The 288,358-nt window shown below is 36.4% G+C and overlaps 3 protein-coding genes across 9 annotated transcripts in view; 2 read left to right on the top strand and 1 right to left on the bottom strand.

Moving 5' to 3' along the window:
• The first annotated feature begins 1,007 nt into the window (after nucleotides 1-1,007).
• On the top strand, nucleotides 1,008-44,149 carry NCF2 (neutrophil cytosolic factor 2). The gene is made up of 15 exons (XM_051998807.1): nucleotides 1,008-1,442; nucleotides 3,519-3,601; nucleotides 16,934-17,042; nucleotides 22,699-22,833; nucleotides 23,858-23,965; nucleotides 25,358-25,417; nucleotides 27,804-27,847; nucleotides 28,508-28,649; nucleotides 28,825-28,893; nucleotides 30,993-31,068; nucleotides 32,927-32,952; nucleotides 33,531-33,682; nucleotides 33,792-33,903; nucleotides 38,582-38,759; nucleotides 42,961-44,149. The coding sequence occupies exons 1-15, from the start codon at nucleotides 1,269-1,271 to the stop codon at nucleotides 43,071-43,073; spliced, it is 1,581 nt and encodes a 526-aa protein (XP_051854767.1). The 5' UTR covers nucleotides 1,008-1,268; the 3' UTR covers nucleotides 43,074-44,149.
• Nucleotides 44,150-44,946: 797 nt separating this feature from the next.
• SMG7 (SMG7 nonsense mediated mRNA decay factor) lies at nucleotides 44,947-138,628 on the bottom strand. Of its 7 annotated transcripts, none has more exons than XM_051998800.1 (23): nucleotides 137,940-138,628; nucleotides 91,164-91,195; nucleotides 86,119-86,236; nucleotides 84,910-85,042; nucleotides 71,218-71,389; nucleotides 69,860-69,931; nucleotides 68,180-68,330; nucleotides 67,580-67,715; nucleotides 65,532-65,694; nucleotides 65,073-65,229; nucleotides 62,598-62,668; nucleotides 61,823-61,883; nucleotides 59,094-59,213; nucleotides 58,170-58,596; nucleotides 55,766-55,910; nucleotides 54,759-55,141; nucleotides 53,480-53,848; nucleotides 52,521-52,670; nucleotides 50,222-50,302; nucleotides 49,492-49,651; nucleotides 47,874-48,044; nucleotides 47,614-47,762; nucleotides 44,947-47,284 (listed from the first exon to the last, which is right to left on the bottom strand). In XM_051998800.1, the coding sequence occupies exons 1-23, from the start codon at nucleotides 137,966-137,968 to the stop codon at nucleotides 47,171-47,173; spliced, it is 3,564 nt and encodes a 1,187-aa protein (XP_051854760.1). In that variant the 5' UTR covers nucleotides 137,969-138,628; the 3' UTR covers nucleotides 44,947-47,170. The 7 variants fall into 7 exon arrangements, with proteins under 7 accessions (XP_051854760.1, XP_051854764.1, XP_051854761.1 ...); XM_051998804.1 differs by lacking the exon at nucleotides 137,940-138,628 and adding an exon at nucleotides 100,796-100,892 and having other exon boundaries at nucleotides 54,759-54,883; XM_051998801.1 differs by lacking the exon at nucleotides 137,940-138,628 and adding an exon at nucleotides 100,796-100,887 and having other exon boundaries at nucleotides 58,308-58,596.
• A 55,147-nt stretch (nucleotides 138,629-193,775) lies between these two features.
• Nucleotides 193,776-288,358, top strand: part of NMNAT2 (nicotinamide nucleotide adenylyltransferase 2) — a 200,547-nt gene continuing 105,964 nt past the window's right edge. The window contains exon 1 of the mRNA XM_051998808.1: nucleotides 193,776-194,006. Within this exon, the coding sequence (XP_051854768.1) occupies nucleotides 193,922-194,006 (85 nt within the window). The 5' untranslated portion in view covers nucleotides 193,776-193,921. The remainder of the gene's footprint in view (nucleotides 194,007-288,358) is intronic.

Consider the following 288,358-nt stretch of genomic DNA (forward strand, 5'->3'; position numbering starts at 1 on the left):
AATTTTCATTTTCATCATGATCAAAAAGAAAAAAAAAAGTCTTAATCCATGCTCTCAGTCTATCATCTCTCTATCATAAGATTGGCAAGCAGGTTTCATCATCAATCCTCTGGAGTTTAGTTGATTACTAAATCTTTCAAAGTAGTTTGTCTTTACATTATCATTGTCCATGTATAAATTGCTCTCCTGGTTCTACCCATTTCACTGTGTATCAATTTATATGAGCCTTCTCAGATTTCTCTGAAATTATTCTTTTCTTCAGTTTTTACAATACAATAACATTCCATCACATTCCCATACCATAACTAGTTTCCTCATTGATGGGCACCCCCTCAAGTTACCAATTCTTTGTCAATCCCCTCCCAAAGAGCTGTAAATATTTCATAAACTGCACTTTTATTTTTTCTTTATTAAAACTTTTTATTTTTCAAAACATGCATGGAGAGTTCTTCAACATTAGCCCTTGCAAAACTTTGTGTTCCAACTTTTCCCCCCTTCCACCACTCCCTCTCCTAGATGGCAAGTAGTCCAATATATGTTAAACATGGTAGAAAAATGTTAAATCCAATATATGCATACATTGTATGTATGTATGAATATGTATATTCATACAATTATCTTGTCACACAAGAAAAATCAAATCAAAATAGAAAAAAAGAGAAGCAAAATAAAATGCAAACAAACACAACAAAAAGAGTGAAAATGCTATGTTGTGAACCACACTCATGAACTGGACTTTTAAAAAGAGCTCAGGAGAATTTTTGATTGAAGCCCTACATCCACTCCCCTCCTTTTACAGATGGAGAAACTGAGGATGTGACTGATCCAAGGTCATACAAAATGTGACCAACCTGGCCCAGAAGTGCTGGTAAGGAGGCTATGACTTGGTGGGAGGGACTGATCATGACCAAGCACAATCATTTAGAGGAACTGATCCATTGCAGGCAGCATTTGTTGTACTTCCTCTCTTTCTCCACCCCCACCTCCCTTCTTCCCCCGGTCTCTCAGTAGGGTTACTAAAAGGTGAGGACACTTCCTGACAAGTTTACAACACGGAGAAGTCAGCTTGAGGAAGACTAGATCTCCTTAGGAGACCCACTTGAAAGAAAGAAAAAAAAAAGCACTTGCTGTACCTAGAGGAGACTCAGGGTATCGAAGAGAAACAGGAGGGAGCAGCCTTCCTCTGTGTCTTCTGTCCCTGCTCTGCCTTCTCAGAGTCATTCTTTGGGCACATTTTGTGGTACCAGCCTCCCCGTCCTCGTCTGGCCATGTCCTTAGCCGAGGCAATCCGCCTTTGGAATGAAGGGGTGCTGGCAGCAGACAAGAAGGACTGGAGGGGGGCCTTGGAAGCCTTCACCGGAGTCCAGGACCCCCATTCCCGGATCTCCTTCAACATCGGCTGCATCTACATGATTCTGGAAAACATCCAGGAGGCAGAAAAGGTGCGTAAAGGTTCTTCTGCTTTTGTGTTGTCTGCGTGCAAGAGCTTGACTCTTGATGTAGGAGGTCTCTTGTCCATCTCCAAACTGGTTCCATCCATTGAGATCTGCCCTTTCTGGGAAGCCGCCTTTTTCTGTTCCCACTTCTCTCAACTCCTCTGGTGCCACTTGGACCAGACCATGTTTTACACTATCTCACATTAGTCTCTAATTCATCCAGCAATTATTAAGCTCCTGTTGCATACCAAACATCCTAGTAGGATGGGGGGCCCATAAAACTTGCCAGCAGATTCAAGCTGTCATGAAATGGCGGAAAAAGTATAGTCAGAAAAGATCTGGTATTTATAGATAGTAAAATGACTTGTTGGTATGAATGAGTCCATTTAACTTCTCTCAGTTGTAAGCTCAAAAAACTTAACTAGGATAGGTTCCCCCTGGGCATTTGTCCCCAGTTACCATCATCCAGGAAAACATACTTTTGTGGGGCAGGACGCACATATTTTTTCCTCCACATTGCAACCTGGAGACAAATGGCCCTATATCTCATGGAGACCTGTGTTTGAGATTTTTATTGACTTTAGTACAAGGTGGGACTCCACCCCCTCACCTAGAACTACCTTTAGGAGCACATGAGAACTGGTGACTGAGTTACAAAATCCACATGGGGATGAAGGGACAAATGATCACCAACTTGGGGAGAGAGTTTGGAAAGCTGAGATCAGCAAAGATTTTAGGGAGGAGGTATCTCAGTGACATCAAGCATTAAATTCATGCATAGATTGATGTGCAGATAGACAGGTCAGGTAGTCAAACAGGTGAATCCAGAGGCACTCCACAAATAGATTCTAGCTGTGAGATCTGCATATATTGTTTGGAGATTAGAGTGTTAACAAGCATCTTTGCTTCAAGATGAAAAGTGGGTTTCTTCGATCAGCAGGATGATTTCTGAGAGGAGACACCTAAACTGATGCTGAGTAAAATGAACAGAGCCAGATCATTATATACTTCAACAACAATACTATATGAGGATCAATTCTGGTGGACGTGGCTCTTCTCAACAATGAGATGAACCAAATCAGTTCCAATGGTCTTGTGATGAAGAGAGCCATCTACACCCAGAGAAAGGACTATGGGAACTGAGTGTGGATCACAACATAGCATTTTCACTTTTTTTGTTGTTGTTTGCTTGCATTTTATTTTCTTTCTCATTTTTACTCCTTTTTGATCTGATTTTTCTTGTGCAGCAAAATAAATTTGTACAAAAATAATATATGTATACATATGTTAGATTTAACATATTTTTACTATGTTTAACATATATTGGATTACTTGCTATCAAGGGGAGAGGGGAGCGGGATAGAAGGGACATTTGGAACACAAGGTTCTACAAGGATCAATGTTGAAAAATTATCCATGCATATGTTTTGAAAACAAAAAGCTTTTAATAAAAGAAAGAAAGAAAAGGGGGGCTACTCAGAACAAAAAAGTGGGTTTTTTAGTAAATAGCAGTTGGTTTAAAGGACAAATAGGATGCAAAGGAGATGGTGAGTCCTTCTAGAAAGGAAATGTGTCAACCAAAAGAAAGTAGGAAGTTACACAGAGAATATTTGGGCATCTATACTCATTGGTGATATTTTTAGTTTAACCCCATGAGATGCTTTTCATCAAAAGTTCAACAATGAAGAAGGTTAGAATGTAAGTTTTTTCTATGTGAGCATGTATGCATCCATTCATCCATAGATAATATGCATATATGTATATATGATTTTTATGTATATATCCCTATTTTCCTTCTATTCCTAATTTTTAAAAATCTTCTTGAACTTCATTTTTCCTTCTCATTCACCTCTCTTATTGTCCTTTTAACCTATTGTCCTTCTTGATTGTCCATTCTAACTTTATGCCTTTGTCTTCCTCAGAGGTAATCATAAAAAGCTGGCTACCTTTGCCCAGCCTCTAGATTCCTTTTTTCCAGGTACCAGCTATCCTCAGTTCTCAGCTTAAGAGCCAGCTTGGCTCTTATCACCAGCTTCTTACTCTTGCATATCTATACATGAAACTATTTTCCCTCTCTTACAGGCCTTTACCAGGAGCATAAATCGAGACAAACATTTAGCAGTGGCTTATTTCCAACGAGGAATAGTCTTGTATAAGATGGAGAAGTAAGTCTTTGAGATCACGCAGTATTGGGAATGACATGAGGGTACTGATGTGGGTTTTAGTCCATATCCATTAAAAAATATTCCTATTTTCTATCAGCAAGTCTGCCTCTAGACTGCCTGAAACATGAGCATTTAATTATAGTTCACATTTCTATACTTTCCAAAGTCCTTTCCTCAATCATAATCCTCTGGAAGTATAGGTGGTACAAGTGTTATTCCCATTTTACAAATAAAGTAACTGAGACTCACATAAGTTAGATCAAGATGACATAACTAGTAAACATCAGAGCTGGGGCTCAAAAACAGGTTCTCTAAATCCAAATTCAGAGTCCATTTCACTATCAGCTGTTGCCTTTCTTGTCATCATGCAACAAACTCAGCCATGGCAAATCCTGGAGGGAGCAGATTGTGATAAAGCCTGCTGCTTCAGAGACAGGAAGACTTGAATCCAAGTCTCACTGGAGCCACATGCTTAGCTGAGTGCTCAGCTCACCTACGTGCTCTGTGATAACCTAATTCAGCTCTCTAAGATCGTAAATTAGAGAAAATGGCTTGTCTGCATTATTAGAGGGATTTTTCTTTTTTTTTTTTCCTTTTTTTGGCTGAGGCAATTGGGGTTAAGTGACTTGCCCAGGGTCACACAGCCAGGAAGTGTTAAGTGTCTGAGATCAGATTTGAACTCAGGTCCTATATTTTGATGGAAGTGGATTTCTTTGACAAAGAGACCTGAGTTTCAATTGATAAATGACGGACAAAAGCAGCTACACCCAAAGAAAGAACACTGGGAAACGAATGTGAACTATCTGCATTTTTGTTTTTCTTCCCGGGTTATTTATACCTTCTGAATCCAATTCTCCCTATGCAACAAGAGAACTGTTCGGTTCTGCAAACATATATTGTATCTAGGATATACTGCAACATATCCAACATATAAAGGACTGCTTGCCATCTGGGGGAGGGGGTGGAGGGAGGGAGGGAAAAAAAATCGGAACAGAAACGAGTGTCAATATAAAGTAATTATTAAATAAATATTAAATTTAAAAAAAAAAAAAAAAACTCAGGTCCTCCTGACTTCAGGGCTGGTGCTCTAACCACTGCACCACCTAGCTGCCCCTAGAGGGATTTTTCTTACTGGAATTCTTTATGCCAATGCAATTAATAGGACCAACAAAATGAACAAAATACTAGTATAATATTTAATCTAAATACAGGGAAGGAAAGAGGGAGGCAAATTTGGAGCACAAGGTTTTGTAAAGGTTAATGTTGAAAACTATCTTTGTATAAATTTGGAAAAGCAAAATATTTTTTAAAAAAAGAAAGTACTGGTGTAGGGCTAATACCAGTGCTATATTTTTATCTATTCTGATTGTATATTTAGGGCAGCTAGTCAGGCAGTGGATAGAACATTGAATATGGATTCAGGAAGACCTGATTTTAAATATCTATTAGCTGTGTAATTCTGGGCAGTCATTTTACTGCTCTTTGCCTCAATTTTCTCATCTGTAAAATGGAAATAATACTAGCACCTATCTTCCAGGGTTGTTGTGAAGACTGAATGAGATAATATTTGGAAAAATGTTCTGAAAACTCTAAAGCATTATATAAATGCTGGCTATTGTTATTGTTTGGGGTAATGTTTTAGCTACATCTCTAATAGAGCTATGTTTTACTGAGACTTGCCATTAAAATCTCTTGAAAATCATGTCTCATTTCTGTCAAAATTTGCCTTTAGAACTTAAAGTTCTAAAAAAAATATCTTAATTGTTCTGAAAGGGTTTGTTTCAGAAGCAGTCTGTAAAAGGCAACTGTTGCTAGAGGCAACATCATCTGCTAAAGCAATTCCTATAACAATGCAGACCTTGAAGGAGCTTTTTGTGGGAGAGAAGTCTTTTTAAAAAAATTAATGAAGATATAGAAAACAATCTTCTTGTACAAAGAAACTTTTGAGTGGAGCTAGCAGGTGACAGACCTGAGAGCTTCTGCCTCCATCTGCCTGGTTTTCTCTGTTCTTTGACTAACCCAGAGGGAATCTTCAATTTTTAATGGGGCAAGTATGGGCCTGTACTAAGACAGATCTCTGGCATAAGGCCGCATATTCCAGTCCTAGCTCTGCCTTGTGTGACCTTGGGCATTTTTCTCAAAAGGAGGGTTGGATCTGATGCTCCTTAAAGTCTTCGCCAGTTCAAACCGTCTCTAAGCTTTTACTGCTTTGGACCACATGACTGAGGTTCCATGTGGATTTATTTATACACTTTTGACATTTGGTTCAGAAGTTTAGGTTTGGAAATTTGTTGTTCAATGAGCTAAATTTCTTCCTCTCTTCCTTATTATGACATGATAGCAAATGCTCTTGCTCTGGGTACAGTAATTAAGTCAACACTACCCCTGCTCCTGAAAAGGGCATGTTCTTCAATTATTCTATAGTTCCACTTAGCATCCCTGAGACTTTCCAGGCCAAAACACCCTTCCCTGACCTTTCCTCTATGTGATGATTCCCATTGTTAGTATGGAAACTCCTTGACCATCTCACTTCTGTATCTGTACCCTCAGTCCTTAAACCCAGGGCCTACACAGGATAATAATACTAACAACAATAGCTGACATTTATATAGGACTTTAATGTTTTCAAAGCACCTTATACATCTTATCTCATTTGATCCTCAAGATAACCCTGAGAAATGGGTACTTTTATTATTCCCATTTTATAGCTGAGGGAACTGAAGCTAAGAGAGTAACTTTCCAGGGTAATAAGTGTCTGGGTCAGAACTCGAACTCTGCTCTTCCTGGTTCTAAGTCCAACACCCTCTCCACTATGCCCCCAGTGACCACCTGCCCCTTGGATTCAGATGGCTTTTGCTCCAGATGCCCCTGCTGAGGGTGTGCTGGCAGTATGGGTAGCACGGGACCAGCTGATTGGCTAAAGTAATTATAATAACCCCCTTATGGGTGAAGGATTTCTCAGCCAGAAACACTTGGTTTTCATGAGGATTTGGGTACAGAAGAAAAAGAATGAGCTCACTGGGGTAGCAGGAGCTCAGCTTGGAGCCATCAGCTACCCAGCAGTTTTCTAAGGGAAGGAGGAGAGGAAGTATTAGAAGGGGGCGGGGGCGGGGTAGGGAGGAGCATCCTTCTTGTCTGCCTTTTGGATACAATGCTGGGATATATACAGTAGCAACGCCACCCAGGCTGCTGGGACACAGTCCGCCCACACCCGTAGCATCTGAGTTCTATTTAAGAGCCTCTTTTATCGAGCTCCCTCAGACAGAGAACATCAGGAAACACAGATGTATGTCAAGGCTGAGACCAAAGGGAAGAGGAAGAGGAGGAGAGAGGGAAGAAGAGGGTCTGGGAAAGGGAAGGGGAGAAGCTGGTTTGGAATGAGAAACAGAATGGTGGGGTCCCAGAGAGCCAGTCTTCGGAGGAAGGGCTACTTTACCACCTGATAGGGACATTTATACAAGGGGATGACTAGGATGAATTGGGCTGGACATGAGAAAAGTCTAGTTACTTTCTGTATTCCCTACCAGGGTGGGATGGCAATTGGTGATGGATCTCTGAGGAAGTTGAGGTAAGCAGTGGAAAGTGACTCGGCCAGAGGCACACAGCTAGAAAATCAGATTTGGTCAGATTTGAACTCAGGAAGAGGTGTCTGATTTCAGGTCTGGCATTCTATCCATCGCACTGTCTTGCTGCTCCACTGTTTGGTATTTCATAGTAAAGCACTTCAACTCTGTCAGGTCAAACTAGTGGGAGAAATGGAGAAGTAGGAATTGGATACTAGTACATCAAAGTGGATTGAAAAGTAGCTAAATAGAAGGCGCGAGTGCAGAAGTGGGGAACCTTTTTTCTGCCAAGGGTCGTTTGGATATTTAGAATGTCATTCACAGGCCATACAAAATTACCAGTTTAAAAATTCAAGCAGTGGGAGATGGTTGTATCTAGCTTCTAGATCGTCATCACCTTTGGTTGCCTTGGCAGGGTCAGACCGAATAATTTCATGGGCCTTATGTGGTCTCCAGAGGTCTGGGCTTGGATTTGGCTTTTTTTTTTTTTCATTTTGAATGAAGAGTTAGAGGGACACACTCCTGTGACCCGGGATGATGCAAAGCCAGGAGGACAGCGAAAATTCAGTGCATGCAAGAGACAGGATGGGTCAAGCAGCAAGTCATCCCTTCAATTTAACACATACTTATTAATTAGGAGCTTTTTGAGGATTTGTCTTTTGTCTCTTTTTGTATTGTTTGTGCTTCTTTAGCACAGTGCTTGGCACATAGTATTTATTTAATAAATGTTTATTGAAAGACCGATTCAATAAGTACCTACTATCTGCAACGAACAATTGAATATAGTTCTGATAATATAAAGAACTAATGATATAAAGATGAAAAAGATGAGTTTCTACCCTTGAGGAACTTGCAGTGTAGTAGGAAGGATGAAGAAAACACCTGATGTCATATTGTATAAATGGATAGGAGAGATCAAAACAGAGATTTGGGATGGGAAAGAACACTTTTCATGTATCAGGGATTGAGAGAGAACACTTTCCACATATCAAAGACTGGGAAAGTAAGCTTTCCATGTGTCAGAGATCTGGGATGGGAGAAGCAGTTTCATGGAGGAATCAACAAAGACTTCATGGGATGGGTGACATGAGCCGAAGGAAGAGAAAGAGTTCAACAGGTGGAAGTGTAGAGACAAGTCATTGCAGACAAATGACAGAATTACTAGAAAGGTAAAGGGGTTACCAAGGGCAGGCTAAGGACCAAGAATTGCAAAGACTGGTTTGGCTCAAATGTAGTCTGTGTTCAAAGAGCAGTATATGACAAGGCTGGACAGGGATTTCAGAGTCATACAGCGGGGTGGGGAGAGGGAAATGTGGCAGCTAGAACTTCCTGGATTGGGAGTTTTGATTTGTTTTGCATTTGGCAGCCAGTAAGGGAATTCATTGCTGGAGACTTTGGAGCAAAAGAGTGATCTGGTATCTTTGTGATTTTTGTATGAGCTTAACAAAAGAGTGATCTGGTATCTTTGTGATCTTTGTATGAGATGAACAGAAGAGGGATCTGGTAAAAAAAAAAAAAAAAATTGTATGAGATTTGGATTGTGTATGTACTGGAGAAGGAAGAGATTCGAGGCTGGGGTACCAGTCAGGAAGCTACTGTATTTATCTAGAGGTGGGGTAATGAGATCCTGAACTAAGGAATCAGAATTTACTAACCTGGGCTTGCTGATAATGAGAGGGGAAAGGCAGAGGTGCCGAAGTAGCAGCCTGACACAGTGGATAAAACCTGGAACATGCAGTCACAAAGAAATGGGTCCAGATCTTGCCTCAGACACATTTCCTATTTGCACAACCCAGTTAAGTCACTTAACCAATCTAAGCCTCAGTTCCTTCATCTATAAAATGGTGATAAGAATAGTATCTACTTCACAGGATTATTTTGGAGTTTATAAAGTCATGTGTTGATGAGGATGATTGGGAGAAATACTGGCAAAGGAGAATAGACACAACTGATTGCCACCAACTGGGAAAAGGGAATTTTGAAGAGAGGGGAAAGTTGGATCTCATGAAGTTGTTTGTTATTCGGGTTTTGGGGGTATTTTTTAAAGTTATGTCCAACTCTTTATGTCCTGTTTGGGGGTTTCTTGGAAGAAATATTGGAGTAGTTTGTCTTTTCCTTCTCCAGCTCATTTTACAGATAAGGAAATGAAGGCAAACGAGATTAAGTGATTTGCCCAGCGATTTGCTTTAAGTGTCAGAGACCAGATTTAAATTCAGGAAGCTGAGACTTCATGACTTCACTGTACCATCTAGCTGCCCATGAATTATATTAAAAGGATACAAAACAAAGTACTATGTGATATCTGAGAGGAAGCTCATTACCAAAGAGTGTAGTGGGTGGGGGAATCCAGAAAAGCTTCCTGCTTTCAACAGGAAACATGATTGAAGAACTTAGTTAAGAACAAATGCAAATACATGATCAAGGCATTGGGTGTGGATTGGTGGGAGAGGCTAGATTAAGCCCAGACTAAAGTCTGAAGCAAAATAAACAATAATAACTAGCAAATATTAGTTAATATTTGTAAAAAGTACTGAGCATAGTACATACAGTTTGACATACAGTTGGTGCTATAAAAATGCTTATTCTTTCCCTCCCTCCTTTTATATAATATTTTAAAGTTTGCAAATAGATGAACAAATGCCATCTTATTTTATTCTCACAACAAGCCTGTGAAGTGCTATTATTATTATTATCCCATTTGAAAGTTGAGGAAACTGAGGCAGATAGAATTCAAGTGACTTGCCAGGGTATCGTAGCTAGTAAAGGTCTGAGCTGAATTTGAAGTCAGGTTTTTCTGAGTTCTGTATTTGCTGTGCTACCTACTTGCCCCAAACCAGTGAATGAGTGGCTTAAGGCTTTTCCCGAGGCTCTCCTGGAAGGGGTACATATCTGTCCTGGCTTTCAAAGTTGAGACATGGGCTGGCTCCCTTAGGGCACGCAGAAATCCTCCATGTGGGATGCAGGAGGCAGTGCTAACTACATCCATAGAGCAGATGATCCACTGAAGCCAGGATGGGTGTGTGACCTTCTTCCCAAGTTCTTGAAGCTGTCACTGTTTAAGTAATTTCCCAGGGTAGGGGACTGGGAGACAAATAGCAGGATTTGGCCCAGAGTTATGATGGAAGCATTTTTATCAAGAATTTTTTCATTTTTAAAAAAAGATATAAAGCAGACTTCTTACTTGGGTGGTTCATTAATCCAGTCTTTCCTTCTCTCACTTGGCACAGATCTCTGGATGTCCTGATGTGTTGGGGAATTGGATATAAGGATAGCTTACTGGGCTAATTCAATATCTCCATAAAGATAGGGACCCTGACACAGCAGAATTTGACTCACAGCTGAAATTAATTTGCCCACTAGGGAGAAAAAAAGAATCTTATTTGTAGGTTAATGATGAGAGTTTTCCCTCAGAGGACCCTCAACCGTCTTATAAACAGTGAATGTACTATTGTAGAAATTGTATAGGACAAAGAATCAGGACACTCAGCTTCTAATCTAGGCTGTTGTTGTCTGTTCCCCTGTCCCCCACCCACCCCTCAGTGTTTCTGCCCCACTATCTTGACTTGGTGATCCTGAACAGCTTACCCAATTTTTCTGAACTTGAAAAATGGTGAGAATGATAACTTCCTTCTTCCTACCTTAAGGTACACATAATGAGAGTAAATTCTATCATACTCTATGTAGACACACAACTGCAGCTGATTTCACTGCTATAAGGACACCTGATCTGCAATTAATGGTTTGAGAGTTTCCCGGACATGGAATATTTGCTCCCAGAATCCCACAGCCTGTACTGAGGTCTACACTGACTCTGAGTCTGGCTCTGTAGCCATTATGCTGCATTGCCTTATATTGAGGGATTGGACTTGGAGATCTGTTGGTATAAGGAACTCCCAGATAAAGAAAGTCTTTCTACCGATGCATTTGACTCCTTCTGTGCAACTTCCAGTCTTAGAAAGTTGACTGAAAGTTAAATGATTTGCCCAAGATCCCACAGCCAATGTGTGTCAGAAGTGAGACCCGAATTCACATCTTCCTGGCTACAAGAACAGCTCTGTCTCCACTAAAATTGTGTCAACTCTCTTCTGTTATGTAGTAATAACTAGCTTTCATATAGTGCTTTAAGCTTTGCAAAGTGCTTTATGAATATTATTAGATTTTATCTTCACCACAGCCCTGGGAGGTAAGGGGCTTTTGTTATCTCCATCTTATACATGAGTAAATTGAGGCAAGCACATTGATTGCTTGCTTACTATATACACATGTTCAGGAAAGAACAAAGATATGTTAGGTACAATCTTATTCAAATTGCTTAATCAAAGAGCACCAGCCCTGGAATCAAGAGTCTCTTAATCCCAATTGCCTTGCCAAAAAAAAAAGTTACTTAATGAAAACATGAACGATCTTTATAACATTAATCATAAGACCTATCTTTATTTAACATCACAAAATTTTAGAATTAGAAGGGAATTAATTTTTTTGGAGGGCCACAGATTCAGTCATTGAACCAATTCCAAATCTACCTAACTAGGTGATTGTCTAAGCCAAAGCTTTTTAAACTGTCATGTAACTGAATGTGGGGATTGTCAAATTATGATTTATTATTAGTAAATGTTTGATTTGTACCTATTTTATATACCTTATACCTGGGGGTGAGTAAAAATTTCTTGTGTGAAAAGGAGTAGAAAAAGTTTAAGAAGCCTTGCTCTAAGTTACACCTCTCCGTCTTGTACATAAGAATAGCAGAAGAGCTGTTGTTAAATGTTTTACAAAAATCTAGCTTAACCATAAATACAGTATTTCCCTGATCTACCAGACTAGTCAGTCCAACAAAAAAAGGAAATAAAGTTAGTATTACATGATCTGTCCTTGAGAAGTCATCTGGCTCTTTGTTATCCCCACTTCCTTTTTCCAGATTTTCACCAACTACCCTTTAATATATTTTAAAGTTTTGCCAGGAGTCAAAGTTGAATTCAACACATGACAGTTAACAGACTCCATTTTCTTCCCCTTTTTGAAAATTGAGGTCATGCTTAACTTTTCTCTGGGCCGACAGCACCTCCCCTGTTCTTTGTGATGTTTCAAAGGTGAGTTACAGGATGTTAGCAATCGTGACTCAGTCCTTTCAGGACCTCAGCTGGTGTTTGACTGAGCCTGATCCCTGAGATCTCCAAGGGCAATTAAATATCTTTCTTCTTACTGCCTTAATATTTCTGGTTATCTACTTCCCTTTAGTCATTCTTGGTCTATCCTGTCCAGTCCAAAGATCATTTTCCTTGGTAAAGAAAACAGAAGTCACAGAAGAAAGATGTATCTGTGGCTTATTTCAGTCAGTTTTTAGTTATCTTGTTCTTCCTGAGCAATGGTCCTTCCTCTATCCTTTATTTTTGCCAATAAAACTAAAAACCCACCACTTTTTGTAATTGTCACAATGTGGTTTATTGTTGTTACTATTTCAGAGGATTTATGACTTTTTTTTATTAGTTTGGGACCTCTTTCTGCTGAATTAGATTGAAGCCCTAACACTCCATAGTAAAATGTCTTCATAAGGTGATATGGTCAAAAATATTCATTACTTGATCAGCTGTGAAGGACTTGGTTCTTTTCGACAATGAGTGATTCAAGGCAATAAACTTGTGATGGAAAGTGCCATCTAAATCTAGAGAGAAAACTATAGAGACTGGATCAAAGCATAGTATTTTCACTTTTTGTTATTGTTTGCTTGCTTGTTTTTTTCTTTCTTTCTTGTGTTTTTTGATTTGATTTTTTTGCATAGCATGATAAATATGGAAATATGTTTAGAAGAATTGTATATGTTTAACCTATATTGGATTGCTCGCTCTGTTGAGGAGAGAACAGAGAGGAGAAGGAGAAAAATTTGGAACACAAGGTTTTGCAAAGAAGAATTTTGAAAACTATCTTTGCATGTATTTGGAAAAATAAAATACTATTAAATTTTTTAAAAATTAATTCCCTCAGACAACCTAACCTTTTAGTGATTTGCTTGTCAAAAGTTAGCTGAATTGCCATTATTAGATAGATAATTACAGGTCCCATACTGGAAGCTTTTCCAATTTGGGAGCATCTTCCAGGGTTTGCATTTTTCCAACCCAGTCTTTGAGGATCCAAGGCCATTTTCATGCCAAAATTGGAGATTAAAGTGTTCATGATGATAATTATGACAATATTGATATTAATAATATCACAAATAATAGAAAGAAAATAATTTCGCTTCCTAGTTCCAAAAGTCAAATTCTTGCCACATTTAATTTTAGCACAAGCTGACATGTATGCTACTTGATGAGTTACCCTCCTACTTCTTCATGAACCACAAGGGACCTGCCTTCCTAACATAGTGGTTAATCAGGCAGAAGTGTACAATCAACTTCCTTGAGATTGGGATCCTATCTCTTGCTTCTTTTATATCCTTGATAAGACAGAAGTTATTGTTGTTCAGTCATTTCAGTCCTGTCTAATCCTTTGTGACCCCATTTGGGATTTTCTTGACAAAGATACTGGTTTGTCATTCCTTCTCCAGCTCATTTTACAGATGAAGAAACTGAGGTAAACAGAGCTAAGTGATTTGCCCAGAGTCACACTGATATTAAGTGTCTGCTGCTGCCAGTCTTACTGACCGAAGGCTCAGCACTCTATGTACCGCACCACCGAGCTGCCTCCTAAAAGATTATATTTAAAAGTTATAACATTGTCCTTGGATGAGTTATCATGCCATATTTAAAACACTTAAGATCTTACATTTATTTGTTGTCATATTCCCACCAGAGTCCCAACAGAGATTGTCCCTTGATGGGGATGGAGCCAGGGTTAGAACTTGGGGTTTCCTGACTCTTGGAGTTCTTGAAATCCACACTGCTACACTTTGATCCTAAACTAGCTGCCAAGTCCCTCTCAAAAGGGTTTCTTAGAAGGGCACGTGAGACCCAATAAAGTTACCAAAAACATTGGCAAGGCCCATAGAGCAGCTAGACTTCCTCCATGTTAGGCCATGAGATAAAATTTTGGGGAGAACTCAAGTAGTTGACAACATAGAAAAGGACAGGTCATCTATATCCCACTGTTTCAGGTTCTAAAGCACCCCATGTACTGGGCAGGGGCTAAAAGGGACATTCTTAAACTTCTTGGGTGAGAAACATGGGAAATTACACAGAAGACTCTGAGGCATCATAAAATCATCCGATTTTAGAACTGAAAGAGAATTTAAAGTTAGGTCACCTAATCTGACCCACATGTTTTACAGATGGAAGAACTGATCATAAGATGATAGGTTAAAGGATTCTAGTCCTCCCATTACATAGATGAGGAACTGAGACCCAGAGAAGTTAATTCACCAACCCAATTTAACACAGAATTAGAGACAGAATTATAAGAAGGGTTGTTTCACTCCATTATATTCCCAGAAAAAAAGGTAGAGAAGGGAATTGATTTGTCCAGGTCACACAGTAAGCAGAAGAGCCAAGATTCCTTTGGAAAAATCTAATGGAGTTAACAAAACTCATCTCTCTGCTGTGACTCCAATCACGATAACCCAATAAATTGTGTTCGATTCGAGATGTCACCGAACAAAGACATAGACATAATAACTGTAAGCTTACTCTAGGGGTTACCGAATAACATACATGTTACAGGGCCCCCATGTTTGACAATCCTGATACTGCAGGGTCCCAGGAGATTGGGTCTACCTGTATCCTGGACCCCACCAGCCCACAAGGGAGCTGGATGTTTCAATATAAGGCTAAGCCATTCCTGGGTATTTGGGGATGCTGCAGTCATGAGCAGGGTCAGGTAAGGCTAGGCACAATGATTCCTTTGGAGTCAGGGGCTGATGTTTTCTGTGAGTGTCTCCAGCTTCATATCCCTCCTCCTCCTCCCAGATGAGGGAACCTGACCTTGTCAGCCCGCATCCCTGATATTAATTCAGTAATGATTGTAATAATAAGCGAGACTCTCCCGTCCCCCAGATCATAGAGAACCATTCCCTAACACAGAAGCAAAGAACTTTAGTTCTTTCTCCTTGTAAAGAACATATGCAAGAGGAAAGGGAAAAAATCAAGAGTCAAGTAGATTACAGAATCCTTATTAAAAAGGAGGTGATGGTTGGTTGGTTGATTTTTATAGAGAAAGCACAAAAAGGCTTCAAAGGCGGAGAAGTGAGTGGGATCCAACAGAGGGAAAAAGCCCTGGGCAGGAGGGGGCTGTCTTTGCAACTTGGGTGCACTGTCAGAGGGAGTGAGTGTGGGTGTCCACAGCCTTGGAGCTAAATCAGGCTGTGACATTTCTTGCTTGGCAAGGAGGCTCACTCTGACTCAGCTCTTTGACTCAGAGGACTAAGAAGGAGGATGGAAACAGTAGGGGAAGGGCATGGGGAGGGGAGAAAGCTGGCTGCCCCTTGACTTACAGTGAGCGGAGCCTCCAGTCAGCTTTGTGTAAGGGAGCCAAAATCAGGGCTGCTGGAAAGGGAGAAGCGTTTGTGCTGACAGAGAAAGACAGATTGACCTTGGGGTAACTTGAGACGGAAGAACAGCTTGAGGGGAAGGGAAGGAGAGAGCCTGGTGGGGGTGGGATGGGGGTGTTGTATAGCATCGCTGCTCGGCTTTGGTGAATAGGCCAGTCCAGAGCCAAAACATTCCTCCCTCTGGAGACCAGTGGGGATGACACGGGGAGGGACCTTCCCCTTGAGTCCATGTTTGTTGGATCCAGTTCATATATTCAGTGTCACTACGACATAGTGGGTATAAGGAAGGGGGAAGGGAATAAGCATTTATTAAGTGCTTTTACAAATATTTATCTCATCAGACAGAAGGTGCTATTATTTTCCCCATATTATAGATAGGGAAACTGAGGCAGATAGAGAGGTTTTTTTTTTTGTTTGTTTTGTTTTGTTTTTGCCCGGGGTCAAGCAGCTAGGAAGTGTCCGAAGTGATATCTGACTTCAGGTTTTCCCAAGTCAGGAAGAGATGAAGACTATAAATGTGAGGCAGGTGCTAATCTAGCTTGGAAAAGGGGATTTTCACACTAGGTTTATCAGTTGTTTGAGTCTTCATGTCCCCATTTGGGGTTTTCTTGGCTAAGATACTGAAGTGGTTTACCGTTTCCTTCTCTGGCTCATTTTACAGATGAGGAAACAAACAGGGTTACACAGCTAGTAAGGGTCTGAGGATAGAATTGAACTCAGGTCCTCACATCAGTGCTTTATCCATTGCATCCCCTAGAAATTCACTATGCCAGTGAAATGATAGGTTCAGTTCCCCACTCCCCCAGTTTGTTCTCAAATGACAGCAGGAAGGTCATGTTATGAGTTGCAAGTGAATTGGATTGAAGTGAGGGGGGCTGGGCCAGGTCCCCTGCCTCACTTTCCCCTCCAGAGCCATCAGGGTCCAGTGGCAGATAGAGCTCAAGACCATCAGGGATGGCCCTGGGCACAGTGGGACACCTTTGCCGTTTTTTCTCTACTCCTAAATGAATAGATGGCACTGTATTCAAGACAAAGGGAGACTGAGGTTAAAAGATCCATTTCTGATCTTGAATTTAGAATCTGCTGGGAATGGAGGGTAGAATTCCAGGTCACGCAAATGAGCTGTGCTCCAGGTAGAATGTGATAGAGACCAAGGACGGATCTAAATGAGTAAAGAGAAGTTGGAGGAGGAAAAGGGGGGCTTGTGTGCACACATACACACACTGAAAAAAGTGGGGAGAGCATCCAAGAAGGTAAAGTGCCTTGAATTTGCTGACTAACCTTCTCTGCTTGCAGATATGACTCAGCTCTTCAAGACTTGAAAGAAGCTTTGACTCAGCTCCGAGGGAACCAGCTGATAGATTATAAGATCCTGGGGCTGCAGTTCAAGCTATTTGCCTGTGAGGTAAGAGAGGGCAGTGGAAGGAAAAGTCCTGAAGAAAGTAACAGCTACAATCTGTTAGAACTCTCCCTGGATCTCCCAGGGAACCCCTGGAGCAGTGTCTCCATAAAGAATAAAACTGCAATACTCCGCATAGGCTCCTAAATGACTTTCCTTCACTCAAGAGTTTTCAGTGGCTATTGACAGCCCCTTGAAAAGAAAAACAAAAATAGATATGAAAAACAAGGTAGGTAGACTGCTCAGTGGTTAGAGCACAGAGCCTGCCATTAGGAAAACCTGAGTTCAAATCCAGCTCCAGACATGACACATAATCATTGCTGAAATCAGGATTTGAATTCAGGTCTCCATACTCTAGAGCAGCTAGGTGGCTCAGTGGATAGAATACCAGGTCTAGAGTCAGGAAAACTTGAATTCAAAGTTAACCTCGGAAATCCCAGGCAATTCACTTCATTCTGTCTGCCTCGGTTTCCTCATCTATAAAATGAGCTGGAGAGGAAAATGGCAAACCTCTCCAGTATTTTCACCAAGAAAATCCCAAATGGAGTCACAAAGAATCAGAAAAACAACCGAACAGCAACAACAAACTCTAGTTTCATTGGATCAAATATTGTTCTACAGTCCACAGTCACAGCCCATGACTCCAACCCTGAATCTCCCTGTGTATCAGACACTTGGGGCTGTGCGCAAGTCATCTCACCTGTCTGCCTCAGTTTCCTCAACTGTGAGATGGTTATTGTAAGAATCAACTGATATGATTTGTAAAGCATGTAACACAGAAATTGGCACAAAATAGGTAGTATATAAATGCTAGTTATTAAAAAAGAAAAATTCTTCAGCTTGGAATTTAAAGGTATTCCCAATCTGGCTCCAGCCTGTATTTCAAGACTTTTTGCTCATTGCTACCCTTCACTTTGCAGTCTGACCAAACTGGGAAAAGGAAAGAAAAAAATAACAAGCTTTTATTAAGTGCTACTATGTGCTGAGGAGCTGTGTTAAGGGCTCTCTACAAGTATTAAAACATGTAATTTGCTTTTCCCAGATTTGGGCCCTTCGTTTCCAGCTTCCATGCCCTTGCATAGGCTCCCTTCCTCCCATGCTTTGAATGCTCATTTGAATCTCTTCCCACACACACACACACATCTTCCTTTAAGGCTCAATTCAAATGCCACCATCTTCAATTTGTTTTTCCTAATTCTCCTAGTGATTAGTGTCCTGTCCCCCTCTCCCAACAGAATCACTTTGTCTTTATTTTCTAAACATTTTGTATAGTCTTAATTGTGAACATGTGCTATTTCTACCTCCTTCCCTGCTCGTCTCCAAAAAAAAAAAAAAATGTAAGGATGCTATCTTTTGTATCTGTGTCCCCAATGTTTAGTGCATATAGATGCTTGGTGAGTGCTTTATTGGCGAATGCAAAGTATACATTTTCTCTCCTTAAACAGGAAGAGTCAGGAAAAATATGCTGTTCTTAACTGAAAAAGAGGTTCAGGGGATCAGATCATTGTTCCGAGAGTAACTCACATCTGTACAGATGTTTTTCACACCAGATCTGTGAGGAAAGTAATAGAAATTGTATTGTCCCCACTTTACAATGAGGAAATCAAGCTTCCCAGATATGATGATGATGATGTTGACTTGTCCACCATGATAGCACAGCTATCTTTTTGGAATCAGGATTTGAACTCAGGTTTCCATATGGTAAGTCTAGTTCTTTTGGGATTCCTTCCCCCATCTGGGTAAGGTATTAGACTTTTTATACAGTAGAGAGTTTATTTTACTTTCTTTTTCAAATTTAAAGTTTTATATTTTCAAAACATATATATGTATAATTTTTAACATTTACCCTCGCAAAACCTTGTTCTAAATTTTTTTTCCTTCCCTTCCCTCCCACAGACGGCAAGAAATCCAATATATGTTAAACAGGTGTAGTTCTTCTATACATATTTTCACAAATATCATGCTGCACAAGAAAAATCAGATTAAAAAGGAAAAAAATGAGAAAGCAAACAAAATGCAAACATGATTTTACATTCTTGCAAGGATGGGTGCCTAGCTGAAACTCCAAAGGCAGCATTTTATTTCCTATAAAATAATGGGTTGTTCTAAAGTCACAGCCCATATAATCTCAATCCTAGTTTTCTAGTGTGTTTCCAAATCTGTACCATTGGTCAGAAGGATCCCTATGGATCACTTGGCATCTCCCCACTTCTCCCCACTGCTGAAAGGACTCGAAGCACCCGCCTTTATGGAGGGTTTAACAATAGCCTTGTGCTCATTCATGAAGATCATGTCATCATATTTATCAGGAAGAGCTAAATGGTTTTACTTCCCTGTGATCATGTGCTTTCTTCAACCCACTCATCAACATGACACATACAGTTTTCTTTAAGACAGTCTACATCGTACGCAGTAACAGCAACATAGTGGGATGATCAGCTTTGATAGACTTAGCTCTTCTCAGCAATACAAGGAGCTAAGACAGTTCCAAAAGATTCATGATGGAAAATGCCATCTGCATCCAGAAAAAGAACTATATGGACTCTGAATACAGATCAAAGCATACAATTTTCACCTTTTTTCTTACTTGTGGTTTTCCCCTTTTGTTCTGATTCTTCTTTCACAACATGACTTATGTGAAAATATGTTTAATACCATTGTACATGTATAAACTTCTGTCAGATTGCTTGCCATCTTGCAGAGCGGGGAGAAAAGAAATTGGAACTCAAAATCTTATAAAAGTGAAAGTTGAAAACAATCTGTATATGTAATTGAAAATAATAAAATACTATTGAGTATGTGTGGGGAGAAAGACAGTAGGTCTTTGAGAGACAGTACAGTATAACAAAAAAGAAGCCTGAAAATGGAATCAAAGGACTGTGATCAAATTTTGACTCTACTACTTTTACCTGATTGACCTTGTCAAGTTAATTAACCTCATCTGTAAAATGAGGGGGTCAGACAAGCTCATCTCTAAAGTCCTCTCCAGTTCTCTCTGTAGGATATTATGATCTTTATTTAAAAGAATCTCCAAAAAAAGCTTTTTCTTTTGTTTCTCAGGCATGAGAAACTGAGCTTTCCCATGTCTGATTCTAACCAGCCCTAAAAATAGATCTTTCAGTGTCCTCCAGGAGCAGCCTGAGCTCCTGGGAATGTGTGTTTTGGATCAAGCTTTGCTGCTGGAGCTGGGAAGCTCACTTCTCCACTCCATGGCCAAGGAGACTCCACTTCTTAGTTGGAATCAGTAGCTTTGGGAATGATTAGGCTAACAGAGCAACAAAACTGAACTCCATGGAAACACTATTCCACTGGGTTGGAGAATACAACCAAATGGTATTTGATTTCTTAAAACCCAAGTTCTCCTTCCTTTGCATATGTAGAGTAAAGGCTGGTCCCAGTGATTTCTCTGGAGCATGTGTCAAGTTAGGAGAGGGCAGCTGCTCCCCAGACTTGGCAGAAATGGACCCTGAAAGAGAGCTCAGAGCTCCATCATCACAGCCCATCCTCCTCCTACCCCTCCACTCTCCCCTCAAACTTTGCTCAGAGCTCCATCATTGTGACTGTACTGTTCCACAGGCATTTGCACAAGGCACCCAGCAATCCAGGAGTGGAAGCTCTCCAAGTCCTGAGACCCGCCATTGATAGACAACATTGATGTTCCAGGAGTTTCAAATCATTTACTCACTTACTTTCACATACCTTCTCCCCAGTCCCGCAAAGTCAAGAGGGGCCAAATATCCTGATTCATTTATAAATCAGACAGCTGAAGGGCTAAGAGAGTGATTAGGCATAAAAACCTTGTCTTTGGGTCCAACTCCTTGACTATCATGAAGGTGAAGTGGGGGTGAAAGGTAGAGAAGGGCTGTCTTGTAAAAGAGGGATTCGACTTAATTAGACTTTTTGGATCCAAAGGATGGAAGGAGCAGGAGCAACGGATTAAAACTGACTTTATGGGCCAATTTAGACTTGATCTCCAGAAAAACATCCTAACAATTTTAAACGTCCTAAAGTGGAATCACCTCAAGAGTGATGGGTTCTCCCTCTGTGGAGATCTTCAAGCAGAGACCAGTCAGTTTTTGATATGTCAACCAATAAGTTGGAGCAGCTAGGTGGTGCAATAGATAGAGCCCCAGTCAGGAAAACCTGAGTTCAAATCTGACCTCAGATACTTGCTGTGCGACTAAACAAGTTAGTTAATCTCTGTTTGACTCAGTTTCCTCATTTTAAAATGAACTAGAGAAGGAAATGGCAAAATGGGAATAATAATAGCATTTATCCCACAGGGATGTTGTGAGGATCAAATTTAACAATTGCATAGTGCTTAGCACAGTGTCTGGTATATAGTAAATGCTTTACAAATATTAATTTTATTGTTTTATGTCATAATGGGAATTTGTTTTGGTAGAATAAGAAGGAGAAAATAATCTGGAACCCAGATTGTAAATGGCTTTAAATCCCGAATGGTGAATTCTAGGATTCCAAGGCACCACCAGCCCCCTATTTTTTTTTTTTGCAATAAATGCCTCAAAAGCATCTCTACCAAGAAGATATCCAGCCTATCCTGGATGAGGAATGTGAAAATGAAAGGCAGTTGAAGCCTGTGATGGTGGAGGAAAGGGAGCAAGAATGAGATGATGGAAAGAGTGAAGGAGACTAAGACTCCCAGCCTTGGGGATGATCTTAGGGTCAGGTCACCAAGTCCAAGGCAGCTGCTCCTGACAGAGCCTGGACTTTTGAAAAGTCCCTGGGCTGGGGCTGGGGCTGGGGCTGGATTTGGACACGGACATTTCTCTTTGACTTTTCATTTGCCATTCACAAGAATGACCCAAATTAGTAGTGATAACAAAAAAAAAAAAAAAATAGGGACGACAATAGACCAAAAGGCATTGAGTCCTTCTGCAAGCCCAATATCCTCTCAATGAGATCAATAAAAGGGCATGAGTAAGATACAGAACTCAGCCACGTTTCCTATCCCAGCAGTTTCCCCAGTCTACTGCATTAGTAGGTTTTTTGGACATTGTAAATACAGACCTGGAGGGACCCTTGGCCATCTTTTGGCCAAGATGCCAAAGAGCAAAATTAGTCACTAGGACCTTTAGCTTCCTTTCACTTTTTTTTTTTTTTTGCTGAGGCAATTGAGTTTAAGTGACTTGGCCAGGGTCACACAACCAGGAAGTGTTAAGTGTCTGAGACCAGATTTGAACTCAGGTTCTCCTGACTTCAGGGCTGGTGCTCTAATCATTGCACCATCTAGCTGCCCTCTCTTTCAGTGTCTTTTTAATGAGATTTATCATTAAGGCAATTTTTTTGCCTTCCTGCATATCGGATTTTTCTATTCCATATTTTTGGATTAACATACCCAAAGTTGACAGCATCTCTACACCCTTCTGTTCTCCCTTTGTAATTATGGCTCTGGTCTTCAAGCTGATTCTGTTCATTTCTGGAAGTGATGTTGTCCCTCCCACAAGTGACCTCCATTGTCTTAAGCACGATACTGAGAACAACAGATGATATACCTTTTTCTTCTAGTGGAAATCAAAACTCCATAATGGGATGCATGGGATGGACTCTGCCTTTTTTTTCTGTTGCAAAATTCCCATTTCTCTGATTTCTGTGTCTAAAGTACCCTCAAACTTAATGGAGATACTTCATGGTTTTCTAGGTGTTGTATAACATCGCTTTCATTCATGCGAAGAAAGAGGAATGGAAGAAAGCCGAGGAGCATTTGGCATTGGCCATGAGCATGAAGACAGAAGCTAGACACTCTAAAATTGACAAAGCTATGGAAGCTGTCTGGGTAAGGGTCCCTCTCAGCAAGACTGTGAATGGGCTTTTCAATGAATCTTCTTTCCTACCCTGGGAAAGGTGAGAGTCAAGTAATTTTGGAGGTGGTGACTTGAGCTCTTGGGCCAAGGAATTTGTCTCACCAGATTGATTTCACAAAAAAAGTATTGAGTTTTAAAATAAAAGTGAATCCTCCATTTAAGAGGAAGGAACAAGTCCTGTGATTTTATTGGCATAGAAAACTTCCTAGAAAGGAAACTCTTATCTATCAATGCAGGTTAGTACTTGTACTACAACTTACACACTTAAGGAACTGCCCAGAGACATAAAGTGATTTGCTCTGGTTCACATAGCCAGTTTGTGTTAGAGATAAGCTTTAAACTTTGATCTTCTTGATTATGAGATCAACTATCTCACAAGTCACTAAAGAGTGGGGGGAGGGGGGGAATCCATAGCATTTCACTGTTCTCTCCAGATTTTCAGAAGAAAATCTTGAGTTTTGGAAAAGTAAATCCACCTCTGAATGTTGGGGCAAGTTCTTTCTGGCTGCTTCTACAACAATTGAAAAAATTGTGGTTGAGAATAGAGAGATCAAATCTGGATGAAAAGATGAATAGAGTGAAGGAAGGTCTTGAAGCTTAAAGTAAGGCTATTTAGCCTGTTTTGAATAGATATAATTAGAAATAATACCTATTTAGGTATTAGGATGCAGGGGGATGGTAGAAATAACCCATATTTGGGTTTAAAGATGGCATAAAATTTTAATTTCATTTATAAGGAATTGCCCTTAATAATTGCTCTTAGAGTAGTTAGAGAGTAATCCTTGATGGATTATTAAGGAATGAAATCAATAAAAGTGTTGGGATCAGGTCAAAAGGTCTCCAAGACTTGGGGAGAGAATTAAGTATTATGTCTGGGCTCTGCCTTTGAATGAGAATGAGGAGAGTCTGGGGCCTTTCTGCATCCCTCAACCACCCTACAAAGAGAAGCTCAGCCGCCTGATCATGTAGACATCACATATGATTTCTGTTCCCTAGAAACAGAAACTGTTTGATCCAGTGGTGATTCCTGTGGGGAAATTGTTCAGACCTAACGAGAAGCAGGTGGCTCAGCTGGCCAAGAAGGATTACTTGGGAAAAGCTACGGTAAGTCAGGGCAAGGACTCTCCTAGAGGTTTTCTGTAGCCTGAGTCACACAGAACAAGGTAGAACAGGTTCTGGAGAAAATAGACATTTTCCCTGTAGTCATTGTCCTGAGGTAGGGACTAAGGGATGGGATGCGAAGTGAGGACTCATAGAATCACAGAGTCAGAATTTCAGAGCTAGGATGGATCCCAGGACCTGGCCCCTGGATTCCTTTTAGTTATACCTCCCAGTCTGAGTTTGGGAGAAAATCAAATAAAGAACATTGAAAAGCCCAAGGAGGACAACCAGAATGTGGACAGGTCTTAAGTCCATGCTACATAAAGACCAGCTTGAGGGAATCATCAGAGCTCTTCAGTGACTACACCATGTGAGAGAGGGAATAGACTTACGCTGTTCAATCCTAGAGGGTAACACTAGAAGTAACACGTACAAATTGGGAAAGAGCAAATTTAAGAGGAGAAAGTGAGGAAGGCTTTTCGACCATCCAGTGAACCTCCTGAGATAAACTCTTGGGAGAATATGGACAAGAGTCACAAAGGATGGACAGGTATGGGTGAGTTGCTGGCTCTATTATTAAATAGAACTCCCATGGATTAAGTTGAGTAATTGAGTTTAAAAAAAAAAAGTTTTAGTGATAATTAGAATTATTCAAAAGTGGAATGGTCTATCTCATTAGGCAGTAGTTTCCTTATCATTCTGTATGTCTTCAAGCACAAGCTGGATGATTATTTATTGTGTACATTGTAGTAGGGATTGTTTTAGTGTATTGGTTGGACTAGAAGAGAGTGTGATCCCGCCAAGGCTATTATTCTCTAAAATTATGTAAAAATTAGTTACCCATGGCTATTTGATTAGCTAAAAGGAAGACCAACCAGGGCTGAAAAATGACTATGAATAGTTTTCTGAAATTCCTTTAATAAATATCTTGATGCTTTCATCTTCCCAATCTTTGGGTTACAATATTCACTTAATTGATAGTAATCAAAATTGAACACTAGAAACCAGTCCTTTCAGCTTTTTAAATCCCTTGAAATTTAGCTATAGTGAGCCTTTGGCCAGAAAACTTGCATTACATAACTCGGCAGACCAAGAATTTCTGACTTTGGCAGATTTGACTGAAATATTGATTGCTCTGATTTAGCTCTGAGTCCCCATCCCTGCCTGTGCAGCTCTTCTAGATACCATGAAAAAAGGTAGTCTTGACCCCAAGGGGAATTTGTTTTAACTACTGAAATATATATCTGTGTGGTCAGTGACCCAAATCCTTGTTGTGAGAGCTGAATACCCAAGGGAGCCATAATTGAAGATTTATCCAGAGTAAGGAAAAAGAAGGAAAAACAATGAGAAGTCAGGGAGAGTAGAATCTTTATATACCCCTCTTTTCTGTTTCAGGTTGTAGCATCTGTGGTGGATCAAGACAGTTTCTCAGGATTTGCCCCTCTGCAACCCCAGGTGAGGTTCCCCTAATTTGTTAATTTGTATGTGGTCATCCAAAATGGATGATGTTTCTTGGTTCAAAGCTCCAACAAGATGACATTTTGATGTTTTTGGTCACTCTCTGATCTTCATAATTTTTAAATGTCACTTGGCAAAGGGATGATAGCATCTAAATTCTTAATCTAGAGTCTTTCTGAAACTGGATTTACTACTCAAGAGAAACTTAGCTTTGCTTTTCTTTGCCATCTATTTCTTGCCTCCCCTAAAAGCCATTTCTTATTATTTATTCTCTCTAGAAAATTACCTGTTGAATAAAAAAGACTTTTCCTAGAAATCTCTTTTTCCTGATCTCTTCTTCCCTATCAGAGAGTGATTAAGGGAATCTATTGGACACTTTGGATGAATGAAGTTCTGGGATATTTCGTCTCACTCATCTACAGAGCACAGAAGACACTGTGCAGATAATTTTTTTTTTGTTTTTAAATTAAAATTTTTTCCTTGAACAAAAATTTACCCTCCTTCCCTCCTACTCTTCCTACCACACTACAGAACACAAAAGAAAATTTAAATCTTTATAACAAATGTAATCGAGAAAAACAAATTTTTGTATTGACCCTAATTTTTTTTTAATAATTGTATGTTCTATCAATGAATTCTCTGGAATCATGGTTGATCATTGTGTTAATCAGAGTTCTTAAGTTTTTAAAGGTTTTTTTTTTTACAATGTTGTTTTTATTATATAAATTGTTCTTCTGGTTGTTGTGTTTTAACAAGCACACATCCAGGACTCCAAAGAAGAATAATTTCTATTCTCACTCAGGTAAAATAGAAGAGTTGGTTATGAACTGAACAACCTGAGTTTGGAATGTATACCACTGTTGTGTAGGGATGAGGCTTTAAATGGAAAATGAGACAAGTTAAGTGAATATCAGGAGTAGGAAGACCCTCATTCTAAACTAGCATCTGAATCCATAGAATATTACTCTAGAGGCCCGAGTATTACTAACATGGAAAGTAGCCAAATACCCGGTGACTGAGAGAAGGGGAAAGGGAAGCAACAAGAGGCTTTTTTAATGTTTCTTTTTACAACTTATAAATGAAGTTTAAAAAAAATAGGAAATGCCCCATGGCATAGTTGAGAAAGTGTTTGACTTGGAATCATTTTCAAATCCTCACATTTGATTGACAGCCACATCATGGCTATTATCCCTTAATTTCTTTGTCTTCAATTTCTTCATGTGTAAAACAGGATGAATAAGAGCTGTGATAACTACCTCTCAAGTTTGCTGTCAGGTTCAAAAATACAATTTAAAACAATATGTAAATTTTAGATCAAACAAATCAACAAGTGCTTAATAAACACTATTTTTTTTAAGTTTTAAGAGCTACAACTATTATTTTATAAAGCAAAATAAGAATAAAGGAGAAACTCTTAAGAGTAATGCCTCAGAGAAACATACCTAGCACAAAGTCTCTTTAGTCTTAAAGTCATTTAAGGCAGAAGAATCATTTAGGCAGTCATTAGGCAATAGAAAAAATGTACCTGAAGCAGGGAATTTCATTCTGTTGAATCAGGAATTGTCATATTTAGCCTGGAGAAGAAAAGACTTGGATGGTGAGTGAGGAATTTGGCTCTTTCAATTTGGTCCCAGAAGGTAGAACCCGTAGCAATGGGTGGAAATTGCAAATAAGACAATTAGGCTCATTCATGACCATAAGAATGACCCCAAAGTGGAATGAGTCTAGAAGGTTGGTGGGTTCTCCCTTAGATGTGCCCAAGCACTACTTTCTGAGTATGTTCCTTTCATGGAGATTCCTTTCATGTGTTGTTGGTCTACATAAGAGCCAGGTCTCTCCCAAGTCTCAAATTCTGTGATTCTGTGACTGTTCTTTCCAAGAATTATTTTGAACACTTGGGAATGGCATAAGCTGATGTCTTTAGAAGAAAACTCCTGGGACTTACCCCACAAAAGGAACAAAGGTTAACTAACAAAATAACATTTCTAGGGAATCATGCAGGTTTTTGACAAATGACTTATCTAGAAGTTGAACTTGGCTTCAAATTGGTTTCAGCTTAGATTAAGCCTTTACTAAGAAAAGTTCGTGGGAGATAATGCTTTCCAGTGTACATTGAGAGTGCTGTTCTCTTCCCTAGGGAATTTCCTGATCGTCAGAAATACATTCTGTGGATTCCTGAGACTGGAAAAACACTTGCATTATCATTAATTGTTTGCTCTTTCTTTTTCTCTCCCCTCTCCCTTCCCTTTCTCTTTTTTAGTCTAACTCACAGAGTTGTTAAGAGGGAAGCAATTTGTAAATTTAGATTAATGAATTTTTATTAATTTAAATCATTTTGTTTCTTATTATTTTTCCTTTCCTTTATTTATTCAACTCTCAATAGACAACTGAACCTCCCCCAAGACCCAAAACACCAGAAATCTTCAAGTAAGTACTATCAATAATACTTAAACCTAGAGAATAAATCAGTTCAAACTCTCAAAGTAGATGTTATACTGTACTGTTGGGGAGCAAAAATGATTAAGCTAAGAGCAATATTAAAATCAACTGGAATTTTATTGGAGTTCAGACAAAACCGTTATGGAAATTCTTACACTTGGAATGGAAAGAAAGGAGACCTTTCTGGGGTCTAAGCATGCTCTAAATTTCAGTATTTTAGGGGTAAAGCCCCAGCTACTCTACTCTAGGTATGACTGATCTTAGATTCAACACAATTGTGGGAAAACTGGACAACATTGTGGAGAAGGGAGGTCTGTATCTAGCACTAGCATCCAGTGGAAAGGACATTGGATGAAGACGTTGTCAAAATTCATAACTGAACATTGATGACATTGTCATCAACCACCAATCTACTGGGTGAACGTTCTTAGTACCTATGAGAAGATCTCCTTGCAACCTTCCTCTACCCCAGGAGAGTTTTCCCCAGCAAGGACAGGGTATCTGTCTGTCTACAGCAGGCTGGCGTCCCTGGTCCTCTCTTCTCCTACAGGGTCTTTTATCCTGAAGTCCAAGATCCCTCCACTGCCTTCTCTCAATTGCTTGCCCCAAGGACCAGAGGTTTTAGTTGTGTTTCTGGTCTCTCTTCAGGGCCCTGGAAGGAGAGGCACACCGAGTGCTGTTTGAGTTTACACCTGAGACGTCAGAGGAGCTCCAAGTCTTGCCAGGAAACATTGTCTTTGTCCTGAAGAAAGGGAATGATAACTGGGCCACGGTTATGTTCAATGGGAAGGTACACAGTGTGACAGGGGATTGTGTTGTTTGCATGAGCTCTCGTTGTCTGTCGCTCACCTTGATCCCGGGCAATCCAAAGGGCAGTCTCCTGGATTTCCTTCTATTTTGTGGTATATGGCTGTGTCGGCTCTGGTCTCTCTTCTCTCTTTCATGTTTGCATTGTTTTATTGCAGAAGGGACTTGTCCCCTGTAACTACCTGGAACCTGTTGAACTCCGGATCAGTTCTCAACTTCAAAACCAGGTAAAAGTATATTTGGGCTCAAAAGACTTAACTCTTGTCCTTCTTCCATCCAAAAACAGCTGCATGGGAAGGGGAGAGGAGATAGGATTCACATTGGACCTAATAGACACAATATATATAAAACTGGGGGCGTTGTAGAATTTGTTACCAACTTTGTCTCTAATCTTATTGATTCACACTCATAGTATAAAGTCAAATAGTGCTTTGGTGCCCACATGAATTCTCACCAAAATGTGGCTTTGAATTAATAGTCTTAGAGATTTATAACATGGCCTTTCCTGGATTTCCCTGTGATTGTGATGGGTTTTTTTCAGGACTTCAAGAATGTGTGATGAATTAGATGTTCTCTGTGAATTGTTGGACTAGAAAATTCATTATCTGATAGATGACTTGTAGAGGAACACCTTCAAATCTGCCCAATATAGTCTTGTTGCCAGCTCTATGCTGGAAATCTTTCTAGTTTTGTTGGATCTATCAGGGATGGCATTGTATTGATATGATCCCAGGTCATCTACATGCCATGAGGTATCATCAGAGTAGGATGTTGGTGAAGAGAGTTTTGTGATTCTTACTTGGAAAAAATGAGTAGCCTATTTCCTTTCTCATTTGTCCTCAAGTCTTCCACAAAGCTGTCAAATTGATATTCCTAAATACATGTTGATCAAGAAACTCCAGTGCATACCTATGATCTCTAGGAATGAAATCAAAACTTGCCTGGTAGTTAAAACTCTTTACAATAAGGCTCTTGCTTACCTGTCTATGGTTATTGTGCATGGCTCATCTTTATACATTCTATGTTTCAGCCAAACTGGTCTATTTGCTCCCCATTCCCCAGCTCCAACACATACATCAGCTCCCTGCCTTTGAAGTGACTGTCATCCATTCCTGAAAAGCTCCTCTTCTTCATCTCCATTTCTGAGAACCTAGTTTCCTTTAAGGCTGAAGCACAAGTGCCTCTTCCTACATAAGCTCCTTTCTTACCCCCCTGTCCCATCAGTTACAGATGCACTATCTCCTGAAGTAATTGTAATTACTTCAATCCTCTTCAAAAATGAAGGTTAGACAAAAATAAGAACCAAACCAATTTCCTATAGTTATCTGTATCTGCATTGTTTCCATCCAATAGAATGCAAGATTTTTAAGGAAAGGGACTATTCCCTTTTTGTCTGTTTCTCCAGGACCAGGGACAGTGCTTGTCACATAATAGGTGGTTAATACATGTTTGTTGTCTGAAAGATACTAGAATAAGAAGAGAGACCAGACGGAGAGATGGGGAGAGAGGGAGAGAGGGAAGGAGAGAAGGAGGGAGGAAGAGAAAGACGAAGAGAGACATTGGGAGGGAAAGAGACAGACACAAAAAGGGAAAGAGATGGGGGGTAAAGGGAGGATAGAGAGAGAGAAATTTGACTCACAGTATTATATTAGAAGCCCTGATGAAAAAAGTGTTATTTTCCCCATCCTTTGAGGCAAGCCTGCTCTCCCATTCTTCCCTGACTTCCCCTCTGGCTTTACTTGATCTCTCAGTGGTTCTTCAAGCCCATCTGACATAGAGTGCATTCTGATTTTTTTTTAGAGCATGTAATAAATTTATTTTTTCTCAATTCAATTCAATAAGCACTTACTATATTGAAGGCATTTCTCAGATTCTGGGGATAGAAAGACAAAACAGAAGACCACCTGAATCCTTCAATACTCTGCCATCCTCCTCAGAATCAGTTGGTCTCTGAATATTAGATTATGTGAAAATATTTTGACAAATTGTGCACCCTTTGAGAATGTGTGGAAATGTCTCCTTTTGCAGAGGATCGGAACTTTGCTCCTGAGCATTGTGGGTATAGGGTGGAATAAGTTGCACATCAAATGTCTCTGGCTGCAGTTGAAGGACGGGGAGCAATAGGGATGCATTTGGTGGAGTTTCTGGTACTTGTTTCAGCCTCATTTATATTTTCCCCAGTTCAAACCTGCCCATCTCCATTCCAAATTTTTGTGCTCCTATCATTATTTCAACTATTCACTAAAATCACTTCTACTTGGTCTCATCCATTTTTATCACTTAGAATTCTATTACAGAACTGACTGTCACTCACTTTCATGTCTAGGAGGAAACGTCTCCAAATTCTGACATCCCAGCACCACCCAATTCCAGACCTCCTGTAAAGCCTCACACAGCTTCAGGTTAGTGACTTTCTTAGAAAATTCCTTTCAGGGGCAGCCAGGTGGTGCAGTGGATAGAGCACCAGCCCTGAAGTCAGGAGGACCTGAGTTCAAATTTGATCTCAGATACTTAACATTTCCTGGCTCTGTGACCCTGGGCAAGTCACTTAACCCCAATTGCCTCAGGGAAAAAAAAAAGAAGATTCCTTTCTATCCAAGAACTGAAGTCACCAGCAGCCAATAATTACACATCCTCTCTACACAACTTTGAGTCAGCCCATGCATCCAATGTACTTTCTTATCTGGGAGCTGATCCTAGGTGATGTTTATAATATTCTATGAATATGCAGAACCAGCATCTTCTTCTCTTGGACATTGTAGTTCTCCACAAACCCCAAGTCACTTGATGGCAGCCGCCATTCCTATCGCCCTACCAGTCTTGACAAAGAATTCCAGCAAATACTTGCTTAATTTCCAGACTCTGAGTGTTAGGAAGTTACAACCCGGCATAATAGAGGACATTGGTTTTGGAGTTGGGAAAATCTGCCCCTGGAGTTGGGCAGGTTACTTCTGAGCTTTTATGAAAATAAGATGGTTGGACTAGCCATTTAGTCAAGTACAGACTAAAAAATGACTAGTGAAATCAATTTCAAATAACAGTCTTTGATTTTATATAATTCCATGAATTCCAAAGCCACTCTAATGTTAAATATCAGTTACTGGTTAAATTTTTTGAGAGCAGAGGCTGGGTCTATTTGTATACTGAGTGTGAAATCCTTGCATTTTAGGGATGTCAAAGGGCTTAATGCTTTCTGTGGGAAACTTGAGGAGCTAACAGAATTTTTGAACTCTGAAGGGCCGGAAGAGTCCCTTAATACTCATAAATATGATTCTATGCTCCTGGACAGAAGAATAGATTTATATTACTTTGAAAAACTTTTCTAACAAAATAAAGCAAAAAGGGAGAACTTTAAAGATTATTTAACTAGATTGCTAGGGGAATCAAAATCCCCTGTTTAAAAAGCATCCTTAGAAATAATAGAAGTTGGGATAGCTAGGTGGCTCAGTGGATGAAGCACTGGCTCTGGAGTCAGGAAGACCTGAATTCATATTTGATCTCAGATATATATATATATATAAAACACTTCCTAGCTGTATGGCCCTGTGCAAATCACTTAATCCCAATTGCCTTGCAGAAAGAAAGAAAGAAAGAAAAAGAGAGACAGAAAGAGAAAAAGAAAGAAAGAAAGAATGAAAGAAACAAAGAAACAAAGAAAGAAACAAAGAAACAAAGAAAGAAAAAGAAAGAAAAAAGGAAGGAAGGAAGAAAAGAAGGGAGGGAGAAAGAAAGGAAGAAACAAAGGAAGGGAAGAAGGAAAAGTATTTTACAGATTAGGATATGGAAACACAGGAACCCTGACCCTGTGATTTCAAATCCAAAATTCTTTCAACACTACTGTGGCTAGCTAGCCAGATCCTAAAATTCTTTGGACTAAGTCAGGAAGAGATTGGAAGTAGGGCAGCTGTTGTCTGGGGAAGAAAAAGTCACCTAATTCAACTCTCTCATTTTTATAAATGAGGAAACAGATGACTTACGGGAAGTTAGCAGAATAACAGGGAATTGAGCCCACTTTAAGTCTCAATTTAGTATTTATGCTGAAGCAGGTCTCGTGGTGACTTAAGCTTCAAAAACAATTGTCTTCTACATTTACCACTGACGGGAAAATAGAGAGGAAGTATTTTATTGGAAATAAAGACTGCAGCCTTTCTGAACAAATAGCCAGTGCTCACTGAAGGCCCCAGTTGTGCATGGGATAGATGCTAGCCAGGTACAATTCACTTACTTGAGTTTTCTTATTTCTTTCCCTCCTGCATTTAGGCACAAAGCAACCGGAAGAGCAGATGGTAAAGTTTTTCTTTCTGGTTTCATCTGGGAGGAGAACAGACCTGTTTGCCATAGGAACCAATACTGAGTGAGAGGAAGAAGCCAGTCCTAGGCTCCTAGAATATTAGAGCTGGAAAGGAGCTTAGTCTCCTTTTTTTGCTTTTTTACCTTTTAGTCTTCTCCAATCATTTTTTGGATGAGGGAAGTGGAGTCAGGAGAAAAATGTCTTTCTTAAGGTCAAATAATGACAGTGTCAGACATAGAATTAGAACTCAGCTTCTTGGTTCCCACTCAGTATTCCTTGCATTACACCAACCGAATCAAATCTTTGGGTTGGGGGTTTCCCCAGCCCTTTGCAAACACCTTTCCCAAAGGAATAGGTTTTGGATTCTTGGATGCTCAATAAACATTCATTAGGTAAATACTGACAGAGTATTTACTAACAGAGAGAATCTCTACACGAGATAGGAGATGGGAGATGAGTGCTAAGTTCCAAAGCCACAATTCCAAGACATCTGATATTAAAACCTGGAGTTCCCGAGGGCATTGTCAAGAGATCTGCCTCTGGTAAAAACCTCTTGTTTTGACCTCCTCGCAGGATCTAAAGCTCCGTGTCCCCACGTTGTACACCCTCAAAGTGCACTACAAGTACACAGTGGCCATGGAGGTTCGTCCTGGGCTTCCCTACAGTGAGATCTTGGACCTGGTGTGCAAGAAACTGGAGCTGCTCCCCAAGCACACCAAGCTGAGGTGCATCCCTGTGGGGAGATGGAGGGAGATAGTGGCAGGGCAACCTGGCTGATGGCCACCCTTTCTGGTGCCGTTATGTCCTCTCACTTTACTTCTGACCCCTTAACAGCTATCGGCCTGGGGACGACAAGGACCTTGTCACCCTTTCAGAGGAAAACATGAAAACTGCATGGAGTGATGCAAAGAATTATTGCCTGACCCTCTGGTGTGAACACACGGTGGTAAGTAGACCATCATCCGATTCCATCATTCCACTTCCATCATTCTATTCACTCATCCTTTCTTTTAACCAAGATCATCATTCTTGGTCTATTGCTTTCCAGTGGAAGTAACTCACCAGAATAACCTGTCCATTGACATTTTTTTTTAGCAGCTAGCTAAAGCTAGAGCAGTAGCTAAAGCCCTGGGCCTGGAGTTAGGAAAATCTGAGTTCAAACTTGGGCTCAGACACTACTGGGTGATTTAACCTTTCTGCCTCAGTTTCCACAAATCTAAAATGAAGATAACAAGATGATATATTTGTAAAGCCTTTAACATAGTGTCTAGCTCACAGTAGGTGCTATATAAATGCTTATTTCTTCTCCTTTCCTACTTTTGAGACTGGGTCTCCCTATGGTTTGAAATGCAGCGAGTGCTCATGAGTTGATTGATCTGCATGGATGGAAGCTTTTATTTGATTTTTTCCAGCATGGCTGAGTTTGTTTCTCCTTAGGCAACATGGTGTGGGGGCAGTTAGGGGGTACAGTGGAAGTCAGGAAAACTCATGTTCCTGAGTTTAAATCTGGCCATAGAATACTTACTAGCTGTATGTAACCATGAACAAATCACTTAATTCTGTTTGCCTGTTTCCTCCTCTGTAAAATGAACTGGTGAAGTAAATGGCAGACTAGTATTTTTACCAAGAAAACCCCAAATGGAGTCTTGAAGAGTTGGACATGATTAAAAAATTATTGAAAGACAACATGGTGGCCCTTTCTTCTAAGGGTCTCACTATGTTAATGGTGAATCCAACAAGCAGATTCAACTTAACCCTTTGCAGCTCAGGATCCTCACTTTCAAGAGCTTGACCAGACCATTCCTCATTCCTCTTGAAATCTTCAGTTTATTGAAAACTCAATATCCCATGATGTCAGTTGCTACATTTGACTTTTTGTGTTTTAAAATCACCACCATATTTCATGGCCATGAATAATAATTTGAACATAACTTTAAAGACAAAAATTTCTTTTTAAATTTAAAAAAAATTCACTTAGAAGTATGTTATTTTTTCCAATTACATATATAGTTTTCTCAATACTCATTTTTGTAAGATTTTGAATTGCAAATTTTTCCCTCTCTTCTTTACCTCTTCCCTCCCAAGATAGTAAGCAATTTAAGTTATACATGTACATATACATTTTAAACACATTTCCATATTAGTCATGTTGTGAAAGAAAAAAACAAAAGGGAAAAACCAAGAAAAAGAAAAAAAACACACCAAAAAAAAAAAAGTCAAAATAGTAAGCTTTGATATGCATTCAATCTCCATAGTTCCTTCTCTGGATATGGATGGCATTTCCATGACAAGGGTTTTGTAATAATCTTGGATCACTGTATTGCTGAGAAGAGCTAAGTCTATTATAACCATCACACAGTCTTGCTGTTACTGTGTACAATGTTCTCCTGGTTCTGTTCACGTCACTCAGCACCAGTTCGTGTTAAGTCTTTCCAAGCTTTTCTGAAAGCAGCCGGCTCATCATTTCTTAAACACTCAAATGCCACAACTTATTCAGCCATTCGAGTCAATAATTTTATCCCCTTTTACATGGGATCATAGGCTTGCATCATAAAAGGGAGTCCCTGCTCCCTTTTATAGATCAGGAAACTGGAGCCCAAACAAATCTGGTGGTCTCCCCTAGGTCTTCCAAGTAATAAGTAATAAGATTGGGATTGGATTCCGGGTCCTGATTCCAACTTCTCTGATGTTTTCTTCTTCCTCCCCGTGACATGACTATGACTAGTCCTTGGCAAGGCCAGACCCGAGGACAAAACTCCTGCAGAAGAAAGAAAACAGTGAGCTCTTCCCAAGCCAAAGATGCCACTGGCCTCAGAGTGCAGGGGGCAAGTTGCTCTATGACTTTTGAGATAAACTGATACCTACAATTACAGTGAATCTTCAGTAGAGTCAAGAACTGAAGATTGGAGAAATGTCCATTTTTGTCCTTTGCCATGTGTCCAAGAAAGGCTTAATAAGGCTAGGCAGTTGGGAAATTGAGGCTGAGAGAGATGAACTCATTTTACCCAAGATGAAAGGAAGGACTTTGCCTTCAATTGGCCATTACTCAAAGTCTGTCTGTCCTTCTTTCCTTCCTTCCTTTTTTCCTTTTCTTCCTTCCTTCCTTCTTTCCTTCCTTCCTTCCTTCCTTCTTTCCTTTTCTTCCTTCCTTCCTTCCTTCTTTCCTCCTTCCTTCCTTCTTTCCTTTTCTTCCTTCCTTCTTTCTTTTTCTTCCTTCCTTCCTTTTTTCCTTTTCTTCCTTCATTCTTTCCTTCCTCTTTTCCTTCCTTCCTTTTCTTCTTCCCTTCCTTCTATTCCTTTTTTCTTTCCTCCATCCCTCCCTTCTTTCCTTACTTCTTTCCTCTCTTCCTTCCCTCTTTTCCTTCTTTCTTCCTTCCTTTTCCCCCTTCCTCCCTCCCTTTCTCATCCTTTGATGGATCTGTGTTTTCAATACTGGGGATACTTACTCCATTGGGACAGAACAAAATTCTTTTATCTACATGTTCTCCTGTTCTGTGACCCTTGTCTGTATTCTCTTTTGGATCTCCAGGGGTTAGAAAATTGGGATTTCTGACAGGGTCCAATATTTTGGCCCTCTGGTATTTCCAGTATTGATGTAATCTTGTAACTCATGTGTTTGGAAACCCTATCTGTCCTATAACCAGATTCTAGCTTATTTTCTTTGTGGAAGGTGACAAAAACCAAATCCCTGAAAGAGATTTAAAAAAAAAAAAAAGATTCTACAACCTTTAACCCATTTCCTTTCAATTAAAGCCAACTTGCTAATTTGACTAGACGAACCAAGCATAGCCATTTTGAGGTTCTTCCATGGGACAGTTTTCTTTCTGATGACATACTTATGATATTGGAGAGAACTGACATCTCCAGCTAAAACACAATTGTGAGAAACCCACCCAGGACTGTAACGCCTGATATGGGGTTCTATTGGCTTACTATCCATTAATACCCACAACTCTTCAGTCTAGAAGCCTGAAATTGCTATTGAAAACCTAAGCAAATCTCTTCCCACTGTCTATTCTGCTTTTTGCTGCATTTCTAACGTATGGAATTTGCATTTATTCTTGCCTAGAAAAATTGCAATATGTGAACAAGTCTTCTGAAGAGCTTTGACTTGAAAGGTATAGCTGGGACTAAAAATAAGTGTAGAAAACTAGGCAGGGGAGAATATTAATATACTCCACCAGTTTATGCCAGCCAAAGAGTTGAGAAAATGTTTCTAGTATTAAAGGAAATTTCCTTTCTCAGGTCCTTTTTTCCTTTTCCTTCCTCCATCCTTCACTCCCTATCCCCAAGATGAAGGAAGAGTTGAGTTGGTGACATTTAACAGGCAGAAATCTTTTGCAAAGAATACAGAGTGGGAAGAAATAGATTAAACACTGGAGATTGCAAAGGAGGAAGTTTTGTGAGGATAAAGGTAGAAAATGATAGTCCAATATTTGAATGAATCTGTGACATCATGGTTGCTCTTTCCCATGATGCAAATAGCAATCATTCCATGGCCACCAATTCCAGCTGGCCCTCTTCCTATAAGTTTGCTACATTGGGGGTAGGGGATGAGGGGGCACCCAATGTGTATGGAGGCTTTGTTCACGCTTCCTTGATGTAAAAGATACCAGAATGGTACACAAACCATTCATTTTGATGGATCTGTGTTTTCAGTCCTGGGAATGGGGCAGATCACAGTTCTTTTATCCATGTGTTCTCCTATTCTGTAACTCATCTGTATTCTCTTTTGGATCTCCAAGAGTTAGAAAATGGAATTTCTGTCAGGGTCCAACATTTTAGCCCCACTGATGATGTGAACCTGTGAGTCATGTTTGGACACCTTCCCTGCCCCACAACCAGGTCCTAGCTCACATTGCTATTCATGAACTTGGAAAATTGGCCTGATAAAATAAATATAATTATTTGGATCCAGTTTCCTTCCCCAGCTGAATGTAAATGACACAAACAAGGTCCCAGGAATAAGCAAATCCCTCTCTTCTAAAATTGAGGAGACTTTTACTTAGGCTTTTTCATTACCTGTCTCTTGACTGCAAACCCCCAGTTGTAATAAAATAATAGAGACTCTCTGACTTCCAGTTTCTTCACCTGAAAACTGAGGCTATAATAATAGCAACTACTTCACAAGTCAAATGAGACCAGGCATGTGAAGCATTTTATAAACCTTAAAATATTTCATAAATGTAAGTAATTATCTGTGTTTTTATTGGTCAATACTCCCTCCATAGGTAGATTGCAGTCCATCCACACTTTCTCATTCTATATTAGATGCTCACATCTATCTATGAATCCATCAGGACTAGAAACAGTCCAAGAGTCAGGACAAAGTCAAACATTTTTAGCCCTACTGGTGTTTCTAATGTTTATTGAAATGATGTTTCAAGAAATTACCTGTCACTTTGACCATTTATCACACTCAGACGATTGATATTTTGTAAAATGGTGACAGGAACTAAATTATTTTCAATAACTTTTTTTTAATATTCCTGTTCTTACGTCACTTCCCTTCAATTATAACCAACTTGCCATTTTGATTTGGTGTACTGAGTATTGTTCTATGGTCAGTTTTCTTTCTGGTGAGGTACAACAAGCTGGGATAAATGGAACCTTTGGTCTTGCAGGGTGACCAAGGCTTTCTAGAAACAGCAGAGGAAGAAGAGACATTAAATGGTAATATCCAAGTGACAGAATCTCAACAGAGAGAAGGAAAACAAGTGTTAGCACTCTTCAATTATGAATCTTCCCAACCAGAAGACCTAGAATTTCTGGCCGGAGATGTGATTATGGTATTGTCAAACGGTAAGCTGGCTTTGTGTCCCCAATGGCTTGATTGAAAGTTCTTTTTCCATGATTAATTATATAATTTACTATCTATATTAGACCCCTAACCAAGTGCCCAAACAGTACAGGACAGATCATCTGCCAGCTTCCAGTTATAGAAACTCCTACAAGAGTTAGAATCCCAGATCAATAGACAAAAGCTTAGGAAATTTTGGGACAGACAAAAAAATCCAAAAAAGGAGCAGGAACAGTGATTTAGAATATACAGAGCCAAGGCTGAAGCTACTCAACCTCAGTTTCCCCATCTGTAAAATGGAGACAATAATGTCTCTAGTACCTACCTCAAGGGTAGTTGTAAGGCTGAAAGATACTGATGGACTAAAAGGTCTGGCAGTATTTTTGCTCTTCGTAGTAGGCGATTCCTATCTGAGGACCAACTTAGCTAAACTCAGAGGTTCATCACAAGGTTGACTTCTGGTGAAGAAGAGAGAATGGACCCATAGGGATGAAATAATGGAGCTAGAGGCAGTGTCAGCAAGTAGCAAAGACACCAAAACTGCACTCAGGAGTTCAAAGTTCAAATTTTGTCTGCTATTTGTTGGCTATGTGAATGAGCAAAAACAATCCCTCTGAATTTTTTTTATTTTTTATTTCCTGTAAAGTGGGAATGCTACTCAGATTTCCTGTATTGAAAGGCTATTGTGGGGCAAATAGTTTTCACGTCTTAATATATTATATAAATGTGTTTGTGGGCTGTAGTCTTCAAGTTATTGGGGCTGTGGAGGCTGACTTCATGAGGAACCTCTGGTCCTGATGATCCATCATGATCCATCCCCATTCAAAGCCCCTCTTGCTCGCTTGAACCTTTGAGGAAGTGTGCAAAGTCACTTCCAGGCCACAATATGGCTTCAGAAGAGGAGGATTTTAGTACTATGTAAATAAACACTATTTAGATCAGACAGCTCCAAGTGAGGTAACTGCTGGAAAAGCAAGAGAGTTGGAGATCATCTCAAAGGTCCTGTTACGATTTTTTAATCCTTTGACCGATTCTCCTTCTCTTTTATATGCACATCCTAAAATATTTAGATAAGAGTTAAGAGTTGAAGAATAGGGGAAAGGGGTGAAAAGAAACTGTAGAAATTAGTTCATACTATAATGATCTACATATTCAATAAATAAGACTATTGTCTGCAGAGAAAATATTAGATAAGGCTTCTTAATCTTTGTCTATTTTGGACCACTTTGGCAGTTCTGGCGAAACCTGAACCTATTCTCTGAATTTTTAAGTACGATAACTAGAATTGTAGAGGAACCCAATTATACAGAATGTCATCAATTAAAAGGAACAAGTACCCTATTCCTGTTTACACCTTAATTTTTCCCTCAATCTCAAAACTTTTATCTGGGTAGTTACTCAAAATTAAACTTAGTCCTCTATCTACACAGAAGCATAGAGTTCATTTTTAAGTTGGTGATGAGATCCCAGACCTGTTTCACAGAGCTAAGCTTTAATAACCATAAACTGACCAGTTAATTTAGTTAAACTTTATTCGACATTAAAACATATTGGTCAGAAATATATTCTCAGAAAAATTGTGTTTGATCAGTATCAAGGGCAAAGGAAGGATAACAGGCAGACATCCTGAGTGCTGTACCAGTATCCTTGGAATATTAAGACCTTTAGGCCATTGGGTGACTCATTTCTGAAGGATTTATAGGAAGGTATGGTCAAGAACTAAACAGGATAATGGGGATGGATTCAGCCCTTAGAACTCTTGGAAGCAGTAGCCATCCTGAAAGATTATAATTGATAGAAATATTGAAATTGCTAAAGTTCTTTTTATATGCACTAAAAACCATTGAACAATGCAAGGTTGTGAAGTTATATTTCTTGGAGCAACTAGCACAACTTGTGAAGTTTTAAGGGTCTGTAACTATTTTCATTAATTTTGGGAATGTGTGGGGAAACTCCTACTAAATATGCAGATCAATGATTTAGGGGAGGAGGGCAGAAAATACTGAAAGATTATTATTAATAGTTGGTGTTTACATCATATTCGAAGATTTGCAAAACACAAGTATTATCTCATTTCATCTTCACACCAGCCTTTTGCAATAGGTGTTATAGTCCTATTACAGATGAGGAAAAACTAGGACAGAAGTTAAAGTAGGTTAGTGACCTGCTAGAAGTCAGAGATACTGCCTGAGGCAGGATTTGAACTTGGGTATTTGTGCCACCAAATCCGGGTCTCCGACCCCACTCTGCCAGTTCACTGCTTGGGACTGCGGCTGGTCTCTGTCCAGTGTTTTTATCTTGTACAGAGAAGGTTGCTAAATGTATAAATCCAAACAAAAAGTCAGTAACTTTGAATAAAACATCTTGATTGTTGCTCCTGAGGAAAAATTGTCTTATATTGATGCTTTTGTGGAAAGGCTAAAAGAGCTAAAGTCTTCCATTTCTCCATTTCTAATTTTCCTTTTTCTTTTTTGGGGGAGAGCATGTCGTCATGAAGTAATTTATTAATTTATTTAATGACCTGGCAGCATGTGATACTCTTTGAGATGCTCATGATGCACTGAAACTTGTCCACTAAGACTTTTTTAAAAATCTTAATAAAGCAAGCTAAAGAGAGAGGTAGAAATGGACAGGTTTTCTCAAAGCAACTAAATAAATTTAGCTGGGAGAACATTTAAGAGAGGAAAAGTATTTGTATGAAATAAAGTGATTGGGCTTATTCTGTTGAGCTTGAAGGGAGAACTAGGAATAATGGGGAGAAACTGCAAAAGAGCCATTTTAATCAGTTAGAGCTGTCCACAAATGGACTGGTTCACCTTGAAAGATCATGGGGGTTTCCCCCTTGTTGGAGGTCTTAAAGCAAAAGCTGTAGCAACATTTGTTGAGCATGTTATAAATGGGGATTCTTTTTATGTGTGGACTGTCTAAGTGACTTCAGGGATCCCTGGCTTATTTTAAAATACTGGACTTATGGAATGTGAAAAATGGATGGAGAGGACTAGAATAATAATAAAGAGAAAGAGTGGATACTGTACATAAATACAGCCCCAGAGACAAGATGGTGGGGAAGGCATCTGGGGACACTTCTTGGAGCCGTGTTAGTTTGATAAGGTGGATCAAGATCGCTTAGCTGCTGCTTTGTTTTAGTTGGCAATGGTGATTGTAATCAGAAGACAGAAGTTAAAAACAGTAGTACTAGGACAGGGGAGAAATTGTCCAACCAGCTGCTTCACATGTAAAAGTGGAAATGGCAGGAAGTGCTGTCAAGGAATTACCTGTATTGGATAGGGGAACTTTGAGAAGTCCATCCCTTTGGTACATGGCATATAATATCAGTTTTTATATATATTCATCAGTTCTGTTGATACCTTATCTTTCTCTACAAGTATTTTTATATGGGATGGCTTCTGGAAAGATGAGGAAAAGGGAAAAATACTGGTGTTAGAAAAAAAGATAGCCATAAATTTGTTTTCAGCATGAGGCAGATCTGAAAAACCTAAATTGATTTAATGAGCACCAAAAGAATACTCATTAGGGGATCCTACAGCCTACATCCCAAAGGTAGCATTATAATGAAGGATAACTGTTAATACTGATTTTTAAGGGGGGCATTTCTTACATAACTAAATCAAAAGTTTTTTGGCATCTGGCCGAAATAAAATGTAATTTTTTCTAACATAAGCATGACTAATAATCTATTCTTCACTGAATTATTCTTCAGTATTGGTTAAGAATCCATATTTTCCCTTTGAAAAGTAATTTCTTGAACTCCTAATTAAATCTTGGTAAAGCTAGAAACACCTTACTAGTCAAACACTATGCCACACAGGCTTTTAACAATACTTAAAAATTTATTGCTCAGTTCATAAAGGACTTCAGAGAATATCTAGTCTAACAGCCATATTTATAGCTGAAGAAACAGGCTCATAGACAAGGGCAGCTTGTCTAAGGCTATCCACAAGGTAGTTGAACCTATTTTCTATCCAATTTGCATTATTTTTCATTTTATCCCATGTTAATAAGTTTGTGGCATCTTGAACTCTGTTCCCATGGGTTTCCTACGTGTTCTCACATCTGGGCCACCTTTGTATTGCTCTAAGACAAGATATACTTCAGACCAAAACACATGTAAAAAACTTGAATGTGGCAATTGCCCCACCCCGTTTCTATTCAATGATATGTTTTTCCACCTTTTCCCCCTAGTGAATGATGAATGGCTGGAAGGAGAATGCAATGGGAAAGTGGGCATTTTTCCAAAAGCTTTTGTTGAAGAATGTGCAGCTACAGGCCCAGTCGGCCAGGCTGTAAAAGCCTAGGCAAAGAAGTTGGAAAAGGAGTTCTGAGCATTTCCAAGATGTGTGATAACCGTTGTCCAGAGGAACGATGCCAGTTGGAGAATGTTAACCTGTTTTCCTTGTCAAGTTTTATCTGTTGTTTTTCTCCATTAAAATTCCTGTTACTTAAGCACTTGGGAACCTGGATAACGAGTGGAGTTTCCAGGGAACAAGGCATTTGAGTCCTTGTTTCACAGCATCAATTGCTAGCATCTCTTAGTCCACGAGGGTGTTAAGTATCAAGCCAGGTTCCTGAAGGTTCAAATATATGGAAGGCTCTATTAGCCAAGCAGTAAAAAGAAAGCAATTCTCAGGAAGCCAGAATAATCCAGGTTAAAATCCTTATATTAAAATGCACAAAGCACCTTCTTCTTCAGAAGTAGCTTGTACAAGCATGAGATAGGGAATTGAACACTTGTGATTTCAATGTCACAGGGAATCTTAGGTGAGGAAAATCTATTAGTGCAAGTTGGCACCCCCTCTGCCACCTAAGAATCTTAGAAGTCACCACACCATGAAGAGATTAAGTAACCAGCTCAGGTTCACAAAACCTGCATGTTTCTAGTGAAAGACTTGAAATAACCCCGGCCTTCCAGTTCTATGGACCCTCTCCGGATAGTCTCACAGCTAGCAAAAATACTGGGGAGGGGCAGGGCTCGGGGAGAAGAGAGGGGATTTCAGTCCACACCTCCTGAGTCATATTTCACACTCTTCCATGTGACCACAATAATTCTCTATTACCCTCATTTTAGTGATAAGCAAAGAAGTCTCAGAGAGGCCAAGTGACTGATGTCCCACTCTTAAGAAACATCCAGAGCTCCTTCCAGCAGTCACTCTTTCTGCCATACCCACAAAGCTTTATTTTAGTTTCCTTGGTTTTGTCAAGAAAGTCAAAATGTTCATCTTTTAAATGTTGTTTTCCCTTGCTGAGTTCATTCAAATCTGTTAAGCTCATCCCATTGAAAATTTTTCATGTTTAATTATCAATGAACTACAATGGTAAAACATTGGCTTTCTAACAGTTTTAAAATAAACGAAGTGAAGCGCTATAAATTGGAGCAGAAGGCCTGTGCCTACTGATCTCTTTTCATTTATTTCTTCTGATTGAGGTCTGAAGCTATCATCAACTTTTTTTTCTGAGTTACAAAGGTGTTTGTGCAAAGTGGCACTTAAGAAGCAAATTCAGAATTAAATCAACAGTGACAAAAAGGGTGGCATTTTGCCTCTGGATGCATGTTATTGTGACTCAATCATTAGGCTAGGAAAAAAAGGGTAATTCTGATTCAAACTACACGTAGTCTTGGCTTGAAAAGTGAGATCCTAACTGTAAGAACTCAAAGCTTCTACACTCTAACATTGTGCCGTAGATCTTATTTGGGGAAATAGAGAGGCATATTTCTGTTAAAAAAAATAAAAATAAGAAAGGTAAATTTTAAAATTGGCAAAGACTTTGGAGACATAAATAGTTTCAATCCCTTCTTAAAAAAACAAAGTGAGTCCTATAGGGGTTAAGTATCTTGACCTAATCAGACATAGACATCTCCCCTTTAAAGCAAGGGCATGGGTCTAATTTGTGCAATCCTGACTTTTACTTAAGTCATCCCTCTCTTAGCAAAGGGAATTAGTTTTAAAAACCAGTCTTTTACACATCCACTATGCTCCTTGGCTTTAGTTAAAGCAGGTCCAACATTTGTGTACATTCAGACTGTGACCCTTTTTGTTTTTCCCCAGAAAAACCACCTCATAGCATTTTATTTTGCTCTTTTTAAATTCTATGTTAATGGTGTATATTTAGAAATGTTGGCTTTAAATATACTTAATTTTTAAGGTAGAAAAAATGCAATCTACACACAAGTCTGGTTGGAGAGAACATGGTTTAATTAAAGGCAAAGCTGATTTTCAGCAGCTGCATGTCTTGCACAGACAGACAAAAACACAAAAGAAAGCTTACTACACAAACCAGTTTCTGCTGGGGGTCCCCTCCCCTTCTCATTACTCCACAGTGAGTATGGTAGGGTGGGGAGCCCCACCCCAAGAACCAGAAAACATTCCGAACACCAGATTCTCATGCAGAAATGGGACTGTGGCTAGGACTTAGGGCACTGGCGGGAGTGAGATGGTGAACCTGGTTAGCTTGTCTAGGGTGCAAGAGTCAGTGACATTTCAAACACTGGAATGTTGCAGCTGCCTGGATGCACAGCTCAAACACACAAACTGGGATAAGGTGGGCAGGGGGAAGAGAAAAGGAAGAGGCAGAGAGAGGGAAGGGCTGGAGAGAAGCACGGAGGGTTTTCATACTGCCACTGGGGTAGGGGCTTTTACCCTTTTGGAGACCTTTCAAAAATAAAAACAAAACACCATGTCAAAATCAGAGAGTGCTAATGCTGCAAGTGCCAGGGGAATCCAACCGTTCCCAGGGATGAGCGCTGTGCACCCCGCCCCTCTGCCCAGGCCCACGTGATGCCCGGGCTTCTGGCTGTGCTCTGCTCTGCAGCTATGTCCCAGCTCCGAGGTCCTGAATTACCTCATACCTACATGAGTGTGAGTGTGCAAGCACACAATCACCCTCACACACTGAAAAAGGAAAAAAAAAAAAAAAAAAAAGAACCCAGAAAAAAAATCTTATCACCAGCACAGCAATTGGACATTTAGATTGTTTCCATAATTTTCCCATAAAATATTACTTTTCCAGGAAATGACTGACAGAATTGTTGTCCTTTTTTTTTCCTACACGAGAAAATTTCCAGTCTTCTTTCCCCCGAATAAATATCAAATAAAAAGTTTATTTCCCTTTCTTTGCGCCTTTTCCAAAATGGACTACGTTGTTCTCTTCTGTGCACCCAAGATGCATGTGTCCATGGTGCCTTAAATATCATTCTGGAGCTGGAGGGTTGGGGAGTGGCGCTGTGCAGGGGCCTGGGCAGCTACGCCTGTGCCCCTTGGTCGGCTGTGCATATGCTGCTGCTTCCTGCCTATCTGGACCATCTTCTGGGGTGGGCCCCCAACTGCTGGACCCCATGCTGCTTCTTGGTGAGATGTTGTACATTAGGAATAAAAACTACTAGCATCCAGCATAGGGTAAAGGGAGAAATTCTGGGGGGTGGGAGGAAGGGTAGGTGAATAGGATGGGGAAACAAAAACAAAACGGGAAAAAAAAAAACCACACTGAAAGCTTCTACTACCTATTAAAATGGGTCAGGCCATGAATGGACAGACTAGCCTGGCTTCGGTGAGATTGCTTGCTATGCTACTGTAAAATGTACAGGAATCAAAAACGTTAATTTAAAACCCTACAGCAGTCACCTGCTTGCCCAGCACAGCCCCAGTACACACACTGTGTCCCCGATTGAAACTCGGAGTACTAACAGAGTGAAGGGCATTTCCTGCTGGATCCTCCAGGCCACGAAAGGGCCAGCCAGAGCTTTCTGAGTGAAAGGTGAGGTCATGTACTCTCCTTCTGGAAACACTTCCCCTGGCTGAGGAGACACGTTCCCCCATCCTGTCACCACCTACCTCGGACACGAGCAGTGAACGAGGTTTTCATTGCTACACACTGACTACAAGCACATCTGTGTATGGAAGAATTCAGTGTGATCTTTTACTACTGAGAGTAATAATAATAAAGATGTTTAGGAATAATTTTAACTACATTCTCAGTCAGCAAAGCAATCATTAATGGATTCCTATTTTATTCCCCAAAGAGGAAAAAAGGATTGAGAAGTTCCCATTGGCTTCTCCCATCTGCCTTTCGTTCTCAGCTTTCCCTTCCCATGTGGCTGGGGACATGCACGATGGAGAAGGTGAGAGGCGGTGATATCAGGTAACCGAGTGAGACAAACAGCAGTTCCTCTCTCCCTCCCGGTGGGCCCCAGGGGGACGGGAGAGTTCCTGATGTTTTTTGTTGTTGCACTGCGAACATTTCGTGCACACTCAGCGGGCTGGTGGAACACTTACACCCTCTCCACAGCGAGAAACAGAAAAGAGGGCTGCCACCCGCAGGTTCCTGTGTGGGCCAGTCCTGCAAACCCAACATGCCACGGTTCATGGAGCCTTGGTTCACCAGGGTCACCACCTTGGCCTCAGTGCGGTGGGTTCAGGGTGCCTTGTCCACGCTGCTGCTTCTGCTTTTGCTGCATCAACAGCTGCTCCAGGGCAGAAGGTCCAGGGTGCATCATGGAACTGGACCAGATAGACTGAAAAACACAGCCCTCATTAAGCAGAGCAGGAAACCCCGAAGGCTCAGGCCCACCGTGATTTACAATGACCAAGGAAAAGACCACCTGACAGCCCCATCCAGCAGCAGAGAATGATTTCTGGGAATGCTGGCCCAAAGAGAAAACTCCTCCTCATCCCACCTTGCCACTAATGACATTTCCCAATAGGAAACTTTCCCATTCAAGAGACTCATGAAACATCACCAGTACCCCCAACATTTCCATACACATGTGCTTTACATCAACTCCTCCAGTATCTGTCTGTAAAAAATCCACCAGATCAATTTGCATTCCTGAAATTTACTCACCTTTAAGCTTTCCATAAGAACAGCGGAAGAATCCTCCATAGAAGGGCCATGGCCTGTCCAGGTACCACTTGGAGTGCTGGCCTGATGCCAGCTTGTCTCAGAGGCCGAGGATGTTGCTGGAAGATAATCAAAGCCAAATCCACCCATAGCTAGAGTGAAAAAAGAATTGAGTTCAAGAGTTTTATTTTTTGCCAGAAGATGAGGAATATCACAATGGTGGTTCTTTAGTTATGTCATTAGCAATGAAAATCAGTTCTAACCTGGTTTATCTGTTTTCCAACGATCTGCAATCCTCCTATCCCTATTATCTGGAGTCCCAATGGGTCCAAAATTGGAGAATGGAACAGAATTATGGTTGTGTGTTGGAGGAGAACTTGGCAGACTACTCGGGTTAGAAGAGTGAGGAGACTGGCTGGCTGGTGTTGAATGATCTATTAAAAAATAATAATAAAAGAAACTACAGAATTTAAGTATTTCACAAACATAACATAATCTAAATTTTCCCACATATGTGAGCACTTAAATCATTGCATAAATACCCACAGATCTTGGGGGGCTAGGAATAAGGAAAAGAACAGGTTAAACCCTATTACTTCATTTCAAAAGCAAGGAAATGAGCAGATGCAACTGGTCCTATCTTCAAGGATATCCTAGAGATATTATACTCTTGTCTCTTCCACTCTTTGGGTGGAACAACTTTCACTTAGAAACCTCCAGAATACATCCTACCTAAATAATTTGACTGATTCTGAAAAGGTGGTCAAACAAGCTTGTCTTACCAGAAATCTATAGATAGATTGAAATGTGTCCTATGTAGATATAATACAAACATCAATACACACACACACACACACAATGAATATAATAGAAATGTTAGAGTAGGATAGATTTGGTATTTCCTTAGTTTTAAGAGCAATTCTTTATGTAAAGCACTCAGTATTCACAACCACAAAAGAGGAGTGACAGCTGAAATGCCCTATAATTCAAACTGTGTACAAATAACTCAAAATATGAATAATTAATTTATCTTTAACTACATGTATAGCCAACTATTCCCTTGACTATCAGGCAAGACAGGACCAGGGACTCTAAACCCACTCTCCTGACTTTATACATTTTAGGGATTTAATACATTCTTGACTAGTCCTGAGAAGTCAGTAGGAGTATCTATCTTGGTCTCTCTCTTTTATTCAGTTATTTTGTGAGTCCATTTAGGATTTTCTTTGTATAGATCCTGGAATGGTTGGCCATTTCCTTTTCCAACTCATTTCACAGATGAAGAAATTAAGGCCAACAGAATTAAATGACTTGCCCAGAATCACACAGCTATGAAATGTCTTGAGTCCAGATTTGAACTTGGGTCTCCCTGACTCCAGGCCTGGAGCTCTAGCCACTGAACCAGGTAGGCTCAGCTCCAATCTGACTTTCTATTTGAGCTCTTTCCCAATTTCCCCCAGCTGTAGGAGCCTCCCTCCAAAAAAATCCTCAATTTATTTTGTAAATATTTAGAAATGAAATTCTGTCTCCTTCAATTACATACTGGTTCTCTGAAAGCAAGCAATGGGTCCTCCTCTCCCCTCCTTCCCGCCCCCTCTTTTTTTGATCTGTGTATTCCCAGACCTAAATACTGTCTGGATAATAGGAGATGCTTAAAAAATGCATTGCTGGCTTTCACTTGATTTTGCTATATAAGAGAACCTATCAGGTACCTTTCAGTCTCAGGGAGACTTCTTTTAAAATGACCCCATCTTACTCGAATCTCATAACTATTTTTGTATAAAACTACAAAACAGTTTAATTATGTAATAAATACAGTGTCTAAATAGCTCAACGTGTACATGAAATACAAGATCTCTGTAATAAAATCATATTTCTTACCTGAACTGGCAGGAAGGGATGGAGACCATGGTGTCCCTTCAAAGAGAGAGTATAATGATGTTTCTTGATGGGTCATTGAGGGATTAACCTCTGTTTTCCCACTGGTACTTAGGTTTTTACCATATACTTCATTGAACATGCTGCTATTTGGGTATCTTTCCTGTGATTAAAAACAAAGACTAAATTATGAAAACACCATAAGATTTTCAAGATATAATATTAATTTCCTTGAAAGCCATTTCTAAGCTTTAAAAAATAAACTTTCTTGAATGAATATATTTATCGTATGTTCAAAAACCCTGCCATACTGGTCCCCACAAATTTAACTATTTTTCTGGATAATTATATTTTTCCTTTTTTTTTTTTTCCATATCCCTGGCTTCCATCATGAGAAGAACCATCCAGCCACAAGAGTCAATTAAGTGATTTCTTTGACTGTAGAACAAAGCCATAATTACAAGTGTGACATTAATGAGAACTGCCAAAGTATTCTCAGAAGTTCAATGAGAATCTCTAACTTGGTCCAAACAGGGAAGGTATAGAGAAGGTTGAGAAGCTAGAATAAATTTCTAGAAGATGATCAAACGAAGAAGGAAAAAATATGAAAAATGAAAAATTGAATAAACAAAAGTTAGGATTCTAAATTGTACTACAATGGTTTGAAATCTATCATCCTAAATTACAAGCTGTATCTAGAGCATGCAAACAGATTTCTTAACTGTTAGCTTACCTGATTGAGAGAGAAGCCAGTGAGGGATAGGAAAGAAGAAGAATGAGACATGAGCTCTGAGGGTTTCTCCAACAGGGACTTCTTCAGAGACCCAAAAAGGAAAGATTTCATCAAGTTAGTTCTTGCATTTTTTCCCTTTATTAGTCTTAAAATGTTACTGAGCGGAAGTCAAAAGCTACCACATCATCACAATACAGATATCCCATCTATCTTACCATAGACCTAATGTCCACAAAGAAAAATTGTGAACAATTAGAAGAACTTGCCATAAAGAACTAAATCAATGATTTAACACCAACATATGCAATAATATCATAGCTGAAGACTAATTCAAAGACAGACTGTTTCCTCCCACCACTTGAAAGCAAAATATAACTTCACACTTCAGATGATTTAATCTAGCACTAAGTTCTTGGCAAATATCAAAGTCATACTTCAAATATGGGTACCTCATCAGGTACCCAAAAGAGGACAATATGGAATATTTTCAAGAAAACAACCACCCCTTTTTAATTAATACTTTAGTCTACAGACAATGAATTACTCCATAATTTTTCGGTTCACTGAGTTCTTAGCAAATAGCATTATTATTAATGACTGAAAATAGGATCACCTTCATTAAATTTGCCAGCTTCTCTTTAGAAGTTAACTAAATAAGCTAAATAAATAAAAACAAGAGCTAAAAATTAGGCCAAACCTGACAGTCATATCTTTAATAAAATAAAAAATAATTCAATCTCACTGGATACATGCCAAGTCAATATTTATCAAGCACCTATATGCAAGGTACTTTCAGGCTGAAAGCATCATCAAGTAACAAGTACAGAATAAACTGGTAAAGACTTTTGGGGTCCAAAAGTAGTTGTTTCAAATGTCATGGAAAGGATGCATTAAAAGGTGATCAAGTAGGGACTCAACAAAATAAATTAAGAACACACTCATCTCAACCCTTCCTGATTACTTGGCTAAAAAAGGATGATAGTCACTACGAAACAAATGAACAGAAAGGTTTGGTATTTAGAGAAAGAATAGGAAAACAAAAGTAGAGGAAAAAGAATGGAGAGCCTTATGGCAGAATATCTCCTACCCTTACTCTCTAGATTATGGGGAGCATGCACATTTGCTTCATGGCTAACTGCCTTTTCTTGCTATCCTAAAAATTGCGACCAAGAACAGAAAAACAAAGAGGGACTGAAAGTACTCTACCACTTCGGTGAGAATTTCTGTAGCAGTTTTCAAGGTGAGGAACAGAACCAATGGTATGAAGTCTCACCTTTAATGGGATCAAAATCATTTGTTTAAATAGCCCTTGTCTTTATTGTTCCTGGCCTATGGGAAAAGGCAAACAAGTAGGGCTCAATCTTTTACTTAAAACTGTCATCAACAATTTCTATATGGGTAATAGTGAGTATGGAGATTTGTGCTTTACACTCCCAATTCTCCAAAAATGACAACAAACATTAAAAAGTTTAATGAGTGTTTAGAACCATATATTGTCCCTGAATATACATCTATTTAACAAATAACTCTACAACTCTTTCCCCTAGAAACTGTGTGGAGATAAACTTTTGAAAAATAAAGATCTCATGAATTGATTCTAATCTACAGCTGTTTACCATTACAGAAGCTTGCCATGTACTCAATTACATCTGGTATTTACAAATACAACTATTTCACATGTTTGTGCCTCACTTCGCTGTGCCTCCCCCTGTCCCCCGATTCTGTTTAGTAATGAGTCTGACTTAAGTCCTTCTTCCCTCTCTCCTCCTCCTCCCCCAAAAAATTAATCAGCTAGATAGGAAAAAAATCCTCACATATGCAACTACTGTAAACTTCTCTATTCCAAACATTTTAAATTCATACCCTTTTTGATCCAGAATAAATCACAAATTTCCTCTGACATATGAGTACATTTCAAGAATATTACTTTCCTTCAATAAGAGTAAAAAATAAACTTCGAGTTTCTGGGAATACAAAATATAATTGCCAACTAAATAGTGAGACAGATTTGCAATGTTGTGCCTGCATGTGAAGGACTATAATAATTATTTGTGGATGTCATGCCCACTTTAAATAACATTTCCTTATTCAAGCTATAGTGAATTGAATATTATGGGGGGATTTTGAGTTAGAAACTTGTTTCCATGCTTTCTCTCCTTCCTAGGTATAAGGATAATAAAGAAGTGCTGTTTAGAAACCCAAGGAAGAAGAAATCTCAATCTTTATGGATTTCAAATAAAGTCTCAGAAAAGGAGTCAGCGTTAGAGCAAGCAGCAGCAGAATTATGTCAAATACATACAAAGAGGCTTCGTCCAGGAAGAGAGGCGAGAGGCCCCAGCAGAGCTGGGTAAAGATCAGGAGGGTTAGAAAAAATCAGCTCTTCCTCTTCCTCCAAGGCAGCCAGACTCTTTAACAGGTCCGGAGGAAGCAGAGGGGAGCTCTTGGGGTCCTAGTGACAGAAAGGAGCACAGTGAGATGCAGTAAGGGAGAAGGAGAAAAGCAGAGAAGAGGAGTGGTTTGAGCAAGAACATTGGTTGAAATGGAGACAGGATTAAGGGGAAAGAAGAAACTAAAAACAAAATAAGCAAAGGTTATTAGGCAAGGGAGAAGAAGAGGGTTCTAGTGAGTGGGAAACATGGTGATGCAGAGATGGTAAGCAAAGAACAAGACAACAGCCCAAACAGGAAGAGAGATGACAACAAGCACTGAGCAGAAACCCAGGCTATTGCTTTGATGGTGAGGAAAGGGACTGCAACTGTAAAATTAAAAACATGCTATAGATCCAGGGGCCTGGCAGCAAGTAAGCTAGCAGGGGCACAAGCAGCTCCCCTTTACTCATGTCTATGACCTACTAATAGTCTGTACAGGAGATGGGGCAAAGACAAGCAGTCATAAATAACCAGTTGACCCTGTTCCTATCAAGAAAACTTCTGGTTTAAAAAATGGAGTAATCCTGTAATCCTATTTTTACATAATACTCAAGTCAGCCCTATTGGGTTAGTCCCATGTCACTTATTTGTTGTTCTAAGATGCCATGTGCTACAAACGGATTTTCTGCCATAACATCTTTACTATGGCAATCAAAAATAAGTAAGGAATCATCACAACACCCCAACCTATCAGTTCTTTGGCACCAAATAACAGAACTGGATCCAAGTCCATGGTCCTAGGCCTTGGTTCTGCGGCTTTCGGTACAGCAGTTCCAAAGAGCTCTCCACAAACCAGGGCCTCTGACTGTGGAGATAAAAGCATGCTCACCTCGAATGGCATCCTGGGCACAGGGTCCTGCTCCGAAGGAAAGACGCCGGGGGGCCTTTTGCCACGACGGTCCACATTGGCTTGCTGGGTCATCACTGCTCGGTTATCGGCCATGTTGTAACTAGGATCCCAGTAAAATTCTGGGACTTTGACTTCGGAGGAATTCTGGTTATATGGCTCCATGGTGAAAGGCTTCATTTTTTTCTCTAGAGGCTGCTGTTGCATTACAGGAGGTTGCAAGGACGGCTCAAACAGTTTCAGGGAGTCCTGGGTTTGCAGGTAGTAGGGCTGCTTCACAGGCATGATCTTCCCTAATGGGCCTTGGACCTGAGGTGGATTCCACAGCTGTTTGGAAGCATCTGCCTGATACTGAAAATGAAACGGATTTTACCCAAGATGACTCTATCATGTTAATGCTGCTTCATGACAAAAAGGAAACTACAGAATCCATGGCATTTGAGACTACTGTAGATTCTTCTATGAACCTTATTGGTTTTTCAGTTGGGCTGAGCTTCCCAGAAACTGGGGAAGAGGGGGAGGGAGAATACTTTAGCTAGAAGGGACCAGAATTATACAGAAGAGCAAGCTGAGAGGCCTGGCCAAGGGGGAGGGCCTCACCAAGGGCAGAGCCCAGACTTCTGGGCCTTCTCTTTCTATTCTGTCATGCTTACGTGTCTTTAGAGCATGAAGCTCCAAGGTGTTTAAGATCTCCCTCATGACCCCACCATCCCGGAGGTCGAGCTGTCTTGCCCCTCGTACAGACAGCACTGACAAAGTCGGCAGCTGTCAACCTCACTCATTCGACACCCTGAGATCAGGAAAGGTACCATTTCTCCTGTTTCATGTAAACATATGCAAATATTAAGAGAAAACTCAAAAAAAGGCTTTAAAAGCAAAAGGGAGGCAAAAAGAGACAGGAGCAGCAGGAAAGAATGGGAGCCAAGACTAAAGAATTCTTCCAACATGAGGACAAGCCCAATTGGTCAGAAACTTTCTTAGATGAAATATGGCCTCTCTGTTGACTATCTCCCATTGACTCTGACCAGCTTATTTGTGCATCTTTGCTGGCTGTGCGGGGAGTGGCTTTTGCCTTCCCTCTTTATCTTCAGTGCTTCGTCCGGTGCCTGCTACGGAGCAGACGCTTAATAAACATTTCCTGACAAATTGTCGATTCCACTTCAGTGATGGAAACATAGTATACAAATTAGTTTTAGTTAACTATTTCTTCCCTGTCATAGGTGTGCTGATATAACTACCGCACTTTCCATTTAAATTTTACCTGTTGGAATCCAGAGTGATGAGGAGGGCTTTTCCCCAAAGCCTGCACAGCCTTTGTGGGAGACTGCTGTTGCTGAGCCAGGGCCTGGACCTGCAATTGGCCTGAAGACTGTGCTGTTGGCTGAGCTGGTAAAGATGAAAGGGATTGTTGAGAAGGTGGCTGTGACTGTTGAGGTCCCTGGTTCATTGGCCCTGGTCCAGAGGGCCGTTGCTGGCTGTAAGGAATGTGGGACTGTTTCCCAGCTTGCACCTGGTTTCCTGCTGGAGAGTGAGCTGTAGGCTGAAGATAGGTTCCTGGGACAGAAACACCAGCTGGGAAGGTGTAACCTGAGCCCATAGGGAATGCCACAGGAGGGGGGATAACATATGCTGGGGGTGGGAACCCTTTAAAATAGAAAAAAAGAAGATCGCTTAGCTCAAGGGAGCGAGTCCTCCAGAATGGCATGCAGAACAACATAAGAGAGGGCAGTTTGCCATTTTTCATCTCTAGCATCCAACAGATGAAATGATTTGATGAGATGAAGGCACAATGTATAATCAGTTTTCATCTTATTCTCAAGTACTACATATAGAGTATGGGCAATTCTTCAGGAAACCTACTTTCTGAGAATTTAGTTATTGTTCAATTTTGACAATGATAAGCAGGAAATGCTTTTGTGCTTTTTAAAGAAGTTTCTGCTGTCCATTGGTAGCAAAACTCAAATAATACATGCAGATATTAGTACACAGAAAGGAATGTTACAAAACAAAGCTCCAAAGTATAAAGAAGATACTTTCTGACTTTGGCATTTGTGGATAAAGAACTGACCCTGTATTTGTTCTCAAGAATACCCTTTCATACAATGGGAATTAGATAAAAAGATAAGCTGTATCACAGGACAAATATTTAATAACCACCTAATATTATCTAAGGGATGATGCTAAGTGACCCAGGGAGAAATTCAAGGATAAAGAAGATAATATTCCTTGCCCTCAAAAGAAGAGATTTCAGAGAATAAATGGTTTTACCTGGTCGACTGGGAAGGGGAGGGAAGGCTCCTGGGTGATGTATAGGGATGAACTGGGAATTGCTTGCCTGACTTGGGGTCTGAGTTACAGGTGTTTTTCTAGCTTCAGACACTGGGGTCTTCCTTAATTCAGTTTGAGATTTTACCTACAATAGAAAGAAGCAACAGGACAATTCTTCTAAAATGCTGTTTAAAAATGCAAATTGGCAACTAATACTTTAACTTACAAGAAACTAAAAGTTAGGGTGGAAAAAGAAGGACCTACTTTTGAAGAAGGCATTTAAACTATCATTGTTCTAACATTTAAAATCAACAAACATTAAATGTTTACCACAGGCAATGCATTATGCAGTAGAATTATTTTTTAATCTAATTCACAGGCACTTATTAGAATGAGAAAACAATGCTCCCCCCAAAATTACATGCTATCTGGACATAAATTTACCCAATAAAAATTATCTACTTTTATACAAATCATTTTACTCATTCAGAGTATATAAAAATAACTATTTGATTTAGTCTTGGGTCAGTAAACTTCTACCTTTCAAACTGATTTGAAAGACCGCAAATTTGGTGATGGAAGGCAATGCAGAAATCTAGTCCAACTTGTTCATTTTGCAAATGAGGAAACTGAGGTTCAGAGAAGTGCCCTGCCTTGCCCAAAGGCACAGCTGGTGGGTGGCTCAGAGCCACACTGTTGGTTTTATATCTAGCACATTCTGCTTCCCCACTGCTGCCTCACACACGGCTCAGGAAAATTTTGTACCATCAAGCTCTGACCACCAGTCATTCCCCCTCACCTTCCCACCCTGACACCAACCTCCTCCAGACTGATGTCACAACTGTGTGCACACACAACTGGAGGGGTTCAGGTCTCAACAGCCAGAGCTGGGGTCCTTGACTCAACCCCTCGATTCAAAGTGGCACTTTAGATTCTCGGCAGTTTGGTTTATCAGCGGCAGGAGACTGATAGTAGCAGTGACAACAGAGTGCACAGGAGACTTGCAGAGATTCAGGGGGTGTTAAGTTTGACAAACATAAGCCACAGGCTGGGCAGGCAGGTTTGGGTTGGCTAGGAAATAAAAAAGGATAATCTCAAGCCTGGACCTGGGGGAGGAAAGTTGTAATAAAAGGCTGGCAGTCAGATGCTTGTCTTTACTCCTAATTCTTGGCTCTCTATTGCTTTGGTTGGCTGGTTCTTTCCCTTATTCCCACCTTACACCAAATCTCAAGGTTCCTGTTCTTACTTTCAATCTTGCAACAAAAGTTAACAAACCAGCATCAGAAACAGTTAATTCAACAAATGAGAAGATTTATATGAACTGAAGCAAAGTGAAGTAAAAGCAGGAATGGAAAATAAATATACAGTGTTCCAACAATGAAAATGGAAAGAATATAACATATATAAATAAGTGAATTAAGTACAATCATAGTGATACAGGTTGGCTCTAAAGAAAACATTTTTTAAAAATGCACTTCCCCATATGACATACTATCCAGTTTGATTGATCTTTTTATTAGTTTTGCTGACATGGGTGGGGGTCAAAAACTCTGCTACAAAGTATAGCTGAGATGGGGTAAAAGGGGCTGCAGAGGAGAAGAAAGAGGTAGGAGCGTGTATGTATGCATATATATGAGTATATATTGCCTTCACATGTACATATGCAAAAATGAAGGTGATTTAAAAAAAAACCCTTTAAGATTATCAACAAAAATGGCAGAAAAAGCAAAAGATTTAGCTCAAGAACTAGCAATAAGGGTGTTCAGTTTAAAGTGATTAAAGCTTAAAACTATATCTATGTTAAGAAAATTCAAGATTAATCTAGCAGTGATATTATATTCCCGCATAAAACATTATGTCCTCCCAAGCTGTATTAAGTGAGGATGGATGTGTCAAGAATTCTCATGTCCATCAACAAACTCTTTAAACAGTTAAGTGTAAAGAGAGACTATTAGAACTTTAATTTTATTTTATAGGGATTTGGTGGTTCTATCTGGGAATCAGAGAAAAAAACTTCCACCATAATAGCACTTACAATTAGGATTTAGATTTTCCAAGAAGACTATTCTACAGCTGCTAGTATAATAGATAATTAAGTCTATACCAAGTCTAAATTGTTGGCTGACTCATTGAAACCCAACAACTAGACTCAAATGGAGCCAAAAATCAGTGCTATTGGTATCCTTCCATAAGCACAGACTGAATCAGAATCATACTCAAATTCTAAGCCCTGCAAGGTTACTAAAGCAAGCTCCTCCCACAGCTTTCCCCCTAGCTCCAATGTACCTTAACCCTGAGTGGAAGACTGCAGACCGTCCTTTGGCCACCAGGCAGGCTTGGGGCACAACTAAAGCTCTGGTTCCTGACAAGTCCTTCTTCTACATTTTATTCAAATGCATCTTACCTGCACCGCCACACTCTGCTTTCCCGTTTCCTGCAACTTCTCTAAGGTGCATTTCTTGGTCTCATTTTTCCTCTTGTTGTTGTCCTTCTTTCCATCACTTTTAGTAACTGCTATGCCTTTGCTATAGTCCCTTCTCACCTCTTTGGGTGGGTAGCTTCTTCCTTGTTCTCTGTTCACCTCTCGAGGCTTAATGTTCTCCTTGAAGGTGACCATGGGCTTCTCCGTGGTGTCGCAGTTGGTGCTCACACTTCTGCCCGTAGATAGCACGGATTTTAGCCCCGGGCTCCCTTCCACAGGCAGGGATTCCACGAGGGATGCTTCTTGAAGAACAAGGTTCTCTTTGGCTTCACTGGAATCTTCTAGTAATAACTCTGGGATCTCTGTGATAAACAACAATTTCCCTACCTCATTTTCACATTGAATCAGCCTAAAAGAGAAGTAAAAATAAATCCATACATGAAAACTGCAAACCTATCAAGTCATAACTGAATTGTGTATAGAATTCAATAGTCAGTCAATGTATATTCATGCTGCAAAGACCCAAATACCAGAATGTCTGGCTGAATTAGCAAGTAAGTTCCAGTCACCCTGTGGCTTGATGTATTCTTCTTCATTGTCCAGAGCTTTATACACCCACCCCACCCCCAGTCTGTTTTCTTTACTATACACACCCACACTCATACCCACCCCATCCCTCCACCTCCCCCACACACCCATGTGTGTCACTGCATTGTGCATCACACGAAGGAAAATACCTACAAATGCCATGTTGAGGGGAATATAAACGGGTCCCTGGTTAAATCCGATATTATCATAAAAGTCAATTTCGACTTTGGCCTTTTCATTACAACTATAACCAGGCCAAAAACCAGCTTCAACAAGGAGACAGGTAAAAAGGACACCAAAAGCCCTGGGGATAGATACCTTGGCTGATTATCAGCAATCCATTTGCCTATGGAGATCAAACGTTGTTGGCGAATTCGCCACTGTTGTCCCTCTTTGTCTCCTGTAATCCCTTGGTGGCCTTTGGAGAAATCTAAGTTCCTAAAAAAAAACAGCATAAGCAAACAGAAAACAAAATGAGCTGCAGACCTCATTTTGACCTTTTGCACAATATTCGTTGGGGAAACCTAATTCAAATGACTTCAGATAAAAAAAAATGGTAATTATTTTTAGGAGATTCCTTATTCTGCTATAAACTGGCTATATGACATGGGGCAAACTGCGTTAGCCCTGTGTCATTAAACTTCCTATAAAATGGGTTGATAGAACTAAATGACATCTAAGGTTCCTTTTATTTCTAAAATTCTGTGCTCTGCCCAAGGCAATGAACTCTCAGAACTTACTTAAGTTAATCAACTACACAGGGTACAAGTGATTAATTAGTGCAGAAAGAATTAAACTTTAATAAGCCATTATATTAAAGCAACAGTTTTACTTCTCTCTTAGAGAAGTGCATGGATTGCACTTCCATACCTTTTAATTCAACAAAGATTTTTCCTGCATGCTAGTAATCTGAGATTTTGTATAACTCAGTCACATTATAACTCTCAGATTACACCTAGAGTATATATAATCAAGTTACTATGGAAGTTATTATGAGCCTCATTTTTAAGAAATACTGAAGATACTTCACAAGTGTGAACACAAAGTATATACAAATAACAAATGTGAGAAATAAATATATTATGAAAAAAAAAATCTTAATGAGTATGCAAGATTAAGTAGATAGCTAAACAAATTTGACTTTGTCAAGTCTAATATATGTTTGTTGTTTTTATCATTCAATCTTTTCCACTCACATCTAACTCTCTGTGATTTTGGTGTTTTCTTGGAAGAAATCATAGTGTGGTTTGCCATTTTCTTCTCCAGTTTACTTTATAGATGAGGAAATGGAGGCAAACAGGATGAAGTGACTTGCCCAGTGTCATATAGCTAGTGTCTGAAGCTAGTTTATAACTGAGAAAGATGAGTCTTCCCAAACCCCAGACCTGGCACCCTATCCATTATGTCACTTAGCCTCCCAATTGTAACAAGTCATCAGGAGCTAAAAATTGGATAGGAAAACAAACTTTAACGTATACCTCACGTAGGCAGTTTTTTTCTCTCTTACATGGTTTTGGTGAGTAAAAATCATAAACTTTGCGCAAATATTGGTAATTGAGAAGAAGTCAAGTCTATACTTGTGGATTAATAGTACTAGTAAATCAGGAAGGAGGAGAGAGAGGATTCTCCCTTGGCTAAACTGCTTTCATGAACAGATGAATAAATGAAAGAAAAGGCATTTTTTAAGCGCTAACAATGTGCCAAACAATAAGCACTAGTAACGGCTGGGAATACCAAAAACAAAAAAACAAGTTTTTGCTCCCTTGGAACTCATACTCTAATTGGAATAAGACAAGAAATAAAAGATGAGAATGATTTTTAATTTCCATGTCACAATCACTTGTATCACATACTCCATAATATGTGAAAAATTTTTATTTTGACATTTCTCAGAAACTTTACTAACTTCCCTATCATGATCTAAAATCTCACTTTATCCAAGAAACCTTTCCCCATCCATCTCTCTCAATTTTAGGATTTTCCCAAATCACCCTGTATATAATTTGTTTGTAAAGAGTCATTTGCATCTTAGCTCTCCTATCTGTAAACTCCTTAAAGTAAGGGCTTTCTCTGCCTATGCCCTTATGGGAAATAAGAAGGAATAAAGAGAAGAGGAGAAAAATTGCACTTAGTACAGTTCTTAGCCCACTTATGGCAGGTGCTGAATAAACCTTTATTATCTATTAGGATGTTTAGTAAACTTCTCTTAAATAAAAGTAAATTTATGGTTAGTCCTTTGCCTGCCTATGCAAGTGGAATCTGAATGAGTTAAGTTTTATTGTACATAATATAGAACCAGATATCATGCATTTAAATTTTTAAAAAGAAAAAGGGAGGGGATGAGAAAAATAGCTGATGGAAAATATTAAGAGCACCTCAAAACAACCAGGATACTTATATAGTATTTATATTAAATGAATTATATTTTCCCATCTATACCCCTCTTTGAATGCAAATTTCCCATATTGCTCATTTTGCATACACATTTTCCCATTTATGTTTACTAAATAGCTTTTACTACTTGACCTTTAGAAGCTTCTTATCTCACAGTCAAGTTAATGAAGAGACAAAAGATAAAACCTGCCCTCAGAGGCTTAATTAAAACTAGACTAAATAAAATCCTTTAAAATTTCATGCTGTGCTTGCAGTATGCTTTACCACTATTACTGAAATTACTATGCTTTATTATTACTGAAATTACATGAGAAATATAGCATACAGATAATTCTCAAATGTATAATTTTTAATATTTACATTTCCTCAGTTTCTAGAAAAGCATAAAAATTATACTCAATGTGAACTGCTTGTGATAAAACCAAATTATTTTCTCTTACATTCTATACTATATAATTGAGTATTTTCTATTTGTGTTATTATAGTCCTGTTGTCATGTGTCATGTGTATAGTCATGTGTCAATGACCACTATTAGGCTGCATCTATATAATTTATAGTAGGGAGGCACAAGAAAGTCCTCTCCCTCTCCACCAGGAATGAATTTTTTCCTCTTCCTTTTAATAATATCAACATTAATAACAATGCCACCTACCTGAAAGAAGGTCTTAGTGCTAAGAATCCCTGTAACTCAAACTCTTCTGGAAGTGGAGTAGCTAAAAAGCAAATAAAGAAATGAAAAAACTGACACAAGAAATTTATATTAATTCACACTCTTATTAAAGAAATAAAAAAATTCAGAACACAGTATAGCTTGAGAAGTAAACAAATGATGAACCTCTTTCAAAGGTTATATATGGTTATAGCTCGTTGCTCTAAAAAAAGAAGAAAAAGAAAAAAGAGAACAATTTTCAAACACTTCAAAATGGTATTTACAAACACTATGCCTAACCTGAGAAGATGGTAAATGGGAAACTAGAATTCTAGGTAACTAAAATAATTTCTCCAAACCAACATTTTCTATATAATGTATGGTGAATAAGTGGAAAGAATGAGAGAAGTATATGGATAATAAGTGAAGATCCATGGGATAACACTGGAGAACAATTTGTACCTCCTCAGATCAAAGAATACACCTCTTGAGAAACTAAAGATTCAATCTAATAATTATTTATTCAAGCCTTTATTATTTACATGGCATCTGTAAAAGGCCTTATTCTCAAAGCTGAGCACACAAAAGGTGAAAATTAAAGACCTAGGTCTTTCAGGAGGTTACAAGTAAGCATATGAACCATATAGACAAAAACTCAAAATACAAATTAGAACATGACTGCTACAACTAAATTAGAGTAACCCCTAAGATTCATCCAATTTGGCTTTAAAACTTTTATTACTTATTGAAAAACAGAAAAAAGTAGAAAAATTCTCACCATTTGTGCTGGAGAGATCTTCTTCATGGGGTTGGAAGCTGTTTAGAAGAGAAATCAGCCAGGGCCAAATGCTGGAAATCAAAGACATCATTTTTATATTTCTTGGAACTATATCCTGATCAACCATACATTTATCTCTATAGACCTTAGTTTCACATATTTTTCCCCTCAATATAAAGTTTATAATTCTCTAAAACAATATTTACAAGATCATCTAGAAATAAGATGAATTTGAATGGCCCAATTTTCATAGTGGAAGCCTAAAAGACAAATGATGAAACTACTCATTTTGGTTCAAATACTGAAAGCTGAATTTCACATGGAAAATTCTGCTTTATTTATGACATCTCATTTAAGACTCTTAAAGCACTTTTTTCATATCATATTTGAGCAATAAAGTTCTAATACCCTATGGATGTGATCATATTATAGGGCATATGTTATTGCTTGTATAAATAAATATGCAATTTCTTCTTTAAATAATAATTTCATCAGAGAACTAGAGTTGAAAGGAAATCCAAGTGCCAAACATTCTCATACTCTTATTGTACATAGGAAGAAAAACTCAGATCCCTGAAGAAGTCACAACTTGCTCAAAGCCATAGAGGGTTATCAGTTGTTAGAGATGAAAATGAATCTCTGGCTTTTAAAGTTATCAGTACTGTTCAAACACACACTAATATTTGAGTAGTGAGGAAATAATGAAAATTTGACCAGAGCCCCTCCCTTGCTCCCGTGGCGCCCTGCCTCCTCCCTCCTCCCCAGTGGCTCTTTTCTGGATTCTATTAAATGCCTATCTTGAAAAATAGGTATGAGGCAAATGCTTAAACATCTTAAAGAATATACTCTGCTACTATAGTTAAGTTTTCAAAACATCTTTCCAATGTGAGTTTCTGCTGAAGATACTTGGGATGTAAGGTACCATAATAATAAGAAACAGTTGCAAAAATTAATGGCTTTAAAAAGAATTTCCAGATTGCAATGAGGGACACAATGTTTTCATACAAGAAAAATGAGTTCTCAAGAGAAAAACATTATAGAAAACAGATTAATTTATTTGTGGATAAATTGTCTTGAAGTACTAATATTAATTTGCTTTCTACAAAGAAAAAAAAAAATCTGCATAACATCAGTGTTCCTTGGGATAGAATTTATTCTGCCGGGGGAGGGCATGGGGACGGGGGAATGGGGGAGAGAATCTATAAATTGAAAATGTATGGCCTAAATTATTAGAAGTCAAAGATACTTCGACTATGTATATGATTTTAATTCTCAAAACATAATTCAAAGTTATTTTCTCATCATTTCAAGTTGAAGTACATAAAGAACTCTTCTGTTTAGTCTACTACCCTTTTATACAAGTTTAGCATAGTAAAGCTTGGATGAAAGGCATCAGCTACTTTACAGGGGAAAAAAAGTCATTTTAGAAAAAACTATAAATTCCAGATCAAAAACATCAGACAATACCCTGACAAATCACAGAATTCCAAACGTTATTAATTACAGTTGCAAGAAGATTAAGTAGTTAAGTTGGAGGGAAGAGAGAACTGTATAAATCAGGATAGTAGAAAAAACAAGTGTATAGAAGAAGAGAACATACTCTATAAATGCCAATGAAGACAAAATTATCAAATTCACAGAATTATACTACTAAGGCCTGTCTGTGAATCTGTCCAAAATGATAAAGACTAGAACTGCAAGCTTGAAAGATATAAAAGAATATAAATAGAATGACAATGGGATCTTAATCTTGGCTAGGTCAATTTTAGTAACTGAACACTGGCAAAGAGGTTTAAATGTTAGGTTACCAAACAAAAATCTATTCCCTAATCCTGGAAGAAAGAAAAGCTCGTTGTCATAATTTTTTTTTCCCCTAAGAGTCTCCTGTCACTTTGTATATAACCTATAAATACTGGGGCTTCCTGGGAAAAATGACCTTGGGTAAATCATATTTTCATTTATCACAATAAATTCAACAAAGCTTAAATGTAGAAATGCTCTGAAGCTAGCAAGTAGGCAATCAGTCAATAATGACTTTACATTCAAATATCTTAAGTTTCTCTCCAAGCTACTTATGAATATTAATAACAATAACAGCAACAGCTTTATGTGAACAATAAAGGGAAAAAAATACACTTTTTCTATTTTCTATAACTTCCAAATAGACATGCTCAGGTATATTGTAAATGTTCAAGAAAAAAACTTAAAAATGGAAGTGCTTCCTGCACCTTGCCCCAAGCTGGCAACAAGATGAATCATCTTTGAGGATAGAGGGGGTAGGAGTGGGTCACATATTCTTAGGATGTTTTTACAGAAGAAATTTTAAAAAATAAAAAAATAAAGTGTTCACTCCTCTTTTCCAAGAATATCCAAAACATTCAATACCATTTATGATTTAATCATTGTGTTTTAGAATATCTATGAATATTCATACAAATCAGAATCTCTCTTCACACCAATTTTTATTACACTTACTACTGTCTTTCATCAACCACAGCCTCCTGAAAGACACTGGGTCTAAGTTTGAGCCAGTCCATTGAGACCTTGACAGCAGGAAGGGGATATGCACTGCATGATTCCTCCTGATACTCATTCTGAAGAGGGCACTTGCACAGGATGCCAAGAAAAGAGACTTGGGAGGAAAAAACAGAACAAAAAGAGATGTGAAACAGTATGTCAATACAAATAAATAAAGTAATTATTAACCTTTTGCTATATTCTGTTAAACTACAGAGAAAACACTAATTGAGAGGCTAATGGAACTAATCATGTTTCATGAACATGAACATTGTTTTAAAAAAAAAAAAAAGATTTATTTAAAAGAAGTCGCTCACTGTCACTACAATGAAAAAGACTGGCAACATTCCGTTCCTGATGTGTCCAACATAAGAGCTAGGAAAGGAACATACCAAATTTAGATATTTTAATACTCACTAAAGAGGGCCAATAGCTGCGTCCAACACAGTTGCTCATCCTGGCTATAACTGTGTTGTTCAGTTTCATTGCTAAAGTCACGTAGATGATGAAGTTGAAACAGGTTAATGACAGTGACGTGAACTAGCTGCTGAGAGTTGAATGCTTTTTGGAATAGCAATCTCTGAAAAATAGACAGGAATACTTATATATATAAAATCAAGAATAAGAGTCATCTTTAAGACAAGCAATTAAACTGGTTAAAATGTACTTATGGCTGCATAAATATGGACAGAGAAGAAAATGGTTTCATTTTAAATCCTATTGCTTTAACTTTTAAAACTCAGTATTTTGATTTACACTGAAAGGGCTCATGTTGATTCTTGGCTGAAGAAATAAACTGTCAGAGAAGTGAAATTATACGAGAGGTTGATAATTAAACTGCCCTATAATACTTGCAGAAAAGGTGAAGTTTTTAATATACATCTGAGAAAAAAACAAAAGGAAAAATTTAGCATGTTTTTTTAGAGCTCAGGACCAATAAATAATTAAACAAATGAATAAATATCCAAGAAAAAATATTACAAATTAATCAATAAGACAGCACTCTCTTTTCTTCCACCCCTACCCCCAGGGTCTCAAAAGCTCACAACACCATCAATTTGCACAGGACTGTGACAATTTTGTATTTAGAACTATAATTCATTATCTTTAAATTGAATCTTTAATTTTGGCAAGTATAATATAGTAAGCTGGATTCCCCAAAACCTCAACTTTGAAAATGTTTAAAAAACGTTTAAAAAATGATTTGAAATTCAACAATTCAACTTAAACGCTTTATAATGTTTATTGTTTTATAAACTATTTGCATATGGTATTAGGAAAAGTGGAAAATTTTTTAAAAATAAAAATAAAGGTAAAAAAACAGGCTTCTTCACACAAGTCTGAGAATCAAGTCATTTAATGATCTATGACCAAAATTTGAAAACCAAAAAGCCCCAAATAAGCAAAAGAAATCTTACTATTAAAACTATCTCTAAGAGAAATTCTTTTAATGCTTCAATAACTAACCCTTCTTCTCTTTCCCTTTTCCTCCCTCCCAATTCTTATAGTTTAAGACAGGACTCTCTTATGCAATGAGATTCACTTAAACAGGAATGTTTTTCATAGGTTCAAAGCTGAATGGGACCTTCATCTTCTATGAGAACTGAATTCCTAAAAATTTTCCCAAAAGAAGACTGCATGATCTCTCATTGCAATCTAGTTTAATAATGGAAATAATGTTAAAATTTCTGTTTGGGCAGGGATTAGTCCACTAAAAATTAGCAGAAAAAGTGGGAGATGCTAAAAGCTTTGGTACAAATTTTAGCACTGAATGTGTCCATCCCGATCAGCTTAGTATGGCACCTAGCCCAAAATTAGTTCTCTATCAATGTTTGTTGAATGATCACCATACACAATTTTGTATGAATTGTCTTTGACCCTAAGAAACTTGGAAGATAAGTAAGTTCTTCATCCAGCTTTCAAGATCTTTGATCTAAAAGACTGTAAGAAATAACTGTGCATTTCGCATTTTCCCAGACTTATTAACAATATTCAGAATAAATATACACATGTAAAGAAGGGCAAGACTATACAAGACTGAATTTGGTTATTCTCTCAATAAATGCAAGAGGTTGCAAGCTAATTTTCTTCCCAATAAATTCATTCTACATCAAGTGAATAAGTCAAACAAAGATCATTTAGCAAATGAGACAATTTTTATTTCCTCCTTACACACAACTATGAACACTAGGACAGTCAAAAGCAATTCTTTAGAATGGTGGAACAGCCAGATTCGTGGGATTAAGAAAGAAGCTGTCCTTTGCATATATCTGTTATTTGGCAGTTCTCCAGTGAAAGAATTGCTTTTTTCCATGTTGGAACAAGAGACTGTAATACTTTGTTATTACTGATAATTGTGTGTCAGGATGAAATGTTAAAATTAGGAGACTTTTCTTCAAGCTTAACCCAATCTCATATTTTTGGATTTAAAAATAATAAAAAATTTTGCTTCCTCGTGCTCTGACCTTAAACTGTTCCTCCAATTTCTCTCGAAGAGGGGTTAGCTTCTCTAAACTCTTGCTCAGATACACGTGACCATGAAATTTAATAAAGGCTTTGATGAAGTCAGAAACACCCCATCTAGTTTTCACCTCATCCCGGCTGTAACATAAGGGGAAAAAGAAAACAAAACAACAAACTTTTTTTAGTCTTAAGTAGCAAAAATGACTATATCTTAAAAGAAAAAAAAAATTCCAACACAAATTAGATCTTTATAAGCAAATGAAACAATAGAGTCCTTTGTGGAACTGAATGTATTTCTCAATAAAAACAGTATAAAATATGGCCGAATTTACCTATATATCCCAATAGATGAAATTTAGACATTTCTCTAATTTTCCCCTCCTTATCTACTCTACTGAACACATAACAAATTTTTACAAATCGATTACACCAACACTTCATGCTAAAACAAAAACGATAAGCAGACCAGATGGAGTTGTCTTATTTGTAAGCCTGAAAGTGTCATATGAATGTGAGATGTGAAAATGTAGCAAAGACAAAAATGTACAGCTAGGACAACAATAGAGGAAAACAAAGTGTGTCCCAAAAGAAGTTGGGCAAACCTTTCCAGTGCTTTAGAAAGTGCTTTTTGAAGATTAGTAGAGGCAGCTGGGAAAGGAAACTTCACAGCAATGCTTCTGCAGTAGTAGAAAATTGTGGTCAGATGGTCTCCTTTGGAAGAAGCTAAAATAGCCAACTGATTGTAAGGCTGACCTAGGGGAAGAAACAACATCCTTAATTTATGAGGCTGTCAAGTATCTACCAGATATCAAGTATCTACAAGAAAGCAATCTTATAATTCAAACCCCAAATCTAGAAATTCCAAACTTATTATTCAACATGCAAATCAAGAATTTCTTGAGCTAACCATGACCTTGTACAAGAATACATATATGGAAAAGGTATAGTCCAGAAAAAGGAAGTTGGATTTGGAACAAATAGGACAGTTTGGCCCTCAAATATAGGTAGCTCTGCCACTTACTGTCCATGTGTGACCTTGAACAAGGCCCTTCATTTCTGGGGCCCTGAATGTACTCACCTATAAAGAGGTGATTATGAATGCACTAGAAAATAAATGTTTATGAACATAGCTTATGTGGGAATTTGTTTTGAGTATACAGGTTTGTAATGGGTTCTGTTTTTCTCATATTTTCAATTGGCATATTCCTGAATGATTAAAATAAAATTTTACTAACTGGGGGAAAAAAGAAGTTAAACTACAAATAAGTGAATGGTTAAATAGTAGATAGAGTAGAATTAGATAGCTTCCAGCCCTAAATTGAGGTTCCCAAAAAGCAGACTTTCCTTCTTGATATCTAACTGAAGTAGAGCGAATTATAAGGGCCCCAAAGTCTCAAAAGACCCTTTTTGGAGGAGCTAATTTGGTTAAGATGTAGCTTAACAAGAACTGATAAAAAATTAGTAGTACTTAATTCTTGTTAAAACTTTCTTAATTCAAAAACCCTTAATTAAAAGGAATATCATGATAGACAAAAGCAATTTTACAGATTTATAAAGACAAGCACTAATATTTCCAAAAAAAAAAAAAAAAGAGAGAGAGAGAGAGAGAGAATTAAAGCTAAAAGAAAATAATCCTTTCAGAGACCAAGGAAATTAAAAGTTTTTGGAAACAGTTTGAGAACTGACTGAAGAATATCTACTTTATAACTTGTTTGATCAAAAACAAAATCCACCATTTGTCAATATGGTTAGTATGCACAGTGACACAAATTTAGAAAGAAAAGTCATACAAGACCATAGGTTTAGAACTGAAAGAAACTTTAGATATTAATTAGTCCAATTCACACATTTTACAAATAGGAAAACTGAGTCAAAAGAAAGGTGAGAATTTATGTAAAACCACAAAGAAAAATGGAAAAAAGAGGATTTGAAACTAGGTACATATCCAATATTTGTTTTCACTGTGCCACACACCCACATATTAAGAAGAGGAACCAGATCTGTCTTCAGTAATAAGAGAGAACTCCCTCTATCAATACAACAAACTGACACCTTCTCTGCAAATTACAGTGTCAGAAAGTTATCCAGAGCACTTGGAGTTTCAATAATTTGTCCAAGTTTTCCTGGCTTCAAGAATGGATCTATATTCTCTAATACACGATGTCTCTCATAAATTATTGCTATGAAATTGAAAATGAGCCTTTGAAAATATTCAGGAGTAATTTCTTCATATGGAACAGGCATCCAACTGCTTTTTTAGTCTTAACAAGATGCAGACTCACCATTGGAGGGGACAAGCTGAGCTGCATGCCTATAGTAGGACTCTGCCTGGCTGGTCTGGTTTCTATAGCGGGCTAAAAGCAGGGGAAAAAAATATATATATTGAACAAACAAAACACTAAAACTTCCTTTCCTTTCTGAATTTCCCCAAATTGCCTGCCTAGTAGTTTAAAATTCTACGGATTATTAATATAATACAATTTACTTACGACTTATTACAGAGAGAGAGCATATAAATAGTTTAAAATAAATTAACTGTAGGATTATGTGTGAAGTGTCCATTTTCTTCTATTATTTGGGACATTCAGCATGTAACCAATTTTAAAGCTTACCTAGCCCCCATTTTCAGGTCCTCCAGTGTCATGCATCACCAGCTCCCATTATGGACTATGCTGGTGACCTGGAGCCGGCCCACAAGAAGGGGTGATTTTATATGGCACTTAAAAACAAAACAAAACAAAAAACACTATACAATATGATCTGGCAAATAGTTTATTTCTTTAAAATCTCAACGTGATTTTTAAAATGCCTCCAAATCCCTTTTGGGATATAAAGGATGTGTGTACAAAAAAGTACAATTAAAGCAAGAACAACTCACAAACACACCACTTCTTTAGCCTCTCCTACAGATAGCAGAATCTCATGCTAATTTTAACATGACTCTTCATGGAGCCAATGCTATGGACATCAAAAGACCTTAAAAAAATGCTAACTTAAATTCAATCTTTCCCTCACTTGCTATTTTAGGACAGCTAATACATAATCCTATAGTTAATTTATTTTATAACCATTTTAGGTCACCTTTAAAGGAATAGACAAGTTGCAGAAACAAGAGGAGTAAAGCACTCAGCTAAAATAAATGCATAAGAAACAAATTCTTTTCTAGATGATATTTTGAAGGAAATAAAACTTTAAAAATTACTAATTTTTAGTGAATCAATAAAGAGGAATAATAACCTAAGTTAGTCTCTAAAAGAAATAACTAATAGAATGAGGAAAACCCTTTACAAGTATAAAAAAAGTGTAGCTTACTTAGAATATCTTACGATATTTTGATAGTAACATAAACTAACTTTTTTCTATTTACTATATACTTAAGAGCAACTCTGTCCCTTTGCTTAGTCTGCATAAGATTTTTATTGATGTGGAAGTTGCGTTTTTCAAGGACTTCTAGTTTATGCCTATTCCAAAGTACTCAGAGATTCTACGTTCCTTAAGCACATTTCACATCACCCTCAATTCAGAATGCCTGGCTAAGTTGCCAGTTGGTTGAAGTAGACAGGTTTCTTTCTATGACTATACTCCAAGAAAAAAAAAGGAGCAGAGCATTCTCAATGATCTTTTCACTTCAATGGCTCACCAATGTCTCCAAGGTGGACGAGGCAGTGCTGGCAGATATATGAGCAGGAGCTAGACTGTGGCTTCACTATGGCGCTGGTATGCGTCTGTTTATTGCTGATAATTCCCAACTGGGAAGACTTCACACGGCAAGGTAAATCTACATTAAATACTGTGCACAGCTCCTGTAACAACTAAAAGAGAGATAAAAATGACAGATTTAAAAGATAAAACATTTTTTCCATAAAGGTTTCTACAAGTAATTATATAGTCTAAATATGACATACAGTAGAACACTGATTAAAAATTAGAAGGAAAACAGAAGAACCTGTATTTACTCATCAAAAACTAATTCTTCGTTCATTAATTTTTCAGAAATCCAGGAAAATATCCAAAGATATGAGTTCATGAAAAAATGGCTTTCTGCAATTGTTAAAATTCTAAAATATCTATCTGCATACTTTTTAGTGAGTTTTGAGATCTTCCATAAACTTAAACTTAACCTCAGTAAACCACTAAGACATTTAAATAAAAATGATATAACAAAAAAAATAAATCTAAGGCTTTTCGGAAAAAGCAAAAATCCTGGGCAAACACATTTAGGTATGTATCTAGCTCATTGGAAACCACTTTTATTTATCACAAGTTATAAGCTGTCAAAGTGAATGGCATCTAATGATCTGTATTCAGGAGTTCATCTGTACTTATAGACAGCACTTGCATTTAATATCCACCAAGTACCCAAAGACAAGGAATAAAAAAACAAAACTGAAATGAGATAGTTATGAGTTACATTTAATAAATATAGAAATCCAGAGGCAGTAAGAAAGAAAGATTATTATAGTGTCCATAGCAAACTGATAATAAAGCTGAAAAAAAAAACCTAATATGATTAAAAGATTTAAAGCTGGAAGAGACTTTCTAAGTCACTGAGTAAGGGCCCTCAGTTTTATACGTGAGCTACGACAAAGACAGGAACAAGTCATGGGACTTGTCCAAAGCCATCTAGTAAGCAGTGGGAAGAACTAGGATTATATCCAATCTCATTTCCCACCTGGCTCAAGTCTTTGGGACTTTGCTGACTCCATGACCTAAGAATTTCATGACTGCAAAACTTCACACCCAACTGACTCAGTCTTGGTATTCATACTTAACACTATTTACTGTCCCCCTAAAATGAGGGCAGAGGCATGAACTTCCAGAGACAAAGAGTTCATTTCCCCCGGCTGCACTATGACAGAAAATCTCTCACTTCTCGACCTTCCTCCCATCCTTTCAGCTTACTTTTTGTGTATTTTCCCCAATTAGATTGTAAGCTCCTCAAGTGCATGGACTCTCTCAGCCACAATTTGTATTTTCAGCACTTAGTGCATTTCCTGGCACTTAGGCACACAATAAAGTTTTCTGACTTCAAAATCAGCACATTTTCACTGTACCATATTATCTCCTCAAGATATAAGATTTCAAAACTCATCTCTCTTTGGCAGCTATCAATTATTCATGCCATTAAATTTATATGTATTTCTCTTAACTAATAGTTCTAAAAAATCTATGTGGAGGTAATTTGGGATTTTATCCATACAATGAAGCCTTAACCATAGACAATGCTGATTTTTACCAATACACATCACTTTCATGACATTTCTAGATTAAGTTATACTTATTAAATGAACAAACAACATCATTAACAGAGAATGACTATAGTTGTTTTCTGTGATAACATTTGGAATTGCAACTAATTCTGATAATGAAAAGTGGCATCCTCTTTAAAAATCCCACAATTTAATTACATTCAATTCAATAAACATTAAGTGTCTGCCTCCTGGGTCCTATTTATTCTGCCTTTTACTTATTAGTGTTTCCTGGCTAGTAGTAGCTCCGTCACAGAAAACAATCCAGGAGATTCTAAGTGGCCAGTCAATACAGAAAATTAGATGAATGCAGAGATGAACGGCAAAGATGATCTAAATAATCTATCTACAACAAACATAATACACACCATGCTAGGGAAATAGAAAATAAATCATAGTGCTTTTCTTCACGAAGCTTAACTAATTAAATCAAAATGATATAACAAAAAATAAATCTAAGGCTTTTTGGAAAAAGTAAAAATCCTGGGCAAACACATTTAGGTATATATTTAGCTCATTGGAAACTACTTTTATTTATCACAAATTATAAGCTGTCAGAGTGAATGGCATCTAATGATCTGTATTCAGGAGTTCTAATTGGGCAATCTTTTATACCATAAATAAAAATACAATATAGTTCATAATGCTAATTGGAGGTTTCCTAAATCATTATGCTGTAGGCAAAGACCTGTTTCTATTTGAGTCTGACACCCATTGTTCTTGAGTGATAATGTGATTTGGGAGAAAGGTCAATAATTGATTTACCAGAGCAGGAACAAGAACAAAGGAAAGTATAAAGAGAGTTATAGTATTCAGAAAATGCTGGAAAGATTATTTGAATTGATTTGGAATGGAGAAGAAAAAAGAAGCATTTATGACTATAAGAGTTTAAGATGACAGTAAAATATTCAATTAAAAACTCACATGCAGATAAAAATGAGAATCTAGGGGTTCAGGATTAATCTAAGGGCAGTAAAAAAATTTGTGTTATTTCTAAGTCATCTGCATACTGGTGGTAATACAACCTATTTTTTCTACATCACAACTTTCCCCCATCATGGTTCCTACATATCCTAGGTCAGCATAAGAAATCAAAAGGGAATTTTGTGGGAGTTCTATAGAAGCACAACTGTGGAGAGACCAACAGATAACAGCCTATGACCAAATACCTAACCCAAACTTACAATAAAATACTATAAACACGCCATATAAAAGAAAAAGAAATTTGAACTTCTTCTCTGGAAGGGATGGCCAAAAAATTTTACATGGATTTTCCAGATGGGAGGGGAGTGTCTGGGGAAGAGCAGGGAGAAACAAACCTGAGACCCATGATGGGGAAAAGCTCACTGTACAAGCTATGGAAAATGAAAGCAATGGTACCTTGGCAGTACGGAAAAGTTAAGGGGGTTCAGACAAGGAAAAGTGAAGGAATGAGTAGTTGTCAGACCAGAAAAACATGTGTCTCTGAAACCAAAGGAAGAAAGTATCTACGTGTTTCCCCGATAATAAGACCTATCCCGAAAATAAGCCCTCCCCTTACTGTGTAAGATTCCTCTAAAATAAGCCCTCGCCCGAAAATAAACCCTATTGAGATCGCTACTGTAGTGAAGGTGATCCCCCCTGCACTACCCGCAACATTATGGTACCCTCTGTATGCACCGTCGCCCCCCCACCTTCCCCCGGGTGAAATGCAAGCCGTGCTCTGAGCTGCATCCAATCAGAGCTGCAGCAGTGAGCGCGTCATCCTGTTCTTCCCCAGTGATTTGCTTGCTGGCACCATTGAGAGCAGTGCCAGGGAGGAGAGCTGAGGCAGGACAACATAAAAACCTGGTATGTAAGCGGGAGTGAAGGGGCATGATGGAGGATAAAAGGGGCATGATAGAGGATAAAAGAAGAACTCAGGGAGCATGATGGAGGATAAAAGAAGAACTCAGCCAGCACTCACCGCGCTAAAGAAATGAAGAACTTCCTTGCAGAGAGAAGAATAGATCAAGTAATGATTCCTGCAGGAATGATTGCCTATCTCCAGACCCTTGATATTGCAATAAACAAGCCATTCAAGGACCATTTGCGCATGGAAGTCAATGACTACATTGAAAATAGAATGGAAAGAAATCAGCATGGAAACTTTGTGAAGCCCTGTCTGCAAGAAGTCGTGACTTGGGTGAAGAAGTCATGGGATAAAATTACTGACAGCTGTGTCACCAAAGCACTACGAGCAGGTTACCTGGACAAGACATGTTCATTGAAAGAGAGCTATATTGCTGGACATGACAGATTGGGTCCACTTCTTCTGAAGGAAATAGAGGCGCAAGACATCCGGGACGGAATTCAGGGTATGGACACTTATGACGATGTTGTTGAAGAAGATGACATGATCATTATTGAATAAAGGTGCTTTTTTTTGTTCACATTTACCTGTTTATTAAAATAAGCCCTTCCCTGAAAATAAGCCCTCTGGTGTTTTTCTGTCCAAAAAAAGTTTTAATAAGACAGTGTCTTATTATCGGGGAAACATGGGTAGTAAGTGAAGTCAACAAGAAGGATACAGAATGATAAAAGCCATAGTCTGTGATCATTGGCAAGCCAAGAGTGATCTCTGAATGGGCAGCTTCAGGAGAATGATGGAGGCAAAAGTCTGACAAAAACTGAAGGCAGGGTGAGAAGAAAAGTGCAATTAGGTACGGACAACTTGAGAAATGAAGATAGCGGAATGGGCCAAAATAAAATGTCATACAGCTTTTTAGCACTGAAATGATCAAGGAAGTTTCTAAGAAATGGAATTACAACCAGCTTGCAGGTTATCTAAGTACCTAATGAAACCATTATGTCATGTACTGGGATACAGGAAAGAACCACTGGAGATGATAAAAGGAGAAACAGTGAAAGCAAATACTAGAGAAAAGAGGAAGAAAACAGGAACTACCAGTGAAGGGTACAAATCACTTACCTCCTTTTCTATAAGAAAGAAGGAACAGACAAGAATGGTGACATTTTAGGAATGGAATAGGGGAGTAACAAAGTAGATGTTCTTAAGTTTCTTAATAAAACAGAACTTTAGATCACCTACTTCAAATTTGAGTAATAAGGTGCATTTTAAGGGGGATAGAGAGGGAGAGAAGGAAGAAGCAAAAGAAAGGAAGGGAACAAAGGGTTTGAAACAACCACAGCAAAGAATGAGACAGAGATGGGTATGATGAAAATGTTATTTTCAACAGGTATGATCAACTTGACTTCATGAGTCATAATTATTTGCCAGTTCTAGAGCAAGACCAGAAAAATCCAGCACCAAAATTGGAAATCCATATGCTGAAAATGAAGAAAAGTCAAGGAAACTAGAGATTCTAGGGTAGCAATTAGTAAAATATTAAAGGGGCAGATTATAGGGGTCAATGACAGAAGTGAAGGCAGACTGATAGAAACTGAAGTGGAATAAAGTAATGACTGCCAGGGGCCTAATTCACAATATGGGCAATGAGTACATATAACGTAGTATAATGGAATTTTAAACATTCTTAGTTCTTAGAGGTAATACTTTTCTGTGAGATGATGATTTCTGTGGTGTAACTGTAGCTATAAAAAGTTCAAGTAGAATTATAAGGCAACTTTTAGGAGAGAAGTTGAAGAATTGTATATTTTTAAGAAGATTATTCAAACTCTGAGAAGGTTGAGAAAGTTGGGGAAAATAGTATGGAAATGGTAACAGCAATAATAATGCAATGGTGAGTAAATGGAAGGAACTGAAGGTCAGATAGTCTGAGTCTCTCAATATACTGTTAAGAAATTAAGACCTGGAAAGACCAGAGATTTGCCTTTGAAATCACATGAATAATCAGTAGCAAAACTGGAACTGGAGCCTAGATCTCCCTAATCCCATCTATTATGCTACCCTCTACAACATAATGTCGTGTATATAATACCCCGCCCCGCCAAAACTGCTAAGAACAAAGCCAAAAGCAGAAGGGGGAAGCCCTGAGTTGTGAAAGAGTGTCATAGAGCTTTGCTATCACATCATACTCTCCTTCAAGAAATTTCTCATTTTGAAAAGAATTACTTTATCTGATTTTCTCAGCCTAGAATAGAATAAAAACCTCAAATTAGAAGATAGAAAAGAAGGTTAGTAGATTGGAAATCTCAAATTGTAAAGTAGGAAATAAAAAGTTTAAAAAGCAAAAATATTCTACACTCAGGTATACTGACAAATGTAAGTGTAGTAAGAGTTAACAGTAATCAAAGAAACACAAAAGCTGCAACATATACAAGAACTCCACTCCACCCACTTCCCAGAATTTTAGGCTTTAGAAATTTAGGTTTATTTTAATCTGATTTTTCTTGCACAGCACAATGAATATGGAAATATGTTTAGAAGAATTACCCATGTTTAACCTATACTGGATTGCTTGCTGTCTATGGCAAGGGGTAGAAGGAAGGTAGGGAGAAAAAAGGTGTAATACAATGTTTTGCAACTTACTTTGAAAACTATCTTTGCATATATTTTGAAAAATAAAAAGCTACTAAAATAAAAAAATGCAACCAAGAAAATATGGGCTTAAAAGTTCCATATATCATATTTTAATATTTTTAGCAGCTACTACCACCTAATAAAACAGTGTATTAAATGATATTCCCAATGGTGACTTGAAATCATCAAGACACACTAAAAGTAAGTTTATTGCCCTCTGCTGAAGAAAGCATTGAATGGTTGGTCCTAAGAAATAAATAGTATTTGCTTAGCAAAGCAATTGATATTCTTATGGAAATAATGAAGAATTAGACAGTATCCATAGAAAAAATACAATTAGATAATTTGTAATTGGTTGAACAGCTTCTGACTCAAAGCAAAATATTAAATGGCTCAATGCCAATTTGGCAGGCAGTCTCCAGTGGACTGCTGCCTTAGGAAATCTGGGCTTAGACATAATACTGCTTAATATTTTTTTATTAACAATGCGTATGAAAGATACACATGCCATACTTATCAAGTCTGCAAATGACACAAAAGCAAAGAGATAGAGCTAATACATTAAAATGACAGTCAAAATAAGTGAAGATGTTCATAGAGGACCAGACTGGACTACCTAATATCAAATGCAACAGGTATAACATAAAATTTTATATATAGGTTCAAAAAAATTCTCTTTATAAGATAAAGATGGAAAACCCATATTTAGATGACTATTTGTCATATATATTTTTTGATGGGTTGACATGTGAAATATAGATGGAAGAACTAGAATATTGGATGGAAAAAGCATAGAGGAAAATGTAGGCTTGCTGTACTGAAAACTTTTGTATAAACTACAGCCCTTTACATGAAATGGGCTGCCTCCCTTACTCAATGGAAGTCTTCAAAACCACCTGCCAGGTAGTTTATTTTATTAATTTTTTTTAAATTTAGTGCAGTTTTTATTTTTTGAAAAATCAATATAATCTTGGCTAAAATAATGGTATCTTTGTTATTTTCTTTCTTTTTTTAAATAACTTTTTATTGACAGAACCCATGCCAGGGTAATTTTTTTACAACATTATCTCTTGCACTCGGTTCTGTTCCGATTTTTCCCCTCCCTTCCTCTCCCCCTCCCCCAGATGGCAAGCAGTCCTATATATGTTAGATATGTTGCAGTATATTCTAGATACAGTATATGTTTGCAGAACTGAACAGTTCTCTTGTTGCACAGGAAGAATTGGATTCAGAAGGTAGAAATAACCCGGGAAGAAAAACAAAAATGGCAAACAGTTTACATTCATTTCCCAGTGTTCTTTCTTTGGGTGTAACTTCTGTCCATCATTGATCACTTGGAACTGAGTTAGATCTCTTTGTCAAAGAAATCCACTTCCATCAGAATACATCCTCATACAGTATCATTGAAATATATAAAGATCTCCTGGTTCTGCTCATTTCACTTAGCATCAGTTCACATAAGTCTCGCTAATCCTCTCTGTATTCATCCTGCTGGTCATTTCTTACAGAACAATAATATTCCATAACATTCATATACCACAATTTACCCAACCATTCTCCAATTGATGGGCATTCATTCATTTTCTAGTTTTTAGCCACTACAAACAAGGCTGCCACAAACATTTTCTGCCAGGTATTTTAGAGTAGAGAATAATATCAGATGTAGTTTGGACTAAAGGGTTATTGAGGCCCTTTCTAATTCTAAAATTCTGTGCTTCTGAGAAGAATGCATTGAACTATAAGAAGTTTTCATAAATGGGCATAAAGTAATGGAAGCAGAACCAGGAAAACACACACACACACACACACACACACACACACACACCATGAATGGAAAGAAAAGAAAACTGAAACTATATAATACTAATGATCAAGTTTGGTCAAGAATAATTTAAAGAAACAAACTATACTCTTTCCCTTTAGTACAGAACTGGAAAACTATGGAAATAAAACATCCCATAAATATTATTCTTGATTTATGTGTTGGTTGATTTTGTTGAACTTTGTTACAATAGGAAAAAAAAAAGAAAACATTCATAATCATGACAGAAAAACATAAAAGAAATTTAAAAAAAACTAATTAGAAGGTGGAATTACATAAAATATATTTTTTTTCAATTCCACCAAAACCAACTTCAATTTTTGTTACTCAAGGTAAGCTGTAGCTACACAAAAAATTCACTTCAACAGAACATCTGGTTCCTCAATGATACCAGATAAAAGTGTTAGTTAAAAGTCAGTTTGTAAATTATTTAGAAACAGCTGTTCCTGACACAGTTAAAATATATGGGTGTGTGTGTGTGTGTGTGTGTAGATAGAGATAAACATACACACACATGCACATATATGAATATATAAAAGAGAAAGTGCTCACCTGCACAAGAGTATTTTAATAATATTTGTACACTGTACAAGTTAACATAAAAAGGTATTAAATTTCAAATACAACATTTACACAAAAACTGATCATATATAAAGGCATAAAAATCTCACAACTAAATGCAGAAAAGCAGAAATATCAAATGCATCCTTTTCAAATCATGATACAATAAATTAAAAGGGCTGTAGAAACAAATTAAAAATAATTCTGAAAACTAAATAATCAAATCCTAAAAAATGAGAATTACTCATAGAAACAATCAATAATTTCATTAAAGAGAATGACAACAATTAGACAATATACCAGAATTTATAGGATGGAGCCAATACAACAACAACAGAGCAAATTTGCATCTCTAAATGCTTAAATCAACAAAAGAAAGAAAGAACAGATCAATGAATTGGGCATGAAACTAAAAAAACTTTTAGAAAAAGGACAAATTAAAAACCCCAAATTAAACAACAAAAATGCCTCCAAAAATCAAAGATATTAATAAACTGAAAGAAAACCACTGAACTAATAAACGTAGGAGTTGCTTTTGGGGGAGAGGGGGAAACAAATAAAATACATAAATCAATGGTTAAATCAATATTAAAAAAAAAACTAAAGAGGAAAACCAAAATAGCAGTATTAAAAATGATAAGGGTGACCACCACCAATAAAAAGGAAATTAAAGCAATCATCAGAAGCTATTTTGCCTAATTATATGCCAACAAATCTAACAATCTATATAAAATGAATATTTACAAAAATACAAATTGCCCAAATTAACAGAAGAGGAGATAGAATTCTTAAATAACTATCTTAGAAGAAGAAATTGAACAAGTTTCAATGCAAAAAAAAATCCCCAGGACCAAAAGGATATATAAATGAATTCTACCAAATATTTAAAGAACAATTACAACACAAACATGATGCTAATACTTAAACCCAGAAGAGCAAAAACAGAGAAAAGACAGGTATAAACCAATTTCCTCAGTGAATATTAATGTAAAAACCTTAAATAAAATATAAGGAGATTACAGCAACATATAACAAAGATCATACACCATGACCAGGTGGGATTTATACCAGAAATGTAAGGCTGGTTTAATAATAGGAAAAACATTAGAATAACTGATCTCATCAACAACACCATACCCCCTCCCCTGTCCCAAACTAAAAATCAACAGTTATCAAATGCAGAAAAAGCTTTTAAAATTTAACACTCATTCCTATTAAAAATATTAGAAAGCACAGGAATAAATGAAACTTTCCTTAACATGATAAGTTATATCCATATAAACCATCATCAAGTATGTAAGTGCTAGAGTCTTCCCAATGAGATCTAAGTTTACCTCTGAAGCAAAGATGCCTATCATCATCAATAGTGTACTAGAAATGCTATCTATGGCAATAAGACAAGAAAAGAGACTGAAGAAATTAAAAGACAATGAGGAATAATTTTTTGCAGATGACATGATGGTATACTTAAAGAATCAATCAAAAAATTAGTTGAAATAGTTAACAAACTTAATTAAGTACTTATTTTAGTCAGAGTGAAAAGTACCATGGCATAAGTCAGGAAAACTTGAGTTTAAGCTGTGTCTGATACACACTGCCTAGAAAACTCAGCATAAGTGAAAGTTACCCAAGAGAACTGTGTTCGGTTCTGCAAACATATATTGTATCTAGGATATACTGAAACATATCTAACATATATAGGACTGCTTGTCATCTAGGGAAGGGAGTGGAGGGAGGGAGGGGAAAAATCAGAACAGAAGCGAGTGAAAGGGATAATGTTGTAAAAAAAATTACCCTGGCATGGATTCTGTCAATATAAAGTTATTATAAAATACTATAAAATATATATAAAAAAATTACTGGCATTAAAATTTTACATTTTTGAAACCCTGAAAAAAAATAAAAATAAAAATATAAAAATAAGTGAAAGTTACCTTTCACTGCTCTGCACAAGTCTCCAGGACCAAGTTACAGAGAAGATGTTGACCTGCATTCTTAGAAGGAATATCCTAATGCAAAAGCTCTGCATGCCAATGAAAAATTATAGGTCCAAGCCCTATATCCCTACATTCACATAAGATACAAACATTTAATAAAACATAAGGAATGCTATGAGGCAATATTACACAAATAAATGCAAAGTGTTATATGAGGCTTGAGGAAAAAAAGATCATTCCAGAAATAAGGAGAGGTAAGAAATCAACCATAGTTTCATGAAGAAAGTCACAAAGACACAGAAACTTTTTGAGGTGGGGCAAGTGATCTAGATTGTATAGATTGTAGAACAGGAGAAATGACATAAGATGAAATAAATCTAGAGATTTTCTAAAGCATTGAATAGCAGGCTAAAGTAGCAGGGATTTTATTCACTAGGTATGTTCTGAAGATTAATTTGACAGCAACAATAAAGATAGACTAGAAAGTCGAGACTGGAGGAAAGTTAAGAAACAAGTAAACTAAGGAGGTGATAAGATTTTATGCCATAATGGCAGCAGTGGCAAAAGAAAGGAGATTATGCGATACAGGTGGTATTGGGGATGGAGAACTGAAGCAACTGGAAACTAAGTAGTAGTAGTAGTAGTAGTAGTAGTAGTAGTAGTAGTAGTAGTAGTAGTAGTAGTAGTAGTAGTAGTAGTAGTAGTAGGGACGGAAGAAAAAGAACCAAAAGTATCAACTTAGGTTTCAAATCTGGATGAGGGATGACTGGAGTTATTATCAAAATTAATAGTGAAATCACAAAGGAACAGATGGGGAGAAAATGACATCCAATTTTGGACATGATGATGAGTTTGAGACACCAAACCAATGAAAATGTGAAATGTGAAATGGAAAAGGTAAAGGTAACCTATAGGCCTATATCCTTGTTCATAAGCTTGTACATAAATTTATAGTGTTACACTTTAGCAACTGTATGCTTCAAAAGGCTGGCTTACTGAAAAGGTCCTAATATTCTGGAAGGCAACTGGAATTATGCTAAATAATTAATGCACATATTCTTTGCTCCAGAGTTCTCTATTAAGCCTATAATCCGAGGTTAAAATAAGAAACAATATATATATATAAACCAAAACTTCCTTTTTGTGTTATGAATGAAAACAAAAGTACATTTCCTTTGATTGGGGAATGGTTAAAATAATTTGTGGTGCATGATAAATACTGTTTGATTAAGAAATGTTTAAAAGGAAGCATAGAGAGAAGCATGAGAAGACTTCTGTGAACTGATACAAAGTCAACTAAGTAGAACCAGGAAGAATAATATGGACATTATTTATATAAACAATAGGAAATAAAATAATAAACACTGGCTGCTGTGTAATTAGAATGATGAGGGCAAACTTGGCCCCACAAAAGAAATGAGGAAATGGGTAGGAGGAAGTAAGCATGGGTGTGGAGGACTAGAGGACAGCATAAGCCTTGAGTCTTGGTTGATATGCTGGTTGGTTTTGCTAAACTGCTTTTTCTTCTCTTTCCTTTTACTGTTTATTGCAAAAGACAAATGGCTTAGGGGAAGGGAGGGGCTAAAAGATTTACTTTAGAAATGAGGGTAATGAAAATAAAAACCCCAAAAGATATAGATTCTTTACATGTTTAGCTAAAAGTGGGATTGTATAAAATTCATTTGAGAAAAATACTAAATAGGACTATATTCTTAAAAGTAAAGAGTAAAGCCCACAAAATTTAAAGATTAAAGAACCAGATCTATCTCATTAGCAACAATGCTAATAAATACTATCCATTTATTCTTAAGTGGAAAGATTTAATAAAATGATGCCAAGCTACCTTCAAGGATTCGAAACTAATTCCCCTTCCTCCAACAATTTCCAATTTAAAAACAACAGGGATCAAAGACAATGATCAGAAATGAAATCAGAAGGACCCGAGTTTAAATCTGATCTCAGACACTTTTACCACTTCCTAGCTGTGTGACCTTGGGCAAGTCACTTAACCCCAATTGCCAAGAAAAGAAAAGAAAAGAAAAGAAAAGAAAAGAAAAGAAAAGAAAAGAAAAGAAAAGAAAAGAAAAGAAAAGAAAAGAAAAGAAAAGAAAAGAAAAGAAAAGAAAAGAAAAGAAAAGAAAAAGAAAAGAAAAGAAAAGAAAAAGAAAAGAAAAGAAAAGAAAAGAAAAGAAAAAAGAAAAGAAAAAGAAAAGAAAAAGAAAAGAAAAAGAAAAGAAAAAGAAAAAGATAGGAATCAAAGAAAATGTATCAGAGATAAACAGAAGCACAGGGATGATATCATCAAAGAGCTTTCAGGACATGAATTTTATACCCCTTATTTTGTTTGTGTCCAAAGCTACTTGAATGCATGCAAAAAGATACTAAATTATAAGAGAAATTATACATGAGACAAGCACTTACTCTAAAGGATTCTTCTGATAATTTTAAATTCCATAGTCAACAGTAAAAGAGGAATTTAAAGCATAAACAAAATCTGGTGTTTTTTTCCCCCAGACACTAAGACTTACTAGAGAATTACTGAGACTAAGGAAAGGTGAAGAACTAAAGATTATATATAATATATATTAATAAAATATATATAATTATAAACAAAAATAGTGAAGAAAAGGGAACACTTTTCCAATTCAAGACAATGGAAGGAGAACTTCAATGAACTCATTAGAAAAGTAAGCTTACTAACTTGGGATTTAGTCTCCCAAATAAGAGGCTGAACAGGTCCCTAAGATATCTTCCAGTTCTATATAGTCTAACTTGCAAAAAATGAATTTCATTTTAGAAATTCTATAGGAATTCACACGTTACAAGTTTCACTCTCTTGTACCATCACATGGCTCTACTTTCAGAGAACCATATCCATAATTTCACACTAACCATACTACTGTGGGGGAAAAGGGGAGGAGAGAAGGGAGATAATTACCTAAAGAAATGTTCTTAATCAATACCCATTAGTTCTTTTCCACTGAAAACCTATCTTACTATCCTTTTAGTGCAGTCACACACCTTTTTCAAAGTATATATCTATACAAATATTTGCATGCATACACACAAGTACACATATTAATAAAAAGGTCTTTGCTTGTATTTCTCGTAGTTGGTGTGATAAACTCCTGTATATCCTCACCTATACATTGTGTGATCCTTGTTCTGCTTAAAGTAACTTTGTAACTTCTGCTAACTATGATGGAAAGAGGCACAGAAAACACAGTAAGTGAAAACCTTTAAAATACTTTATATTTAGCAATTCCATGATCAAATTTAAAGGTTACAAAATAGAACTCACCTGAGTATAGAAGCCACTAGCTGCCTCTAAAAACAGAGAAAGATTTGCTTGAACTTCACTCCGATTAGGATTTGCTCGATTCTTTGCCTGGCCCTGTAGTGTTGTGATCTGATTCTTAAAGGCATGATTCCAGCTGAAAACAAAACGTAATTCTATTTGCTATAGCAGTGACTCACTGGGCAGACACTGGTCCCCCTGAGAACAAGAAAGAACTATTTGTTATAATTATAACATCCTTAACAGTGAAATTATATTAAAATTGTTCATTTGCTAACTAACTACCTAGTCTTCTTTGATCTAGTACAGAAATTACTGTGGAATCTGAATAACACAAGTTAACTTTCAAAATAGATTGTGGTATCAATTACTCATTATCTGTGGACAACACAACTAGTAATCTTGGACAATTCTTTGTCCAAGGATATTCTTATAAAAGCTTGTTCCCAGGACTACAAGACCTCATTAGTGTTTTCCCCACAACATTCAAAGACTTAAATTTTTCATCATGAAATTAATGATATGAGCTACTCGAATGAAAATGATTACTGCATTAATTCAGTTACACTAAGAATCAGATTTTATCTCCAATGTGCATAATAGTAATGTGACCTTCATTGTAACATGGAAAGCCTATTAAAAAAATAAAAATATCAAAGAAAACTGGGAAAAGTGATGCAGAAAAAAAGACTTAACTTAATGGGTTAAGAGCCTATTGAAGGCAAGATCTCTAAAACAAGCTATGCCTTCAAAAAGAAGACTCACCAGGCACTCGCTGATCGCATATAAAAGGCCAAAAAGATCTATAATATCATGAAGTTTTACTTAGAGAATCACACTAAAGATGGATTCTGCTAAGCTATCCAGAGCATCTTTCATTTACTCTCTCCTCATCAATCTAAATCTGTAGGTCATGCATAGTGCACAAAACACCTGGGCACAGATATTTACAGTCTATCACTTTATCTCCTACTCCTACTGCTAAAAGGATCTGTCTTAATAAAAGTGTTCTGCAGGCTCTAAACAACTGCTCCCAAGAGCCTGGTAGGAAGACTTGGATGGTCCATTTCCTAAATCTCTTCATTCTATCCTTGAGTTCTATTTTTGACATTGCTAGAATAAAACAATCAGCCTTCTAATGTAGGTTTATTTTGACAGTTTAAAAAAAAAATGTTTCTTCTACAAAACAATATCCCAAATTTGAATACTTACAGATCCTGTTCCACTTTCTTGTCTAAAGCATACTCCAGATCAGTAACTAGCATTTTCTGGTACAGGTCCTGCAGAGCCTGCCTAGATGTCCAGACCTCAGCTGGACCCAGCTTGGAATCTGAATAACAAAAATAAAAACAAAATCAGATTGTTTAACTTGGTGTATAATAGTAATTGTTTCATTCTCTTTCCCTTAGCAAGAAAAACTATCATTTATAATACATTTATAATACATTAGCAGAATACATTTATAATACAAAAGAACAAGGATTTTTAACGAAATTCGTAAACTACTTTTTTAAAAATTCTAATAACTATATTACAATATAAATTTTGGGTGGTTGGAGATGGTAGTAATCCCATTCATTTTATTTTACATGTTTAAAAACATTATTCTAAGGAGTCCAGAAGCTATGCCAGAAAGTCTAAGGTATTTATAATATTTAAAAAATTTTGAAATCTCTGCATCTCTATTCTTATACTACTAAATTTCTAAATTCTCAAGATAGAGCCTTAATCTAAACAATAACTGTAGGAAGTGGATAATGGATAAAGCTGACTTTAAAAGTTCTTCAGTTTGACTAGATAATAAGGTACAAATACCAAAACTCAAACTGCAGATCAGATAAGTTTACATAAAAAGGCAAGAGAAACTATATATACTCAAAATGAAGCTAAATGCATTTTAATTTACTGCTTCAAAGAATCATATGGTGAGACAGACAGACAGAGAGATGTTACTAACAAATGAAGAATAATAGTCTCTTTCTGATTCTCACAAAATATCAAAACATCTCCAAAATAGGAATCAGCTGGCTATAATTCTGAAAATACTAGCAGTAACAAAGAAGAAAAAGAAATTAAAGGTTTAAGGATTGGTAAAGAGGCAATAAAACCATACCTATTTGCTAATGGCAAGTTGGTTTACTCAGAAAAGCTTTCAGATTAATAAGTAATTAAGATTAACAGCTTCAACAACAGCACAGACTACAAAATAAATCCTCAAAAATCAATAAATATATGTAATAACAAAATTCTTGAGAAAGTTACAGAGAAATCTCTATCTAAAAGACTAAAAAATGTACAATATTTGGGGTTCAATTTACTTAAGTGCACAAAACATTTGGATAGATTAAATTACAAAATGCTTCTTTAAAACTAAAGTATTACATAGCTCTAGTAACTCATTGTTAAGCCATACCAATATGGCAAAAATAGTAATATTATCAAAATTAACTTTCAATTTAATGCTATACCAATCAAATCATCAATTTTCTAGAACTTGATTAAATGTTAATCTTTTATAGAACTTGAGAACAAGTTCTATAAAAATTTATATAAAATATATCAAGTATATACCAAAGTATACCAAAAACATATATTAAAATATACCAAGTTGTATTATATATATATATATATATAAAATTCTATAAAAATTTTATAGAAATGGGACCCTTTTATAAAGCTTGATTAAATATTAACATTTCATTTGGGAAGGAACCAAAGATCTATGAAATAAAAGAAAATTATGAAATGGGATAGGATCAAAGAGTGACTGAATTCCCATATTTCAGAAGTAGTCATCAAAACTATTTGGTATTGGTTTTAAAAAAGGGGCAGCAGATCAATGAAATATCAGAAAAAAAGAAAAAAGAGAAAATTAAAAACAAGACATCTTCACCAAACAACCATCTCATCTCAAACCAAATCTCATACTACAGTATCACAACCTTGCTACAAACATCTCATCAGTTCCTTCTGTCCCTGGGATTTCTCTAACTGGAAAGCAAGTAGAAATCTCTTCCAAAAAATCTCCATTTAAGGAGGAAGGGGTCCAGAAACATTCTTGGTATTCTGCACTAAGTCAATTCCCTTTCACTTCATATCAAGCTCCTTGTAAATTTCTTCTTCCTATTAGACAATAACTGAGGGCATAGACTATTTTTTCTGTATTTGTATCTCCAGCACATACAATATTATCAGTTAATAGATTCTTAATAAATGTTTACTGAATGACAATGTACCTAGTCTTGGATAAACTAGAAATTAAGCTACTTAAGAAATAATTGTCTATTTGATAAACATTTCTGGAAAAACTGGAAAGTCATGTGACAGAAATTAAGTTTAGATCAGTACTTTATACCCTATTCCACCATACATTCTAACAGTGACTTAATATTAAGATCATAACACTAAAAATTAGAATAGAAGTAAAAGTTATGTCTCTTGCTGCTAAGGTAACAGACATATTCTTAACCAAAGAATAGGGGCAATTACGAAAGAAGAAGTAACTTTGATACTGTTGAAGTTGTGAATCGATACAACTATTGTGAAATACAATTTGGAATTATATAAAGTGATCATATAACTATACCTTTGACTCATGATTCAACTCTAGGCTTAAACCCTATGGAGATCTTTGATAATAAAGTTATCATATATGCTACAATATTTACGGCAATATTTTTTTACAAGATGAAAGAATTAGAAAACAATAAATCTGAATTTAATATCTGAATTTATTAAAATATTTACTATGCTGTAATAAATAATGATGAATTGAGAAAAATATGATAAGATATATCAACTGATAAAGAGATAAATAAGAAGAATCAAGAGGATATACACAATGAGCAAAATGATGTAACTGGAAGACCCAATACACATACGCACGTGCACGCTAAATTAATGTTATAAAATGGCTCCAAAGAAATATAAGAACATGCTCCATCCCATTCTGCCTCTTTGCATAAACGGGAGGTTCATGAGTATGGCACATCATAGATATTTTCACATTTTCTTGATGTACCAATCACTTTCACTCATTTTTTCCCCTTTATTTGCTTTTAAGTCTTATTTATTATATGGGATGGCTCTCTGGAGGATGGGTGAAGAGAAGATACTGGGGGAAATTTTAGTGGTGCAAAAATATGAAAGACATGAACAAAAACTAAATTTTAAAAATAAAAATTGGATTTAGCATTGCACAAGTGTTTCAAGTTTATAATAAATTATGTAAAATTCCCTGAAAGATGTAACAGATCTAAATTCAAAATAAGGCATGATGTATGGGAGACATTTGGTCCACAAAGGTATTTGCCATAGTTCAAATTGCAGAGGGATTCCCTATAGATAGCAAACTCCTCTACATTCCCTGTTTGTAATTGATGGCATGAAGTTCCAGAACACTGCAAGGTCTGTTAAACAAATGTAGAAATATTCCAAAGAGTTAGGCCTAACTATCCAACAGCAAAAGGTAACAGAAAAAAAGAAGTGGCAAGACTAACAACTTAGGCCAGTCTATAATAGTAGCAATTCTGCATGACATGTATTTTGGAGAAACTACACACAGACAAATAACCAAGCCCAGAATTAAGAGGTAGACAGGTCAGGCTGTAGTGCAGAGTTCTTTTAATGACCTCAAAATTTGTCCCTGAGGGAAAAACTTCTCTCTTAAAAAATCACTACTATTCTTCCACCAAAGCTATATAATTGAATGTCACATAACATCAGCCTATGAAGAATTAAAGTTGTGAGTCATTTAAAAAGCAATATAAGGACAGAAAGAATATTCCCAGAGAGGTCAGACACCGCCCCTGCCCCTCCCCCCCAAAAAAGAAAAAGAAAAAGATGGTCACATAATTACTAAATTGATTCACTGAAAGCACAGATTTGACCATGGAAGTCTCTACTAAATAAATGAATGGATTTCCTACTACCTTAGGAATAAAATACAAAACAAAACACAACACAACAAAAACCTCCACTTGCCATTTAAAGGTCTGTGCCCCAATCTACTGTTTTGCTTTAATTCTTCAAAATATATCAAAAGTGGCATCTCTGAAAGAAGGATTTTTAGGATGCTACCAGTTTTTCAACTTCTTTCTCTCTCGAAATTACTCCATACCATTTTTATATGTTTTCTATTTTTTTTTTTAATATAGTTGTGTGTCCTCCTAGTTAAAGGTTAAGTTCTTTGTAAACAAGGACAGTTTGGCTTTTTGCATCCTCTGCACAAAGTCCTGCAGAATAGGCAATGAATAATTTTGAACTGAATGAAGCCAAAGTGAAAAATAAGAGTCCATGGACAGTTTAGATATCCAAATAGTATCAAGAAGACTAGAAGAAAGCCCTCAGCATGCTAGTTGGAGGAAATGGACAAGAGTTATACAGGACAAGAACACTTAGACCTGGATAGGTTGTAATGGTCAAATAAAAGAAATCATAAACTTACTCAAGTACATTTAACAGTGTATGTCTAAAAGTTTCTTGGTGTACTGGCTTTGCCCAGCAATAAAGATTACAAATGTCAAAATTTGGTTAGCAATGGAAAATACTGTGATGCCCTCATAATTATCATAGCTAACTTAACTTTCTGCTTGAAAGCTGCTGAATGCTTGAATGAATCCTTCAAAAACTGAGGAAGATGTCTTAGCAGTCTTTTATGATGGAAAAATCTGCAATAGTCTCTCCACAAATGATAAAGGTTTTATATTCTTTCATGCATGTGATATTAAATGGACTTCTGGGATAGTTGAAAAATTTGTTTTCAGGTGCTTTATACTTCATGTACCACTGCTGTCATGCTTTCTCTGACAGTAATAAAATATAGCCCTGCCTCTCTCCTTCCCACCCTCCCAACTCCTTGCTCTCCAGTAAAGTAATTATTTAATACACTCCAATTGTTATTTAGGGAAATTTGAAAGACACAACAAACACAAGGATAGGATACTTCTTTCTTTCTTCTCATCAAGATTTTCTTTCCTTAATGTGGACAATAGCAGAACAACCACTTTCTAAGTAAGAGTACAACAGAGTACCGTATTTTTTTTTTAAATGCCTAGAATCACTTTGACATGAATAGACTTTACAGAAGTTTTAAATTGACTTACCAACAAGAATTCAAATTAAAATGAAACAAAATATTTAAAGAACAACATGTTATATTTTTTTACTTTTGTAGAAGACTTAAATATTTCTTAGTATCAATAATCAAAGAAAAGTGATACTTGAGTTAAGCTACAAAATAAAGACAAGCCAATTACCTGTCATGTCAGCCTTCAGGACTTCTGCCTGCCTGCAAGAGAGAAAACAGTATAAGTTAGTAGGAGACCAAAATTGACCAGTATAAAGAAGTTAAATCATATAAGGAAACATTTTAAAAGCTGTGGGGAATAAAATTTATTCAGAAGGAACATGAAGGAATGACAAAATTACTGAATATTTCTGAGTATAATTCTTGCAAAACCATGTGATTCCCCTCCCTGCTTTCTCCACCACCAAAAAATCAACACAAAATTCAAATCAATAAAATAAAGATTATTAACATTGGAGCTAGCTGGTTGTTGTCTTTTGTTTTTGAAGAGGATCAAAATGACACTATGGTAAAGTTAAGTTTGACTGTGGCTGATCAGACCACATAAACTCAACATAAACTCAAGAATGCTCTGCCCCACATACAGCACAAATAGTACCTATAAACATTTGGGGTGGATTCTCTAACTTTATGCATCTTACATTTTTTCTGGGCTTCTTCAATTCTGCTTTGCTCACAGAGCAACTTCTTTGATGAGTGCACATCACATTGGGCAGTCCTTTGCCAGTGTCACCCATGTCATATTGTCAAATGAGTGTCCTTGGTGGCTTTTTCTGACTACCGTGTGAGTCTTGCCCTATGAGTTCTCCATAAAATGTAGCTATATCACAGAAATGCAGAGTTGGAAGTGACAAGTTAGAGAAGAGAAGTATTAGATTGTCTACCAAACTGAAGGTCTAATAGCATTGTGCGGACTTCATTTGTTGTATGCTTGTAAGGCATCTGGACATAAGGTAGCAAGTAACTCGTGAAGATAGGGCTAACTAACTTGCCTCAAGATCCTCTGAAAACAAAGTCCTCACCATTCCAGTACTTTGCGCATATAGTTTAACATGAGAAGCAAGTTTTTGTCAATAAAAATATTAATTAAATTCCCCGCTCCTTAACTATATTACAACGAAACTAAACTATTTGGTATGTGGATTCCAGACTTTTTTTTTTACCTGCTCTGGTATAACAGCTGAACCTACCTATATGGATTGGTTGGAACTCCCCAAGAACTGTCTAACTTTTCTATTTGCATTCTAAACACTTAGCATAATGCTTCATACCTAGTAAGCACTTAATACTTTTCATTCACTTAAGGGGAACGTGCTAGGTAACATAGTAGATGGAGTCAGCAAGACTTCAAATCCAACTTCAGACACTAACTTATTACTTGAGTGACCCAAGGCACCTCTGTCTGCCTCAGTTTTCTCAATTGTAAAAATGAGGATAATAATAGCATCAACCTCCCAAGATAAGGTCTATTATAATTGTGAGGATTAAATGAGATAAAATTTGTAAAGTACTTAGCACAGTATCTGGCATATAGTAGATGGCTACATAAATACTAATTATTGTTACTGTTGTTTTCCATTTTATAGGGAATGCAACAAAGTGATAATTTCCTAAGATATGTGCAAGTCAAATCTCAACATGGTTAGGGTCTCCCAGTTTCAATTAATTGAGACTTACAAAACAGATGAATTATCTTGTATTGCCTTAATGAACTTCATTATGGAGTATATTATCAACTTCAAAGTGGAAAAAAAAACTATTAAGTCCCTACTTTTTTGGGTGGGCACCAGCAGACTGACAGGAATGAGGGGTGGAATCCTAAAGGTTTCATGCAGAAGCCTGAACTTATCTTAAAGGAAGAGGTGGATTTTCTGAAACAGAGGGTAAGGAGGGAATACATTTCAGACACAAAAAAAAAATCTTTGCAAAAAGAGACAGAAGATGGAATGTCATGAAGTACTATGTTAAGTTGTATGTAGGATTCTAAAAACTCATCATATTTTATGCTTGAGGCAACAGGAGTAGACAGACATGACCAGATCTTTGTTTAAAGATGACTGTGGTAGCAGTGTTAAGATGGATGGACTAGAGTAGGGAGAGATTTAAGGCAGGGAAGCCAATTAGAAGGAGACCTTTGCAATATTTAGGTGGGAGATGATAAGATTCTAAAGCTTGTTAGTAATAGGACTGTGTAAATAGAAATGTGTACAAAGGGAGAGATGTTGTAAAGGTAGAAACAGTCAAGACTAGATAGAACAATCCTGTGCTTATACCATCTGGGAAAAAGGATGGTTTTTCAGGGGGAAAAAAAAAAAAAAAAGAGTTCCATTTTAGACATAAAGAGTTCTGAGGCTTCCAAGACATTCAGTTTGTAATGTCCAATAGGCAAATGGTAATGCAGTTCTGAAGCTCAAGGCAAAGAATGGAGATGGAGATATAGAGTGTCCCAAAAGTCTTAGCTCAGTTTGTAAGCCACATGACGTCTTGCACATATGGGAACGTTCTGCACACAAATGATAGTTAAACTGTTTCAAAGAGAAAACGGAGGAATAAAAAGGGATAAAACAGTGGGAAATATCCAGTTTGATGTGGCAAGCATGACAAGACAGCAAAAGAGGATGAGACAGAGCAGTCAGGTAGAAGGTGAACCAAGAGAGAAGAGGTTATGCTAGGAGAAAGGGGTGGTAACAGTATCAAAAGCTGCAGATAAACCGACAATTATGGTTATGTTACCACAAAGGACTGCTTTTTAAGATTACTTACAGAAGTGCTCTCTTAAGAGACACTGTTGCAACTGCAGCTATTGATTTAGTTAAAATATGCTCATTAAAGCACATGCAAGGCAGTTTCTAATGGATAACATGGTGGGAGAATTGCCCATAGGTCTAAAGAATTTTTGATCAATCAATTGAAATTCTAACAGCTTCATCTTTGTATTGCAATTGGGCAAAGTTAAGAGGCAGCTACTCTGAAAAACCTATTAATGGCAATTTCATTATCAAAAAAAAAAAAAAATTGATGAAAACAGTCTGTGGAAGAACTGTACTGGAATCTGTACACCTCCAAAATGCAGGTTTAAAAGTATTAGATAAAAGGTGGTCCTTCATGAAATATGTACACATTCCATGTTTCATAGACAATAACTTCTATCAAAACATATTAAAAAATGAAAAACTTTTTTACAATTATGTTTTGGCTATCAATGAATCAAGAGTTCTTCAGTTTATCAAAAGAATGCATATTTTGTTATTCCTTATAAAGACAAAATATTGATCTTAATAAAAAGTTGGGAGCAAAATGCTAAAAAAAAAAAATTACAAATAACATTATCAATGGGCAGCTAGGCAGCACAGCAGATAGAGCATAAGGCCTAGAGTCAAAAACTGAGTTCAAATCTAAACTCAGACACTATTTATCTTTGCCAAGAAAAGCTATTTAATGAAGTCACAAAGAGTTGGATATGATTAAAATGACTGAACAGCAGCAATATCAATGACATTATATTCCTTAGAACAATCCACCCATGAGAATGACATTATTATAGTTAATAATTCTAATTCTAAAAATTCTGAAGACTTATAAGTATCAGCACATGTAATACTTTATTATTCAGATGACAAATTATAATTACATTTGAAAAACAAATAAGGTAAAAAAATTTATTTGCCAAGACGCTTCATTGTGTGTATTGGAGGAAAGGTGCCCGAAAAAAACTTTAAAACATTAAGAGGAAAATGACTTATGTTGGAATGACTGTGGGAAACCAAATATCATTTGTGCAATTTACAACTATGCCCCAAAAGATTACTCAACTATGCAAACTCTTTGAACAAAAAAAAATAGGGGAGGATATAGTAGTAGAGAGAAACTGATTTTCAAAGGAGTTTTTCTAAAGACACCAAAAACTGGAAACTAAGAAGATGATCATCAATTGAGGAATACAGTATAATCAATGTAAAAGACTGCACTTTGCCATTTAAAAAAAAAAAAAAAAAAAAAAGATGGAAATCAAGCCCCACCACCTTCCTCCTTGAGCTTGACTTCCCCAATTATGCTCCCAGGAAAGTCATCCAGAAGAAACTCATCATCTGGCAAGATTGCGTCAATAACCTTCTTGTCCTCACTTCTGCAGTATTTTCAATACCCTTCACCCCTCTGCCTGACCCTTCCCAAAGCCTCCATTTAAAAGAATTCCCAGGCCAGAATCCTTCATTTCATCAAGCACCTTCATTTTTACCCAGTCTCTCCTTCCCCTTCCCAACTTTTCAGCTTTCTTGTGTGTGATAACGTCTCCCACTAGAATGTGTAAAAGCTCCAGGAAGGCAGAGATTATCTTTCTTTTTCTTACCACTATCTCTGGCCCTTAAAATGGCATATAACACGTAGTAAGTACTTAATAAATGTTTAATAAGATTTGTTTTTCTTTTAAAATTTATTCTCTTAAAAATTGTTCATTTTGGGAAAGGAATGGGGAATAGTAACAAATGCATGTTAAAAAAAATTTTAAGTAGAGAATATATTATTTTGGTTTTGATAATTTTTAAAAGTGAAACCTTCCTTGATTATATTAGGTGGAAATGATTTTTCCTTTTGTACCAGGGATCCTTCATTTCCATGTATACTTCATAATTTAACCATTAATTAATATTTTGTTGGTGTAAATGGATACTACCATTCTAGAAAGTAACTGAAATGATTCAGAGAAAGGGATTAAAATGACCATACCCTTTGATACAGACTCTACTGTTAAATATATAACTCTCCCAAGGAACGCAATGATAAAAAAAATTATACACACACACACATATATATATATCCTATGGTACCAGATATGCCCATCAATTATGTAATGGCTAAGTATATTATATTATATAAATATAATGACATATTCCTTTGCTGTAAGGATTAACAAAATATGATCAATACAAAGGGTGGAAAATCTTATGTAAATTGATGCAAAGAGAATTAAGAGCCAAGAAACAGTTACTATAACATGCATGTAAGTACAAACAGTAAGAAAAAAAAAATACTGAAAGTAAATGTTGCTTTGTATAAACAAATCAAAGCAGCTAAAACAAAAAGAAACAGGAAAAAAAAATATTTGCAGCATGTTTCTCTCACTTAAGGTCACATTTCTAAGATAATAGGAAGCCATTCTCCAATTGAGATGGTCTGAGGATAGGTATAGTCAATTTTCAGAGGAAAAAAATCCCAGTTATCAAAAACCATATTAAAAAATGCTCAAAATCACAAATAAATATAGTGGCAGTTAGATGATACAATACATAAAGCAGGGCCTTGAGTCAGAAGCCTCAGACACTGATTAACTGACTGTGGGCAAATCACTACTCCATCTGCCTCAGTTTCAACTGTAAAAAATGATAAGATAATAGCACTTACTTTTCAAAGTTGTGAGAATCAAATAAAATAGTATTTGTACAGCATTTAGCAGAACAGCTGGAATAAAGTCAGGAAGGCTCATTTTCCTGAGTTCAAATGTGGCCCCAGACACATTAATTATCTCAAGAATTCCCCAGTCCAGGAGGAGCAGAAAAGGAACTTGAAAATCATCCATTCCTCATTCACTTTCATTACATCTAGCACCTAAACAAAAGCATACATTAGCTTACTTATTCCCAAGTCAAATGGAAAGTACAATGACTGCATTGTACTGGGTAGTGGCCCTCCAGTCAGGAAGACTCAAGTTCAAATCTAGCCTCAGACACCAAGTAGTTATATGACCTGGACAAGTCACTTAACCCTGTTTGCTTTAGTTCCTCATCTGTAAAATGAGCTGGAGAAGGCAATGTCAAATTACTTCAGTAGTTTCAGTCAAGAAAACTCCAAATAGCTTCATGAAGAGTCAAACATGACTAAAATGACAGACAAAGCCCTTAACACAATGCTTGACACATAATAGAAACTTAAATGCTTATTCCCTTTCCTAATTAGAAAAATGCAAAATTTAAAAAAACTTTTTATCGTCTGTCTTACAGCTAGACAAAGCTGACCCAAAAAAGTTAATTAACAATTTCCTGAAGGACTGAGAGAAAACACACCTCACTGTTGGTAGACCTGTAAAAATGGCCTATCAACTGTAGAAAGCAATTTGGGATTCTCATAAATGTTCTTAAAATGAGCATATCTTTTAACCAAGTGAAATTACAAATAAATCTATCCCAAAGAGGTAGAAGAAAAAGGAAAAGAAGTTATCTGTACAAAAATGCTTACAGTAGTTCTTTTGATGTAGCAATGAATTAGAAATAAGATATGATATGGCAATGTGATGGAACATTACTGTGCTATAAATGATGAAAAGAAAACCTGGCAATTGATGCAAACTGAAGAGAGCAAAACCAGGAGAACATCTTGTTCAATAACAATACTGTAAAAACAAACACTTCTAAAAGACTTTGAAATCATGAGCAACACAATGACCAATACAAAATCCATTTCCTGATAAACATATGAAAAAATGTAAGTGATGTTAAAAGATTTTTTAAATCTACTAAAAATAAAAAGGAACTGAAATTAAATGACCTCTAAGGTTTCATTCTATGAAAGAGTTGTGATTTTTGTGTAAATTTGTTTTAGCAGCTCTGGTATCCCTCCATTACTGTCTTGCAACCATGTATGGATTCATATTTTTTTCTTTCTACTTCCCTTGTGGGTATCTCTTGTTTCAAACTGACTTTCAAAAAAGTTGCTTTATTTATTCCAAATGAAAATCAGAAATTAAAAAGCTACATGCAGGTTCCTTTTATGTTTTCTAGCTTCAGTATCATATAAAACAATCACCACCACTAACAAAAATCTCTATTCTCAGGGAAACACTAAAGGCTGTATGTATATTTCATTAGTAAAAAAAACATGAATTTCATGCTTGATTAAATATTCACTATAAAATACAAAAAAAAAAATCTGGTACAACTCACAGTAAGAGTTGAAAGTAATGATATTTCTGCAAAAGTCTTTATTTTGTCACTTGCAACATCACCTGGGGTTAATTGCCTACATCCATAATTGAAGGAAAGGTTAAGTTTCTCTTGGAGGTTGGTAAAAATAAATATTTCCCTTTCCTCCAAGATGATGGACTCCCTGAAATCTATCCCTAGAACTTTAGGAATCTATAGATGCCAAGTAAAGAACCTCTGACATAAGTGGAAATTTCTTTTGGTAGCATTGGTTTAAGAGGTGTATGTGTGTGCATGTTTGCCTATGTGTGTATGCATGTGCATGTGTGTGTACATGTGTGTGTACATGTGTGTGTACATGCATGTGTGTTTAGTAACAATGACATGTAGGAAGAACAAAAATCAAATTGACAAGCAATGTAGGAAAGGTTTTTTTCAGAACAAGATTCTTTTTTTTCCTATGAGCACCTGGCAACCACCATATTGAAGCTTGGAAGAACTGATATACTCTTTATACCCTCTTCCAATGAAACACTAAGATGTAAAAGCATCTTAGAGCAATCAGAATATGGAATACTCAAATCTATAAAACTAGTCATCTCAAAGAGGACTATTGTTGCTACATGTAGCAAATATTGCATGCTCAGGCTAAGATACATATCCACAAAGTCTTAGCCAGACACCTTACTGTGTTGTGTAGCTGACACAAGAATTTTTAAAGAACAACAAGAGTTTTAAAGAACAGAAAAGTTTAAGCAGAGCATAAATTTTGTTGGGTTCTGCCATGCTGTAAAAGGGTTTGAGTGTGGTCTCCAAAACAGACTAAGTCAGTATTCTGAAGAGCCCAGCTGTGTTTAGAGAGGCTCATCATCAGTAGATTGGCTTGGTGAATTTTAATTTTGTCCATGGCAACCACGAAACAAAGTACAAAATAGCCTTTGGCTATTTGCAGGATTCTCACCTCTGCAATGATAATAGCAAAGTACTATGAAAGAGGCAGAAAGTACTAAATCATATTGTCTGTATATAGCTTATAAACATTCAATTTCAATACATGCTTCGTTCACTTCTTTTTTCTGTTTTTATTTTCTCTTTCTTCCATGGTTTTTCTCTTTTGCTTTTTCTTTCCTAACATGACTCATAAAGCAATGTGTATTTTAAAAAATTGCTTTTCACAAAACCATTTAATTTGACTGTACACCAAATGTGAGATGAGTGATCACTGAGTGGATGTGTTTTTGGATTTTATCTCAATAGATGCATTAAAAAAAAAAATTCCAAGAGTAATTTCATGAAAATGGAAAAACAGAGGGAAAAAATTGACAATCGTATGATTTCTGTTTGGTTACTGATATAGTCAATCAGGCTAATATTTTTCCTAATATTGAACCAGCCTTGCATTCCTGGTACAAATCCTACTTGGTTCATGGTGTATCATTCTGGTGATAATTTGCTGCAATCTTTTTGCTAATATTTTATTTAAGATTTTTACATCAATATTCATTAAGAAAATTGGTCTATAATTTTTTCTGTCTTGATCCTATCTGGTTTAGGTATCAGCCCTATATTTGTGTCATAAAAGGAATTTGATAGGACTCCTTCTTTCTCTATTTTCCCAAATTCCAGCTGAATCTTATCAATATTGACATTTTTTTTCCTTAACCAAAACAGGAAAGAGGGAAAAAAAAAAAAAAAAAAGAGTTGTATCTGAATGAAAGGATGAGCCACTAATACTTCATCATACACTCTAGTGATTTCAATAAAGAGTTGAAAAATGTGAGGACAGCAAGAATTATATGGGAACTACTTGGAGAAAAAAGGGATAAGAGCTCAAAGCTTGCAAAATAGAAAATTCTCATACTCTTACATCATGAGCACTTTCTCTGAGAAAAGAATTGTTAAGCCTTGAACAACATGAGTACCAAAATAATATCATAAAAAAATTAAAATCCTAATTAATGGACATGAAGATTTAATTGATGTGGGATTTATCCTTGAATAATCTATGTAGTCAGACCAATGAATTTTCAAAGTAAAGATCCCAATTAATAAAAAGCAAGAATAGTGAGAAGCTATATTAATCCACTGAAACAACTCATCCTTGAATTAAATAGCCAAAGAGCACTGAGAAATGGGAAATGAACATCAGATGATATCCATACAAATAACAATAACTTTATACATCAACTTAATATCTATAAATCTGTTACAAGAGCATCAGAGTCCAGGAACTGCTTTAGCCAGCAAATAATTGACTGCCAGATGAAAACAGGTAGCAACCAAGGATATCAATGGTTTACTATAAATATGAACTTGCTTGAAAATTTTTACAAAGAAGAATAATGAACTAATAGAAACAATATAATCTCATAAAGCAGAAATAGAGAGAGATAAAACCAGTTTATAAAAAGTCTGGCAAAGTATTCAATTATGCAAAATAATCCCAGGAGTGATTCCATGAAAATGGAAAAATAGAGTGGGGAAAAAAACCAGACTTTATCTTTAACAAAAATAATTTATCAATAAGAAACCAACAACCCTGTAAACATAGTCTTCCACTTACACAAGTTCTTTGAGAGTCAATCTGGGAAATAAGAAGAGCTTCATAGGTAATACTCAAAAAGATTTTATCATCTCATTTACTTGATGATACAAAGTAAGAACTCATTTTGCTTAATGATGATTATGAAAAAGGATTCGGTTCAGTAAAACAAACTATTACCTTACAGGCTCTTTCCCAACAGCCCTTCCCACAAATCAAAATGATTCAAAAAAACCCTTGAATGACCTAACAGGAAAAACAAAAAACAAAAAACCTAACCCTATTCAACAGTCCTCTGATCATAAAATATCAGGTGAGGCATAAAACAGGAAGATGTATGCTCACCAAAGTTGTTCACCACCATAGTGGAGGATTTGCAACATAAAAGTCCAAGTTGAATAAGGTTTCTCTAGAGATGGTGAAGTCCTCCAGATGCTCATACATGCAGATGACACTGTGTTGATTGCATCAAAGTCCAGAACACTGCAGAACTTCCTGGAAAAGATCTGTAAACCACTCAAAAGTTTAGCCCTAAGTATCACACAAGAATGACTAAATAAATGATCAATGTTGAAGTTACTGCATTTTTCCAAGATGAATTGTCCAGTTTATGGCATATATTTAGATGAACTGCTTAAGCATTTGTCTGCTAGTATGTATGTAAAGGACAGAAAGTACAAATAAACAAGAAGTGGGTCAAAGAATTGAAGAAAAGGATGAAAGTGCTATATAGAATATAATAGCCACTGAGCCATTAAAAATTAACACTACAGAGAGCAATAGAACACATGGTAAACACATGGTGGTTGTGAACAGGCAGTCATATACAATCAATAAGGAACTTCAAATAAGAAGAATTAACTATTAAAGAATTTTATGCTAGTACTATTATAGGAACAGAATAATAAGATTTTCAACAGGCTGGGTGTGCTCCCTGTGGTAAACTTAGGGCAAGGGCAGTAGTCACACAGGATGGCTTGTGTATAATCTGCATTTTTGAAGGAAGCTCCAAAATCAATAGGATCACAGACTTATTTGAGCAAGTATACTTGTTAATGTGTACACACGACTTCTGCATATAAACACAAATCTAAAACTTTATATTATATTTAATGTCAACAGACAAGCCTATTTTTTCATGTTGAATGTTGGTGCTAAATAGTAATATATATGCCAAGGTTCAAATAAGCCACTGACTATTTTTAAGGAACTTAACTCACTGCTTATCCTTTATTTTGGCCAATAACAAATGCTTCAAGAAGTCTACAAAACATTCATTAAGTTATATTCAGACTCTCTTCTCATAAAGACGCAGAAGATACAAACTCACCTAATCAAAATTACATGAAGTCTTACAATTTTAATTTATTCAATCATAGATGCTCCTTTAACTTCAAATTTGTCATCTGTGGCTTAAATCCCCATCCACTTAGTCAACCTTAGGAGATTTAAATAAAAGGTGGTAGGGGAAAATGTGTGTTTAAGTCATAAGTAGGGAGTTCTATGATATCAGTGTGAATACTCTTGTCAGTGAAAATCCTAATAGCATCACATCTTCACAGCCTGTATAATTTTCTCAGCTTTCTAAATTAATCCTCCATAAAGGACCTAAACCTCAATCAACATGGAGAACTTTCTCATGTTCTAATAGCAAGGGTACTTGGTTGGATCCTTCTACTTTCTTTAAATCTTACTGCACTGACCACACCACCTACTTTTCCACATTTTTTTTTTCTCCACCTGTTTTCAGGTAGGTCATCTTTGGTTAACAGATTATGCAACAAATTTATATTTAATCTAGCATCAATTTCCTTTTGGCTCATCTTTAATTCTGACTGTTTTAAAGTCAAAGGATTTCATGATTAACAGTCATACAGCATCATTAGGAGGAAAAATTGCACAAAGATATGCACTTTTTACAGCTATTTAGACATTTTTTTTTTACACTTTCTCAAGTCTGATATTAAAATTAAATTCTTTCCCTCGCTTTTCTAATTTTCCATCTTTGGAGCCTCCAACACTCACTCACTCACTCACTCCCTTCCTCCCTCCCTCTCTAATTGTTTTAAAATTGCTGGCTCTTCAGGTGTTGTCATGTGAACAATGGGTCTTGTTCATCCACTTTGTTTTTTTCTCATTATAATTGAATCATACGCTTTCAAATCTTTAAAGAATCTTAGGAGAAAAAATTTTTAAAGTACTTAACATTTTAAAATTCTGCTAAGAAAAAAAAAGAGGGAATGGGATACAAAAGCAAAACCAATCTCTTCTCTCTCTTTTTTTTCCTTCCTCTTATGAGTGCATTCTTTCAGTTTCACACTGTTCTAACATAGACAAAGTCTAACAAGATAACAGCCTATCTCATTTTAATTCTCCGTTAGTGTTCCTGGTACTTGAATATTTTCAACATGTATAAAGGTGTATATTACACAGCAGGATCCTTTAGCAGAGGTAGTATCCTGTAAAAACAGGTTGCTAGTTGCAACAATGACTCATATGATTTACTCGGAGATTCAAGTGACTTTTAAAAATAGCAAATAATAATATCAAAAACAAAAGCAATGCTGGAATGACAAAAGAAGGTACATAAAATTCCAGAACAACAGAAAATGATTTAGTTTCACAAAAGTAACTTCTGATGAAAGAGTTTAAAATAAAAAAGATGATCTGTTAAGGTACCTTTTGGCCCTTGAATTCTACGACATTAAGTCCATGTGGATCCAATTTAATTCAGCAAACATTCAATTAAGGTTGTAAAAATTAGAAAAAATAATTTAACTACATAAATGTTAGTTATTATTATTAATTTATGTGAAAAGCTAGGTATTTACAAAATAAAAAACATAATCCCTGTCGTCAAGGAGTTTACAATCCAGGAAACATTTATTGAAGGACCACCAAAAGTAAACAGTGAACTAAGTGTTCCAGCTCTGTCACATAGAGGTGGAAGCCATGACATCACACAAATAATCAAACGACAAGTACCTTAACAGAACAAAGTGTCACTTTAAAACTACGGATTTATATTTGAATTAATTCAAGCTGGAGATATACAACCAACAAGAAAACAAATTGACTATAACTAAATGCTAGGCTGCCACTAAATATAAGACTTGGAGATTTTTAAAATAACTTTGCCAGTCAAAATTCTGATATAACAACTTTGAATATAAATGGTCTAAAAAGAGAATTATCCAAATAAATAGCTAAATGTCTCGCAAAATTATTATTTTGTTTTCCAAGGTAATAAATTACAAAACAAAAAACTAAGCAAAAACAGCATAAAAGTATTGTAAAAATAATGCCAATATTGGAGAAAATATCAGCTTCTTATAGCAATTATCTAGTTAAAATAGTCACTGTCATCCCAATTAATATTTCATTTTCTATTCTAAGCCTAACATTCTACATTATACCATGTAAGAACATAAAATAAATATCAAACAGAATATACATAGAATTAGCTGAATACATTGGATTTAGAATCAAAATACTAGCGGTTCAAGTAGCTGGCTGTTTCTTACCTAAGGACTATTTACCATATTGCAAACCAGTTTCCTCATCTTTAAATGAAGGAGTTAGAAATTCTCTAAGAACTAAATCCCAAGCTCCTGTCACTTACATATCTCTTAAAACAGGGCAAACCAACTACTATTAATTCTAATTTTTCTTATTGCAATTTCTCAAGAAAACTAAGTTTCAAAAACAAATATGAAACATGATCAAAAACTCCTTTTTAGTACAAACTGGTTAATCAAAGCAGAACAATGTGGATCAATCTCTTATACAGAATAGGAACAATATTCCAAGAATAAATATAACACTAGAAATTATATTACTGATTTTTATTCAGATCCTATTTACTCCATGTTGTATCCTGGTGCAAATCTGGGGCTATAAATTTTAGGCCCACCTCAATAGCACTATGTCAAAGTCATTCTTGGTGCTCCCTCAAGTAGCAAATATGACTGCTAACAGGAAATCAGGCCAAACTAACTTATTCGGTGGCACAATAACAAAAGTAAAAATGCTGGAATCAATAGCCCACATGCTGGCACTGAAAGAGAACGTACACAATTTTATTTCAAAAGATAGAGCATGTATATGCATGTTTTTAAATTCATAACAATTTCCTCCACATTTATTATAGCCTAGAATATGCTTCTTAAGCAAGAATTCAGCCAAGAAGCCCATCTTATAAGTAAACTGAAACTTTAGGGTTCATCATGTCAATTATTTTTGTAATTATTCAACTTTTTTTATAATTAAAATGGATTTGGGATGGAAAATGCCATCCCCATACAGAGAAAAGAACTATGGAGACTGAATGCAAATTGAAATAAATTATTTTTAGTTTTTTGTTGCTTTTTCTTTCTTATGGTTTTCTCCTTTTCATTATGAGTTCTTTTACAACATGACTAATATGGAAATATGCTTAAAATGACTGCACAAGTAATAACCTATATCAGATTGCTTGCTATCTTGGGAAGAGGAAGGTAAAGTAAGAAGGGGATATTTTGGGACTCAAAATCTTACCAAAAAAAAAAAAGACTGTTGAAACCTATCTTTACATATAATTAGGAAAAAATACTATTAAGTTTAAAAAAAAATCTGTAATACCTCTCTAATTATGCACAATCTGTTCAAGTTTTATGTGAATCCTATAAAAATCCTTGTTGTTCTTAGAAAAGTTTTCTACAGAGGATTCATTCAATGTATTGGGAGATCATTCCTGCTTTCTCCTCATATTGTGAATGAAGATACTTTGCAGTACTGTAGCTATGCCTTTACTCTCTCCTGAGCTAACCAATTTACCTTTTCTTCCTATCACACATTTCCTCGATCACATCTTTTACTTCTATTGTTCCTTCAAAGCTCTCTCAACACCAATGTTGAAATCAGTTCACACCCACAAGGTTTCTCTCCATTGCATTTTATGTGGCACCTTAAATTCTTTGGAGAGCCCTATATGCCTAATCCAACTGACATATACCACCACCAGTAATTGTTATTTTTTTTAAAAAGGTACCATACAGTTTTGGAAATGCATTAGCAATGAGAAAGGAACTTCAAAGATATTGGAACAATAGCTTCAGCAAAGTTGTAGACAATAAAATAAATCCTCAAAAAATCAATAGCATTTCCATATAATAATAAAATACAAAAAGCAATGTGCTTCCCTCCTCCCAAAATACTATATGTCACGTAAGATGGCTCTTAGAGAGAGGAAGGGAGACATTAGGTACTATGATAATATAAAAAATAGAAAATAAAAACAGAAATAAAAACATGATAATTATACAAAGGACTCATGATGAAAACTGCTATCTACCTCCAGAGAAAAAGAAAAGAGTTTGAGCTGCTATTAAAAAAAATTATGTACTGTAATTGTGGACTTTTAAAAATTGTAGTAAGTTTATTTTTAATACACATTGCTTGATGAATCATGTTGGGAGAGAAAAATTAGAGCAAAAGGGAAAAATCATAGAAGAGATAAACAGAAAAAAAGAAGTGAACAGGGGCAGCTAGGTGGTGCAGTGCATAGCGCACCAGCCCTGAAATCAGGAGGACCTGAGTTTAAATCTGATCTCAGACACTTAACAACTTTCTAGCTGTGTGACCCTTGGCAAATCACTTAACCCCAATTGCCTCAGTTAAAAAAAAAAAATGAATATAACATGTGTTGATTTACATTCAGTCTCCATAGTTCTCTCTCTGGATGCAGATGGCATTTTTTGTCCAAAGTCTACTGGGATTACTTTGGATCACTGAACCACTGAGAAGAACCAAGTCTTTCATAGTTGATCATCACACATTATTGCTGTTATTGTGTATAATATATTCCTGGCTTTGTTTGTTTCACTCAGCATCAGTTCATGTAAATCTTTCCAGGCCTTTTCATAATCAGCTTAATCATCATTTTTTATAGAACAATAATATTTCATTACCTTCATGTAACCATGTATTACAACATGTTCAGTTATTTCCCAGTTGATGGGCATCCCCTCCTTTTAAAATTCTTTGCTACCCTAAAAAAGAACTGCTATAAACATTTTTGTACATGTGGGTCCCTTATGATTTGCTTGGGATACAGACTCAATAATGGCACTGCTGAGTCAAAGGGTATACAGTGTTTTTATAGCCCTTTGGGCATAATTCCAGACTGCTCTCCAGAATGGTTGGATCATTGCACAACTTCACCAACAATGCATTACTGTACCAGTTTTCCCACATCCCCTATAATATTTATCATTATCTTTTTCTGTCATCTTAGCCAATCTGAGAGGTGGGGGTGGTACCACAGAGTTGTTTTAATTTGCATTTCTCTAATCAATAGTGATTCAGAGTGTTTTTTTTCATATGACTACAGATGGCTTTAATTTCTTCATCTGAAAATTGTCTATTCATATCGTCTGACCATTTGTCAACTGGAGAATCATTTATATTTTTATAAATTTGACACAATTCTTTATATATTTTAGGTCACAATTACATTCCATCAAAGAAAAAGATACTAAGGGAATGTAATTGTGGACTAAATTTTTTTGCCCAAACAACCTTATTATTTCAGGATTGTGACCTTATAAAACACCTTACTAACATTATAATATATTGAATCTGAATTAATATTGAGATTATTTATTGACATTTTTCAGCATTCTTTTTTTCATATGCTTCCAGTACTTATCCAGTGACCCACTAGGGATGCTATTATTTTAAAAAATAAATCAAAATATTTCTACAAAAATTTCATTTTTATATAAAACACTTTTTTTTTACTTTGAAAATATTTTTTAAAATTCTGAACTCTGGATACAGATTGATGCATTTTTTTCACTTTGTCCTTGAGATTTTTTATTTGAAAGACTTGAAGGGAGTTTGAGGGGAGGGGGCAACAAATATTTTGTGTGACTTCACATGTACAATGGGCATATATTGCTTGCTTTTTCAATGGTTGGGGAGAAGCTGGAGAGAAGAAAATTTGGAATTGAAATTTAAAAAAATTTTAAGAGAAAAATAAATTTTAAAAGTCCTTGTTTTCATGGGAAGGTCAAGGCCGGTAAATGAGATTTGAAATGTTCCAAAAGCAAACTAGCCTGCATTCAGGACTCAAATTATCTAGAACATTCTATTCTAGATACATACAGTAATGGAGAAATACTATAATGTCTTTCATTCAAATCTGGGCAAGAAACATTCATTTATTCTTTCCTGTGGTTGTAGAGGCAACTCTTTTCCATAACTGCAGAGCTTTGTACGAGTGTCATGTATCATTAAATCTCATCCACAAATAAAAGCTTATCAAGACTTACATCACCATCCACAGAGAAACATTCTTTAACTTGAAGTCTTACGTCACAGTGGTAAAAGTTTTGGTGACCATACATTTTACTCTGTTTTACCTAAGGTTTATGATCAGAGTAGCTGAATAGTGCTATTTCAGGACTTTGGAACAATTTTGGATGTCTGGATAGCATCTCATCTCATTGGAAAAGAAGCTGAAAGGTAGCACACTATACTATCAAATCATGTCTTTTTAATATAATCAATAATTATAGTGGCATATTTTCTATACTTTTCAATTAATCATGAAATGATAAAAATGTGGCCCCGTTATTAATTTTTTTAAAGTTTTTATTAACTTACTCTATTTATTATACCATCATACTTATCCCAAGTTCTCTCTCTCCCTCAAAATTTTTGGAAAGGGAAACAAATTCTGCATAAAAGATCACTGAAAAAGTATAATAAAAACATGTGCAATATGTATGTATCTCCATGAAAGGATAGGTTCGGGATGTCCTCCCAACATGTTTTAAAGTCCTGCTTATTAAATTCACTTTTTTTTTTTTTGGTGTTCTTTCTAATTGTAGTTATTGTGTATATTGTTTTCTTGGCTATTTACTCTATATCAGCTCATTTCTTTCCATGCTTCTCTGTATTCATCACACATTTCTTACAGTGCAGTAATAGTTCATTACATTCAAGTACTACAATTTGTTTAACCAAAATTGCCCAACTGATGGGCATTTATTTTGTTTTGAATTTTAATTTGAATCCTATAACAAAAAACACTCCAATTATTTGAGTGTATAGGACTTCTTTCTTATTAATGGCTTCCTCAGGATATTAAGTATAGTAATGCAATCTCTGATTCAAAGGGCAGAGATATTTTACTCATCTTCTTAGCATAATTTCAAATTGCTTTCCAAAATAGCTCTATCATTTCATTGTTCCATCAACAATGTATTAATATGTTTATCATTCCACAATTCTTCCAACACTGACTTGCCATTTTTGGTCATTTCTGCCAATCTGCAGGTTTTATAAGGTCAAACTTTAAGTGTTGTTTTTGATTTACAAATCAATTTGGCTGATGGTTGTGAACTGCAACTCTTTTCTGAGAATTCTTGAATCATTGATTTGTACACACAAATGTACAGATAATTCTTATAGACATTTTGTACAGATTGAAGGGAAATCATGTAAGTTGATAATTACTAATGCTGCCTTAAGCATTCTTTTTTGATATTATTAAGATTCAAAAAGTTTTCCATCTTTTGTTATCTTTTTTACTTCCAGACACCATCATTTATCTCTTCCTCATTGTCCTAAAAATTGTGCAACTAGCAGCAGACATCTCTTTTATATACGCTTGGTTCAATCTGGTTATTCTTCCAATCTTTGTTCTCTTTAGTACCACTTATACTTCAATATCTGGAACTCAGATTTAAAATTCTCTTCTCTACAGAAATAACAAAATGAAATTCATGGACAATAAACAGAACATCCTCAAGTAGGGTTAGGTTTGGTAACTAAGGAAAATACTTCTCTACCAGTCCACAGCAGATGAATATGACATAGGTCTACTAACTACAACTAATCCTTCTCTTCTCTCATTTTTTATATAAGACTGAGGTCATCTGAAGTTAAGTTTCACAACTTCTCAGCCTCTACTCTTTCAAATCTCTTTGTAGCCCAGGAGTTCTTAACTAGGGTCTTTGAACTTAAGAAATATTTGGCATCCTTTGTAATTTCGTGTATTTTATAAATTTTAAAAGATTGCTCTAAAGAATCCTTGGAAAACACAAAAAGGTTAAAACTTCTCAATACATTCTCATATTCATCTTTCCATCTATGACTTTGATACTATCCCCATTCTTGTCCTATATACTTGGCTATGTTAAAATCTCTTTATTTTGACTTCAATTTTTCCTTCTCTCTTTCCCCAGAGCACTAAATTTTAAATGAAATTGAGTAATGTATCTAAAGAGGACAACAAAGAAGAGAATGAGACTCAAAATCATCTTGGTAGGGTCAAAGGAAGATCACAGAATGTAAAAAGGAGCCATGGCAATTATATGGTACAAATCCTTTTTAATGAGGAAACTGAGGGCCAAAGAGAGGAAGAGATTTGTCCAAACTTAGTTACACAGGTACTAAATAATTTCACTGGGCTTCAAGGAAATCCAGGAGTTTGTTCCCTACCTACCTCATAAAGCTGTGCTATAGGACTCAAACATTCAAATCACTCAATGCTTAGAAACTGGGGGGAAAACTAAGATGTGGTCCTTGCACTCAAATTAATTCCACAAAACAAAACCCGCAATATTGCATAAATGAATTAGAAAGGTGCAAAACAAATGCTAAGACTGTGGGAGGATTGAGAGATGGAGGAAGTGATTATTGCTACAAGGGCTTCATGAAAGATTTAAAAAACAGTGTTTCAATATACAGAGGCAAGGAAAGAAGTCATTCTAGGAATAAAGAAAAGAATGGGGCATTTCAAGTAGTCCAGTCTCAGAAGAAGGTAGAATAAATCTTAGGCATACTGTATTTGTTTCTCTCTCCTAAACACTGAGCACAATGCACTGCACTTAATATCTGCTAAATAAATTAATTCATGTGGAAAGTATAATGAGGTGATATTAGTATCTCTATCAAGGTATTCTTATAAATCATTCTTGCTCCAGAGAAAAAATCCGGATTGAAAAATAAACATTTTTGTAGCAACCAATTCATAGAGAGAAGGGAAAAGAAAAAAGATACAAAAAACAATCAGTTCTTGTATAATAAAGAGACAACAAAAATGAGAGAAGAAAATATAGCTGATCAACTAGATGTTAAAATTATCTACTGAAAAAGTCTTCAAAATTCTGAATGAATTCATGCGTAATGATATTAAGCATAAAACACCAAGAAGTTCTATCTTAAAGGCCTGGAGCATGAACTGATGCTGAGTGAAATGAGCAGGACCAGGAGATCATTATATACTTCAACAACAATACTATATGATGATCAATTCTGATGGACGTGGCACTCTTCAACAATGAGATGAACCAAATCAGTTTCAATAGAGCAGTAATGAATTGAACCAGTTACACCCTGGTGTAAAAAAATCCCTCTATTTTTGTCCACCTGCATTTTTGATTTTCTTTACAGGTTAATTGTACATTATTTCAAAGTCCGATTCTTTTTGTACAACAAAATAACTGTATGGACAAGTATACATAGTGTATTTAACATATACTTTAACATATTTAACATGTATTGGTCAACCTGCCAACTGGGGGAGGGATGGGGGGACGGAGAGGAAAAATTGGAACAAAAGGTTTTGCAACTGTCAATGCTGAAAAATTACCCAGGCATATATCTTGTAAATAAAAAGTTATAATAAAAAAAAAAGTTCTATCTAAAGCCAAAAGTTATATTGATATATTTCTCTCACAAAATTTTTCTAGCACCCTACATTTCCAACACTAACTCCTTTAAAACTATGTTTCAGCTATACAGGACTATCCTGAAATCTACTCCCACTGCATCCCATGTTTTCCCACCTCTGTACCTTTGATCGCTCTATTTCCTAAAACTGGAATATTCATTGTCATTTCACCACCAGAATGCATTCCTATTCTCTAAAGTCCAACTCAGATACTACTTCTTCCAAAAAGCCTCCGATGTTATCCCCCACTAACCTTTACCATTAATACACCACTTGTTAATGATCTTTCTTCAGTGACCTCATCTAGCACATGGCCTTCAGCTTTGATAATAGTATTATTTGTCATTATACTTGTTAATGCAATGGACAAATTCTAAATTCTTAACAGCATGATCTACTTCTCTTCACCTCTGCCTCTAACTGGCTCCCTTCAAAATAGCTCAAATGCCTCCTAATGGAGGAGGCATTTTCTAGCCTGGACCAGACCAACTCCCCCCTTCCTATTTGTGCTTTTTCTCCAAGATATATACAAATACTCTGTATATATCTCCTATTTCATAGTTCTTTGCATGTCTCCCAAACAAAGACATCAACTTTCTTTTAGGACAGTGACACCGTTTCTGTTTTTCTTCGTCTCTTCAAAGCTTAGCCCACAGTACCTGGCACATAGTGAGAAGTCAATGCTTATTGAATGACTGTTCCAGGAATCAGTAGACTAACAGAACTCTCATGCACTTATATCATACTTTACAGTAAAGTTAATTGTACAAGTGTCATTCCTTCAGATAGTCAGGTGGCACGGGGAATAGAGCACTGGGCACAAAACCAGAAGATGCATCTTTTTGAGTTCGTAGACAATTATCAGTTCCATGATCCTGAGCAAATCACTTAGACTTGTTTGCTAAAGCTGTACAATGTAAAATGAGCTAGAGAAGGCAATGGCAAACCACTCCAGTGTCTTTGCCAAGAAAACTCCAAATGGGGTCATAGAGAGTGAGACTTGACTGGAATCCTGAACAGCAACAACATTGTTCCTTATTCAATTTTAAACTTCTTGAGCATGTTATTCCTTACTTATTTGTATTTACAGCTTTGCTACATGTACAGTCCAGGATGATACCTAGATTTTAAACCTGGGATGAAATGAGAGAATACTGGTACCCCTAACAGTAATAGAGAAATTGGGGATGAGGGTGGAAGGGTAGTGAATTCAGTTTTAGACATATTGAGTTTAAGATTTCTATGGGACATTCCATTCACTTCAAGATAGCTAATAAGCAGTTAGAATTTGGTCAGGAAAGAAATTAGGGCTCGAGTAGATCTGGGTCATTTGCAAAGATAAGAGTAAATAATGAGATCACCAAGTGAAATAACAGAAGAGGCCCAGAACTGAGTCTTGGGAGATACCCACCATAAGTAGGTATAAATGAACTGGTAGAAGATCCATTAAAAGAGACTGAGAAGGGCATAGAGCTCAAGTCCAACTTAAGACACTATTTAAAATACTTCTGAACTGTGTGACCCTGGGCAAGTCTTTTAACCCCAATTGCCTCAGGCAAAAAAAGGGAGTATGGGGGAGGGGAGAGAGAGACTGAGGAGTCACAGAGGAAAATCAGTTCAAGATTGCAGATATCAAAAAAAAAAAAAAAAAAAGCGAACTGAGATATTGATATTTTTCTAATTTCTGCAGTGCATAGATACTATTACCTTCTCCCCCCCATATTTGTATTCCATCTTTTGTTTTTTAATGTGAGTAGCCTCATCCCCAAAATATATTCTTCACTTCCAACTCTTTGACTTCTCTCCAAAGTTACTAATGATTTCTTAACTGCCAAATTTAATGATTCTAGGGACAGCTAGATGGTGCAGTGGATAGAGCACCAACCCTGAAGTCAGGAGGACTCAAGTTCAAATCTGACCTCAGACACTTAACACTTCCTTCCTAGCTGTATGACCCTGGGCAAGTCACTTAATCCCAACTGCCTGGAAAGGGGGGGAGGGGGAGGGAGAATGGATGACAATTTTTTCATATAGAAATTTTCATTTTATTTGATATTAAGTTCAAACTTTTTTAAAAATTAAAAAAAGTTTTTTACATAAAAGGGAAATTTTTGTAGAAATATTTTGATTTTTTTTCTTAATTATAGCAGTCCCAGTGGATTACTAAAGACTGGAAACATGAAAAAAGAATGATGAAAAATGAGTCAATAAATAATCTCCAAATATTAGTTCAAATTGAATATAATGTAAGCAGGAAATTAGTAAAAGTAATTCATTAGTAATTCAAAACTTCAATTTATTTGTTGCTGGAGAAAGAACAAAACATGATGAGAGATATTAAATCCACAAGTATAAACACATAATATATGGAGTTCTTGCAAACAGCAACTCATTTTTTCTTCAACATTTATGATCAAAATGTGAAAACTGTGATGTAAAAATATGAAAGCTGTGTTGTAAACCTGTTGATTTTTTAAAGAGAAATTAAGATCTAAAAATATTGATTCATTTATTTCTATTAATAAACAAATGGAAAAATAATGAAAACTTCATATTTAATAAATTATCAAACTGCAAAAAAAAAAAAAAAAAAAAGGGGGGGGGGGGGGGGGGAGAGAGTTCATACTATTCCAGAAACTTAATTTTGACCTGCCAAAGCAATTGTCAGGTGTGAGGAGATAATTACATTAAGTTAAAAATTATATTCGTTTTTAACAACAGTTGTTGTTTGTCCATCTTGAAGAGGGCCATGACATCAGGGAGGTGACATCATGGCATACAAGTGAATTAGATTTAAGTGAGGGAGGGCTGTGCAAAGTCACCAACTTCTCTCTCCTCTGGATTCACATGAGTCCAATGACTGAATGTAGAACAGGACAACTGCAGATGACCCTGGATATAATGGATGACTTGGCCTTTTCCCCCCTTAAAACACTTAGTAGTCTCATTGGATACATAATATGTATCTGATATTATTGCAGAGTTGTTTTTTTTTTTTTTAACAAGTTATATTTTTTGCATTTAGATGAGACAGTGTATATAATTTAGCAACTTTATTTGAAAGATATATACATAATGGTAAAGTAAAGGAATGAATATGCTTTTTTATAATGTTCCTCAAATGACCAATCTCCAAGATATATACAAATACTCTGTATATATCTCCTATTTCATAGTTCTTTGCATGTCTCCCAAGCAAGGACATCAACTTTCTTTTAGGACAGTGACACTTTAAACAGTGTTTTTCTTTGTCTCTCCAAAGCTTAGCTCACAGTGCCTGGCACATAGTGAGAAATCAATGTGGAAAGTATAATTATGAGGTGATATTAGTACTTTTCTATCTAGGTACGCTTATAAATCATTCTTGCTCCAGAGAAAAATCCAGATTAAAAAATAAACATTTTTGTAGCAACCAATTCATAGAGAGAAGGGAAAGGAAAAACAAATACAAAAAACAATCAATTCTTGAATAATAAAGAGACAACAAAAATAAGAGAAGAAAATATAGTTGACCAACTAGATGTTAAAATTATCTACTGAAAAAAGTCTTCAAAATTCTGAATGAATTCATGCATAATGGTATTAAGCATAAAATACCAAGAAGTTCTATCTTAAAGTCCTGGAGAGACTTACATGAACTGATGCTGAGTGAAATGAGCAGGACCAGGAGATCATTACATAAAGTTTCCTCGGGTTTTATCAGGAAAACACACTTATAACAGGGTAATAATCATGTCCAAAAGAATAAATGGGCAGAATGTCTCCAAAAATAATTATTTCTCATCATTAATGTTTGGTAGGCCTCAGTTAACAAGGTTATGTAATAACCTATAAAATAAAAGGGATCGTATTTAAAGTGATTCCAATCTGACAAACAATGGAGTATCAGCTAAAAGTTTTATCATCACTGTTCCTTAGGATGCAGCAACATGGTATATCCCTGGTAGAACAAGTTAAAATAAATTCTACAAATCGTAAGCAAAACATACAACAGAAGTGGTAGCAACCTACAAAACTGAAGTTCCACAAAAGATTATTCTTATAAAATACATCTTAGCAATGATAAAGGCCAGATTAAAATACATACATACACCTAGTCGTATAATCCTGGACAAGTCACTTAACCCAAATTGCCTCAGCCAAAAACAAAAACATACATTATAGATACAGGAAAACTGGTCATATCAAAAACTTTCACACCACCAAAATGCAAAGAAGCAGCTAGGTGGTGTTGTAGGTAAAGCACTAGAATTGGTGTCAGGAAGACCCAAGTTGAAATCTTGTCCCAGACACATACTAAGTTATGTAATCCTGGACAAATCACTTAAGTTTCGGCTGCTTCAGTTTCCTCATCTGCAAAATGGAGGATGGTAATGATACTACCTACCTCCCAGGGTTGTGAGAATAAAATGAGATATTAAAGCACCATACAAAAGCTAGTTGCTGTTATTACTAGAAATCTATTATTTTAAAAAAAAGAAAAAGAAAAAGAAATCTATTATTTCGTATCCTATGTAACTCTAGTTCATATCCTCTTTTAATTCTTCAACAAAGAGCCCAACCAACATGCCAGCAGTCTTCCTATTATTTGTCCTTCATTCTTGAAGAGGACCATGACATCAGGGAGGTGACAAGGGAAGTATACCAAAGAAACACAAGGTTATCCACTAGTTAATCCTTGCTTTTCATAATGTGACCAATCCACATCCTTTTCTGGTTATATGCCTTTGTAATAATATCCTTATCACTACTTTCTTCTGCAATATTTTCTTTATTGGAAATAATTAAAACTGAAAATGTGTCTTATTCTATTTATACTACTGTCCATCATCTTTCCACCAAAAGATGGGAAACATGAAAAGACTATCATCATTCTTCTGGAATTAGTCAATAACTATGTTGACATTCTTAAGTCTTTCAAAGTGTCAGCATGACCAAACAATGCAAATTAGTTTTTCTTGACTATATAGTCAGTTCTGCTATGTTTCAAAAATAGAATTTTTTTCAAATTCAATATATTAACAGAACATTCTGAACCAATCAAGAAATCTCAAAATTGCTACTGTCTCTTTAAGAAAATCATGAACGAGCAGAGAAGTGCACCACTTCGCAATAATTCCAAGCAGAAACACTTCCAAGAGCCACTTCCATAAATAAATTTCAGGTCTTTGTCAAAGTAAAACTAGTCTAGAAATGGGCTGATCCTCACCATCTCTTTATCTTTATGTCTAGAAGTCCAGAGTTGATGCCTCCTCAACTTCTTTGCATAGACTAGGCTAAAGAAGAGACTAAGGCCAATAACTTGCTACTATTTATTGTACCACTTATGTATGTTTTAACCATTTAATATATGTAAAACTGCACTACTGTTTTTTTCCCAAGATTCCTATCGTTTTCAATGTGTCATTGACAAAGTTTTTGTTTCTGAATTGTAGTAATTCTTAATCCAATTTTTCTTTAACTCTATGATTTTTAATCTATTTTGCACAATGTCATGATCTAGGAGAAAACAGATGTTGAATTATAGCATAACTTCCTGTACCTAGTTGTTTTTGTTTAGTTTTTAACAAGGGAGGACACTTTTATTGGGGAGGAAGGGAAGAAGAAAAGAGTTTTAGGGTTTTTTTGAGGGGGGAAGAATAATGGCAATTTAGGTTTGCAAAACACTTTATATAAATATTATCTCATTTGTTCCTCATAATAACATTGGGAAACAGATGCTGTTATTATTATCTCCATTTTTGAGATGAGAAAACAGACAGCAGTTGAATGACTTGTCAGAATCACATAGAACTCTGGCCTTCAGGAATCTGATGCAGTAGGTCCATCCCTTACACCATCTAGCTAGACAGGGCGAATCAAAAAAGAAGGAAAATAAGTCAATGAAATACATTTTTTAAAAGTCCCAAATAAACTAGGCAGTTCTGGTATCAATACATTTAAGATACAGATTTAAAAACAAAACAAACAAAACCACTTCCATGATTGGTTAATGGTTTCATATGCAATATTTTGTGGAAATCTCAGGTTTAAGGGCTGTCAAATCTGTTTTTAAAAATTACTGAAAAGTAAAAATATGGTTCCATAAATTCATGCTTACTGTAACATGCCCTTAGCAAGTAAGCAAACATTTATTATGAATTAGTGTGCAAAGCATTGTTTTGGTCCTCTTAAAGATTCTTTAAAGACAGGAATCTCAATCAGTCCCTCATAGTACTTACAGTATGGAGGGGAAAGAATTGAGGGAATGACCCATAACCTTAGTTCGAGTGGTATTAAACCAAAAAAGTTATGAAGATCAGAGAAGACAATGGAAAAAGGGAACTTGTCTGAAGGATAAACATTCACCAAACAAAAGGGGAACACAAAGATTTTCCAAGAATAGAGACCAACATGAAGAAAAGGCAGTTTGTAGATGGTATGCCAAGTGTCTAACAGGAAGCAGCATGACAAGGTGGAATATGTGCAGGGTGGCCAGACTATGAAAGGTCTTGGAACCTAGATAAGACTATGAACTTTATCCAGGAGGAAAGGAAACCAAAGAATTCTGAGCAGAAAAGCAAAATGATCAATCTAAGCTGTGGATTAAACCAGACAAAGAATGGAGGCAGGAAGGTCAGAAAGTTATTTCAGTGCTGGAAGCTTCTACCAGAATGGTAACAGATGCAAGAGATATTGTAAATATCTTACACCTTTACAAGGTGTCAAATATGTCAACAAATTAACTGCAACAGGGGAGTGCCAATAAAAATATTGTTTAACAAGTCTCAGTAAAAAAGAGAACAGAATAAGAAAATTACCAGAAATTGCTTTATACAATTATAAGCCAATAAAATTGAGAATTCAGAGGAAATTACCTATAAAAATACAAACACATTTTTTAAAAATATTACATGAAGTTTTTTTTTAACATGAGGAAAAAGTGCCTAACTAAAAAAAAAAAAAAAAAAAAAAAACCCTAACATTATGTGCAATTGGAAATGCTTGAAATTTTCCCAATAAATACAAAAGTAAAAGCAAGCAAGAATGTCTCTCTTCCCTTTTATTTGGCAAAGGTTTGGAAATGTTAAAAATGAGAAAGAACTAAAACTAAAGAATAAGAATAAAACTATGCTTAACTATAGGTGATTTAGTTGTGACTTAGGACATTTAAAGGATTAACTAAGACAATAGCTTTCAATAATGTAGATACCAAAATATACCTACCAAAAAAAATCAATATTAATATATAGTAATAAAAGGAAAGCAGTAATGAGAAAAACAAAAGAAATTCTATGTAAAATGCTGCTACCAAAGTACAGTTCCAGTATAAATGAAGGAATGAAGATTTCAAACTACAATATAAAACAGTATGTAAGTAATTAAACTACTGAGTATGGGGAAAATTAAATAACTGTACTCAATAACCAAATGTCCAATTAACACAATAACCAAATACCAATTAACAGGTATAGTCTACACAGCTTTTTGAAAACAGAAAATTGTTTACTAATACAGCGAGTAATGATTTGATTATAGGAATAATTTTGTGTTCACTTATACCTTCCAGAATCAGGGAACAAACACAAAAGAAATACCACTTCATAAAAAACTACAGCCAGCAACCTCTGACACCCACTTCTACAAGAAAACTTCTGGGGTTTTTTCAAGTAAAGTGCCAAATATATTATACACTTTCTGGTGCAATGGTGACTATGGATGATAAACATACCATCTTTTCCATCTTCTACCATGGTCGAGACCCTAAAGCATCACCCTTCCCACTTCCCAATTTTGGTCTAAGGCTATGGTTATTGCCATCATTGTAATATTTATGTACTTTTAAACTACTTAAGATATATTAAAATGTCAATCTCTTGATTGAGTTCCTGTTTTTATATGTCAGTAAAGTTTTTGAGTACTGAAATTAAAGAAAAAAGGCCCTATGTTCATCTAGGTAGTTAAGCAATATCTTCAGCGGCAAAGAACTGAAAACAAAGTACATGTTCATCAACTGAGGAATGACTAAAACAACTTGTGATACATACATTTGATAAAATATTACTATGCTACAAGAAATAATGAATAAAGCAGGTTGGGAAGATTTATATAAATGGATGTAAAATATGAAAGATATTATATACATAGTGACTACATAAATGTAAATGTATCAAAAAACAAGCTTCATGTTGCAAAATGATCTCATCTGATTACAGAGAAAGGATGAGAATGCTATGAGGTAGAACACTATATAGGAGAGACTTTTTCAATGTTGGTTAGCCTTGACTTAATTATTTTTTTTCCTTTTTTTATTCTTTGTTTCCTCATCTGCAAAATGGGAATGATAATACCACCTACTACCTAGAGTTATTCAAATGATAATAATTATTATATAACTATAACAATACTAATAGCAGTTTGCAACCTTTAAAGAATAAACATTGACTTTTGTTATTATGAAACTGCTCTCAGAAATGTAAATGAAATAAAACAAAATATCAACATGCTATTTTTAAAAATTAAATTAAAAAGCAAAAAAAAAAAAAAAAAGAAGGAAAAAAAAAAAAAAAAACAGTTTAAACAATCCAAACTTGGACAATGGAAGTGATAAAGCAATAAAAGAGGGAAAGAAAAGACTAAGATGAACTTAGAAGTAATATATAGAAAACATTTAAATGCCTGTTAGAAAAATCATTCCCAAAGAACTTTATCAAAGCCTTGAGACAAATATGTTCTATCTCCCTCAAAAGAAGAGTCACAAGACAGAAAAACATAACTTTAAGATTAATCTCACTAATGAGTATTGAATGCAAAAAAAAAAAAAAGAGTTTAAATAAAAGTCTTTCAAGAAAACAACAAAAATAGATTGAAAAAAAGAATTCATTTTGACCAAGTTTGATCCATACCAAAAACGCAAGGGAGAAAAGAAAAGAGTTTCAGAATAAAAATACTCCTATGGAGAACTTGGAGGTATAGTCGCTATTAAACATCCAATTATTGGCAACAATTCTTAGCTGATTGTGAATGGTGTGACCATAATGGTATGACCCTGAACCAGTCACCTGTCTCCTTGGGCCTCTTTTCTCAACTGGTTGAAAAGTACAATGGGACAATAATTTCACTCTTTACCCTCAAAGGACTGTTTCTTAGGAAAGTGCTTTGCAGGGCTTAAGGCATTCTATACATGGCAATTAGTCAAAAAGAATTTATCAGTTTATTAAGAAAGGAACCATGCTAAAATACTGAGGATGCAAAAAATGGCCAAAAACACTGTCCCAGCCCTCAAGGAGTTCACATTCTAGTGCAGAAGACAAAAAGTAATATACATCTCAAAGGGAAGGTGAGCACTAGCAGGGGAATTGGGGGAGACAGGGCAGACTTAAAAGATCTTGTATAAGGTAGAATTTGAGCTGTGTCAAGACCCTTTATTCAATGAGCTGATGAGTCTTCCCAGTCCAAGTATATTCAAAATAAACATACATCAGAGAAATACAAGCCATGTGCCTTGGAGGTTCCAAAGAAAGATTAACAACTGGTAGGATATATAAGGCAATGGGGATAACAGTAAAAACTTTCTGGAAAAGATAAAATGGTATTCCAGGTATAGAAAACATAATGAGCAAAAGCACAGAGATGGGAAAACATGAGATATGTTTCTCCTCCAAGGTGCAAAGTTATCCAGTTTGAATGGACCTGTTTAATAACATTAAGGGAAAATCATGAAATAATGCTGAAGGAAGGGAATAAGTATGCCATATACACTTTCACTTATTATATGTCAGGCACTATCAAGTGGCTTCTACTAATTTTTTAAGCTTTTTATTTTCAAAACACATGCAGAGATAATTTTCAATATTCACCTTTCCAAAACCTTGTGTTCCAAATTTTTTTCTCCTTTCCCCCAACCCTCCCCAGATGGCAAAGTAATCCAATATAGGTTACACATGTGCAATTCTTCTATATCTTCCCACAATTACCATGCTACAAAAAAAATCAGATCTAAAAGGGGAAAAAAAAGAGAGAAAGAAAATGAAATGCAAGAAAACGACAAAAAAATACCATCCAAACTCAGTCTTCACAATCTTCTAGGTGTAGATGGCTTTCTCCATCATAAGACCATTGGAACTGGCCTGAATACTTCACTATTGAAGCGAGCCATGTCTGTCATAATTGATCATCACATAATCTTGTTGCTGTGTACAATGTTCTCTTGGTTCTGGTTCATTTCACTTAGCATCAATTCATCTAAGTCTCTCCAGGTCTTTCTGAAATCATCCAACTTTGTCTTATAGAACAATAATATTCTTTATCTTTAGCCATTCTCCATCTGATGGGCATCTACTCAGTTTCCAATTCTTTGCCACCACAAAAAGGGCTGCTACAAACATTTTTGCATATGTGGGTCCTTTTCCCTTTTTAGTTATATTATTTATAATACATTTATTATACTATGTAATCAAATCAAATGTTACTTTATTTGACCCTCACAAGCCTATGAAATTCTCAAGTTAAGTGTTGTTCATCCTTTGTTCTCAAGGAGGACTAATTCACATTCAAGAAAATTGAGGCAAATAGAAGTTAAATGAGTCTAAAGCCTTCTTGACTTAAGGCTCAGTACTTGATCCATGGTGCATCAGTGCCTGGAAAGGATGGCATCAAAAATGCAGCACACGGAATGCCTAGCAATAAGCCTGGATTTTTATTTAGAAGCCCATAGAAAGCTACTGAATAATTCTGAACAGGGAAATGACATATTTAGTTCCATTAAAGATATTAAAGAAAGTACCTGGTTTTAGTCTCTCCATTCTAAGAAGAAAACAAGCAAGTCTTCAGAAATAACTAAATGATCTAAAAGCAAAAGAACACCGTCTGTTCTGAAGACAAAAAGAGTTAAGATCATTTAATTCTTTCAACAAGTAATCTATTCAGCATACTCTTCTTTGGTACTCTGCTAAGTACAAATGAGAGAAGGAATAGTTCAACTATATCATGTCCTGGTCTGTCTCAGGTCTAGAATACTGTGTTCAATTCAATTCACATTTACAATGTGGTCCCCTACTCAACTTTGTCTTGAACAATCTACCTTCCTTCAAATCCTACCCTGAAAGCCCCCTCCTCTATAAAGCCTCTGATCCAGAGGCTTTTCTGATCCAGTCCATTACCTTGTTAATACTCTTTCTTCCTCTTCAAATGATTTTACTTTGTATTCACTTTTTTTGATGAACAGGTTATATTCTTCCATATAGATTATGCACTCCTTAAGGACATGTAGATTATTTCAGTTTTCTTTTTGCTAGCCCAGATATTAACATGGTGTCTTGAATGTAGTTAAAATGTTTACTGAATTTCAATTTAAGGGAAAAAACTGAAAGCTAGAGTGTGTCCAGAGGATGGTAACTAGGATGGTGAGGGGGCTGAGAACCATTCTCTACTATGGAAGATGGGTTGTTTTAGCTTGGAGAACTAAGGGAGAACATGAAAGCTGGCTTTAATTATTGTAAGGGTTATCACATGAAGGAAGTATCAACTTTGTTAATACTTGATCTGAGAGCAAATGTTTAAAGATATAAAGAAGATTTTCAAGTAACACAAAAAATTAAAGTTGTTCAAAAGTAGAAAGGATTGCCTCAGCAGTAGAGATGCATTCTGTATTTAGTGAGAACTCCCTGCCAAAGAATATAGATCCTCTCCAACTCTAAGACTCTACTACATGATTTGGCAAAGCTAAGTAATAAAATAATAAGCACATAAATAGTTAAAGAGATAAAAAGTCAACTGGAACAAATTATCAGCAATCATTTAGGGCTTTGTTTTGTTTCAGGGTTTGGATTTATATCATTTACACATTAAATAACCAATTCCAAACTCTGCAATTATAACTGCATTAAAAAATTGTAATATCTACCATTTTTATAGCCCTTATTAAATGTCAAACAACAACTTTGGGAGTTAAGTGCTATTATTATCTCCAGTTAACAGACAACAAAACTGAGGTATATAGAAAATAAATTATTTGCCCAGTGTCCAGCCCAAGTGCCTAAACCTGCATCTGAACTCAAGTCTTCTTGATTCCAACCCCAGTGTATCAATTAGCTAACTCAATGTGAACAAATTTAACTTGTTATAATTTTGAAGTTTCTGAGCAAAAAATCCAAGCTAAGAATTAGATCTTAAGATTCTCTTATCAATTTAACAGAATATATTTCCACTGATGGAGCAGTATGCTACTTTGTCATATCTGTTAGAACAGCACAGATATTTTGGATTTGTAATGTGCTTTTTCAGAATACAAATATGTTGTTATTGTTAACTGCTGACATATTACCACTTCAAGGTTTGTTGAAAATTATATCACATACATTATCCCATTTGATCCTAACAAACTTAAATTCTAAAATAAAAAGAAGTTTTAAAATCTTAAGTGTTTAAAAATTCCATAAAATAGTCCTGGCTCTACCACTTACTGAGCAAAATCTCAATCTTAGATACCATATCTGACTATACCATATCTGATTATCTACCCCAGTCATCTCCTTGCTATGATGTTTTATTGCTGTTTCTTACAAATTCCTATACCACTATCCTGGGTGTTGAATGGTGTAACAGCACAAATGCACATGGTTCACTATATCCAACCCATCCTATACAATGTTTCATATTGTCCCCAAGGACATCTCAGCCATCTCCTTTCCATTCTTGCCACCTGCTTATTCTCTGCTACCCCTTCCACCTCTTGCTCTAAAAATTGACTCATTTCTACCACTGTTTCTAGGGGAAAAAATGTCAAATGATTCTCTGGATCTCAACATGATTCTCAATAATCCTGTGAGTTCTCAAACCAAAATACACTTTTCCAGCCACCATGATTTAGATCTGTTGTTATTTGAATCAAGGACAGTCTTGCTCTACCTGTATCCCTAGTACAAAGAAGCTTATAGTTCACTTAAACCTTCCTGTGCATTAATTTTCTCTCGTGTGTAACACAAGGTTAGACCACATGGACTTTCTTATTTCTTCCAGTTCTAAACTTCAAAACCTGAAGTCTTATCCATATAAACTCCAACACACAAAAATTCTCTGTGCCAGTGTGTGTGTGTGTGTGTATGTGTGTGTGTGTGTGGTCTTCAATTCAAGACTGGCTGAATCCAACCTTGTGATGAGTGAGTTATTTAGCCAGGAAGGACAACAGCTTGAGACCCATACCAGAAGCCTGTCCAACACAGCTGAGTGCGTCAAAGCTTTTGAAATGTTCATACACCCTTGAAACATGGGCCACTCTTCCAAAAGTTCTAATAAAAATCAGAATAATGATGTGAAACCGTTCTTCATCCTTTTATGCCTCTTAATTTCCAATCTATTTGGAGAACCACACTTTTTTATATTTGAGACTTTACTTCCATGGAGATGAGAGTCAGTAAATCTGGATTCTAGTCTTGAATTTACCACTTATGAGCTGTGTGAGGCTAATGTGTAAAAAGGTAATTAATCGCAGTGCTACCTACCCCACAGGATTGTTTTGGATAATCAATGTAAAGGCAGAGAATAAGATGTAAATGCTTTGTAATTAACCTTAAAAGCTCAATGTGGGTGGTTAAATATTAATACTACTCCTGTAAAATAAACAAGTGAAAAATATTATCACTTACTTAGATAGGAAAACAGAAGCATAGAAAGATAAAGGAGTTATCCCCAGACCACAAGCCTCAGAAAATGAACAAACTTTCTTTGATTCATCTAAATCAGAGTTGCAACATTTGATAGACTTTATATCATATAAAGTTACAAAATGGAAAATCTTTTAAGTTCACAGACCAAAAGAGGTACAATGAAATGAAGAGCCATGTAAACAGGATTCAAGTTCTGATTCTACCACTAACTCACTTTGTTAACTTTAAACAAGTCAGCTATGCCAAAATTTATTTCATCTATAAACTATCCTAACTCATTTACTGTAAGGATTTAATGAGACTCTTGAAAGGATACATGCTAAAAATTATACAATCATATAAATAAAATTGAAAAAAGTTCCCAGGATGCCCCTGCCCTGACCACTGTCATTTAAGTTGTTCCCAAAAAGCCAATTATTATACTATGCTATCTGATGATTAAATACAGGCAGTCTAAAAATCTGAAAGAGATACCATTAGTAAGTAAGAGTTCTCTTACCCTATTCTCCAAAGGACTCAATTGTCCTAGAAAAGTGTTGTGAAGCATAGGCTTTTATTTTTATTCTCAAATTTCACATTCTCTACCAGGGATTCTTAACCTTAGTTAAGAGTCCCATACTCTTCTGGCAGTCTGGCTGTGTAACCCTGGGCAAGTCGCTTAAACCCAATTGTCTCAGCCCTCTCCTCCCCCCCAAAAAGTAGATAAAGTGCTAGTTCAAATTCAGTCTCAGATACATACTAGCTCCGGGACTCTGGGCAAGTCACTTGTAATCCTATTTGCCTCAGAGTTTCATCATCTGTGAAATGAGCAGGTCAAGGAAATGACCAACCACTCTAATATTTCTACCAAAAAACTCCAAAAAGGGATCCTGAAGAGTCAGATCCGACTGAAATCACTAAACAACAATGACCTAAATTAATAGTCACACTATTAAAAAAAATAAGGAGAACCAGATCATCTATGCTTTCATAGCTAGAGCTTTTTATTTTCAAAATATATGCATAGTTTAACATTCCCTCTACCAGGGAGAGGGAATATAAACTTATAAAAACTTGTGTTCCAAATTTTTTCTCCTTCTCTTCCTCCAACCCCTCCCTCAGATGTCAAGTAATCCAATATATATATCCATAAATGCCATGTTGCACAAGAAAAATCAGATCCAAAGCAAACAACAACAAAAAGTGAAAATGCTATGTTGTGGTCCACATTCAATCCTCATAGTCCTCTTTCTAGATGCAGATGGCTCTCTCTATCACAAGACCATTGGAATTGGCCTGAATCACCTCAATGTTAGAAAGAACCACATCCATCAGAATTGACCATTATATAGTCTTCTTGTTGCCATATATATAAATAATAATCTCCTAGTTCTATTCACTTCACTTAGCATCAGTTCATGTAAGTCTCTCCTAGGCTTTCTGAAATAATCCTACTAATAGTTTCTCATAGAACAATAATACTCCATAACATTCATATATCATAACTTATTCAACTATTCCCTGATTGATGGACATCCACTCAGTTTCTAGTTCTTTGCTACTACAAAAAGGACTGCTATAAACATTTTTGAAAAATGGATTCTTTTCCCTCCTTATGATTTCCTTGGGATATAGGGTCAGTAGAGGTAATGCTGGATCAAAGGGTATAAAGTTTGATAGCCTTTTGGGAATAGTTCCAGAGTGGTTGGATCAGTTCACAATTACACCAACAATGTATCCCAGTTTTTCCAAATTCCCTCCAACATTTATAGATGATGCCCTTAATCAAGAAAGGAATAGAGATTATGGGAAAAAACAAAATAAATCTTTAGATATATGGTTGAAATTATTTTTGAATGAACTGAATGAATAAAATCCATGTACTTAAAATAAGGTTAAGAAGGAAAATTATCAGCTGGGGAATAAAAAATGCTTTATTACATCTCTAATAAGGACCTGAGTTCCAAGATATACAAAGAATTCAAATATATACATATATAAATATGCACACATATACACATATGTGTATATATATATATGTATATATATATATATACATATACAACTGAAAGTCATTCTCCAATGAATAAGCTGATGAAAGAGTAGAAAAAAATTCTCAAAAGAATTGCAATCCCATTCTTTATCACTAAAGAGAAATACAAAATTCTGAGTTTTCCCTGGTGTCTAGAAAACTGAGAAAGATAACAAAAATCTGGAAATAGCCAAAGTTGGGATGATAGTGAAAGACCTGCCAAAGGCAGTAATAATTCACAAAGTGCTTTCAGGGTTAGAGAGCATTTTCCTCAAAATGACTGTAGGAGGTAAGCAGTCTAATTAATTATCCCCAAGGTCCCTAAGAAGAAGGTGAAGTCCAGGGAAGTGCCTAGAGCTTGTCCCATAGGCATCCAAATTAGCAAGATTCAAGCTTAGGGGTCCAGATTTTAAATTCAAGTCTTTCCAATAGACTTAAATTACTTTATGGACAAAAGTGGGATCTCCCACAGCCATCTCTAGAGGTTGTAAGGTTACAAGTACACTTTTGCCCATTATTTAGGAACCAAGAAGTGCACACTCTATCTTTAAAGCTGAGAGTCTAACAAAGAGCCTCCTTCTATAGAAAGCTCTCCTTCATAAAAGAAGCCAAAGCCACTATCATCATAGTGGTTGCATTCATTTATTCATTCAATAAAAAACTAAACAAGACTGGCATTATTAATAGCGCTGGGGAAGTTATGATTTGATCAAATCATTCTGGAAAACGATTTGAAGTTATACCACAAAAGTGACTAAACGATATATAGCCTTTTAACATACTGCTAGGCATATATACCCCAAATATATCAAAAAACAGGAAGATTCCATATACACCAAATACCATTTCTTTTCTATTAATTATTTTACTCAACCTATACATACTTGAGCTGTAAAATTCCTTGAGTAGGGACTGTTCTGCCTTTTTATTATCCTCAGCACTTAGCACTAGCAGATGCTTAATAAACATTTACTGAGATGCTATTATTGATGAGAGACTTCTCCATGAATCACCTTAGAAGGAAGAATGTAAGAAGAGAAACATCATTCTCACAAAAATATGCTAATCAGTAAATATAACCCTGGGGCTATTTTTTCATGAGACAAAGTCAAAGGGTCCCACAAAAAGTAATATAGTTAAAGGAAATTATTGTTTCCTCAAATTGCATCTAAGCAGAAAATATCTTCTGTTCTAACACTAACAATCTAGTCAACTTTTAAGATTTGTAAATCTTAAAGCATGCGCTCTCTTTGTACACATTTTCGTATAAATAGTGAGTTATTTCACTCTTTTATTCCCAAATCCCTACCCTCTTACCTACATTTTCTATTTACCATCTCATGCTAAACTATACCATATACTATAGTTACATATAAATTCTAGAATTTATTCTGCCCAATTCTCCCTAGATTTTATATACAGTTGACACTCAACATTTCCTGTTTGAAATGACTATTGTTCTAAGCAGTTTCTTGTTCATTCGAAAGAAAGAAAGGAAGGAAGGAAGGAAGGAAGGAAGGAAGGAAGGAAGGAAGGAAGGAAGGAAGGAAGGAAGGAAGGACGGACAGCATTTTTACTTGATGTGGTTGAATTTCAAAAGTAGGTAAAGTTACCTTAGTCTTATTATTGTTTCTCAAAAAAAGGGGGCTGCAGGACTTTATATTAGGTTAAAAGGTATGACGAAATTCAATACAAAAATATCTAATTCTTCAAGGGCAAAATGCTGACTATCAATCAAATGTTAAAAATAATCTGTACTTGAGAGATTACTAAACCAAATATACTTAAAGGAAAATGAGAAATGTACTAATAATTTTGATTCATCAGACACAATTTAGACCATTTTAATCTGAGCAAGACATTCACTTGAATTGAGATTTCTGGAAACAATGACGGCTAAAATATCTAATATAATTAGGGTATCTAGTTATATGTACTTCTAGTTTAAGTTACTTCTCATTTAAGTTTATTCAATTCTCTAGACACTACTTATACTAATTCAATTAGTACATTCAATTAATTAATAAAATACATTCAATTAATTCAATTAAAGCATAGCAAATACTCACTGTACATTAGAAATTCTGCTAGGCACTAGGATACAAGGACAAAACTTATTAATATGCACGTTAGTTAAGGCAGCTAGGTGGCGCAGTACACAGTACCAGAGTGGGAGTCAGGAAGACTCACTTTTGCAAGTGAAATCTACCCTCAAGACATTCAAAGCTAATCACTTAACCCTATTTGCCTTTTTCCCTCATCTATGAAATGAATTGTAAAATGGCAAATCACTTCAGTATCTGTTAAGAAAACCCAAAATGACCTAACAAAGATTCAGACAAGAGTGAACAACAATAGACTGTTTAATCAGTTTGTGTCTTGGGACTAGAATTCAAGTCCCCATCATTAAAGTGAAGGGGTGCTACTTTTACAAAAGTAATTTTAATGTACTAAAATTAGATCACATTAAAATGAAATCTGTCTAATAGATCATCATTCTCAAATTGTTTTTTATCACCATTAAAAAGTCTTGACACCTAAATCAGAACACTGTGCCAGATCCAGGAGAACAATATGCACAATATTATGCATGATATAAAGGACAACTGAAAAGCATCTGAACTGAAGATTAAAAGTCTGATTTTAGATCCAGGACATATTTCCCCTTCTTTGCTGTCAAGTTAACAAGCACTTATGTGCCAGACACTAGGCTACTATCATTTGCAGAGGTTGCATTTTTGGCTTTGCTTAATCTTTTTTTTTTTTTTTTTTTTTTTTTAAAGCAGGGCAGAATCATATGGGGAGGGGGGAAATAGATTAGAAATCAACCATCAAGTATTTATTCGGTATGCACTGTGCTGTGCATTGTACTAAGCACTATGGACAGAAGTACACAAATGAGATGATAGTCCCTGACCCAAATATACTTTCTACTGGAAAGTGCTAAATAAAACAAAAGGCATAAAATAGTTTTATTAAGCTTTAACTGGAAAAACTTCTATGTGCTAAAGACACGAGTTCCATTTTCAAGCAGTCTGCAATATAGTTAGGGAATAACCTTCTTAGAAAATCTAACACACAGCACACAGGGTAACAACCACTAAATGCCTCAATGAGAGAAGACACTTGAAGGAAGACAAGGAGATGTGTAAAGAGCATATAGAAGTCAAATTAAAAAAAAAAAAAAAAAAAAAAAAAAGCCTGATCTATTTAGGAGATAATCTGTAGAACAATTTAGTTAAAGAAGATAGAATTTAAAATAGATGGGTGGGGGAAGGGGGATTATGGATTGGACAGTGCTATAAAGATCATATTGTAGAGTGCTTTGAATGTGAGGCTAGGGAATTTATATTTTATTCTATGGTCAACAGAATGACAATGAAAGCTGCCATGTATGAGATAGTACTTTAAGGAGGTTAATCTGGCATTGGTACACAGGACTGATAGGGGAGTGAAGTAAAAGTGGATTAAAAGCAAAAAAAAAAAAAAAAAAAAAAAAAAAACAACTAAAAACATATTAGTAGAAAATTCAGTAGTTCAAGTATGAGGTAAAGACTGGACTATGATTGCACTGGGAAAATAAAGTAAATCAAAAAAACAAACTTAAGAAAAAAAATCTAAAGGACTTGGTGGATAAGGGATGAAAAAGAAGAAAATGTCACTCTTGTTACAGAATTGTTATTCTGTAATAAAACATAGAAACCATGTTTTAAGTTCTAGAAATGGACCTTCTCCTATAGGAAGGAATGAGAAATCACGAGAAAATGAGTTCTCACTATAAAACCATAGTAAAAAGGGTAAAACTGCAGATGAGCTTTGACGGGAAGAAAGGTTAGATAGATTCAAGATGTATTAAATGTATTATCTTTGTTCAAAAAGAATTAGGATTAAGGTCTGCAGAAAGCCCTCCGCTCTTAAAACATCAGTAAGACAAAAATCTATTCTGAGCTCTGAGGAAAGCACCATGCAGAAAGCTGGAACCACTTAAAGCCACTAAAAATGTGACCTAAAAATAAAATCCAATGCGTATAGAATGAAGAATGGCTGAATAAGTTATAGTATATGTACATTACAGATTATTGTTCTATAAGAAAAGATGAGCAAGATGATTTCAGAAAGGCCTGAAGAGATTTAGATGAACTGATCTAAAGGAAGTGAGTAGAACCAAGAGAACATTGTACACAGCAACAAGATTGTGTGGTGATCAATTCTGATGAAGGGGCTCTTTTCAACATTAAGGTATGATTAATCAGGCCAATTCCAATGGACTTATGATGGAGAGAGCCATCTGCACCCAGAGAGGATTCTGAGGACTGAGTATGGACCACAACCTAGTATTTTCACCCTTTTTTATTTTTTGCTGTTTGCTTGTTTTTTTTCCCTTCTCATCTGACTTTTCTTGTCCAGCATGATGAATGTGGAAATATGTATATAAAGACCACACAGGTTTAACATATATTGAATTATTTGCCAACTAGGGAAAGGGGTGGGGGAAGGGAAGGAGAAAAACTTGAAACACAGGGTTTGGACAAGGTTGAATGTTGAAAATTATATTTGTATATATTTCGAAAATAAAAGGCTATTATTTAAAAATACAACAAAGTCCAAATATAGACAATGTGGGAAAATTTGTTTTGCTGGACTATACAAGCTTTTCTTGCTTTATAATTGGTCATGTCTGGGACAGGGAAAGGTAATTGGTCATGTGACAGGGAGAAGTAAGAAAGTGAGGAGGATGCTCATCTTTAGGAAGGAAAAAAATTTTAATCAAAAAAAAGAGAATGTACAGAAACTAATTCTTGGATGTCTGTCTTAACAACAGGGGTAGTAAGAAGAAGCACAAGGTAGATAAAGAATGAAGTGGCCAGCAAGTTAGGAGAACTATAATTCTATCATTGGGCAAATAACCAAGAAGCCAAAAGTATAGAGGGTTAGTTCAGAAGTGCCAAAAGGAGCAGAGAAAGAAAAATGAAGACTGAGGGGAAAAAAACCAACAACCTTTTAGAAAAAATGGAGAGAATAGCTTATATTTAAATAATGCTTTATTATTTACAAAGTACCTTTTATATTTCATTTGATCCCAACAATTTGTGAGGAAGACACTACACTCACTTATTCCACATTAATTTTTTTTTTTTAATGAAGAAACTTAGGTTCAGAAAAGATACATAGTCAGAAATGGTCTTCTAGCTCCAGATTCAGAATTCTAGCCAAAAATTTATCAAGTGGTAGAAATTGGAAGTCAGAATTCAGGCAGCTAAGGAGAGAAGGGATAGAGGGGGGAAAAAAGGGAGCCAAGTCAGTACATGTTCAGTACTAAGCATACAGTAAGCACTCAATTTTGTAAATCAAATTTAAGAATATGACCTAGAAAAAAGGGAAATGGAATATTACTAGCTTGAGAGAATGGCAGAAACATGGGAATTTTTCCTGACCCCCCCCTCCCAAAAAAAAAAAAAAAAAACTTCAAAAGCATGTTTAAAGTCAGAAGGAAAAGTAGCTTACAAGAGAGGAATAGAAGGGATGACTTCATGGAATAAATCCTTTTGAGGCATAAGAAAAAAAACAGACATAAAAGCATAGGTAGAACAAAATGAAATTTCAGTGGTATATTAACCCTTCTAAACTACTATTCCCTTTAAATGTTCATCACCACCCCCAAAATTGTGATCTTGACTGCCTGTTCTATATCTTAAGTCCCAGTTTATGGGAGGGAAGGAAAGAACATAGGACGCAGACCAATAACCTGAAAAAAGTACCAATCTTTAGACTTATAAATACTGACTTGGGGAGAGAAGGAAAGAAGATGCAAACATGATTATTTAGTTCAAAGGAAATCAACTAAAATGTTTGCTTAAGTAGTCATAACTTGCCTCCTCACACAGTCAAAATGGAAATTTTAAATGTGGATATTCTTCCAAGTGGCTTCCATGCCGTTCTATTTATCAGCACATATTACCTATACAAGAAGATGATTAGAATACTGGATTTGGAAACAGGGAAGACTAGACTTCAATTCAAAGTTAGATACTTAAAAATTATAGTAAGCAATTCACTTAATATCTCTAAACTTTAGTTTCCTCATCTATAAAATGGGGAGAGTAGTCGTACCTACTTCAAAAGATTGTTATAGGACAAATTATTATCTATAAAAGTATGCAAAGCTTGTAGTTCTTTTTTAAAAATGTCTATTATATCATTATTACAGAATTTCATCAATTTTTTGAAGGTTTTTTTTTTTTTTGAGTCTTTCCTCTGTCTGCTCCATATGCTAATGGCTCCCTGCTGCTTTAAGTGGAAAGTTCAGTTACATATTTGGAGGTTTAAGAGCTTGTGTAGTAAAGTGGCAGAGGTGAAACAAGAGGTGAAGTGACCTATAACCCTCACACCAGTCACTTGGCCTCACCAAGGCTCAGTTTCACTCATAAAATGAAGGAACTGGACCAGACAACTGCTGAGATCCCTTTTAGCTCTAAAACTGAATATTCTGAAGTTATTGTTAATTTCCATTGTCAAAATTTAACACAAATAATCAGGTTTGTGTTTGTATACCTAAAAATATCTTTAGTTGCAGAATATTTTATGGCTATCTGCCGAACTATCATGTATCTACTAACTCACCAAAAAGACATTCACTTTAAGAGTTTACCACCCTACCTGAAAGATTGTACTAAAGAACTTATAGTTGGTTTCAAGAAGTGATAAATAATAGGAATTTTGAGAGGTTACTTGGATTAGTGAATCTGTGAAGCAGTTTTTCTTTATGCAAACCTAACATCTGAATGAAATCCTCAAACTTGGTCTCATTAGAGCTAACTGGTTTCAAACCTATCAATATGGATATCAGTAAACACAACACAATTATCTTATCCAATCCCTAAAGTATCAAGTAACAGCTGTTAAAAAGTAAAGACATGCAGCAGTTTAGGAAAGGAAGTACATAATTCTGAAGACAACTCAAACCACAAGATAATTACTGCCAAACGATCATTAAATCATAGTGGACAACACCAAGAAATTTTATTTTCTCCATGAAGATCTCTGAAGCTCACTGTGAGATCTTAATCCCAACTTTTTTTCCCCCTAATCCTCTCACACTCAGTTCACTCAAAAATTCTCAACTCACTCAAAAGTTCTTCCCCTTCTGGGAATTAATTATCCTCTATTTTCGTTATATTTTCCCCTACTCAACAGATTCTCCTGGCCTGAGTTAGCAGTCTCCCATTAAAAACATCTCTAGTATAACACTCCTTTCAAAGTTTCCTGTTAGGGTACTTTACTTTATCCTTTTCCTCCTTTCTCCTAACAAAATAAAATCTCCATACCTTTTCAATCTCAAAGTCAATAATGTAGTTTTTCCCCTCAGATAAAAGGTTAAATCCTATTATAACAAAAGGCTTACAACAGAACCAAATCCAAGTGTAGCCTATTAACTTCAAGCAACATCCACTGGACTTGGATTAAAGCATGCTCTAGGGAAGAAGTGGGGGGAGGAGGTGTAAAGCTGCCTAAACCGAAACACCAGCAACCAAACCACTTGCAAATCAAGCACCTTACATTTAGATAGCAAAGTTTCCCACTAAGCCCAGCTACGTAGTTGCTCAAGGGAATTTACTCGAGTTGCTAGAGGCATCATATATTTGCATCCCATTACAATATTTAATGAACGCTATTAACAAATGTTAAAAGAAACAAAAAAACTATCCCCTTCGGAGGGCTTGGCCCACCCCAGAAAGGTGCCTTTCCTTAGTACTTGGGTCTTCTTCCCTTCTTCCCCTCAAACAAGAGGCCTTTCTTCCTCTTTTCTGCCAAAAAATTCCCCGCCACAGGGGCAGCGAGGTGGCACAGTGAATAGAGCACCAGCCCTGAAGTCAGGAGGACCCGAGTTCAAATCTGGTCTCAGACACTTAACACTTCCTAGCCGTGTGACCCTGAGCAAGTAACTTAACCCCAACTGCCTCAGCAAAAAAAAAAAAAAAAAAAAAAATCCCAGCTGCAGACTTTATTTTTTGTTTTTTTAATTTTTGGGTTTTTTTTTTTAGTACATTTTATATTATTTCAGTCTGCCAAGCACTTACTATGAGCCAGGCTAAGTGCTGAGCTCAAAGGAAAGCCAAGACAGTCCTACCCACAAGGACCGTACATTCACATAATAGAAAGATGAAAACTTGAGGAGAGCGAGGGTGGGGAAAGTCCTCAAAGGCAAAAGCGGAAGAAACTTTCAAGAGTGGAGCCAGAACAGAATACCAACCACTGTTGGCTCTTTTGATAAACTCTCTCTACCGTATCACCTCCCAATTTAGTTTTAATAAATCTTCCCTTGATCATAACAGGCATGCAAGAATTCTCCCCATTTTCCATTTAATAAAGTGAATCCTTCATATGAATCCTTATTCTTCTATCAGGGTAATTCCTTTAACTTAAAAATTCTCCCTTCCCATCCAAATTACTAATGATTCATTAACGTTTTCAATTCACCTTTTTCTCTTTACCCCATTGTGACAAGAATCTTTCAAAATAAGGGATCACTTCCCTCCATCCTTTTTTTTTTTAATTTAGCAAAAGAACACATTTCAAGAAATCTTACTCTTCAATTTAATGTCTATAGATAGTAATTATGACAATCTATTTAAGATCTGACACCCCTATTTTTATTAGCACTACCTCTGCTAGTTCATATAACATATTTTTTACCTAAGTACTAGAAAAGAGCTCCTCCCCTTTATCTTTTTACTCAATACACCTAAATGCATATGTAATGTTCCCTAGTGATATTTAAATTCCTTCCCACCCTTTACCCTAAAGGCTGAGTACATCTTAACATCATTCTGGAGACTTCCACAACATCTTAAGTCTCAACATCCCATCACACCAAAGTCTAGACTTGGTCCTAGTTTTTGTAAAAATTCAATTGTGGTGCAAGTCTACAAAGATCAGCAGCAGCTATGCCATTTTAAAACTGCCCAGTCACTGTTCCTCTACCATGGATAAAGGTAGGCAACAAAACTTCTGTTCCAGTAATCAAGGTCACCAAGAATGACCTCACAGCCTCAAACATATTCAGCAATATTTAGCATCATCTGTAAGAACCTATAAAAGAAGTCTTAAAGTAATACTTTCTTAAGCATTTTCCCTACCCACTTTTGGAGGAAAAAGCTCAAGACCACAAACTCTGCAACCTTTCTTCAATCCTTTTGTACCAGTCTCTCAAATCTTATACCAATCTGCTTTAAAATTTGGTTAGCAAAAAGGCACAACATTGAGGAAATCATCTTTCAAAGGTCATCTCAAATTCAGCCTGTCTAACTGGCAAGAACCAACTCCCAGGGCTCAAAAGGACTTTTAAGAGTCATTTAGTTCGACATCCTCATTTACTACATAAACTAAAACTGGGAAGCCCTGGACTAGAATACAGGTCTCTAAAACTCCTAAATCTAATGCCCTTTCCACTCAACTCACCCTTTTCTTTTAAAGACCAATTCCTGTGGTCCTCTTATTTTCTACATTTCACAGGATCTTTGATTTAGAGATAGCAAGAATCATATTCATCTAATCCAACCCCTTTATTTTTATACCAAGAAAGACAGAAACACGACCGACTTTTTAACCAATGTCACACAGGTAAAGTAGAACTTGACTCGGGGTCTTTCAGACCTCCCTACTATGGTTATTCTGTTGTCTCTAGTAATTCCCATTTTATTTCTCACTTTTTCAAAATACTAAAACAATCCCAAATTCAATTCTTACTGAATCTGCCACACAAGAATTGTTACCTAGTCCTTCAACGTACTACATGACAAATTTTTTAAAATCCTTTTTTCTAACCCCACAGGATGTTAAAACTTTTCTTATTCCAGTAACACTTAAAGGATCCTGGTTTACCCAAGCCATTTTCCCAGCAAACTTTCTTGGGCTTCCAACCCCGGTGAACCGCCAACACAGAAAATCCTACCATTTCTGCGGGCACTCCCCCCAGTCCTTCTCTAGCTCCGGGCCCCACGCACAAGGGTTACAGGTCAAAAGGGAGGCCCCACTGAGGATACCGGCTTTGCCTCTACTTAAGCCTGGGTGACCTTGGGCCAGTCACTGTGGGCCTCAGCCGGCTCGTCTGTAAAACGAAGGAAGGAGTAGGAGCCGAAGGCGGCCGGCTCCCGGACGCCGCTTTGCGGACCGCGCTCCCTTACAAGGGGCGGCTGGAGCAGGCAGGCCCTCCCCCACCGCCCGCTCGATCGCTCCCCGCCGCGGCACTTCCAGCCTAGCCCTTTCCAGAAAGCCCAGCGCTGCTCCCCACGGGGCCGGCCCCAAGGACTCCCTCCGCAAGGGGCCAACTTGCCCAGGGCTGGCCGAGGGCAAGCCCCGGGTTCGCGTTCACTTCGGCATCCCGGCTCGCCGCTTCTGCCCCGTCCTCTCCTGTCACCCTTCCCCGCACGTACATCTCTCCGGTCCTGGCGCCCACCCACTCAATGCCACACCGTGAATCACCGAAGTGCAAAGTCCTGGCTTATGAGCTGGGGAAGGTACCAAGTTTAGAAGTCGCGCTCTGCCTCCTTTCAAGTCAAGTCCCCCCAGGGCCGCCCACCTCTTTCCCGGTACCTTCATAGCCCCAAAAGAAGCGTGCTAGACCCCACCCCCTTTTATCCCCCCTCTACGTCACTCTACCTGAGCAGCCCAAGTTCCTCAGACTCCATCTAGCAGCCGCACATTGGCGACCCGGCCACCTCGGGATGACTACAGTGACCCTGAAGTCTGCCCCATGCCTCCCGGACCCGCCGTCATTGCGACCGCTGGTCCCCCGTTCCCCGACTACTCACGAGTCTCCCTCAGTAGGGACCCCCCCCCTTGCAGTTATCCGTTCCTCCAAGAAGCTCCCCTCCCCAGGTGTGCGGATTCTCATCTGGAGAGCCCCTCCTCGGGCGGGTCCCCCGGCTCCCCGCCCCCGCCCCGGCCCCAGGCCGGAACCGGCGGGTGCTCTCCGGCTCCCCGAGCTGCCGCTGCCGTCCCCAGGGGCCCCCACCCCCGGGGGGGCGCCCGGGGCTCCCCCAGCTTCGCAAAAGATTCCCCATCCCCCCAGCCGCTCCCTCCGGGCGGGTGCCCAGCCCCGACTCTCACCGGAGATACTGCGCGCTCTGCAGGCTCATCCTCCGCCGCCGCGTCTCCCCGCGAAGCGTCCGTGGGTCTCTCAGGCTCCTCGGAGCGGCCCCGCGGTACCGCTGGTGCTGGCGGCCGCCGCCATCTTCTCCTCCGGCTCCTCCTCGCCCGGCGGGAGGGGGGTGAGTGAGGCGGTGAGGGGGGGTGGGGGAGGGAGCGGATGAAGCTGCTCTCGCTGCCGCTCCGGCCCGTGGGGCGCAGGGACACTACGACCCAGGAGGGGGAGGGGGGAGGGTCCTCGGGAGGGGGCGGGAGGACTAGGAGAGAGGAAGGAAACCGGAGGGAGCCGCTCTCGCGAGACTTTGGCCGCACCGGCCCCACTGCCTGATTTCCGCCCTTCTGGAAAGATTTGGGGGCGTCCGGGGCCTGTGCCGCACTTGCGGCCCCTCAGCGACCTATTAGTGGCGCTTATTCGCTTTCGGTTTTATCCTCCTCCCGCTTCCAGCGGGAAGGGGCAACCCCAGCCGCTCCGGGAACATCGAACCCGAAACAGTCTGGAGTTACACTCAAAACCTTCCCCCGTCTTTCTCTTCACCGCAGCCCAACCTCTCTTCCTATTTCCACTCCCCCACTCTTCCCCACCGGAAACGCCTCCTCTTCTTCCTACAGTTCCGTCCGCCGGTCCCCCGACGCTATTCTTCCCCTCGCGCGCTAGGGAGTGACGCGAGGGACCCCTCCTCCTCTTCTCCCCGGCCCCTCCCCCTGCACGCGGAGGGACTGTTGGAGGGGGTGGGGAGCCCGGCAGGAAAGGAAACGAAACCAATGGGATTGGAGGAGCGGCTGCCATGGCGACACGCGGCTGCGGTTGTATTGCCATAGTAACCAGTGTGTGGGGAGTGGAGGTGGGGAGAGGAGGAGGACCTTTACCGCGGCGAATGAGTTCCGGGGAAAACGCCCGTGGCTGTCCTCGGCTTTCCCCGAGTCCCGCGGCCTCATCTAGGGGATCGACCCCTCGGGAGTCTTTCCTCCCTTTCTCCTTCCTCTCACCCCAACCCCCGCTTGGCCTCCCCACTCCTCTCCTAGGCCGGGACGACGCTCAACTCTTCTAAGCTCCCGCAGGAAGGGGCGGGAGCGAGGCGGGGCAAGTTGGCTGGGCCGCTCTGGGGAAGACCGAGGGCTTCCCCGGAGTCGGCCTGCGGGAGGCGGGATCCCCGCATGGCTGCGGCTCGCGGGGTGCGAGGGGAGGGGGGAAGCGCTGGGCACGTGGAGCCGCCGCTGGCCCGGCCTCTCTGGGGGCGCACGTGGAAATCTTAATGACAAAAACTATTTCAAAAGCGGGGAAGGAGAATGCTTTTCCCAGTAGTTAATCTGAGCTGGAGGGGAGGGTTAAGGGTCGTTCGGGGAGCCGCCCTGCGGTGGGAGAGATCAAAGTCAAAGTCACGGCTGGAGGCTCTAGGCAGCCGCTTTCTAGAGCTCTCTGGTCTTGGCCAGACTTTAAGCCTGAACACAGTTGATCGAAGCTCCGGGCAAAAAAGTATCCAGTCCGCCTCAGGATCGAGGTCCCAGAATGGAGAAAATCTGGGAAAGGGATTTCGTAAAAAAAAAAAAAAAAAAAAAAAAAAATTCAAAAAGTTCCTGCGCTACTTGGGGGAATCCGACTCTCAACGATCTGTTGGTTTGTTGTTGTTTTTTATAGTACTAACTGAAGGAATTTCCAAGGTCTTTCACTTCCTGGTCGGCTTTTTTTTTTTTTTAAGTATCCCAGATGTTTAAAGTCCAAACACAAGTGATTTGGAACGGGAAAAAAATTTTTCAACTACAAATTTGAAAGAAAAATTAGCGGCACAATTATAAAATCAGTTTAATGAGGCCTGAGTTCTGATAAGGAATATTGTCTGGGTATTTCCTGGGACTACCATGCCGCGATGACCTCAGTTTTGCGTGTGTCATCCGGGACGATTTCCAGCAGCACAGTGCCCCCTGGCACCGCACGTGGGCACCGACTCATGGGGAACAGAGCCATCTAGTGAGGCGGCTTACTCAAAAAGGCACTCTGGGAGAAGCCCTGCATTTCTGTAAAGCAGCTCACATTTCCTCCTGTATTTTTCTAATAAGGTATTGTAAGATATTTTGAAGAGCATAAAGTATCAAAGAATCACCCTGGCAAATTGCACGTAAGAGTTTTTGTTGATAATGTTTTCTCAGATATTGTATTATAACAAAGAATAAAGGCGGGGAGGGGAAGCTCGGTTAAACAACCTAACAATTCCAACATTATATGAAGTTTAACATACCAATAAAGTGCTATCTCAGCAAAAAAAAAAAAAAAATCCTTTCAGATCTCTAAGGGATCGAGCTTGGTCATTGTAATTTCACAATATTCACTTTTTTTTTTTTAATTTACATTATTCTCATGGTTCTGTTCAGGCACAGAGAATAAACTGTTGAATTTAGGATGAAAGTCTAAACACTATCTCAGACACTACTAGTTTGGGTCAGGTTACTTTCAAGTAACTCCCAGCCTTAGTTTCCTCCTTTGTAAACTGAGGAGGTTGAATTCAATAATTTACAAGGTAGTTTCTGGCTCCAAATTTGTTTTAATCAATTCCTAATTGACAGACATGTCTTTTGTTTCCAGTTCTTTCTTAATTAAAAAAAAAATCCACAAATAATCTCTTGTCCTAATCCATATTTTTAATCTGATCTCCTATTGTGCTCTCCATCAGTAAATATGTTGAATTTATATAAATTGTATATATGTATATTTTTATTATATATAAATTATATAGAAGCAACTTTCATCAAAAGAGGCAGTTTGTTTTTCCCTTTGAATTCATATGAAACTTCATTACAAGCAATTGGTGCTGGGACACTAAACTGTAGCCAAACGATAACAGGAGAGCTTGTCCAATTTCCTTTAGGCCTTTCCTTATTTAGTTTAGGCCCTAAACATACGTGTATATTCTCATGAGAAGTGACTTTAAGGGAGCACTGGGAATGTATTTAGATTTCTTAATGCAAAATGTAGTCACTTCTTAATGTTTTGAATCATGTATAGTAGTTGGGCTCTCTACCACTTAAAATTTCAAAAGCATAAAGCATTTGTAATTGCACCATTTGCCCTCATTAAAGAAAAGGAAAAAAAAAAAAATGATGTGCATGGATTATTTCCACAACCCTCCCTAGAAACCTCATCACAAACCCTAATCACCATTCCCATTAGAACTAAAAGGCAAGCTATGCCCACAGCTGTGACTGCATGAACCAGTGTAATATTACATTAGAAATAAATTTTTAAAGATCTTTTTGGAATCTTCATTATTGTGACTAAAATTTAAAGCCCACAAATCTTTACAAAGTAAATAGTGTAGACACTCTTTAGTCACACAACCAAACTTTCTAAAATTCTTGCTTCTACCTCATCAAATTGACAACCACATATGAAATTTTACCTAGTAATAATTCATTATAATGTTCAATCTGCATAGATTTAATGTTGACAAAGCATGAATGCATTTAGGTGCTTAATTATTTTAATTTGGGTGATAATTTTGAAGTTGTACATTCCTATCCCTGAAAGTACAATCACAGAACAAATACCTTCAACTCAACTTTAAGATTAGCCTAGTTCAAGTCAAGTGTTTATGCATTTTTCCTCCTGTATTTTCTGGGACTTACTCCTAGGCAACATCTTGGATTATCTTTGGGGGCCTGGATAATAATGGGCTGATGCTAAAGGCTTGTTTTTCAAGAAATGAAATTCCAAGTCATAAAAGAACCCCTAAGGTAGAGGAGATTCTCAAATTCTTAAAGATATCTATGATCATTTCCATGCAGATATCAACCCCATCTAATGCTTGCTCACTCTGTGCCTATATCCTTGCCTTTATCCTCTCATGAATTCACCAGGGTTTCCACCTAATAGGAGGCCTTTCATCAATTTCACTCAAAATTTTAAAAGTACCAAATGGAGCATTTTGGCTATTTATGTACATGTCATCCCTCATTCTCAACCAACTTCTCTTTAAAACAAGTTCTTGAAAACATCTTTTACTCCTTTAGAGGTCCATAGACCTTTGTGTAACAGTCATTTTTATTCTTCAGAAACAGTTGTATGCCATGCTTTGCTGCTGTATATGTAAGTACCAATGCCAGTAGAATATTGGTATTCAAAACATATGCCTTTGCTTTCACAAGTAGTAGCTTGGGGTCAGAAAAGGTACTTTGCAGTTTCCTGGAGGCAATACTTAAACAACTTTGTGCCTAACTCATTGTCCTCTATCAGTGCCACATATACATGCTGATGGACAAGTCCTATTGGCTGTCAATCCAAATTCATGTTGAAATCTGGACAGTACACATTATTTTGTTTACTTGGTCTTTCCTGGGCAGATGGTCAGGCCAACCAAACCTTGGATGATTACAGACCTATTCCAGGAGCTTCTACAAGGTTTAGGGACTTGATACACTCAACCCAATGACATTCACAGAGGATCATCTGTAAGACTTATATACCCAAAGGGAGTCAGTATTATCTTTCTTGTCCTGTGTGTGAAACCCAGAAGAGATTGAATGATTCATCTGGATAAATGAATCACTCACAGTAGTTCAAATAGCAACCTCATGACAGCTTTTGAACTGGGAGGATCTAGCTCTCAATTACTGAGCTAAGTTGGAGTCAACAATCTTTCTGAGGTACTCTGCTAAAAAGTTTATTCACTGATTCCTAAGAAACAATTATCTAGCCCCAAACCCACTCCCACCACTCCTCCCCTGAACTGGCAATTCTAATTTCAAGAAAAGTTATTTTAGATCCAAATTTATCTTACTGATCTATGATCTAGGCCATGTGTGTTTTATCTAGATGGATTTTTTCATAAGATATTTCTTCAAATTCTTTGCTGAAATATAGATACACAATCTCTACAATTTTCTTTCCCATAAATGGGTGTCAAGTTTTTCAAGTCTTACTACAATTCTCTATTAATATATTGATTTTATTAAGGTCACACCTTAGGCCCTAATCAGTAATCTTAGTTAACAGCTAATAGCAATGTTGGGACACAGCCAAACTCCTAGAAGGAAGTAATAGATTGAGCAGATAGAAGGTCCTAGAAATAAACTTTATTTAATTTATAGATTTGCCTAGGGCAGGCTCTGGTGGCCACACCTTTACAAATTCAATTGAAGGGATTAATGTCCATAAATCAGAGACCAAGATGGAAAAATTACAAAATTATATTAATTTTAAATTTGATAGAGATATCAGCTATAATCTGATCTAACCAATAATAGAAAGGAATCCCCACCAGAACATACCAGATTTATGATCAGATTCTGTTAGAAGACTTCTAGAGTGACAACCCTCCTAATGTAGTCAGATTACATTTTTGGATATTCCTTGTTAGAAACTTTTTTTTTCTGAAAATCTTCAAATTTTTACCAGTTGCTCCTGATTCTGCCCTTGAGCACTAAATAGAAAAATTAGCCAATCCTTTTTCATGACAGTTCTTTGAATACTTGAAGAACCATAATCCCTCTAGTCTTCTTTTCTCCAGGCTCCACATTCTTAATTCCTTCAATTCTCAAATGCTATAAACCCTAGGACTTTCTTGTTCCTCCAGTTTATTGTTATCCCACAATCTGTGGAGCCATAACTAAATGCTCCAGATGTAGTGTGATCAGGGGCAAAGTGTAGGATACTATTACATCCTTTTCCTTGGGAACTGGGCCTCTCAATGAAGTCCAAGATCCTACTAGCATTTTCTTTGGCTACCCCAATCACATTGCTAATTTATATTGAATTTTCAATTCATCACAATTCCCAGATCTTTTTCAGAACAAAAGAGGTCCAACCTGTCAATCAAAAAGCATTTAGGAAATGCTTTTCTATGTGCCAAGCAGTGTTTTAAGTCCTGGGTCTTCAAAGAAAGTAAAATGTAATCCCTACATCCTCAAAGTAAAATGTAATCCCTACATCCTCATATGAAAATAACTATATACATCTGCAGGACAGGTGGAAAGGAACAAGTTGAAGATAGATAGATAGATAGATAGATAGATAGATAGATAGATAGATAGATAGATAGATATACGTATATATATGTATATGTATATATAATTTATTTATTCATTTATATTTTTTCTTTGCTTTTCATTCACTTATTTATTTCATTTATTTATTTGAATGTTTATTTATTTCTTTTGCTGAGGCAATTGGGGTTGTGACTTGCCCACACAGCTAGGAAGTGTTAATTGTCTGAGGTCACATTTGAACTCAGATCCTCCTGATTTAAGGTCTGGTGCTCTATCCACTGCACCCCTAGCTGCCCCTTGAAGGTATATATTTTTAAAGCTAATTTTTAAAAATCCAGTGTAAGATTTTATATTTATTCATACTGAATGTTTTCCTTACAGATTCAGCCTAATGAATACTCTAGCCTGTCAATATATTTTCATATCCTGTCAATTAGTAGTCATTTTGCATTTTTAACAAAATGTTATACTAAATAACCCAGAAAAAATAATTTACTGTGGCCTAAAATGCAGCCGAGCTAAAAGTACTTTCCTTTCCTATACTTTTCTAATTTTGGGAAAGAAAGTGATCTGTTACAAGATGACCCCTGGAAATTTCTTAGCATTTGGAATAATATCAATGGGCAAAATCTTGCTGTTATGTCTCTGTGAGATCCTGTGTAATTTGCCTCTCTCAGCCCTGCTTCTAGTTAAATCAACTTTACTTTCTACCGCTACTGATGAATTATAATTACTTCCCCTTTTCTTCTGAATAGCTTCTGTAGGGCCTGCCTGTCTTGGTCAAAATAGATTGTGAAAAAATGAAGAAATGATGCCTATTTTGTAGAAGTGGTGGAAAGAGGGAGGGAAAGAGGAAGGAAGAAAGGAGGAAACAACTTAGAGGTAAAGGACGCCTTAGGCCATATCATGTGTCTGTTTTTCTGTGTTCTGTTCCATCTCTGTATTGCCCAACAATTATCAGTCCAGTAAAACATGGAAACTTGTCAGAACATTGGCTCTTTCCTGTTCAACAGAGCCTTGACAAGGTATGTATGTGTGCACCTCAGGCAAGGTTTGCCATTTGGCTCCCTGCAGAATTCACAGCCAAAGAAGAAATAAATTTCTAGGAAGCAAAATGGACAATTTTGAGTATATAAAATTCAAAAGTTTACTTACAGGACAGCTAGGTTGTGCAGTGAATAGAGCACCAGCCCTGAAGTCAGGAGGACCTGAGTTCAAATGTGACCTCAGACACTTAAGACTTCCTACTTGTGTGATCCTGGGCAAGTCACTTAACCCCAATTGCCTCAGCAAGGGAAAAAAAAAAACTTTATTTACAAATAAACCCAATTCAACTAAAATTAAAGGAGACTCAGGGAATAGGGGAAAATATTTTTACAGCAAATTTTCCTAATAAAAGTCTCATTTCTAGGATATATAGAGAGCTGATTCAAACTTATAAAAATAACAGCCATTTCCCAATTGATAGTCAAATGATATGAGTAGGCAGTTTTCAGAGGAAGAAATTCAAGCTAATAAGAGACACATGAAAAGACATTCTAAATCACTAATAGAGAATTGCAAATTCCAACAAACTGAGGTTCTAGCTTATCCTTAACAGGTTGGCTAAGTTGACAAAAAGGAAATGAGAAGGAGCTATGGGAAAACAAGTACCTTAATGCACTAATGGTAGAACTGTGAACTAGTTTACCCATTCTAGAAAGCAATTTGGAATTTTCCCCAAAGCTATTAATTTACACATGCTCTTTGGACTAGCAATAAAGAGATCAAATAAAAAGAGGGGAAAACATATATACAAAAATATTGCTGCCTTTTTGTTGTAGCAAAGAATTGGAAACTGAGGAGATGCCATCAATTGATGATTGGTTGAACAAATTATGGTATGTAAATGTGTTCGAATACTATAAGAAATGATAAAAGGGATGGTTCCAGAGAAACCTGGGAAGACTTCTATGAACTTATGCAAAGTAAAGTGAGCAGAACCAAGAAAACAATTTTTTACAATAATCTTGTAAAGACAAGCAGCTTTGAAAGATTTAGGAACTCTGATCCATACAAGGACAAGCCATAGTTCCAGAGGATAAAAGGTAAAACAAGCTATCCTTGTTACAGGTGTGATAGATTCAAGAGTACAGACTGAGGCATGTTTTTCTGGACATGGCCAATGTAGGAATTTGTTTTGTTTGTCCATACATGTTTGTAATGGATTTTGTTTTTCTTGCTCTTTTATTGAGGGAAAGAGTGAGAGGAGAGTTCAGAGGAAGAGAAGGAAACTCTGAAAATAAAATTGAATTTAAAAAGAATGTTTTTATTGTATTCACACTTTGATACTAAGTAATCTAGGCAAAGTACTTAGTAAATAATATATAAATAGTAACTCTCATTCTCATCCTTTTCAATGGCATTCAAATAGAAACATTCTGGAACAAGTAATACCATCTTGCTGCTATTCCTTATATTTAGTGTTCTTTGCATCTGGGAAAAATAACTGCTATTTAAGTTATTGCTTTGTTATTTTCTATATGCTTTACTATGTCTCAAGGAACATAGCATAAAATCAAGTGTTCTATGTCATGGAGAGAAACTTTGGGGAATGAAATTATTGTTTCTTATTGTTTCTCTTTGCATGTGGCATCTTAGACAGGTGTCCACTTTACCCCTCTACCTGGCATTTGTCTTTACCAATCTTTACCAACCTCCTCTAACTCCCACAGCTGTCCTTTTGAAGTAGCCAGTGTCTTGCTTTGTATGATTAGAAGGATTCCAGGGAGAGCTTCCTGACTAAAAGAAAATCTCCCCCAACTAGGTGCCACACTTGAAAAATTCCACTATTAAAGATTCATTCTCACTGTCTTCTTCAAGCATCTACTAGTGAAACTTAATATGCCTGGGAAGTTTAACACATTAAGCTCTTATCAGATAGCTATATTTTCTTAATTATCTCATTAGTCTACCAAACTAAAAAAAGGCAAACCAAAAATATATCTATGATATTTTCCATATTTTAAAAAAAAAGACTTTTAATTTATACCCATTATAATTATGCTGGCTCTTATTCTTTGATAGATACTACTTTACATATTAAGAAAAGATATGTTTTATCTAACATATATAGGACTGCTTGCCATCTAGGGGAGGGGGTGAAGGGAGTGTGGGGAATAGATAAGGTGAAGAACTTACAGGGATGTATGCATTCTTTTTCTGTATTTTATTATTTCTGTGTCTCCCCTATGACCTGTATAATATGTGCAGGCTCATATCTATTTGAGCCTTGGCCAGCTAGAAACATATTTACTTAACCTGAACTGATGACATTTATTAGTATTTGACATTTATCAATATTTAGTCTATTAGCTGGACCACTGTCTGCTTGATTAAGCCTGAAGGCCTGACTTTCTGTTTCCTAGAAATCAGGAGATTTCAGGGAAACAGAAACCTTCCATTCCAATCTCCCCAAATAGCAACAACCAATTAGATGCCTCCCCCTCCCCTTCTCAATGCTCTCTTACTTGTGATGTAATTTCGTGTATAAAAGCTATGTATCTTTACTACTTCTTTAGCCCTCCTACCGCTAGCTTTCTCTTTCTTATCTTGCGATGGGACGGCTCATCCTCTGGAGGTTTTCAATAAACAACTTTTCTGCCTTCTACTGAGTGATCTCTGAGTAGTCATTTTGGGTAAGGGTCTTCTACATCCCTCACAGGAGGGAGGGGAAAAATCGGAACAGAAGCGTGTGCAAGGGATAATGTTGTAAAAAAAATTACCCTGGCATGGATTCTGTCAATATAAAGTTATTATTAAATAAAATTTTTAAAAAAAGATATGTTTCTGTGCCTTCAGGTTTTTTTAAAAATAGAAATGAATATTGTACCTTATCAAAAACTTTTTCTACATATGTTGATATTTTTTGTTCTTGTTATCAGTTATTTTTATAGTTTTCCTAATAGTGAAGCAGTATTATATTGATTTCTTTGTTCTTGTTATTAATATGTCAGTTATTTTTATAGTTTTCCTAATATTGAAGCAGTACTATATTCCTGGTATTAAATCCAGTCTATTTTATGTGATATGTGTTATGTTGTGATATGTTGCTGTAGTGTCCTTGCTAATATTTTATTTTAAATATTTGTATCAATGTTAATAGTAAGCATTTGTTAAATGCCTACTACGTTCCAGGCACTATATTGAGTTCTAGAAATACAAATATAAAAAAAGAAAGATAGTCCTTGCCTTCAAGGAGTTTACAATCTAATGGAGGACACCCTCCCCCTTCCCCCGCCCCCACACATAGGAAAGGGTAGGGAGAGGAAAAGATGCTCAGTTGAGAGTAAAGGAATGTGAGGAAGGGGAAGAAGAGAGATGGTCAGAGACAGCATGGTGAAGAAGTCAAAGGAATCCTAAATAATTAAATGAGTGCAGTCCATGGGAAATGAGATGTCTAAGGAGTATATTACTAACTATTTATTAAGGAGATTAGTTCATACTTTTCTTTTTCTTTTTTTCTTTTTCTTGGTTTAAGTAAAAAGTTCACATTTTGTGTGATAGAAGAAATTTTTTAGGACTCTTTCCCCAATTTTTTTCAAATAATTTATGTAATATTGGAATTAAGTGTTCTTTAAATCATGGAATTCACTTGTAAATCTGTCTGATCCTAGTTTTTTTTTTTTCCTTTGAGGGTTCATTTATGAGGGTTTTTTTTTCCATTTTTATTTAAGTCTTCTATTTCTTGTTTTGTTAATCTAGGTATTTTATATTTATGTAAAAGTACATTTAGATGATCATTTTTATGATCATATTTTTTCTTTTATTTATTATTTGATTATTTATTTAGTTTATTGACAAAATATGTGCATGGGTAATTTTTCAACATTGACCCTTGCAAAAACTTCTGTTCCAACTTTTTCCCTCCTTCCCTCCACGCCTTCCCCTAGATGGCAGGTAGTCTTATACATGTTAAATATGTTAAAGTATATGTTAAATACAAATATATGTATACATATTTATACAGTTGTCTTGTTACACAAGAAAAATTGGATTTAAAAAGAAGATAAAAATAACTTGGGAAGAAAAACAGAAATGCAAGCAAACAATAACAGAAAGAGTGTAAATGCTATATTGTGATTCACACTCATTTCCCAGTGTTCTCTAGCTGGCTGTAGCTGGTTCTGTTCATCACTAATCAATTGGAACTGATTTGGATCCTCTCATTGCTGAAGATATCCGCTTCTATTAGAATTGATCCTCATATAGTATTGTTGTTGAAGTATATAATGATCTCTTGGTTTTGCTCACTTCACTTAGCATCAGTTCATGTAAGTCTCTCCAAGCCTCTCTGTATTCATCCTGCTGGTCATTTCTTACAGAACAATAATATTCCATAACATTAATATACCACAATTTATTCAGCCATTCTCCAATTCAATTTCTAGTTTCTAGTCCCTACAAAAAGGGCTGCCACAAACATTTTTGCACATACAGGTCTCTTTCCCTTCTTTAATATCTCTTTGGGATATAAGCCCAGTAGTAACACTGCTGGATCAAAGAGTATGCACAGTTTGACAACTCTTTGAGTGTAGTTCCCAATTGTTCTCCAGAATGGCTGGATGCATTCACAATTCTACCAACAAAGCATCAGTGTCCCAGTTTCCCTACATCCCCTCCAATATTCATCATTATATTTTCCTGTCATCTTAGCCAATCTGCCAGTTGTATAGTGGTATCTCAGAATTGTCTTAATTTGCATTTCTCTGACCAATAATGATTTGGAACACCTTTTCATATGGCTAGAAATAGTTTCAATTTCTTCATCTGAAAATTGTCTGTTCATATCCTTTGACCATTTATCAATTGGAGAATGGTTTGATTTCTTATAAATTACAGTCTATTCTCTATATATTTTGGAAATGAGGCCTTTATCAGAATGTGATCATATATTTTAATGAAATGGTTCCTAACTAATTTTTCCCTTCCTCACTGAAATCCAACTCACATGTGCATCATGAGAAGTTTGAGAAGAAATGAAAAGGTTTAGAAAAAGTAGTTGTAGTGAAGACCCACTTGAGATTATAAGTTTTTATTTCTAGTGGACCCACTCAGCACAGTTTTGTTTTTTCCTAGCTTTCTTCAGCAGCCCATGAGTAGGAATGAAGACTGTGGTGGTGGGAGTAATCCAAGACTGAGGCTGGGAAGGCAAGATTAGTAACAGGATAAGGGGCAAAGACTCTCTGAGTTGAACTAGTTCATCAATGAGTAAAAATGGAAAAGGAAGGAAAGGGTAACCAGAATATTAAAAGCTAATTAAGTTTAGCTGAATAAATTATATTAGCTGAAAATCCTGGGATGCATATTCCTAGGGTCTTGTAAACTGGATTGCTTTCCAAGGACATCCCTCAACCTCTCTGTGCCCTGAGGAGATTTAGCCAGGTGCTTCAGTGAAAGAATACCAGAACTGGAAGTCAAGAACTGAGTTTGAATATGGCGTCAGACATTAGCTGTGTGACCTGACCTCTTATGCAAAGAGGTCCAATGACATTGTGGTGTTGGATCAAGATGCATTCTATGATTGATCAGTCCACTATGAATTGGGAAGGCTCTATCACAAATGGGGCACAAATAGTCCACTTGAACATTTAGGATGGGGAAGTCCCTAAGTGTGCACAACTCACATTCTCTTTGTGCTCCTTTCATTGTCTTTGCCCATAAAGCAACCCACACACTTTTTCTTTGCCTCAATTGCTACCTAGCCTTAATCACTCAATGGTGATTCAGACAAATGGAGACCTGTTGAAGACCTTAGCTTAAAAAGACCACGGTCTCCCGCTGCATTCAGGGCCATCTCCAGTTGTCCTGATCTATCTCTGGTTACTAGACTCAGATGGCTCTGGAGGGGAAAGTGAGGTAGGTGAGCCTGCCCAGCCCTCCCTCACTTAAACCCAACTCACTTGCATGTCACAGCATCCCCTCCCTGAAGTCATGGTCTGTAGAAGGCCGCAGATAGTGGGGAAACTCTGGGTGAGGGGAGGGAACCTGCTGACAGAGTCTGGTTTGACTCCCCATCTCCCCTAAGGGGTCTGGGCCTTTCTGAGAAGTCAGAGGTAGTGACAACCTGTGTTGTGATTGAAGCAGAGTGATACCAGGTAGCAATCTACGTACAATAGCAAGTTGTTCATATGGTCCCACATACACATTATATACTTAGTGCATGCACAGTGTTTTTGTTATATAAAAGTATGAGGGTATATAAGGGAGAAAGACCTTGTAATAAATGGACTCCATTTTTCCATTATGCTCAGGAGTCCTGCCTCATCACTTCTCCACTAAGAAGGTGTATTTTAATCACCCCTGCATGGGGCTCTAGAAAGTAGTACACAACAATGATCTTCTTCCAGAACGAAGGACAAACAATAACTCTACCCATGTATTCCAGTTATTCTTTAATCTACGTCAGACACTTACTGAAGAATTTAGAATCATCTTTTCTTCAAGAAGCTTTCAGTCTGCTTGAATAGACTTTGCATAATGTAGAAGTAAATATTCAGCAATAATGATAATACTTAGACCAGTGGTTCTCAAAGTCTGGTCCACAGCATCCTCAGAATCTCTGAAATCCTTTCAGAGAGTCTACAAATTCATAATTAGTTTTTATTTTTAATGTGATCAATATCTATAACTATAACCCACATAAACAAAAACTCTTTGGACAGATCCTCAATCATTTTTAATAGGATAAAGATATTGAGAACAAAAGTTTGAGGACCACTGACCTAGACTATATCCCTGACCTTTCCAATGTAAAGTACAAAGATCATTACGTTTCATGTCCTCTTGCCTTGTGTTTGTTATCTAATTATTCTCTGAATAGCTAACAGAACTAATATTTATCTCTTTCCCCTTCTTCTTTAGCATTGATGTGCTTTCTCATATATAGCAAACATTTTCAGACATTTCTCTCCAAATACTAAGAGATCAAGACCAGCATGAATAACTTTTATTCCTGCATATTCATATTTGAATCTTTTCTATGTGGGTGATTGTAATTGATTGTACTCAATCAGTATTCCAAGTGTAGTGATTTTTTTATTTAAAACAAATGATCGATAAATGTAATAATCATATTTCAATTTGTTGATTACAATAGCAAATTTCTTGTTCCCCAAGTTCATTGGTTTAATTCATTTCTTACTGCTTTTTTGAATGGTTATTGACATTTATTAAATACTCAAGAATAGACAAGGAAACCTGCTCCTTCCTTTCCAAGTGTCTAATGATCTCCAGCAATTACAGGTCAAAGGCATTGTCATGGTACCTCTTCAGAACAGTCTGACCAGTGGCATTATCTGACCAAGTGTATATTGCCAGGAGAGAAAACAGCTTGCATCTGAAATGAAGCTATCTTGTTTCATTAGCAGCTCTGTGTTTGAATGAGATTAAAGTCAAGATCTGTCTCATAGCAGAAGAATATAAGAAGGCTAATTTGGAACAAAAACAGCTGTTCTTGCTCTACTCACTCCCTCCTTCCTGCCTCCTTTAGAAAGACATACTGAAAAGACAGTTAATCTAATCCCTTTAATGCCAAGGTAGTCTGATATGTATCACTATTTAAAAAGGCCACAGTTACTAAATCTCTCTATTAAAGTGCTCTGGTACTTTAATCTTCTGCCCCCAGGAGGACTTCCTGATTTTCACTTATGACTGTTTTAATTTTGTAATTCCTTACCAGGCTGAATGTATCTGCCATGTTGTCAAGTCTAGAGACTTCTTTGTTTTTACTAAAGAATACAGTTGAAAAACACCAGAATTGTTCATCTCCTGTGTCTTAATAATAATAATAATAATAATAATAATATCCCAGATTTTTATAAAGCTTTAAGATTTACAAAAATCCTTTCCTCACAACAATCCCATGAAGTATTAAAAATTTTGCCGATGAGGAAACTGAAGCTTTCACAGCCATTAAGTGCCAAAGACATGATCTAAAATCCAACTCTACAGATTCTAAAGACTAATATTCTTTCAATCCCATCTCTTTGGGATTTCACTCCTTGACCATCTTTTCCAGTCATAGATGTCTTTGATGACGTCTTTTGGACTACTTTTTGTGTAGTTCATACTTTGTACTATACGCCAGCCTATAGGTGTCCATCATGCATCTTTCCACTGCCCTTTTGGTAACATGTGATTTTGATTCTTCTGAGATCATAATGCCTCCTGATCTGCAACCATATAATATCAATAAGAGAATATTGATTTTTCCAGCAACAAGCAATATGAAATTGAAGCAAGTGTTACACCATTTCTCAAATAGGATCCAATGTATCATCTTATTACTAAACTAGTTTCTGGGCAGGTTATTCATTTGCAATGCCTTCTCCCTCTCTCTCTCCCTCCCTCCCTCCCTTTCTCCCTCCTTCCTTCCGCTTCCCATCCTCTTCTCCCCTCCTTCCCCTTCCTTTCCCCCCTCCTTCCCTTGCTCTTCAGCCCCACTTCAGAACAGTGATTTTATTGGTACAGGGAACTACAAATAGGAAACTCCCCTTATCAATGCAAAACTGTACCTGTTCTACAACTTATAGTTTAAGACAGTTGCCTAGGGATATTGAAAGGTTAAGTGCCTTGCCTAGGTTGCACAGCCAGTCTATGCAACTCTAACAATTAAAAGAATTGCTGCATCCTCTGCTATTACAGTAGGAGAACAAGCCAAAAGGAACCTCCTACCTCTTATTTTTCTCAACCTTGTGATATAAAATTTCCAGCTGCCTAAGTAAATAACAACCCCCTTTTTCCTGTTCTTTCAAAGTCATCTTCTTTAGCACAAGCTATTTCCTCTCCTCTCCCTCTCCTTTCCCTCTCCTTTCTTTTTTTTTCCCTTTCCCTTCCCTCTGTTTACATAGGGTATCATATCCTTACCTTTGAGTGTTCTACCCAAAGGTATGTACATTTTGATTGCTGAAACCTAAGATATCTTGGGGGTTTATAGGCTAGGATCATGACTTAAAGTGAAATCACTATGGCTCTTATTGATTGACCAACTATTGTTTGAGCCCTGATTGCTCAGAGTAAACATAAATAGCAACTGTTTCTGTTTTGGCCAGAAACCTTGAGGGTATTATTCTCCTCCCAGATTAATATAGCTATATCTATACATACATACATACACACATATCTATATCTATAAATCTATGTATTTTAATAGGTATTTTGCCTCATTTCATACCTATCCTTAATCACTGGGTGCAACCTCAGTCAAATTGAGACCTTAGCTTAAAAAGGCTTCATCCATCCAGGAGTATCTCCTATCATCCTGATCCATACCTGTTCAATGGACTAGAAGGCTCTGGAGGAGAAAGTGAGGCAGGTAACTTTGCACAGTCTCCCTCACTGAAATCCAACTCACTTGGGCATGGCAACCACTCCCTAATGCCATGGTCCTCTTCCAAAATGGAAGGACAAACAACAACCTCCTATCCTTCCTATGTGCCCGTCCAATTCTGTTCACCTCTTCTACTGTATCCTTCAGAATCCTCCTTTTATTGTTAAATTTCCTTTCATTGTCAATTTCTTCCTTTTATGCTATTTCCATATTCTGGCATTCATGGAGAACAAATTTCTCCCAGAAGATATGGTAGTCTTGGCCATCTGATTGCACCTTGCATAATACATGATGCCCTGATCCTCGAGGAATTACATATTTTTTGTTCCCCATTGCCATTGGTAGACCCTCCTCCTGCAACTTCACTCAGCATCCTCTCCATCTCTGAAGTTTAACTCTGAAGATTAAAGTCAATCCAGACTCCACTGCTTTTAGATCACTTTCCCTCTTTCCTCAAGAAGTTCAGTACTTGACTGACCATCCACTCTTCTTGCTTTGATTTCCTCCCTTCCCAATCTTGACCTTATATATAATCAGTTCAATATTACACTGTCTTCTTTTTAATCTCTTAGTCTCTTCTTACTACTGATGCCTTGCAAAACTCCAGCCCAAAATTACAAAGGTCCTATGCACATGCTCATGAATGTTGGTCAGGTAGCCATTAAGATTGAGCCCATATATACGTTTGTGTTATCTGCTGTCAACTGAGTTCTTATTGGAGCAAAGCTATGTTTTTTATTCCTTCCTATTTAATTATCCCATTCCTTACATCAATTTTATCAAATATTGTTTCCCCCCAAAAAATCCCACCTTCCCCATATACTCCAACAAAATTTGTATTTTAGGAATATTGGAGGTATGGGAACCACTTAATAGGCTTTTGTGATAATTAAGACAAGAAGTGATGAAGAGGCAGAACTAATTCTGTACACTAACCCAAGATGATGCTGCCTTGAGGTTAAGTCCTAGACAAATATTTTTTGAAATGAAATTTTACAGGGCTTACTTGATAAAGATGTTAACTTCCCAGTTTCCTCACTTATTCCTTCTTAAAGTGGGGAAACAGATACAGTTCTTTTCCAGCCAAGAAAATGATAAAAAATTACAGCTTTTAGGATCTTTTTAGGATTCCAGAATAAAGAATGTCTACATGATCATCTATGTACTATCCAGCCTGGAAGTAAGATGAAAACATGAAATTGTTGATTACCAAAGAGGCAAGTTAAATAAGAAGTCCAATTTGTACTTCTATGTGTATTTTTGACAGATTATAAAATCATATTTTTATGAAAACTGGAGAAAAGATCCTTTCTCAATCTGGTTAACCCAAGGATTACTATGAGCATCTTGGACTTAGATGTAACATAAGGATACACTGGATTTTAGTACATTATGTGCAAACAAGAATGTGGCATAGCTAAACTACAAAATATTCCTCCCAGAATTACTGAGGAAATCTCAAAATACTCTATCTAGTTCTGAACAACAGGGCTTGAAGAAGACGGAAAGCCTAGGAAAGGATTCAAGAGACATTGCTGTAAAGGGATGAAAAATCAGGCCTAGGAATAAAGAAAAGTGAAAGGAATTAGAATTATTTACCCGTTTGACTTTCTGATTATTCCTATTTCCCTTTCTTTTCTTGTTTTCTTCTCTTTTTCTAGGCACTAGGACACTCAACCAAACCTCTCCAGTTTCATATTCATCTCTAGGGTAGCCTCATGCCTTTGGAATGTAACCAGACAGGAACCATGAGTCTTACTTTTTTTTTTTTTTTTTTTTTTTTTTTTGGTAATGATGACAGAAAGGTGGGGAAGAGAATAGATAAGGAGAGTAAGGAAATAAGAGGTAAGAAGAGGGTAAAAAAAAAAAAAAAGAGGAAAGGAAAGAGAAAAAAGAGGAAAAAGAAAAGGGAGGATGAAGGTAAGAAGTAAAGCAATAGGAGGGAAGAAAAAAAAAAAGAACAAAGAACAAAGATTTAATAGGTTAGATCTTCATCTTCTAAAAATGTGAGAGCAGGACTTTATGACTTCTGAAAATTCTAACACAAACATTCCTCAATACAAAAGTTTTCATTCAAAGACTTATTTAAGGAAGGCAAAGCATATGACCAGGAGTTTTACAATTATCCATTTAAAGTTCTATTCTTTTACAAATAAAAGCATTTCCTTTAGAATTATTTTGCTTTGACTGTCTTCTTGTCTTTACTAAGCTTCATGGGGAAAAAAATATCACTGGAAAAAAACTAAAAACCGTGAATATGTGAGAATCAATTTCCAAATAATGCTGTAGCTCTCCTGTATTCTCCATACTGCCCCCACTCCCACCTCTTAAAAAAGATAATCTCTCATAAAATCTATGAATACCTCCTAGACAAATTCAATGACTTTTTGTCAGTCCTCCTCAATAGATTTGTCATATTTGACACTAATGATCACTCCCTTGTTTCTTGAAACTCTCTTCTCCCAACTAGCATTCATCAAATTTCTCAGAGTACTATGTTAGGATCTGGGTCAAAATCAAAATTGTTCTTGCCCTTAAGGAGCTAACAGTCTACCTGGAGAGAAAGGTGGAAGGATGGGACTAGAATGCCACCTACATAGATAAATCAATACAAAGGAAATATATATACACACAGAATATTTTCGGGAGGGGGGAGGAAGAGGCTTAGGAAAAGCCTTCTTAGAATCTTGAAGGGCCTAGGAAGTGATGAGGGAATGCAACTTGGATGTTGAAATCTGTGAAATGGCAGGGGATGGAATGTTTGACAACTATGTAGATACAGGTTAAGTTGAAAGGAACCTCAGAACAAAGGCACTAGGATTGAGTAGGATTGGGAAAGGCTTCTTGCCAGAGGAGGGATTTCAGCTGAGAAGGAAGCCAGGAAGTCTAGGAGGTAGAGGCAAGGAAAAAGATCATTTTCTAGTGAAAAGGCAATGAATCTGGTCAAAAGGGACAAGGAGGATCCTAGGATGTGAGAAGGAAGGATAGGAAGACCACATTGGAAGCTAAAAGGGGAATGGACTAATATGGAGAGATACTTGAAGCAGAGTAACAAAGCAGATTATTATAATAGTCCAGGCTTGGGGAAGGATGGAAATAAGCATGTGTTAAGCATCTGCTATGTGCCAGCCCCTGTACCAAGCACTTTGCAAACATTCTTATTTAATCTTTCTAATAACCCTGCAAGATAACTTTTATTATTATCTTTTTCTTTATACTGGAGGAAACTGACGTTGACTTGCCCAGGATCATATAGCTAGTAAGGGTCTGAGCCTGGATTTCATCTCAGTTCTTCCTGAATTTAGACCCCATTCCTTTATGCCCTGAGACACCCAGCAGCTTCAAGATGATGAGAATCTGTCCTGGGGTGAGACATTCATGAGTCAGAGGTGAGGAGGGGGCATCTAGGAGAGATTTTGCAAAGATAGAATTAATAGATCTCTCACTTGACGTGGGGGGTTGGTGATAGAGTGGAGTTGAGAAGGACCTCTAAGTTGTGAGCCTGGGTGACTTGAGAAGATAATGGTGTACTAGCAACAAATGGGGGAAGAGGAAAGGAATGAGTGGAGGGAAGATAATGACTTAGGTCAGAAGAGAACTTAAAACTGATTAAACAAATGGAGGGGGAATCGTCTACATTAGAGGTAATTAGAAGTAATGAATCCATGAGTAAAAAGAAGTGAGCCTAGGATATTCTGAATGAAGATTTCAGCAAAGGATATCAGGAAGGAGCAATCAGATAGGAATAGAATGAGGAGAGAGTAATGTCACAAAAATTTGGAAGAGATTATCCAGGTAAAGAGGCTGATTGATATTTGCAAAAGGGGTAGAGAAAAAGTTATCAGATCTGGAAAATAGAGACAGCAGTTTCAATGGAATGGGGCAAAAACCAGGCTGCAGAGAATTTAGAAGAGATTGACAGGAAAAGAAATGGAGGCATTAATTTATGATGGCTTTCTTAAAGAGTTTAGTCATAAAAGAGAGGAAATTATAAGTTGATATCCAGTGAGGATAGACTGAGAGTTTACTTTTTTCACAGGAATGGTTTCAGTGAAGCAATGACTGGAATATAGAATACACAAGGAAAGTAATTTAATAATAATAGAGAGACTGAAGTCAGATTGTTCGGACTTTAAATGCTAGGCAGATGGACAGATAGACATATGAGACAAAGAGAAAAAGGAAAGAGAGAGGAAGGGAGAAGAGAGAGATAGAGAGACAGAGATAGAAAGGACACAAAGAGAGATATATTAAGTGCTTAATAGTCAATGGGATTTGTATTTTATCTTGTAGCTAATTGGGAACAATTGAAGCTTCCTGAACAAGGAAGTGATATAGTTGTACTTATACTCTAAAATAATCGATTTAGCTGTTTCATAGATGATGAATTTAAGAGAAGAGAGGCTACAGACAGGAAATTTTATTAGAAGACTATTTTAATTGTCCAGAAAAACAAAATGGTGAAAGCTTGAACCAGAGTGATGTTTCTGTAAGTGGAGAGAAAAGGAAGAATAGGAGAGATATCTTCTGGTTGTTTTATCTTTTTAAAAGCTTTTCTGATAAAAGTTCTTGTTTCAGAACTCTGCACATAGCAAAAATTCAATTAATAGTTATGTAAATATAAATTGTCTACAACTATATCCCCCTAAACAGCCAGATTTCCTCCGATTTTGGAAGCGAGGCATGGTTGGGCCTGGTTAGTATCAAATGGAAGATTGCCTAAGAGTACTGGTTGTGATAGCTATAAAATTGGGATGGCTGTTGTCTCAGTAGATAGAATACTGTGCCTGGAATTAGGCCCTCGGTTCAAATCTGACATCAGATCTTTACTAGCAGTGTGTTCCTGGGCAAGTCACTTAACTATTGTTTTATTTAATTCACTGGAGAAAGAAATAGCAAATTGCTCCAGAATTTTTTGCCAATGCAAACTCCATTTACATTATCGGTGTGTTTTGGCCCCGGGGAGCATCAAAAATTGGATAGGACTGAACAAAGTTAAAATTGAATGAATAGATGATTATGTTTGCAAATAATTACTGATTAATTTTTTATTACTAGTAGTGATAATTTACTATGAAAACATATGGGATAGCTGGGAGATTTTTAAAATTTTTATATTTGTTATTAGACTGTTAACTCCTTGAGGATAGGAACTGCTTTTATTTAATTTTTCCCCTTGATTTCTATGCTTAGGTGTTAAAAACTAGAAAATACAAAAAAGCCATCCATCTTTCCCCTTCCTTGCCTAGTGTAGGAAGGAATCATAAAGGTTTTGAGTTCAACCTGCTCATTTTATAAATGAGGAAACTGAGAGTAAGACTAGGCAAGACTAAGTGATTTGTCCAAAGTTTAGTCCAGAATTTCTGAGGGAATATTTGAACAGAGTTCTTCATGACTCCATTTTTTTCTCTTAGATTTTTTTCCAATTTAGGGTATTCCAATCATATATTTATATTTCATATATATTCCATCCAATCATAAATTTAGACCTGTAACAGACTTCAGAGGTCAGTACTACAAAGGTGTTTGTTGGCTAAGGGAGAACCATGTATTTTGGGTTACCTCCAATGATAGAAATTCCATTATCTTTTTTGTAGCCTTTTAAAAGTCTTAAAATACTTTTGAAACTCAAGAAGTCCTTTGCTCTACCCAACTCTAATTTTATACTATAATGCAAATTCCTCTTTAGATTGGAGATAGAAAAGAAGAGGATTGGGAAAAGAGAGAGGGCCCCCCAAACAGTCACACTTGCTGGACAACGCTGATACTCGGTTCTAGAATTACAACACGTGGGTTACAACGGCCTCATGCCCCCTGCTGGTGCTCAGCTGCACCCTACACTTTCCCCCCTAAATTGACTCAAGTGCATCCCGACACAGATGTTTAGTTATGATGCTCAGAGCCTTGAGAACAAAGACAACTAAAGCTTTGATGAGTTCGTGCAATTTCATCACATTTCTTCTTTTTAGACCTATATGCAAGTCTGTTCTATATACATCACAGCAATATTCCTAAGTCCAGACTTTCTGTTCCTGGGACCCTGAAAACAGTGAATAATCTTGGAGTCTCTTCTTTTTGATCTCAGATGACTGGGTCTCACTAGCAGTGAGTCCCACTATTGGGCTTCATACTGTTGTTGTCCCTTCTGTTCCTTTATAAATTTTAAAATTTTAATTTTAAATTTTAATTTTAAACTCCTTTATAAAAAGAGTTTATAAAATCTTGAGTTAGAATTGGAAGACTTAACTTTAGTGACCTCCAGTCTGTGTGCCCCTTTCCACAGCCTTTCAAGGCTGATTCAGTTCAATCTTTGAGCCTTCTATAACTAAAAATTGGGTGTCGGGTCCAAGTCTGTTTCCAGAGTGCTCAGGCCCAAGCAAGGGTATACTGGTAAATATTTAACAACCAGCTCTCTCAGGGGGAGAGGGGAGGGAAGCAAAATTTAAGCTCGATTTGCATTATTAGCTTTTTCTCTATAAGTTTCTTAAATTTAGCCCAGGTGATAATCAGATTCAGTCTTCAGATTGTCATTTGTTAAGGGCTGGTCTGGGCAATCAACCAAACAATAAATGAAACCCTGATTTGTGATGTTTGTCAGTTTCCCAGGTGTAAGTGCTCACCTTGAAAATTTAACAATTGGCTTTCAAAGCTTCTCTGAGCTGGCTCCAGCCATCCCTGGGACCAAGGATGAGTACAATAATTCTAGCAACAGATTTAGGAAACTCTGGAGTAATTCCTTTCAGCCTAAAGAATCTACATGTAATCTAACATATATAGGACTGCTTGCCATCTAGGGGAGGGGTTGGAGGGAGGGAGGGGAAAAATCGGCACAGAAATGAGTGCAAGGGATAATGTTGTAAAAAAAATTACCCTGGCATGGATTCTGTCAATATAAAGTTATTATTAAATAAAATATTAAAAAAATAATTCAACTTTAAAAAAAGTATATACATGTAGAAAAGCAGCATTAGCTTTTTACTAGACTTATGTGACCAGAATGCACATATGGGAAGCAGCATAGTCTAAAGCATGGAATGTACCAGAGTTCTAGTCTCTCTTCTGCCTATGGCTGTGTCCTGTGTCCAAATAATTTGAACGCTGCTTGTCTCAGTTTTCACATCTGTAAAATGAGCACAATAATAGCACCTCCATCCCAGGGTATTGTGAGGCTCAAATAAGATAATGTTTGTATGGTGCATTGTGAGCCATAAAATGCTATATAAATGCTAGCTATTATAATTTATTTTTATTCCAGCATTCAACCTTTTAGTGTGCTAGCCATCTTTCTGAAATTATAAGCTGAAAAATAGCTATGGTTCTACATTAGTGAAGGGAGCTCCCAGGCTGGGGAGTTACCTGCACTGATGAAATCACCGATCTAGGACACATAAAGACACAAAACATACCTGGGTGGTCACACATATACACACATGCCAACAGATGCACACAGACACATGCATATAAATAGCATCTGCAGATAGGGGTGTATACATGTTCGATGGCCTTATTCTAAGGGTCCTCTCGAGGCTGGACAGTGAAACAACCTAATCAGGGGGATTGTTATATTAGTAAGATTTTTTTGATGTTTCAATAACCAAGCCCCTTTCAGTAGGGTCTAAAACAATATGTGTAATGCCAAATTCTGCTCTAAAGTACTATTGCAAAGTACCTTTCTATATATGTATTAAATAAAAAATAAAATAAAGATCATTTATATGTGTATATCTGCATATTCTCCAAATCTAAAGTCTCTAGTATTGCCATTATCTCTGAAGAGTTAAACAGACTATCAACCCTTGCCTAACTAAGAACTAACTAAACTTCCTTTCTCCACTTTTAAGTTACATCAGAGTGAAGCTGCCAAAGCACCCAGGCATCTTCCATTGACTTGTATGCACTGTATTATCTACCTAGGATCAAAATTAACTTTGCAAGTTTACATCTGTGTTGCTAATAGCTCTTTTTTCAAAATAAGTCTGTAATTCATGGGGTTTTTGAATGCATCTAATTTTTCTCTTGCATATGCACCCCCTATTCAATCATTTTCAGGGCAGATGGTTCACATACAGTTCTTGTAACATGCAGACACACATACTCATACTGTGTAATAAGGATTCTGAATCAAAGGTTTCAAGTCTGGATAAAGAGACATCTTCACAGAGAGCCCCAAACTTGAAAAGGAATGGAAAATAAAAGAAATGTCTCCCTGATCCTCCTGCTGCTCTAGCAGTGGAATTAGGATTCAGGGATGGAGACCACATCCAGTTGCCATGGAAATGATTGTGTGTCACAAATTTAGTACCATGACTTCATGGTGAAGGGGAACAGATGGTCTGAAAGGAAAAGAAGGACTTTGGTTAGCACAAATTATTTGAGGGGAAAGCAAGTTTTCTTCATTAAAGCTTTGCCAGAACCCCTGAACAGTAAATGGCTTGGCCTGGATGAAACTACAAAGCTTTATTTATTTATTTGCAGTAGCAAAGTACTTAGAATAAGGAAGTGCCTAGTTGTTCCTAAGCCTTTGGTAGAATTGTTCTCCTTAGAACCCATTCATGCTCACACAACAACTTTGATAGCCACTTGGACCAATCAGTACTTCCTGAGGCCCTGAGGATCTCTGAGTCCTTCTTTGCCCTTCATTTGCCCTACCTTCTACCAAGTACCATTTTAAGATACTTCTGAAGTGTAATTGAATTGAATTGAATTTTGGCCCTTAATATGGATTTCAATCATTTGCCTTTTTCCATTTAAGAACAATAAATTTCTATGTAACTTCAAAAAGATAACTTTAGCTAAATTCAGCTAAAAGGGTTGAGTTCTTCACAATAGATGTGTCATCAGCTAATCCCAAGAGTTAATACCCTGACTACCAGTCTCAGTTCACAAGCCAAAGACTACAAAGTATTGTCTTTAGCAAATGAAAATCTTTTTCATAGTATTTTTTCCAACTATGTAAAGACAATTTTTAGCATTCAATTTTTGTAAAATTTTGAGTTCCAAATTTTTCTCCCTTCTTCCTCTCTCCTTTTCCTAAAATAGGAAGCAATTTGATTTAGGTTATATGTGTGTATTCATGCAAAACATATTTCTATATTAGTCACATTGTAAAAGAAGAAACAGACCAAAAAGAAACACACACACACACAAATGTAAAAATAGTATGCTTTGATCTGCATTGAGTCCATCAATTCTTTCTCTGGATGTGGACAGCATTTTCCATCATGAGTCCTTTGGAATTGTCTTGGATATTTGTATTGTTGAAAGGAGTGAAGTAATCAGAGTTGATCATCACACATTGTGAACTGTATTCTCTTGGTTCTGCTCATTTCACTTTGCATCAGTTCATGTAAGTCAGGTTCTTCTGAAATCTGCCTGTTCATCATTTCTTATAGTATTCCATTACATTCATGTAGCACAGCTTGTTCAGCCATTCTCCAATTAATGGACATCCCCTCAATTTCCATTTTTTTTTTTTTTGCCACCACAAAAGAGCTATCAAATGAAAATTAAGTTGTAGATGGTTCTTAGCACTTTGATCTCCAGGGCTGCTAGACTGTGATCTTTTCACCATAACCTAGAGGACAATAAAATTTTTCTATTAAATCATTTATTCATCCTTAGAAAAACACATCCTGTTTGGTGTGCAAAAAGCACTTAAGAGAGGATGGCTATTATTTGAGGATGGCTATCTCAGTGAGGTGGTACTTTGGATTAGAGTACTTGACCAAGAGTCAGTAAAATCTGAGTTAAAAATCCAGCCACTAGTTGTGTGACCCTGGACAAGTCATTTAACCCTATTTTCCTTAGTTACTCATCTATAAACTGAGCTGGAGAAGGAAATGGCACAGTGCTCCAGTATTTTTGCCAAGAAAAACCCCAAATAGGGTCACAAAGAGCTATATATGACTAAAAACAAGGGAACAATGAAAATTTCTTCCTCCCCTTTAAAAAAGCCATCATAAAAACAAGGAATACAAGGTTTTGCATGGTTAAATATTGAAAATTATCTATGCAAATGTTTTGAAGATAGAAAGCTTTAAAAAAACAAAAGAAAGCCGTCATATCCCAACTGCTTTTTAAATGGTACATGACACTAAACATATATGCATATTTCCTAAATTGGCTCCTCAAGAATTTCTTTATCTGTAAGCCTCCCAATACCTTCTCTCCCTCTCCCACGTATCTTGCCTTATATTTTAGTTAAAAAAAAAAAAAAAAAAAGTAAGGCTTTTATCGTGAGCTCTTCATTTCTGCTTCTCTTTGACACCTCCAAACTTCTCTAGCCCTTATTCAGATGCCTTCTTCCTTACAAAGGGTAATTATTCCACTTCTAGGTTTGAGTCTAGCGCTCATTTCTCTTCTAGGACTTTTCTCTATTCATCATTTCTTTCTTTTTCTATTTAAATAATAGCTTTTTATTTTCAAAATATATGTAAAGATAGTTTTTAACATTCACCCTTGCAAAACTTGTATTCCAAATTTTCCCCCCTCCCTTCCCCTTCTTCTTTCCTCTTCCAAAGGTCCTCAAACTTCGGCCCGCGGGCCAGATGCGGCAGCTGAGAACGATTATCTCCCTCACCCAGGGCTATGAAGTTTCTTTATTTAAAGGCCCACAAAACAAAGTTTTTGTTTTTACTATAATCCGGCCCTCTAACAGTCTGAGGGACAGTAAAAGTTTGAGGACCCCTGCGACAGCAAGTAATTCAATATAACATGTACAATTCTTCTATACATTTTTCCATAATTATCATGCTGCCCAAGAAAAATCGGATTAAAAGAGTAAACATGAGAAAGGTAACAAAAAGCAAAAGCAAACAACAACAAAGTGGAAATTCTATGTTGTGAGCCACATTCAGTTCCCACAGTCCTCTTTATGGACACAGCTATACATCATTTCTTTTATCAGAAGTCAGATTATTCAACCTCCTCATTTAAAGATTAATTGGCTGCAACCAATGAAATGATTTTCCCAAGATCACATAGGTAATGAACATCACTGACATGTTTTGAACCCATGTCATCTGACTCCAATCAGTGTTTTTTTCAACCATGTTATACAACTTACCAATACTTCCCATTCTCCACAACCCTTGAAATCTGGTTACTATCTTCTTCATGTAACTGAAGCTTCTTTCTCGTGTTCACTAATAATCCCTTAGTTGCCAAATCTCAATCTTTTCCCAGTCTTCTTCCTTTGTAATCTTCCTATGATATTTGACAATGCACTTCACCATATCATTGCCTCTCCCTCAGCTCCAATGATACTATTTTTTCTTTGTTTTCTTCCCTACTTGACAGTGTCTTTTTGTTCTACTTCACTGGATTTCTACCCAATTCTTGTAAAAGACTTGAAAACTTTTGTCCTTGGCCCTCTATTCTCTTCCTTGTCAACATCACACATTCCTGTGACTTCAGTTACCACCCTGAATTTATATATCTGCCTGATGTCATAATAAGACTCAGACAGACTTTACTTTCCAATATATTATAAATATATTTGGTGGCATAGTCATGTATCAAATATGAGGTACATAAAGCTATATATTTTGATTTAATAAAATTTTTAATAATGGTGATAATTTCTTTCCTTTTTAAATTATGTAAAATATGTTTCAAGTAGCAAGTATTTTTAAAATGAATCTGTCCCTCCTGTTTCCCCTCTATGAAGCAAATTAAAGAAAAAAAAATAAATCCCTCAATAGATACCTTCGTAGTCCAACAAAACAAATTTGACATTAGCCATGTCTGAAAATGTATATTTACATATTTTAAAGTTCATCATCTCTCTACAATTTCATCTTTTGGATTCATGATTCATCATTGTGTTAATCAGAGTTCTAAAGTCTTTCAAAGATGTTTTGCTAGATGACTTTATTTTGTTGTATAAATTATTCTTTTAATTCTGGTCTTTTCTCTTGGCATCGATTCATGAAGATTTTCCCATTTTCCTCTGAAGTTGGCCATTTCATCATTTCTTATGGCATGATAATATTCCATTATATCTATATAAAATATTTTTACTTTAGTATTTAAAATACTTTTACTATATATTCCTGAAATAAAATTCTCTCTCCTATTAATTATATGTGGTAGTTCTTACTTAAAATTTCCAAACAAGGAATAATATAATATTTCTCTTTTTTCTTAATTCCCAGAGGAAATATACCTGTAAAGCATACTTCTATGTTTGGAAGCATACTATATAAACCTAATGGAAGATTAATATTAGGCACAGGAAAGAAAAAAAAATTTCCCTTCTTTGGCTTATAGATTTATATGTAATTGACAGTATGTGTTTCTCATCAAAAGGAATTCTCTGAAGAGAAACTTTTTCTTTTTTCTTTTATTTGGATTCAGCAGATATCTGTCCTTCAGCCTCCTGGGAACTAAGAATCCTGATTTAAAGCCATATGTCTCCAAAGTTTTGGGTTTCAGAGAGCAATGGGTCTTTAATTTAATTTTGTTATACTGTCAAGCCTTTAGCAGCAGGGGAGCCATGCTTCTAGTGTGCTCTACAGGTGAAGAATCCATTCCTTTGCCAAACTTATCAAAGACCTCCTTCCTTCCCTGAACCTCAAAGGCAGAGAGTGAATTAGTCTCCTGAATAAAAATCACTTTATAGCTTCTTATTCCTTTCTGATTCTGGAACTGTCTTCTTAAAAGAGGAACAATGCTGAAACTGCTGTAGATGTGGTTTTAAAAAATCACCACCATCCCTTTTTAGATAAACTTATGGGGAAAGTCAGACTGCATTAGGGAAAAATCTGGATCTCAGAACAGATATAAGGCAATAAATGCGAAGTTATTATCTTCAAACATGTACAACAAAACAAACTTATAATGGGTTAATCAAGTGTTGCCAAATAATGTTCTTGGGAGAGGGACAAATTTTAATAAACAAAATATATGCATCTAAATTAATGTATTGCTCTATTTAAATAATGAGTTTTTTCATAGATTAAAAATTAGCCCCCCTTCCAAGTTGCTAAACAAATCCTTTCTTCAAATGTAAGAGGAAAAAAAAAAAAAGTAAGAGGAAGATTTGCTTAAATCATGCATATCACATATCCAACATATAAAGGACTGCTTGCCATCTAGGGGAGGGGGTAGAGGGAGGGAGGGAAAAAAAAATTGGAACAGAAACGAGTGTCAATATAAAGTAATTATTAAATAAAAATTTAATTTGTAAAAAAAAATCATGCATATCTTTAAATTTGCGTGAATTAATTCTGAATGGGAGCAAGATTATTGTAATTATTGGTGTCTTATTTTTTATCTTCATAGGAAGATAGGAAAGAACTTAACAGGAATAGAACTATGTATATACCTACCCTTCCTTTTATATGCTCTCCTGCTGGCATGAGCTACTTTCTCAATTCTTACTAGTACTAACAGTTTGGGTCTCCACAACATGACTGATGAAACTTCCCTCTGGATTCTAAGGGACTTTGAAGATGGTTTTCTAATGCAGGAATTCACAAGCACCTACTTTGGACAATATCCATAATTAAAAACTGATATTTTCTTTTATAACAAGACTAATATGGAAATGTTTTGCATGACTCCATGTATACAACCTATATCAAATTGCTTGCTTTCTCAATGGGGAGAAGAGAGAGAGAGGAAGAGAGAGAATGTAGAACCCAATGTTTTAAAAAAAGAATGTTTAAAATTGCTTTTACATGTAACTGGGGGAAAATAAAATACTTAATGAAAGTTGATATAATTAGCCAAATTTAATTGACTTTCAGAAATGGGTTTTTTCTCTGGTATGTTTAGTATAAAACAGAACTAAGAAAATAACATATGAAATGAGAACAATGTAAACAGAAAGAAAAATAAAATTAAATATTACATAATTATAATAACCAAGTTTGATCTTGGAAAAGACTCAAGAAAACACATCTGTGATCAGAGAAATGCAAATTAAGACAACTCTGAGATACCACTACACACCTGTCAGATTCGCTAAGATGATAGGAAACGATAATGATGAATATTAGAGGGGATGTAGGGAAACTGGAACACTGGTGCATTGTTGGTGGAATGTGCATACACCCAGCCATTCTGGAGAACAATTTGGAACTATACTCAAAAAGTTATCAAACTGTACATACCCTTTGATCCAGCAGTGTTACTATTGGGCTTATATCTCAAAAAGATCTTAAAGAAGGGAAAGGGACCCATATGTGCAAAAATGTTTGTGGCAGCCCTTTTTGCAATGGCAAGAAACTGGAAACTGAGTGGATACCCATCAATTGGGGAATGGCTGAATAAGTTGTGGTATATGAATGTTATGGAATATTATTGTTCTGTAAAAAATGACCAGCAGGATGAATACAGGGAGGCTTGGAAAGACTTACATGAACTGATGCTGAGTGAAATGAGCAGAACCAGGAGATCATTATTTACTTCAACAATGATACTGTATGAGGATGTATTCTGATGGAAGTGGATTTCTTCGACAAAGAGAAGATCTAACTCAGTTTCAATTGATCAATGATGGACAGAATCAGCTACACCCAAAGAAAGAACACTGGGAAATGAATGTGGACTGCTTGCATTTTTGTTTTTCTTCCCAGGTTATTTTTACCTTCTGAATCTGATTTTTCTTGTGTAACAAGAGAACTGTACAGATCTGTACATATATATTGTATTTAAGATATACTTTAACATGTTTAATATGTATGAAACTGCCTGCCATCTAGGGGAGGAGGTGGAGGGAGAGAAAGGAAAAGTTGGAACAGAAGTGAGTGAAAAGGACAATGTTGAAAAATTACCCATGCATATGTTCTGTCAATAAAAAGCTATAATAATAATAAAAAAGAAAACATCCTTCATTACAGCAGTGGGGACAATGGCTACACTATGGATGTGTTGGTGGGGTTTGATAAACCATTTTTCTCTTCACTTTTTAATCTTTATTACCAGGAATGGCCAGGATAGGGGGAAGAATATTTGGAATTTAATGAGAAATAACAAGCAAAATTATTAATAAAGATGACATTTAAAAGATTAAATTACACATTACATCAGACTTAGGGGAGGTCATTGCCTTAGCACTTTCTGAGTAACATGGTGTGGAGTTCTCTCTCTTCTGCCAATCAAATTATACCAAGTCCCATATCAGAGAAAAAAAAAAAAGTATGGTGTTTATGAGCTGACCTGGTATTATGACGTATCTCTGGGTAGAAGATAGGGAAGAAAGGATGGGTAGATGGATGGATGGATGTTTATTTCATCAAATAGGTAAAACCAAAATGAGATGAAGGGGAGGTAAAGGTAAATTACTGAATCTCTTCCAAGTCAAATACAGTCAATAGCCTATTATGTATGAGGCACTGGTGTCTCTGGGAAGAAAAGAAAACATATTCTCTGCCCTCAGGGAATTTACAATCCATTGAATGTGATAACATAAAAACTAGTACAAATAGGACATAGAAGATAAATTAGAGATTTAAATTTGGAGGTAAATTTTAGCTGAGACTTGGAAGAAGCCAGGGAAGGCAGGAGGATGAGAAAGGAAGGGACAGGATTTCAAGAATAGTGGAAAGCCAGTGAATATGTAGAATTGGGAAAACAAATATCTTTCAGAAGAAGAGCAAAGAGACTGGATTCTAAAACACATGGTGGGAGTAAGTTGTAAAATGTCTGGAAAGGTAGGAAGGTTACAGAAGGGGAAATTGGAACACAAGGTTTTACAAGCATCAATGTTAAAAAAAAAAATTATCCTTGCCTATGTTTTGAAAATAAAAAACTTCAATTAAAAAAAAAAATTAGAATTGGGCAAGGGGAAGCCAGTGAAGATATGAAAGATAAAGAAATAACAAAAAAGATTATAAAGAATGAGAAAATAGTGAAACATCTTATAGGAAAAGTGGGACAAGTGAAGATTTCATAGAAGAGTATAGAGTGAAGTAGATCATATCTTGTGATGGGCTGAAATTTTTGATTTGATACCTTGAGGTTGGACAACTGAGCACTGACGACTAATTACCAAATGGACAGTACTCTATTAACATATGCTTGGAAAATGGCCCTTCCCACTATTCTGTGCTGGCTCCATAATTGATGTATACAGAGAATTGTAGGAGGGACTAGGGGATAGAGTAAGACTAGCCAGGGTCACTTTTGGGTGGGAGATGAAGAAGGAAGGTTGCGGAGATTCTGCGTCCATCCAATTCACTTCTCCCCCTAAAGACCAAGAATAAAGACCAAGGAGTTTTGCTTATCTTGACTCCAACTGATTCTAAGGTATCCAGGGAGCAAACACGGTCTTCATATTTGGTGCCCAATGTGTGGACCAAAGACCCTAATTTCACTGAAGACATCCCCAGTGACCAGGAAATAGGATGAGTATTTTAATAGACAAATAGGGAACTTACTTTTTTAAGGGTTAAGCTAGTAAGCTTTTCTAGCTGAAATGGGGCAGATATTAGGAAAAGATTCTCCCCTAGCCCCAGCTCCATGCCCACCCCCACCCCAAGAGGTCGCTATAGAAAGCATTCTTAAGCTGATCAAGGAACAAGGCTTAATTATAAGTTGGTTGCAGATCACTAGACTCTTGGGTACATTAGAATGCACGTCCCCTTGGTTCTTTTTTATTTATTATTATTTTTTTATTTTTTAATTTTAATAACTTTTTATTGATAGAACGCATGCCAGGGTAATTTTTTATAGCATTATCCCTTGCATTCATTTCTGTTCCGATTTTTCCCCTCCCTCCCTCCACCCCTTCCCCCAGATGGCAAGCAGTCCTTTACATGTTGAATAGGGTACAGTATATCCTGGATACAATATATTTGTGCAGAACCGGACAGTTTTCTTGTTGCACAGGGAGAATTGAATTCAGAAGGTATAAATAACCCGGGAAGAAAAACAAAAATGCAAGCAGTTTATATTCATTTCCCAGTGTTCTTTCTCTGGGTGTAGCTGCTTCTGTCCATCTTTGATCAATTAAGGCTTTCTTTATCGAAGAGATCCACTTCCATCAGAATACATCCTCAAACAGTATTGTTGTTGAGGTATATAATGATCTCCTGGTTCTGCTCATTTCACTCAGCATCAGTTCATGTAAGTCTCGCCAGTCCTCTCTGTATTCATCCTGCTGGTCGTTCCTTACAGAACAATAATATTCCATAACTTTCATATACCACAATTTACTCAACCATTCTCCAATTGATGGACATCCTTTCATTTTCCAGCTTCTAGCCCCCCTTGGTTCTTAAAGGAAGAAGATGTAGGGACAGATAATTGGAATCTAGTAGGAGATCAGCTATGTGAATACTACAGTGATAAAGGTCCTGCTTCAATTTCCAAGGAAACATTCTATATATACAACATAATACAATTGGCCTTAAAGAATCCCACAAGTTATAGAAAAAAGAAAATTTTTCAGAACAGCCAGATGAAGAAGTGTGAGGAAAGAGAGGAAGACAATGAACAGATTGATGGCTATATTACCAGAGGGCATGAGGAGTTAAGTGAGAATAAAGGGCATGGTGAAGGGCGTGGTGATTCTAGCTCTCACAAGGCAGCTTCAAATGCACCTATGGAGCAGATTATTGACACATCCCCATCAACTTCACCTTGGAGGAAGGAGGAGTAAAGGGAGGGGCAGTGATACCACCAGCACCTCCCCCTGCCAGCAATCGCTCCCTCCTATGACTAGATTGCAAAAGGCAGTACTTAAAGCCACAGAGGAAGGGCAGGATTTAGCTGATTTGAAAATAGGAATGTATCCTGTGATTCAACAGTTTAACTCTTCAGGTCAAGAAAGTAGAAGATACACTCCTTTTGAAACAGAAATTCTCAAAGACCTGAAAAAGGCTTGCACTCTTTATGGGTCTACATCAGCTTATGTTAAGATGTTATTATAAAATTTGGCTTGTGAAGTTTTAACCCCTGGACAAAACTTGTTGTGTCGCTCTGAATACAGTGAGCTCTGGAGGATACAAGCCCAATGAAATAGTCAAAGTGGAGTTAATCCTCCAATTACCTATGACCAACTAACAGGTGTAGGTTCTTATGCAGAAATTTTAGTACAGATTAATCACCCCTTAGCAGCATATGAGCAAATTGCTGTTGCTGCTGTCAAAGCATGGGCTTTTCATCCTAGTAAAAATGACAAGGGTGAGGCCTTCACAAAAATTGCACAAGGACCAAATAAACCCTTTGCTGATTTTGTGGAATGTCTGCAGACAATTGTCATGCAAACTAATGGTGAAAATGCAGTAACAAATTATGATAAGGCAACTTGCTAAAAAAAAAAATGCCAATCAAGTTTGTAGAAGAATTATACTAAGACTACACAAAGATGCTCCTTTAAAGGATATCATAAGACACTGTGCCACAGTGGGCACAAATGCCTTTTATAGCCAGGCTATGATGCAAACTTCCCAAGATCTGAACATGGGAAGACAGGGCCCCTTTTGGCAAGGGACTTCCAGAGAGACTTGCTGATGTTTTCAGTGTGGTAAAGTAGGGCATCTGAAAGCTCAATGTTGGTATAGAGACAGAATGAGAAACCAGGGTGGGAGAACAAGACCCAATACCCCATGTCCAAAATGTAACAGAGGCTTCCATTGGGCCTCAGAATGTAGACTGCTTCAGGAAAATGGGATGAGGGGCCCAGTCCCAGGGCCAAAACAAAAAAATACTTGGGGCATGATGGCAGCCAATGGTGCACCCAGAGAGTGCCTAGAAGTCCAGTACCCAGACATGACCAATCAGCCAGGAAGCCATCTGATGGGAGAAAGGGATTATACAATCAATCAGCCAGGAGGCAACCTGATGGGAGAAAGAGATTACAACTGGGGAGAATAGAGTTGTATGCAGCTGAGACAACTGTGATACCCCCTGGAGAGGTGAAATCTGTTCCTCTCCAACCTATGATCCCTTGCCTCCAGGCAAAGTAGGCTTGACCATTTCACCTCCTTTTTATACGTACAAAACAGTGTCCATCCATACACTGATGTGGGAAACTGGGGAATGTGTAGATAATATCCCAGTCACTAATACAGGTAGACAATGTGTGACTTATCACCCAGGAGAAGTAGTAGCATCAGGTTTACTGATACAGACTCCTAATAAGCAATCTGGTGATAGTCGCCCTGATTCTGATTCTAAGCAACAAAACCCAGTAATATACTGGACAACAGCTGTGACAGCTGACTGACCTATGTTCTCTATCTATATAAATGGTATACCAATTGAAGGATTGGTAGACACTAGTGCAGATTGTACAGTCATTAGAGGTGCCAACTGGCCCAGTCACTGGCAAAAAATTAAGGCTGACACCTACATGTCTGGCATAGGAGGATCAATGGAAGCTGAAGTTAGTGTTACCCTTTGAGATGGATATTTGAATATGAAACAGGAGTTTTTACTCCTTTTATAGTTGAAAAAATTCCCATCAATCTGTAGGGAAGAGACATTTTACAACAATTAGAATTAAAAATGAGTACTTCGGTTTTTTAGGCAGGGCTGCTGTTGAAGGCCTACCAACACGTTCACCTGTTCCTATCCAATGGAAAACTGATACACCAGTGTGGATAGAACAGTGGCCCTTAGGTAGCGATAAAATTCAGGCCTCATTGGATATAGTACAGGAGCACCTTTACCAAGGACACTTACAACCTTCTCTAAGTCCTTGGAATTCCCCAGTATTTGTTGTAAGAAAGAAATCTAGAAAATGGAGGATGTTGACTGATTTAAGAAAGTTAAATGAATAGATGGAAACTATAGGAACTCTTCAGCCTGGACTTCCATCTCTTACTCAGTTGCCTAGAGAATGGCCTCTTTGGGTTATAGACATTAAGGATTGTTTCTATTCTATTCCTCTGGATAAGGAGGATATGAAAAGATTTGCCTTTTCGGTGCCCAGCGTTAACTTAGCTGAGCCTTATAAAAGATATGAATGGACTGTTTTGCCACAGGGAATGAAAAACAGCCCTACTATGTGTCAAATGTATGTTGCTGCTGCTCTTACTCCAATAAGAAAAGCATTTCCAAAAGTTATATTATTACATTACATGGATGATATATTGGGATGTGCATCTGAGGAACAAATGTTAGAAGCATGTCTACAAAAGACCATGGAAACACTAAGATACTATAAATTGCACATAGCTCCAGAAAAAAATTCAAAGACATGCTCCTTTTCAATATTTAGGATATGAAGTATACCCTAAGGTGCTCACAGTACAAAAACTGTCCTTAAGAACAGAGAAGCTAAACACCTTAAATGACTTTCAGAAATTGATAGGAGATATCCAATGGATGTGTCCAGTGTTAGGCTTAACTGCCTATCAATTACAACCATTATATGACATTTTAAGGAGAGACAGTGCTTTAAACTCACTATGCCAGCTTACAAAAGAAGCTCAAGAGGCTTTGAGAGAAGTTGAACTGGCTTTATCCAATGTGGTTGAAAAAATCCCCATCAATCTGTGGGGAAGAGACATTTTACAACAATTAGGATTAAAAATGAGTACTTCGGTTTTTAGGCAGGGCTGCTGTTGAAGGCCTACCAACATGTTCACATGTTTCCAATGGAAAACTGATACACCAGTGTAGATAGAATAGTGGCCCTTAGGTAGCAATAAAATTCAGGCCTCATTAGATATAGTACAGGAGCACCTGTACTGTAAGGCAAACTCAAAAACCCTTGGAAATATCAGTTTTTGCTACACACAAGGCACCCACAGCAGTCCTTCATCAAGGAGACAGTGTGATAGAATGGGTGAACCTCCCAACACAACCAGAACAAAACCTTACTCCTTACCCAGGGCTTGTGGCTAGAATTTTATTAAAGGCTATTAAGTGAGCAGTACAATTATCTGGGATAAGACCTGACAAGATATACACCTTTTATACTAATGCACAAATTAATGTATGCTGTGAAACCATCCCAGAGTGGTAAATTTTATTAGCCATGGCTCCAAATTTTACACACAGGTCTCCATTAAAGATAATCAGACTATTACATAATTGGCGATGGATTCTTGAAGAAAAGGTTTCTCCAAACTATGACTCTTTGCAGATGATATGATGGTATACCTAGAGAACCCCAGAGATTCTACTAAAAAGCTATTAGAAATAATTCATAACTTTAGCAAAGTAGTACAAAACAAATCCCCATAAATCCTCAGCATTTTTATACATCACCAACAAAATCCAACAGCAAGAGATATAAAGAGAAATTCCATTCAAAATAACTGTTGACAGCATAAAATATTTGGGAATCTATCTACCAAAGGAAAGTCAGGAATTATATGAGCAAAATTACAAAAAACTTTCCACACAAATAAAGTCAGACTTAAATAATTGGAAAAATATTAAGTGCTCTTGGATAGACCAAGCAAATATAATAAAGATGACAATACTCCCTAAACGAATCTATTTATTTAGTGCTATACCAATCAGACTTCCAAGAAAATATTTAAATGATCTAGAAAAAATAACAACAAAATTCATATGGAACAATAAAAAGTCAAGAATCTCAAGGGAATTAATGAAAAAAAAAAAATCAAATGAAGGTGGCCTAGCTGTAGCTGATCTAAAATTATATTATAAAGTAGTAGTCACCAAAACTATTTGGTATTGGCTAAGAAATAGAATAGTTGATCAGTGGAATAGGTTAGGTTCACAAGACAGAATAATCAGCTATAGCAATCTAGTGTTTGACAAACCCAAAGATCCTAACTTTTGGGATAAGAATTCATTATTAGAAGAAAAGGTTTCTAAAGTTCCTCTTAAAGGACCAACTATCTTTACAGAAGCATCCAAACATAATATTTGCACTGTATATTCTTGTGACTTAACTATAAAGAGAGTAGTTAGAACTCCTTTTCAGTCCACTCAGCAGAATGAATTGTATGCAATCATTCTAGCTCTTACTTATATCATGGAGATATAAATATAATATCTGATTTGGCCTATTCAGTAAGTGTGGTACAAAGAATTGCCACAGCCCAAATAAAATTTGTAGCCTCTAATATGTATTAGCTCTTTAAGGAACTTCAAGAGCAAGTGAGAAAGCATCCAGGTAAGATTTATATCTTGCATGTCCACTCTCATAGTGGACTTCCAGGTCCCATGGTAATTCAAAGGCAGAGAGCCTTCTAGCTATATTGGCTAATAGTCCTTTATTTCAGGAAGCCCAAGAATCTCATTTTAAATATCATCAAACTGCTTGAGCTTTATGTTTGCAGTTTGGAATAACAAGAAAGGAAGCTAGGAGAATAGTAAAAGCCTGTACAGCTTGCATTCCTTTCCACGCTCCTACACTCCCTCCAGGGAAGAACCTCATGGTTTGAGACCCAATGAAATTTGACAAATGGATGTGACCCATTATAAATCTTTTGGTCATCTGTCTTTTATCCATGTTGTGGTAGACACCTTTTCAGGATTCACTTTTGCAATACTAGCAGCAAAAGAGATAGCCCAAGTCGTCACTGAATTCCTCATACAAGCATTTGCAATTATGGGTATGCCATAAGCCATAAAAACAGATAATAGACCTGCATATACTTCTAAACATTCTGCACACTTTTGTGCACAATATAAGATTTTACACACCACCGGCATACCCTTTAATCCTCAAGAACAGGCAATAATAGAGAGGAGAAACAGAGACATTAAGACACTTCTCCAAAAACAAAAGAAAGGGGGAGCCACAGGTAACCCTAGAGAACTTCTAAATCTAGCTCTTTATATTATTAACTTCTTGATTTTTGACAAAGATGCACTGGCTCCAGCAAACAGATTTTATAACCCACCAGAAGGGCAGTGTTCAGTGCGAGCAGCTACACTATCTTTAGATAATTGCCAGGTGATATGGAGAGACACAGAAAGTGGTGAATGGAAAGGACCAGATAGTTTAACTGCTTGGGGGAGAGGGTTTTTTTATATCTCTACAGATGCAGAAGGAATCAGATGGGTGCCAACGAACCGTATTCACCTTGTCCATTGGAGAGAGACAGAGCAGACCCTTGAAGTGAAGGAGAAGACCCAAGAAACATCAGGTGGTTCTGTCACTGACTGTGCCCACCACTGAAAGAGCATGGCAGTTATGGTGTTTGACTCATGGACATCAAAAATTGTTGGACTTGAACACCCTCAGGAATCATTGATTCTCTGAGACATGATAAGATTGTTGTAGGACTTCAAAACCCTCAGGAATCATTGGATTCTCTGAGATATGATAAGATTGTTATAGGACTTCAAAATCCTCAGGAACCATTGGATTCTTTGAGACATAATAAGACTGTTATAGGACTCGAAAACCCTCAGGAATCATTGAATTCTCTGAGACATGATAAGACTGTTCTAGGACTTCAAAACCCTCAGGAATCATTGGATTCTCTGAGATATGATAAGACTATTGCAGGATTTCAAAATGTGCAGGAATCATTGGATTCCCTAACACATAAAAAGACTGTTTGCAGGACTTCAAAAACTTGCGGGAATCATTGGATTCCCTGACACATGAAGCAAGGGACAATAGATTGGTTTTGGACTGTCTTTTGGCTGCTGAAGAAGGCATTTGTGTGACTGTTTACATACCCTCCTTCTAGGACTTCTGGAAATCTTTTACAACACCATATTGATTTATATTGTTTGTTATATCACTACTTGCGTGTACAATTCATGTTTGTTACACCATATTGAGCTTTCACTGGCTGTGGGGAGAGTCACCACTAATACCCTGTGCATTATTGCTTTGTGCTCGTGTAATACCTCCCATGCTAATGGATTTGTGCATACCTGTTTATAATAAGACCCTTCAGCCCAGAAACCTGCTAGCAATCCCCACTTCCCTTTGTTGCTTTTCATCTCCCTTCTTGAGAAGTTGGGGGCGGGGGAGGAGGGGGGGAGAGATAACGGGAGGGGGGGACATGATCATCTCTTTTTTGGTGTTTTCACCTCCTTTCTTGAAAAGTCAGGGAGGGCATGACCACCTGTTTTCTAAAACAAAAGAAAGTGGGAGATGTAAAGGTCTGAAACTCTGAGTTGATGCACTGGAATCAGACGACCGAGAACTTAAGGCTAATTACTGATTGGACAATACACTATTAGCATGTGCTTGAAAATGGTCCTTCCCACTATTCTGTGCTGTCTTGATAATTGGTGTATACAGAGAATTGTAGGAGGGACTAGGGGGTGGAGTAAGACTAGCCAGGGTTACTTTTGGACAGGAGACAAAGAGGCGAGGTCATGGAGATCCTGCATCCATCCAATTCACTTCTACCCCTAAAAACCAAGAATAAAGACCAAGGACTTTTGCTTATACTGACTCCGGCTGATTCTAAGGTATCCTGGGTGCTAACTTGGTCTTCACAAGATCTTAGGTGGCCTAAGTTTCAGGAAGTCACGTGACCCCCCAGGAAGTAAACAATGTTGTTGATCATTTGTCAATGGTTGCTTCCTTTTCACTCCATCCAATGAATTTCAAAATCAACAGGATGGGAGATGTACCCATGGCTTTTTTGCTATATAATCCAGTTTCTACTTCTGTACTGGGCCATACATATGCTTGATCCCCTTCTTGCAAAAACCAAATAAAAGCTTTCTCTTTGTATCTGGAGATGCCTTCCAGTAGTCAATTTGGGTAAAGGGGAGTCTAGCATACCATCTCATACATGGAGAACAGACCAAGAAGAGAAAATATAAGAATGATTGAACTGCCAGAAAGTTCTGACCAAAAAGAGAATCTTGAAACAATAATGTAGGAGATAATCCAAGAAATTTGTCCTGGAGTGATAAAACATGGGGAAAAAGTAGAAATAGAAAAAAATCCATCTATCACTATCTCAAAGAGATCCTTTGTAGAAATACACAGGAATATTATTGTCAAATTTTGAAATTCCTAGATTAAAGAGAAAATTTTTGCAAGAAACAAGAGGAAAAAAAGCCAATTCAAATACATTGGAGCTACAATTAGAATTGTACAAGACTTATCAGCAGCTATAATAAAAGACTGCAGGTCTTAGAATCATATCTATGGACAATCAAAAGAGCTCAGCTTGCAGCCAAAAATATCATATCCAGCAAAATTATCTATAATTTTAAATGAGAGAAAATGGACATTCAACAAACTTGCAAATTTTCAGGACTTTCTATCAACCAAATCCGCACTTAAGAGAAAATTTAACATATAAAAGCCAATATGAAAGATCAATTACAAGAAAGTAAAGAAAAAGTGGATATTCATGAATATAATTTCTTCTACTAATATATATATACTTGCTTGATCTGGCAATTTGTTGTTATATATTGTTAATCCTCCTTGATGTTCTGCTGCTCACATGACAATGTTCTCTTTTGTTTTACTTTATTTTGTTTTATATTCTTTTTCTGTTTTTCTTTTTTTCTTACTCTAATTTTTCAAATAAAATAAATTTAAGAAAGAAAAAAAAGAAAGGAAAAGTACAGTATATTCCTAGTCTTTTGAGTCACCTTTGTACCTCTAGGACATTTTTCTTTCAAAGAAGACAATGAGAGTTCCTTATAGGAACCTTTAAGCACAATACATTTCTGATTAAAATCCTTCAGGCTCTAAAAAGCATGAAGGAATCTTATTTTCAAAGATAATTCAACCAACTCTTGATAAAATGGAGTGGGAGATATTATTGCATAGTAGAGTTTCAATTATCCCATTTAGATGGGCCTGAGAGTGCTTTTAGGTAATCAAACTTGGATAATAGAAAATAAGTATATTGCTTTCTCAGCTTCTTTGGAAAAGTTTGATGTTGTGCTATGAATTGGAATTAAGGGTATTACTTTAAAAAATGGTCATTTCAAGAACACCAGATTTAAAAGTCATAGAATCATAGATTTATAACTAGAGGACTAGTCAGTCAATAAATATTTGTTAAATACCCATTTTGAGCCAAGAACTGTGGTAAGTAGTGGAGATACTAATATGAATGAGAAAGGCAAAACTACCCTTAACTACAGGTTAAATTACACACTTAAAAAGTTTACAATCTAATGAGAGAAGACAAGTTTTAAAAAGAAGATAAAAAGATCAAGGCTGATTTGATCTTTTAGGATTTGAGGCTCCTGGGGCCATGATGGAGAAATCCCAAACAAAACAGCTGGATGGGAAATGAAGAGGATTTTAGAGTTCCTTAGATCTGGCCCCTTCATTGATAAAACTGAGACCTGCCCAGGGTTATATAAATAAGATCTCAAGTGGAATATATTCTGGGGTCTTCCTGACTTCAACTCCAGTGCTCAATATACTACACTCTCTAATAATTGCATACTGGAAAGCTTCACATATAGACTGTTTCCTCTTTCTTTTGTCTTAACTGTGTATCAACATGAGCTTATTCAAAAAACTGTATAATAGATTTAAATATGCAAAGCAGGAGATAAAAGGCACTTACATGAACTGATTATATGATGACCAATTTTTATGGACATGGCTCTTGCCAACAAGGAGGTGATTCAGACCAGTTCTGATGGTCTTAGAATGAAGAAAGCCATCTGCACCCAGAGAAAGGACAGTGGGAACTGAATGTGGACCACAACATAATATTTTTGCTCTTTTTGTTGTGGTTTGCTTGCATTTTGTTTTCTTTCTCATTTTTTTTTTCCTTTTGGATCTGCTTGTTCTTGTTCAGCATGATATTTGGCAACTGAGGATGAAAGGGAGGGGGGAAAATTAGAACACAGAAGTGTTATAGAAGTGAATGTCAAAAATTATCCATGTATATATTTTGAAAATAAAAAGTTATAATTTTTAAAAATCAAAACAATCCACCTTGGCTCAAAAAAAAAAAAAAAAAGGTACTCTCTTTTTATAAATAATGCAAACTAGGTTAATCACCAACATTCCATCATCTAAATGACCTTAGTAGGTTGTTCAATGGATAGAGCATTCCTCTGAGGTTGAATCTGCCTCAGTTAGCTATATAGCTATATAGTTTTATATGTATATATATACATATAGCTATATAATTCTGAGCAAGTCACTTAATCCCTGTTCTTTGCAATTTCCTCACCTTTAAAATGGGAGTTATAATATTTCTAGCATTTATCTCCCAGAGTTTTTGTAAGCTTCAAATGAGAAAAAGTATGTAAAATGTTTTGCTAACTTTAAAGGACAATGTAACTGTCAACTATTATGATGAGACAAGGGTTAAAGGGGGATTTACCTTGTTGAACTATGATCTTGGAACCACTATCTAATACCTCCTTAATGAGCCTCAAAATAACTCAATGTCAGAAAAGTATTTAAAGACTTATTTTCTGAGAGAAATTGTTTTCTCTCTCTTATAATAATAACCAATTGATGGGGGAAAGGAATACAGATACTCCCTTTTTTTGTCCCCATCCTACCATTCAGAGCCCAATCTCTCAAGGCCATTTCTAATCTAGCCCCAAAATTTACCCTACCTGGACCATCTTATCTAGGTGTAATTCTTACTATTGTTCATTGTTCATTGACTGATGGATGTAGGATTCATTTGTCTAGATTGCCCAAGATGGGGATAGTTTGTGTTTAGAAATATTCTCTTTGTCCAAGAATGACAAAATCAAAAGTCACTTCTCCAGCTCTTCATTAGAATAAGCCCATCCCTCATTATAACATTCATTCTCTCACTAATTATTAACTAATAAGAGTTGATTTCTGAATTTCTGTCTTTTGGGAACATTCACTCTTCCAAGAGCATAGAAGCACTGAGAGATCTCTACAATTTGTCTTTGGTTTATGAGTAAAACCAAATGACCATCCTTTTATTAATTAATAACCATAATTAATAAAATTATTGTTAACTACCGAGAAATTAGATCTCTTGGACTTTTCATATACCACATTTCCTTAAGTGTGAGGAATTTTGAGATAGTAACTAGGACATGGCAGACACACAGCATGCTTAGAATCCAGAAAATAGAAACTTGGTTTCTCTTGCTAGCTCCTACAACAATGAAAATTTATATTTCAACTCTTTGTTGAAGGCAGAGACAGGGAGGCTGAGCTCCAGGAGCAAATATTGAATTAGAGTTGAAACTATTTTCATCAAAGCCTTCAGACACATCCAATTGATTGTTTGCTCCTATTTCCCATATCTTGCATCTCTTGCAGTAGACTTTTCTGCCTATTTCCCTCCAGTCCCCCTCCAGCTTTCCCAAATCAAGGCTCTCAAGTTCTTATCCAAGATTCTCTCGTTTGTGCCAATTTTCTTCTTTCTTTTGTTCCAACCTCCCTCCTCTCCCCCCATAATTCTTTTTTTTTTTTTGATCAGCTATCTCTCTCACTCTCTACCACTCCCTCTCTCCATTCAAAGAACACACAGCTGGCTTCATGAGCCTTTTATCTATTATCCTGTTTCCTGTCAATCAACCTATTTTCCATTAAAAATTTACATTTGAAAAACAACCCATTTGCATAAAGCAGCTCTTGTCTACAGACAAACCAGTACAAACTAGATATTAAAATGTACAATGAGGATAATAATACATCACCTATCTCACAAGCTTGTTCTGGGAAAAGCATTTTGTCAATGTTAAAGAGCTAAAAGAATGTGTTGTTATTGTTGCTGTTACTATAAATGGTGAGGTGTCAGTGCTATTTTGAATCACAGAGCATACAACCAGCATAAGTGCACATATGCCTATGGTTTATGAGTTAATATTGGGGTAGATGTAAGGAGAGAGTGCTAACCTTTCAGTGGAAGGCTCATAAAATATCTTTGGACTGAATTTTAGACCTTCTCAGCCCTTGGGTTAGGACCCTAGATAAGAAAGATAAAATACAGGACCAACTTTAGGCAAAATGATAAAATCTTCCTCGGTTCTAATCATCTTTCTCTCTCCATCTTTATTTTATATTTCAGCATGCACATTGATCCTTCTGACAGTTCAGATTACAACCTTTTTTAAAAATTTATTTTTTAAAATTAAAGCTTTTTATTTTCAAAACATATGTATAGATAATTTTCAACATTCACCCTTGCAAAACCTTGTGTTTCAATTTTTTTCCTTCCTTTTCCCCCACTCCCTCCTATACATGGCAAGTAATCCAATATATGTTAAACATGTGTAATTCTTCTATGCATATTTCCACAATTATCATGTTGCACAAGAAAAATCAGATCAAAAAGGAAAAAGTGAGAAAGAAAACAAAATGCAAGCAAATAACAACAAAAAGAGTGAAAATACTATGCACAGCCTTTTTTTTTATAAGGGAAAATTTTGAAAGAGAAGTGAAGAAAGGAAGAGAAAGGAAAAAAGAATGGAAAGAGAGAGAGGGAAGGGAGTGAGAAAGGAAGGAAGGAGAGGAATAAGAATGAAAGAAATAAGGGAAAGAAGAAGGGAGGGAAGAAGGAAGGAGGAAAAGAAAAAGGAAAGAAGGAGGAAGGGACAGGAAAAGAGGGAGGAAAAGAAAATGGAAGGAGAGGAAGAAGGAAATAAAAACAAGGAAGGGAGGGAAGGAGGAAAAGGAAAAAAAGGAAGAAGGAAAGGTAGGAAGAGAAGGAGGAAAGAAGGGAGGGAGAAAGAAAGGAGGAAGAGAAGGAAGGGAAAGGAAGACAAAGAAGAAAAAAATAGAAAAAATATGCTGAACATCAAATAATTCATACTACAGAAAACCAAAGTGCAGCAGCACCCAAAGTACTCAATATCATTAACTCAACATTAGGCAGTTATGTGGCATGATGATTAGTGTTCTGGGCCTATAGTCAAAAAAACCCAAGTTCAAATCCAACCTCAGATATTTATGTGCTCAGCGAGCCTTGAGAAATAAGTTAACTTCTGATTACCTCAGTTTCTTCAGCTGTAAGATGGGCATAATAATACATTTTTCTCACAGGTTTGTTGTAAGGATCTAATGAAATAATAATTGTTAGATGCTTAGCATAGTACCTAGTACATAATAAGCATTTAATAAATGCTTATTCCTTTCCTTCCCTCCCATCTTAGAATTATAGAGAAGGTAAGGAATGTAGGTTTGGAAGGCTGACTGGAGAACTGAGCATTAACCCAATGTCAGATAATTTATAATGCAGAGAACTTTCATGTGTGTAGTAACTGAAAGGAAGTTTTCCTTCAGAATATTTTTTTTCAACTTCATCCAGGGAAAGCCTTATAATTTTTATAATTTTATATAATTCATAGCTTCTTATTTTCAAAATATATGCAAAGATAGTTTTCAACATTCACCCCTGAAAAACTTTATGTTCCAAATTTTTCTTTCTCCCTTCCCTCCATCCTCTCCCTTCGACAAGTAATCCAATATATATATTAAACATGTACAATTCTATACATACTTCCACATTTATCATGCTGCATAAGAAAAACCATATCAAAAAGGGAAAAAATGAGAAAGAAAAGGAAAAGCAAACAAACAACAAAAACAATGAAAATACTATGTTAGAATCCACATTTAGTTTCCCTAGTCCCTTTTCTGGATGTAGATGGTCCTCTCCATCACAAGTCTATTGGGATTGGCCTGAATCTGTTGAAATCTGTTGAAAAAAGCTAAGTCCATCACAGTGGATCATCACATAGTCTTGTTTTTGCTGTGTACAATGTTCTATTCACTTCACTTGGTTCTATTCACTTCACTCAGCATCAGTTTATGTAAATCTCTCCAGGCCTCTCTGAAATCATCCTGCTGATTGTTTCTTATAGAACAATAACATTCCATAACATAATATAATATAACTTATTCAGTCATTCCCCAACTGATGGGCATCCATTCAGTCTCCATTTCCTTGCCACCCCACAAAAGAGGGTCCTTTTTACTCTTTTATGATCTCTTTGGGTGACAGGGCCAATAAAGACACTGTTGGATCAAAGGGTATACACGAAAGCCTTATAATTGTGAAGAGGAAAAGCAATGGGCTACTGTGCAAAGAATGTTAGATTTAGAGCTAGAGAAACTGGGATTATAACTTTTTTTTTTATTAATTAAAGCTTTTTATTTTAAAACATATGCATGGGTAATTTTTCAACATTGACCCTTGCAAAGCCTTCTGTTCCACATTATCCCCTTCTTCCCTCCACTCCCTCCCCTAGATGGAAGATAGTCCAATACATGTTAAATATGTTAAAATATATGTTAAATCCAACATATGTATACATATTCATACAGTTATCTTGCTGCATAAGAAAAATCAGATCTAGAAAGAAAAAAAAAACCCAAGAAAGAAAATAAAATGTAACAAACAAAAACAGAGAGATTAACAATTCTATGTTGTGGTCCACATTCAGTTCCCACAGTCCTCTCTCTGGGTGCAGTCCTCTCTTCATCACTGAACAAGTGGAACTGGTTTGAATCATGGAATTATAATTTAAATGTCTATAGGCAGGGGCAGCTAGATAGCAAAGTAATTAGAGAATTAGATCTCCAGTCAGTAGAAACTGAGTTCAAATCCAACTTCAGATACTTAGTGTGTGACCCTAGGCAAGTCCCTTAAACCCAGTTACCTCCACAAAATAAACCTATTTTTATGGGTTTCAATTTCCTCATTTATGAAATGAATTCTGACAACTGGAGGATTAGGGAAAGCTTCATAGAAGAGATCATTCTGGAGCTGATCCTCAAATGAAGTTAAAAATTCTAAAGTGATAGGGAGCCCCTGAAGATCTTTGATCTTTGATCTTTGAATCTAAATGATCAGAAAGAATTAAAGACAAGTCCAATAGTCTTTTTTTCCCCAAGATATCTTGTCTTCCTTCAGAAGCACTTAGTAAAGCTGGTTCTTGGACACCAAGCAAGGCTAACTCTTTTCTAATGAATATTAAGGATTAGGACAATTCTATTTCCAATAACTTTTTGAAATTTTTAGCCTGAGATTTTGGGTTCATTTACAACTAGTTTAAGAATCAAGTTTCTCCCTCTTCCCATCTGCTGCTGGCAGACTAAACTGTTATCTTTCCTACTCAATCAGTCTGGAGGGAAAAGTGAGGCAGGTGACCTTCACAGCTCTCCCTCACTTAAATCCAATTCACTTGCATGTCATGGCTTCCACTCCCTGATGTCATGGTCCTCCTTGAAAATGAAAGACAACAGATCAATCACTCTCACTGCACTCTAGAAGGGACATTGGTCTCTATTTGAAAAAGACATTCTCTTAGGTATAACTGGGCTTTAAACTTTTCCTCCTCCCTTTAAATTTTTTTTAAACAGCTTATAAAATCCTCACCAGAACTATTCACCTGAAGCAGCCGTCATTCCAGCAAAGGACCAATGTTTTTCTGATGAGAATGAAGCTAGCAAGTCCTTTGATGGAAATATTTCTCATGCTGCTTTTCTCTCTGCTTTGAATCTAATTTAATTGTTGCTAGTAAGGGCAGAGGAAAGAATCATGGAGGCTGTTATATTCCATGACTATAAATCCAAAAAATTAAGCTTTGGAATTCTATGATAAAACTTTTTTCAAGTATAAGGTATTAAAAGAGTTTGTATAGGTTTTGTAAGGTGCAAAAAGCATTTGTATTACACTTCTGATGATCTACATTAAAAAGCTCTTCCCTCCTAAAGAAATTAATTTATAATAGTTATATGTCCTATATTAGGAGTGGGAGTGGAGAATTACAGGCTGGAGGCAAATTAGGATGGGAGATAGTTCAGATAAATGAAATTTATAAATAATCTCCAAATCTCATTTCAACCTAGTTTCAACCTCCTCCTTCCACTTTCTTAAAAAAAAAATAATTATAGGTTAAAAGGCCAATTAGTATATTGTGTTCTGTATACTATAGGCTTTTAATAAATGCCTTTTCTCTCTTTCTTGTTCTTTTTATTAAAAGTACAAATGAAGTTCTCAATTTCAAAATAGCAGTGCATGCCATCCTTAACCTCTAAAAGAAACTGTGTAGATGAACTAGGGAATGTATGTTAAGTAATTGGGATTCTTTGAAGAAAATGTTTTTTAAAGATGATGAAGCTTACATCTTGCTAAAAATATCTAGATTGCACATTGTATCTTCCATTTTGACATCCAAAAATGTTGCCATCATTCTCATTGAGAACCAGTATTTTAAAGAGAGAATAAAGCCCTTTTACAATTTGAATGGAAAAATTATAAGTCTGAGTTAGATTATGAAATGTGGCATTTGGAGGATCTGGATTTTTTCTCAAGGTATTATGTATTCTAAAGTGAATAGATGGAGGTGAGTTGCCAATTATTTTAAATTTATCCTTGAAGTTGTGAAGAAATTTGGAGAAAACAAAGAAGAAATGATTGTACATCTACAGAGAACTCCAGAAGATCTTAAGGATTTCTTTGTAAAGCAACATCTGTTTTCACAGAATGCTGTTAATATCAATATTAAAAAATATAAATATTTAAGATCTGCCTAAGCCAGGGGATCATTCGTAAGCTTTCGAGTTTCTCATGAGAGGCTCCTGACATCACCTTATACTGTGATTTCATTTAATAGGATTGCCTATCTTGATTGCCCATCTATGATGAAATGGATAATTGATTTTAAAAAGAATAACTAAAGCAAAGCAAACATATTATAGACAGTAAATAATAATAATAGCTTTCATTTCTATGGCAACCTAAGGATTGCAAAGAACTTTAAATGTTCTCATTTGTTCCTCACAACAATCCTGTGAGGTAGGTATTATTATTATCTCCTTTTTACAGATAAGGAAACTGAAGCTAAGAGACTCATCCAATATCACATAGGTAGTAAGTATCTGATGCAAGATTTAAAATCAGATTTTCCTGACTCCAAGCTAGCACTCTACCTACTGTGATAACTAGCTGCTTAGTTGACTGTGAAGATAATATGGTCATATATTTACATTTGGAAGAGATCTTAGAGCAGGGGTTCCTAATCTGGGGTCCATGAATTTGTTTTGATAACTATGTTTCAATAGAATTGTTTTTCTTTGTATTCCTATATATTTTATTTTAAGTATTTAAAAATAATATTTGAAGAAGGGATCTTTCTCGGTTTCACAAGACTGACAGAGTAATCTATGATATAAAACAAAGCTAAGAACTCCTGCCTTAGAAGCTCAGTTTCATCACTCTACAGATAACAAAACTGAGACCTGAGGGATGAATTGATGTTGTGAAGGTACTTGGGTTCTAGAGGGCAAATGTGAGACTTCATTCCAAGTCCATCCCTGTTTCTACTGAACTATATGCTTCATAAATTCTATACCTTTAGAATCAGGCTCAGTATAGATGCATTTTTGATACTTTGAACTCCATTTATAATACTTGACATTTATTTCTTTCTTTAAATATTGCAAGGTGCTGTCCTCACAGTAAACTTGTGAAGTAAGTAATGTGAAGTCTGGGTTAACACCCTGGATGCCTTGGAATCAGCCAGAGTCAGGATAAGCAAAAGTCCTTGGTTTTCATTCTTGGTCTTTAGGAGGAGAAGTGAAGGGGATGGACACAAGCTCACCACAACCTCCCTTCTTTTTGTCCACTGTCAAAGTGACTCTGGCTTGTATTACTCCACTCCTTAATCCCTCCCACAATTTTCTGTATACACCAAAAGATGGAGCCAGCACAGAATAGTGGGAAGGGCCATTTTCCAAGCATATGCTAATAGAGTATTGTCCAATAGGTAATTAGCCTTAAGTGCTTGGTTGTTTGATTCTAGTGTACCTATTCAGAGTTTCAGCCCTTTACAAAGAAATGCAAATATCATCAGAGTACTGTTTTAGAGCTGAGGAAACTAGAGGTCCAGAAATTTTGGTATTTCCTTAGTCACACCATTAAATAAGGGAGAGGGCTAGGGCTGACACACTAGCCTCAGGACACCAGGTCAGTACTCTTTCTAGGACAGGAAAGACTGGACAAAGCACCTGTTTGATATCAAGAAAAAAAAATGGGAGGCTATGGAAACTGCAACATTTACTTTGTAGTGAAAATGGACTTTTGGACAATAGGAAGAGACCTCACAGAGCATTTAATACAACTTCCTCATTCACAGATGAGGAATATTGATGCCTAGAGGGATTGAGATTTATCCAAGGTCATACAGAGGAAAGTAGTAGGATAGGAATTTGAATCCAAGTTCTTTGATTTACAAATACTTTTTTTCCCTCATTAGTTTATTTTCAATGAAAAAACAATCATTTTACTTTACTATCTATCTATAGGAAGGAGAGGGAAGGAGAGGCAGAAAAATTTGGAACCCAAGATTTTACAAAGATGAATGTTGAAAACTCTCTTCACAAGTATTTGAAAAAATAAAATACTATTAACATTTTTTTAAATGAAAAAAGAATTAGTTTTGAGCTCTTGCACTAAATTAGATTACTTGGATTAAAAGAGGCATCAAGTGAGAATATATTATATAAGTGTATATTTTGTTGTTCATATGTATGTATATACATACATATAACACACACACATATACAAATATATGTATATGTCTGTATAGACATTGGATGTTGTACTAGGCTTAATTAGGCCTCATATTAGCTCTGTGGCTCTGATTTCACATATTTTTATGGATATTTAATTTCATAATACCTTTTCCATACCTAACACTGAAAGCTGTTCTTTGTAATAAGGAGGGAAAATTAGGAGCTCAATTTATTATAAATTTAACATCAACAATAAGTATAGCTGTTTGACTCTGGATAAGTTACTTTACCCTGTTTGCTTCTGTTTCCTCATCTGCAAAATGAGCTGAAGAAGTAAATGGCAAACCACTCCAGTATTTTTGTCAAGAAAACCCCAAATGGGGTCATGAAGAGTCACACATAACTTAATAATGACAACAAATTTCTCTCTCTCTCTCTCTCTCTCTCTCTCTCTCTCTCTCTCTCTCTCTCTCTCTCTCTCTCTCAACCTAGAGAGACTGAGAGATTATATAAGAATACATAATTTACATTTCTGAAGTTAACAAATTAATCTAAATACAAGGCTGAAGCTATATTCTTGTTTGCAAACCTATAGCTTTATGTGAAACTCTTACAGCTTTTTTTCCCTTGAATACATGGAAACCATTACTTCATTGTCCTGTGACATCCATTTTTCAGAGGACCAGGGCCGTAGTTGACTGAAAAATCCTGAATAAATTGGTCAATAGAAATAAATAAACAACTAAAAAGGTCATTATCAATAAGAATGTGAGAGGTACCCTGAAGGTGTTTGCATGGATTTGATAGAATGACAGATAATAATGGGCACATTAGAGTTCTAGTAAAATTTTAATTCATTCAATTAACTTCCCTTTCAACTCAACAAACATTTATTAAATTGACAATGTAAAGGGAGGACCTACTGGATTGAAAATATTTGGTTTTGGAAGATAAAAAGGGAGTCATCATCCAAGAATAAGTCCTACACTGGTTTGCCAATGTTCATTGCCTTCAGATGTATTTTTTCTTCTCATACTGCCTAGGGACCCATGAAAAACTATATGTTGTTATTGTTTAGTTGTGTCAGATTCTGGTTTTTTGTTTGTTTGTTTGCTTTTGGTGTCAGACTCTTTGTGACTCTAGTTAAAGTTTTCTTGGCAAAGATATTGTAATGGTTTGCTAATTCTTTGTCAAGCTAATTTTACAGATGAGCAAACTGAGATAAATGGGTGAAGTGACTTGTTCAGGGTCACACAGCTAATAAGCTGAAGCCAAATTTGAATTTAGGAATGTGAGTCTCCCTGACTATAGACCAGGCACTCTACCCACCGTATCATCTAGCTGAGAATGCTCATTGTCATTGGATATAGTTTTTTTTTCTTCCCATACTGACTAGGGTCCCATGAAAAACTGTATAGTCTGAGATATTTTCAATCAATCATATGTTGAGCATTTGTTAAATGTAAGGTATTATTTTTAAAAAATTAAGACAATGAACCCAAAGACCCCAGTTTTGGGGATAAGAACACATTATTTGACAAAAATTGCTGGGAAAATTGGAAATTAGTATGGCAGAAATTAGGGAATAAGGTCAAAATGGGTTCATGACCTAGGCATAAAGAAGGAGATTATAAATAAATTGGAAGAGCATAGGATAGTTTACCTCTCAGACCTGTGGAAGAGGAAAGAATTTATGACCAAAGAAGAACTAGAGATCACTATTGACCACAAAATAGAAAATTTTGATTATATCAAATTGAAAAGTTTTTGTACAAACAAAACTAATGCAGACAAGATTAGAAGGGAAACAAAAAACTGCGAAAACATTTTTGCAGTCAAAGGTTGTGATAAAGGCCTCATTTCCAAAATATATAAAGAATTGACTCTAATTTATAAGAAATCAAGCCAATCTCCAATTGATAAATGGTCAAAGGATATGAACAGACAATTCTCAGACAAAGAAATTAAAACTATTTATAGCCATATGAAAATCTGCTCCAAATTATTATTAATCAGAGAAATGAAAATTAAGACAGCTTTTGAGATATCACTACACACCTGTCAGATTGGCTAGAATGACAGGGAAAGATAATGCGGAATGTTGGAGGGGATGTGGGAAAACAGGGACACTGATACATTGTTGGTGGAATTGTGAACATATCCAGCCATTCTAGAGAGCAATTTGGAACTATGCTCAAAAAGTTATCAAGCCATGCAATACCCTTTGATCCAGCAGTGTTTCTACTGTTTCTACCTCAAAGAGATACTAAAGAAGGGAAAGGGACCTGTATGTGCCAAAATGTTTGTGGCAGCCCTGTTTGTAGTGACTAGAAGCTGGAAAATGAATAGATGTTCATCAATTAGAGAATGGTTGAGTAAATTGTAGTATATGAACGTTATGGAATATTATTGTTCAGTAAGAAATGACCAGCAGGATGAATACAGAGAGGACTGGTGAGACTTACATGAACTGATGCTGAGTGAAATGAACAGAACCAGGAGATCATTATATACCTCAACAACCATACTGTTTGAGGATGTATTCTGATGGAAGTAGATCTCTTCGATAAAGAGAGCTAATTCAGTTTCAATTGATCAAGGATGAACAGAAGCAGCTACACCCAAAGAAAGAACACTAGGAAATGAATATAAACTGCTTGCATTTTTGTTTTTCTTCCAGGGTTATTTATATCTTCTGAATCCAATTCTCCCTGTGCAACAAGAAAACTGTTCAGTTCTGCACACATATATTGTATCTAGGATATACTGTAACCTATTTAACATGTATAGGACTGCTTGCCATTTGGGGGAGAGGGGAGGGAGGGAAGGGAAAAATCGGAACAGAAGTGAATGCAAGGGATAATGTTCTAAAAAATTACCCTGGCATGGATTCCATCAATAAAAAGTTATTTAAAAATTTAATAAATAAATAAAAATTAAGACAATTACAAAGTCATATTAATGTCTAATTGCTTTAAAGATTATATCTTGCCTATTTTACACCATTCTTCTTCTTTTTCCTCCTCTTCCTCTACTTTTCTCCTCCTCTTTCTTCTTTTTGACTCCTCTACTTCTTTGTCCTCCTCTTCTTTCTTTTCTCTTCCTTCTTCTCCTCTTCCTCTTCCTCTTCCTTTTTTTAAAAATTGAACAACAAGTCAAGGCAAGACCATTCTAGTAATCTGCCCCTAAGTAAATCTACCAAACAGAGGTTTTCCTTATATAAACTCAAGTTAAGATTTGAAACTTTTTAAATCACTTATTTCAAGGTGATTTGCTTCTGATAGAGTACTGTCCAATAGGAAATTAGCTTCTGGTGATGGAACAGTTTCCAGTAGGGTCAGAAAATCTGAATTAAAGTCCTGGCACAAGTGCTTTCTAAATTTCTTTACAAGTTACAGAGTTATCTCATCTGTGAAAGGGACTTCACAATAATTATGATATACCCATCACAGAGTTGTTTTGAGGAAAGACCTTTTAAAAAAACCCAAAATCTCTCAAGTCATATGAAAATATGGGTTATTTTTAATTCAGCCTTGGCAATATTGCTCTGGGTTCATAGCATAGCTTAAAGCGATGGAACAGTATATTGTTGGGGAAGGAATCTTGTCCCATCTCCACCTTTCCCCAACCCTCCAATCCCCTAGCAACCACTAGGTCATTGGTACAGCTTCAGAGATTTAAGCGGCAGAGTCTTAAAGAGGAACTCACCATTGTTGAACTCACCATTGTTGATAGGATAGGAGGCAAAAAAGATATGTGTGCTGCTATACAATAGTTTAGAATCATCAATGAAAAGGCAAAAAGAACCCAGAAAGTTATGCGCAATTTAAACCACAATACAATAGTATTTGAGTTGCAGTAGAGAAAGAAGAAAGATTCCCGAATTATTATTTTTTTTTTGGTATTATGATTGGTCGAGAAAGCAGGATATGAAGAACAATTTGGGGGTTGGGAGTAAAATCAAACAGATGCAAATAGGAAATAAGGTCCACATCTTAACATTTAATGTTCATAGGCTTCCTGCCTTACTTCGTGTTTACTAGAAGAATCATTAAAGAAAAAACAAGAGAGAGAAAGCAGGCAGGAAGGGGAGAGACAGGGGAAGGAAAAGGGGTATCAGTTCAACTTCTGATCTTCCCGGTGCAGTAAGCGTTAAGGGGAGGAGAGGGATGACGCGGTTTGCGTCTGGAGCAGCTCCTTGGAGTCCACGGCATCCACAGCCTGAGCCTCGCCTTCCTTTCTCCCTCTGCAGACACACCGAGACACAAAAGCCAGTGCGAGAGACCCAACAGCATCATGACCGAAACCACCAAGACCCACGTTATCCTTTTGGCTTGTGGTAGTTTCAATCCCATCACTAAGGGGCACATTCAGATGTTCGGTGAGTCTTCTTGCCCACCCCCACCTGACCCCCCCACCCCCTCCCCGAACGGTTTCCTCTCCTCTCCATACCTGTGTTTTCCAATGTGATTGAATCTGCAGGCGTGTATTCCATTAGGGTGGGCGCCACGGCTGCCTGCTTCTCGGGAGAAAGCCACATTTATGTATTTCAGGCCACATGAATGGATACGAAGGACGCCTTTCACAGGCTTGAACAGCATCTGCTTGGTCTGAGCTCAGTGTAAACGAGTGGGTGGCGGGGGATGGGAGAAGTCAGGTTGAGGAAAAGATGGTTAGTTCTGGACTCGCAAATTCAGGTGGAATGGATCCATGGCAAGTTGGTTTGACTACTTGGTTCTGGGAACCCAGATGGCGTAGGCGTGGGACCGAGAGAAGGAAACGGTTGTGGGGCAGTGGAATGGGGAGGATATTTGTTCAGGATGTACGGAGAGAGTGGAGTTAAATAATGTATTTGCACCAGGGACGAATGGACACACACACGCACACGCACACACATTGGCAGCTGTTCAGGTTATCGAGATAGGAACATCAATTGAATCAATTGATTTAGAGGTTGGTAAAAAGCGGGAGCCAAACTAATGGAAAGAGAAAACTGGGGTGTCTACATAACAGCTGACTTGTTTGAGATTATTGGAGGTGGGAGGTGAGAGATGGTGAGTCCTTCACTGATCCGGGTTTGGATTCTGGTACCAGCTGCATTGGAATGGGAGGGGTAGGATTGTCGGTAGTGGACAGCTCCTCGGGAGCGGGTGTTAATGGGATCAGTGGAGATAGTTGCGTCAGTGAAATGGGGATCTAAGGAATGGTTTGGAGTTGTTGTTTTTTTTTTTTTAATGTTGTTTATTTTTACTTAAAAGGTTGAGGGGATGGATGGGAAAAAGGGGAGAGAAAGAGAGAGAGAGAGAGAGAGAGAGAGAGAGAGAGAGAGAGAGAGAGAGAGAGAGAAATGATCCATGGCTGTTTGTTTGGGTCTGGTGTTAGTGAGAAGGAGATTTGTGTCGGTAGAGGTCTCGATTCGCTATCTGTAGACGGGAGATTTCTCTAGACTCTTAGAGGATCTGCGCGGACCACAGAAATATAGTGTTTTAGGCCCTAAGGGTTTGTCGTAGTGATCCAGCACTGAGAAGTCGAGAACAGAAGTAGTTAAGTGACTACTGTTCTCCCGGGAATGCCGGAGACCGGAAGAGGGTTTAAAAAGAACGGACGGTGAAAGATTTGTGTCTGAGGCCCATTGACCTGGACCGCTAGAAGAATAGTCGCTATCCAGAGGCTTGGGTGCTGAAACGCTGGTAGAGACGCAATATCGGGTCCATACACACGTGCTCACCACAGAGATCGGGTGGGGAGCAGTTTAATGTTAGAACACGATCGTGTGTATGTATGTGTGTGTCTTTAAGGATCTTTTACAAAGCTCCATATGATAGCAGGAAAGACCTGGAATATGAAAATAACTGTTTTTGTGGAAAAACAAAGGGCTGATTCAGACCAACAGTATTAATTTAAAACAGAAGCTGCACAGAATGGATTAGGAAAGGTTCAATGAAAAAAATTCAAAGCCAGTTTCAGCAGCACAGAGAATAAGAAAAGACATTCATTGCCCGGTACATTATACAAGCTTGAATTCCTTATAGATTCTCTCATTTTAAGTGCCTTATTATTATTAGGAAGCAATTGTAAAAATACCCAAGAAACAAAAGACTTCAGCAACAGGCTTTGATGCAAGTATGAAGAGTTATGTATGAGCAAACAGTGTAAGTGGAGAGGTAAAAGGGAGATAAGTACAAGAGAACTACCAGTCCTTATTTCCTCTTGTCTTGCCACTTCCTGTCAAGAAAATGTCTTTTTTAGGTTCAAATTGTAGGTAGTATTTATGCTATTCTTCAACAGCTACATTTGGCAATCTTATGGTTGTTTTTTTTTGGTTTGTTTTTATTTAGAAAATGTGACAAATGTATTAAAGAATATTTGCAGGAAAGTGATTTTTGTCTTATTTAAGGGTTAGGTAGGCTCAAAATATCTGTGATGACTCTGAATAATTATTTAACCCTCTATGAGTTTACTCTACAAATTCAGAACATATATTATAAGCACTACACTTTATAATGACTATGTACCCTTACTATTATCTTTGTTTTAAACTACTCCAGCAAAAGTTGATCAAGGAGTATAAGAATACTCATGACCAAAATTAAAAAAAAAAAAGACACACTAAGGTTACCTTTGAGATGCATCAGATACCTCAATTCTATAAACTGATCTGGTCATGAACAATGTCCCAGTATTAGTCTTTAATTATGAATTGCAGTATCTTTAAAATGAGAGTAAACTTAGATTACAAAATTGCTGTGAGATCCATTTATAGATGACCATTTTAAGTCCTTAGAGTTCTTAGACTAAATTATATCTGCATGAGTGTGTGTGTGTGTGTGTGTGTGTGTGTGTGTGTGTACGTGTGTGTACGTGTGTTTGTGGGGGAAAGAGAGAGAGAACAAACTTTGAGAGAACATAGATATGAAACACAAAGGATATACTGATGAAGAGAATATCCACATTAATGAAACTACATATCTGCTGAAGTAATGAAACATATATGTACATAAAGTGATGTGTGTATTATTTATACACATGCATGCATGTATATGAATTTACAGCATATGTTCATAAATGTGGCTATATCAGATTTTACAAGTAGATTTTAGTGAATTTTCCTTCTTTCACTTTTTTCTTGGTATATTCTTTAACTCTTTCCCAGTTTTGCTCATCTCGTTCAACCATTCTATATTGATGAACTTCATTCTATTCTCTTGGCTTTTAGAATTTATCAGTGTCAGAAATCCTTAATAAGACAGAAGGTTTCTCCTTTCAGGGACAGAGAGCACCCTGGATAGCTTGCTCTGACTTCTTCTCTGGATGACTATATGCCAAATCCAAGATAAAAAACCAAGGATTCTGTTATGGGCCTGCAGCACACTGGCCAGAGGATCAGGTTGCAGAGATGAAGGACTTTTGCATAGGGGACAATGAACAGCTGTTCACCTCCAGAGAGGACAGTAAAGAGGACTTGTAGTGTATAGTTGGATCTAGTTAGTTACAAAGAACTTGTGAAGGGAAGTTTGAATGAAAAGTATTGGACATGGTTGTCAATGGAAGATGTTAGCAATAGTTGGTGTACGTTAGGATCCTCTTTTAGGTGCTTTAAAATGATACTTGAAAAAGATAAGACAGTAACTGCAATGATATCAAAGAATGTGCTATGTAGCAAAAGAAGCAGGACAAATATATATAAGCAAAGAAAATAACATGTATTTTAAATTAATATAAAGAAGGTTGTGAGATCTGGGAAAAACATTTAAGAATAGAATAGAATTCTATTTTGTTAAATCCAATGGCAGTGTAATTATTGATTGACCTTGAAAACACATGATTCTACAGTCATTTTGCTTGTTCTCTCCTTCATTTGGATTTATCCTTAACAGAATAAAATGACAAGGTACATCAATTAAATAAGATTATTTAAAATGAATTTCCCATTCCTAGAGAAACTAGTGTTTGCTTAATGAAGCTCTTTGTCTTCTATTTTATCACCTAAAGTTCATTTAAAATTTCATTTTATAAAATCACAATAATAAGAAGAGTAGTAAGATACTCTCCCAACAAAGTTGCAGGAAGCTTATAACTAAACAAAACAAAGTCTCTCCCCATCCAAAGGATTAGTGTTTAACACATGGTAGGAAGTTAATAAATATTTATTGAATAAATTAATGTTTTTAAATGAAGTTATTTTCATTGCATTGTTCTTGTTTTTATTTCCAGCTTACTTTCATTGCATTGTTCTTGTTTTTATTTCCAGCTTACTTTCTTGTAGAAGAAATAGCATTCAGAAATAGATTATTTTAGGTTATGTCATTTTCAATTTCTGTTTAGCACTTAAATCATTCTTTACATTTTTCAAGGGATTTAGAAGGATCTTTATAGGTTGTTCTTTCAATGTTAAGAAAAAATATTGATATTTTTGTATCTGTTTGTTTGGAGGTTGTTGATTTTTTGTTTGTTTTGACAAAGAAGCAGAGTTGGGAATTAGTGCCATGGGAGCTATAGCTACACAGTGCTACTCATTCAAAAAGCAGGAAGAAAATGCCAAATATTATTCGATATCCATATACACATAATACCAAGAATATTTCAATCACAATGGTATAAGCTTGTAGAATGAACCTTCAGTGTACTGAGAATGTAGAATTTCATGATCATTTCTGTGTTAGCTCAGTCTCAAATCAACTCCAACACTTATGAACCCTGAAATTGAAGTACTTAATGGTTAGTAAAAGTATTGTATTGGTATAAGCAACTTTCATAGTAAAAATACTATATTGATATAAGCCAACATTCTTTTTGTATTTGGACTGCTATACCTGCCAACCAATTCCAAATCTTAAATGAAGTTGCAAGCCTAGGAGAATCTTTTGGAGTAGAGTGGGTAGGAAGAACAAGAGTTGGGGAGGACAAAGAGAAGTGGGATTAATTGACTGTGGGGTAAATGGTGGAGATAGAGGATTTAGTCCAGTTGAAACATTTTGGATGCTTTAGTAATAACCAAATTACTAACTACACATTTAGTGTCTTCCTCTATCCCAACAAATTCAAAACATTTTTAATTTTGAGGAGAAAAAAGTTGAATTAGTTGTTTTGAATAGACGGAAAAATATACTATTTCTCATGAAAAACAATGAAAGGAACTAGAGACTTTGGGAGATTGCTTAAGTCACACAGTGAAGTAATAAAATTTATGATTAGAGAAGTTTGAAGAGTTCATCTACATCTATATGCTTGTGTGTGCATATAAATTCCAGAAGGAGGAAAACATCTTCTTCTGTTTTGTGTGTTTATTTCAATATAACAGATCCTAAGGAGAAAAAGAAATCCCAAGTGATAATAACTTCTTACATGCTTTAACAACAAACTTTTGCATTCGTTATCTTATTTGATACTAATAACAACCCTTTATGATAAGATATGTAGATGATTTCATTTATTCAAAAACATGGAAGTAATAGGCAGGCATAGATGCTAAGCAGGCACCTGGATGCCTAACTTTTAACCTCACCTGTATCTCAAAATATTGAAAAATTTGGGGAAGGAAGATCCTCTCTACTTGGAATGTATTTATTTTATAATTAACAAAGGCAATTCTTCAGTACTTTAAAGCAGAAGTGTCAAACTGGCAGTCCCTCAAACTAACAGCCTGAATCAGATTAAAATGTACTTGAAAATATGTAACTTATTAAATAAAAATACAATACAACATAGTTAATGTTAATTTTTTTTGTTTTCTAAGTAAATATGAAATCTGCAGAGATTCATTTTTATTTGAGTTTAGCATCACATCATTAAAGGATCTGGAAATTCATTAATGTGGGTATTCTCTCCATGAATATAGGTCACTCCTTTTTATCTTATGTGACTTTTGTCCATGTCTTCCCATATATCTTCCATACTTCCACATCCAACATAGATCTGAGGTCCCAGAATATCAAAAGAATATTGCTTTAAAAAAAACACCTCACAGATTTTTGTTTTAGGGGAAAACTTTGACAATTAACCAAGCGCTATCCATCCTGCTCTCTTCCTTTTATTCAATCTAGAGACTAATATATTATTCATTTTCAGTGTCTGCTTGAGATATAAGTACTAATGGATCAGCCCTGTGGACTATTTTATTGCATATCATAATCTGAGCAATAGACATTTTTTAAACTACTTGGTTTTTCTTGTTGGATTGTTATACCTGACTCTTGAGTAGTTGTAAGCCTACTGAGTAAGCTTTGCCATGCATCAGAGCTAGATGCTATCAACATAATATGATCTGCAAAAAAGAACATTGGAAGAATTTCTATAGATAATATCTCTTCCATTTGGATTTTATGTTGCACATTTTTCTTGACAGTGTTTTTCACCTTCAGAAAGTATATGCCTTTCTGTTTTATGCCTCACTTCATATTGATAATCTGAAGTTTATTTTTAAAAAAGTAATCTGTTACATCTATCAGGGAATCTTGTATGCTTCACCCATATAAGGTATAAGAAGCACCTGAAAGGTTGTATTTTATTCTATCAAATCAAATACTTTTTTAGAGTGAATAAATAAAAAATATAATTTGCAAAAACTTGCTTGATGCTTTCTAATGCCTTTCTTCATCAAAGATGTCCTTGATATGTATGTAGATCAGAGGTGTCAACAGACAGGTAAAATTATTTGGGGGATTATTTAACAAAATAAATAAAAAATATAATAGAACATAGATGATGTTAATATGTGGTTTTTAAGGCTTACAGAGATCCTTATATCAGGTTTTGGAGCTGCCATTTCTACTTGAGTTTGTTACTACTGCTTTAGACCATTCTAAAGATTTGGTAGAGATGAGAAAATGGGTCTGTGATTAGTTATTGATGCTTTTTTGATGTCTTTTTTTGAGGGGGGCATAATATCACCAGTGATTTCTTCCAAACTCTTGGTATAATACCTCTCGACAAGGACTAATTCCTTAGTCCCCTCAGGAATCTCCTCAAATGTGGACATTTTGTGTATTTCTCTGTTCTGAGCTTTCTCTGTTTTCTTTAATGCTATTTCTACACTTAGCATATTCAAGATCAGTTCTAAATGTATTATATCTACTATTACTGATGGGAAAAATATAAAGAATGTTAGAGAAATTTTGGCAGATCTCTTCATCTGTTGATGCAGGAGTATACATTTTATCTCTAGAAGGGACATTAGAGACCTTGTTCAATTACCTTATTTTATAGATGATAAAAATTAAACCCATAGAATTTAAGTGCTTGCTCAAGTTTGCATGGGTGAGTAAGAAGCAGAGTCTGGATTTGAATCCAGGATCTCTTTTTCATTATGTTTTGTAATTCTCCTTAATGTTCTTGTGGTAAACTGACTTAGTTGAGTCTCATGATGGATTTTATGCAAACTCATTTTCTCCTCCATTACTTTTTACTCTTATATTAGACAATAATTGCTCATAATTTTCATCACTTCTCACTATAAAATTTCACAAATGAACGTACATTTTAAACTAGTATTGCATTTGCTATAGTTCTTTACTTATCAAGGATCATGAAGAACTAGAACTGAAAGTGATCTTAGGGCACATTCAGTTTTACCTCCATTTTATTGATGAGAATACTGAGACCCAATACAATGCAATATGATATAAGAAAAATGAATCTAAAACTTAAGGGAACTCTTTGAACTGCCCTCAAGGAGCTTACAATTTATCAGAGGAAGACAGCAAATAAAAAAAAACTGAAAAGGGGTGGGAAAGACATGATGGTGGTGGAGTCAGAATAAAGGAGTATACCTTGTGAGAAATGAAAAGTTAATTGGATTTCTTCAAACACTTTAAATGATGATTTTGGGAGAAATTTTTTCCTCCATTTTCTAGGTCACCAATCAGAGGAATAGAGGCAACTGAGGTTTTGTGACTTGTAAGTAACAAAACTGATGCAATCTCTGTGATAATTATTTTCCTGGTGATGAGCTTTCCTTGAAGGGAGGCATGGAGAGGTATGATGATGATGGAGTGAAATCCAAAGAGGGCAGCTGATATGACATAAAGAGAAGCTGAATGACTTGTCCAAGATCTCATTGATACATTAATGCCAAGACTTGAATTCAGATCCTCTGATTTAAAATCCAATCCCCTTTCCTTTAATACTTCCTACATGAAGTGATTTCTAGGTGCTTTTTCCCTCTTAATTTTGGCAATTTATAACAGAAAATGGTGACAATATCAATCATATTGACAATATGTGTCAATATTTGCTCATTTATCCATTTCTTTTGGAAGGGACATCTTTAGCTTCTTAAAATAGTACAGGTTAAAGCTGTTTTTATTATAGATCATATATTATCATCTTTACCTCAATCATCTAGTTTTGATTAGCAGAACTGGAAATAACACATATGTATACCAGTAATTTTCTGTGTCAATTTTTTTTACAAGTGATATTATGCAGTTATGTCCTATGCCTCCTGATTTTCTTCTTGAAGAAGTATGAGATTATGGTGTTGTCTATAAGCTTTTAGCCTCTTTTGTTTCCTGAGCTATATTTTATAACATGGTTTCTGCCATCCTCCCCTACATCTAGCTTTCCATGATAGTCACTGAATGAAGCTATTTCATATGGTGTATGTTAAAGTTACATTGATTTAAGTTAGAGGTCTTCATATAGTGATAGGTTCACAGATATAGAGCTTACACAGAATTGTTCTATCCTCTCTTCCTGTGAAACAGATTTTGGTGCATAAATTTCATTTATCTTTATAATGATCCTTTTTGCCTATGTTCATAATGAACATTGCAAGGTGGGATAATCAAGAATCTCATAAGAGGCTTTCTTGATGCCTTTGAATACATACTAAAATAAACTCTGCTATATTGTTTATTTGCCCTTTTTTGGAGAACCCATGAAGCATCCTCTAATTTAGTTGTAATTTTCTCCTATCTGCTGTTTTCTTTTATAATTAGAATGTAAAAAAATTGATGTGATTAAATTCCATTTATGACTTTTGAGATCCTTGTCCAATGGCCAACATTTTGAATATGAATGATTATGTTAATGTTTATAGACTGTCTAAAGGTTGTGAGATTCTTAGCATTCTCTGCCTCCTTTTCCACCATTATAGTACCATGGCAGAATGGGAAGACTGGAGGTAATTTTATATTTTTATTTCATGAGTTACTGTAGCCAAAAATTTATCACTTAATGGGCAACCTAGTTTGGTTGAAATTTTTTATATGTGATCAATTGGGTTCTCAGGCATGATCTATGGCCCAACTATTTAAAAAAATTTTTTTCTAGCATACCAGAACCTTTGAACACTTATGTTCTACTAACAGGCTTCAAAACTTAGTATCACTTTCATAATATGATGAGGCAGATGAGTAGGATTTTTGTGAAAGAGAAAGAGGAGCTTTTAATTTATTTTCCTTTGTGGTTTAGAATTTAAGACAAAAATGCCTATGTAATATGTTCTTTAAATATGAAAGTACAAAAAGATGTATTAGAAAGAATAGTAACCTGGAAGGAACTGAGCCTGATCATTCATTCTGTCCCCTTAATTATATCCTTTCAATATTCCGTAATTCAGTACCACTTCTCTAAAATGAGGTGTTTGGATGAGATTGAAGATTCTCAAACTTTTTTGTGTTATGGACTCTTTTGACAGTTTTGTGGAGTCTATGTAACCTTTCTCTAAATAATGTTTTTAAGTGCACCAAATGAAGTGCATAGGATTATTAAGGAAACCAATTATACTGAAATGCAATTTTAGACATATTTTTTAAAAATAAGTTAATGGCTCCCAAGTTAAGAACCCAAGGATTAGCTGATATCTAACTTCTTTTTCTGTTCTAATTTTCTTTGAGTTGGATGGTAATCTCCCCTCTCAGTTTCTTGTTTTTAAAATATGTTTGCCAGAGGATTAGCATTTTGTTGTTGGTTTTTTAAAATATACTTAAGGTTAAGATTATATCTGCAGAACAATTTAATTAGATTACAGAATGCAGAAGCAATTTGACCCATCCAGATATGATTTGCTTTCCCTTATTTGTATCACATGATTCTAGTGGCTAAACAGCTCTCCAATTCTCCATACATATTTCTCCTCTATTCACTATTTTTTTTTTTTTAACAAAAGGAGGGATACTAAGGAATGCTTTACCTAAACTAAGAAGACTCTTGAAGGTTAGAACATTTGAAAGGGAATTATTGTAATTAAACTCTCAGCAGGATCCAGTTGGATTGTTCTGAGCTACATGTCCAAGAAAAGTATGGAAATCCATTGACTTTATGGAAATTGGGCAATAAAAAAAGGAGGAAGGTTTTATCTTTTTTAGTTAAAAATATAGAAGAATCCCTAAAGTTGATTACAAAGAACATTTTGAATCTCAGTAATATGATGCTGCTGACACAGTCCCATAAGCAATTCTAGTAGCTGCCCCTCACCGTGGTAGCAGCCGTTAAACTTTAATGGATAACTTGAGTACTCAAACCTCTGGCTGTGATAGATTTCCTCTGATGGAAATAGCACAAGTGAAGCATGATAATTGGTAGTAGGCTCCAAATCCAAAGCCATGTCTCCTTAGGATGCCAGAATATAAAATTGAAAAACTTAGTCAATACACCAATTGTTTTGTTCATAGAAACCATTCTGACTAATTTACAACCTCTCTCAATTTCATGTTCCCCTGATCCCACTGATTTTATGAGCTTTTTGTTGTTGTTGTTGTTAGCATTACGAGATTATTGTTAAGAGCAAAATCCTTTCCTTTCTAAAATAATTTCCAAATCAAGTAACAGATCACAACAAAGACAATGGAGATCTAAATAGGTTGTCTCCCTTTTCTTCCTTCTTCTCACATTTCATTTTAGTTGTCCAAATCCTTAATGCTTGAGCCTCTGTTTGGAGCTATTAGAATCAAAAGGATTACAAACTCACTGAATTGTTTCTTAATTTAAAAAAGTATTTTTTAAAGTATACTAATTCTGTGCTATTTCTACACAAATCTATAAAACCAAACAGGAAAAATGAACAATTTGGCTTGTGGATGTTAAAATGCAGGAGACCTGTTAAAATACATGGGAGTCACCTGACAGTGGCTGCTGGAGATCCAACCCAGAATGGATCTCCTCTTGTGAGAGCATGATACAAGGAGACTGAGAGGCAGTTGCATTGTCTGACCTCTTTTCTCTTGCCTCTACCTCCAATTTATCTCATTCCCAGTCTGCAACACCTGTGTCAGCAAAGCCTGCCCTGCAACTCTTTCAAATGCTATGATCCACAGCTGTAGAGGCTCTTGGAGAACTGATGTGTCCCTTAACATATGGAGATGAACTGAAGAGCAATACCTGTCAGCATTTGAGGGCAAAATTCCCTATTTTAATGATATTCTTTGATTTTGGAGGGGAAATGCCAAGGACAAAATGAAAATATGTTTTATATTGCTTTATAGGTTGGTGTAACCAGAGATTAGGAGAATCTGTGTTATGGATGTCTAATACAAATAAAAGAGAAATTTATGTATGGATAAGGAGTGAGATGTGATACATGTAGATATATATATACATATGTTCATATACCTCTACTTAAATTTAAGTACTATAATATTTATAACTCTTTCAGCCACTAGAACATTGTCCTGCATTGGATAGGTGCACAATAAGAATTTGATGATAGTGTTAAATACCTGAGTTCAGTCAGTGCTTTTAGTGTTGTTGTTGTTGGTTTAAAGAATTAATTTTTGCCAAAATTACCAAAAAGAAAGAAGATCAAATTTTAGTATAAATATATCATGGAAATATATATATATTTTTTTTTTTTTTTTTTTTTTTTTTTAGCAAAAGGTAGGCTTAATTAGGAGAAAAGATTACAGACAAAATGAAGGAACCAGGAATGGTAAATAGATTTGGGAGAGCACATAGCAAAGAAAGTGGTTTTAATAATTAAAGTTGGAAAAACAAGTTCCTTAGGGACCTCACAATTACCCAGGAAAAAGGGAACACCCCTATAAGAGCTAGTTAGTTATATATATTTTTAATAACTTTTTATTGATAGAACCCATGCCAGGGTAATTTTTTATAGCATTATCCCTTGCATTCACTTCTGTTCCGATTTTTCCCCTCTCTTCCTCCATCCCCTCCCCAAGATGGCAAGCAGTCCTTTACATGTTGAAAAGGTTACAGTATATCCTAGATACAATATATGTGTGCAGAACCGAACAGTTCTCTTGTTGCACAGGGAGAATTGGATTCAGAAGGTAGAAATAACCTGGGAAGAAAAACAAAAATGCAAGCAGTTTATATTCATTTCCCAGTGTTCTTTCTTTGGGTGTAGCTGCTTCTGTCCATCTTTGATCAATTGAAACTGAATTAACTCTCTTTATCGAAGAGATCCACTTCCATCAGAATACATCCTCATACAGTATCGTTGTTGAGGTATATAATGATCTCCTGGTTCTGCTCATTTCACTTAGCATCAGTTCATGTAAGTCTCACCAGTCCTCTCTGTATTCATCCTGCTGGTCACTCCTTACAGAACAATAATATTCCATAACATTCATATACCACAATTTACTCAACCATTCTCCAATTGATGGGCATCCATTCATTTTCCAGCTTCTAGCCACTATAAACAGGGCTGCCACAAACATTTTGGTACATACAGGTTCCTTTCCCTTCTTTAGTATCTCTTTGGGGTATAAGCCCAGTAGAAACACTGCTGGATCAAAGGGTATGCACAGTTTGATAACTTTGGGGCATAATTCTAGATTGCTCTCCAAAATGGCTGGATGTATTCACAAGTCCACCAACAATGTATCAGTGTCCCTGTTTTCCCACATCCCCTCCAACATTCCCCATTATCTTTCCCTGTCATTCTAGCCAATCTGACAGGTGTGTAGTGGTATCTCAGAGTTGTCTTAATTTGCAAGAAATAAAAATTCTTGAAGAAAACAAATTTCCAAAGACTCACTAATTTCAAATAGTATTTAGTACAATAAAAGAAGTCACTAAATCCCAGATTTTATTGTAATTGGACTTGGCCAATAGAATGTTCATGCATTGTTATCGAGTAGTTGGGTTTATTACTTGAATATCTTTGATATCCATTAGATAGCAACTAGGTGACACAGTGAATAAAGTACTAGTCCTAAAGTCAGGAAGACCTGAATTTGAACCAAGACTTAAACATTTCCTAACTGATCCTCGGCAAATCGCCTAAACTGTTTGCCTCAGTTTCCCACTTGTAAAATGGAGGTGGTAATAGCACATACCTCCTGTGATTGTTGTGAGGGTCAAGTGAGATAACATTCACAAAATACAATGCAGTACATAGTATACAATAGGTGCTCTATAAATGCTTATTATATTCCCCCTTTAAGATTCATTCATCACATATGTACTGGGAGTGTGTAGCCTCTAAAGTGTTGTGGTATATACTGAGGAATGCAAAGATGGATGACATGACCTCTCCCCTCAAGTTCTTCTAATAAGAATAATAGGACATGTATACAGATATGTGAAAATATAATATAAGTGATGGAGTAGGTTCACCAAAATTGGAGAGTTTCTAGTCACTATCAATGAGTTGGCTTAAATTCATCTGAGCAATATAGCAGATAGATTCAAAAAAGTATTCTAGCCCTTAACTATTTTCACCAGCCTTCAAAGAGTGGAATATTATCTTCCTTTTTTAAAGCTACACTTCCCCTCTAGCATACTTTGAATTCCCCTAGAATTAAAAATTTTATTATGAAGCCAGCATCAAAAAGGAATATTATGAGAACAGACTTATTTTTATTATATTTTAAGCCTGTTTTCATATTTCTGATAAACTCATTGGCCATTCTTTAGAGTAACTAAACATTTGGAAATATCCTAAACTGGATATTATGTGTGTGGGCCTATGCATGGGTGTGCTAGTGTCAAATTTTTTAAAAGTGACTTTTTTTTGGTCTGCCCAGTCCAGATTTCACATATAGTCATCCTTATTTCCATCTCTGTAGCACTTTTTTTTTTCATTTTGCAAAGCACATTAACATTTAATATTTTATTTGATCCTCATATAACAACTTGAAGTAGACAGCACAAAAATTATTGTCTTCATTTTACAAATTAGGAAATTGAGGCTCAGAGAAGTTAATGACTCCCTTAAAGTCACATAGCTAGTTTATAGTAAAATGGAAGGACATTCATATTAAAAATTATTAAATGGGAAGACATTTATATATTTATAAAATGGGAGATTTTATAACTAATTATTTTTTCTGCTGTTATATTGCCTAAGCATTTTCCCCTATTTCAATTAAGTTTAATTAAACAAACATTATATTACATTGGGCTTACAACAACAAAAATTAAACAGTTTCTGCATTCAAGGAGCCTATTTTATGGGGGGAACATTTTGAACAGATAAATATAATAAAGAAAAAGAGGAATGAGAGAGTGCTAATAATTCAAGATGTCATTAGGGAAGATTTCATTGAAGAGATGGCATTTAGCTGAATCTGCAAGAAAGATGATTCTGAAAGGTAACAATTGGAAGGATGTACTTTCCAGTTTGGAGAACATATGAATGTAAAGATGATCATATTTTTAGATCCAAGGTTTATATCTGGTCCAAAAACTTGTCTTTGACAGGAGTTCTAAGAAAAGGTTTTTGAATGGCAGGGTTATCCTTCATAATATGGAAAGTTAAGAATGTAGTTGACATCAATTGGGAAACAAAAATGACAAAAATTGAGGATAGTCAATGTTGGAATGGTTATAGAAAATGGGCAAAAATAATGTATTATTAGTATGGTTGTGAATTAGTATAACCATTTTGCATAGCAATTTGGAATTATGTAAAAAAAGTAGCTAAAAAATTCAAATCCTTTGAAATAGAGATCCACTGCTATGTATATACATTAAAGAGATAATTGACAAGAAGAAAGTCCTCATCTTATAAACATCAAGATGTTTATAGTAGCATTTTTCATGTGTGTATGTGTGACAGCAAAGAACTAGAAACAAAATAGATGCTCATCGATTGAGGAATAGCTAAATCAATTGTTGTACACGAATGTACATAAGTCATAAGCAATAATGACTCTAACAAAAAAACATGGAAAGACTTTCATAAACTGTGAAATAAGTGAAATAAGCAGAGCCAAGAAAACAATTTATACAATGGTGGTAACAGTGTAAATGACAGAAACAAGAACCACAAATAACAAATAAATGTAAAATTGCAATGAACAAGTTTTGCTCTAAAGACGACAGAAGAGAAATACCTTTTCTCTCCTAACTAACTATACCCCCAACACTTTTATGAATATAAGAGGTTCATTGGTGTGAAACATTTCACATATTTTCAGTTTTTTTTAATCTATTGATCAGTTTTGCACATTTTTTCTCTTCTTTTTCATCCTTTTTTCTCTTATTGCTCTTAAAAAAATCCTTTGTTACATAATTTTAGTAATAGTAGAAATAGGTAATAAAAATAAAGTTAATTTTCAAAAACATTCAATTGGAGAGCTTGCTTCAAGATATTAACCAATGTTTTAGCAGTTATCTTTATTTACTATACTGTATTACAGATTGGGATTAACAAATTCCTTAAATTTATTCATTGATATTCAGCATATTAGTCCCTTTTTTTAGCTCTTTCAAGTTTTGAAGGCCACCCCCTTGTTTGACTGTCTTGAATTTGGTGAGTAAATCCACGTTCATCTTCTTCATCCTTCACTGATTTTGTAGACAGAAGGTAGATAGAATAATGGAAAGAGCACAAGATTTGATGGCTGGGAACCTGGATGCTAATTTTAAATCCTGACACTTATTTTCCATGAAAAACTTAAGTAAGTCACAATTTTTTGAACCTCAGTTTCTTTATTTGTATAGTTAAGGAGGTAAACTAAATGGCTAACCTCCAAAGCCCTCCCACCTCTACATCTGTCATTCTATGAATGAATGTTCCTTTCTTTTCTTCATGTCATATTTCCCAAGAAGTCAGGACTCCGGTAGGAATCTCCTTTTACTGGCCAATTTTTGCTCCAATATTAGCTGGGAGCATCTAGAGTGCTAAATGTTATCATAGAGTATATTTTCATTCTAGAAATAAAACTGTGGTGCACAGTGTCGCTTAAATTATTAGTACACCTAAACCTTTCTCCCCCACCCAAATCATATCTCTCTGGGGTTGGGGAATTGGGTTTCTCCACTGTGGTACTCTCCAACACTTCCCAACTTTTATCTCCTAACCCACAGAGAGGTGGAGTGCTCATTCCCATAATCACTGAGATTAAACTCCATCACTAACTATTCATGTTTCTCTTAAAATATTTATGTGTTGTTAAATATTTAGCAGTGTTTGGTACATCACATGAAATACTGAATCTTTAAAATAACTCACAAGTTGGATCTTTTTTTTCATTCAAAAAACTTCATCCATTTTAAATTTAAATTAAGAAAAAAGACAATAAAATATTGTGCATATAAATCACAGCTCTGATTATACCATTTAGAATGAACCTATCTTGTTTGCTATCATTTTAATATTATTTACTTGTTCTCCCCCCCAGTGAATCCATGCTTGTAGATAACATATGATTTTTCACATGCCACAAAGAATATTGATGAAAAGCAATGAGCAATTTTTTCTCAGGGTTTTCAACTACTTCTCTAGTTCACTGATATGTTAATAATACCACTCAGAATTTAGGAACTGAATTGTTAGTGGATAAGGTGTCTCTGTGCATTGGATGCATTGGGTGTCTCTGGGTCTGTTTCTTCATCTCAATATTGGGATTATTGACACTAACTTAGATCAGCTAGATTGGGCGAGCAATGAATAGAGTGAAGGGCCTTAGACGCTAACTGTGTGACCCTAAGCACGTCACCTAACTCAGTTTACCTCAGTTTCCTCATCTGTAAAATAAGAGAGATAGGAAATAACAAACCATTCCAAAATCTTTGCCAAGATACTCTAGATGGGGTCACATAGAGTTAGACAAACTGGAAATGACATCAAAACAAGAACAAAATTTCTTTCAAGGAATGCTTCTGAAGTGCTTTCATAATATGCTGGAAATACATTAGAAAAGTGGAATGTTATTTTTTAAATGAATATTTTAAAAAATCCTAACGTGATCTGCATGACTTTCTCTCTAGAAAGTAAATATAAGGTTTAAATACAAAGCTCTAACCTGTGCAGTAGAAAAAGAGCTATAAATTCTGTGAATTTACTCTACCTTGATCTCATGATTTATAGCGAGAAGGGATTTCAGGGCTTATCTAATCTAATTCCTTTATTTTCCAAATGAGGAAATAGGTAACTTGTCCATGATCACAAATAGTAAGTGATTATAACAGGATTGGAATCTAGATCCTCTAGTTCCAAAAAAAAGATCTCTTTCCATTATGTCCATCCATCATTCATATGTGTGTGTGTGTGTGTATATATATGTATGTATATATATATATATATATATATATATATATACTAATTTTTGACAATAGACTATATATATATATACATACATACACTCATTTTTGACAATAGACTAAGGTCCAGCATTTTGAATTGTGTAGTCACCAAGTTAATGAAGACTCAGAAAGCCTCTACATTCATCACGGTCTATTCTGAATTATAGTTATTATATATCTCATCTTCTGTACCAGATTGGAAACTCTTGATGGTAAGGGACTGTCATATTCTTTTAAAATATGTTTTCTAATGAATAGTACATATAGTAGATACTTCAATGTTTCTGAAATTGGAATATGCATGATAAAAATCATAATGAGGAGCTGAAAGTGCATTCTCTCTTTACTCAGACATTTCTGAGTGCTTTAATTTAGAGTACCAGCTCATCAGGTTAATACTAAACATTAGCCTATTACTGACTATCAGTTATAACCCCTGTTCATGTTTCTAATTATCCCATATACAGTCATCTCTTCTATTTTATAGGGGTTGGGGCACAGTGTTTCCATGATCTGGAAAATCTGCATAAGATTTTTTGGTCTTCTCTTTGTAGCAGAGAAATCTGAATTATCATGGTATTAAAAGATAAAATACCAATTATATATTTTATGTATTTTGGAGTTTCTAAATTTTTTCTGTGTCACCTGCTGGTTTTTACATGTTGTTCTGTGTTTTCTGCAACATTCCCCCCAAATTCCTATTTAATTTCTTATGCCAATCCCTGATGTATGGAAACTTTGAGAGAAAAAGTCACAATGTGGATGGGATAACTGTATATGTTTTATCTAGTTAGTTCCAATAGCTATGGATACTACCTGTGCCATCTTGACCAACTGAATGTCCAATGTAGTCAGATAACTGTTGGGTTTCTTGCTCAATTAGGCAGCATGGTATAGTTATCAATAACCCAAGACAAATTATTTTTCTTGTCTGAGTCTCATTTTCTTTATCTAGAGCAAACATTCTAATGTATCTAAATAGCCCAATTGGTTCTCATGGGTAAGCTGAGCAGTATTTTTCATTTGGTTGCTTAGATGTAAGGAAAGTTGCCCCCAAATGAAGATGAATATTTACGATTCTTTCAAGAATACAGAATGGATTCCTCAGGCTATTTGGGGACCTGAGTTATCTTGTTTGTCCAAAATAAATTGGATCGTTGAAAAGGCTTCTTTTCACTTGGGGCATGTAGTTACAGCTCTTTCGAAATGTAAAACATGTATATAAAAAAAAGAAAACTTAACTGCTCCTTCTTCTCCATGTCTGCTTAATGCAATTGTAACATTATTGTCCTTTATCACTTTGCTACAGGAGGGTCACAGGCTTTTAAAAGTTTTTTCTTTTTTAAGTGTTTCACTTAAATCTTTCACTATCATATTCTTCCATCCAGTTGACCAATTGGACTCACCTGGTTTCACCTGAAGATCCTAGGCTGGATGTGCCATAAGATTGGTTTCCCCAACAGGAAAGATCTTAAAGATAGAAACTCTCTCAATTCCAAGTTTCCTAATTGCTGAGCTCTTTGTTCTGAATACTTGTTTCTTATCCTTTCTTTTGCTTTTTATCTCTGAATATTCCTTGGTTCTTGACTAATTCTTTTCTTTGAACTTTGATGTTCTTTTTTGACCCATTGTGGGCATTGACCTCTGGTGCCTGTTTTCTAATGGTAAGTTCATCCAATTTAATAAATGTTTGTTGTGTTTTCTGCATATATGGTGCTTTGCTGGCAGTTTTTAACAATTAACTATGGGGTAGGGGCACCCTTTTAAATTTAACCATTATTAGCTTTTTATTCAGTATTTTCTTAAGTCTAGACAATCAGCAAAATAATAAATTAGTCCTGATTTATAATGAGGGGAATGATTATTTCTTTCTTATATTGAATTAGCACTAAAAAGTTTTCCATTTCCCCATCCGGAAATCAACCACTGTGGGAAATCTTAGGCAAGACTTTCCCAACCATCAAAGAGAGTAAAGAAATTCTAAGTCTGTTCCTTGTATTTAGTCAGAAAAATCTGGGGTAGAAATGGATTCCTTTTTGATGTGTACATTAGTAAGTCTCTAAACAAGACTAGGTGGTCATTGTTATATACTCCAAGACCTCATTAGAATAGGTTCACCTCTCATTATAATATTTATTATTTCATTAATCTTTAGCCAGAGTTGATTTCCACACTTGAGAAGACCTACTCTTCCAAGGTACATAAGTATTGAATAGGTTTCCATGATTAGTTTTTGGTCTGAGAGACAGCCAGATGCCCATCTTTTTATTAATTATTGCTAGCATGCTAAATCGCTATTGATTAAAGTAATGCAAATTAAAACAGCTCTGAGGTATCACCTCACACCTATCACATTCACTAAAATAACAGGCAAAAATAATGATAAAGGATGGAGGGGATGAAGGACAACTGGGACATTAATGCATTGTTGGTGGAGTTGTAACCTGATCCAATCATTCTGGAGAGCAATTCAGGACTATGCCCAAAGGGTTATAAAACTGCATACCATTTGATCCAGCAGTGCCATTACTAGGTCTGTATCCCAAAGAGATCATAAAAGAGGGAAAAGGACCCACCTGGGCAAAAATGTTTGTAGCAGCCTTTTTTGTGGTGGCAAAGAATTGGAAAATGAGTGAATGCCCATCAATTTGGGAATGGTTGAATGAGTTAAGGTATATGAAAATAATGGAATGTTATTGTTGAATAAAAAATGATGAACAGGCTGATTTTAGAAAAGCCTGGGAAGATTTACATGAACTGATGCCAAGTGACACAAGCAGAGCTAGGAAAACATTATACACAACAACAAGATTATGTGATGATAAACTGTGGTAGATTTAGCTTTTCTCAGCAATTCAGTGATCCAAGGCAATCCCAATAAACTTTAGCTATAAAAAATCATCCACATCCAGAGAGAGAAGTATAGAGACTGAATGTGGATTAATGTATACCATTTTCACCTTTTTCTTTTCTTGTGTTTTCTTTTCTCGTAATTTTTGCCTTTTGTTTTAATTTTTCTCTGCCAACATTATTTATATGAAAATATGTAAAAAATGAATGTACATATATAACCTAAAAAATTAAAACAAAAATATTACTAGCATGATTAATACAATGATTGATTACCCAGAAATTATGTCTCTCGAACTTTTAAAATGTCATAGTAGGTTTAGAGTTTTCTGAGGTGTCAATGCTCAGACTGAAGATTTAACAATCTGCCTTGGTTAGCCCCTTGGAGATGGCTGATCACACTCCTGTTCCATGAGCACTATAGATAGAATGATGAAAAATGCCACATATCTTATTATTTTAATTCATTTCTTAACCCACTAGTACTTAACACAGTACTCTACAGAAATAAACATTTAATGTTTGTTAAGTGGACTTTACTGAAAGAAATTTATATGCTAATTATATTCCATGTAATTACATTTTATAAATTTAAAAATAGAAGGGGCTTAGGAAGTTGTCTATTGTAACTCCAACCCTCACTCCACTTTACAAATAAGTCAACTGAGACCAAGAGAGGTTAAATAATAAGGGGCTATAATATTTCTTAATTAGTTCAAGAAATACTGAGTTCCTACTATGTGCAAGGAATATATATATATATATGTGTGTGTGTGTATGTACATGCATATATATATATACAATTTTAGTTTTTTATTTACAAGATATATGCATGGGTAATTTTACAGTATTAACAATTACCAAACCTTTTGTTCCAATTTTTCACTTCCTTCCCTCCACCTCCTCCCCCAGATGGCACATTGACCAATACATGTTAAATATGTTAAAGTATAAATTAAATACAATATATATATACATGTCCAAACAGTTATTTTGCTGTACAAACAGAATCGGACTTTGAAATAGTGTACAATTACCCTGTGAAGGAAATAAAAAATGCAGGTAGACAAAAACAGAGGGATTGGAAATTCTATGTAGTGTTTCATAGTCATCTCCCAGAGTTCTTTCGCTGGGTGTAGCTGGTTCAATTTATTACTACTCTATTGGAACTGATTTGGTTCATCTCATTGTTGAAAAGGGCCACGTCCATCAGAATTAATCATCATATAGCATTGTTGTTGACATATATAATGATCTCCTGATCCTGCTCATTTCTATGTGCAAGGAATATAAAGATCAACAAGATATAATCCTGACGCCATGGACTTTTTGCTGTAGTTGGAGAGATAAAGTAATACATAAACAATTATAATACAAGGTAGTTGTGTCTTAAATTGGGTTATTCTAAGGTAATACTTCTCAAAGTGTGTGTCCTGAGGATCTTGAAAGCCTCTCAGGGGATCTTGGAGGTTAAAAATTTTCATATTGATACTAAAATACTTTTATTTCTTAATACAGTCAACATTGATAAACATAACTCACATATAAAGAAGCTCTTTGGGGGAGTCTTCAGTAATTTTTAAGAGTGTAAAAGGGTTCTGAGACCCCAAAAGTTTAAAACCTGCTATTCTAGATCTAGGAGAGTAAGAAAGCTATCTTGAACTCAGTTTCAGAGATCATGAAAATAATTGTTCAAACTCAAGAGAGTGTGTGTGTGTGTGTGTGTGTGTGTGTGTGTGTGCAGACGCGTGAGTGTATGTGTGTGTACCCCAAGGCACAGGACATTCCCTTTTTTATTCCCCAATGCTAGCTCCCCTCCCCACCCCAAGGCTCCTTTTCCCATTTGCAGGAGTTTCAAAGCAGTTTCTAAAAATGAGATAAGAAAGCCTGAAGCTATCAAATGCTTAACAAAGAACAGTGTTTCCCAGCTTAATCCAATTCCTGCCCCTTAAGGAGCTTACCTTCTTAAATTCTTTTGGGCCAGATAGCCTCCAACCTTGACCACCCTGTGGGTTTCAATTTCCTAATTTAAGTTTCATTTCTCCAATTTACTTTTCATAATGTAGAAACCAGATAAATCCATTTCTCACAACTAGGACAGACATTCTTTTAATTTTAATTTAAGGGCTCCAAAAGCAACTCTTGTCCACAGTCTAATTATCATTTGTTCTACTTCCAAACCTTCACTCTGCCCTAACCTCTTTGACCTATAGCTCTTGCCTCTATGGCTACAACTTCAATACAGTTATAGAGTCTACTGTAGTGAGAATGAATTTACTTGATATCCCCTGCCATTAAGAACAGAAGACTAGTCTGTAAGCTAGTAAACATTTCTTCTTGCTGTTCCTCTGTGGGCCTGTGATATAATGAAAAGAATATCTGAGAAACTAGATTTGAGAAATAGCTTCAGCTACTTAGTCATTGGTATCTTTATTAAATCATTTAATCTCCCCAAGATTCCCATTTCTTCATTTGTAAAATGGGAAAATCAACCTCTCTAATATCTGCCTCCTATGCTAAAATTGAGATTAATCATGATGAGCAGGAAAGCCTTATAAAACGTCACCTATTACTTTAGAATATTCTTTAATTCAGAGGTAGTTAGGTGGCAAAGTGAATAGAAACCCTGGGCTTGGAATCAGGAAGATGAGTTCAAATCCGGTCTGTTTCCCCAACTGAAATGGGTTTAATAGCATCTATGTCCTTGAGTTGTGAGGATCAAATGAAGTAATATTTGTAAAACAAATAATAAGCACTCTTCAAGTCTTTCCTCCCCATCAACATCTAATTATTTGGGAAGTCCTGCTGACCTTAAGACCAACAACCTCTGGCCACTAAGATGTGGTGAGATGTCTCCCCTTCCCATGAACTGAATGAATGAATGAATAAATGAATTAGATAGACCCCAATTATGACACTTTTTTTTGGAACAATCTCATACAGAACCAATAGTGTGGCCATCCTAATGTCTGGGTCCTTTGAATAGACACAAGTCTTTTTTGCTGTTTTTCAACTTGACCTTATCTCTGTAAATAGCTAGTTAGAATTTTTTTTAATAATCTTCTCATTTGCCTTGTTTTGAAAATTATGTGATTTACATATTCCTGATTCAGTTTCTCAGGCTGCTCTCCCTGTGTAGTGCTGGACCCACATGTCTCTCTCCCTATGGGGCTCTCTCATTTGATGCAATGTGTTTTTCTTCCAAACTTCCCCCTACCCCACCATGGACCTAACCCTTTCTTTCCCCACTTTCTCTGATGCATTTCAAGGCAGTGAATGTCAGATTCAGCTGATAGTGCTAGAATTTTTTTGTATCTTTATAGTCTTATTTCATCACCTGGAAAAGAATTTCTTATCCAGACTTCCAAAAGGCCCTTGACAATCTTTCTTAGGACTTTTAAAAATAAGTTCTTCCATTTCTAACAATTTCTTGCATTTCCAGAGGAAATCCCAGCTAAAAAGATTCTGAAATTTAAGGTATATCCAGTTTGGCTGACCCCAGAATAATCTTATGGCTTTAGATGTTGATTAGTTGGTTTATCTAATGGGACATTAGAAAAAATTAGAAATCCTTAAAGAAGATTTGGCCTTGGTGACAGTCCTTGCTCAGTACATTTAAGCCTGGTTCTCTATCTATTCAGATCACCTGGGAGATTGGAAATGGGGGATGAGAAGAGGCGGAAGTGGACTAGATAATGCCTTTCTGTGTGCAATCCAGTTCTATAGCCTTGGCCCTAAAGACATAAATTTCCATTTCCGGATTTAATAGCTTTAGGTTGAATGTAACTCCTTCCCCTTTTCAATGAGGCAGTTTCTATTCAACACCGCCCCCCCCCCCCCCCATCACCTTCTTTTACTTGCAAATTGGTTTGTTATTTCAGTCTGCAGTGATTTAAAAAAAAAAAAAAGTTCTCTTTACAGAATACAGAAACAATATGTTTCTGCAGCCATAAAAAGGCTGGGGGTTGAGTGGGGAGGGTAAAGTGGCTGAGGGGATAAAGGATGACTTTGTCTTTAAATAATCATTCTTTTGTGAGGATTGGATTTGGGGTTAGGTCAGAAGGTTCAGTAAGGAAAAAAAAAAAAAAAAAAGGACTACATTCCTTATCTAGGGAAACAAGGGTTCCTTTCTCAGCTGCCTTTCCTTGGTCCCAGTCTCTAACTGTCCCCTAGGGCAAGAACAGTGGGTAACTTAGTAGCCTCTGGGGAAGACCAACTGGGAGTGGAAAGAATAAACGCTTGAGAATTTGCAGAGCTGGGTTTTAGTCTCTAATTTACTTTCTGATCCTGGGCAAATCACCTAATTCTTCTGGACCTTCGTTTACCTGGCTATAAAATGAGACAATCCAATTAAATCAGTGTTTTATGGTTTTTGGTTTTTGGTTTTGTTTTAAATCTAATACTGCTTCCAGGGGAAGAAGAAGGCAGGTGTACTGATAGCAAGAAAGAAAGGGAATTTTCTAATGGCACTTGTGATTTTCTGATGGCACAAGTTAAAATTAAACTATAACTGCCCTGAGGATCCAAGAATCCAATGGGTATTTTGGGAATTTGTACAATGGGAGAAAGTGGAATAGGAGAATGTCAGACTGAAATATGTAAGATTGGTGTGGTTGATTGGAGACAAGGTGGATGATTGGCTATAGATGGGCCCTATATTACCATCTTTTGATTTTGTTGATCACATACCACTAGGGTCATACCATGATTTTTAAGAGGAACCAGCCTCCCATTTTAAAGACCACTGTTTTAAATGATCTTAAGATCTTTGATGATCCAAATGATCAACATTTATTGAGCACTAAAAATTGGATAACATGGGATGAAAGTACAGAAGAAATTTAATGGGATCTTTGATAATAATGGAAGAGTGGAAAGATTTTGGATTTAGAATTAAAAAGAGTTCAAATTCTAGATCTGCCATTTACTACTTGTGTGGATATAGGCAAATTATTTATTCTTTTTGTGCTTCTATTTCATCTGTAAAATGAAGTCATTGGATAGATTCCATGAGTTCAAATCCTCTGAACAATCTAATTGATTAGAAGTCAGAGATCTAAAGATAGAAATTTAGATTGGATTTAAATCCTAGATATTATTGACTTTTTCTAAGGTTCACAATTCAATTCTGAAAACATTTATTGTTTGACTAGTGAACCACTCAGGACTTTGATTCAAATCTGGGCTCTTATACTGATTTAGCTATTTGTCTCTGGGCAAATTACTTTTCTCATTGTTCCATGACTCTTTTATTTAAAACTGCAAATTCTGATTTTATAGAAGGAGTTTCCTCGATGGGAATTCCCTATGTGAATAAAAATCACAGATTTGAAAGCCAAAAAAGGTGCAAGACATTATCCTGGGTGTTGGAGATGAAAAGATAGAAAACAATTCATTGTCTGTCCACAAGGGGCTTATAGATGTATTGGTATGATTCATTTTTACAAGTAAGTAAAAACAATATACATACAGAGTTACTTCAAGAGGGAGAGAATGTTAATAAATAGGAGAAATTAGGAAAGATGTAGTACAGCTGTGCTAAGGAGGAACCTAGGATATGGCAGTCAGGAGGGAATTCATTCCAGACATGAGACCAGTTACCATAATGGAAAATGGAGTGTTGTTTACTGAGATAATACCCTGGGAGCATTCTTTTTATTCCCACTAGAAGGTCAGGCGTGTGTGTGTGTGTGGGGGGTGTCCGTGTCTGTGTGTGTGTCTATGTATGTGTGTGAATGTTTTGGGGAGGGGGGCTTCTCTAGGGTCAAGACAATTTGTAGATCTATCCTAGCTCATTAGGTCCCATTAGTGTGTCTACTAATCGTAAGACATGATTATTTCAATGCAAAGGCTTTTAATTAGCATAGTCTAGTTGGAAGATTTAAGATAGGACATTCTCTTCATAATCTCATGGCATAATCCTTCATAGACATGCATCCTATCAATGGGAGAGGGAGGGTATATATTTCCCCGTTGCCCTGTGGTCTTGCTACCTTCACTTTATGACTTGCTGAAGTCCTTAGATAGGACACTATCATGCTCTTTCAGAAATAAGTAGAAACCTCCCTAGATATATATTTTTGGTAGTCTTGACCCTGAAATTTATTATCTCCCAAGCAGCAAGGTCCCACCTCCAGATCCCAAAATCTTCTCAATTCTCTACATAGCAAGCTGAGATTCGGGAAGCAATGACCTGCATTTTCTCAACATGCACATGTCTCCCATAGCCCTGTGCTGCAGGATGCCCTTGCTAATGGGGTAGAAGAGGATACAGGACTCCACAAGAGCTCAAGGTTTCCTTAAGCACTGACTTCTAAATTTGACTGTCTTTAGAGAGGGGCCAGATTGCTCTCAGTAGTTGGGGAGGAATGACATCCTTAGTCTGCTAGGTTCTCCATGTCCTAGAAGTTGCCTTTTTCTGATGGCCATCACTTTATAATGTTATCATATCCTTTAGGAAACTTTTATGTTCTCTCTTATCATGTTGATCACAACTACTAATTTGATCAGAAACTGCCTGATCCCCCCTCCTTTATAGTGGGGATAGATAGCAGGCTAGTTTGAGTAGAACAAAGTGAACCAAGAAGACTAATTTGAAATAAAATTGGAAAGTCAGGGAGAATAAGATTGTGAAGAATTTTAAAATGCCAAGCTGAGAATTTTGTATTTTTATCCTAGAGGCAATAGGGAGCCATTGTATATACTTGAATAGGGGGCTGACTAGTTATTTTCAGATTTTTTTTCCCCCTGTGCCTTTTCTGGATTCTCTGACTGCCTGATTTATATTGGCCTCTGCTGAGAGCCTTGGGTGCCCTCATCAGGTTTTGTTTTTGTTTGTTTTTAAAGAATGGCTGAAAGGCAAAGGATCTGGGTAAATGCTCTACAGAGTTGTTATCAGGTTCTTGCTTGTGGTCTTACAGACTTCCTGTGAATGTGTAAAGATTGTTAATGAACTGAGAAAAGTCTCTGGAAGGTAGGCTCAAGTCTGGAACAATTTGCTCTTTTCCTCATTGCAGTCAAAGGTGACTTAAGTCCCAGTGTTAATACAAGTGACTGGCAGAAAGCCATCTTTCCCTATACTCTCTGGACAAAAGGCAGACATCAGGGGAAAGGACAGGAAGAAAGCCCTAAATCAAATTGCTAGACAGTAATTTCAGAGCAAACACATTTTTCCATCTTAGGAAAAAAACAAATCTTTCTAAGGTGTAAATCCAAAAATAGTTCAGATATGAATATTAGTTTTCTGTGGGTTTAGACCTCTTGGCAATACTTGATGATTGAGATAGAATGCTCTTGTTAATTTCTCTTTGAAAAAAGAGTCAGAATATGAAGCTATTGGGGAAAAAAACAACAACTGGGAGCTGTCCAGAGAAGGCCAAGTGGTGTTTTCTGGTCAATTATCATGTGGCATAGCAGAAAGAGCTGCTATTCGGGGTTGCTTTGTATCATTGCCTTCAATTTCTGCCCTTTTTGCAATAATAATAGTTAGCATTTATATAGCACTTTTAAGGTTTGCAAATTACTTACCAAATATTATTTCATTTTTATCATCCCTATCTTACTGATGAAGAAACTTTCAGACAGAAGTTTTAAGTATCTTGCCCAGTCACACTGTTAATAAATGTCTAAGGTCAAATTTAAACTTAGGTTTTCCTAATTCCAGATCCAGTGTTGTATCCACTGTGCCACCTGTTGATTTCTTTTTTTCCCCTAACTTTAAAAAGCCACCACAGAAACGAGTAAGCACTTGGTATTGGGTGTTGGGGGCTTAGAAAGCTTCCATTAAACTAGAATACTCCTGAGGGCTGGGAAAGTCAACTTACTAAATACATAGACATCTCTGATGAGGGACAGAAGAAGGTAAGGAATAAAGATTAATATACTAATAGCTACCCTGACACTGAAGAGAAGTGTTTCTCCATAGGGTGGTGAATCAGGCTGTCAGGACATTTCTAATTAAAATCTAAACAAATATTTATTGCATCATCAACATTGCCTTATATGTTTATGAAATACAAAAAAAAAAAAAAAAAAAGACAAAGAGCCTGTCCATAAGGTCCTTACATTCTCATTAGGTATATGTGACTGACAAACAAAACTTGGTACTTTGATGTCTCCATCAATTTGGATATTCACCTTCTCCATTGAGAGCTGGCAAGCTCTCCACATTTTATGTTGTGCAATTCTGTCCATTTCTCCTATAAATTTCCAACACATCAAGCTTCTCCATCAGGTCCCAAATTGTGGGAGATCATCATAAATTTGGAACTGAAAGGGACCTTGGACATCATCTAATCCAAACTCCTCATTTAATAGATGAAGCCTATGTTTCTTGGCAATCCATGAAATATATAGAATGAAGCCATAACAATATTAACTTTGATTAAGTACAAAACGAAAGGCATTAAGGAGATGAGAAGTTTCGGTGTGAATTGGGAATTTGGGGAAGGCTTTACAGAAAAGTTATGACTTGGGCTGGGCTTTGAAGGATAAGTAGAAATTATTGGAAAATAGTACAAGGGAAGAATACCAGCTGTAAAACACAGAAATAGTGTCCTGGCTCAGGACCTTGGAACTGGCCTGAACTAACTCTTTTTTTTTTTTAATAACTTTTTATTGACAGAACCCATGCCAGGGTAATTTTTTACAACATTATCCCTTGCACTCTCTTCTGTTCCGATTTTTCCCTTCCCTCCCTCCACCCCCTCCCCCAGATGGCAAGCAGTCCTTTACATGTTAAATAGGTTACAGTATATCCTAGATACAATATATGTGTGTGGGACCAAACAGTTCTCTTGTTGCACAGGGAGAATTGGATTCAGAAAGTATAAATAACCCGGGAAGAAAAACAAAAATGCAAGCAGTTTACATTCATTTCCCAGTGTTCTTTCTTTGGGTGTAGCTGCTTCTGTCCATCTTTGATCTATTGAAACTTAATTAGCTCTCTTTATCGAAGAGATCCACTTCCATCAGAATACATCCTCAAACAGTATCGTTGTTGAGGTATATAATGATCTCCTGGTTCTGCTCATTTCACTCAGCATCAGTTCATGTAAGTCTCGCCCATCCTCTCTGTATTCATCCTGCTGGTCATTTCTTACAGAACAGTAATATTCCATAACACTGAACTAACTCTTCAAAGCAAATGGAAGACACCTTTCTTGAGATAGAATAGGTACAGAATAATTTGCTTTACTTAACTATCCTTCTTCATTACAAGAGAAGTTCTATTGTATATGACAAGGAGTCACTAGGAAGTAATAATATAAAAAAGTATTAATAAGGTTTTTTCCCCTTAAATACAAAGAACATAAATAGAGCCAAGGGGATAAAGTACTTGGACATATCTAAGAAAAGGCAGAGGAGACAAAAGTCAAGAAGCAAAGATATTGGGAGAATAAGGGTGGGAATGGGTCTTTAGGCCTGCTAGATGTCCAGAGAAAAGCTTTCTATTTACTATTCTGAGGTGGAGAGAAGGAAATAAGAACTTTACATGCTAGTGTAACATTATTTTCTTATTAATCTTTTAGGGAGTTGGGAATAATGATGGACAATTGATGTGTTATATAACCTCACTCATGTATCTCACTTTAAAAGTTAAAAAAGAACATCCCATTTGATCTTCATAACAACAGTGTGAGTTACAGGCATTTTTGTCTCTCCATTACAGATGAGGACAATTAAGTTCAGAGAAGTTAAAGCAAATAACAAGTATAAGAAGCAAGATTTCAATCCAGATCTCTGCTGACTCTGCCTTTCCATTAAGCCATATTAACCTGTCTTAATAATAACTTAAATTTACATGGCATTTTATAGTCACAAAGCATTTTCCCAAACTAATAATCTCGCTTGAGCAACACAATAGTCAAATGTTATTATCCTGATTTTACAGACATCATTTTGTCTGTGGTTACTAACTAGTGAATGGTAGAGGCAGCATTAGGTCCAAGATCTCCCGGTTCCCAGTCTAATGCCAAAATATGCTTCTCTTTTTATCTCTCTTATTCGTTCTTTCTCTATGTCTCCTTTTCCTTCTTTTTTTCTTTCTCCCACCCCTCCTTCTTGCTTTCTCCCCCTTGTCTGTCTGTCTGTCTGTCTGTCTGTCTCTCTCTCTCTTTCTCTCTCTCTGTCTCTCTCTGTCTCTGTTTCTGTCTCTGTCTCTCTGTTTTTCTCTGTCTCTTTTTCTTTTTTCTTTCTGTCTCTGTATCACTCTCTCTCCCTCTCCCTCTCATATAATCTATAAAATGAGAATAATATACCTGCTTCACAGATTGTTGTAAGGAAGAAATTTGTAAATTTGTAATTCTGGATAAATTATTAAGAATGTGCTGAGCCTGCCTAAAACATATGTCTTAAACTAACATTTATTAAAGTTTTTAAAACGTGGTAAAGCTGGGCTGTTCCTTTTGGGACACTTTTATGGGTTTTTACCTAAATTTCTATGTAGAATTGGATCTGATTCAATTTAAGAAAATTTTACCAAGCACTTATTGTGCTAGGCATTGTGCAGGTGCTAGGTATGTAAAGACAAAAATGAACCTACACTCAAAGAGCTTATTTTCTTCTGGAAATTGAAGGGATTTAAAGGTAGCATAGAGTCTGGCATTTAATAAATGCTTTTTCATTCACTCATTTATTCACAAACATGTAGTACAAGAGAGAGGAATAAAACTTCTTTATCTTGAGTCTGATTGGTGGCTGGTAGCGCTAGGAAACAAGTCCTGTGTGTGTCAGAGAATGATTTTGAACCATCAGCTGCTAGTCTCCTTAGTACAAGTCCAATTCAATTCAATTAATACTAGATATTTCATGAACCTGGTTGAGTTGGAAAGATTCCAACAGCAGGTCTGCACTCTAGGTGCTATTTGTGATGTTGTGAATCTCTGTGCCTCAGTTTCTCCGTCTATAAAATAACAATGTTAAAACTTACTTCCTATTTCCAAGAAGACTAATGATAGAACTTGGAAGCAATTGCTTTAAGAAGGGCTGAAAAAGAAAAACTTTGTGAACACCTTATTTCCTTACTTAATCTACACTATTATCTAATTAGAGCTATTTAGGATGAAGCCTGCCTTTGATTCAGAAAGCTCAATTTTTCTGATAATCGGTGGATATATGCCCACATATCCACAGGCAAAGATTAACCTATTGTAATCAGTTTTGGAATATTTTAGATTTTCTTATTACTCAACTAGGATTAGCCTAAATTAGAATAGCAAAGTAGCTAGAAAAGCCTTCCCAGTTTCAAAAGGCTAGAGAGAAAATTATTCTCCCCACTGATGAGGTTGACCTGATTGAATATTTAGCTGCCCAGGAGGGATCCCACGGGAAGCTAATAACTCCATTACACTGGCTTATAAGTAAACTGTGGGGAATTAAGCCTTCATGTATTGCTAAAATAGAGAATGCTGGTATCAGATCCTGCTCCAGCCCCATTCTCCCCCCCCTCCCTCTTTTCCCCCTACTTTAGAGGAAGGTAGGTTTCTATTTACATGGCTGTTTTTCAACCTTTGGAATTCTTCCTAAGTATAACTAGTAGAGAATAACTTGAGAATAAAGATGAAATGAATTAAACTTTCAAAGCAGCTGGGAAACTGTTTAGTACTTAGAAGAAAATAACTAGAAAGAAGAACTGAATGATAGTCCCAACTCTGCAATTGACTATTTTATCCTCAGTAGGTCCCTTCATTTTGGGGAGCTCACAGTTATTTCATTTGCAAAAAAGAGTGTTTGGAGTAGGCAATTCCACATATTGAAAAGCAGATGCTGATAGAATGATAGAGGCAGTGTGCTCTCCGAGAGCCCCTAGTCCTAAAGAAGTCACAGATCTGGTTGCTTACTGGGTTGCTAGCTCTGGTCCTATAGTCAGGAAAATCTGAATTCAAATCTAGCCTTAGATACTTACTAGCTGTGTGACTGGAAAGTCACTTACCTGATGTCTACCTCAGTTGCTTCAATTGTAAAGTAAAGAAAATAATAATACCTACCACCTAGAGTTATAGGGAGGCTCAAATGAGATATTTGTCAAATGCTTAGCACAGTGTCAGGCATACACTAGTCACTTAATTAATAAATTAAATATTTATAAACAAATAATTATATGAATAAATAATTGAAATTATTAATAAATAAAATTAATAAATGCTTGTTTCCTTCCCTCCATCTCTCTTTCTCATCTTCCCACCCATGGGCAATGGAAAGATGTTGGATTGAGAATCAGAGAACTTGTACAAATAGTTCAAATTGACTATTTGTATGATCATGGGCGTAGAACAAAGTACTGAACCTCAATTTGCTTATCTGTAAAATAAAGTAGTGGACTAGATGACTGCTAATGTTCTTCCATGCTCTAAATCTATGAACCTATGGATTGATGATTCATAGAGCAAAGCTTCTTAAATTGTGTGTCACGGACTCATATGGATTTGTGTAACTGAATGTGGGGATCATGAAATTACGACTTATTGGCAAATGTTTGATTGTAGACCTATTTTATTTGTTTATATTTGCATTTATGTATTTGGTTTGCATACCTATTTTATATACTATATATTTGTGATCATATAAAAAATTCTAAAGTGAAAAGAAATTGAGTGTGGGAAAAGTTTAAGAAGCTCTGCTATAGAGTTCCTGGTAGCTCTGAAAAGTTTCTTGCTATCCTAGAAAAATTTATTTAATTATGATCAAACAAGGTATGGATGATAATAGACATGATATTTTTTTGGATTTAAAGACTTTCATGCATTTGATTAACCTTTAGAATTTTTCTGTATGATAAAATATCTCCAATTTCTGGGTCAATGGCAGATGATTCTTCTGGACATTCCTTTGTCACAGGTGATAGATAATTAGATTTTTGTTTTGAAGGAGATACTCTCTTAAATGCATCCATTCCAGTGAGTTTAGGTTTGGGAAATTCTGGATTATAGGGAGAGCTAGGTTCAAATCCCATCTCTGAGACTAGCTGTGTGACCCTGATCTAGCCACAGTCTCTCTGAGTTTTATTTCTTTATCTATAAAACAAGGTGATTGCAAGAAGTAACCAAAATATATAAACAAACATTTCTTTTTTAAAAATTGCAAATTTTGAACAACTACATGTAAGAATGCTACTCCAAAACATTAAAAATAATAATGTCCATTGTAAGAGATATTTAAATATTAATTTGCTTTTTAAGAAAATGACTCAAGAAGCAGCTAGGTGACGCAGTGGATAAACCACTAGCCCTGAATTCAGGAGGACCTGAGTTCAAATGTGACCTCAGACACTTAACATTTCCTAGTTTATGTGACTCTGGGCAAGTCTCTTAATCCCAATTGCTTTAGCCAAAAAAAAAAAAGACTCAAAAAGAAAAAAATGTCATCTTTGGACATAGTTTCAGATTGAACTGGTTTAATTTGTACATCAACTGAATCACTTTGCTTTCTGACTTTTGTCTCTATCTCCCTTCACTTCTCAGTTCCAACTCCTTTTGGGCATCAGTCCTAGATTGATTTATCTCAAGTATATCTCTGATCACATCATTCTTGTTGCTAAAAAAAAAAACTTAAATGGTTACCTACTGAAAAAAGTCTAAATTCCATAGCTTGGCATTCTAGGCTTCCTACAATTTTGATCCAAATTAGCCTTCCAATCTGATCTCATAGAATTATCTTCTTGGGAAGTTGCAAAGTTTTTTAAACACAAATGTCTTCTTGATAGCTTCTGGCTCAACAAGCAAAGACATCTTAGTCACTTTATTTGTATAATTCCAGATGGCTTTTCAGAACAGTTGTGCCAATTCACAATTTTACCAATAGTGCATTAGAATTCCGGTCTTTCCATGCTACCTCAACATGGACTCTTCTTATGTTTTTGTCATCTTTGCCTAATTGTCAGGTGTGAAGTTGAAACTTCAGGCTTGTTTTGATTAATACGTCTCTTACAATGGACATTATTATTTTAAATATTTTGGAACAGCATTCTTACACATAGCTGTTCAAAATTTGCAATTTTTTTCAGAGAAATGTTTGTTTATATATATTTGGCTACTTTTTGCAATCCCCTTGTTTGTAAAAGGAATTCTTCAAGTATGAGCAAGGTCAGGTGACCTTTGAAACCTTTCTAAAACAGATTCTGTCTGTCTCTGAAGGTCCACCATTCCAGTCTTAGGACCATCAAATTTATGTCCCTGTGATAATCTATTTGAGAAACATTCTAATATTTGTGTACTGGTGATGTCAGCATTTCAACTAAATGTAAATGATACTAAGGCTCCCTTTGGGAATAATGAAGCCCACTCCAAAGTGAAGAGGAATCTAAGATTTCCCAGTTATTCCAGTCTCATCCTCGGGGATGAGACCTCAGAGTTCTGGGGATGGTCGTCGTTCCCCTTTCCCTCTTATCATCCAAAGCATCCCAGAAAGGTAGATTTTAAAAATACCTGTTATCCCTTCCAAAATACTCCAGATCTAGTTGGCTCTACAACAGTAAACAATGAAATCACAGGGCTCCAGAATAAATACATTGATCCTCCTTGTGGGGAAAGACAACAGATTGAAAACCAAAACAAGTCAAATACTCTGGAAACAAAATTAATGCAAATTGAAGCCTGAAGAAAGTTGTCAGCATCCTAGCATTTGTTGAATTGTTTGTTTCTTGAGTTATTTTGGAATCACAGTAATGCTGTTTCCCACAGCTTGGATGTGAATCACACAGCTCCTTCTGGGACAAATGATTCTGTCCTAGTTTAAGCAGGTGATTATATAGAAAGAGGGAGGAGGGAACTTCCCTGTGTAGGGAGCTGAGAATAGGAAGAAGGACAACACATTCTCTGTGCCAAAAATCACTTTAAGAATAGGATAAGTAATAAAATAAAATAAAAGAATAGAACAAGTAATCATCTCTCTGAATGTAGTTGAAGTCTGCATGGACTAGACATCTTCTACAAGTTTCATTCTATTTTGTTCCTATAATTCCATTACATAATTCCATTTTCTTTTCAAACTGTGTTTGCATTTCCACAGTCAAGTTAAATCAACAAACATTTATTAGGCATCTATTATGTGCCAGAAACTATCCTAAGAGAGGCAGGGATGCAGACTCTATTCTCAAGGATTTCAAAATCTAATGGGAGAGACATAGCTTTTAGTCAACATAGATCTTTTCATTACTTTTTGCATGATCCACAACCTTAATTCTTCAGAGATCACAGCATTCCTATATGATATCATGGAGGGAAAACTGATATTAAAAAGATAAATCTGTGTTTCATTTAAGGTTGGGTAATCAAAATAATTTTGAACTCTCTCAAAGATAAATGAGGGCCCTCTTCAAAATAATGTTTTTTAAATGAATAAAATAAAATATAGAGGATTACAAAGTATACTGGAATATTGTGTTGTGTGTGTATGTGTGTGTGTATGTTCAGATATACCTTGGAGATTTTGCAGGTTTGGTTCCAGATCACTACAATAAAGCAGATATAAAATTACATAATACTACTTAATAGACTATGGTATATTATAAACTTTAATATGCACTGGAAAACCAGAAAATTCATATGATGCTGCTTGTTGAGATATCTGCTTTATTGTAGTTATAACTTAAGGTATCTAAATCAAAAGGAACAATATTATACCTAAAATATGATATACATACCTTAATTAAAAAATTCTTTATTTGCATAACTTCATATGTTCCTTCTTAATAGTGCGGGGGTGGGAAAGAGAAAGGGAGAGATTCTGGAATTCAAAGTTTTAAAAACAAATGCAAAAAATTTGTTTTACATGTAACTAGAAAAAAATATTTTAAAAAGAAAAAAATACTTTATTGCTAACCATTATCTGAGCCTTCAGTAAATTTTAATCTTTTTGCTAGTGGAGGTTTTTGCCTCCATATCGATGGCTGCTGATTTCTCAGGGTGGTGATATGCAGAAGGCCAAGGTAGCTGTGGCAATTTCTTAAAATAAGACAATAAAATTTGACACACTGATTGACTCTTCCTTTCACTTGAACACTTAGAGGACACTGTAGGTTCATTCATTGACCTAATTCCAATATTGTTGTGTAACAGGGAATAGGGAGGTCCAAGGAAAGGGAGAGAGATAGGGAAATGGCCAGTTGGTGAGGCAGTGAGAACACACATAACATTTCTTGATTAAGTTTGCCATTTTATGTGGACATGGTTTGTGGCATCCCAATACAATGACAATAGCAGTATCAAAGTTCGCTCACCAATCACAGATTATCATAACTGATATAATAATTTAAAAGTTTGAAATATTGTTAAGAATTACCAAAATGTGATACAGAGACATGATGTGTGAGCACATATTGTTGGGAAAATGTCTCTGACTGACTTGCTTGATGCAAGATTATTCATTAAAAAAAGCCAAACCCACAATATCTGCAAAATGCAATAAAGCAAAGCACAATTAATTGAGGTATGCCTGTATAATGTATATACATTCACAGATCCCCCTTAAGAACCTTTATCCACAAGTCATCCATTTTCAATTTAGACTCTACACTAATTCTCCACCATGACAAGGGTGAACACTTTTGGAAGCAGATGTCTCCCTCTCTTAACATAAATAATTAGGAGATTGTCGAGATTAACTTTCAAGGAGTCTTGTATATTCATTTTAATATCATTACCTCTCCATTCCTTTATCCCTTTATTTGTCTATCTTGATTTAAAGACTTAAAAAAAATAAACTGAAGGTGGGGAAATAAAGTTTATAGTTCAGTAGAAAGAGCACACTGCATTGGAGCCACAGAACCTGGATTCAATCCTGAGTTCTGCCTGTGAGATCTTGGGTATGTAAGTCACTTAATCTCCCTGGAACTCAGTTTCCTCATAAATAAAAGGAAAAGATTGGGCTAGACAGTCTCTGATGTCCTTTTCAGCTCTAGATATGTGATCTTAGGTTTCTTCCAGTTACATATTTTCTTTTAAAAATAATTATTTTATTGATATTTTAAAAACCCATTACCTTCATTTCTAAATATACTCCCTCATAGCCTACAATGAAATCTGTGTAACAAAGCTAAAAAAAGGTTAAATGATTTCAACCCATGCAATGGCTATATCTGATGATATATCCTATATTTCCTTTCCATAGCCCCCCATCTCTCCTTAAATAAAGGGGAAAGTACATGTTCTTATTTCTTCTCCAAGTCCAATATATGCCATGAGAATTACCTAGTGCTTCATAATAGAGTTCTTTTCATTTACAGTACTGTAGTCACTCTATAGATTAGATCCTTACTTATAAAAATTTACAAACTTAATTGTATTTTCTTCTAGTTTTTCAGTTTCTATTAGATCTTGACTCTTTTCTTTTTCCTAATATTGTTCCCTGTATTATTGCTGTTGCCCTGTCATGGCCAGCACTTTGTGACCCCATTTTCTTGATAGAGATATTGGAGTGATTTGCCATTTCCTCCTTCAGCTCATTTGACAGATGAGGAAACTGAGGCAGAGTATAGTAATTGCCCAGAGTCCCAAAGCTAGTAAGTGTTTGAGGGTGGATTTGAATTCAGGAAGGTGTGCCTTCATTAACTCCAGGCCTTGCCCATTCTCTACTGTCCCACCTAGTTGCACTAAAGCCTAAAAAAGACGCACCTATAAATAAAGAATTTAAGGTAATTCATTTATCTAAATGTATAATTTGGGGTGACAAACACAGTTTTAAACAGGGTAGATGTATAGCAATTGGCTCTCTGAAAAAAATGTACTTATGTACCATTTTATGTTTTATTTGCATTACTAATTTTTTTTCTCCACAATACTTTCAAATGTAGACAGCCTACAAAACAGAAAACTAAGCCTAATTTGTGGCATCTGCAGATTTACAAATGCTCACACTGAAAATTTAACACTGGGAAACTGGCCCGAGCATAGCATGGGGTTTGCCAAAAGAAGATCATGGGGTAGAGGAAGGGTGACATTAGAGTAGGAGGTAAAGGCTCACTTCTTAATCCCAAATCTATGGATATAACTTCAGGTGTCTTGAGCCTCTCATTGAGAAATACTAACCCAGGTGGGAGATCTGAATCTTTTTTTGTTGTTGTTGTTTATTTGTTTGTCTGACATTAGACCAGAACAATCAGGGACAAATATTAAAATGTGGACCTTGGAAAAGTTAGAGAAATTTGGGTGCCAGGGAGAATGGGACATTCTAAAGAGTATTCCTTCTTCTCTCCAGTCCTAAAAGGTTCACATCTGGTGTTCACTTAAGGCTAGATTCTCAGGCTGAGTTGTTCACATGGCTTCAGGGCTACATTCTTTCTGATGTCAACTTTCAGTGTTTATAGTGTCTAACGGTTTTATCCTTGAAATGATATCCCTCCTAAAGCCCACCCTATCTCAGGGTCATTTGCCAATATCAGGCTTTCAGATCTTACAGAGATCATCCAGCAGTAACTTTTTTTTTCCAATAGTTTTTTATTTTTCCAAATACATGTAAAGATAGTTTTCAACATTCATTTTTGTAAAACTCTATGTTCTAAATTTTTCTCCTTTTCTCTTTACAGCAAGTAATTTAATATAAGTTAAATATGTGCAATCCTTTTAAACATATTTCCATATCATGTTGTGCAAGAAAAATCAGATCAAAAAGGGGGAAAAACCCATGAGAAAGAGAACATAAATAAAAAGGTGAAAACACTAGGCTTCAATGCATGTTCAGTCTCCATAGTTTTCTCTTGGCATTTCCATCCCAAGTCTCTTGGAAATGCCTTGAATCAGTATTGTGTAACTTTTGAAACTAAAACAAGTTTTGGCCATTTCCAGAAGCATTCAGGGAGATACTTGGGCTGCAATATTGTACTCCAATAGGATCTGAACTTTGTCAGATGTAATTTATGATTCCTAATAGGAAAAAGTGCCTACCTGTACCATTTAGCAAAAATGGCTCCATTGAGATTGTACTTTTTAAATTCATGGTATGATAGAATCTCAGAATTTAAAAGTTGGCATATGGTCCAATTCTTAACCCAAAGGAATATCCACTGTAACATACCTGCCAAATTATCAACCAGTCTCTGCTTGAAGAACGCCAAGGAGGGGAAATCCACAGCCTTCCCCTCAAGGTAGCTCATTCTACTTTCTGGCAGCTCTCATTTTTAGCAAGTTTTTCTTGGTTTTAAACATATATGTGTGTGTGTGTGTGTATTCACGTGCAAAATTTCTATTCACTACTCCTAGTTCTTTCCTGTAGGGCTTAAAGAACCAGTCTAATTTCTTTTTAAAATAACAGCCAGAGACTGTTTAATAGGGGTAAAAACTAACTCCATATTCCACAGGATGACTAACATCATTAATAATGGCAGATAGGTAAGAGTAAAACAATCTGATTGGAGAAGAGACTTGACTGGTAGTGGATTCACTCCTGTTGGCTGTGGATCACAATGATTGGAAAGCATCGTCTTCTCTTTTTCCTTCCATTATCATTTTAGGTGGAGGTGCAAAAGACCATACAGTGTCTTTTTTTTTTAACCTACCACTGCTGATAATATTTTGTAGCCTGATTCTTTTTTTTTTTTTTTAATAAATTCATTTGTTCCTTTTGTTATTATTGGAATATAGAATGTGTTTTGGAGAGGTGGCTTTGAGGTGTTTTGTATTTCACTAATTACATGTACTGTGACCCTCCAGTCCTGACATGAGAGACTAAAATACTTTTTTAGGAGCTGTTTCGTGAAAAATGCTACTTCTTTTCTGAGAAGAACCTTATAATTTGAAATTAGGACTTTACATTTCTCTCAGTAGAATGAGTCATTGGAACAATGGGAGTGTAGATCTTAGAGGCTAAGTTCCAACCCTTTTACCCAAAGGCAGAGGACCATAGGTGGGAAGCAGAGGAAAAAGTGCCCCCTCTGAGTTACTGAGTAGGCTTGGTCTGGAGAAGGGACAATGAGGGAACAGACCTATGTGCTTCAGAAGGATATTAGTGTTATCCATATTTCTTCACAAGGATAGTATGAGTTACTTTGTCAAAAACTCTGATAAAATCTAAGTAAACTGTATTTATAGCATTCCCTTCATCTACTAGTTTAGTCATCCTTCCAAAAAAAGAAATGAGGTTAGGCTTGCATGACCTGTTCTTCAGGAAGCTGTGTTGGTTCTTTGTAAACACTTCCTAAATGTTGGCCAGTCATCTCTTTAACTATATGTTCCATCATACCCTTAGGAATCAAGGTCAAGCTCATTGGTCTAGAGTTTGCAGACCCTGTTCTTATCCCCTTTTTCAAAATGTGCACATTTATCCATTTCCAGGCTTGTAGTACCTTTCCCATTTTCTATGATCACTGTTTTCCAATGATCCCTGGGCATCCACCTTAGTTTTATCATACAGATCCTATTTTTCTTTCTCATTGAATTTTTTTTCCTTTGTGTCTTCAGATGTTCTTTTTTCAGTGTTTTCTATTCTTTTTTGACCCAGTCTTCCTATAGCAATTTAATCCACTGCATTCTACCTTATTTTTCTTTTGAACCCTTTGGTATCTACTTCCCAACTTTAGGATGCATTTTAGATTTCCTCTTCTCTATCACAAACTCTAGGAGTGAGTGGTCCCTTCCCCCTAGATTTTCTCATTCCCGGCCCATTTTCACTCCAGAAATCAGTTCCTCTCTATTAATGAGAATCTGATTCAGAATACAACTTTCCTCTTTTGGTTCCCATCCTTGGAAGGATGAAATTGTCACTAAGAAAAATCAAGAAATTATTATCTGCTTTTGGCAGAGAGAATGCTCCAGCAGATGTCTGGATAGTTGAATTTTCCCATTGCTATATTTAGCCTATCAGTGCCAGGTTTGTGATCTATTTCCCAAATTCATCTAGTTCTTCTTTTTGTCCAGGTGGCTTGGAGTATATTCCAATGACAAAATCACTTTTGTTTCTCCCTCCATTGATATTCATCCAAATATTTTCTATCATGTGTTCCCTGTGTGGCTTCTCAATTTTCTCACATGAATTTTCATTCTTAATATATACAGTGTTGACACCATTTCTCTTCCTCTTGACCTATCCTGGCTTTTAAAAAATAAATTATATCTATCTTAAAAATATGGGTTTCAGCCTATCAAATCTTCTAAGAAGTCAAATTTGCCTCCTTAAATTAAAAGTTCTAGTTTGTGTAGTTAAAGGGGCAGTGGTTGTTTTGTCCCTTGCTTTCCTTAGTTTGCTGCTTTACCATCATCTCATCTTCTATCTGAATTTTGTGCTTTTCTTTTCTTTTTGAACTTTTGGAGATGCAAAGATTTCCTTCTTTTTCTTTTTACCTTCTTTTCCTTCCTTTTCATATTCTTTCCTTGGCTCCTTCTCCCCCTTTCCTTCTCTTTTTCTTTCTTCATCTTTTTTTCTCTTCTTCCTCTTTTCCTTCTTTTTCTTTCCTCTTTTCCTTTTCCTCTCCTCTCTCAGTTTTGTTATCCTACCCCTCTCTTTTTCACCTTCACTTCCTTCTCTTCTCTCTTCCCATTTTCTCACTAATTTTTCCCTCTCTCCTCTCTCTTTTTTCTTTTCCTTCTTTCTCCTTTCTTCTCCTCTCCTTCTTCCTCTCTCTCTCTAATTTTTCTTTTTCTTCTCTTTCCTCTGTTCCTCTTCCTTTTTTCTCTTCCTCCTATTCCTTTTTTCTTCTCCTACTATTCATCCTCTTGTTTTTCCTCTTCTTTCCCCTCTCCCCCTTCCCATTACTTTCACTGATGCCCAGCTGCCCAGCTCCATGAGAGATAATCTCTCATTTCTAAAGTCTCCTTCCCCATCCTGTGCTGTATTAAACCTTTTTCTCCCCACTTTCCCCCTTGGTTATTGCAACAGAACAGACATGGTACCTGATAAGATCTAAGCAGGATATATCTTAATGGACCTCAATCTGCAAGACCATTGCAAGAGAGAAAGCTTCTAACAGTCCCCTACTGAGGCAGGGAGGCTGACTTCATTGTACTCTTACCTCTTTTCCCCTACACTGTTATTAGTCACATAAATGTCTTTAATCTTTAAAAGGAATAGGGGATACTAAACTTCTTGGCTTCTCTGTGATTCTCCTACTTCAGAAGGGAGGCAACACTTTATATTTTTGTTCTTTTTCTTTCGGAGAGTTTCTTTGTTGACTAAAATCTATTTTTCCTGCCTTTCTTATCATGGCTCCCCCGGGCTGGGGAGCATCCCACATTTGGATTGTTTGCAGATTACTTTTTCTCTATAGGAGAGTAATCATCTGAAAAGAATTAAATCTTTCCATTGGACCTCTTCCTCTCTCAGTGCCAGCAACCCAAATAGAGACCACAGTCAGCCAGGCAGTCCCCTTCCTTCTCAATGAACCAAAATCCAAGAGGATACATCAAATCTTATTATCTTGGTCTTCTCTTTCCATACCAAAGCTAACAAAGCTGAGGATTCAGACTTTGCCAATCAGTCATCTTGGATGTATATAACTTTATGTTGATCTTATGTAACACTTAGATTGGGAGAGATGGAAAAAATTGAAACCCACAGAATCACAATTTCAGAGTTCATCTGTTCCAATCTAAATCTGAAAAAAAAAATTCTACACTAGAGGTTCTTTACCCGAAGTCCGATGAAAGATTTCAGGAGATTTGGGAACTTGAATTAGAAAAATTATATCTGTTTCAACAGAATTATTTTCCTTTGTAACCCAATATATTTTATTTGATGCATTCTAAAACATTCTGAGAAGGATTCTATAAGTTTTACCGGATTGTCAAAGTGATCCACCACAAAAACAAACAAACAAAAAACCAAAACAGTTAAGAACCCCACACATACACACCCTCTATACCATGCCAGCTTTGCTGGAATCCTTTCAATGAAGACTCAGAGATGGTCTGATAATTGGTTGAGAAGAGATTTAGAAGCTCAGTTAGTCTACTCCACCCCCTTATCTTACAGATAAAGAACTGAGACCTGAAGAATTAAAGTCACTTATCAAAGATAGTAGTGGTAATGAAAAAAACCAAGGTAGGATTCAAACCCAGGTCTTCTGATGCCAAAATGAGAATACCTTTCAGTATACCACTCTGCTTTTCCCACTGTACCACATGGGAGACCCACTGTCTCCCAAGGCAGCACATTCCACTTGTGGACAATTCTAATTTTTAGGAAGGTTTTGTTTTATTTTTCATATCAAGCCTAAATTTGCCTCTATTCAATTTCCAATTCCTACACTTTTGTTTTTCTCTTCCCTGGACAGATGAGCTTTGGAGACTTCAGTAGCGTCTTCCCCAAGAGTTTTCCCTCTCTTCTCTCTACCAGCTTTTTTTCACTCATGGAATTGGAATCCAAGTAGAGGGTTTAGATGAATAGGATTTAGATTTGTATGTAGTCTTAAAGGTCATCAACTTTAGTGGTTGATGTATGTTTGCTTATCAGGGGTCCTCAAACTATGGCCTGTGGACCAGATGCCGCAGTTGAGGATGTTGATCCCCCTCACCAAGGGGTATGAAGTTTCTTTATTTAAAGGCCCACAAAACAAAGTTTTTGTTTTTGCTATAGTCTGGCCCTCCAACAGTCTGAGGGACAGTGAACTGGTCCCCTATTTAAAAAGTTTGAGGACCCCTGGTTGGTAAGATTAGCCAACAGTGGCAGTCAAATATAGGAAAATCCAATTCCATTTCATTCAAGAATTCAGTATAAACAAACATAAAGGATGAAATTGCTCCCTAGCATGGGTAGGGAAGGGTTGGACTTTGACTACTACCTGTCCCTGATAAGTTTATAGATTTGGGAGTGGAATGGGCTAACTCCAGAGACCTTGGCTTCTCCCTTAATGGAGGTCTTCAGTGGAAGATTGTATGAATACTTGACAGTATGTTGAGAGAGGATTTCTGGTCAGATATTGATTGGAGTAGTAGACCCCCTTAGGTCACTTCCAACTTTGAGTTTCTTTCTGTTTCTGTAAGTTGGCTATATTTTATGGAGAACTTACACAGAGCTAGCACTCACAAGGTGGTCAGAAAAAGCAATACAACACTCTCATAGTCTCTTAAGAATTTTAGAATTGATTGCATGACATGGGAAACACTGGCACTGGACCACCCAGCATAGTGTGCTCTTACCAGGGAAAGGTCTGTGCTCTGTGAACAAAACAGGATTGAATTAGCTCAGAAGAAAATGTTAGGTGCACAGAATTAGAGAGTCCATCCCAAATGTTCATAGGGACTATTTGTGTCCTACCTGTGGCAGAGCATTCCAAGCTTGTGTTTGTCTTATCAGCTATAATCAGACATGCTAACTTGACTCTACCATAGTGATGTTATTTTGGTCCTTTTTGAGAAGGAAGGACAACAACTAACTAATCAAGTTAGCTACAAATGCTTAGGTGGATTAGGAGTGGCGGTATTCCACATGGAATGTTAGTGACTTTGATTTCATTTCTTCTATTTTGACTGTGTCCAAACAACTCTTAACTTTCCAATCATTATTTTCATTCTTCTTCTTCTTCTTCTTCTTCTTCTTCTTCTTCTTCTTCTTCTTCTTCTTCTTCTTCTTCTTCTTCTTCTTCTTCTTCTTCTTCTTCTTCTTCTTCTTCTTCTTCTTCTTCTTCTTCTTCTTCTTCTTCTTCTTCTTCTTCTTCCTTCTTTCTTCTTCCTCTCAACATTCCCTCCCCGCCCAAAGCAGTAAACTGACTGGAGAAACAGTGATCAGAGAATTTTTTTTTCCTCAGGGAGAAGAACCATTCTAGTTCTTTTTCAACTTCTTTTGCCATTCAAGTCCTGGGAAAACCTCATTAAAACCAAAACAATTAATCAATAATAATCATACTGTAAAGTCAAACACTTTGAAGGTCATGAAAATTATGTATGTATAATGCAATGATTATAAAGGATTCCAAAGCATTAATCATGAAACACATTATATGCATCCTGTCAGAGAGATGAGAGATTTAGGGTGTAGAATAAGAACTACATATATATTGGATACAGCCAATGACGGAACTTGTTTTGCTTGGGTATGTATATTTGTTAAAAGGCATTTGCTCTTTTTAATCTCTTTTTTTCAGTAGAGTAAGGGGTGGGAATGAGAAAAATAGATTGCTGTTAATTAAACCAATGCAAAGTACAGAGGTGAGTATGTGTGTGTATGGGGGAGGGAAGCTGCCTGTTACAGATGTGTAATGTGGCAAGCACTTTTGGATGAGGTCACTGTATTATTAGTTTTGCTTAATTGTTTTGCTCTGTTATAAGAAACTTCTTATTAGGGAAGGGAGGTAAATAGGTAAATGTTTGTAATTTTTTTAAAATGTAAAAATAATAAAACTTTTTAAAAAATAGAATATAGGTCTGCAAGCTTCTGACTCACATCCTTTTCTTAAATAGGATGACTACTAAAAATAATCCAGAACAAATCTAGTTTATTAGAAACCCCCTGGAAGGGAGATTTCAGAATCTTTCTTACTGTGTGTCTCTTTGTGTCTCTTTGTCTCTCTATTTCTCTATCTCCTTCTCTCTCTGTCTCTTTGGGTTTTTTTCTCTCTCAGTTCTGTTAAGAAGAAAGGATTCTGCCATATTCTTCATTCAATTTAATGTAGTACATTTGTGGGTTTGAATTCTGACTCTACTGCTTATAACTTGTGCTATTCTGAGAAATCCACTTAATCTCTCAGGATCTCATTTCCTTGTCTTTAAAATGAGGAAAATAGATTAGATAATCTCAAAAATCCTTTCTGATTCCAAATTGATGATTTTTTCCCCATCATTCTTTCTCAAAAAGCTTAAAGTCCCAGAGACTTGATTTAAGACCATTTGAATTTCCCAAATAATGGAAGTGTTGAGGTTATAAGGTATATAGTCAGACTTTCTCTGAACCAGGCCACTAAAATGTTGAGATTATCTACCAAAATGATGGGGGATGGGAATTATACCCCCAAAATGTATTGAGGTTTTGGGCTGGGGTTGGTGGATTGTCTCAAAAAAATTGTGTAGGCTTAGACATCCTCCAAATCAAGAGGCAAAGATTTTATTATTGCTAAAAGTTTGATATTGTTAAATATCAAGAGAAGTTAACAAGGAAAAGGGTTTTAGCAATTAACAAGGGAAAAGACAAATTCCACTAGAGAAACTCATAATTAACAAGGAGGAAGAAGCCTTTAAAGCATAACAAGTGGGAGATTATAGAGCTAAATAACTCTAAAAGGAATTTAGACTCCTAATGGGGTTAGCTGTTGTGACACTTAGCAAGTAGTAGCAGATCTATGAGCAGATCTTTTATAGGGGAAATATAACCTCCGAAGTTTGACTTGGCTTTCAACTTGGTTACAATAAATTGTGGGGGTTATGATAATTTTGTCAATGCAAGGAACAAAGGTCTACTTAAGAACAAAAGGCTGAGACAGGCTTCCAGATTGTTTATAGTGATTCAGGTTTTCTCTGCAAGTGCTGGTCTGGCTATCCAGGACCTCAGCTCCTCAACTCAACTTAGCATCAATTGGTTCAATGAAGCAGTAAGGAAAAAGTACATTATAGAATTATATCCAAGTCAGAAGATTTTGGAATAATCCCAGCTCAGATATTTACTATTTACTATTCACTTTCTTTCTCACCACCTCAGTTTTGTCACCAAAAAAAAAAGTAACAATACTTTTACTAGCCACCTCATAGGTCTATGTACATCTTAAAGGATTATATGACAGTGAGTCATCTTATTATCTTTTGGCAGACTTCTAAAGTCAACTAGTTTCTTGGATTGATTAGACTTATGTCTAACTAAAATAGCCAAGAAAAAAATAAAGAGATGAATAGAATTAAAAAAAAATTAATCTATGATCCTAATGACCCCAAATATTTGATAAAGAATGCTACTCACCTTCTGACAGAAAGATGAACTAGATATACAGAATATAAATATAGATAGATAGATAGATAGATAGAAAGATAGATAGAAATATGTGTGTATGTGTATAAATACGTATGTATAAGTGTGTATGTGTATCCAACATGGTCATGCTTGGATTAGTTTTACCTGGTTATTTTTATTATTAAAAAGAAAGGAGATTTAAAAAAGAGAGACTTAGTAGGAAACTAGGTCACTACACTTTTCCCCCCCAATTTTTTATTTTTTAAAAACATTTTTATTTAAAGTTTTGAGTTACAAATTCTTTCTCTTCTTTCCCTCTGCTCTCCCCTCCTTGAAATGGTAAGCAATCAGACATAGGTTTATACATGTGCAATTATGTAAAACATTTCCCTATTAGTCATTTTGTTCAAGAATACTTGAATAAAAAAAAGAAAGTGAAAGATAGCATGCTTCAATCTGTATTCAATCAATATCGTTCTTTCTCTGGAGGCGGATAGTATGCTTCACCATTAATCCTTTGGGATTGTCTTGGATCACTGTATTGCTGAAAATAGCTAAGTCATTCACAGTTCTTCTTTGAACAATATTGCTATTACTGTGTACAATGTTCTCCTGGTTTTGTTCACTTCATTATGCATCATCACTACACATTTTAATAGAAACTCTTTTGCCTCAGAGAGGGCTCTACTGGGAGATGGGATACAGCACATTCTCTCCATTATGCAGAAGCTGTCTTAGTGAATCTCAGGCTTCCTGTAAGACTGAATTTGGTAACTGAGTTGGAACAAAAGGATTCTTAGGTTGAAATATCCAATTAATGGCATAGTGATAGTGGGGAATTGGAAAGGTAGTCACATTGTTTGGCCTGGTCTTGTTGAAACTATTTTTGGAGTATGCACAGGGATCATTTTCTTACCTTAAAGTTCCTTACACCAATGAAAATCTCTCTTTGTAGAGAATAGGGTGATATGTTAAATTAAACACCTAGAATTTAGACTAGGGAATAAGATCCAGGAGCTTATGATCTAATAAGGAGACAAAAGACATACCTAATCTAGTGAACTTTTGTTTATAATCAATCCATATTTCTATTAGCATTTTGCAATGGACAAGGTGCTTTCCCTGCCAAAGCCATCTAATGTAGGTAGTATGAGTCTTATTATCCTCATTTTCCATATGAGGAAACCAAGGCGCTTAATTAAAATTGACTGAATTAAAAGTGACTTACCCATTGTCGTTCTGTTAGTGTCAGAGATGAAACTAACTCAGGTCTTCCTATTCTGAGACTAGCATCCTGTCTTTTATAACATACTACCCTCTATAATATTAGGTTCTAGAAACAAGTTTCCTTGTTAGATTCAAATAAGGATTAATGTTCTTCCTCTCTCCTCTCCATTTAGCTGAATTGTATTAATCCTTTTAGGATAAAATCCTTACTCTTTTATTAATTTTTCCAAATTACTCTTGTTCATAATGATCTATTTCTCATAGCTAATAGCAAATATTAATATAATATTTTGAAGTTTTCAAAGTATTGATTTGACATTATGAGATAGGTGCTAAAATTATTTCCATTTTACAGATGAAAAAACTGACTCAGTGGTTAAGTTACTTGCCCAGGATTATTCAACTAGGAAGTATTCAAGGGTGGATTTGAATAAGATTAGTGTAATCTTGTATAGTGTAGTGTAGTATTAGTAATAATGCACTGCATTATTAGGATTTATGGCCTATACTACTCTTGAACAAATTCCATCAACCTATTTTGTTACAGCTTCATGCACACACCCCTCTAGTTGAATAGTTCTTGTCTATTTTCTGCCTTAGAAGATCTGTCCAAGGTGCTAGAGGTTTTCTTTTGTCTTTTTAATTTGTCACAGATACCAGTGTAATATTTAGGCTGTTCTTCATTTTATTTCACTGTTATTAGATAAGGAGTGTTGCCTCTTCTTTTCTTCATGAAAATAAAAGAGGGAAGGAAGGAAACATTTATTAAGTGCTTACAAATAAAAGCAAAAAGAAAGCCAATTCCTTCCCTCAAGAAAGTGATATTCTTATAGGCAAGGGAAATGAAAAGGGGGTAGGATAGAGTGGATATGAAAATACCCTACTTGGAGTCATGATTTTGACATCCAAAAAATCAAGAACAGGTCCTGGAGGAGAGTGAAAACATAAAATGGACCATAAAAATGGAGTCCACAGGAAGAACCTTCTAATGGGAGAAAGGAGTAAGCACTGTGGAGAAATCTAGAATGAGCTAACTATTGGAATGATGTAGGGTGAGGTGCCCTGAGGACTGAGGGAAGTTCCAGGATAAAATGGCAAAAGAGATGTGGTTTTAAAGTCTAGAAAACTTGGAGCTAAGTTGTAAAAGGAATGCATCTTCATTCAAAAGTCATGTTATCTTTAATCCTATATTTTATGCCTCTTCTCATGTGTATGTCATTATTAGGAATGTGCAATAATAAGCCTATTTGTGCCTCTAATGCATCTTTCCTTGCCCTTGAGGTCATCTGTAATTTTGAATCTTCTTAGCTTATGGTGTCCTACAATTCTTAGCTGTAGCATCTAACACTAAAAAAAACCATGCATGTTTAAAAGATGGGATTTTGCATTTGAGATCATTAAAAATACTACAATATCTTCTCAAATGCAATCTAGCTTTCTTCTCCAATTGTTTCAATTTATGTTCAACTTGCTTTTCTGTAGCTTTCGTGGAAAATAACATTGGAGAAGAAAGTGTTTTCTGTCCAATTATTAGGCATAGTATGAGTAAAAGCTATTCTTCATCCACTTCTTCTAGATCTTATTTTAGGACCTATTTGACATATCTTAAACTCTCCTAAGATGCAAAGATACAGGATAAATATTTTTATTTGTATCCATTTTCAATTTTTCAAAGTTAATTGTTTACATAGATCAACAACTATGTTTACAACTCCAATTGTTGTTGTTGTAAATACCTTTCGCATCCTTCATTTAGTGTTGATCATATACTTCTTTTTCTATCTTTAATATCTTTCCATATTTAATACTATTCTGTCACTATTTCTCTTTTTATATATTTATGCCTTATCTCTTCAAGTAGATGATAAATTCAATAAGGAAAAGGACCAGATCTTAGATAGTGTAATGGGCCAGAAGTCTGGAGAAATATACTTGAGGCAAGGATTCTTACCATGTATTAACTCAGTGGAATTGATAAGACAATGGTTATCTAATTTAGCATGGTGATTAATAGTTCTTAAGTTCAGTATGATTGATTTAATCTTATAAAATGGGTGATTTTGCCCCTCAGTCCTCAGGCACCTCACCCTATTTCCCTAGAGATATAATGATTGGCTTATGCTCAGTATGATGAATGGATTTAATTGTAATAGTGTATTTAAGAGGTCAGAGTCAGATCTAGAGGAGGACTGGAAGAGACTTGAAGACAGAGACCCTTGTGGCTGGCCTGTCCTCCACTTCTCCACTGAGACCAAAGCCCTTCTGTAGGTCCCCTAGAAGATAAGCTAGCTTTACTTTATCATATTAAATCATTTTTCCCCTTAAAACAACACTGGAATGTAGATGCTATTATTATCCTTTTTTTTTTTTTAACTGATGAAGAAACTAAGGCAGACTGAAGGAAAGGGAAAGGGAGTAAGAGTTTAAGAAGCGGACACTGATATATTGTTGGTGGAAATGTGAACACATCCAGCCATTTTGCTGTTTTTTTTTTTAATATTTTATTTTATTTTATTTAATAATAACTTTATATTGACAGAATCCATGCCAGGGTAATTTTTTTACAACATTATCCCTTGCACTCATTTCTGTTCCGATTTTCCCCCTCCCTCCCTCTACCCCCTCCTCTAGATGGCAAGCAGTCCTATATCTGTTAGATATGTTACAGTATATCCTAGATAGAATATATGTTTGCAGAACCGAACAGTTCTCTTGTTGCACAGGGAGAATTGGATTCAGAAGGTAAAAATAACCCGGGAAGAAAAACAAAAATGCAGATAGTTCACATTCGTTTCCCAGTGTTCTTTCTTTGGGTGTAGCTGCTTCTGTCCATCATTTATCCATTGAAACTCAGTTAGGTCTCTTTGTCAAAGAAATCCACTTCCATCAGAATACATCCTCATACAATATCGTTGTCGAAGTGTATAATGATCTCCTGGTTCTGCTCATTTCACTTAGCATCAGTTCATATAAGTCTCGCCAGTCCTCTCTGTATTCATCATGCTGGTCATTTCTTACAGAACAATAATATTCCATAACGTTCATATACCACAATTTACCCAGCCATTCTCCAATTATTGGCATCCATTCATTTTCCAGTTTCTAACCACTACAAAGAGGGCTGCTACAAACATTTAGGCACATACAGGTCCCTTTCCCTTCTTTAGTATCTCTTTGGGATATAAGCCCAATAGAAACACTGCTGGATCAAAGGGTATGCACAATTTGATAACTTTTTGGGCATAATTCCAGATTGCTCTCCAGAATGGTTGGATTCGTTCACAACTCCACCAACAATGCATCAGTGTCCCAGTTTTCCCGCATCCCCTCCAACATTCATCATTACTTTTTCCTGTCATCTTAGCCAATCTGACAGGTGTGTAGTGGTATCTCTGAGTTGTCTTAATTTGCATTTCTCTGATCAATAATGATTTGGAACACTCTTTCATATGAGTGGTAATAGTTTCAATTTCATCATCTGAAAATTGTTCATATCCTTTGACCATTTATCAATTGGAGAATGGCTTGATTTCTTATAAATTTGAGTCAGTTCTCTATATATTTTGCCATTCTGAAGAGCAATTTGGAACTATGCTCAGAAAGTTATCAAACTGGACATGCCCTTTGATCCAGCAGTGTTTCTATTGGGCTTATACCCCAAAGAGATACTAAAGAAGGGAAAGGGACCTGTATGTGCCAAAATGTTTGTGACAGCCCTGTTTGTAGTGGCTAGAAGCTGGAAAATGAAAGGATGCCCATCAATTGGAGAATGGCTGGGTAAATTGTGGGATATGAATGCTATGGAATATTATTGTTCTGTAAGGAATGACCAGCAGGATGAATACAGAGAGGACTGGCGAGACTTACATGAACTGATGCTAAGTGAAATGGCAAAACCAGGAGATCATTATATACCTCAACAACCATACTGTATGAGGATGTATTCTGATGGAAGTAGATCTCTTCGATAAAGAGAGCTAATTCAGTTTCAATTGATCAAGGACAGAAGCAGCTACACCCAAAGAAAAAACACTGGGAAATGAATATAAACTGCTTGCATTTTTGTTTTTCTTCCCGGGTTATTTATACCTTCTGAATTCAATTCTCCCTGTGCAACAAGAAAACTGTTCGGTTCTGCACACATATATTGTATCTAGGATATACTGTAACCTATTCAACATATAAAGGACTGCTTGCCATCTTGGGGAGGGGGTGGAGGGAAGGAGGGGGAAAATCGGAACAGAAGTGAGTGCAAGGGATAATGCTGTAAAAAATTACCCTGGCATGGGTTCTATCAATTAAAAAGTTATTTTTTAAAAAAAGAATTTAAGAAGCACCTACTATGTGCTAAGTGCTTTACAAATTTGATCTCATTTGATTTTAGTGATTAAATGATTTATGCAGAGTTATACAGTTGATAATTGTTTGAAGTTAGATTTGACCTTAGATTTTTCTGAGTTCAGGACCAACATTCTAGTCATTCTTGATAGATACTTTGTGATGAACCCCTATTAGGTAAATTTAAGAAGTGCTTAATGACCTAGGTATCCTAGCCCTTACAAGGTTGGAGAGGGATTAGAGGGTGATTAACTAGGATCTTTTATCCCTTGCTGGAATGAGTCAGATATGGTTCAAGTTTAAAAAACAACTAATAACATCAAGGTTAGAGTCCCTGAGATTCCAGTTTCTCTCTGAGGACCAGATGGAAAATGTGATTTCACTTCTGTGGCCAAATAGAGGGGGAGGTGTGTGTGTGTGTGTGTGTGTGTGTGTAAAAAGCTGGGGGGTGGGAAGGTGGGGGGAGGAGAGGATTGTCTAATTCTGGGAGAGGAGCAGGTGCTTTAAATAATAGTGATTTTTTTCAATAAAAGATCAGCCCAAGGCAAACTGAGATCTCTTTCACTTTTCATTGTGCTCTTCACCCAGATAAATGTTAAATGGCTCCCTTGCTGCTCATATTTTTCTCCTTTCTTCACACTTAAAATAATAATGACAAACTAATCCTCCCATTCTTGATTTGGATTCCTCCCCATTTCATTAGGGAAGGGGGAGAAAAGAAGAAAATAAATCCTTCCTCCCTTTTCCCCATTCTCCCCTCCCCCCCAGCGGAGATTTCTCCATATGTCTGTTCAATTAAGAAAAAAACAACAAAAAACAAAGAACAATAACATTACCTTCCTATTTCTGCTTATTTTTCACCATTTAGAAAAATAACCACAATAATAAAAATCCATTTAAAAAACTCTTTTCCATCTTTTCACAGCTGGTTTCCTTATACAAGATAACACTTAAGAACAAAAATCAAATTTTCTCCCTCTGGTGTCCTAAAAGGTGAGTGAAAGGGACAAGAGCATAGGATTATACATTTAGGACTAGAAATAACCTCAGGGATCACCTAGGATAACATGCTCATTTTACAGATAAGGAAAGTTCAGAGAGGTTAACTGACGCACCTAAAATCACATGGATAGTAAACGACATGGGAAGAATTTAAACCAATTTCCTCTGACATTACTACATGCAATAGGGAACTTCTGATAAACAAACATTCATTAGAAGTCTATGATCTGACAGGCACTGAGGATATAAAAACAGAAATTATGTTGTCTCTACCTCAAGGAGCTTAGTTTCTTCTTAGTAGAATACAACATGTTAGCAGAAAAATATATGGTTTAAATTTGGGCTCAGCTTACTAACTGTATATAATGCTAGACAAATCATTTCTGTTTGCCTTAGTTTCCCATCTGTAAAAGTGGACATAATAATAGTATTAGCTAATAGAGAAAATAAAAGAATATTTGTAAAGTGTTTTGTAAAACTTAAAACACTATATGAATGTCATTATTATTAGCTATTATTAAGACAATTTGAAGAGGGAACATGCATTAATAATTTGAAGTTATGTGGGAAGGATTCAAAAAAATTAGCATCTGAGTGGACCCTTCAAGGGAGAATTGGAGATGGTTGAAATGAGGAGAATATACATTCCTGGCATAGGGAATTGATGCCCAGGATTGTTGTTTTTGTTTGTTCTTCATTCTAGAAGAAGACCATGACATCAGGGAGGTGATAGCATGAAATACAGGTGAATTGGATTTAAGTGAGGAAGGGCTTTGCAAAGCCACTAGCCTTACTTTCTCTCCAGAGCCACCTGGGTCCAGTGGTAAGATACAGATCAGGATGACTGGAATAATCCTGGAAGCAGTGGGAGATCATGACCTTTTTAAACTAAGGTCTTAAGAAGTCTGTTTGACTGAGCCAATCATTCATTAAGTGATTAAGGCTAGGCAAGAAAAAAATGAGTCAAAGAATGATTTCTTTTAAAGGCACAGCAGTGGGAGATAAGAGTGCTGAGTTAGGAAAGGAGATTTGAAATCCATGTAGTGTGTGAAGGAAAATAATATGAAACAAGTCTGGAAAAGTAGATGAAGTTAAGACCATAGATGACCTTAAATGCTGACCTGAAAGACTAGTTTGTGTTTTATTTGTAAGCTTCTTGGGGGCAAGGATTGTCTCACAGTGATTTCTGGCATATAATAGGTGCTAATAAGCATTTGCTGATTGATTGTCTTAGAGACTGTAGAAAATCTCCTTGAAGGTTTTCAAGCAGGTCAGTGACATGCTTTAAGAGTTTAAGGGTGCAACAAAAAAGAATTCAGGAACACCAAATATTATAATTCATATATACTTAACTCCATTGTAAAAAATCAGTTTGGAATCATTGAAAATGTAAATTACAATGTGATAAAGATGTAGTGTTAGCTGCAATGATGTTGGAGGATTAATGGATAATGGTAGGATTTTAGATTTAGGCCTGGAAGGGACATAGAAGTTCCCTAATCCAAAATCCTAATTTTACAAATGAGAAACAGAGTAGGAGAGGTTAGGACTTGTCCAGGATCACACAGCAAAGAAATTTTTGAGAAGGGGATTTGAATCCAGGTCTTCCTAATTCTATATCCAGCACTCATTTACAGCCATGGTGGATTATTGGGGAAGACTTTTTGAAGAAAAGTGAATTTAAGTTATGTTTTGATGGGATAAAATAGCTTGTGGTGGGCAGGAATAAGAAGACTCTTTATGCAAGTGGATCAACTCAGACAAAGGCGTGGAGTCAGGAGAGTACAACTGCAGAGTTAAATTAAACACAGCATTCATTAATGAAAGACAAAATGGCAAGTCTTTTTGTGCTTTGCCATACTATTAATAAGTGAGAGCTTATTATTCTGTTGCTGGTATGGATAGTTGGAATCTGGATGTTATGTTCCCCGAGTCTCCCAGAAATTCAGAGAAAGCAGTGGAAAATTGCTAGATTCAGAAGAAATGATTATTTTTAAAACTCTTTTTCTCTCTCCCTCTTTATCTTTCTCTTCCAAGTATCCTGAGGATAGTCTGTATTTGCCAGAAAAGACATCAAAGACTTTAGGTCATCCTTATAAACTGAAGTTTTTTGGAAGTGTGCTACCTTATAAAAGAATTTTCATTGAACATTTCAAAGAACTCCTTATAATGAAAAGCAAACCATCTTCAGTTTGTGGCACCAGCTAGAGAGTCAGGGAGTCAGAGAACAAATACCAGTTCTGTCTATATAGCCTTATATATCTTCGTAAGGAGATGTTTAACTCAGACAAATCAATTAATTTCTCTGAACCTCAGTTTCCTTGTCTGCAAAATATGGATGATTAATATTGAGCTTGTAAAATTCTAGATGACATGGACTATGTTCTATTTATTTCTGTATATTTCCTAGCACGGAGAGCACTGCTTTGACCTTTTGGGGGTTGGAAGGGAAATCTAAACTTTTTGGTGTAAGGCAGGGTTTCTTAAACTTTTCCCCCTTGCAACACTTTATTGTGCTAAGAAATTTTTATGCAACTCCATAGAATAGGCATACAAATCAAACATTTACTGATAATAAATATAAAAATAATTTTGTTTTTAAACAATTATACATATATATTATACATATAATTTTACCATTTAGTGAAGATTACATTTGCATATTAATGAGAGAGATATACTTGTTTATTTTTACATAATTAAATCTTGGCAGAATCTTTGACACTTTTTACTGTTGCCAAATTTTTGTTAACCCCCACATCCAGTTATCTGACCCCATATGGGGTTGCAATTCACAGTTTAAAAAGTTTTGGTGTAGGGAACATCGAGTGTAGAAACAATTTACCTCACTGCAGCTCAGACATTGTTCTAAAACATGCCATTTTAGGGATCTTGGATTGAGGCATTTGATTGAGGTTAGATGACTTGGTTATGATCACATAGCTAATATGTGTCAGAGATTTGTCTTTAAGCTAGTCCTCTATTCATAATGTTTTATATCTTATTGTGTGCATAATGATGCTTAATAAATGTTTATTGAATGAATGAATAGTCTGGTTGGTTATTAGGAACACAGCCATTTTTTATTCATAGCACAGCCAGGAACTGTCAAATGAAATAGGAATGATGTTCTGTTTGGCCTCTGAGGGTAGAACTATGAGCAATGGATGGAGGCTACAGAAAGGAAGATATAAGGACTTTTTAAAATACAGTAATAATTCCTCACAATTAGAGGTCTTGAAAAGGGATTGGATCCACTTGGCACAGTGCCTGGTACATATCAGGTATATATCATTAAAAAAAAACTTATTGGAGAGATAGTGAGTTCTCCTTCCTTGGACTTCTTCAGGCCAGGATAAGATGAACACTTGTCCTGGTAATCTCTGCTCAGGTTCCACAAATGGCCTCTGAGTTCTCTTCCAATTTGAGATTCTGGATAATCTGTACAGAATCTGGGCTTGCTTAGAAAGCCTGCCAGAGGAAAGAAAGGGAAGGCATTTCAAACCACATCCTTTACTGGCATCAGTAAACACAGGGAAAAAAGGGAAGATACCAGGGGCAGGAATTGGCCAGAGGCCATTGTGTTCTTGTGGTCAGCCCCATCTGATTTTAGGGAATTTAGGGAAAGCCTCATTTCTCTTGGTTTCTTGATTGCCTTTCAAAATAGGAACAGAATTCTTCATTCTTCTGTACTGACCATATGAAGCACCTCTGTATTCCAAAGAAGAAGTCTGAGACAGTCATACATTTAGGGTTGGCAAGGCAGATGTTTCTAGATTTCAATCCTGACAGAGATCCACTCAGATTTCTCTATCTTCAATCCCCAAAGGAGTGATATTTATAGAAATCTACAACTAAGCTCTTTCTCTGGGGTAAAGTGGGAGGCTTGAGGATACAAAAGCCAAATCCTTGGTTGGTGGGAGAAAGAGTTAAGAGGAGGAAAAAAACTTTTTTTTTTTTTTTTTGCTGAAGTAATTGAAGTTAAGTTACTTGCCCAGGGTCACACAGCTAGGAAGTGTTAAGTGTCTGAGATCAGATTTGAACTCAGGTCCTCCTGACTTCAGACTAGTGCTCTATCCACTGTGCTACCTAGCTGCCCCCAAACTGACAGTTTTCTAAAAAAAAAATTTCATTTCTCCATTTTGAGATATTATGGGCTGTGACTCTCCTCATCTCATTAAGCTCCTTATTGGCAATTTGTATTATAGAATGCTTCTTCTTTTTCTTCTTCTTCCTTTTTTTTTTTTTTTTTTGGTGTTGTTCCTTGGTTTAGTCAACTGTAAAATAGACTTAAATTTCTCTCTTCCCCAAGGATTTGGGGAAAGTAAAATTAATTGAATCTCGGGAAATATTTTGTTGGCCTCTGAGGGAAAATGTTGGCAAGAAGAAAGGATTTTTTAAAATTATTATTATTATAGCTTTTTATTGACAAAACATATGCATGGGTAATTTTTCAGCATTGATCCTTACAAAACCTTCTGTTCCAACTTTTTCCTCTCCTTCCCCCCACCCCCTCCCCTAGATGGCAGGTAGTCCCATACATGTTAAATATGTTAAAGTATATGTTAACTACAATCTATGTATAGGTATTTACATAGTTATCTTATTGCACAAGAAAAATTGGATTTAGAAAGAAGGTAAAAATAACCTAGGAAGAAAAACAAAAATGCAAGCAAACAACAGAAAGAGTGTAAATGGTTGTGGTCCATACTCATTTCCCAGTGTTCTTTTGCTAGGTGTAGCTGGTTCTGTCCATCACTGATCAATTGGAACTGATTTGGTTCATCTCATTGCTGAAGATGGCCACATCCATCAGAATTGGTCCTTATATAGTATTATTGCTGAAGTATATAATGATCTCCTTGTCCTGCTCATTTTACTCAGCATCAGTTCGTGTAAGTCTCTCCAGGCCTTTCTGAAATCATCCTGCTGGTCATTTTTTACAGAACAATAACATTCCATAACATTCATATACCACAATTTACCCAGCCATTCTCCAATTGATGGGCATCCATTCAATTTCCAATTTCTGGCCACTATGAAAAGGGCTGCCAAGAAGAAAGGATTTTTTTTTTTTTTTTTGTAAATTAGTTTAGCACATTGCTACATTCTCTCTCTCTCTTTTTTTAAATAACTTTTTATTGACAGAACCCATGCCAAGGTAATTTTGTACAGCATTATCCCTTGCACTCACTTCTGTTCCGATTTTTCCCCTCCCTCTCTCCATCCCCTCCCCCAGATGGCAAGCAGTCCTTTACATGTTAAATAGATTACAGTATATCCTCGATACAATATATGTGTGCACATATATTGTATGAGAACCAAACAGTTCTCTTGTTGCACAGGGAGAATTGGATTCAGAAGGTATAAATAACCCAGGAAGAAAAACAAAAATGCAAGCAGTTTATATTCATTTCCCAGTGTTCTTTCTTTGGGTGTAGCTGCTTCTGTTCATCTTTGATCAATTGAAACTGAATTAGCTCTCTTTATCGATGAGATCCACTTCTATCAGAATACATCCTCATATAGTATCATTGTTGAAGTATATAATGATCTCTGGGTTTTGCTCATTTCACTTAGCATCAGTTCATGTAAGTCTCACCAGTCCTCTCTGTATTCATCCTGCTGGTCATTCCTTATAGAACAATAATATTCCATAACGTTCATATACCACAATTTACCCAGCCATTCTCCAATTGATGGGCATCCATTCATTTTCCAGCTTCTAGCTACTACAAACAGGGCTGCCACAAACATTTTGGCACATACAGGTCCCTTTCCCTTCTTTATGATCTCTTTGGTTATGTATAAGCCTAGTAATAACACTGCTGGATCAAAGGGTATGCACAACTTGATAACTTTTTGAGCATAGTTCCAAATTGCTCTCCAGAATGGCTGGATGTGTTCACAATTCCACCAACAATGTATCAGTGTCCCTGTTTTCCCACATCCCTCCAATATTCCGCATTATCTTTCCCTGTCATTCTAGCCAATCTGACAGGTGTGTAGTGGTATCTCAGAGTTGTCTTAATTTGCATTTCTCTGATTAATAATGATTTGGAGCATATTTTCATATGTCTATAAATAATTTCAATTTCTTCATCTGAGAATTGTCTGTTCATATCCTTTGACCATTTATCAATTGGAGAATGGCTTGATTGAAGAAAGGATTTTTAAAAAGATTGAGTAGTCATTATAACTTTGAAAGAATATATGAAGTAGTATACCTTCACTTTTTAAACAATCTACTAGTTGTATACGTGTGTGTGTATGAATATATATGTAGCACTTATAAAGCTTTGGAGATTCTCATCCTAACATTCTCAAAAGATGCCAGGTCTCCATTTAAGGGTATAGATTTTCTGCAAAGTCCTAGGGATATCCCTGAGGGTCCTAGGTGAAAGCTATAGGCTTGATCCTTTATTCTGATGTATTTTCCCTAACCTTGATGACCAGTTTTTAATGCCTCAGTTTCATTTAACCAAGTAACATCCTTTAGCTTTATTTACTACCAGGATAAAGCAAGAACAAAGATACAGAGCCTTTACCCCCAACATGTAGGGGTACACACACTTCCCAGAGAGGGTGGGCTCAAATTTTAAACAATTTCTATATGGATAATACTCTACCAAGTTCATTTCCAGATTTCCAAAGATTTTCTCTGCTTTAGGTCTATGCTGGGTCAAGCTGGTTCCTTGGGACTTCACTTTTCACCAGTTAGCTCTTGGCAAATCTTGGTGTGGATTTTATCTCCCAGGCTTCTGGGGTCTGTGTGTATATATGTGTAATTTTGCATTTGAGACTATTGACATCTTAATACTCTACTCTAAATCTTAACTGTTTTGAAGGGAAGTAGTGGCAAAGAAAATAAAAACTCAATTGTCATAAGCAAAAAACAAAAACAAAACCTAAGCCTGTTTCATAGGTCTTTCTCTAACAGACAAAAATAGTAATTTTTTTACACTGGAATCAAGGTTTCAGAACTGCCATTAAGAGGCTGTATAGCATAAAGAGAGGCAGAATGAGTCAGTGGAAAGAACTCTGGACTTAGGATCAGAAGTCCTTAGATACAGTGTGTATCCAGGTTCTGCCTCTTACTAGTCAAATGACCCTGGTTGAATGACTTCAGCTTTTAGAGTATTGCTATTTTTGTTTGTGAAATGGGCACAGTAATCCTTACACTCCCCTGCAGGATTTTTGTAAAGAAAATCTTTTGTAAATTGTATCAAAATCTTTATACATGTTCCCCTTTTTGCAAACCAGCTCCCTGATTATCTCAACTCTGGACCTCCTCCTCCCCCAAACCTTTTCCTCCAGTATTCTTTCTTTCCCTCTATCTCTCAATCCCATTTTCCAACCTTTACTCATGAGCCAGAGCTTGACAAAGCAGAGAAAAGTACATTTTAGGTTGGTTCAGACCATTCTAGTCTTGGGATTCTTTAGTTCTGTCAGGAGAATAGAGCTCTTCAGAAAAGCTAGGGTTGAATCCCATCTCTGCCAAATATTGTAGCCTTATAATCCTGGACAAATCACTTTGGTTCCCTGGGCTTCATTTCCTTATCTATAAAATAAAGAGATTAGAGCAAATGACATCTTTCAGCTTTCTCTCCTGCCACTGAAAAGTAATGACATTGACTTAGATGATCGTTGAGAACTTAGATCTCAGGCCTGTGATCCCACAACATGAAGTCAAGAAGACCTTCCAGAACTGACTTTACATGTAAAATTTGGTGTGTGATACATGTGTATACTATACCCACATGCATATATACATATCTACATGTATGTGTGTTGTAGATGTAGACATATGTTGACAATATTAAAGGTATTCAGAGATAAATTTTCAAGGTTCTCAAAGAAGTAAGCATTCCAAAAGAATGGATCATAGTTAGTTATAAAAAGAAAAGAAAAATAAAGGAAAAGAAAAAAAGATGACTGAAGATCTCAGCCTCTATTGACCTGTGTTGCAGCCATCGTTGATAACAGCATGAAAAGGAAATATTCGGGCTTTTGTAGCTGATTTTCTATAGCAGACCACATCTTTATACTTACACAAATTACAGAGTGGTGTAGAGAATAGAAGTTCTTACTGTGTCTATTGATGATTACCAGAGAAAGCATTTAACAGAATACAACACTACTTTAAAATCTCTTCTTGAACAAAGTATCTCACACAATTGTTAAAATAATATAAAGTTCTCTGACAGATGCAATACAGAAGAAACTTTGTTAAAGTATCCACTGAGTAACATTAAACAAGGTGCCTGTTATAAAAGATGTTCTATACCAAATCCAAATAGAAGAAGAATTCTCCATCCATAGCAAGGTCCTATAAATATTCTTATTTGCAAAGGGCATGGTATTACACATACTAACTAGTATAAAGCCTTTCAATAAAATCTTTTGTTATAGAGATCAGTTTAAGCATCTAAGCATAAAAAACAAAATAGATGAGAAATAAATATTATCTATAAACCATACAAATAAATGAATCTCTCTTTTTTCTCTCCTTCTTCCCTTCCTTCTTTCCTTCCTTCCTTCCTTCCTTCCCCTTTCTGTCTCTGTCACTTTGACTCTGTGTGTGTGTATGTGTGTGTGTATGTGTGTATGTGTATGTCTTGGACAGGCACTATAGACAGACAGTGAGTTTGAACTCACAGTTCAAACATTTTGAACATGAGATCAAATGATTTACATTTGGCAAATTGTGCTTTCAATGATCTTTAATTCTCTCTGAAATATCACATTTAATTGAATTCAACACACATGAAAAAATGGACAAAAAAGAGGTACAGGCAAAATGATTTCTAAGGTTCTTTCTAGCTCTTCCATGGTATGGTTGTCTGAATGAATGACTTTTAAAAAAATTTTAATAGCTTTTTGTTTACAAGTTATATGCATGGGTAATTTTACAGCATTGACAATTGCCAAACCTTTTGTTCCAATTTTTCCCCTCCTAACCCTTACCCCCTCCCCTAGATGGAAGGATAACCAATACATATTAAATATATTAAAGTATAAATTAAATACAAAATAAGTATACATGTCTAAGCTGGAAGGAAGGAAAGAAGAAAGGAAGGAAGGAAGGAAGGAAGGAAGGAAGGAAGATAAGGACAGAGAGAGGGACAGAGAAAAGAAGGAAGGAAGGGAGGGAAGAAGGAGAGAAAAAAGAAAGATTCATTTAGTTGTATGGTTTATAGATTAACCAGGAGAAGATATTTGTCATGATGGTGAGAAAAAAATGGAGCCTTCATCAGAAGGTTCTCTGGCAAGCTCCTTCCTAGCACATTCAGGTGTTTTTCCCCTGAGCAGTTTTCTGCAACTACTTTTTGGTACCTGGAAGATAAAATAAGATAATTCACCTAAGGCCATGGGCCTTCAAGACAAAGTGACAGCTTTGCAGGGAATTTAAATCTTGAGCTTTAGCCCTTGGCCCAGGGATCTTCTTGCTATGGAGGCATAACTATGACTGGCACAATAAAACACTCAATGAAAACTCCATATTATACCCTACTGAGATGCTGGTCCTGAACCCCTTAAAGGCACCTGTTTTCACCTTTGCTTCTTTTGTTCCTTCCTACACATTTCAGACCACAAGAGTCTTTGCAGAGCATCTGTTCTTTGAAAACAGTTTGTTTGTTTTTTCTTTTTCATGTTTTTCTCCCCTTTGGTTTGATTTTTCTTGCACATGATGAATATGGAAATATTTTTAAAAGAATTGCATATATTTAATCTACATCAGATCATTTGCAGTCTTGGAGAGGGAGAAGGTAAAGGAGAAAAAGTTGGAACACAAAGTCTTACAAAATGATTGTTGAAAAATATTTCTACATGTATTTGAAAAAATGAAATACTATTGAAAAAAATTTAAAAATAAAAACAAACAAAAATAAACGTACACAAATATTCACATATATAAACAAGAGAAATGATTGTATGTGAAATTTTAAAAAGTTTACATTGATCTTTTTTTTTCTTTTTTTATTATAGATTTTTATTTACAAGATAAATGCATGGGTTATTTTTCAGCATTGACAATTACAAAATCTTTTGTTCCAATTTTTCTCCTCCTTTCCTCCACTCCCTCCCCCAGATGGCAGGTAGACCAATACATGTTAAATATGTTAAAGTACATGTTAAATACAATATATGTGTATATATCCATATAGTTATTTTACTGCACTTAAATTGATCTTAAGGTAATATCAGAATTATTCTTTTATTTTGTAACTTCTAAAATTTTTCTTTTTTTCTTTTCCAGTTTGATGTTTATATTAATCAATAGAAAAACATTTATTATGCCCTTACTGTGGTAAGCATTGGAGATAGAAAGGTAAAAAACAGTTCTAGTTCTCAAGGAACTCATATTCTAATGAGGGAGACAACATGTAAGTAATTAAGTACTTACATGTTATAAACAAAATAATAATAATAGCTAACATTTATATGGTGCCTACTATGTGCCAGGCACTGTCCTAAGTGCTTTACAATTATTGGTAAGTGCCATTTTTATTATCCCTATTCTACAGATGAGATAACAGAGTTTAAATAACTCACAAGGGATCAAATAGCTAGTAAGTATCTAAAGTGGGTTTTGAACTTTGGTCTCCTTAACTCCAGAGGTAGGGTTCTATCCACTGAAGCCCTTCCTTTCCTCAAAGTAGAAGAGGAATAATCTCCAAGGGGAAGGCACTAGGAGTTGGGAGACTGGGAAAGGCCTTCTGCAGATGGTAGGATTTGAACTTGGTCTTGAAAGAAGCCAAAGAAATTAAGTTAGGGGTCAGGAGGAGAAATATTCTAAGAAGGAGAGAGACAGAGAGAGACAGAGAGAGAGAGAAAGAGAGAGAGAGTGTGTGTGTAAAAAGCTACAGTTAGGGCTTATACCCCAAAGAGATACTAAAGAAAGGAAAGGGACTTGTATGTGCCAAAATGTTTGTGGCAGCCCTGTTTGTAGTGGCTAGAAGCTGGAAAATGAATGGATGCCCATCAATTGGAGAATGGTTGAGTAAATTGTGGTATATGAACGTTATGGAATATTATTGTTCTGTAAGGAACGACCAGCGGGATGAATACTGAGAGGACTGGAGAGATTTATATGAACTGATGCTGAGTGAAATGAGCAGAACCAGGCGATCATTATACACTTCAACAACGATACTGTTTGAGGATGTATTCTGATGGAAGTGGATCTCATCGATAAAGAGAGCTAATTCAGTTTCAATAGATCAAGGATGAACAGAAGCAGCTACACCCAAAGAAAGAACACTGGGAAATGAATATAAACTGCTTGCATTTTTGTTTTTCTTCCCGGGTTATTTATACCTTCTGAATCCAATTCTCCCGTGCAACAAGAAAACTGTTCGGTTCTGCACACATATATTGTATCTAGGATATACTGTAACCTATTCAACATGTAAAGGACTGCTTGCCATCTGGGGGGAGGGGGTGGAGGGAAGGAGGGGAAAAATCAGAACAGAAATGAGTGCAAGGGATAATGCTGTAAAAAATTACCCTGGCATGGGTTCTATCAATAAAGTTGTTTTAAAAAAAGATAATAATAATAGATTAAATTTATATAATTTATTTTAAAAAGCTACAGTTATTATATAAATTGTCTTGTTTCTCTACTTTCTTTTCTCTGTATCACTTCTTATAAGTCTTTCTGCATTTCTTTATATTTCTTATTATTTTCTTTGGCATAGATATAATTTCTTCAAACATTCATTAGTTTGAGGATAAAGTGGGTTGTTTCTGTGTTCCATGTAATAACACAATCTTGAATGAATTTTTTGTCATTATATATGATGCTCCTAGGGACATTTTTTTTGGTTATTGTTTTACTGTCAATAAATATTTTGGGGTTTGTTCTTGTGGCATGATTGGGTCAAAAGGCACAAGCAGGTTTTTTTAGCTCGTATTATATAAATTGCCTTTTAAAAGTCTATCAGTTGACAGTTCTACCAGCAAGGTATATCTGTTTTCCCATTGCACCACTAACAATGAATTTGGTCTTTCTTAACTATATTTGTCATTTTACATTTGTATATCAAACAAAAAAAAATACAGAAATAAAATTCAGATAATCAGAATGCCCTCTAAAAATTCCACTCAGCAATCAGGTCAGTTAATCTAATCTTCCGAAACTATACAAAATTTGGTTAACATTTTCTCTAACTGATGGGAACTATTCTGACCTTGAAATTCAAGACTTTCTAGCTCCTATTTAGCTCAAAAGGAAAATGATTCCTGTCTTTCCAGAATAGTCTCTTCTTTCCTTCTCCCCCTTTGAATTGTTCTTTCAAGGTCTGAGTTGCAATCTCACATTCAATTTTAGTCCCTCGATTGATCAGTGTATTAGTTTTAGCCACTATTTAACGAGCTGTCGAGTGATGCGGTGGATGGAGTACCAGACTCGGAGTCAAGAAGAGTCATCTTCATGAGTTCAAATATGGCCTCTAACACTTACTAATTGTGTGGCCCTGAGCAAATCACTTAACTCCGTTTACCTCAGTTTCCTCATCTGAAAAAATGGGCTGGAGAAGGAAATGGCGAACCATTCCAGTATCTTTGCCAAGAAAAACCCAAATGGGGTCATAAAAGTCATATAAAACTGAAAAGGTACTGAACAAAAATGAAAGGAACAGTAATGTTTCCTTCCCCCAGGAGAATCACAAGATAAATACTATAGGGATGGATATATGACACATGATGTGAAAGCTACAGTTTCTCCCTTCCCTCCTTCCTCCCATGACAGATTATGCAGTTACATTTCTCTGATTAATTATCTTGACTCAGCTTAAAGTATTACTCATTTTCTTTCTTGTTTCACCCCCTAAGTTTTTGGTTCCTTCTTTCTACTCTTATTTCTTTTGATTCTGCCACTCCTTGTATTTTGTTTGGTACCCTCTCAAATCCCTAAGTTCAAGCGACAACAATTTCTTTTATCATTTGTTGGTCCGGGAGAAACATATTCCTTTTGTGTCTGGACCCTACTAGAGCCACAGAATTAGGGCTAAATAGGATCTAGAATCCATCCAGTTCAACCTGTCTTAAAAAAAAAAAAATCCTTTCCACAACATATCTGACAGCTGCTTATCCAGCTCTTTGCTATAGGTTAAAAGTCCTCTTCCTGGCTACCTAAATCTTAATTCAATAATATCCTTCAGAAATTTCCTGTATTGTCTCTTCTCTATTTTGATCTCAAAACCTGCATCTAGCCTATATCCTTTCAAATAGCTTCACTCATTTTTTGCTATATGCTTCCAATATTAAACGACTCATCTAAATTTTAAATCTTAGCTTTCTATACTTTCTCATCCCTTAAAAGCCCCATATATTTTTTTTCATCTCCACCCCTTGAATCATTTATCCCACATCCAAACTGGAATCTAGAATAACTATCCCCCTCCACTCAGAGCAGCATCTGTTCAGGCCCTAGTTTGCCTTTACTGACTGACTGGCTCATAAAGTCCTCCCAGGTTTTACAAGACAAATTTGGTCTATTCATTTATTTGGTAATTTTGTCTTTGATGAGAAAGAAATCTTCAGAGAAGAGCAGGGGAAGCTCCCCATAAACCTAAAACCTGTCAGCAAATTGTATTAAAGGAGGAAGGAACCTCTAGTCAAGGGCTGTATGAGACAGGTGATAGACCCAGTTTGAATTATATGCTTATGAAACTTATATTCTGAAGGAATCCAGAGGCCCTCTAATCCAATCTACATCTGAACCAGAATCCCTCCTAATATTTCCCCAAGTAATTGGTCTCTATGGAAGGCATCTCTGCTCCACATGGTATGAATTTTATTGGATTTTTCTTGGTCCCTTAGTAAACTTTTTTATCCTGATTTTATTTCAAAGGAAGGTTTGGTGGTACCTTATCTTTACAGAAAGAGGGACTACTCAAAGAATTCAGGGTTAGATTCAGGAAAAACACTCTTTAGGACAATAGCTTTAGGTTATGGGGTAGAGTTTTTATCAACTTCTTGTCTTTTCTTCTTAGCATTTTATATTTTTAAGGAAGATGGGAATTCTGTTAAGATGAGAACATTTCAATGACCAGAAACAACATGAAATCATTTAGGGAATAAAGAGCAAAGTAAGAAAATCAAGGCGATTAAACAGCATAAATCAGCATTTAAAAAACTGGGAATTTTTGGAGGAGATTCTATTCCCTGAGCCTGAAGGAAAAGGGACAACTTAGCTGGTCCTTAAGTCTTAGAGAAGCTGATGTTTCTCCATGAATCCTCTGGAATTTGACCACTATTGACCAGTTATTAAGTCTTTCAAAGTTTTTAATCTTTATAATGATTGAATGGGACATTGACAAATGGGGCCTGGCCAATGCATCATTTGAATGTCAACTGTGAAGCTTCTTTTTTTGTTTATTTTTTAAATGACTGTTCTTAGAGGTAATACTCCTTCCTTATTCACCTCTTCAGCCCCATGACACAGGACTACAGCTTAATAATATTCTGGCTAATTTTTCTCAGTTTCCAAATCCAAACTAACCTTGCACAGAGAATGACAAAGGGCATTTGCCAGAATCTTATAAATAGCAGAGAGTGAAAATGGGGAAACATGATGAAAATTCCCTGGTTCTCTAAATACCAGTAAATTGTTTATGTGTTGAGGTATATATGTTCTGGAAAAATGGGCTGAGAGAGATATGGATGTGAGAGATTGATATTTCAATTATTTTTAATTATGTTAATTTTTTTCAATCAACAAAAAACTATTTTCTCTTTCCCCTAATTCTCCTAATTAAAAAAAAAAAAAAAGAAAAGAAAAGAAAAGAAAGAAAAACAAAACTCTTCTAACAAATATGCATAGTCAAGCAAACATGGACAGCTCCTCCCCAGTGAAGGCAGTAGTGTCAGGTTGGAGCCCGAGATGTTGAGGTTGGGCAAGGGTAGGTCAATTCCTGCAGGACAATGTGGTTGCAGCATATAGTCTCCTGGCTCCCAAAACAGTAGTACTGGAAGGGCCAGAGAGTGGCCGGTGTGCCTAACAAGAGAAGCAGCAACAGGAACAGCAGTGGTGTGAGTAGTGGGGGAAGAGGGAGGTCAGATGGAGGCTGTGGTGAAGAACCCAGGATTCCTGGCAGTCACAAGCACTCAGTGGTGTCCAGAGCCCTGAGTAGTGGAGAGATTGGGACCAAAGCTTCTACCTCCATATCTAGGGAAGCTTAGGCATTGTGGGGAGAAGGGAATAATAAAGTAGGAGTTTCTCTCCAAAAGTGAGTTAGGTCAAGAAGGGAGGAGCCCTGCTGGGCTGGGCTGAATTGACTTGTTTCTTCACAGCTGGAAGCCCCACTTGCTCCTTTGGGGAACTGGGTGGGGAAAGGATTGTTAGGTTGCAGACTGGAGATGTATTCCTTATGGGAAAAATTTGATCAGGAAGCATCATTTTTGCCACTGATCATGTCTTCTGGAACCAATTAACAACAAGTACCTATGTACCATTGTTTTGCAAAATGGCTAAACCAATTCACAATTTCATCATCATTCTCCCTTCTAATTTTAACTGCATGTGTTTTGTTTATGCAAAAGCTTTTTTTAATTTCATGTAATCAAAACTGCCTGTTTTCTCTGCTGTGATCCTGTCTTTTGTTCAGTCACAAATGCTTCTACTACCTATAGAACTCAAAGGTTATTTCTTGTTTGCTCTTCTACTGACATTGAAATTCTATGAAAAACCTGATATATCTAACTTTGCAGTTAACTCAGTCAATCATCTTATTTAGACCTAAAAAAAGGATTTGTCCCATGAGGGAAAAAAAAAAAAGGATTAGATTTGTTCTGCTTGGCCCCAGGGGGCAGAACTAGCAGCAATGGGAGACGTTGCCAAGAGACAAATTTAGATTTGCTATAAGGAAAGACTTCCTAAAAATTAATACTAACACAAACTAGAATGGGATGTGATAGGAGGTCGTGGCAGGTCCCATTTGTCACCGGTTTTTGACCCTTCATAAGCCTTACTTTACTGTATTCCCTTCCTTGTTCTGCACTGCAGCCAAACTGGGCTACTCACTGCCTTTTGGGGATTATACTCCTGCTTCAATCCACTCAGCAATCCAGCCTCTACACTATTATTATTTCTTCTGCCTGGGACACTCCCTCCTTGGAGGCCTGCCAGCAAAAACTAGATTAAATCCTTATCAGGTATATTGAAGAAAGGATTCTTTTTCAAGCAGGAAGTGAATGAGATAAATCCTAGAGTTCCTTCTGATTTCCAAAATGCAGCATCAAGAGTGATCACTTCATCTTACAGATGAGGAAATTGAGATCTACAGATAAGAAATGAGTTGACAGTATAGTAGATCCAGGTCTTCAAACCCAGTAATAATTCTGCTACTCCATGCACAGTAGAGACTGTATCTCGTTCTGGTGAAAGCAGTTGCTTTGGCATAGACTCTGTGGATGAAGCTCACTGGGAGAATGATTTCTATGATTTGCCCTGGGAAATTATTCTTTTCCTGATCTCTTGACTGTCTCATACAAGCCCTGTTTTTAAAATTCTCTTGCAGAATGTCCAAGTCAAATGCATTCTTCCGCTTTCTAAAATCTAGCCCCCTTTAAAATCAGCTATCAAAGAAGCATCTAATCTCTGCCCTTAACTACCCATATATGGACAGTCTCCTTGCTTCCCAGACTGGCCCTTTTTTGGATAGCACTATTATTATTTGCTGTTGCTTCAGTGCCAACAGCACACTCAGCACTCTATGAAAACATGCAAAAACACAGCCCTTGTTTGCCCTAGAGCCTCACTGGGTAAGTTAAACAGACAACGGGCAGGCATCAAATACACCAGTGGAGAAGACATTTAAAAAATCTCAGCAGGGGCATGCAGCAAAAACATTTTAAAAGTCTTTTTCTTTTTTTTCTTTTCTTTTTTCTTTTTTGCCTTCAGCAAAAGGGTGACAGAGACGTGTTTTTCCTCTTCCCTGTTGGTATGACCATTTAAGGTTGCCTGACTGGTCCCTTTGTGGGCAGACAAAAGGGCTGATCTCCTAGATGGGAGCTGGATTGGCTCTCCCTTTTTTATTCCTCCCAGGCACCCAGCAGTTAGCAAGCAGGCATACAGGATGCACTCAGGACCAAATATTACCAATCAGTCATATAAAAAGACCTGCTTCTGTAGCATCATTTCAAATTTTAAGAATGGCAGAATTTTCATTCCTTTGGGGAAATCACATAATCTCTGGAAGTGACTCCACATGGGACCAATTCTAGGTTCCAGAAGTTACTTATTTAGCCCTGGTCTCTTTACTACCCAAGAATTCATCATTATTACATACAAGGATAAAGATCAGGGCTGGAACTGTAATTATATATTCCTGGATGAGAAAAATCCTTTTACCAATGCAAGTAAATTGGATCTTCACAGTAAGAGTGTTGCCTAAAATACTGAAAGGCTAAATGATTTGTGCAGTATTTTCCAGAAAATATTTTAACCCATGTTTTCCTGGTTTCCGAGATCAGCTTTCTATCTACTGCTCCATTCATCCTCTCATAATTACTTTTGAAGAATGTAGACTCTGTATAAAATTATTAGAGTTTGCAGTTAGTTGAGTTTCTCTTCTGAGTGGTCAAGATGAATAAAGTTTTAAATGCATTTCATCTTGGACTGAGGGTGGAATCATAGAAGCCAAGAAGTACAGATTAAAAGGGACAGGCAAGGTGAGGTGGAAAGAGGAGAGATAGATAGACAGAGACAGAGAGACAGAAAACTCTAAGACAAAGTAGCATGTGTGATCTTGCTGTATCATTGCATTTGATATTGTGTGGAATACTCTAGGTGACTAGAAGAAGAATAAGAAAAACAGCTTGCATTTTTATGGACTTTAAAATTTCAAAGTACTTTACAAACTAACCCCAGCTCAATACACCTAGTACAGGCAACATCTCAGCAAAGAATAGCTTTCACAATTCTGGAGCTAGCAAAGAAATATTTGGATGGTGAAAATGCGGAAAGATCCAATGAACTTCCAAGGCTGAAAATACTTAAAAATCCATGGAGTTATATATTTTAAGATAGATAAGAGTAAATGAATTCTTCATAGGTGGGATACAGTTTCAACTTAACAAAAGAAAGAATAATTTTACCAGTCATCTGCTTTTAATAATCTCTAGAGTTGCAAGTGCTGAAAGTCAAGAGATATAAGGAGCGAGGGATCAGTGGCTCTACAACCTCCCATCAGCCTTCTCCTTTGTCCTGACTTCCTGAATTCCACTTCTCTCTTTTCTCAATCTTTCCACAATCTTGCAATGATGCTGGCTCAGAAGTCTCTCAGCCAACCAGACTTTGTCTTCTTCTTAACTTTTCTATTACTGTTGAGGGCCCCACTGGCCTCCCAATCTCCCAGGTTTGCAATCTAGCCATTCTCTTTAATTCCTAATTCTCTCAGCCTTTCTATAAATAGAAAGGCTACCTGTTGTCAAGGTCTGCAGATTTTTGCTTTGTAACACTCCTTATATATAGCTGCTTCTTTCCTTGGATGTAGCTACCATCTTGGTGCAGGACCTCATCACCTTACACTTAGACTATTGCCACAACTACTCACTGCTCAACTGTATAAATATTCTTTCTAAAATACAGGTCTGACCAAGTCATCTTCCTACTAAATCAACTCTAGTAGCTCTCTATCACCTCTGGGATCAAATATAAAATCCTTTATTTGGCTTTCAAAGCCCTACATAATCTTCCCCCAACTCTCCACCTTCCTAGTTTTTCTTTTACCTTACCCCATCTCCTGCTACACACATACAGATGCAAACTCTGCTGACTCTGAGCATTGCTATGGGCTATCCCCTATGCTTAGAAGTCTCCCCTTCCTCTTCACCATTTCCTAGCTTCCCTGAAGTCTTAGCTAAAATTCTATCTTCTACAAAAAACTTTTCCTAATCCTCCTTAATTCTAGTGTCTTTCTTCTGTTGTTTATTTCCAATTTGTATTGAATATAGCTTATTTGTATATAGTTGTTTTGATGTTGTCTTCCCCCATCTCAATTAAGTTGTGAACTTCTTGAGAATAGAGCACATGCCTGGTATATAGTAATACCTTAATACTGTTTTTCCAGGACTACCACTTCACTATCTGGGAATAGAATAAATAATACACAGACTATTCTTTGAAAAGACTAATTACAGGGAGTCCACATTTGATTCAGTGTTCCCATTATTTCTTTTCCATAAAGACCTAGCCTAGGATCAAGATGCTCATTCCCGAAATCCTATATAAGAGCTTTGCTCTGAGAAAATGCTCTGGTCTAAATAAATAAAAGAGTAAGGACTGAAACAGTTCACATCAAAAATTCAATAAAGTAGGGATAGCTGACATTGATATAGTATTTTTCAAAGTACTTTGCCCACATTAGCTCATTGGAGTCCCATAGTACTTCTGTAAGATAGGTGGTATTATTGTCATATTTGCAAATGAGAAAAGTGAGGCCCAGGAAAGCTGTTAATTGTTCAAAGTCAAAGAGTTACTAAATGACAGAATTGAATCTTATAAATCCAAATTTATTTTTTTAAAGTAGATTTTTATTGACATATCTTATATCACATCACCCACATCTGTCCTTAAATCCTTTCTCCTACCTCTTCTCAGAGAGCTGTTTGTAATGATTTTTTTAAAGGAAGAAGAAGGGACAGCTAGATGGTGCAATGGATAGAGCACCAGCCCTGAAATCAGGAGGACCTGAGTTCAAATCTGACCTCAGTAACTTAACACTTTCTAGCTGTGTGACCCTGGGCAAGTCATTTAACTCCAACTGCTTCAGTAAAAACAAACAAGCAAAAGAACAAGAAGAGATGAAAATACAGTGAAACCAATGGAATCAGTGTCATTTTACAGATCAGGAAACTGAGGAATAAGAGACTGAAGTGACTTTTCAATGAAGAATATTGTGGCAATAGTCTTAAGTGTGAGGTAATGATGACCTGCACCAATCAGTGTAAGATCTGATGCTAGATGTAGTGTTCCACCTTTATAGATTGTCATTTCTGCAAAGAAAAAGAGATGGTATCTTTTTTTTTCTCTAGAATAAAGCTTGTTCTTAATAATTTTGAAAAATTCGGTTTTTATTGTTTTATGGTGGTAGTTCTTTCTGATTTCATTGTCATATTTTTCTTTTGACTTTAATTCCTTCATTATGCATCAGTTCATGTAATTCTTTTTATGTAAAATGAGTTACTGAACTAAATGAAGTCTAAGGTCTTTCATGCCTCTTTTCAACAATGAAGCAATTGAGGCCAGTTCCAATGATCTTGTGTTGAAGAGAGCTACCTACACCCAGAGAGAGAATTGTGGGAACTGAGTGGGGATCGCAACATAGTATTTTCACTCTTTTTGTTGTTTGCTTGAATTTTGTTTTCTTTCTCATTTTTTTTCCTTTTTGATTTGATTTTTCTTGTGCAGAAAGATAATTGTATAAATATGCATGCATATATTGGATTTAACATATATTTTTAATATGTTTTAACATATATTGGATTACTTGCCATCTAGGGGAAGGGATGGGAGGAAAGGAGGAAAAATTTGGAATACAAAGTAGTGTTGAAAAATTATCCATGCACATGTTTGGAAAATAAAAAGCTTTAATATGTGTATATATATAAAGTTTAAGGTCCTTTCCAAATCTATGTTGTTATCCTAGGTTAGCCAATGTCTATATCCAATTCTAAGTTTTCTCTGCGATATAAAATAAGGAGAGAGCTTTCCAAGAAAATGAATTAAAAGTCAAGGAGGTACAAAGACAAATTATGGGTAAAGCAGACAATTAGGAGACTGGTTTGATAGAATAAAGAGTTGGATTTATTTGTTTTTAAGAGTAAGTTTGGAAAGAAAAATTGGGATCATGTGTTGCTAAATTGAGGAGGGACCTTTGAAAACCATAGTCTAAATCATTCATTTTACAGTCAGGAAACTGAGGATCAGAGAGTGAAGTGACTTTTCTGGTGTCATATTACTATTCAGTATCTAAAGTGAGAGTAAAACCCATTTTCCCTGACTTTCAAGACCATATTTTATCTAATCTAATCCTAACTAAACATTAAATTAGCACCTTCCATGGTCAAGATCACTATGAAAAGGACTGGGGATATATGGAAAGCAAGCATAAAAAAATAGTGCCTGCCTTCAAGGAATATATACTCTATTGGAATTTTCATGGTAGTCACATTGTTATCACTGTCATTTCATGAAAATATAATTTAATTTTGTTTCATCTTTATTCAGATTACTTATTTTTGACAAGAGGCAGTTTTAGACTCACTTTGATCATAAATGCAGAAGAAAATGATTGCTGTTTGACATTTCCTGAGTCTCCATCTTTGGAGGCTTTTGCTTTTCATTCTCTCCCTTGGAGAATTCAGCCACGCCTGACTTCAAGTAGCACTTGTCTAATTGTCTACTGGACATTTCTACTTGGTGTCTCAAAATCAATAGGACCCATAATGCAGCTCATAATGTACTCCACCAAACCAGCCCTAACTCGCAATGACATCTGTAAGTATCATTCTCCTAGTCATACAGGTCTCAGCTCTTACAACCATCTTTGATGCATTTCTTGCCTCAATCAGTTCCTTTCTGTAGGCAATCTTGGGCTTGGAAATAGCTCTTGTGTCAGCTCTTCTTTACCATCCCATTGTTGCTACCTCAGTCCAGATCCTCATCACTTTATAAAGGTTTGTCCGAATGTAGAGCCTCCTAGGTCACTTCTGCATTTCCCTCTCCCCCTTGTTCCCTCTCAAATCAGGCCTTTATATTCAAACTCAAATAACACACAGACTATTCCAATTTCCATTAAAGTCAACCCTAGAAGGAAGCCATGTGGCAATAATAGATGGAATCAGGAAGACTTCAATTCCGTTGGATAGCGGGTTAACTACGGGCAAGTAAGTTCCTTGAGTTCTTTGAGTCTCAATTAAAAGTACATTAATGCATGCAGTCCTCACCTCATAGGATTATTGAGAGGTTCAGATGAGATAATATATGCGAAGTGCTTTGCAGACCTTTAACCATTGTATGAACGTCACCTATTACAATGAATCTAACCCCATCCTATTCAATCTTATTTCCCACTTCTAGCTCACATGAGACTTCTGCCTTAGTCATGTCAGTCTTCTCAGTATCCCACAAACACACTATACCTACTGCTCTCTCCATTCATTCCTATCTGTGTGGGAATGAACTACTCATGATTTTCCTATTATCTAGAACACCTAACCTTCTCTTCCATATATCCAAATCCTACTAATCCTTAAAAGTCCAAGTCAAATATAATCTCCCTTATGAAATTTTGCCTCAATGCTCTGGGATTCCCAGGTATACTCTTCTATCATCCCTTATCCCTATCCTCCTCTTCAATGACCCTGCATTTAGTATTTCATTATTTTTTGTCCTTTATTAGTCAATAGTGCCTTATGATGTTAGACTTTTTTCTACAATTAGATTGTAAGCTCTTTGAAGGAAGTAGGTACCTCTTTGAACATAGCAGTCCCTGAGTGCCTAATATTGTGCTAAAAACATAATAAAGGCCTTGAACATGATCTAGTAGACAGTTTAGAGTTGAAAGATACCTGGGATCGGCTTATTGCCACTTTCCCCAGCATCGCATTCCCTACAAATGGCTATCAGTCTCTGCTCACACACCTCCAATGATGGAGTTCACCTCTCAGACCAGCACATGATATTTTTAGAGAGCTATAAATCATTATAGTCTGTCCTTTCCATCCCCAAAGGCTTACTTTTAAAAAAATGATTCTGAGCTTAAAGGAATATATTCTTAGCTAAACAGAAAACTTGGCTTCAGAACAATTCATTTCCCATGAGAAAGACAAATTGTTGGAGTTGGAAAGGGCAGCAAGTCAAATGAATGTGGTTTTGTTTTATTTTTAAGATAGAATGGAGCTTCTTTACTCAGATTTCCCCTGAAATGCTCTTTACCCTGGCTGGAGGGCCATGGCGAACTTTCTTTGCCTGTCCCTTCTCCCTAGCACTAACGCAACATCACACAATTTAGCATTTATTTATCTACTTATTGCTCTCTTGTTCAATTCATGGTATTTTGCTTATTTCCACAACAAGAATATAAGTTCTTCAAGGGCAGTAGATAGCTTTTTTCTTCTATATCTTAGTAAATTTCCTAGAATAGTGCTGAACATATGAGAGGACCTTGGATGCCAAGACTTGTTGAGGAAGCAGTTGAGATCTAGAGGACAGTTACTTAGAGCTGAAAGGCGCTAGTGGCACAATGGATATTATCCTAGACTTTGAGTCAGGATGATGAGTTCAAAACTAACCTCAGCCACTTATTGACTGTGTAATCCTAGGCAAATCATTTACCTCCATTTACCTAAATTCCCTAATCTGTAAACTGGGGATAATAATAGTACCTACCTCCCAGAGCAGGGTTGTTGTCCTGAGGATAAAATAAGATATTGTAAAGTATTTTGAGATCTTTAAAGTGCTATGTAAGTGCTAGTTACTGTTTACTATTAATTACTATGCAGAGAGGCAGCAAGCCATTAGGGATAGAAACTGGATTTGATGTTGAGATAGAGCAGAGTTTGAAAATTACCTCTGATACAGATGGCCTCACTAAACTTCTAATCATTTTCCTCATCTGTACAATGAGGGGATTGGATTAAATTACTTAGAGATTCCTTCTAGCTCTGGATCTGGGATCTAACTTTTTTTTTATTTTAAAAACTGTTTTTTTGGAGGCAGTTGGAGCTAAATGATTTGTTCAGGGTCACACAGATGGTAAATGTCATGATTTAATGATGCTTATGCCACAGGGTATGCATCTGATATCAGAGCCATTCATTAGTGGGCTGTGAGACAACCAAGGCTCTGTCTCATTACCATCAGTTAAGGTTCCATTCTTGAGTTTGAGGTCTGGCCCACCACCTCGAGAATCCCATTACTCTCCTCTCAGGGCTTGTTTTCCTCCCCATAGGACTAGATTCTGATAGAAAGGCTACTTTTCTATTCTTACATGGTGTTCTGATTGCTCTAAGCTACCATCATTACACAGATATATCCTTCTCTCCCTCAAATGAATTTGAACCAAGTACAATAATTCTTGATTATGGTTCTAGTTTTTTTTTTTTAATTGTGATTATTCTTGAGGGCCCTTTACTATTAGATGAAGTGATCTTAAAAAACATCACATACATCTCAGCTATTGTTATCGTTGAAAATATTATTATTGTGAGATTCCCTAAGCCATATGGCAATTGTGTCCTATCTATATGTCAATTAGTCTATCAGGTATTTATTAAATATCTACTATCTGCTGGCTGCTAGGTGGTTCATTGAATAGAGTACAGGGTCTGGAGTCAGGAAGCCCTGAATTAAAATAAGACCTCAGACATTTATTAACTATGTGATGCCAGGGAAGTCACTTAGCCTCTATTTGCCTCAGTTCCTCATTTATAAAATGGAAGCACACTAGAGAAGAAAAATATCTTCGCCAAGAAAACCTTATGAACCCAAAATCCATAGGGTCACCTAGAGTCAAACATAACTAAGTGACTGAACAACAAACATGATACTTTAAGGCTTATAAAAATCTCCTTTGATTCTCACAACCAGATAAATGTCTAAATGGGAAACATTTTACAAAATAACTAAAAATACAATGGAATATGGATAATTTTAATATGTTTTTGTAAGCCAATATATGGCCTACAGAGATGCTTCTATATAGCTTAGTGGCCTCTATTTCTATTTAAGCACTATATAAATGTTAACTATTATTGTTGTTGTTATTATCGTTGAGTTTGATACCACTCTACTACTGCCTCTTTTATTTCTTAAGGATGAGAATAATGTTGGAGTTCTTGATCTGTTTTTAAGTCAAATCCAACTTCATTGTCTTAGCATGTCCTCAATAAATAGGAGGTAAAAGGGGTTTCCTCTTACCTCTAATGTAGCAAAATAAACTCTTCAGCTTGACATTTAAAATTCTCCACAATCTTGTGACAATCTATTTTTCCATACTTATTTCAAATGATTCCCTTTCACAGACTCACTAGTCCAATCAAACTCACCCACTCCCTGTTCCTCATACATTTCATTCATTCATTCCCCATGCCTGCTCTGTACTACCTCCTGACCTTGAGCTCTCAAGTAATCCTTTAATTCCTTCAAGGATCAACTCAGATGCTACTTCCCATAGGTGACCTTTCTGATCTTAATACATTTTTATAAGGATGGTTTCAGAAAAACTTGAAAAGTCTTATATGAACTGATGTAAAGTGAAGCGAGCAGAACCAGAAAGAACATTGTACACAGTCATAGCAACATTGTAACAATGATCAACTGTGAAAGACTTTGCTTTCTAAACAGTGACCTATGACAATTCCAAAGGAGCCATGATAAAAAATGCTATCCACCTCCAGTGATAGAACTGATGAACTCTGAGAGCAGATCAAAACATATATTTTTTAACTTTATTTTTCTTGTTTGTGTGTGTGTGTGTGTGTGTGTGTGTGTGTTTTCTTTTGTAACATGGTTAATATTGAAATATATTTAGAATGGCATCTATAACCAATATATTGCTTGCCTTCTCAAGAAAGGAGAAATTGTGGTAAGGAAAAAATTTAAAACTCAAATTTTAAAAAAATGAATGTTAAATTTTTTTAATGCAATTGAGAAATATTTAATGAAACTAATCAGTATATTAAATAAAAAGGAATTGATGCTTATAGACTGACAATAAATTCCCTTAAATTGTTACTGCTTCAACCGACCTCAATTTATTGTATTTATTGATCAGTTACATGTTGATATTGTGTCCCCTAGTAGAATATAAGGATCTTGAGGTCAGGAGCTATTTCATTATTGTCTTTCTATTCCACATACTTGATATAGTGCTTTGAATAATAACTAGCACTGAAATAAGTGTTTGTTGATTTGAATTAGACAAATAAAGGAGTGAAATGGCTTTTCAACTTCACTGTATAGTCCTTTCTGGAAAGCTCATCTGGAAGATTATGAAATGCATTTAGAACGTCCTAGAAATGGTAGCTTATGAGGGCATAGTGAAATGATTTCATTTGAGAATTCAATTGGAATTTCCAAAAAGAGTGATATTTTACTTATACATTACTTGAACAAATATTTGTTAATTTCCTGTTACAGATAAAGTGGTCACTGTGATGGGGAATACCAAGAATACCTAGAAGTTCTTCTAGGAATTCACAAAACTAGTAGAAGACCCTAGGAGATCATAGATTTAATATCTAAGAGACCTTAGAGGTAAATCTAACCCCTCATTTTACAATTGAGGAAAATGAAAGAGAGGTTATATCTACATAATGTCCAATAAGTAGGAGTCAGAATTTGGACTTTTGTCCTACCACTCCAAATCCAGCCCTCTTTCTACTATATTATGAAATGTAATGTGTACATGTACAGATCTTGCAAATATGCATCACATAAATTAAACTTTACCTGAAGAATTCTGTAAGATATCTACATTCCAAAAAAAGAAAACACACACACACACACACACACACACAACAAAACCACCTTATTAACTTTACTGTACAGTTCAGTGCTATTGTTCTCTCCACTTCTGCCCTCCCCACCTACCACCACCCCCCAAAAAAATCAACAACAAAAACAAACCTTTAAAAAAAACTGAAATTTAAAAAATCCCTCCAAGTGAAACCAGAAGAACAGATATGTGGAAAGATTGCCATCACCACAGCTGCCCTGCTGGATGTGGGACTTGGCTTCAAACATTCACTACTAAGAGAGGAGACCTTTGATCCCGTCTGCCCACTTACCTATGTTTCAGTCCAGGTATGTCTGTCTTCTGTTCTAACTTGTGCTTGTGTACTATTTGTCTGTTCCCGCCCCTCACTTCCAACATTGTATGTGACTATAAATATCTTGGTTTCTTCTAAAAAATGCCTATTTATATCCTTTGACCATTTATCAATTGGGAAATGTCTTTTCTTTTTATAAATTTGACTCAGTTCTAGACAGTATACATTTGAGAAATGAGGCCTTTATCAGAGAAACTTGCGGTAAAATTTTTTGATATTACTTCATTTTCTGTGGTACCTTTTAGCAAAACATTTTCCCTGACTCTCTTTTAATTAGGTCTGTTTGGGGTTTTGTTTTGTCTGAGATCATGATTGCTACCTCTACCCTTTTTTTTCTTCCAAAATTAATTCATTTATTTAGGACCTCTACCCTTTTTAACTTCAACTCAAAGCATATTATATTCTGTTCTAGTCCTTTATTTTAACTCTCCATGTGTCTTTTTGATTCAAATGTGCCTTTTGTAAACAATATATTGTTGGATTCTGTTTTCTAATCCATTTTGCTATCTGCTTCCATTTGAGAGCTCATCCCATTCACATCCACAGTTATAATTACTAACTGTATAGCCTACCATCCCATTATCTTCTTTTTTCTCCTCCTTCTTCTCCTTTTCCTCTTCCTCCTCTTTCTTCTCTTCCTCTTCCTTTTCCTCTTCCTCTTCCTTCTTCCTCCTTCTCCTTTTTTTCTTTCCTTATCTCTTTTTCTCTTGCTCTTGCTCTGTCTCTCTCCCCCTCAAAAATCTAACTATTGCCTCCATAAACCCCCATCCTCTTTATTATTCTCTTTTCTTTTCTCTCTCCTTCTTTCTTATCTCCTTCCCCTCCTATTTCCTATTGGGTAAATTACATTTCTATACACAGTTTTGTGTGTGTGTGTGTGTGTGTGTGTGTGTGTGTGTGTATTCTTCCCTCTTTAAACCAATTGCAAAGAGAATGAGATTCAAGCATGGCCTTCAAATCCTCCTTTCCCCTGCATTGTAACTTCCTTGTGCAGTTCTTTTATTTTAGAAAATTTACTTATTCTACCTCTTCCTTCCCCCTTCTCCCAGGGCATCCCTCTTTCTCAGCCCTTCATTTTTTTGGAGATCAATCCAATATAATCAACTCACATCCATCTACTAATTATGTGAACACCTTTTAACTGCCCAAATAATGATCAAGTTCTTAGGAGTTAAATTATAATCTTCTTATACAGGAATGTAAACAGTTTAATTTTAATAAATCTCTTTTGGTTTCTCTTTTCAGTTTACTTTTTTTAATGCTTCTATTGAGTCTTCTGTTTGCATGTCAGATTTTCTATTGAGGTCTGATCTTTTCATCGAGAATATTTCCACTAAATCTATATTTTTTTCTCTTTGCTGGGTAGATAGTTCTTGATTCTTTTGTCTTCTGGAATGTCATATTCCAAGTTCTTGGCTTTTTTTTTTTTTTTAAGTGCAGATGCTGCAAAATCTTGTGTGAACCTGACTGTGACTCCACAATTTATGAATTTTTCTTTCTGGCTATTTGAAATTATATATGATATTTCAAATTGCCAGAAAGAAAAATTCATACATATATATATATATACCTGGGAGCTCTAGTATTTGGCTATAATATTCCTTGGAGTTTTCATTTTGGGATCTTTTTCAGGAGGTGATTAGTAAATTATTTATTTCATCTTCTAATTTTTTTTTCCTTTTTTCTTTTTTACTGTTAAGCCAATTCTTTTGTAATGATATTGTTTTCTTTAGTATTTTATGCCCTTTAAAAAACCAACCTGTTAATTCTTTTTTCATATTTTTTGTATCACTTCCATTTGTTTTCCCAATTTTTCCTTTATTACTCATCTCTTTCTTTAATTCTTCCTGGAATTCTTGTTAGACTTGTGTTCAACTAGCAGTTTTCTTTCAGGTTTTGTTTGCGCTATTTTCAACTTGTTGTCTTCTGAGTTTATGTTTTGGTCTTCTCTGAAAATGTGGTAGCCTTTTATGATCAGACTTTTTTTGTCATTGTTGCTTTTGTTTGCTCATTTTCTCAATCTATTTCTTGACTTTGAACTTTTCAGGCTTTTTCATGCTGCTGTTTTCAGAAATAGTTTTGGGAGTGTACAAGTTTTTGGTTCTTTCTTCTTCTTTTTCTTCTTCTTTCTGTGAATGTGGTCACTGTTATCTTGGTCTGCACTCTATCTGATCTTTACTTAGGAAGGGCATCTGTTCCTCTGCCACCACAAGCTTTGGAATTGTAACCAGAGTCCTTCCTCTCTTGTGACTGACCACCAGCACTCCTTTCTGCCCTAGGACTGTGATCCAGAACTGTCTCTTACCTCCTTACCTTTATCTCTCCAATACCCAAATTTTCATTAATGCTATTCCTTTTGGAATATTTCAATAAGATAATGAAATTATTTATAAAATATTCCACATACCCTCTGAAAAACTTTTGTTATCTCAAATTGGGAACCTCTGTGATAGATGGAGGTCCTAGGAAAATAGAGAAAAGCTTATTCCTTTCTGGAAAAAAAAATGGTAAACACACAGAACAAGGAGTTAGCCTAGAAAAAAAGAAGTTCATAAATTTATGCTGGGAAGATCAATCAGCCAACAAATATTTATTAAATGCTTACTTTTGCCAGGGCAAAAGCAGTCCCTGCTTCCAAAGAGCTCACAATCTAATAGAACAGACACATAAGATATATGAAAGTAAGATAAGTGAATGAGGACATAGAACAATTCTGAAGATGAATCTATTTCTCAGTGAAATCTACCTTATTGAGGTGAGGTGAGGTTACCTTCTGAAGAAGGCGTGGGTTGAGACTGGGAGGGGAACAAGAAGACTTGCCAGCTACATTATCTTCAAACTGTAAATAAAATGACTCCACAGGGCTATTATTCCACTTATATTAGCTCTTGTCTTTCCCGTTTGAACAGATCTCTGATGAATTGTCTTTATGTGTGAGTGGTGCACACAGTCTGTAGCAAAGAGAACCTGAATTTACTAGCATTTTTCTTCTCCAAAGAGAGGTTTGACTATAGAGGGAGATTCCTATTTTAGCCAGACTCCTCCCAGGGAGGCTTAAGGCAAATCAACATCTCTAGAATAATGCATAATAATCAGCCTTGACATTGGTCCTCTTCAGTGAGGTGTTAGGAGGATTATAGAATTAATACTTTAATACCTTTGGAGGAATAATTTCCCCCAAATGGAAAGGCATTATTACTGCATTATAGATGCCTAATCCTAAACTCTGAACAGGACAAATGACTTGAGAAAGCTTTCCAGATTATTAAAGGCCTTTAAAATCCTTCATTACATCTAGAAGGCAAGTTTAACTTTTGTTTGTTATTGTTTTTTCTATTCTTTCATTTTTTTTTTTTTTACCATGATGGCACATGTAGCTAAGAAATTGCGATCTAACAATTAGAATTACTGAATGTCAGTGTCAGATGTTATTTTTCAGATAAGAAGAAAGAGATTTGAAGAGGAGATCCCATAGGACTATAATAGGGCTCAGAACCAGAAGGAAGCTTTGGATTCTGAGGTTCATTTGGTGAGGGGATTTGCCTAAGGTCACATGCCTAGTAAATGAAAGAATCAGGTTTTCAACCCAGTTGGAATCCTATTCCAATACTCTTTCCACATCATCAAAGTTCGTGTCTAAATGAAATGTCTGTCTAATGAGCTGTTTTTCCTTTGTTCTGGAAGAGGACCAGGATACAAGGAGGTGATGCTGTGACATGCAAGTGAATTGGATTTAAGTGAGGGAGGGCTAGGCAAGGTCACTTGCTTCATTTTCCCCTTCAGAGCCATCTGGGTCCAGTGGCCAGATATAAATCAGGATGAGTGGAAATGGCTCTGGAATCCTTAAAGAGAGACTGGAGACAAGGAGCCAATTGCCTGGGATCTACTAGGGAACCAGTCCAAGAGCTTCAGGTCTATCATGTTTGAATAAAGCAAGACTTTTGTTTCCTGTGTCCTGTGTCCAAGGTAAAGTCCTAGGAGCAGGAAGGGAAGGAAACTTGCATCCCCCTGGACAAGGTCCAAAGTTTGGGAAAGTGTAATCTAATATAAATCTGGGGAGAGTGACCTAAGACATGTGAGTAGTGATTAAAAGTCTAGAAAAGAGTCAGGGGTGGGGAGCTAATCCAGTATAAGGTCTGGGAGGGAGACATGCTCCAAGCCACCATGAAGGTCATTCACCTGGAGAGCAGATGAGGAATATGAGACTCAATGGCAAAAGTAACCAAGAGAAGCCAGGAGATACTTGGAACCCTGTCTTCTATCTGGAACTTGCATGCACAAAGCTGGCTTAGAATTTAGGCCTACTTGCTCCCAGAATGATGCTCTGTTCTCTTCTTCAAATTGTTTTATTTCTTTTATGATCTGCTAATACAGTTCTGTAGGCTACTTAGCACTTTATAGTTTGAAAGGGAGTCAAGGTCACTTCTATAAAGACACCCCCACTTCTGTTCCCCTCCACCCCATGGCCATATTTCCAACTCTAGGGACTTTCAAGGTCCAAATGGGCTCAAAATAACCATTCTTAGGATGATAGTATTCTGAGTTGAAAGTATCTCCAACTCTAGGGACTTTTAAGGTCCAAATGGGCTCAGAATAACCATTCTTAAGATGATAGTATTCTGAGTTGAAAGGGATCTTCAACAGCACTTAGTCATAGGATCATAGATGGAGAGCCGGTAGGGGACTAAGTCTAGTCCCAAAGAAGCCTTCTCTGGGCTGAAAGGAAGGCACAGAGAGATTGCTTTCATGTTACATAACTAGTAAATTGTCTAAGGCAGAATTTGAACTCAGGTCTTCCTGACTCTAAGTCTAATGTTAACATTATACAGCATGATGTCACATTCTCCTCATTTTATAGATGAGGAATCTGAGTCCCAAAGAGGGTAAGAGAAGCATTAAAAGTAGTAGAAGAGCTTGAAAGTAAAGAACTTGATTCTAAATAGAGTTCTTTCAATTGAGCAGTGCTGCCTTCTCTATTTGGGGGCTTCCTTTAGGCATCAGACTGCCTGCCTTCAAAAGCTTCTCCCATTTTTCTATTAAAGCATTTTTGCTTTGACTTAATCCATTCCTGCTGATTCAGTTACTTAACTAACAAAGATTATGAGTCCACCATTATGTGATGAGCATTGTACTGGGATACAAAGCAAAGGGTACCTTCCCTCAGGAAGCTCAAATTTTATTGGGGCAAACAACATAGATCCATATCTTGAGATGAAAGGGACCTTAGAAATCATTTAGCGCAAACCCCTCATTTTACAGGTGGAGAAACTAAGAACTTGAAAAATTAAGTGACACAACTGAAATTGGACAACTATTAAGTGGTGGAACTCAGGCCCTCTGAGTCCAAACACAGAGTCTGACATAGTAAATGATTAATAAATGATCGTTCTTTCTTCCTCTCTCCCTTCTTCCCTCCCTCCCTTCATCCTTTCCTTTCTTTCTTCCTTCCTTCCTTTTTTCCTTCCTTTCTTCCTTCCTTCCTTCCTTCCTTCCTTCCTTCCTTCCTTTCTTCCTTCCTTCCTTCCTTCCTTCCTCCTTTCTTTCTTTTCTTCCTTTCCTCCCTCCCTTCCTTTCTTCCTTTCTCTTTCCTCCTTCCTTCCTTCTTCCTTACTTCTTTACATCCTTTTTTCATCTTCTTGCCCTCCCTTCTCAGTTTTTTAAAAAATTTATACAAAAGTATACAAAGTAATTACAAGGTTATTTTTAGGTCAGGAAATATAAACCAGCTGATAAACCAGAAAAGTTAGCTCCCTGGGTGAATATATGATGCTAATGCACACAAGGTCATAGATATGATCCCTGTGTGGTATGCAGTTACAATTTGATTTTATTTTACCATCATGGATTCCCCTCTTTAATCTGAGCAGCTTACATTCCAAGTGCCTTAATAGCAGGGGTTAGAGAGTGTGGACAAAGTCAGTGGGAAGCTTCTCATGTCCCCACTGGAAGAAACTCAAAGTTAATGCTTTGAGTGTGTTGGTGTTCTTTTAAGAAGTAATGCAAATTTAGCTTTACTAATTAATATACAAATTACCAGAGAGGATCTCTTCCTAAACCTTATGCCTTTTTATGGATTTAGGGTTTCAGTTAGAAGATGGGTTCCCAATAGGGCAGTTGTTTTTAACTTTTTTGGAGGGGCCATGGACTTTTTTGTAGTTTGAGACCTAAGGACCCTTTTTTTAGAATACTGCTTTTAAATGTGTAAAATGAAGTACATAATATTACAAACCAAGTATGAATAAGTATTTACATAAGAATAAGTATTTGTATAAGTATTTCTACTTTAAAAGTATTATATTGAAATACAGATGTAAATATTCATATATATTTTTTAAAAACCAAGTTCACAGTCTCCAGGTTAAGGATGTCCAAATCAATTTGAGGTAAACAAAGAAGGAAAGGGACCTGGGCTCAGAGCCAGCATAGATAAAAAGCAATCTAGCTTCTTAAAAAAAAAAAAAATGTAAAGCTATTCTTTGAAGGAGTTTCACATAGAAGAAGGATGAGTTTCTGTCATCCTAGGAGCAACAAGGCTCAGAAAAGGAAGTCATACCCCAAACATGTCCCAGGTGTTTTCATAGGAAGATCAATGACTCTTTTTTATTAGCTCCTTAGACTCATCAAGATTTCAGATACCAGAATTCAAGCTGGGGCAAGTCAGAGCCACCACTGCTGAGTTACTTGAGTCCTATTCACCCAGACTCTTACCTAACCATCCCAATTCATGAAGACTTTCCAAGGCCCTCTTCATGACCACAAAAGATACCTCTTTTCTGGCCTTATAAATCAAAAGGCTTCAGAGTGGTAGTTTCTAATTTGCTTCAAAGATAGAAGAAAATGTTCTAGCAATTTATTCCTCAAGAAGTTCACTCCAGCCCTACAAATTCTGGCACTGAAAATATTCTCTATCCCAGCAACTTCCTCCTCAGATTAGATGACTCCTCCCAGAGCCTTCATTTTAAGGAAGCCTATCAGGCCTGCAGTCTCCATTTTTTTAGGTCACCCTCACCTCAATCCTCCTTTTGGGATCTCTCCCCCCATTAGAATGTAACTTCCTAGAAAGCAGTAATTGTTTTTCATTCTACTTGTATTTGTATTCCCAGTGTTTAACACAGCTTCTATCACATAATGAGTGACTAATAAATGCTAATTGAGAGATATTGATTAATAAGATCTCAGGGCATGGATTAGGTAGCCAAAGCAAACATTTGTATGTGATCTAACTCTTCTCAGCCTCCTTGAATTCCATTAGAGGGGCACAGTGAATTTGAAGTAGAGCAGCTGATTAATTTACATTCTTTTGGGGTGGGAGTGGAGGGCTGGGCGGAGTATCACTTTAAAGAAAAGCAACTTTTAAATAATTACCTGATTTGGTCATGGATATTCAGGGAAAGAGTACTTTGTAGAGGAGGAGAGGGAGAGGAATCAAGTATTTAAATAACAGAGGCTTTTATTGTGGTTCTGAGCATTCTCTCCAAGTGTTCCCGATTAAAATAAAAACAGTAGCTATAAATGGAAAGTGTCTCAAGTCCAAGAATACAAGACAGCATCCTGGAGAGTAGGATAATATTTTAGTGTGAATTAATTCAATTTCATTTCTTTAACAGTCATATATTAACTGCTTCCTAAGTGCCAGGCCCTACTCTCAAGAAACTTATACTCTACAGATCTTTATTCGTAAATGGAAAAACTGGGGCACATTATGGGGAAGTGACTTTTTTCAGAATTGTCAGTTGCAAGAATTGACAGAAAATTCTCGTCTCGAGGCTCCATCAGTCACACAGAGCAACCCACCCCTACCAATAAAACTAAAGGATTGGGTGTGGTCTAGTTGGGATCGGGAAGGAGATCTGTTGGGCATAATGATTCTGGTTCCCTGGGCATTAGATCATTTGCTATATAAGGAATACTAAGCCTCTTCTCCCCAGGCAGTGTTTCCACTGCCCAGTTTACCATTGCACAGACTGGCTCTTGGCCTAGGTTGAGTCAGTACCTTTCAACATGTTTGAACGGAGAATTCTCTTGGAACTAGAAGGTTTGGGCCAAGCAGGTGTTTAAGAAAACCTTCCTGCCTGGCAGAGGTTGGGGCCATCCCTAATTGCCTCCCAATTACCTCCAGCATTCACTTCTGGTTTTATGTGGATGTGTCTGCTAGAAGAACTGACTTGTGTTGTTGAAATCTCTACTGAGATGCAATCCCCACAACAGAGATTTGCTAGAATGGCTGGGGATTTGGGAATTCAGGGATCCCAGGTTGGAATTTCAGTTTGAAAGATTGAGAGACCTCTTTTAAAAAATACTTTAATTCTTCAACTAATAGATATTTACTTTCTCTCCCTCCCATCCTCACTCCATTAAAAAGAAAATCGAACAACTTTATAGTAAATATTCATAGTAAGCAAACACATTTTCATACCGGTCATATCTAAAAATGTGTACCTTCTTCTGCATCTTGAGTCCATCCGCTGTAAGTATATTCCCCCTTTGGCCCTTTGGAAACACAGCCACTGCCTTGATGAGAGTTCTGAAGTCCTTCAAAATTTGTCATTATAGTGTTGCTATTATATAAATTGGGTGTTGTCTAGTTGGGATTGGGAAGGAGATCTGTTGGGCATTATGATTCTGGTTCCTTGAGCATTAGATCATTTGCTCTTGGTTCTTGGTTCTGCTCACTTTATTCTCTATCAATTAATATAAGTCTTTTCAGATTTCTCAGAAACCATCCCTTTTTATCATACTATAACATTTTCGTGTTCTAGTCATATACCATCATTTGTTCAACCATTCCCTAACAGATGGGCACCTCTTAATTTTCATTTTTTTTTTTTTACCATTACAAAAAAGCTATTATAAATGTTTGTACAGATGGGTCTTTCCCTTCTTTCTTCAATCTTTTTGGGGTATAATGGTATCAAGGACTCAGCCTGCTCTATTCTATTAACCTTACTCAAATGTGCTGATAATTCTCTGCTTCCCGAAGCCATAGTTCTTCTTTTGGAATGCTTTTACTTTCAGAAACTTAATTGCTAAAAGTGCTTTGCTTTAGCATCACCTTTCACTTGTGAATCTTACTTTGTTCTAGATATTAATGAATACTATCGCCATCTCTGCAAGGTAGCTAAACATCAACTCAGTGGTTTACAGACTGGCCACCCAGAAAGGCAAGGACCAAACCTTCTACTTAAACTTCTGTTTTATTTGTACATGGGGTACCCTGTTAGCTGAGGGTTGTTATAGAAATGGGAAGAAGGCAGGAAAAACTGCTGCAGAACCAGTAGAATAATTTATATAATCACCATATCAGATCATAAGATTTTAAGTCTGGGACTGCAAAGGACCTCAGAAGACATTTAGTCTAGTGTCTTCATTTTACAGCTAAAGAAGCCGAGCTGAAACCCTGGTTGTGACCTATAGTCTCACATCAGAGGCAAACTCCAGATCCCTTTGATTCTAAGATTTGTTCTCTGTTCACTGTAATTTGCTGCCTGACCCAAGTAAAAGAAAACAACCTTGAAAACCTGAAGAACTCTGATCAATGCAGGGATAGGGAAGTGTGCCTTTAGCATCTTGGCTGAGAGGTAATGGATAATAGGTATGGAGGGAAGTGTATGTTATCAGTCATGGCCAATATCTTGATTTGTTTTGTTTACTTGTAATTCTTTGTTGCCAGGGAAGGCTATGTTGCCTAGGTAAGAGTCTGTGGGAAATGATATCAAAGTTAAAAGAAAGTGCCAATAAAGCATTTTTTTTTTTTTAAATTTAAGAGATAGCATCCCTGCTTTCAAAATCTAGGGAGGAAGAACAGGCAGATTTAGCCAAGCAGGTGCTTTTAGTATTGAACAATTTCTAAATCAGAATTGACTGAAATAAAGACTCCCTGAGGTGGAGTCCTGGGCACTCATCTCTTGCCTTGCTTAGTTTAAGCTAAAACAATTACCTCATAAACCAAAGTCAAATTAGACTATCCCAGAGGGCAATCACCATTTGATCCATGGCCTGAAGAGTAACGTAATTTTGATATTTTTAAAGAGTTGAGGTTAGAAAGAAGAGCCTTTAGAAACTCACTTTAGTTCTTGATGGTAAGCGTGGCATTATGGGAGCAAGAATATAGCCACACGACAAAATAGGGCACACCTTGCCTTCCGTATCTCCAACCTTCCTTACCTAGTCCAAGATTTTACCTTTCACTGCTTCCTCAATCAGCTGACCAACAATAAGATAATAAGCTTTTGCTATATTCCAGACAAAATGATAAACATTGGAACACACAGACATACACAAAGCATTCTGCCCTCAGGGAATTTACCCCAGATAGCTAGAATTCTCATTTTTTTCTATGTGATCAAAATTAGTAGAAATAAATTCATTCTTAAACAGGGTGAAAATGATGAACTCTCTGAGATTATTTTCCATGTTCTCTCTTTATATCTGATATACAGATATTTACATGCTGTCTTCTCCCTTAGAGTGTGGGCTTCTTGAGAGCAAGGATTATGTTTTTGGTTTTTGTCTTTCTTTGTATATGTCCCCTGATACCTCCCACCTCCATGCTTATCACAGTGTCTAGCACATAGTAAATGCTTAATACCTGCTTATTAACTGATGAATGCATTATCCTGCTAAGGGTATTTGCATTTCACAAAATCTCAAGTGTTGGGAGGCCTTGGGAAACATCTACTCTAATGTGTACTTAAGTGGTAATCTTCTCATCAGTAGACATCAGAAGAGGTCATTCAGTTTTTGCTTGAAGACATCTGTGAATAAGAATCCATTACTTCTTTTTTACTTTTTTATTTTTTAAATTTTTATTGAAGATTTTTATTTACAAAGCATATGCATGAGTAATTTTTCAGCATCGACCCCTGCAAAACTTTCTGTTCCAAATTTTTCTCTCCTTCCTCCCCACCCCCTCCCCTAGATGGCAAATTGTCTAATGCATGTTAAATATGTTAAAATATATGTTAAATCCAATATCTATATGTACATATTTATACAGTTGCTGCACAAGAACAATCGGAACCTATTACTTCTTGAGGCAGTCCGTTCCACTGTGGGCTAGCTCTAGTATTTAGGAAGTTTTCCTTATGACTTAGTTATTGAGGTAACTAACCAGGTGCATACAGTAGAGTGTTGGATTTGAGAGTCAGGAAGGTCAGAATTTGAATTCTGTTTCAATTACTAACTAACTAGGTGAGTCACTTGATGCAGCAGCTTCAGTTTCTTTATCTATAAAAAGAGGATGATAATAGTGGATAATTGTGAGTTTCAAATGAGATCACATGTAAAGCTTCCCTTAATCCATAATTCCATGTCTTCATTAGGAAGTCACTCCCTCTCCACCTTGAGAGTCAAAAGTCTTAGTTTTGCCATAGACTTTCATGCTCAGTGACCCTCTGAGAGAATCTGACTTCAGAGTAGAACTTCATTCTGGTTTGGGTTACCCCCCCCCCCCCCCCAAAAAAAAAATGACTCCTATCAAGTCTTTAGAGGAGGGAAAACTCCCATTGCCTCTATTAAGGAATATGCTTTTTCCAAATTGCTTCTGCATCTTAAAATGACATTTCTATTTTGATAGGTTTTTTTATATTTAGTTTTCAGCAAGAGGGTCAACCTATTTGGTGAAATCAGTAATAAGGAAATTATGTGCTTATTCTTTGGCCCCCTGAGAAAAATCTAAAATTTTTTCATAATGTGCTCAAAACACCCACACTTTTAAATTCTTTAGGCAGATAAACATGTGAGGACAGCTCAGGTCTCTGTAAACACGCCAGCAATACCAGCATCTCTTAAATCACTGTGCTTGGTAATTCAAACCTTTGAAAAATGTCCTCCTCCTTCCACTCCCTGGCCCCCCTCCCCATGCCAAGATGCAGAAATGGTTTTCCATCACAAGATTAGTGCAATTGGGAGCATTTATAGTGCGTGGTTCCTAAGCTATTAACAATTTAAAAGCAAAGGCAGAAATGAGTAATCACTGTCAGCAGAGACACAGCTTGGGTACATTTTTGTTCTACTACATCTAGAAATATAATTTCAATAACCTGAAAATTGATGACAATTTTCAAATATTGATGGCATTTCTCAAATGGTGGTTCTACTCTACTAGCTCTGTGTGCCTTGAGGAATAAAGGGGACTTATACCCAGAAGTGACAAATTCTGGAGTTAAAAGCCAGACCAATTTCCCACCCAAAAAAGGTATTCCCTATACTGCACTTCTGACAAGTGTTTGAAGACTTTTAATAATGGGAAACTCATCCTGATGACATATTTCATACATGTTCCCTTCTTTCAAGTTATTCAGCTACCATTCTAGTTCATATCCTCATCACTTCTCATCTGAACTAATCCTCTCTGAACAATTCCTCTGAACTATTCCAATAGCGGAGGAAACAAGTATTTATTAAATACTTCTTATACTAGTTGTATATTCTTAGGCAAGTCAACTACTCTCTGACTCAGTTTCCTCAATTGTAAAATGGAGATCATAATAATATCCACCTTTCAGGATTATGAAGATCAAATAAAATAGATAATATATGTAAAGCACCTAGCAGAGTATCTGAGATCAGATTTGAACTCACATTTTCCTGACTCCAAGCCTAGCACTCTACCCACTAAATCACCTAACCGCCTCCCTCCCCAGCCCACTCTTTCCTCCACACAGATGCCAAAAAGATATTGCTAAAGCACAAGTTTGACTGTGTCACTCTCTTGATCAATAAACAAAGCAATAAAAATCAATAGCCCAATGATTTTCTATTGCCTCTAAGAGAATCAAATACAAATACATCTGGCTGACATTCAAAGTCCTTCACAGCCTAGGTCCAACTTACCTTTGTAATATGTTACTTTCCTTCATATATCCTGTGGTGCTTTTTTCCACATAATGGATTGTCATTATGTGACACAGACTATCTCCCTGGCTGAAGTGCATTCTCTCATCTCTTATACTTCTTAGAATCTCTAGTTCCCTTCAAAGCCTAATTCCAATGACACTCCCTTCATTGGGCTTCTAGTGCATCCTCACAATCACGTTACCTTGAATTTATTTTATATATACTTATTCTAAGTGTACGTGTTGTCTCCCTCTCTAGAATCTAAGTTCACTGAGGCCAGAGAATGCTTCACTTTGTCTTTATATGAAAATATCTGGAACCTAGTAGGTGCTTAATCAAATACAATTGATCGATTGTCTGATAAGGCATCCCATTTTTACTTTGGACAGCAAGCAAAAATTGTGTCTGGTTGGTGGAAATCTGCCTTTTTTGCCATCTCTACCCATTGGTCCAACTTCTGCTAATAAATATATTCCTATAACTCTTCCATGTAAGTCCTCATTCTTTATGGTACACAGAATAAAGGTAATTTATTACACACTAGTCCTTCAGATGCTTATAGACAGCTATCATGGCAAGGATCAGAGATTAAGAATTAGGAGACATTTTAAAGATCATCTAGTTCAAGGTAGGATCACTTCATGTAGTCAGTGGCTACAATGCTGGGTCTGGACTTAGGATGACCTGAATTCAAATCCAGCCTTTGACATTTACTAGTTGTATGACACTTATGGCAAGTCATTTAACCTCATCCAGCCTTAGTTTCCCCAAGCATAAAATGGGAATAATCATCCTACTTTCCAAAGATCAAATAAGATTATATTTATAAAACTCTTAGCACAATGCATCTAATAGATACTTGATAAATGCATAGCAGTATTAAGTATACATAGTAGGCACTTAAATACTTGTTTCCTTCCTTTCAACTTTCAATTTTGCAGAGTGGGAAACTGAGGCACAGGAAGCTTAAGTGACTTGCACAAACCTGAGCAGGGAATAAGTAGTAGAGTCACAATTTCAATCCATTTCTCTGAATCAAAGCCCAGAAGCTGTATTTTCTTAAGCATCACGATTTCTTTATGCATTCCTTGTGGGGTATTTTGGTTTTAAGTTCCTCCATTGTCCTGATCATCCTCCTTTCTACCTACCCGTCTAGCTTGTCAATATTCTTCATAATATGCAATACTGGATGTAATCACTCAATCCAATTCACTTTCATGTCATGGTGTTACCTCCCTGATGTTATGGTTTTCTTTGAGAACAAAGAACAAATAACAACAACGGATCTGGCATTAGAATGATCATCTGCTTTCCCAATATTAACAATTCAGTCCAAAACACGTTTATTAAGTGCTTATTATACAAGGTATTGACTAAGCTGAGTGATAAGACATAGTG

This window comes from Antechinus flavipes, chromosome 4 (assembly GCF_016432865.1).
Source record: "Antechinus flavipes isolate AdamAnt ecotype Samford, QLD, Australia chromosome 4, AdamAnt_v2, whole genome shotgun sequence".
Taxonomy (NCBI): Eukaryota; Metazoa; Chordata; class Mammalia; order Dasyuromorphia; family Dasyuridae; genus Antechinus; species Antechinus flavipes.

Bases quoted from the DNA above. Each gene is read 5' to 3' on its own strand.
- NCF2 (XM_051998807.1), top strand. From the start codon at position 1,269: ATGTCCTTAGCCGAGGCAATCCGCCTTTGGAATGAAGGGGTGCTGGCA. The intron at 27,848-28,507 runs GTAAGTACTATC...GTCTCTCTTCAG, and splicing joins AAAACACCAGAAATCTTCAA to GGCCCTGGAAGGAGAGGCAC. The intron at 38,760-42,960 runs GTAAGCTGGCTT...TTTTCCCCCTAG, and splicing joins GATTATGGTATTGTCAAACG to TGAATGATGAATGGCTGGAA.
- SMG7 (XM_051998799.1), bottom strand. From the start codon at position 100,833: ATGTTGCAAATCCTCCACTATGGTGGTGAACAACTTTG. The intron at 53,849-54,758 runs GTAAAATTTAAA...TTTCATTTTCAG, and splicing joins ATCACTCTGGATTCCAACAG to TATCAGGCAGATGCTTCCAA. The intron at 47,763-47,873 runs GTTAGAACTGAT...TTTTCACTCTAG, and splicing joins TTGGAAAACAGATAAACCAG to CTATGGGTGGATTTGGCTTT.